Source organism: Ixodes scapularis, unplaced genomic scaffold (genome assembly GCF_016920785.2).
Source record: "Ixodes scapularis isolate PalLabHiFi unplaced genomic scaffold, ASM1692078v2 PGA_scaffold3__209_contigs__length_174095766, whole genome shotgun sequence".
Classification (NCBI taxonomy): Eukaryota; Metazoa; Arthropoda; class Arachnida; order Ixodida; family Ixodidae; genus Ixodes; species Ixodes scapularis.
The window spans coordinates 150,365,155-150,653,512 of NW_024609868.1; the positions used below are offsets into that span (position 1 = coordinate 150,365,155).

The window sequence follows — 288,358 nt, forward strand, 5'->3', positions numbered from 1 at the left end:
TCTTTCATACTGTTTATGATAGTGTATATTTTTTATTAGTGGCATTAGTTACATACCGTTTTAGAACAGACGGGTGTAAATAAATCTTCCATGGTTCTAATTACTGATGTTTATTCTTTTTTCAGATGCCTTGGGGTACTACGTCAGCCGCCACCGGAACCCCGACACTCCAGAAGATGTATAGAATCTCGCCAACCGCCTGGGACACATGAATAATATCATGCCAATTTTTTTTTGCATTGTACGAATGTTTTAGAGCGCAGCTCTTAGGGGCCCGTTCCCGGATTGAGCGGCGTCGGCGTAACCAAGGTCACCCCAAGGTCACGTGACCCTCCCCCCCCGAAGTCACGTGACCGCCCCCAGGTTCACGTGACCTCCCCGATGACGTCATCGTCACTGATGACGTCACCGGCATCCGCATCGTCATCATCACTGATGACGTCACCGACATCCGCATCGTCATCGTCACGTGACCCCCCAAGGTCACTTCACCCCCCCCCCCCCAAGTACCCTTCCCTCCTCCTCCTCAAGAGCTGCGCTCTAATTCGATGTTACAGGGAGTTGTAAACGGCTTTCGCTTTTTATGTTTATTTTTGCGGCCTGCAGTGTGTATTTTTTGTGGAACTAAATTGAATTTTATTAATTTTCGACGTGTGTTGTCAATAAAACCAGTTAAACTGGTTTAGCTGCATGGTGAATTTCTATTGTCTAGCCAAGCTTGGCTGACCACCCAGCCACTAACCTGGCCCATGCTGTATATACAATAAGGAGCCAAGCTTGGGGTACCCCTGAGCTTCCCGCCTGGCCCAGGCCATAATTCCAGTGGTCAGCCAGTCCATGGCTACACAGGGAACTACCGGTGGCCGCCAGACTGGCATAATAGGATAGGGCTGCCTAGCGCCATGGTGCAAAACAATCTAGGCCCACTGAAACTTCCCCGGCTACCCAGTGTGGCTCAAGCTTGAGCCGGTCGTAATGTGCTGCTTGGGGTGACGGCCACCAGGAGCCGCGCGAGGTGCAGGCGGGGGAGACTGAGGTTGTCGAAGGTACTGTTGTATCTCTTGTGGTCGCTCACCATACCGTAAGCCTGGGTCGTTCGGGTGGAAGCCGCGCAGCCCGATTTTCCGGTAGGGGCAACGGCGGTAGATGTGGTCGGCTTCACCGCAGTGGTAGCAAAGCGGGCGTCGATCGGTCGTTCGCCACACGTCAGTGTTCCTGGGCGCCGGTTGTTCTCGCCGGACGTACTGAGGTCGATCTCCGAGACGACGAGGGTAAGGCTGTGCTGGTGCGTCCCGTCGTTGTAGCGTAGGAGGTTGACGGGCAGCAGGTGGCGGTTGTCGGGCCATGGCGGCGTAGCTCACCGTCGGTTGCTCCGGTGGTGCCAGGTCGACGGAAGACTCCAGCTGGAAGGCTCGCTGCACCTCCTCTCGCACTACTCCGGTCATGGAGAGTGAGGCAGGGCAATCGGCACAGGACAGCACCTTCCTGATCTCCTCCCGAACGACGTCGCTGATGATCTGAGGAAGATCTGGGCTGTTGCAGCTGAGAGGCGAGAGGGCAACGACTCCGGGGTGTCGCTGGTAGTGAGAAGCTCGCGCTTGGAGGGCGCCCTCGATGTTGGTTGCCTCCGTGATGAAGGCTTCGGCGGTAGTCGGAGGGTTGCAGACGAGGCCTCCGAAGATGTCATTCTTAACACCTCGCATCAGGATCCACAGCTTCTTTTCGTCGGTGGCTCGAGGGTCGGCGCGAGCGACCAGGTGCAGGACATCCTCGACGAAACTGGTGATTGTCTTGTTTGCGCCTTGGGTCCTCATTCAAAGAAGGTCCTCGGCCCCCTCCCGTCGATATTGGTTGGAGAACATTCCTCTCAGAGTATCCTTGCAGGCGGTCCATGAGGTCAACGAAGTCTTGCGATTCTCGAACCAGTGCCTGGCCGTTCCTTCGAGCGCGAAGTAAAGACTCTGAAGGCGGCGTCCGTCCATCCGTTGTGCTGGGCAACTCGCTCGTACTGTTGTAGCCAGTCCTCGGCGTCTTCACAGGGCTCACCATGGAAAGGCGCGGGCGTACGGCCGTACGGGCAGCGACGGGTAGAACGGCGACAGCTGGAGTGATCATTGTCGACATCTTCTTCCTCCGGTCCTCGGGCAGGAGACCCGATTCGGGGGACTGACCTCTGGTACGATAGCTTCGTCGGGCTTCGGCATCTCCGGCGAAGGGTAGCCTTCCTGGGCTGAGCACGTCGCTTGGCCGGGATGTCTTCGGAGGGGTACGCTCAACGGGCGTAAAACTGAATACCCCGCACTTCCATCAAAAATGTCACGAATTGCAAGTGATGAGGCGACGAAAAGTGAAGTAAACTACACTTTTAATGGGGCGAACTTTTGCCCAAAAATAAAAAAAAGAAAACAAAAGATAACAATAGAGTGTCGCAGGCGTCGATAGCGGCGTAACAGCAGGATCGAGCGCTTGGGCAAGACAGACTGCGGATCGCCACGTGAAGCCCCTTATGTACACGCGCTGACTTCTGGAACAATCGACCTAGAAGGATCGGCGACTAGAACATTCGTACCTCGAACAAGCAAAAGAGTTCTCGAATGTACCAAAACACTAATTTGCAAGAATAAATAAAAGACGCGTCGCTCCCAGGTATCGAACCCTGGCTCTTCGCTGGGGAGCAAGCACGATAACCGTTAGGGCACTGCCGCGCTGTATACTTGGCCGGTTGCGGGCGCGACAATATGACATCGAGTGAGTACCACCTACAGCTGACTTGTGTCGCACCGCGCGCCCACGCGCTTTATGGCTCAAGCAGCCGCTTCCTGCCGAAAGGCCGCCGTTCGCACGTCAACGTGTCCAGAGACAAATGTGTGTATGGGCCTACACAATGAGCGCGACGCGAGCGGGTGGCGACGTCAAGGAGGACGGGTCTGTCGCCTTGCGGCATTTCTCACCGGGCTTCGGCGTGATCGCAGTTTGGGGCGGTTCGGGGATCCACAGAAAATGACATCATGGGCAGGCCTTGTCTTCTAGCTGATTACGGTGAAAGGCGGGGCTCCTACGTATTCCCAGTGATCCATTTTTTATTTGATCTTACAATGTTTATATTTATTAAGCCGAAAGTCTTCTGTGTCCATTACGAGAAAAGGCGACGTCAACGTTGTGCCCGAAAGATGGCCATAAAAATACGTCATCAAGCACGCGCCGCTCAAGATCAAAGCAGACGCGCTTCAGAAAAAAACCACAAAGAAAAGCACAGCAACGCAGATGCTACGTCACGGAAGCCATAAAGCCGGCGGGGGCGGCGCGCATGCGCAGTGGGGGAGCGTGATGTCACCGCCGGAGCGCCGTGCTCCAAAGGAAGACGCGACCAGACTTGTACACGTTACTGCAAAATCGTAAGAAATTACATTTATACATATACAAGAATAAGTTGTAATTAATTACAAGTACCCCCTATAAAAGTAAGTGACCGTTGCACCAAAAAGTAATCCGTTACTTTCGTGGCGTTACTTCCAACAGTATTGTCCTTAAGGAAGAAACAAAGAAAAATAGCGTTATCCATGTTATTATTGTTGCCACCTCTTTCATTTATTCACCTCTAGTATTTTGACGAACAGCTAGCTCTCGAGAACCTCGTCAGACATTTTGCGTCATTTCTTACTGAAGATTTCGACTGCTTCGCTGAATACCCTTTGAACTGAGGAACTGGATGGGAGTTCGCCTGCCGATTATTAGAAGGTCAGAGCCACAGTACAGTGGCGAAACTATCGACATCGTGGAGCATGCAGGTCATTCCATAAGACAGCGAACGTCAGCGCGGTCAGCACTAGGAGCAGACAAACCAATCAAACAGCGTTGAAAGTGCAACATCACTGCGCTCATCACCTTTTTCTGTGAACGTGTTTCTGCCTTCTAGTCCAACCCAACATAAACTGTGCGGTGATGTTGCTGTTTAAGTCCGCCATTATACAGAGATTCGACAGCTGCCTACGGGGAGGGCAGTCTTTAGAAAGAGGTCCATTGTGCCTCGCGAATGCTTCATGCTGTGCATTTGAGCTTCTTCAGCGAAGCAATAGAAGTACTATTTACCTCGAACGAAGAGCAAAGCTTCGTCGTTGCAGCCGTAGCCTGATATTCGAGTGTTTTAGTAGATCACTCCGATACCTGTGATATTCCAAATAATGATATGATCCATGCGCAAAGGCGGCGGCAGAGTATCGGGTATCGTTATCGGAGTCATCGAAATCATCTTCTAAAATTCTCGATTGGCGAAACCGCGAAGCTGTAGAAATCGTCATACAACTAGCCGAAACTGTAATAAGAGTTTATTTATGTACATATTACTTTACCGGCAAATATCGCCAGACATTAGAGAGTTTTAGTAGATCGTTCCCATGACTCCGATAACGATACCCGATACCCCTCCACCGCCTCCCTTGCACATGCATAGTATCGTCATCGGGGCTATCGGAGGTATCGGAACGATCTACTAAAACTCTCTAATAGAAAAAAATCGTTGGTAGCAGTAAGGGGATAATTACGTATTAAAATAAGGTTTGGTTCAGTATTTCTCTTCCCTTAGATTTTAACAGGTCGAGCCTCGGTTGAGACGTTGGTGAATAAGAAATCGTTTTCAGTATATAATAAAAAAGGACACTCGTAACAACAATTAATTAGAACATGGGTTAAAACAAGGAAATCTAAACGCACGTTTGCCGTGCGTACTTTACTTGAGGCCGCTCAAAAACGCACAGAGTATGGACCGATTGCAGTTTACTCCGGTGTTTTCCAGATAGACGTCCGCTGATGCCACGGGCAGCGAAGGGCAGGTTCCGGTGACAAGTGTTCCTATGACGAAAGGACCTCGTACGGGAGGGCCGGTGTGACCAGCCTTCCTGTGACGAGTTTTCCGGTGATGAGTGGGCCGGCTCCTTTTATCTTTGAACCCTGTAACCCCGACTCAAAACGAACGAAACGACTTGGTTATAATGCAAAGGTGCAAACGAGGTGGACAAGAATGACGAAAATAATCCCTGGAGAAGAGGAACACGGTGGACAAAGGACAAGCACAAATCTCGAAACACAACTATAGTCAGTGACAGATCAAGACCGAAGTAGAAGCCCCTCCTACCCCTTTTCACTTTAGCAGAGCGAAGGCCGAAGAGAACGTGACCTCCTCTCCAGAGATCGCTGTCTTAAAGTGGAAAGAGCTTCTACTTCGTTCTTTACCTGTCATCGACGATAGACGACTGGTGCGTGTTCGAAAAAAAAAAAATCCGCCTGGCCCGGCTATCGATACCCGAGTCAGACGGATATTTTCGGTCACGCACCAGGCGCCTAGCTGTGTTTGGAGATTTGCGTTTGTCTTTTGTCCCTCTTGTTCCCCTTCGCAAGGGGTTATTTTTCTCAAAACGACTTTTCCCTCCGCAAACTTGTAGACAATTCAAGGACGGCACTTTTCAAAGCCTAAAAGACCTCTGAAGTTTCTGGTCAAAACCAAACGAAGGCTCATTAACAGCGTTTCCGTGACTTAGTATTGTGAATGATTATTTTATCAAACGTTTGTTGTCATCAGGATTGCCAGGTAGTTTCTAACTAAAACCGCCAAAAGCCAAATGGTGTAGCCCAAAAGCAGCCAAATGCAAGAAATTTATGTAGCCCAAAAGTAGCCATATTCTGCAGAGCCCAAAAAATCGTGCGCTAGGATGTGCGAGCTCATATCGAAGGAACTGATTCTGCGTATCTAGGGTTTAAGAGCAGCTTGCAAGATCTACGACATCTTGAAATGTATTGAACGTTTCATTTCCCACACAATGTCCACAACCGTTTTTCCAGTCACGTAGTTATGAAGCACTCCCTCGTGCCCGGTTTACTCGCCTCATACATGATTTCCGTGTTAAAACGGGCAAAAACTTCTTTAGTAGAGTTGATTTCCTTACAGAAATCTTTCTTCCCAAAGGAAGCAAACTTTACATAGAGGACGTTTTGAAGAATTGGCAGGGACATGTTCTTCCATAGGCCTGACTTTGTGAGGGACACGTGACTGAATGATCTCTCCACGGCGGCATTCGAAATGGGCAGTGTTGGGAGCGCAAAGGCAAGCTCGGATAACAACAAAGACAGGCTGCTCCTGCGCATTAATCTTGGCCTTGTTCGGAATATTCATCGTCCCAAATGTGTTGTCTTTGGTTATGGCTCATTGTGCTTTAAGAAACTTCTATGTTTCGTGGAAAAGCCTCCTTTGTTATATCCGGTACAGCACGCGTTATCGGGCGACATCAAATTTTGCAGGATGTCTTGAGTTGCCTTTAGTATAATTCTTCATTGGATGAGGTGCCTCCTGTAGGAGGATGGTGGGAAACTCGAGGAAATAAGAGACGCCAGCAGGAAGCAGAAAGAACTTGGGAGCATAAAATAAGCCCCGATTAATACAAAAGCGATGTCTTCGGAGCTGAATCTAGGTCATGGTAGCTCACTTGAGCTAATAAGTTTTGGCATCACGCCCACGAATCTTACCCAGAAAATCCCCGAAAACGGGAATCCAGAAAGAGTGGACTGTGGCTTTGTGTCCATGCTGAAGTGTCTTTTGTACATCTACTCTAAACCAAGCAAAAAAAAAAAGTGCCGACTTATGATTTGAAATAGCCCAGAATTAGCCACATAGCCAACCGCCACATTTCGACGCCAAATGCATGACAAAGTAGCCCAATCTGGATATTAATAGCTGGTCATCTTTTTCTCTTTCTTTGGGCGGTTTCTTAGGCTTTAAAAAGTGTTGCCTTTGAATAAGTGTCTAAGTTTTCTGGGAGAAAAGTCGTTTTTTTTTTTCGTTTTGGGTCGGGGTGACAGGGTTCACAGATAAGAGAGGAGGAAGATGTCCCGGCAGGCCGTCATTGTGTGCTAACTCTTTGGAATGTATAATTGCGGATAGAGATGTTCTTGCGATTTCCTCCTCCCCCTTTTGGTTCCTTGTATTTTTTTTTCTATTTTACCAGGTTCAGGAAGATAAAATTTCAGTTGCGTTTGAGACATTTGAGTGAGTGTCTACCTGCAGTCTCGTTTTTTTTTTTTTCAAAAATATGTTTTGGTTTGAATGAAATCTGATGTGCATGATGTCCCCAACCAATTTACAGGATTTGTTTTACCGCAAACACAAACTACGCATCGCGGAATGATCATTACCAGCCTAAATATAGCTCTAGCGGTTCGAACCATAAGTGAAAGTTGCAGCACGAACTGTTTTTTTAGTGAAAAGCTATAGGGGATTTTGTTTTTCAAATTTTCAATGGGAAAATGACGGAAGTTAGAGCTTTCGCATACATAAAGTTCTATGGCGTCAGCTGCCAAAAACCGGCGAAAAATGCCCATTTTCCATTAAAATCTTCGGAAAATAACGTAACCCTTGACTAAGACTACGGATAATGCTGAGACTTTGGCATCTGGTTTGAACCGCTAGAGCTAACTTTGGGCAAAAAATTGGTATTCCGCGATGCACGCCGTGTCTTTACAGAGAAGAAAATTTTGAATTTTTTTTTGGAACGGGTTGTACATGAATAGCGAACAAGAAGAAAAGGTGCACGAAATTTTAGAAATGACATCAAGTGTACAAAGTGGCACTTATAAAGAAAGAATGAGGTCTACACTGTTCACCAATGTTACGCGGAACTCCCATGACTGTGTAATCTCATGGGAGCACTATCCTGACGGCAGCCGCGCCGAATGACTCCTCCGTGTTGGCGCTCAGTGCAATATATCCCGAACAGGTGATGACGCACTCCCAGGAGCAAAGAGCCTTACTGAGCAGGAGCAACAAAGTAATTTTTGTCGTTCGGCATATCTACTCCTATGCACCGTTTGAATGCTTATAAAATCGCAGCCCGCCGTGGGTATACTCACGAGCTGTGAAAATGGCACCGACCAGAGCCCCTTTTCAAGAATGGTCTAGAGACCATTCCAGTATTCGCGTTCCGGGCGCTACTTTATTTGTTTCTACTGTAGGCTCTGGCTAGGTGCCTTGTGCATGCAAATTCAGTAGCACTCTTCAGCAGAATAGCAGGCTGCTCACGTGCGTGCATAGCCAAAACCGCCTATATACCTTCTCGACGCGGGCGCCGCCATCTTGAATCCCGGAACTTCCGGTATGCAGGGAAAAATCGTTGCGCTGTCGCCACACCACTGGGAAAAGCTCACGTTTCAATCGCGACTGTCTACCATTCTTGTTTTGCCTTTTTTATATACTTCATAATACGCCGCTTTTGTACATACCGCACGTACCGGACTTGTTAGCTACGTGACTGGGGACGACAGGAGATGAAAAAGGTCTTACTTCATTTCAGCTTGAAGGGACACTGACAACCCTCAGACTGTATATTCTTAGTTTCTTTGCCAGGCGATCTGTTGTGGTGTCAGAAGACTGCTTAATGGGATACTGAACCAAGGAATTTAGTGTCTATAATAGGTGGCGCACGTTCTTTCCACGAGCCAGCAGCCGCCGGTGTGCACGAGCACACGCAACAAAAATGACGTCAAAGACCTCCATTCGTGGTTAAGATGACAGTGAAATGTATGGGCTTCGGGCCAAAGGAGAATAAAGACAAGTCTTTCATCTACAGAGTGGTGTCTGGAGTAAAAGGTAAGCGATTAATTGGACTAACAAGCACGTACCTTTCAGTTGTAGAGATGAAAAGCCTGCCTCTATTCTCCGTTTGGCCCGAAGCCCATGCATTTCACTGCCCTCTTAAGCGCGAATGGAGGTCTTTGACATCATTTTCGTTGCGTGTGCTCGCGCACACCGGTGGCTGCTGGCTCGTGGAAAGAACGTGCGCCACTTATTATGGGCACTAAATTCTTTGGTTCAGTATCCCTTTAATCAATATTTTGCTACAGAGTCACGTATATTTTGTAATAATAATAAAAAAACGCAACTGCTCGATACCGAAATTGAAAGTGGACTGGGTAGGAAGAAAAAATATGAAGGAGGAAAAAGGTACCGGAAGTCACGTGACTGTGCAACGTTTTTCCCTATGAACCTACTTGCCATTTTTTGAAGCCGCAAAAAATAGGTATCATTTCCCGTCTATTTTTAGAATTAAGTGTGCGCCTTCGATGACCCACAACTTTATTTACCTTTGGTGGCTGTGTCTAAATTCCGCAGGAAACGGCACGTGACAACGAAAAAGAGAGTGAGCGCGACTCAAAGCGGCCTCTTCTCGATCGGCGGATTTCGGACGGAAAGAAAACGAATTTCGAGCCGCAAATTGCATTGTGGGTAGTTGGGCTGTAATGTACAAATAAAAACCTTGGCGAGCAGAAATACACCATTAGTGTGCCATGAAGTCCAGACTCAGAGCCGATGCTACGACGTAATGGAACATATCATACAGTGTCCAAAGCGCGAGTCACCTTGACTTTCATGTTTATGATTGGTTCAGCGATGATTAAACACGTACAGTCGGCCGCAAAATTTTGCGGGACATGGGAGCGCCAGCCAAACTGCATTGCCGCGCCGTCTCGTGGCCTGCTGCCTGGTGTCAAGACCAGCGCATTGCGCATGCGCGGCCTTTCATACTAGGAGGATTGTCCTGTTCACTGGCTTCCCTCCGACGCGCTCCCGATTACTGCGACCGGCGCAAGATGCCGCTTCGCAACCACTGTGCAGCGAGTCTGCTTCAGCCGGCGCGACGGGCAGCCAAGCTCGCTTGAACCCTCTTCGCGTCGCGGTGCACTTTCTAAGGGCCCTAAACTCGTCAAACACAAAGTATGAGCCGAACGTTCGCGGAGCGAGCCCATTGGACGTCGGCGCAAAAAGCGCGAAGTCATCGTTGTGATGAGCCCATCGGTGCGCTCCGTCAACTTCGGCCCAACTTTGTGCATGACGAGTTCAGAAGCCCAGATAACATTTCGCTGGAATCTCGGCTACGGGTTGAGCAGCCAATAATCTTTATTTTGTTCTCATTCATGATCTTGCGGGTCGTGCCCTGAAATTGGCAATGACGCACTTTCTTCAGTGTTTGACAGTGATCGTGATTGTTTTTCTCTCTTTTTTTTTCGTAAACCTGGGTGGTTTTATTGGATACTCTTTCTTTTTTTTTTTCTTGTAAACCCGGGCCGTGTTATTGGATACCAACATGCAATAAAGCGTATATAAACCAACTCGATTTCCTTATGCTCTCAGTTCTGAGAAAATGCCGCCCAGAGTTCCAATCAAGGAAAGGAGGTTGATTGCAAGACTTTTCACGGAAGGAGTTTCACAGCGGGAGATCTGTCGCCGTACGGGACGGTCGAAAACAGCGGTAACTAGAATTATTAAAGCTTTTCGCCATGATGAGGGAAGACTCTCTGACGCAAAGCATTCTGGCCGCCGAAGATGCACAGAGCAAGAAGACGACATGTTAATTGTAGCTGCAGCGGTAGCCGACCTTTTCCTAAACGCGCGAGAAATTCGTGAAGAGCTGGGTCTTGATATTTCGTGCGACACGATACGTCGACGACTCAAGGAAGCAGGGTTGAAGAGCCGTGTTGCGGCACAAAAACCGCATGTCACCGAGAGACAGCGTCAGCAAAGACTGGACTTCGCACGGGAATTCCAGCAGTCGACCGTGGACGATTGGTCCCCAGTGATCTTCACGGATGAGTTCACGCTTTGTACCAGGTGGGACCAAAAGCGGCGTGTTTGGCGGCCGTGGAATTGCAGGTATGGCTGGCTAGCAACCTCTTTAACCTACAGAAATTCGAAGAAAATCAGATGTTATAAAATAATGATGCTAAAAACAGCAGCCGAAAGACGTTTGTGGCAAGTCACTCAACTACTTTATCTCAGTTACCGGAATTATCACTTCTATCATCGTCGCTGCCTTTGATATTATTCCTCTATTGTTTATGCCAGCAGCTTCAATATTAAAAATAAGTGATTTCATCACGTTTTAAAACCCAAACGCGCACGTTATGTTAGCTGTTCCACAACTGTAAGTTGTCTTGATTTTCTTTCTTCCCTCCTCCTCCCCATTTTTTATTGGTTGATGGCGAACGGAAAAAAAATTAAATCTTGCTCACGGCACATCATAAAACAAATGCGCACTTCAGAAACACAATGAAGTGTTCACAAGGACCCTTGAAACTCAAGCGGACATGCTGTACCGCACCATTCGCGTATGCCACGCATGAATAGAAGCCGATTGGAAGACAGAAATCTTGCGAAACTTGTGTAGATTTGCGGAATGCTCGTGGAATGCCAAACCAACTAGGATTTGTAAACAAGCCGTAGTGCCCCAGGTGCCTCGGTGGCTTGGCTTCGTCGGAAAAACGGAGGGAACGTCCCTAATACCAGTTAATAACCGATAAATATGTTTGGCATTTCTAATCTAAATAGAGGTATCAAACAACGATCGTGTAGAGTGCACATTTTTACGCCACTTTTTTTACCCTCTGCATAGATACCTGCCAAGCTACGTTCAAACTGTGCTTTTAAGTGGCCGGTGCGCGGTCGCCGTCTGGGGTGTCATCACCAAGGATGGCCGCGGTCCCCTCGTACGAATCGAAGGGCGGTTCAACGCATCGTCGTACTGCAACATCATCGACGAGGAATTAATTCCGTATGCCCTCGACGGGCCTTTTCCGGACGGTGCCTACCTGCTGCAGCACGACCGCAGCCCCGAGCATACTGCACGAAGGGTGGACGCGCTCCTCGAAGATCGCGGCGTGTGCCAGCTTTCATGGCCGCCCAACGGGGCAGACATGAACCCAGTCTTGTACACGTTACTAAAAAAAAGTAATCGATTACAATTACTATTACTCTTGGCTAAAAGTATTCGATTAGATTACTTGATTACTCGACGGCAAAAGTAATTGGACATTACTTAAAGAAGTAATCGTTACTTTTCCGATTACTTTATTATGTGAAGACACATTTTTAGGGCTCATAACAATGAACTACTTCCAACCTATATTTCACATTTGCACAAGTATTGAAGAAGAAAAACTGGCTCCCTCTTCGTGGTGGTTGCACCTTCACAATGCGGACACAAGCATAGAATTCGTTTGAAGACGTTTAATGATTTGGGCGTTCGCCAGTGTGTGTGTGTGAGGGGGGGGGGGGGGGGGAGCGGAAGGGGTTCTAGATCTTGTTAAGCTTGAGCAAGGGTTGTCGCTCAAAGTTTGCGTCGCTCATTTTATTATTCACATGTGGATGAGCTCGCATGTTATACAAAAGAGCAGCAGCTCCAGGATTTGAAACGGATCATGTGTAGTATCCATTAGCGGAAGAGATCGCCCCGACCAGAGCCTTTTACACTAAGGCTCTGGCCCCGATCACTTCTCAACTCGAAACATTGCCTGTCACAAAGACCACGTAGGGGAAGTGGGGAAATATTTCAACTGCCTTTGTTATATTTTGCATCCGCTTTAGGCGTCCTTCGGTTCTGGTTCTCCTATGGGCTGCGAGTAGGTACCGAAAGCAGGATTTTTTTATTTTTTTTATTTCTGTGTGTGTGTGCGTGAGGGGGCTAGTTTGAACGAAGGACTCACAAAGCTACATTCTGCTTCCTCAAACTTCGCCCTGAATGGCCTTTGTCACGCACTGTGGCTTTCCTGGGGCTTCCCACTCCCAGTCCCAGCTCGAAAAAAAAAAAAACGGACATTTCACAGAAACTGTACATAGAAAAATATTGACTTCGTTTCCTACAGCTCCGCAAGAACCTTTCTTCTGTCCGTTCAAAAAAAAAAGCAAATTTTATTTTTGTCATTTCATAAGAAAAAGGCGTGTGCCGGAGGGGGGGGGGGGGTGTCGCGTGGACAAATTGTAATGGTTACAAGTAATTTTATTACTTCAAAAAGTAATCAGATTACTCTTCTGATTACTGTCTCATAAAAGTAATAAACTGATTACAAAATTACTCCAAAAAGTAATCGATTACAAGTAATTTGATTACTTGTAATGCGTACGGTACAAGTCTGCATGAACCCCATCGAAAACGTGTGGGGCCTCATGAAAACACGCCTCGCATCACAGAATCTGGGCAGCGCCACGGCCGACGCGCTTTGGAGCGCAATAAGTCAAGAATGGGAACCGCTGCGTGAACACACTGAGATCGTGACTTCGCTCTACGATTCAATGCCACGACGTCTAGAGGAGGTGATTTCCGTGGACGGTAATTTCACTGGCCGTTAGCCGTGCTCTGCAGTCAGGGCGATATGTCTGGGCGACTCATTTCACCTTTTTTATTTCATGCAAGTAAATGATTTCCAATTTATTTTCATTTGCTGATTTCGCGTTTTGCGTAACTCCCTTCACTACCTTCTTAGCACAAACCTCGGTACTACACAATTTTCCAAAAGCCGACAGAAAATTCTGCTTCTATACTCCCTTTCACCTTCAGTCTAAGCGCAGTGGACGCTGTGAGTAATCCGAGCCAATCCAGGTCGCTCCGCCAAATTAGAAGATCACGTGCTACTCTCGTGGCGCTGTATTGGCTCATAGCTTCCGGAACGGTAGAGGGGAACGGAGGCTTTCTCCTTTTTCATCTACCGTTCCGTGCGTTTTCTCCTCCCCATCCTTCTTTTCCGTCGCCCTTTGCACTTAGCCTGTCATTGACGGGACGCCTCGCTTTACTTTTGGTGCGCGGAACACTCATTTTCAATTTCAGGGCACGACCTGCAAGGTCATGAATAAGACCAGAATAAAGATCATTCGCTGCTCAACCCGTAGCAGAGATTCCAGTGAAATGTTATCTGCAGAGTGTACTGTGCCGCGAAGACGGTTCAAGCGAGCCCAGCTGCCCGTCGCGCCGGCTGAATGCAGACTCGCTGCATAGCGGTTGCGAAGCGGCACCTTGCGCCGGTCGCAGTTATCGGGAGCGCGTCGGACGGAAGCCAGGGAATTAACAGGACAAGCCTCCTAGTATGAAAGACCGCGCATGCGCAATGCGCGGGTCTTGACACCAGGCAGCGGGCCACGAGACGGCGCGGCAATGCAGTTTGGCTGGCGCTCCCATGTCCCGCAAAATTTTGCGGCCGACTGTACCTGAGGGACACGAAGGATATTGCGACGTTGTCTGATTGGACCCATCAGCTCGCAGCGTAGGCTGTGTCTGGACTCGAGGTGAAACGAAGCGTACCATGGTCCGTGAGGGGCGTCATCGAGCACTATGGGACGTCACCACACTCGATTGACGCCAAATGAGCACTTTGGCCTGATTCCGGCACCGTGCCTTTTTTGGCGCACTGACTGAACGCGAGTCCCAATCGAACGCTGACGTGGCACTCGGGTCCAACCTTGTGTCTACGCTCTATTTCTCGTGTGATTACGTCAAAACTTTACGTATATTTATTTTAGGTGGTGACGTCATAGCCCAGCATCTCGGATAAGCAGATCGTGTATCAGAAAAGCCGGCATCGGTTGCCGTTGCAACGGGAATGTCCTGAATAGTCGATGGGTCGACGTCACAACCACATGACCTCGCGCGGGGATTTCAAACAGCCCAGAACGTTCACGTGAAGCGTGACGTCAGGGATGGAATGAAAGTGATTAAAACGTGACATGGGGGGGGGGGGGGGGTGATGTACATGAAAGGTCTCTGCATCCATCACATTATTTCGCTTTATGAGGGTAATTCCCCAAGGAAACAATTGAAGAGTGACAGGTGGGATTCGAGCCTACGACCCTAAAGTTGCGAACCAGGCACGCTACCGACTAGACCACGCAAGGCACGTTTGCATGACTTGGGCGCGAGCGGGTGTTTATATGTTTCGGTATCGAGTCCTACCCTTAAAGGCGAAGCTTAAGCGTCCTCCAAGTTTGTCCGTCCGCACTAGGCGCTAAAAGGCTGTACCGCCGCCCCTTCCGACGAAGTTATATAGGTACTGCTAGCATCGTTAGTGATTGGATGCACAACCAGTCAGTGCACACCAAAAAAAAAAAAAAGATGGTCTCAAAGGACTAACTGCAGCATTTGTTGATCTGCACTCCCATTTGCTTCCCGAAGATACCATCTGGTTCGAGCTAAGTAGCATGCGCAAATGCTGAGAACTTACTGCACTTGACCTTTCCGCGGTGCCGCGGCTCTCCAGAGCGAAATAAAGATATTAATATTATTATCATTGACCGGCACTAACCGAGAGGCATGATCAAGCGAATGCAGCCATTAGTTTTCCTAAGCAAGGTACAGCTGTATGTTTTAATACCCGAAACGCGCGGACAAGATGGCGCAGTCTGCTCCGTTGGCGACGGTCAGCGTTAGCGACTGACTTACCATTTCCGGAACGCAGGGGGAAGTATCTACAGGCAAACGTGGCATTAAGTATTGTAGCAGGAACAGGCTTAAGGGCTGGAGCTTGTAGAGGCAACCTAGGCAGCGACCAGCCGAGTTTGAGCTACATCATAGAACTGTTTATTTTCGAAGCAGAAGAAGCGAAGCAAGAAAACAAGGAGAGAGCAGAGCCCGCGCTCTTGGCGCGTGCCGTTCGGCAGCGTCGCGGTTGTTCGGCGTATCCGGCTAGCGTAGATGGGACAGCAGAAATGCTTGAAGAAAGCGAAATCGAAACTGAGATTTACATAAAAAGCTGACTTTATAGACGCTTTGCAGCAGCTGTGCATGGGCGCCGCCATAACTGACCTTCAGTTTTTGATCCCCCTTATTACGTTTACTTCACTTCATTATTACCATAGCAGGCCAGGTTATTGACATCTTAGATTTTATTCTGTCTTGGTCCCCAGCATTGGCGTTTGTGGAGGCTCGTCCACACCAATTTCAGTGGCTCGGTATCTCGGTAAAACAAGAGAAGGTCAGCAATGGCGCCTGTATTCTGGCGCGTGTGTAAAGTGTCTATAACTATCGCAGCCTTTGTTCCAACAGGTCGTAAAATCCAGCGCTTCCGCGAGCGCGGTGATCGTTGATGCACTAGCCATGAGGCTTTTGTCCGCCGTCGTGTTGTCCTGCCCCTTCGCATTTGCGTTGATATTTTCTTTTTGTTTTAGGGGCGAAGCTCCTTAGGGTCTAGCTAGAGCCACTCTATATGGCAGCGTAGCTGCCAGAGTAGCGACACGACGCAAAATTATCTAGATGCACGACGTCACAAGCGCTGATAGTGATCTCCATTTTGGGCCTGGGAGGTTGCCATGGTAACCGTGCTTCTAGCGACGCCGGGCGGCAACCTTTGTAGTCTAGTTGATATATCCATTCGTTCATTGAAAAGTGGTATAAGAGGCTTGGCATCGCGGTACGGCAAGAACCTCTAGAGGAACGGTGCCTGTTTTTCTCTAAAAAGTGAGACGATTTGCAGCCCGGGGTCTGTCGGGCGACGAGAGCTGCTATGGTATCGTACGTGCACGGACAAGGCGAGTGGTTTTCGGCGCCGCCGGGATGGTGGCCGCTTCGTGGGACGAACGTACCGTCCGAGTACTTTCGGACTTCGCTCCGATGGAATAAAATCCGATTACGCCGGCCACGACAGGACTATTGGCTCGGGACATGACTGCTGCTCGACTGCCCCATAGTGAGCGAGTATATGTTTAGCATCATACTTCTTCAAGACCTGATCATCCCATGAAGATGAGATTTTCTCACCGACTGGTGAGGCGCGACGTCGACGGGGTTCAACCAAGATGGACTGCATGGTGGTCTCCAGGGAATCGTTGACGCCATCAAAAGAGACGGACGCCGGATATGAGGTGTTCTTGCCGACAGGCCATATGGTTGTTCGGATGTTTACCGGCATCCAAAACGTCATTAATTTTATCTGGTGTAGCACACATATCCGTGTTAAAGGGGCCACGAAATTATTTATAGACTTCTTCTTGCTTACCTGCAATCCTCAACTCAAAAGAGAACTGTGAAATCATGCAGTCGTAACATGCTAGGGCACCGGTGCGATGACCCCAAGCTTTAACCGTGCTTTCTAAGCACACCGTAGAACTTGGCATTCGCAAGTGATGATAAGTTTTGTCAGGACACTCATTGGCCAGGAAAGCGAATTCAAATATTTATGGACGAATTGATTGCTGACGAGCGCATACATCCGAGCGACGCAGTTTTCGTGTCCAATGCGTGAGTAGGGGTCGTGACGTCATTTTGGCCTTTGTAGGCATTGTAAAGAGGATATTTGGAACCAAGCACACTGACATTAAGGAGCACAAAACGGGCCCAGCTACAGAAAATAAATATTACACTCGTAAGAAATAAATACGTCTGTAACTTATTAATTGCAAAGACGAACACACCTCTGAGCATCTAAGTTTAATAGTATGTGTTGATGCATTGTTATATATCAGGACATTTCATATACGTCACTTAAGAAAACGCCAGTTTTTCACTTGAAAAACAAACCAAAAAACACTACGATCAAATGCAAGCTTTTGCAACGAAAGCAAGTCATATCAAAATCTTCAGAACTGCCAATTCGTAAAATTGGCGATTAGTAAAAAAGGTTAAAGGTCGCAGGAGCTTCCTCGTTAAAAAATGCTGTGATTATTCGGTGACCCAGGGCTGAAACAATTTCCCCTAGGCCCTACACGCACAGTATACCTTTCGTTATGATTCTCAGAAATTCAGACTCTCAAAGGAAGCTAGAAAAATGCGAAAATTGTATCCTAAAAGCTATACGGAGCGCAAGTCCGTCTGCTTCTTTTTGCAGACGTTGTGGTGGCGCCAGAACGCCGAGATCTGAGTGGCTCCGACTGAAGGATACTAAGCGGACCTAAAAGCAAGCTGCCTTGAGGCTTACCCACTATTCTTTATTCAAAACCAATCAGAGCTCGGCATTCTGACGTCAACACAACCCCTACTAAAAGAAGCAGACGAACTTGCGCTGCGCATATCGTAAAATCGTTGATTAGTATGCTTGGGAGTTGTGTGAATATTTATACAGCGTGTAGTTGGTCAGCCATTTCAAAGTTGCGACGAGTCACTCGCGTAGATAAGCAATTTAGCTAATGCAACACAGCCGCTAGCCTGGGGTCTATAGGTCTTGAACGTGCACCACGCAGTAGTGATACACAACCGCAGGCCGGTACGATGCTCATCCAGGTCGAAACGGGCAGGGGTGGGGATTGAACCCAGGTTCCCTGATTGATTAGTACAAAACGTAAACATCGCAGGAGCGTCTTCGCTAAAAGTTTGTGGTCATGCGGTTACCTCGGGCAAAAACAAATTCCCCAAGGCCCAACGTGCGACGCATCGATTTCGCATCGATTCTCAGACACTCCAACGTTCAAATAAAGCTAAGGGAATGCGAAAATTCCATGCTAAATGTCTTATCGATCCTCAAGCACATCCGGAAACCCGAGCAACGCTAAGGCGATATTACTGATGTTGTCGCACAGGTGCTAATATACAGAGCGATCTTCCACAGAAAGGGTATAAAGTATCATCCTTTACCATCTTCACGTTATACCTACATCAGAAATCACGAAGAAGCCCTAAATCGTCGGCAAGCTGCGGCACATCACGACTCCGCGCACCGAACAAACTCGCATCCACCAGCTCTGGGTGCTGCCATCTCACCGATGACATCACGGCTCTTGCGAGGTCACGTGACGAGTCGTCACTCGGTTGCTACGGAAACCGAGCCAGCTCAGCTCGTTGCTATGGTACCGCGTGTGACCAATCGCGGTGAGAGGCGGCACAGGGAAAAGCGTGGCGCTACTCTGGCAGCTACGCTGCCATATTAAGTGGCTCTATAGGTCTAGCCTTGTCCGTCCGGCGTCCGTGCTCACATCGATCTTGCTGGTGCTCGTGCTCGTGATCGTGCTCGTGAGCTCACGTGGTCACGTGCTCGTGTACGGCAGAAAGAAAAATGATGAAAAAAAAATGTTTTGCGCAGTCGACAGGATTCGAACCTGTGCGGGGAGACCCCAATGGATTTCTAGTCTATCGCCTTAACCACTGGGCCACGACTGCGGGACGAGTAGGGGTTTCTGAGATGTGGTAGTAACTCAAGGGCTGGGGATGTCATGGATGAAACGTTGCATTTAGCCGCTCAACGTCTATACAGGAGAGGGCGCTGCGGTCAAATGCGTATATAATCGCGTTAAACTTTGCATGCGTTGGCTCAACGTTTATAGACGAGAAGGCCCTGCGGTCAAATGCTCAAATGCGTATATAACCACGTTCCATACCACGCATTGTCTTTCTGGCATGGATGAAAACAAAACGAAAGGCTCGGCATGCTGCGACTCAGCGTCTACGCAGACAAGCACCACCAGAGCTTCGCCCAAATCAACATCATTCACCACATGGAGATGCGGTCTTTTTTTTTTCGACTGGAATCGAAATAGCCACGTAGCTCGTGCTAAAAACGTTTCGAAATACAAGAAAGCTTCATTCGGTTCATCTTCTTTTGTATTCTTTAAAACGTATGTTTATCTTTCGCAAGTGACGATGCGATTGTCACGGAGACGCGCAAGCGCAAAGTAGGGTAGTCAATCCGGGGAAGCAAGTACACGGCTGCTGGGGACCTATGGGGATGCTGTTTTATAGACTGTCACATATAATTACTGTGTGTGCCGTTACTTCCTTGTAAGAGATACATTCCTTGAAATGTTGAGACACAATATTAAGGAAAAGTATTTTTAGACAGCTGCACCATACTTGCAACATCGTTCAAAGACGAGGTGGTCACCGACAAAACGACGTCTTTAAACAAGCAGTGTAATACCCTAGTTACACGGGCGCTTTCAACTGCCATTGAGTCAACTGCCGTTGACTCAATCGCGATCGGCCGGAGTTACCCGGCGGCGCCAACTGTCATCGAGCCGCTAATGACAGTTGAGTTCAACTGAGCTGCCCTACCTCAGTTCAACTGAACGGACTTCCCCAACTGAGGTAAAATGGCGCCTGTCCGCGGGACCGCTGCCGCCGAACATCGTTTCCGAGGCACTTACTGTTTCGGAATGCAGGGGGAGGCATCTAAAAAGAATCGTAGCAGCAAAATATCCGGGAAGGAATAGATTTAGGCGTCCGAGCTGCCGCTAAAACGATCCCGGCCAGCCGGCAAGCCACCAAACGAGCGAAGATGGCGGCGGGGCCAGCTGTGTGAATGGACAGACAGTAATGGGTGCACCCATCGTAGCGGGTTGTAGCTAGCTCCACCCAGCCTAAAATATGAGCAACTTAGCCTTGCATTTGCTTTGGTACTGATGTAAACGCCGCTAAAAAGCAACAAGGTATTGAACATGATGTACGATATACTTATAGTAAATAAAATATGTTTCTCCGAGTAGATTGCTTTAACAATTAGACTGATCACGAGGCACAATTACTAGTTTCGTTTTAGCTTCAACTTGGTTTTAGAGAGCCGTGTAGCACCATCTTAGTTCAGTTCAATTCAATCACAGTTGGGGCCAATAGCTGTGATTGAACTCAATGGCAGTTGAGAGCGCACGTGTAACTAGGGTATAAAATGTGCATGGTAGCCTTTGGGGGCGGCGATTGGACTGGCGTGTCGGCGCGTGTGTGTCATCTGTGTTATAATTCCTTGTGTATGCCAAATGTATAATAATGCCTGTGCATAGTGACATAAGCGCTGTTCAAATGTGAATGTTATATTCTCGAAAAACAATCTATCCCAGGGAAAATAATTGTTTTGCCAATTTTGAATTTGACGTTGACTATCGCCACCTGGGTCTGTAAAGGCGCAATTTAGTAATCAATAAGGCAAGGGCACACATTTAGTAATAGTGACCTAAATGCAAGGGTTCAAAGATTCGTGGGGGGGTTCAACTTAAAAGGACTGACGGTCGGGCGCAAATGTAGCACCCTCCCCACAGTTGCCCCCTCCCCGGACTAATGGTGGTGGCAGCGTATTTGGATGGTGGAGGGACTAAACACCGCTCCTCTTTTTCTTATGGCGGACTTCACTGGTCGTTCTTGGAGTGGGCCGCGTTCAGTAGACCAGAACCGAGATGAAGCAAGCGATCCGAACAGAGCCGTTCCCCCTCCGGATCCCCCCAGGTAACTTGACCACTCCCCTGGTATCGGCGAATGCCTTCCCGTCATTCACATTTCCGGGAATCCCTTTCCCGCGGTGCCGTATCTCGACTTCGTCAGCGGCCATTATGAATTCTTCCGAGGCGAGAATCCCGGCAAGAAAGGAAGTCACGAGTGTGCACCGAGGGCTGGCCAGACTGGCTTCCTGTTGATGTTCTTATAGTCCAGCTAACTTTGTTTGGAGAATGGCGCTATACTTTTGTGAATAAATCGATATATATTCGGGACCCTCGCATCCGCCCCATTCGGAAAGGTTGCCGTGGCAGGCGGGCACGTGATGTCGCCGGTCCACCGCGCGGCGTCGCCTTGCACGCACTCACAGACTTGACAGTCTTGGCGTCACGAGCTTCAGCTTCCTCGTTCACCTTCCGCGTTTCGAGCATGCGGTCCGTGACGATTATGTCTACGGCATCGCTCGGTCCGTCCAAATCTTCGACACTGATCGCAGCAGCGATGAGAGTGATTGCTATCAAGAGATGTTGAATGCTGTTCATTTTGACTGCGACCCGCTGGCGACCAGCTCCAGCGACGGCGAGTCACGGACGAACTCGCCGTGGTCGCCGCCGTCCGGGACAATCTTTAAGGCGCATGCAGGGTAGAAGGTCAAGAGCAGGGGGACAAGAGCGAGAATAGCGTCAGGGTTGCCGAGCTGCGTGAGCGGTTTTCATCGTACCGCGGCGAGGCGAGCTTGCGCAATCATGAGGCGCCTAGAATCAGAGAGCTCATTCTTGGCGCCGAGGTGTGACTAAATTGGGCAGTGTTGCCTCATCGTCACATGAAAAAATTATAAAAATTTGTACATTGAACCTTTCAGTTACTAGAGCACTAAATATCGCGAAACTTGTCGTCTATACTTTGTAAGCTATGGGCATTCCATTTCAAGAATAATCTATCCTTTCAAATTTCGTGTCCTACAACCATTAAAAGGGCGTCACGACGACGGATGACGCGAACCTGGCGAGGTTCGCCTTCGACGAGATCAACATTTTTGAAACCCGTTCAACACGAAGTTCAACATACTTTGAATGAAAAAATCCATGGCTGCTATGCGCATGAGCGGAAGTGGAGAAAGGGCTGGAGCGACCTGAATAAAGGGAGTACCAAAACAACTAAATCCTTAAAATAATGTTTGCGTTTATGTTGTCTTTCCATTGGTAATTATTTCCTTAACTTTTAATCTAGCCTCTTTATCATTATTTTTGGCAATTATAATGTTTTGTAGAAATCTGGTAATACTGTTTAGAATTCCAACTTCGAATGGTCCCGAAAGTTGAAGGTTCGGCGAACTTTAGTACCTAGATGTACGACGCCGAAAATTCGGTTATACTGAAGTTGACAAGGTCTTTAGCGTCACGTGTTAAAATCAAAGCAGTTTCTTTTTTAGTGGTGTTTATATCTTTGTGTAAACTTGTACGCGCAAACAAAATGGACCAACACGAAGGAGTTGACAAGGACTAGCGCAACGGTGTATGCGCTTGCTCTTATCTAATCTTTCGTACTCGTCCTCCATGCTTGCTGCGCATACACGGTTTCACAGTATTACGAATCAAGTAGCCCAATAACACGTCTTGCTGACTATACTTCGTTTCAGATTAAGTCCAGATGCAGCCGGCGCTACTAGGTAATGGGACGAATCAAGCAGCCTCAAAAGCGCAAGTAACTACACCTTTTGTGTTTATGATTGGCTCAGCGATAACAAAACAAGTACAGAAACATAACAAACACCACAATGGTGCCCTCTTGACGCTGTCTTGTTGCTCCCATTAGCTCGTAGAGTCGGCTGCACCCGGACTCTTGTTGAAACTCACTTTACCATTCCCTATTGGAAAGACCAGTTTGAAAATCTAACTGGTCAGACTGGTATTTGGACTGGTCAAACTGGTATTTCGACTGGTCAGACTGGTCTAACAGGGGTGCTATGTTGCGCTTTTTGCACTCCCAGGAAACTTGGAAGAAGGAAGTGACGTCAACGACTAGAGCAAACGCACGCAGATTGGATGTTGACAGAAGAAAACGAAATCAACACCCAATCTGCGTTTGCTTTGTCGTTGACGTCACTTCCTTCTCCCTAGTCTCCTGGGAGTCCAAAAAGAGCAAAATAGCACCCCAGGATGTGAAGACTCTGGTTAGGAGCTGCACACACACCGTCGTCGGGGCCCGACGTTGAGGAGAGACAGTACCCAGCACAAGTTCCGGCACCATATAACTTTATCTAAACTCGGCTTGAGTTGGCGACACAAACAACTGCTACGACTTTCTCCTTCCGAAGGCTTGAGATGGCTAACCGCCCTTTTTCGCTGTCCCTCTTCTTTCTCTTTTCTTCCCCTGGCCGCGAGGCGAGGATTCTTCGTAATCTAGCGCGAACGCCACGATGGGACACACACACACACACACACGTGCCCGCACGCACAGCACCGAATGAGACGGTAATACACTCCGTCACACTCGCCCACACAAAAAAGGAATTTTCTCTTACACAAAATTCACCTGACAAAACTTAAAGGGATGTTCATGCTCAGGTTCATAAAGACACTTAGTTTTCGGACAGTATTGAACTCACTATGGGATACCCATCGAAACACTGGGTAATGTGCACAGAATACACCATCACGGGGTCGCTAAGAACAGTGAACAGAATGGGACAACACATTGAACCCAGAACAATAAGGAGCACACGAAGAAAGTTCCCGCAGATTACAAACCACCCGGTGGGCGCCGCAGGTTTCTCGTACGTGTGTCCATCAAGGTCGATCAACTGGTCCGTATTTTCCCAAAGCATAGCGGTGTTCCCCCGCCGGTTGGCTCGCTCCAGGAGTAGCAGCAGCCGAGTTGTGAGACAACTCCTCCAAGAGTGCCAGCACGATGAAATCGTTTGATCTCTCCTCGTCAGAATCCACTCTGTTCTCATCCGCTGGACACGGGCCGGGGGGCTTTGGAACGGCGGGCATGGCAGTAGGAGTTCCAACATCATTCGGCATGCCCAGCCCCCGAAGAAGCCCAATGTCACCCCGGTCACCGCCTCCGGCACCATATCGCTTAAGACGATTAGCATGAACTATTTTTTGCTCCCCTCTTCGAGTGTCTTTTACTGGAAAGGGGACCTCCGACTTTTTCTACGACCCGAAGCGGACCGCGCCATTTAGGCTGCAAATTTCTGGCGAGCCTTCGGACGCCGGCCAACTCGTTCATACGCACGACGTCACCCACGGCGAAGCTCGAAGTCACGGCGTCCCTGTCAAATAGGTGTTTCCTTGTTTCGGCAGAGTCAGCCAGCATCAGGTGTGCAGACTCGTGGGCGGATGAGAGTCGCTGAAGCAGTTAATCTCTGTAGTTATTTAGAGTGCCGTAACTTCCGGTCGGCGACTGGTAAAGGGCTGATGACATCTCGGGATGGCGGCCATAAAGAAGGAAAAAGGGGCTCTGTTTAATACTCTCGTGGGTTGCCGAGTTGTACGCGAAGGTGATGTAAGGCACCCATACGTCCCAATCCCGTTGGTCACGGGCCACATAGAGACCCAGCATCCCACTGATAGTCTGATTCAGGCGCTCCACCGCTCCATTACACTGGGGGTGATAAGGCGTTGTAAGAATCTTCTGGATTCCCAGGAGATTACGTACCTGTCGCAGGAGCTTTGACGTGAAGTTTGTACCACGATCTGTTAAAAGTTGCTGAGGCGTCCCGTGGCGCATTACAACGCGCTCGACGAAGAGGCGGGCCACGGTCTCCGCCCGCTGGTCGGGCATGGGAATAACCTCGGCGTACCGGGTGAGGTGTTCAACAAAAACGAGCAGATAGCGATTTCCCTGGGTTGATAGGAGCATGGGTCCCATGATGTCCATCGCCGTCCGTTGGAAGGGCTTTGAAATTTTTTCGAATATTTGTAGAGGCGGATGCTTGCGGCCATTAGGAGTTTTCCGCAAAGAGCAGGAGCCGCAGCGATCGCAATGAACTTTGACGTCCTGCTTCATGTGCGGCCAGTAGTAGTCGCGAGAGAGCCTCTCCGTCGTCTTCCGTGTCCCCAGATGCCCGGCGTAAGGAGCGTCGTGCGTTGTCCTTAGCAGCTCATCGCGAAGTGAAACCGGATCGACGACGTGGCCGCGGGATGTCTCCGGTGTCGTCCGCATGTCTACCTCTCGTCGGCAAAGTAGACCTTCGTTGTCTAAATAGTACTCGCTGTGCCGACCCGGAGCGTTCTCACATTGTTTAATCAAGCACCCCAGCTCATCGTCGTGCCTCAGTTCTTGTCGAAAACGCTTTAGGTCCAGCATTGGTCTGAAGTCCGCCACGCCGCGAACGACCGCAGGCATGTGAAAAACTTTGCGGAAAACGCCAGGCCCATGACGCAGCTCACCTCGCCAAAGGTAGACTTTGTGTGGGACGAGGAAGCACAGGCGGTTTTTGAGCTAATGAAGGATGCTCTGACCAGTGCCCCCCTTTTGAGATTCCCGAACTTCTAAAAGGATTTCATCGTTATAACTGACGCATCCGGTCAAGGCTTGGGCGCAGTGCTGGCCCAGGTTTTTGATGGACATGAGCATTCGATAGCATTTGCGAGCCGCCAACTGAACGAAGCTGAGGAGCGCTATGGTGCCACTGAACAAGAGTGTCTGGGCGTAGTGTGGGCTGTGCGCCACTTTTGATGCTATCCATTCGGACGGCATTTTCGAGTTATTACGGACTGCAACGCCCTCAAATGGCTGATGTCCGTCCGTGAGTCAAACTCGCGCCTTGCGAGGTGGAACTTGCTGCTTCAAAAACATAGCTTCGAAATCGTGCATCGTGCGGGCACGTGTGTGTGTGTGTGTTTCCCACCGTGACGTTCGCGCCAGATTACAAAGAATCCTTGCCTCGCGGCAGGGGGAAGAAAAGAGGACAAAGAAAAGGGACAGCAAAAAAGGGTGGTTAGCCATCGCAAGCCTTCGGACGGAGAAAGTCGTAGCAGTTGTCTGCGTCGCGAACTCAAGCCGAGTTTATTTAAAGTTATATGTGCCGGAACTAGTGCTGGGTACTCTCTCTCCTCAACGTCGGCTTTAAACGCCGACGTTAAGGAGAGTCGAGGATTACACAACTGTAATCCTCGACAAATCAATGTCGAGGATTACGAAGAATCTTTGCCTCGCGGCCAGGGGAAGAAAAAATGACAAAAAGAGGGACAGCGAAAAAGGGTGGTTAGCCATCGCAAGCCTTCGGACGGAGAAAGTCGTAGCAGTTGTCTGTGTCGCGAACTCGAGCCGAGTTTACATAAAGTTATATGTGCCGGAACTAGTGCTGGGTACTGTCTCTCCTCAACGTCGGGCCCCGACGACGGTGTGTGTGCAGCTCCTAACCGGAGTCTTCACAATTGGTGGCAGCGGTGGGATACACACAGACACACGTGCCCGCGCGCACAGCACCGAATGAGTCGGTAACACACTCCGTCACAAGGAAATCAAACTGGGGCAACTGGTTGTCAGACTGGCCTAACTCGTAACCATGTTGATCTAACTGGTCACCACATGCCTCTAACTGGTGCGGGCTTCTACCTCCGATTCCCTCACACCCTGTTCCCGGATGAATATGACAAAGCAGTACTTAATTGCCCTAGAGAAACCGAAATACCATACTCTGCGCAGTCCGTTTTTAATTCTGAAACGTAATGGTGGAGGTGATATGAACGCACAAATTAAAACACTTCATATACCTTAAAGAAAAAAAAAAAGAAAAACAATTTTTTTACCCTTTTGCAAACTTCAAAAACATGGAAGATGTAAATTCAACGTTAAGAGCGTAAGCACTTTTTCATAAGCCGGTGTAGTTTTAAAGTCTTTCTAGAGCGCAGTAAAAGTAAATCTTTATTAAAACAAAACACAACTTGCGTTAGAATACGTGTAAACTAAAGGATACGTTTTCTGTTTTTTTTTTTTTTTAACAACAAGGCTCAGGTTCCCATCGAAGGCTTGACGACCACTTGCGGTACGTTTTCTTCTTGAAAGTACTATTCCACCAATTCTACAATATGCTATGGACAGTTTATGCAGTCGCGAATACTTTTGAGTGAAAACCACTCAGCTCACAGACACTCGCAATTGTGTTGGGGCATTTTCTAGAACCGCTCAAGTATTGAAGCAAAATATTAAACCAGAACGAAAGAATGTGTTAGAAATTGGGCGAGTCTGTTATATCTATCTCGCGCAAACTTCGTGACGTCTTTTTTTAAATTATTATTTCCGTTTGCGGAGGTACTTCATACCTCTTTAATGCTTATACATAAATATGTTCCGCCCAACCCCGTTTTTTTTTATGTGTCGGATTCAGAAATTCCTTCTTCACTTCAGGTAATCTGGCTATAGTGGGTGACAGGTCAAGAACGAAGTGGAAGCTCTACCCGCCCCTTTCCACTTCAGCGGAGCAAACGGTGGGGAGGAGGTCGTCTCCTCTCCAGCGTTCTCTCTACATAAGTAAAAAGAGGGGGGAGGAGCTTTCACTTCGTTTTTGACCTGTCACCGACTGTACACAACAGCGCGGTACAAGATTTTATTTTGCACGGCCTTGACTGTTAAGTCGCATATTAAACGGAACAACGGATGGGTATGATATTTTTGGGGACGTCGTTTATCACACATTAGGTATTGTATGCATCTTCCCGCCATTGCGTCTTTTTCCATAGAGAAACGCACAGCCAATTACTAAACGGTCCCAGATATGGATAAGGAGAGATGGCGGTAGTTTGGTCACAACAGCACATCTCCGTTGGTGGCCTTTCCATGCGCCACTGTAAATTTCCGGTTGAGGTAATGGCTGCCGTCTTGGAGTTTGTCCGGACCTCGAGCGAGGCCCGGGTAGAAGTTGTCGGTGCCCCTGCGTGTGCCCCAGCGGCTGGCTGGGGTGATGCTCAGTGACGGCCTCGTCTCCAGCCAGGAGGACGCGCAACTGCCCCTCAGAAACATCCGGAAGTAGTGCCGGAACCTGGGCCGTGGCGATCATACCGGTGTTAGTAGACTGCACTTTGAGAATATGAAGCATCACACGTTCAATCCCGCGAATATTGAAACGTGCGTTACTTTTCGAGCTTGCTGTTAACGATATGTTTGCATATTCAAATTATACGCTTAGAATTTCGCTTTCATCATCAACGAGAGATGGTTTCGTAGGAAGAACCTATAACTTGGATTGGGTGCACAGACACACCTTTTGCTGGATTTATCTGATGAAATACTTTCGTCATTCTTGAATGTTGCTATTCTAGACTTGTTGGGGCACCAGATGATGCGCTCGTAGGTTAGAGGTGTGCAAATGACGAGACCAGAACATGTATATTTGTTCTTATACCGCACTACATAGGTTATTTCTTTTTTATTCTTACACATTTGTTTAAAAAAAAAAACGTGAAAGCTACACTAATGCGGTTTGTGCAGGTGGGTTATACGGCAAGGCGGACATTATGTGGGTGGCTAATCTTTGCGATAAGTCGGCTAACTAATTAAAATTCGTTAATTAACTTTTTAATTACTGAAAATGAACACATGGTTTCAATTAGAAACTTGTAGAGCATCATAGAAAACCACTAAATCAACGATGTTTGGAAGGATATAACGCCGGGGAAGCATTTTACGGCGTTCTGTAAAAGCGTTTTATTTGGACGCGTTACTAAATTTCGGTTTCTTATCGGAGCGCATCTTTGCTCCCGCAGACCTGCTCCCCCATGTGAGACGCGCAACACACGTGCGCCGTACTTCCCTCCTTTCTACGAGGGTGGCGAGGGGGTGGCTTCGCGCCGCGACCACCGGGGACAGGACCGCGGGCGCAAAGATGGGCTCCGATAAGAAACCGAAATCTAGAAACGCGTCCAAATGAAGCGTTTTTAGAGAACGTCGTAAGGTGGTGCCCGGCGTTATATCCTTCTAAAAATAGTTGATTTAGTGATTTTCGATGATGCTCAGCAAGTTTCTGTTTGGGACTATATGTCTATTTTCACTAATTAAGAAGTTAATTAACGAATTTCATTTAATTAGCCGACTTATCACAAAGGTTAGCCACCCACATAATGTCCGCCTGGCCGTACAACCCACCTGCACAAACCGCTTTAGTGTAGTTTTCACGATTGTTTTAGACAATCTAATTTACTGAATGGCAAAAAAGAACATAAAAGGTAATCTGTGTTTAAGCTAGCTCCGCGCCAGCTGTGAGCGTAACTTTCACGAAAACACAAGGGCTGGGTTTCACGAGAACCCTGCGGTGTCTGTAATTTTGTCAGCGGCGGGGAGAGCGGGATATAGGTGACGTGTGCTGACGTTAGCGCTTCGGACCAATGCCAGCGTCCCAGGCGTCACTTTCTCCCTCTCCTTCTCCCTCTCTGTCTCCGACGCTGGCGAACGAAAGAGATCGCCGGGCTTTCGTTAAAACGAGCGTTTTAATGCTAACGCATTAATAAATCTCAAATGCGCATAGAGGAATTACGTGTAACCTGAGGGGAGGTAAATAAGAAAATATAAGTGAGTAACTTCCCTCGTCGTTTCCCATAATAAGACAAGGTGCTCCTACCGCTTCCCTTTCCCCTTCGAACAAAACAATCGTGGCTACGTTATGTAGATAATGCTTTTCATATCTTTAGCGTAAATGCCTTGCCACTACCCAAGAAAAAGAAAGATTAAGAAATTGGGTCGTCGATTAATGGGATTCATCCCATGAAATTCAATGGACGCGTGGCCTCAGTTTACTTCCGTCGTTACTCTTGGTGTCTTCGCTGGAGCAGCAACGGAGCAGAGCCGTGTATTGGGAGAGTTTGGCCATTCATTGGTTTTAAGAGGCGAGTATCTCGTGGCCAATCACAGGCCTCGAAACAGACCCCTAGCGGTGGCCGTGAGCTCTAAAAATGCGACTTGACTAATTTAAGCCGTTTTAGCTCCGCGAGAGTAAAAAGGTGAAAACTTGGCGCATGTGAGGTTTTCGTCCCGTCCATATTCAACGGTAGAATAAACGAACGTGCGCTTCAAACCAGAGCAAACTGCGTGGTTGCGGTCGTTGCTGCTGATTTGCTAAGGACGCCATTGTCACCGAGAAGCCGAGATTGAACGCTTCTATTTCATACTTTAAATTTAACCCCCAATATTGTGACTTCGCCGTCTGCTCATTGGTTGAAGCTGTGTCGCACTTTTAGTTTACGCTTTAACCGCGCGGGAAATATTCGGCTCTGGAGGTGGCCTTTGCTCCGCCCACTGGCCAAACTCTCCCAATCTGCTGCTTTGCAACTGAGTTGGGGAGTTAATCACGCTACTTGGCGAAAAAGCCGGCGACAAAGTCGGCGGCTCTGATTGGCCGGCACCAAGGTTAACTGCGGCGTTGGACAATCACGGCCTCCAGATTTCTTGCCGACGTTTTCGCCTAGTGACCAGATTGGGGCCCCTGGGCCACATTCCAAAGCGGCGCGGCGCCTTCTCTCCTCTGCCTCCGCGGCAGCTTTTCCCTGCTATTGGTCCGAAGCGCTGACGTCTCCAGGCGTCACCCTCTCCCCCTCTCTCCGCCGCCTTACGCCGACACAATACCTCCTCACCACCCTACTCTCCTCGCGACGACAGGCATGTCTCTGACACACTGACTGACACCGGCGGGTTTTCGTCAAAACGAGCGTTCTAATGCTCACGCATTAAACAATTCAGTCTTTAATAGCATAAACACGCTGCGGATGGTCGACGCCTTACGCCATTGAGGTGTGTCGTGTTCATATACTTCAAGTTTGAGTGTGCGAAGTGTTTATCATCCATCATGATTACCTGATTTACGAATCGGTATGTATTCAGATAAAGCGCCAGTAGCCGAACGTCGAATTACCTCTCTTTATCGTGAGCACCATCGGTTTTTGTAAATATACTGAAAACATTAGATGAATAATGATGATGCAAGAACGAAAACAACAGAGGGCGCCAAACTGCAATTTATTTTTGTTGCGGGACGCCGCACAAAAAATACGGTGGCCTGGCAACGTGTGATCGATTCAAAAGACAATAAGCGCCCATTAAAACAAGAGACGCATATAGTTTGCAAGTGGATTTCCCCTAGAGTACACCTGGGAGCAGATTATTGTATTATATGGCAAGAGTATTGTTTTATTAAAAACTCGATTCTTGCGAGTGGACTCGTATGCCACACGTGATTTTTCAGAACTGATAGAATTTAAAGAAACATTAAAGTTCTATTCAGCTTGCACAATTTAAATAAATATAGACCTACATGCGTGCTGTGTTATGATATAGACGCGTTAGTTTTCTTTTTTTTTAATAGAGCAATAGTTTCCATCTTTTTTTCAGCAATAATTAGCACCTTTCTTTTACGCGACATGAAAAAAACTAAGGTAAAATTTGTTTCAAATTATATGCAGAAACCTTCCCTGAGATATTGACAAACCTCAGCGGCAACCATAATGTAAAGTAATACGTCTTACCTCCTGTTCATGAGATAATAGACGATTGGGTTGTACATGGCATGCGACATGGCGAGCCAGTACATGGCCAGGTAGACATGCTGGATGGAATCCACGTAGGCCACGTTCGGGTGGTGGAAGACGTACAGGAAGTACAGATGGTACGGCAACCAGGACACCGTAAACAGAGTCACAACGGTGGACAGCATCTTGACAACCTGAAGCAAGAAAAGACACGCCGGAGACCGGCAGGTAACCTTGTGCGCCCTATCGTCGTCGAGCCGTGGGACAGTACCGGAGCACGACCCGTTTATGTATATGGGGTACGTTTTGAACATTCTTGTTTCAAAAGGAGGGACAACTTCTGAAGTATCCTTCCCACAGTTTATGACATGAGCATCTGTATCCTTACTGGGGAACATCTGGTCTGCGCTAACGTGAAGCTCAGACTTCGCTCATGGCAAGCCGTGGCTCCTAGGCTGCAGATGCCAAGAAGACTTCGAAGCTACACACACCAAATATAGTCGACTGGGTTCATGCAGGCTGAAATTAATATTGTTTAACTGCAGTTTCGTGCATCCTAAAAACTTCAAATTATATTTAATTTCTGTAAATTATACTCTACATTAAGTATTCCTTGTCAAAAGCTTCTACTCGAGTAAGCACTAGGTTGAAAACCAGTTTTTTGAGCACTCATCGGCAAAATATTGTTCGTACAAGATAATAAAACAGAACATTGACCGTAAGACGTACACTACAAGTAAACGTTCGAGATTAACCATCTTGTGAGTTTGTTCTTCTTCTTTTTTGACGGATTCAATACGTTCCTTTAGTTTGTGAATTCCCAGAACAACCGATGTTTGTCACAGGCCGACCGATGTATGTGTGTGTTTGCGCCTCGTGTGTCGCCACCTAAATAGTATTTTTTATCATGCACCGCGAAGCTCGAAAATGGTTATATTGGAAGGTTAAATGAACTGTGGGACATGGCCTTTCTGCTTTCACTCAGAGACCGGTGCCAGTTTATTGTGAGCCTAAGTACTGTATATTACTTAGTTTTGTGAACCTCTGGATTTTAAAAATATCACAAAATACTGATCTCGCCAATACACAGCCTCACGGTGGCAAACAGATTTAGCATGTAACTTCCAATTGGAAAATTTCGAGGCAGTGAAATATTCCCTTAAAAAACAACTTGTAATACTCATGAAATGTTCAACCCGCGAAGATACATTCGTTTACAGTGTTTGCACTTTCTTCCCTTCATTCCTTGCACGCTTCAGCTCAGCATCGTTGCCCGAGTTGGAAAAGAATTTGCCGTTTTTTTAACGTTTTTGTTCACTGCAAGGGTTTTCAGATCGTTGTTCAAAGGCCTCCACACTGGCTGGTATGGCTACACTTACTATGAATATAGCGAGGAATAATTGGTCATAAAATAAATCTGACAGAGTGACGACGGCGTTTGCCGCCTCCTCTCTCATGAATCAGCTCGGTACATCTATTCTTGTAAAAGAAATGCCACCCTTGCTTCATTTTAGTTTACTTTATTACGGAGCCGTCATGTAGAATACGCAACAAACTGCCAGATATAGCAAAGAAAGAAAAACAAAAAAACGACTAGCCCTTTCAATCAACTTTATGACATAATCTATAGGTAAACACGAAAAAAATCATTTGTAATATACATGTAGGTAGTTCTTGTAGTGTCCTCTTCTGGACACTCATGTTGTGTGTGTGTGCGTGTGTGTGTGTGCGTGCGTGCGTGCGTGCGCGTGTGTGCGTGCGTGTGCGTGCGTGCGTGCGCGCGTGCGTGCGTGCGTGCGTGCGCACGCGCGTGTGTGTGTGTGTGTGCGTACGTGAGTGCGTGTGTGCGTGCGTGTGCGTGCGTGCGAGTGCGTGTGTGTGCGCGCGTGCGTGCGTGCGTGTGCTTGCGTGTATGCGCGTGCGTGCGTGCGTGTGCTTGTGTGTATGCGCGTGCGTGCGTGTGCGTGTGTGTATGCGCGTGCGTGCGTGCGTGTGCGTGTGTGTGTGCGCGTGCGTGCGTGTGTGTGTGTGTGTGTGCGTGTGCGTGTGCGTGTGCGTGTGCGTGTGTGCGTGTGTATGTGAACTCTTTGAAACCTGGAAAAGTGGCATATGTCCACTCGAATTGTTAATGTCAACGTGGATAAGTCTCGCGTAGGCTGGGGAAACCCGAAAGAATAAAAAGGAAGAGGCGAAGAAGCTAGGAATTGTGTTACCCTATTTCCCGCCTAATAAAGTGCAATTAATCACTGATATATGATGTCATGATCGTAAAGAAAATATGCGGCTCGCATCGACAAATAAAAAAAATTAGTGTTACGTCTTTAAAGATTACGCTAAAGTCCCAATACCATCAAAGTTAAAAAAAGAATATTGAAAAAGCAATTTTTGAAAAAGTCCGAAGCGTCCAGGAGTTCCATATTTAAGCTTTCGCTATTTTTGCGGGCGATATTTGTTTGTAAGTTAATTTTGTGGAGCAGTGAAGTCTTCTTTTTATGCCCCCCCCCCTCTCCCCCAAAGCGTCGACAACAAGTGTGGTGTCCGTTATAACGAGACAAAAATGCATGCACTTATCGAGGTCGTCCCGAAACTGTCGTCTCTATTGTGGGGCATGTATACGAACGGGGTCCGTCTTAACGAGACGTGACCGTATCAGCCTATTCTGTCTCTTGAAAGCTGCTATTCCCTTTGTTCCGGCAATGATGATTTGTTTGGGAACTGGTGCGTGTGGAGGCAGCCTAGAAAGCGACCAGCCAAGTCGGAGTCACATTACAAAACTGTTTTAATTCTCGAGCAGAAAGAGAGAGAGAGAAAAGAGAAGAAACGAAACGAACAAACCAACAGACAGACAGAGCGCGCGCAGCACAGCGCGCGCTCTTGGCGCGTGCCGTTCGGCAGCGGTGCAGGTGTAAGGGGGCCGCTGCCACAGATGCCAGCAAAGAAGGAACAAACAAAAGAGGGAAGAATTTAGATCGTACAACTAAACATAACATTTTCCCCTCCCTTCTTTTTTTTTTTTTTTAAGAGTGTAGGAACAAGACGATGACAAAAACATGCACGCATTTACAACAGCAAAAATCAAGAGCATGATAAGCACAGTTTAAATGAAGCACACAAATAGTTCACTCTACGTCGAAAACACAAAAGGAAATAGTTCACTCATTTCATCGAGTACCAAGGTCTCCATACCGCACTGGTGGTCGACGGTTCCGCCCCGAGCGCCTTAGAAGCACCTGCCTAGGACACTGAGCAGTTGAAGTTCCCATTCCTGGAGGCGTGTCCGGGGCAGGTCTGCACTCAGGCGTCCGCGATCGAGGCAGCTGCTGCATGGCCGAACTTGACTCTTGAGGCTGCCAAGTATGATGCCTATGGTACGCGTCACCTGGAGTAGCAGTGTGGCTCGCGGGCTGGCCACCTTGAACGGCAGCCGGTGTCCCCTGCTGATCACTTCCTAGGCTGGGATCGGAAGCAGCTGCGAGTTTAGAGGCATTCCACACTCTACCATCTCCCAGCCGGAATGTCCACCGACCGACCCGCTTCATGATGCGTAGTGGCGGCCCGAAGGCCGACTTCCCCTTGGCTACCTTTCCTGGTTTCTTCACTCTAACCCAGTCGCCTACCCTGAATCTGGGGCTCTTCGCCGCTCGACGCCGGTCGGTGTACTCCTTCGTGTACTGCTGCCTCTGCTGCACTCGATGTCGCAGCCGTTGCAGCTCCTCGATGGGATTTTGCAAGAACTGCGCCGACGACAGTCCGAGGATGTTAAGGCGGGTGCGAGGCTTCCGTCCATGCAGCAGGAGAGCAGGAGAAAGTCCAGTCGTGGCATGGGGCGTGCAGCGATATATCATCAGGTAGTCTACAAGGGATGACCGGATGCTGCTCCGCTCAAGGTTGGCGCACTGGAGAAAACCCTTTAGGGTACGGTTGAAACGTTCAACCTGCCCGTTGGACTGGGGGTAGTAGACAGAAACCAGCTGGTGCTTTATACCTCGCGCTTTAAGGAACGTCTCAAATTCGCCTGAAACGAACTGTGGCCCATTGTCGCTCACAACGCTGTCAGGGTACCCCTCTCTGGCAAAGATGGCGCGCAGAAAGTCCGTGATCCTCCCCGTGGTGACGTTTGGGCAGAACTGTACCTCGGGCCACTTGGAAAAGTAGTCCACCAGCGTGATGGCGTAGCGACACGCAGGCTCCGCTCGCTCAAAAGGGCCCACGACATCGATGCCCACCTTTGACCAAGGTCGCTCTGGCAAGGGCACTGGCTGGAGAGGGGTCGGTGACGTCTTGGCACTCTTGTCTGAGGTGTTACAGATTTTGCAGGCGCAGACTGCACTACGCACTTCTGCGTTCATGCGGGGCCACCAATAGAGCTCACGAAGGCGTGCTTGCGTCTTGACAATGCCGTTGTGGCCCTCGTGTGCTCTGGCGACAAGAGCGCATCGCATAGTCGTGGGGATGACGAATTGCTCTCCGCGCAGCAGGAGACCGTCGTTGACGGAGAGCGCATCCTTCAGGTCGTAGAAGATGGCCGCATCAGCGGAGAGAGAGCTCACTGGAGGCCACTTAGAGGTCACATATCCCATGACAGTGGTGAGCAGAGCGTCATTCGCTGTCTCCTCTTGCAGCTGTTGTTTCCTGATGCACTCTTCGTCTAAAGCGACAAAGGAGATTATCTCGTCGTCGAACTCCATCCCCTCTTCTTCCTGTGACATCGGCAAGCGGGACAGGGCATCTGCTACCTGGTTTTCGGCACCTCGCTGGAACTCCACCGTGAAGTTGTACTTCAGTAGGCGATGTGACCAACGGGTGATCCGTAGCGGGCGACGTCCTGCTCCTCCGGTGGACAGCAAAGACACGAGTGCTTGATGGTCTGTGCGAAGGGTAAAGTGGCGGCCCCATAAGTATATGTGCCATTTTTCGCACGCCCACAAACACGCAAGCGCTTCTTTTTCCCCGACCGAGTATCGCCGCTCTGTCGAAGTGAGCGTCCTTGAGGCGAATGCGACAGGGAAGACGCCGTCACCATGACGCTGCTGCAGCACAGCCCCAATGCCGTATGCCGACGCGTCTGTGGCCACGATGGTCGGCAACGTGGGGTCGAACATTCTTAGTGTCCTGGCAGATGACAGCAGCCTCTTGACTTGGTTGAAGCTTCTGTCCGCCTCGTTGTCCCAGACGAACGGAGTGTCTTTTCGCAGGAACCTTCGAAGAGGTTCGACCTCAGACGCTAACCGAGGCACGAAGCGAGAGTAATACTCCACCATCCCCAGAAACGAACGGAGTTGGGTGATGTCCGTGGGGATAGGGGCAGCGTTGAGTGCATCCACCTTCGTTTGTAGCGGAGCAATCCCTTGAGCGCTGACTTTATGACCCAAAAACGAAAATTCTGGCACATCGAATAGGCACTTGTTGTTGAGTTTCAGTCCAGCATCCGAGATACGCCGCAGCACCTCACGCAGACGGTGTGTGTGCTCCTCCTTGGTCCTGCCAAAAACAACAATAGTCGTCAAGGTAGACCAACACACCTTCGCAGTCGTGAAGCATTTCCGACATCATCTGCTGGAAAGCTGCTGGCGCCGATGCCAGTCCGAAACATACTCTCTTGAACCGGAAGAGACCTTCGTGTGTAATAAATGCGGTTAGGTCCCGGCTATCTTTATGTAGCGGCACATGGTGGTAAGCAGCCGCTAAGTCAAGCTTGGAAAAATGTTTGGCACCATGTAAAGCATGCAGAAGTTCTTCTATGTGCGGAAGAGGAAAGCTATCAATAACGACAGCTTTGTTGGCTTCCCGCAGGTCCACGCACATTCGAATTGAGCCGTCTTTCTTCTGCACCACCACAATTGGTGATACCCATTCAGAGGAATTAATCCGCTCGATGACCCCAGCCGCTTCCAAGCGTCTGATTTCTTCTGATACTGACTGACGCGCTGCTAGAGGAATACGTCTCATTCGATGACGGACGGGAATGACAGAAGGTCGAATGTTTACCTTGTGGACAACGTCCTTGACACGGCCAAGACCCGGACTGAAGAGGTGCTCGAAGTTGCTCATGGAAGGCGGCAGGTTTGGCTTTGCTGGTTCAGGCACCACTGAAGCAGCAGCCTGTGGTGGGGACGATGTTGAGGCCAGCTGATTTTGCACCCTTGCCGACCACTCATTTCTCAATGCACTTGACGCTTCGTCCTGTGGGGCCGGTGTCAACCTCTCGTCCTTCTCTCTCGGCGGGTCGCCAGAACCCTCTGTATCAGTATAGAAGCACGACCGAGTGGCGCCACTTATCTGGATGTCGAGGGCTACAACAGCGTCCATGCCGAGTAAAGAGGTACCACGGTCAGCAATGTAAAAAAGTACTGTTGCCGCACGCTCCCTGAACATTACCGGTGCCTCGAATGCTCCCAGAATGGTGATGGGCTGCTGAGAAAAGTTCAGGAGCTTCACAGGTGGTGGTACAACTGTCGCCTTGCTCGCGAAATACCGGACGAACATGGCACTATCCACGATAGAGACGGCTGACCCCGTGTCAAGAAGAAACTGCAGCGTCGAGTCAAATACCTGGATGTTTAAGTACAGCTTGCTTTGAGAAGGTCCGGAAATGTGGGACACCTCCCACTGCTCGTCGTCGTCATCGTAGTAGTCGTCGACGATCTGCTCAACTTGATCACGCGGGCGGCGCAGCAGGGATCGGCGAACACTTCTACAAGCGCGTGAAAAATGTCCCCGACGACCGCAGTTGTCGCAGTGCTGACCTCTCGCTGGGCAGACGTCATAGCCCCTGCAGTGTGCCTGACCGTAACCGCAGTTGGGACATGTTCTTCCGTAGCCGTAGTTCCGCCTTGGAGATGGTTGCCGCCGCGGTGATTCGAAACGCACCGAACGCCGAAACGCCGATCGTGCAGGGCTCTGTTGACGACTGCCACGGTCGAAACCACCATAGCCGCTACGGCCGCAGGTTACGCAGCTCTGCTGGCTAGGCGAGCGCGAAGCGCGTGCGTTCACTGACCGGGCTGAAGCAGCTGAAGAACGCCCCGTCGGAGATCGCACAGGTGACTCACGGCGCGAGCGCCACGGCTCGTGCAAAGATGACATCATCGGCTGAGGTTGACTCGTTGCGCGCCCTGTGACGCGGCAGGTCACGTGCTCCTCCGACGCCGTCGACGGCGCAGCTGGCGCAGTTGCCGAAGCCCATTCTCGAACTTCCCGGCGTGAGCGTTCCAAATTAAGGACAGTCTGTAAGGCCACGCTGAACGGCAGCGCGGCGTCAAGTACCAGGCGTTCTTGAATCTCTGCGGAAGCAGCACCCACCATGAACTGTCGGCGGATGACAGCCTCGGTGTCGGCACCGAAGTTCGCCGGCACGGCCAATGCTCGGAGTGCTGAGAGAAAGTCGCGCAGAGATTCTCCTTCTTGCGGTTTTCTCATGTGAAACCGGAGTTGTTACAGGGTCTCGTTGACCGGCTGCGAAACTTCAGCCTCGAGGACCGTGAGGGTCTCTCTATACACGTCGCGAGACGCTTGCCGGGCTTGCTGACCGTCTCCCGCCGGTGACGTTGCTGGCGCCGGTCCAACGGGAGCTGGTAGAGAGTCATAGATGCGCTGGCCTTCGACCCCCAGGCAGTTGAGCAGCTTTGCTTGGCGTCGCTCGGCGGAATATTCCTGAGCGCCAGTAGCCAATATGTATCGCTCGAACATTCGTAGCCACGATTTCCACGGTATCGGTGGCGTACCGGCCTTGTCCAGGAAGTTTGGTGGTGGCCGGTCACAGTCAGCCGTGCTTGCGGCTAAGATGTCGGCTTAGGAATCGAGGAGGACGTTCGAAATGGAACGCACGGCCATTGACAACCAGCAACCGAGGTTCTCTGGTGAGCCCGGAATTCGTCGGAAGCAGGAGTCGTCGCGACGCCAGGCACCCCCGCCGATGTGAGCTTATGCCGAACGACGCACGTTTCCTCTGGGAGTGAGAGTGCCCAGGTTCAGCACCCTCGTCGCCAAAACTGTGGAGGCAGCCTAGAAAGCGACCAGCCAAGTCGGAGTCACATTGCAAAACTGTTTTAATTCTCGAGCAGAAAGAGAGAGAGAGAAAAGAGAAGAAACGAAACGAACAAACCAACAGACAGACAGCGCGCGCAGCACAGCGCGCGCTCTTGGCGCGTGCCGTTCGGCAGCGGTGCAGGTGTAAGGGGGCCGCTGCCACAGATGCCAGCAAAGAAGGAACAAACAAAAGAGGGAAGAATTTAGATCGTACAACTAAACATAACAGTGCGTGCGTTCGATGCGGAGGATCGAGTTCGCCCGGGGAAGCAAGATCGGCGTCTGACTGACCTTCCGCTTGCTTTGCAGCGCCTTGTGCTGGTGTTGGGTGAACTCGCCGATGAAGCGGCTTCCCCACAGGACCATGCTCATGCGCGTGTACGTGGCGATCATGGTGGTCACCGGCACCACGTATGTGAGCACCAGGAACACCACGTTGTACCTGCAGGAAAGCGTTCAATCCCCTTCGTTTCAATTCCAAACACCACGTTGGTTGTTTGCAACCAAAAAGTGATTGTGTGCGACAGAAATGCAGAGCCTGACAAGGCTCGAGCAATGCCCAGGTGAGAAACGCCGAAGTTCGCACAAGCTTGGAAATTTTAGGGGCCTAAGTTGGGCCTAATACGGTCTTGCTACAGGGCTTCAGTTAGTGTTAGAGTATTTTCTGGGTCGTTTTTATTGCTTTTCTCTGGCTCGCCACGAAATTGCCAAAGTGCCTCACTCGAGTCAACAACGCCACGTATGAACCGAAGAACCAGCAGTAAAGCCTAACACTCACACTTGTTTGGCGGTTAAGTCAGAATTTTTATTTTCCAAAACAAGAAATAACTTTTGGAGGGTCCAAACCAAAATCACAAAAAAGACAAGACAAAGAAGCCTGACGAGGTGCCAAGGGCCTTACGACAGTCGAACTGTCAGTAGTTAATCGTAACACTGGCATTTGTTTGGAGATTTAGGTGGAAAGAACCAGATAGCAGTGAAACTACCAGCAGTGGATCCTAACTTTTGCACTTGCTTGGTGAGTAGAGGGCCAAGATACCCAGACTCTGGCCAAAGATGGTTAAGTAAGGCTGTACCTTGTCTTCTGGCTTTAACAGCGAAGCTGTTTATGGCTAGGGTTCCGTGGAGTTTTCGTGTGCGTGACCAAAAACTCTGCGCTCGCACCGCCGCACGCGCCGCACGCGCGCGCCTTCCCCGTATAAAAGATCCGAAGTAAATAACCGAAATAAAGCGTTCACGAACACGCGTGCATGGTGCCATTGTTTTAGGCTTTTCCTTTAGAACAGTTACTGCTGCAGACGCCCGCAGGTGGGGCGTCTGGAACATTATTCCCTGCATTCTACTTGATGCTTGGGCAATTTAGCAATACGCCTCGCAAGTGGGCTCATTTTCGTGTTCTGCGCATGAGAAAGGAAGTAGCGGTGACGTCAGAACGCCGAGCCCTGATTGGCTGATCGCGACCCCCTATTTCAGCGTCGTCTGCTCCTTTGCAACGTCGTCTGCTCGCAACGTCGTCTGCTCGCAATGTCGTCTGCGTCTCTCTTACCTTTCCTGCGACTTTCGGAGGTGCAGGTCTTTACGAGCGAGCTCGACTTCGCCTTTCAGAGAGGGCAGACGAAATAACAACTAGCAGACGGGCATCAAAGAGAGAAGCCAAAGGGCTCACTGGCGAGGTGTCCCGAGGCGCCGAGGTTTGTTATCTGAGAACCGAGAGGGAGCGTGTTAGTGTCCGCAAGTTCCCTCCCAGATACTTTTTCCCTCCTTTCGTGTGCGGCGAGACCCCTCATTCTTTAACGGCGTCGGCGGGTTGGCGCAGTTATTAGGGAGTTTTCGTAGATCGTTTTCGCCGTTCCGCAACGGCTCTCCGCAACCCGCTACGTTACCCGGAACTGTACAGTCAAGGCCATCGGCGCGCAGGCGCAGTAGCAGTTTCTTCGTAGCGGAGGGTTTAGCGGAGGAGGAAACGCGGTCTACGAAAACTCCCTAATGTCGTCTGCTTTACGTCTGCTAGTCAAAGCGATGGTTGCTTTACCTTTCCCGCGTCTGTCGGAGATTCACCGCTTTTTCACCGGCGAAAGTCACCGTTTCCTCGGGAAACAAGGAGATAACAAGAGGAAGAAATTGACCTCTTAATCTAAAATTGAGGTAAGCGATCAAAGTATAATACGGGAAGGGTTCACAAGGGTCGCGCGGGCATATTCCATTCAGCACCCCAGCCGATCGTGGGCAGACGGTCGCCGAGTCGCGGAGTGCCTGCTAGGCCTAACTGCCGTGCTCGCTTGGTCGCGTTCGGTGGAATCGTGGCCGTTGGAGCTTTTCCCGGGTGTTTGTGGATTTAGCGTTCTTGTTCGTCGTGGTCTGTTTCAAGTACCTTTTATTTTTTTCTTGCTGCTTGAAGTCGGGACGCGTGAGAAGCGCACGTTGAAAAATAAACGTCCGTGGGTCGTCGCGACCGCGACGCTGTCGGCCATGCTGATTTGATCGTAAGAAGTGCGTAAGACAGCTTCGGAGCTGTCGTAGGATTTCGTCGTAATCTGCGCAAAACTTACGAAGATTTCGTTTCGTGAATACGAATTTGTTCTTAAGTTTTGTCTTACGCACATTTTTGGCGTAAGATCGTTTCGTGAACCTGGCCTCTGCACTTCCGAAAGTCGCAGGAAAGGTAAGACAGACGCAGACGACGTTGCAAAGGAGCAGACGACGCTCAGATAGGGGGTCGCAATCAGCCAAACAGGGCTCGGCGTTCTGACGTCATCGCTACCCCCTGCGCAAAAAGCAAACGAACTTGCCCTCCGCATAGGTTTATTCTGTAGATTAGTTATCAACCGGCACCATGTTTGAGATCAGTAGATTCTCAGGTAGATAATTCTACCTAAGATTTGCCGCTGCGTGATCCGTGTCGGACTCGCACCGACCTCTGTTTGTCGTTGTTCCAAGCACTTGCGTTCCTAGTTTCCTTTCCTCACGCTCTTGGGGTGGCGGTCCCGTCGCGCGCGTCCACTTTCCTTCGGCTATGGTGCCTGGAACGCGTCTCCGACTGGTGTGTTTACCGCGGCCAAAAAAAGTGGTCCCTCGAGTTCCGCCCGATGACGTCATAGAAGTGTCATGCAGGCCGTGTTCCAAAACTTACTCGATCTTACTCCAGGGTAAAGGTTTTGTACCTTGGCGTTCCAAAACCTACCCGCGCCCAGCGTTTTTCAATATGTGATGTCACGTGACACAACCCGCCGGAGTAACTGGGATCCATTTAGGTCAGATTTGGAACACAGCCGCAGTCACCGGTCGCGATCCTGGCGCCGCTCCAACAGCTGTGCTGTAGGTGGCAGACGCCTGTTCTGCTGTAGGTCGCTCTCCACGGTGACAGTCCACGGAAGCTACAGCAGCTGGAAGTTGGGACGCCTGGGACGCCGTTACCACAGCGACACTCGCGTTCGCTCGTGCTTTTCGCCAGCATTTCTACGGCCAACCGCTAGGATCGCGAAAGGCTACAGCAGGACGCTCCGGCTTCTGTGACGTCATTTGTTGCCACTTCGGGACCACTTTTGATGTGTGGGCACCATACTTCGATTCAGGCACCATACTTCGGCTCCTCGGGGCGGTTCTGTGTCGCATGCTAAACAGCTTCTCTGGTCATCCACCTTCACAAAGTGGAATGGCTCATGATTTTTTAGTGTCCTGAATCCCCAGATGATAATCAAACCTTGGCCCGAAAATTGCGCTATCTGGTGGTCATGAAATATAGGTGGATCGATGCATTTACCCGTTTGCCTTCGAGCCTACTTGGACGTCAACGGCGGGACGTAGCTCGGAGTCCCCTGTCTTGCGATCATTAGAACAATAGAAATGATTCCCGTTCTGAGCAATCACGGTAACAATAAATTCCCTGATTAGTGATGAAACAGCCCGCTAAACGATCAGAAACGCCATCTAAAAAGTTCGATTCGTATCAACTTCCGCACAATATGGGTAGAGCAGTTCAAATGAGTCCAACAAAGAACCAGTCGAAAGCAAAAAATAAAAAAAAATGACCTCGACGGGCTTTTTGCTCTCGTACATGCAAATCGTCCTTGTCTGATTCACCTACAGAATGTCGTTCTCGAATAAGAGGTTTTAATACGTGAGAAGGCCCTGATGATTTTCAAGCTCTAATGTAGGCTGCAATCTAAAAAGTACTCGAAGTAAAGTACAAAGTAAATGAGAGGTTCAGTCTCCTGCAACATCAAAGACCCACTGGGAGCATGTACCCGAAACGGCGGCAGGTGGGGGTGCTGCGCGCGCTTCAGGCGATTTCATTTTGTTTCGAGTGGAGGACACTCACTCGGGGCTCAACCGGGCCTGAACACACCTAAAGGCTGAACTCCATGGAGCGAATTATGCGACGAATAACTGACGAACGCCGCCCGACGGCACGCTCGATTTGCGCGCGACATAGCAGCCACTGTGCTGATGCCACGCGCAGAGCAAAAGCCGCCGGGCAAAATTCGTCGATTTTTCGCTGCATATTCGTCCCATGGAGTTCAGCCTTAACAGTTTTCGTCTTCGGTTTAGCGGAAAAGCACGCTTCATCGGCGTCATGCCCAGCGATATGGTCACCAAGGGTCGAAGCAAGCTTGTCATCACTCGTTGTTTTCAGTTGTTTCTGGCGTAAAATATCAGACAGCACTGCAAACTAAGCATATATTAAAGTTATACCATAGTCATATACGTAAAATATAAAATTTGTTGAAGAATGCATTCGCTGGTATACTCTGTCTCCTCCTACGATGGACTAAAGGCCACAGCCACGGGCCGCCAGGTCCAATCCCGTTTCACGCTATACTATGACACGCTTAACATTGATTAGGGGTGGACGAATGACGCTCCGAATCCAAAAGCGCCGCATCATTTCTATAACTTCGACGCTGCATATAGCCTTTATGTTGTGGCTTTCCTGGCGATGTAAAATTTTTTAGTCACTCAGTACTCTTCGATTCGAACAACTGTCCACCCGTCCCCTGATCAGTGGTCCGAGACGCGACATCTGATACGTGCATCGAAGCGAAACACCACGCAATTTCTAAGGGGATCGTGATTGGACCTGGCGGTCCGTGGCATTTGCCTTTAGTCCATCGTATGGTGAGACGAAGTATAGAGGGATGGCTTTGATCTCGCGCGTCAACAGAGTGAGAATATTCGCATTGGCTCAAGCCGGTTTCTCTCGGACAGCAACTGCTGCGGTAGTATGACACAGCCGTGGCATGACGCTGACGAACTGCTCTCCGCCGTGAAACCGAAACTGATAAGCGAGTGTTGCGCTTTAGCAGAGCCCCAAGTGAGTTCTCGCTGGGGGGAGAATGCCGTCGGCCGGAGCGCACGCAGCGCCCTCGCCAGACACCGTTTCGTCCGCGCGCTCCCAGTGGGTTTTTCATATTGTAGGAGATTGTACTTCAAGTAAAGTTGTAAGTACATCGAGCGCTGTGTAATGAAGTGAGGTGTCATAAATGCAATGCACTTTCAAGCTACAATTTATAAGCTCTTTCACACAACCTTCATTTCCCATATAAAGCGTTTTTTTTATTTTTTAACTGGTAAGAATTGGTCCAGTTATCGTCAAAATGGTGTTGAAAATTGGATTGAGCCTAGTGACCAGATAGTACTTGATTTACTTTCAACAACAAACCATAATACAATAAACATATCAAGCACTTAGTTGTTAACAAATCAATTTCTTGCAATCTTAACAAGATCAAATTTAGGGAATGTGCTTTGAAATCGGGAGTTGTACTTTTGTCGGAAAATACCAAAAAACGTCTACATACTCAGACTATGTACTCCAAGCAAAGTACAAGTCGCATAATCCTACATGATGTAGTACTTCAAGTACGATGTTATTAAAGTACTGCACAGCAATGGCTGCAATAAGTACATACCTTCACATGTATTCTGGAGAGATGCGAACCAGCGCTCAGTTTTTAGTACAACACTCAGAGCTTAAAAACAATGTAACATAACCAAATTAAGGGTACATATTTCCCCTACGACTCATTCCCCAGCGTCTTCATAGGGTGGAGCGGTGAAATTATAGACTAGGCAGGGCATCCGAGATGTTCCGATCTTAAGACACAAATATGTTTTTCAGCTGTCGGTAATAACGCAGCGTTTTTTTCACGTTTTATTGCGGTTAGTCGTTTGCTTTTTTTACAACTCGATTGCGTGTGTTGTACCATGCTGGTGCGACACTGACGAATTCGGCTCACAGATTATATTTGAGCCAGCCGCCTCTCCTTCACTAGCAATAAATCTGACGACGAATATTTAGGTTCTCATTCGTGTTCACTGGCCCGTTAGTTCGGTGACGGAGTTCGCTAAACGTTTTTGTCCAGATTCCAGAACACGGCATGCGCAAGAACCATTGCCACCTCAGGTTCACGACTGTAATGATTAAAAGGCACTGAGTAGTCGCACGCCTAGATTATGGGCGCTTCGTTCTGCCATTTTCTTGTGGATGTCGCCATTTTAGTGCTTGGTGCAGGGCGGACGACGTCGGCGATCGTTACAAATCAGAAATGCGACTTTTTTAGATTAAGAAACGTTCTTAAGGGTGCTGAGGCTATATCGTTTTCCTTTTTCGAACAATTTTATGATCCCTTCAGGCAGGAAAATTATTTCCTGGGATTTTATACAAAGCTTCGGAAAGCTGGCAAGTATGATTATGATGCTAAGCTCCGAAATGGCTGGAGTGGCGTTACTCTGACATCCCCAGAAATGTGTGCCATTGTATGCTTCCGCCACCTCTTGAGGGGTAACGGCAGCGCTCCCATAGAAGATCATGTCTTTCATATACAAATATGGCCACAACGCCCAAACGTTGCGCTTTGAACAATTCGCCATGCAACTACTCTCATATACCGACTTCCTTGTGCCGAAATTTCAAGATGATGACGAATAAACTGCAGATTCCTGAGTCGAATAAGTTTTCTGATGTATTGCCTCTACGAATAGTATCAAAGTTAATCAAAGTCTACAGTTTATGTTTGTGTAGAAACAAATTGTTAAGATTGTTTAAGTTTCCTAGGATCCCTTTGCAATATTACGGAAATTTTTTTTAGCGCCTGATACGTGTATTACGTCTGTTAAAAATATGTTGCGGAGACAGATCACACAAACAAGAAAAAATAAAAATACAACATTTGCCATTCGACTACAGTGAACCAAGAAATCGATTATGTCCTTGTGCATTTAGTTTTTTTTTTTTTCTCAAAATTATTTTCTTGGGTTTCTGAGACCACCTTGCCCAGTAAGGCGGATTCATTCTCGTCTAGACGCTTATGATAATCTCCTGTATTTTCCAGCTAGAAAAGAAACGCAACTGTGCGCATTACGATAATATAAAATTATAAAAAAGTTGTCAAAATATTTTCACTCATTATTATGTCAATATAACAGTGCCTTTTTTATAGTCAGGAATGGAAGCGCTCCGCTCAATAAAAGATTTATGAGAGGATTATTGTTCTTGTGAGCTTAACATTGCGATGTCAAAGTATATACCTATGCATGTACAAAGTATTTATATTAAATTAATTATCCTAATAACCTCGAACACAAGCAGCAAAAAAAAATCGGAAAAAGAGTGTTTTGAAATATCCGACTTGATATTGTCCCGAATGAAGGTGACGAGAGGATGAACAAAGAACTGAAAATAAAGGTTTAATCGGCGAACTTGTGCCAAACAAAATAAAGAACAGGCGTCGAGGCAGCATAACAGCTGGCGGCGCTACAGCAAGCGAGAGCGAGACTGACTCGACAAGATCTCGCGCGGCTCCTTATCTAGTTTGCATCCGCATCTCGAAAATTCAGCTGAGAATGTTCAAGCATCGAGCGATCGGGATGAAAATTAACAGGCACTTCCGAGAACAAGAAAGTAGGGCGAAATGATAAAAGTTACACCCAGAGTAAAAAAATTCACAGGGTCTCTTATGTTATCCCTAAGACGACTTGAAGGCGAAACTCCAAACGCCAATGCCTCAAAAAAACAAACAAAAAAACACATGGTTTACTCGCTGATTCATCCTTCTTAATGTGCTAAATCATCCTTCTTAATATGCTGAGTCATCGCTCTCAATGTCCTTAGTCATCCTTCTCAATCAGCTGAATCGTCATTTTAATTTGCTTAGTGATCCACTCAGTGGTCACGTAAACGTTTTGGTACCTCTTGTGTCGCCGACGTGTTTTCGCTCAAGGATTGAAGGTAGACTGAACGATAAGACATATAAGGCTTTTGCCGTAATAAACGCAAATCTTCTAGAATACTGTGACCGGACGCTGCATGCTCGGCCCTCCGCGCGGCTATATCACATTCTTCAGAAAGGGCTGGACACCAAAGTTTTGCAAAAGAAGAGGCTTGTATTTGGCGACCTTAAATTTTGTATTTCGTCACCAGTTAAAAATCCGGCCGATCTTAAAAAGTTTCCTGGAGAGGCGCGGGTGCCCAAATTCCAAAAGCTGAACGAATGCGTATGGACATCCGAACCATCCTTAGTTTAGAACTGGTCTTCCTAAAAGGAATTCATTTCGAAGTACTTTCCATAGTACCGGACGGCCTGGAGGTCTCTAAACTTCATATTGCCGCGCGCGCAGCTGGCCAAGTAGGCAGCGCGCGCGTGGCCTAACGGTTATCGTACCTGGCTCCCACGCGAAAAGCTAGGGTTCGATTCCTGGGAGCGGCGCATCTTTTTGTTTATTCCTGCAGACTAGAATTCTGGTAAATTCGAGAATCATGTTGGGCGTGTTCGAGGTCGGAATGTTCTACCCGTCGAACATTCTACTCCGATTATTCCAGAAGCTCACGCATGTACATAAGGGGCTCCGCGTGGCGAGCGGAGTCAGTTTCGCCCCAGCGTTCGACTCTGCTGCTTCGCCGACTTCGACGCCCGCGAAGCTCTGTTATTACCTTTTGTACCCCTTTTAATTTTGGCACAAGTTCGCTACATTAAACGTTTATTTCTGCCTGTTTAGTGATTGTTTTTTGGTCACCACCCGTGACATTTTGGTGGAGGTGCGGGGTATCGCATGCCCGTGCAGCGTTCCCCTCCCAGGGCCCGCAGTGCAAGTCCGATTCCCGGCTCGGTGAGAAGACCACTCACCGCGGAACCTGAAACTCGGACCAGCAGCCGCACTAAGGGAGGGGATCCCGAGTACGGTTTGCTGCTAGAAAAGCCCAAGCCGAAGAAGACGACGATGGCAAACCAGTCTCAGACCCCGGCCGCTCCTGCCGTCATCTACCTGCCCGTAACACTCCGGACTCCGATGCCCTTCCACGGTGAGCCTTATGAAGACATCGAGGACTGGCTACAGCAGTACGAGCGAGTGGCCCAGCACAACCGATGGACGGACGAACAGCGCCTGCAGAGTCTGTACTTCGCGCTGGAAGGGACGGCCAGGCACTGGTTCGAGAATCGCGAGACTTCCTTGATCTCGTGGACCACCTGCAAGGATACGCTTAGGCAGACATTCACCAACCAGTATCGACGGGAGAGGGCCGAGGACCTTCTACGAATGAGAACCCAGGGCGCAAGCGAGACGATCACCAGCTTTGTCGATGTTCTGCGCCTGGTCGCTCGCGCCGACCCTCAAGCCACCGAAGAAGAGGAGCTTCAGATCCTGATGCAAGGCGTAAAGGATGACATTTTCGGTGGCCTTGTCCACAACCCCCCAGCCACCGTCGAAGATTTCGTCAAGGAAGCCACAAAAATCGAACGGGCCCTTCAAGCACGGGCCTCCCATTACCAGCGACTTCCCGGCGTCGCTGCCTTCTCGACTTCAAGCTGCACCGGCCCGGACCTTCGCGACATTATCCGGGACGTCGTGCGGGAGGAAATCAGGAAGCTCCTTCCTGCTGCCGCAAGCCCGGATTCACCCTCAATCGCCGAGATTGTCCGGGAAGAAGTTCAGCAGGCGCTGCAGCCACAAGTTCTTGTCAACGCCGCTCCCGAGCAACGGACGCTGAGCTACGCCGCAGCTAACCGACGACCACCGCCTCCTGCTCACCCGTACACCGCGCCACTCCGATGTGAGCCTCCAGCGCCGCAGTTTCCCCGACGCCAGGACGATCGGGCGCACGCCCACCCAGAACAAGCAGCGCCACGAAAGACCGACGTGTGGAGGACAGCGGATCGACGACCCCTCTGCTATCACTGCGGTGAAGCCGACCACATTTATCGTCGATGCCCCTACCGACGACTCGGGCTGCGAGGGTTCCACCCGAACGACCCACGCCCCCGTAATGGTGAACGCCCTACGGAGATCGACGAGTACCTGCGACGACCTCAGTCGCCCGAGCCTGCGTCCCGCCGAGAGTTCCGGTCGCCTTCGCCCCGACGTCCAGCTTCTCCCATGCACCGACCCCGACGTGAAAGCCTGTCGCCCCTCGCTCCACGCCGGGGAAGCTAGGCGCGGCAACCCCTGGAGGTGGAGTTGCCGAAGACGACCGACGTAAAGAGCCTCCAAGAACGACGGAACGCTCCCACTCTCCCGACGCTACGCATCACAACGACGCTCCTGCATCGGTGTCCAACAACCTAAACGTTGTTATCGACGGCCTCGACGCATCGGCACTCGTGGACACCGGAGCAGACTACTCAGTTTTGAGTGGGAGGCTCTCCCGCAGCCTTCGAAAAGTCACGACGCCGTGGGATGGACCCCAAATACGAACCGCCGGTGGGCACCTCATCACACCAGTCGGGCGATGCACTGCTCGCGTCGAGATCCACGGTGAGACGTGCCCTGTGAAGTTCGTCGTTCTGCAAGACTGTTCGAGGGACGTTATCCTCGGAATGGACTTTCTCTGCGAGTATGGCGCCGTCATCGACCTCGGAGCAAACCGGTTGACTCTTCGAAAACCTGCTCCATTACAGGAGGACCCCAAAGCGACGTCATCCGCGGTACGAGTCCTCGCAAACCACGTGAACCTACCGCCACGGTCAAGTGTTTTCGTACCCGTCGGGGTCGATGAGACTTTCTGCGGCGACGTTTTGCTCGAAGGAAGCCTCCAGTTGCTTCTAGGAAGAGGGATTGGCATCGCAAGAGGCGTCGCAGAGCTCCAAGACGGACACACTGTCGCACTCGTAACGACCTTCCGACAGGAGGCCCAGCACCTTACGAAAGGCACCGCCGTGGGTCACGCCGAGGAACTCCCGGACCCAGCCGCAATCGCAGGAATATCAGGAGACCTTTCTTCGTGGCCACCCAAAAGAACGCCGCCTTCGCAGTTTGACATCAACCCAACCCTGCCTATCCCACAACGGCGACAACTCAGTGACCTTCTCGCCGAGTTCAATGAGTGCTTCTCCACGTCGTCAAAGGTGCGCCAAACGACCGTTGCGAAACACCGAATTGTCACTGAAGACAACGCGCTTCCTGTCTATCGGTCGCCGTACCGTGTCTCTGTGAAAGAGAGAGAAGTCATCCAGAAGCAGGTCCAAGAAATGCTCGATGACGACATTGTCCAGCCCTCAAGCAGTCCGTGGGCTTCACCGGTAGTCCTGGTGAAAAAGAAAGACGGGACTCTTCGGTTCTGCGTGGACTATCGCCGACCAAACGCCGTAACGAAAAAGGACGTCTACCCGCTGCCTTGCATCGACGACACTCTGGACCGGCTGCGCCATGCCCGATTCTTTTCGTCGATGGACCTGAGGAGTGGGTACTGGCAGATCGAGGTCAACGAACGGAATCTTGAGAAGACTGCCTTCGTCACGCCTGATGGACTGTACGAATTTAAAGTGATGCCGTTCGGACTGTGCACAGCACCGGCGACGTTCCAGCGCGTAATGGACACCGTTCTTTCCGGCTTGAAATGGCAAAGCTGCCTCGTCTATCTCGACGACGTTGTGGTATTCGAAAGCGACTTCGACGAGCACCTGAGACGTTTGCGAGCCGTGCTACAGGCTATCCGTAGTGCTGAACTGACACTAAAGCCGTCAAAATGTCGGTTCGCTTACGGCGAGCTCAAATTCCTGGGCCATGTCGTGAGTGCTCAGGGTGTAAGCCCTTATCCTACCAAGATATCTGCTGTTGCCGAATTTCCGAAGCCATCAGACAAGAAAGCCGTAAGAAGATTTCTTGGACTGTGCGCTTACACTCTTAAAAAAAAGCTAGTAGTATTTACTAGGTAAGAGCTAGTAACCGCTTGTCACATGTTACTAGGTACCTAGTAACCTTATGTAGTAACGGTCAAGCTAGTAACGGTTACTAGGTCAAGAAGCTAGTAACTGTTACTAGCCTCAAAGTAGAATCCATGTATTTTACTACTTCTAGCTAGTAACTAGCGCTACCTCGCGACGGAAGACAGGAAACGCAACTAGTCACGTGAGTTCCGGCGGAAAGAAAAAGGTGTGGGGTTATGCCACTTACCACCAGGTGGCAGGCGCAACAAAAATTGAAACTGGAAATGAGTAATCCAGGTGGCGCTAGTCACCGTCCAATTGAAGGTACACAAAAAAGGAAGCCGATTATTCACAGTTTATTTCAAATCTTCCACATTTGCAAGCAGATACACATAAACATGCACAATCGACACAATGCATTCCACACAAACACACCTAATTAAGCACTCTAATCGCCAACTTACGCGCGGGGGCAGTGGGGATCGAACCCAGGAGGTTCCCAGCGCAGGCTTACGAGCGAAGACGCGTTAGCCCACTTCCTCCCCGCCAAATTCGTTGACTGCCCTTAAGTATTTTATACTGACCATTTGAGTGCGCAAACTTGCCGTCGTGTATCAGCACGTCAGTTCTCCGCCGTCGCTAGGTCAGTTGCGCGATGAGGCAAACCGCATGAAAGCGACGGGAACAAGCGGCCAAGGAGATGAGCGACGTTTCCTAGAAATTAAAAAAACCGAGTGCCACGACGGGTGGCCGTGAGAAATCGCCGTCGCACGTCGCTTTCTCCGTCGCTAGCTCGTCGCTCGCTAAATCGATTACATGCGGTTCAGCCTTTAAAACGAATGCTTTCGCCGTCGGCGAAAGTGCTTTCTTGCCGTCTCCCGCGGCGAACGAAGGCTCTAATTGACGGGGAGTACGACGGCGGCTGCACTCCTTTCGCGTGCTGCGCTACAAAAATGCATGCAAAATTAATACCGCGTGCAGCTAGCATCTTAATTTTTGTAGTACACTGATAAATGCTCACGTTTTTGGGGAAGATTTAAGCAAATTCAGAAAGACTCGTAGAATGCCAAACCAGTTTTTTTTCATTAGTCCCAAAGCTACATACACTATTTACGACGCACATCAACGGTTGTAACCGTGCACTGTCACGACCGAAGACAGCTCAATCAGGATCATTCAACCACCGAGCACACACAAACCGTGAAGAAGTTCTCAGTGTCAAGTAGGAGGAGGCAGAGAAAAGCTTCTTGGACGACGAAACCCATTCCAGTGACAGCGGCACCGGCTCGTTAGAACTATCCTCGGAGCAGTCCAGGTCCACGCATACACTCGCCCCGTCGAACGTACGAACGTTAACTATGCACTCCAACACGGGAACACGAGAACTACACACGACACAAGGCCAAAAACGGCAGGTTCACATCGGAGAAATTAGCGTCTTGCGAACTCCCACTCAGGGGGGGGAAGGAGGGAAAGGGAACGCGGCGCAAAGCGGAGGCTGCCATATTAAAACCGCTTACGTTGCCAGCATAGGTTTTGCAGCGGAGAAGTTGCTGCCATATACGGCGGACTCAGTTTTACTTTCTTTTTTGTTTTGGAACGAGAATACATTGTTGTGTTACATAAGTCCTCCTGCATACAGACAACGAAGTTGAATTATATTTGTCTTGTTTACTTGGTTTGAAACCCTAGAAACGGGTTTTTGACGACTTATTGCTTGCATCATTTTGGAGTACGCGAGGCAGTTATCTCGCTGTTCTGGTTTCGGTTACGAAAGCAAGGAAAACACTCGTAGGTCCCGCCCTCAATACACGTTGGACACCTTCCACACTTTGACACCGGATAACTGTATGAACAAGGTTGTACATTTACTTCAGAGGTAACTTTCGCCGCTTCCTTACCGTCGAGCAGCCGGATCAGCTGGCGGCAAGCCTCGGATGAAAGGCTTGAGCATCAACAGCCTAGAGCCACTACAACAGCCCAAGTGCACTCAGTGCCGATGCGGGCGACGGGGGCTTCTGTCAACCCAGCGGCGGACCCAAGAGGGGGGCGACGGAAACGCCCCCCCCCCCCCCCTCCTGCCCCCTTCTTGGAGGGCGATTCGACATGGGTGGATCCCCCGAGATAACACCAACTACCGGCCTGCCAGGTGGTAGGAAGCTCGGTACTCAAGGACGAGGGTTCGAAATAGGGTAGGCCGCACCCCAGCAGGCACACTTGTACTCTGAACTTGGAGAACCACTCCGTCGCTTCAACCGAGACTGAAGTCCGCGGCGGCGGTTTCAAAGCACGGCTTAGAACCAAAAGTCGGCGCAGCGGCGCACATCTAGGGGCCGTCGGTGCACTGTAGTTCTGCGGCGGTTAAAACAAAAGGCGCAACCCGAGTCCTGTCTATCTTGCTTTAGATTTTCCCTCCCCCCCCCCCCCTCCCCCCAAAGAAAAAAAAACAAACAAAGTTCTGGCTCCGCCTTTGGGTCAACCGGTAGCCCAGCACAATCCGTGAACGTTCCAGCTCTTCGCCATGACACGGTGTTGCCGAAAGCAGGGTAAAATACATCCACACGGACCACCGAATCAAATGCACTGTTATCAAATGCACTGTTATCGTAAATATTGGCTTGTGATTGCGCCTTTGTAGATAATCTTATTCGTTTTGCTGGAGACGCAACCGACGGGTGTAACAAAATCGTTTGTGTATTCCGCATACCTCGCAAAAGCACTTACCCAGTCACCTTGCGAAAAGCGCGAAACACGGAGTCCGCACCGCTCCGACTTAGCAGTCTTTTACCTGCTTTAGAGCAGTTTGTACCTGCTAATAGGCATGTCTACTGAAACTGCAACTTGAAACTAGAGGCAATGCCAGAGAGATAAGAGACAAAGTTGGGAAAGCATGCTCGCTCTCTCGAATTTCTGAACTCTCAAGTGATTGTACCATAATAAATTCCCCAACACCTCTTTCCAAAATAAAGAAAAAACGCTATGTTCACTACGTAAAAAATGGTCTCAGTTCATGCATCCGCAGGCAGGTAGGAAACGTTGCCCTAATTTATTCACACCACATGACGAGCGCAACAAACTCACACGAGATTTACAAGAAAATATCGGTGGTGACTTAAGTTTCCCTGAAATTCTGTATGACCGGTCGTTTGCAGGACCGAATCATCTACTCGGGCGTTGTGCGTCGCTGTGCAAACGCCAACAACAGGAAGCATAAAGACGGCAGGTCTAGGACAACAGTCCAAAGTAAATTGTTCAATCAAAGGACGTAATTTTGTTGAAAACGCCCGCAGCTTTTTGCTCACGGTATGCGTCGAGAATCTTCCACATTTTGAAACGGAACGAAGGGAACATTTACTTTTAAAAGCGCTCGCTGCGTCCTCCCGGACCAGCTGGACCGGATCAGCTGACGACGACGGGACTGAAACCGCTGAATTTCAACCCCACAATAACCAATTTACGCTTCATGTTAGTATGGGCTTCTACCTCCAAGCACCGCACCACACACCACAAACGTTTCAACTCTTTGCCGCATCGCCGTGTTGCACCAAACCTATCTCTATGCACCAAACAGAACGAGATCGCCGAAGTCAACGGAGCGCTGTCGTGAACCTTGGCTTGTGGTTGCGCACTCGTGGACCCTGTGACTCCCTTCGCTTTCAAAGCACACACGACGATTACGAATGATACTTTCCGTCTTCCGGGACCATCAAGGGGCACTTCTCCGGTCACATCTTCGCTACATGTGCTCGAAAACCGCGTCAAACGTAGTCAAACCAAAGCTGCCGGAGCAATAACGGCGCCATGTTGAACGTGCGTTGTTGCTAGATTTTCTCCGACCAAACAAAAACAACGAAAGCAAACCGGCTCTAGCTTCCAGCGTACATCGGCGTTGCGCCGTGGCCAGATTTTCTCCGTCAGCTCTAACTTAAAGATGACCTACAGATGCAGCAACACTGGTATCAAGTTTTAACATGGCGGCCCCCACGGAGCGCCGTAAATTCTGAGGAGGGTGCATTGGAAGCGGCGGCACCTTCCCCCCCCCCCCCCCCCCTGCTCCGACTGGCCCCGACTTGCTTGTCGTACAATGTTGCCAAGCGTCGCTTGTGAAAGAAAAACATTACTTTTAAAACAATACAAAAATATTTAAAAAATATTTAAAAAAACGGAATGAACTTTTTTTTTTGTTTTGGGAAACGTTTTTAGTATTTGCTACGTGGCTATTTTCATCCCACTTAAAACCAAAATGAAAATATAAAAGCTCACAAACGAATGCAAACGAGAAGGAAAGTAAGAAAGCCGCATGGCCATTCCATCAACAATGGCTGCTGCGCTCGCTGCAGCGCTGGCTTCCACGTCGTGCTGGTACGGAGGCTGCGATCGTTACAAAGTCAGCTCCAACCCTTAAACATGCCCCCTCATACAATACTTGACGCTACGATTGCGTGTAGATACCTCCCCCTGCGATCCGAAACAGCAAGTACGTCGCTAACGCTGGCAATCGGGTATGAGGCAAGCGCCGCCATCTTCTCCGCGCCTTTGCGGTAGTAAATAGCTAGTAAAAAGGTAGTAACGGCCAGAAAAAGCTAGCAACGGCTGCATTTGCTAAATTTTTATTACCTATCGCGCGTTTGATGTAGTAAATAGTTAGTGAAATGTAGTAACGGCCAGAAAGGGGTAGTAACTGCTGCAGTTACTAGCTTTTTACTAGCTTTTTTCTAAGAGTGTACTACAGACGTTTCGTTCGCGATTTTGCCAAGATTTCTGCACCGCTCACGCATCTGACCAAGGACGACGTGAACTTCCATTGGGGAGAGGAACAAGAACAAGCGTTCAACGAACTGAAGGAAAAACTCCAGTCGCCCCCTATCCTCGGACACTTCGATCCATCAGCGGAAACGGAAGTTCACACGGACGCCAGCAACGCCGGACTCGGCACGGTACTCGTCCAAAGACAAGACGGAGCAGAGAGGGTGATCGCCTACGCAAGCCGGGCACTGTCCAAGGCAGAGAAAAATTACTCGACGACCGACAAGGAATGTCTCGCAGTCATCTGGGTGTTGACCAAGTTCCGCCCGTACCTGTACGGGATCCCGTTTCGCGTTGTCACAGGCCACCACGCTCTCTGTTGGCTCGCCAACCTCAAGGACCCGTCAGGACGCCTCGCTCGCTGGAGTCTGCGACTGCAAGAATTCGACGTGACCATTGTGCACAAGTCTGGCCGCAAGCATAACGACGCCGACTGTTTGTCTAGGGCCCCAGTCGAATCTCCTCCCGAAAGCACTGACGACGACGACGACGCCCTTTTTCTCGGCGCAGTGACAGATGTCGACATGGGAGCACTTCAACGAGACGACCCGGAACTTCGCGCCGTGATCGAACACCTCGAAGGCCAGGGAAGTTCAGTACCGCGATTCTTGACCCGAGACTTGTCAAGCTTCGTTCTGCGGCGAGGCGTGCTCTTCAAGGAGAACTTCGGAACAAGCAAAAAAGTCACAATGTTTATTTGCTTTAACAAATACTGAAACTAAACCAGGAAAGCAGATGAGCACATAGGAGCTTCCATTTTAGGGTTCACCACCTTTCGGGTATGCCAAAGTTCTTGCTATCACCAGTAGCATGCGCATGGTAGACAACAGCCGTAGCAGACAACACACGTAGCAGACAACACACGTAGCAGGCGAGGCGCGTAGCAGACGACAGGCGTAGCAGACGACACACGTAGCAGACGACAGGCGTAGCGGACGATACACGTAGCAGACGACGCGCGTAGCAGACGACAGACGAGGGCTCAGATGACGTGATGCGCGCGACGAGAATATAATCTCGCCGCACGCGCGATGCGCATGCGCAGCAGTTGCGCGCCGTCCGGTAGAGCGCTCTGATAGTGCCCGCTGCCACGCGCTCCGGCGTTCCCGCTAACTGTGATCAAGATATAGTACATAAGGGGCTCCCCGTGGCGTCAGTTTCGCCCCAGCGTTCGACTCTGCTGCTCCGCCGACTTCGACGCCCGCGACGCTCTGATATTATCTTTTGTACCCCTTTTATTTTTGGCACAAGTTCGCCACATTAAACGTTTATTTCTTCCTGTTTAGTGATTGTTTTTTGGTCACCACCCGTGACAATATTTGTATTTAGCTGGGAACAAGGATGTCCTCAAAAAGCTCCCTAATGATGTGCATGTGCCGGTTTTCTTAAAAAAAGGATTCGTTTTTCAGTATTAAACATAGTACTAGCATGGGCTCGAGGGCTCTACACTTTATATTCCGCATTTACCTGGGAAGTGGATTGTCCTCAAGATGTTTCCTGGCGAGGCGCTCGTGCCCAAATTTCAAAAGATGAACGAATGCCTAAAATCAGCCGAACCATCCCTACTTTGAGACTGGTTTTCTCAAAAAGAATTTATTTTCGACTGCTTGCCATAGTACCAGGATAGGATTGAAGGTCTTAAAATTTATATCCTGCTTTTAGCTCGGAACTGGGTTGTCCTCAAAGAGTTCCCTGGCGACACGTGGATACCCGAATTTCAAAAGATGAACGACTGCGTAATAGCTGTTGAACCATCCCCACCTTGAGACCGGTTTTCTCGAAAAGAATTCTTTTCCGAATACTTGCCATAGTATCAGAATAGGCTCGAGGGCACTACAGGTTATATTCTGCATTTAGCTGGGAACTGAGTTGTCTTCAAAAAGTTCTCCAACCAGGCGCGCGTGTCAAACGCAAAAAAAAAAAAAAAAAAATAACGAATGCGAAAAACATTTTTCATTATCCCTAATTTGACACAGATTTTCTATAAAAAATATCATTTTTGACTATTTGACATAGTACCAAGATGTTCTCGAGGGCTCTACATTTCATGTTCCGCCTAGAGCTAAGAAGTAAAATAGTTAGTGAAAATACAAAAGGGCGTGTCAGGAGCAATGAGCAAAAGTGTTAAAGAACATTGAGAAACTGACTAGCACTTTCCTGATCGTTACAAACAGCTCGGATTTCCTTAGAAAGCCTGAACTTAAAAAAAAAAAAATCAACCCACACTAAAAGTGGACATACTACAAGAAGAAAAAAGTTATTTACAGCGTAGATACTCATTGCCTATTCAATTGCAGAAATATGTAAAAAAAAAAAAAATGAACTCCCCCCCCCCCCCCCCCCCAGTACGAGTGATCTACAATAAAATTCACAGAAACAGCCAACATCCAGAAAACGCGATGGGAATACTGTATGTTATACAATGCAAGGCGAGGTAAACTAATATACATAATACAAATTGAGTGCGGCCTGCGCCGCACAAACTTTTTTTTTTCTGTCTTTTTTCAGGGTTGTAAAAAGTTCCGTAATTGTTTAAAGGATGTGTTATGTACATCTAGCTCATTACCTGACAGATGATCTAACAATTTTGGCAAGGTGTGCCTCAATTTTTGCTCTCCATATGTAGTTCTGTTAGTGGTCACCTGCCAGCATTCCCGCCTCCGTGTTTTGCACCCTGGGGATGTTTTTCGTTAAGTGTGATAATTCAGGAATTGTTTCAATGCGATTACACGTTTGATTTTTGTACTTACAGATGAGCCTATAGGTATACATATTCTGAACCGTCAGTGCCTCTAAACTTCTAAACAATTCTTCGGTATGCGAGTCGTAAGGGGCGGTGTGGATTATACGCATCATTCGTGTCCGAAGTATTTGAGCGGTACAAGGGAAAAAAGACGTTCCCAATGACAGAATCCCACTGCCCAGCTAGCACAACATATGGCGTGCCGCATGGCTGCGCGCCACGCGGATACCGATGTTCCCCCCGTTCATAATTATTTTCTTGGGCCCAAGTGCCATCTGGAGGATCCAATGGGGGCCAGCAACCTACACCTGAGGTGTTGTCTACCCTCAAATACGTTTTGAGGTGTTGTCTATCCTCAAATACTTGTAGCATGTTCAACATTAGCCAAGATGGCTGGTGTCTTTTAGTGTTTCATCGCGATTCTGTGTCACTGCCTTGTGACATCGTCCAAATAAAAAAAACATAAAAAAGCCGCGTGCGTGGCGGAGTTGGCAACGTATACGGCTGTCCCGCAGAGGAATGGGGTTTGAAGTTCGCTCTTCCCGGATCCTAATTTTATGATTTATGCGCTCTTCTAAGAAATAAATTGACTGAGGTGATAAGCTGGGCGAGTTGGTACAAGTTTTACATGATTAAAAAATAGCGCTTGTCTGTCTGCTGTGTTCGATTCCTGTCCATGTCCTCGTCTTTTTGTGCACTATTTTTTTAATCATATTCTAAGAGATCCTTGCCCATTCACGGCTGTCATCGACTGTTTTTGTTCAGAACATTTCCGAACGTGCCACGTGTATGAAAGTATCGTCAGTTACTTTCCGTTGCGGACGGAAGATCCGTGGCACCTTTCTCTTTATGTTTGTAGGAGGAAGTTCCCCTCAAAAGGTTATGTTTTGTTCTAAATTCTCCTGGTCTTTTATTGGCGACAACATTGCACCAAGCGGAAATTGGATATTGTCACCAATGAAAAATGGTGAGACGGCGAGTAACTAAAGAAAATAAACGTTTAACGGGGCCAACCTGTGCCGAAAACAAATTAAAGAAGGCTATATCGTCGCAGGCGTCAATGTCGGCGAAACAGCAGGATCGAGCGCTGGGGCAAGGCTGACTCCGGCTCGCCATGCGGAGTCCCTTATGTACCCGAGTGGGTTTCTGGAATATTTGGAGTAGAAGGTTTGGCGACTAGAACATTCGGACCTCGAACAAGCAAGATGGTTTTCGAGTTCACCAGAACATTAAACTGGGAGAATAAATAAAGGATGCGTAACTCCCCGGAACCGAATCCTGAGCCTCCGCACGAAATTCAGGCGCGGTCACCATTCGGCCACGCACGCGCTCGCTCGCCAATGCGCATGGAAATATAAATCATCGCGTAAAGATTATGTGCCTGTAATACATAAGCTCACAATGCATACTTAGATACGTCTTGTACAGAATCAACGACTAATAATAGCGTATGTTTTATACTTATACTCCCTGACAGCAGAGTTATATTCGAGCGCACCTAAGTATATCGTACTCCAAGTAAACTTTAAGAGCTATAGAAATGCGTGCGATGGTTTCTACGAAAATTTTTAGAAGCTCCGATGTTCTTCCTTCGATCGCGGTATCGCGGTGAAATGTTAAGGGAGAACGATAAAGTTATCAGTAAGTTGTAACCGCAAGGCGCTCATTATCTAATTTTTTTTTCTATCTTTGAAGTTACTGTTTTTTTTGTTTTTTTCTGCTTGTTTTGTTTTTACTTGGCCCACAATCCGCTTTGACGGGAATTTTCACATGTCATAAAAGTTAAATGTGAATGCGCCACGTGGGGGCCAGAGAAGGGAACTAGAAGCGCCTATCACAAATTTATGCCTTGAGTGTACAATATGTAGTGACTGTAAAATTAACGAGTCGGGTGCGAGTTGAGGAGAACGGTTCACAATATTGCTGTTTTTTACCTATTATCGCCGCGCTAAAGACATCACCTCGTGATGTATTAAGAACATCGGGATTCGCGTTCAGACTGCATTCAGCAAAACAGAGGAGGACGTGTTATTGGATCTTCAGAAGTCACGTGAGTATATTTATTTATTATAAGTATACTGAAGAGTGGTTCACCGGGAGTTACGCGAAACACTGGCTGAAATCGTCGCGTGAAACCTCGCACAGAAATAAGACTGATACCTTGTGTGTAATGGGGCTTCCAAAAGCATGGCATGCTTTTTAATGGTACCCAGTTGTCCCAAAACGTCCATGCATTACCCCACTAGGTTTAGCGGAGAAATTGTCGTCACTTGACGTCGTGGTGTTACGTGTCACCACAACTTGACACCACGACGTTACGTCACGTGACCGCGTAAAGTCCCGTCAGGTAACACGACGTCAATTAGAATCAGGGAAATCTATCCGAAAATCAACCTCGAAATCTAGCAAGTTATTTCCCCCAAAAATATTTTACTAATTATTGCTTGTAATTAATTTTGACTGACAAACAAAATGTGAAAATCAGCTTATTGTTTCGATTCAAACTTGCTGTGCATCATCAAGCATCATTAAATCTCTTAATCTTATAAGAACTTACAGAGCGTACGTTGGTTATCTGGCTCCCGGAAATGGTTTCGGCGTCGACAGGTCGGTGGGGTTTTTGAGTTTCTCGCAATTCGCATTTCTGCTCCGCCAGCCTTGCGCCTGTAACGGGTTTTGCGCCGCATCACGCTTTCAACGCGCTCAAAGTGTCTCTCTGAAATTGACAAGGCAGCACAGTTTTATACCACGGTGAAGCGCGTTAGTAGTCCTCGTGATTGTCATCCAGAAGATATTTAAGATTAAAATAATATTTCAGAAAAATTTACTTTTGTAAAAGTTATATTTGGGTTTGTTTGTTTTTTGTTTTCTTTTTTTGTGGGCGCTTTACCGTTTAATTCAATTTTAGGCGGCGCATTCCGCCATTTATGACATACCAAGGAATAGTTAAAATAACGTTCAGTTTAGACACTTTTTGAGTAATATGCCTGATGAGCAACGCAACCGAGAGTCAAATGTGTAATCAACTAAATGGTAGCAATTGATGGGGTTGAAAATTTTAATCGACGTACAGCTCTAGCTACTATAAACGCGACCACACCGACGTTGAAAACCCTCAGTCCGTACAAGAGGTTTGCCAGGGATGACCAAACGAGCTGCAAGGTTATATTTCTTTGGTGCCACCTGCCGCTTTTCAAAGGACCTTAGTTCTTGACTAACGCCACCGAGGACACCCTTTTTTCCTGCCTACGACCCCTCCCCCCCTCCCCCCCCCCCCCCTACCCAGCCCCGTTTCCCTAGAATGTGAAAACAAAAGGCAAGAGAAGGCCCTGGCAGGCAAAGCATGGGCAAAAGCATGATACCTCCGGTACATTTGAACAAGTCAAGCGGCGTCGTGGAGTCCAACATCTTTAAAACCAACTGGCGGGTGGGTGCAGTAGCGTGGAACTTTCGGCGGCACCTTGTGCTTGGAGCCATAACTTAATAAATGGCGAAGGCTGCAACCTGGGTTTTATTCAAGCGCGCTTTGCTTATGGTGGTGACATGGTTTCATATTGGTCGGGAAGCTTCTTTTACTTTTAGGTCTTGGAGACCTTGAAAGATCGTCTGCCGGCGCGTGTTCGTGGCATTTATTGTGCTACGGCGGCGTTTTGTAAGCGGCCATCTTGTATTTTCCCCGTGAAAACGCGCCGTCCTAATCTGGTACCACAAAAAAATGAAATCACCTTGAAAAATAAAGATATTGAGTCACCATGCTGCAGTTCCCGTGAGCTAATAAGAGCTTCTGAACGAGCCCATGACAGCACTCTACGGTAATTTCATTCTTACGTTGATGCATTGTCTCGTGCCTCACTTTGACGTTCTTAGTGGCTCAGCACGGTCATGAAAAATCTCCTGTCTTTTGTAAAATTGTGCTGAAACAGAACTCAGGGAGGTTCAAGTGAGCCTGGAGGCTGAGTACACCGCAGCAAACTTTACTGTTCGCGTTAAACTTACGTTGAAGTTGCAGGCGTCGTAACACTGAGAGACGCGAACATCAAATTCGACAGGGGGGTGTCACTGGCAAACAGGTGAAAGTCTGCCTTCCCTGGGTTTTGAGCGTGCGGCCTGCGCAGAAAGGCGTGCTGCGCACACACGTTCCCCGTCGCCGTTTTTCGCTCACGAACATCACGGCGGTCAAGGTCTCTCGCCTTGCGGACTGAGGACAAAAGGTGCGAGTTGCGTGAACACCAACACGAAAACCGCTGTCCAAACAACGGGGTCTGCAAGAATATGCACCTTGCCCGTCACACGCACCCAACCGATGGTTCCGCCCAGTGCCTATAGTTCCGCCACTCTCTTGAAAAGGGAGAAACTCGGCAAGGTGCGACGACAGAAGCGAGTTTGCAAAGGCACGCAGAGGTACGCGTGTCCAGTTCGATCAACGGTACTTCGTTTATCTGCCGTAGTCTTAGTACTTCAAAACCATCATGGTGGCCTTGGTCAGCTGCGTTGGGTTTCAGACCGTTGGAACGATCGTGATGACGTGTTTGGCGTTACTTGTGGCTTCGTCGAAGGACGCGGTGGATGACAAAACTGGCGAGTATTTAATCGTTTTATTTTTATAATTTATTTTAAGAAGATTGAAAGGCTTAAAATGTCTGGAAGGATATCAGAACAAAGAGCACCATACAATAACCGTCATCAAAATCTAATAACAACTATTTGGACTGGATAGATGGATGGATAGATGACTGAACACGTGTAACCCCTTCGATATTTGCGGCAACTTGCGCCATCTTTGTTTGAGTAACCTGGCATCTTACAGTGTAACGAAAATCTGCAGACGCCAGACAGGATCCTTGCAAATCATTTTGGAGGGAAGAACGCGCTCTGAGAGGCGTTTTAAAGCAAGAAGTGTGCGCGAGCTTGCGCTTGGAGCGATAGCTCCAAGCGCCCGTTTTACGTTTTCTAGGCCATCGGTTACAATTGTAATGATTCAATGTATTAAACGTGCCTATACTCCACAATGTCAAAGCCAAGGAGACGCCCCTTAACCTTGCCTCTGATCCTTGGTCAGACAAGAGTCAAGTAGTTACCCCTTAGTGGATTTCGAGAGGACTACATTCAACGGGCCGCCAGGACCCAAATTTTATTGCGAGCAACTTGACTGCTATTCGCTTTATGGTCGGAAAACTTACTTCGGCGTAAGCGTACAAAGTTTGCCGCAGTTATGGCGCGATTGGATGTTTACGCAGCGCCTTCACCAGTGCGGTAAGCTTGTCTCGAGAAGAAAGAAAAGGAGCTTAGAGCAAAAAATGAGACAATGCAAATAAACAAAAAAGCGCAAAACAAAATTACGCAGCAATATGTTTGATTCGCGTTAAATAGCGCGGCACCTGGGAGAAAAAAGCGTTTTATTCCTTTATATCCAATGTATGGCAATCACGTTTTTAAAGTGGAAATATCTAACCGGTCAGAATAGCTTCAATCTAAAACTTACCGCCGCGGTTTTCACCTACAAGGACTGCTAATGACGAGGGTTGTATGCTTAGGGCACTCCTTCGCTTCGTCGTAAGTCGGGTCGCAGTTGATGCCACGTTCTCGTGGGACCAAAGAAACAGTATCAAAAACGCAAAAACAAGGTATTCGTTATGTTCCTGTACCTATATAATGTCTGAATCACTCATGTATATGGAAGGCCGAGTGACTCTCGCTTCTGACGTTGTTTGAATATTGTCGAGACTGGGTACAACGAAGTCGGTTATAACGAAATAGCGGCTACAGTGAAGCGATCACGATTTCTCCTTCTCTTTTGCACTTCGTTATGACCGAAGTCAGTTATAACGAAATAGCAGATATAGCGAAGTGATTTCAGCTTCCCGTTGACTTCGTTATAACCGGTCGCGACGGTCGCTACATTTAGCTCATAGCGTCGGCTGCATTTGATCTTAGGTTGAGACGAAGCGTACCTTTTAATAAAGAGGCAATGCCCCCTGAAATCGCTGAATAGCGCGAACATGTCTTCTTTTGAACAGCTGAGGAGTGTGCTTCGAAAGCGGGACAAGGTAGCACGCTTTCCGAACAGGAAAAAGCCAAGGTGAGGACTTGCGGCGATGCATTATGATGTGTCAATGTGTTGAGTTCACACTACGTCTGCTGACTTCAGTTGTCATTGTTTTTTTTTTGCTTTTTTCTTTCTTCGGACTGCTTCTCATTTGCTGTATTCTGTTTCACCTCACGACCGACCGCAGCGGATGCTAGGAGCCATCGCAGCCCATTAAAGGCCGTGTGAGTGGCACGTGCCCTCGGATAACAAGCGCAGTGACGGGTGGAGAGCGTATCACGTGCTACGTTCGCACAGCTGGGTTGGTTGAGACGGCAGGTAGAGTTTGCCGCGGTCGGGCGTAAGGTGGTATGGATTATAACATAGTTACAGTTGGGCGCTCAAGTATAAGGACAGAGAAGAGCAACAAGTAGAGGACAAACAAGCGCACTACGTGTTCCTTTTCTTTGTCCCTGTCCTTCTGTGCTCTACTGTAACTGTGTTCAATCTATGCCAACTCGCCCAGTTATCTTCCCCGCAGGGGGCACCTGTGAAAGCAGGTGTTTGGAGAGTGGCGTCTCCACGGACCCCGAGCCATGCGGGTTCGCCCGCCCACGTCTGACTGTGCGTGGCTTTCCCGTGTCTGGGGAAAAGGGCATCCTGGTGGTTGAGCTGAGCCCGGGGCAGGGTTGGACCCTTCGGGGCCCCCCGGGCGAGGCAATACACCACTTCGGCCCCCGCTTCTCATAGACGGGAGTCCTGGTAAGGCCCGGCCAGGATGATTCAGTCTAGTCGCCTTTTCTTCTACTATCCCCTCCGATCTTTCGCTTTTACCTTTCCTGTTTCTTTCACTTCCTTCTCATTTCTTTTGCTCCTTTTTCACCCCTCTTTGGCGGCAAGGGCTAACCTTGGGTGGCAATAGACCTCTGTCTTGACCCACACTTGGGTATAGTTTCCCGGCAGCACTGTTAGCGTAACGTCTCCAGCCAAGCCCTTCTTGTTATGGTGCGTTACCTAACCCCTTGTTGGGCTCGGTGGTGGGTGGTGCACCGCGGATTCCGAACACTCTTTGCCCCTTTATGGCGCCCCACCCCTCCAAACCCCGTTCAGGGCACGCCCTTAAAAGGCGCTGCCCCGAACAAAAAACCATCGACAAAGAATATGAAGCAGAACCGTTCAATAAGTTTTTCATCGTTCATTCGCTGGATGAACAAAGACCTGTTTCCAAGCTGTCACCTTTTATTGTAGCAAAGGTGCTAGAAAACCTTGTAGGGTTTTCCTACAAGGCTAAAAAACAGCACACTGGAGACCTTCTCGTGGAAGTGAATACAAAAAAACAAAGTGACGCACTTCTTAAACTGACTACCATCGTTGACGTGAAGGTGTCGGTGAGTCCTCATCGCACACTAAATACTGTCCGTGGAGTCCTCTCTGAGGACGACTTCTTGCACACAAGTGAGGAAGAACTCCTCGAGGGACTCCAGGGTGCCGGTGTCGTCGCCGTGAAACGCATTATGTTTAGGAAAGATGGCGAACAAATTCCTTCGAGACATGTTATCCTGACGTTTGAAAGACATACCCTCCCCGAGACAGTCAAGGCAGGATACTTGAACTGCCGCATTCGCCCGTACGTCCCCAACCCCCAGCGGTGCTTCCGTTGCCAGCGTTTTGGTCATGGAACACGCAGCTGTCGAGGGAAGGAGACGTGTGCGAAGTGCGGTAGTCAAGGTCACGTTTCCGATACTTGCGAGGCGGCTGCGGCCCTCTGCGCTAACTGCGGTGGACCACATCCTGCTTATTATCGTGCATGTCCCTCTTGGAAGCTAGAAAAGGAAATTCTTACCATCAAAGTTAAAGAAAACATATCATACCCAGAAGCCAAGAAGCGGTTGTCCTTTTTGTCAAAGGGGAGTTTTGCCGAGGTGGTGCGCAGGGGCCCTGCACCACGCTCGGAGTCAAGGGCCACCCAGGTCTCTCCCGAGATCTTGGCGGCCGACTGCAGGGCCCCAGCTCCCCGACAGGAGCAGCGGCTGCTTCCTCCAGCCCCTGGTGGTAGCAAGCGTGCTGCTCCTCCTTCCAGGGACAGGCCGGCAGCAGCCGCGCCTGCCCCCTCTCCTAGGTCGCCCCCTGGGGAGACGGAGCGAGTTTCTCGCTCTTGCTCGCTAGAGAGGGCCCCCCTACCGAAGGAGCAGCATGGTGCCCATGCAGCTCCTGTGAAAGGAGGGGACCAGACGAGCTCAGACGACCCGTCGCCCAGTTCGTCTGCAACCCCCCCAGCCGGTCGTGGTCGGGGTTTGCCCCCCCGCACACCTGGCCGGACAAGTGCTGTTCTAAAAACAACGGACACCTCTCAGGAGGTGGAGATGTCAACAGATGCTGACAATCTGTCCACTCCTGGGTCCGACCAGGACAATATGGAGTGGGAAACGCCCTCCAGTAAACATAAAAAGAATAAGAAGCCTGTTGTCCCACCCAAATGATGATCCCAATGTCTTCCACCTAGTTTATGTTGACTTTACGGTCTTAATTATTTTACTAAGTTTATTTTTAACTTTTATATTTACATACCTTTTATAGATGACTAAGTTACATTTTATGCAATGGAACTGTCGCGGTATTTTAAGAAATATTGATGATGTCAACTATTTTATGGATCAGCTTCGACCCATCGCTCTCGCCTTGCAAGAAACCCATCTTAACACAAATTCTTTTAATATTTTAAGACGTCATCAGGTTTTTAGAAAAGATCGCCCCTCTTCCACCCCTTCTGGTGGTGTTGCAGTGGTCGTACAGAGGGGAGTTGCTTGTTCTCAAGTCCCCCTCTGCACGCCCCTGGAAGCTGTTGCAGTACGTCTCCTTCTAGACCGCCTTGTAACAATTGTTTCCTTATACTTGCCACCTAATGCTCCTTTAAACCTTCAAGAGCTTCAGGGACTTATAGGACAGCTCCCACAACCGTTTTTAATTTTGGGGGATTTTAACGCTCATCATCCTATGTGGGGTAGTACCCGTCAAGACTCCCGTGGTGGTGTGATTGAACGTCTTTTATTGTCTTCGGGGTTATGCCTTCTTAATGGGAGAGAGCCAACGTTTTTTAGTGCGGCACACAACTCATTTACATCCATCGATCTTTCTATTGCTTCACCTTCATTGCTTCCTTGCTTTTCCTGGAAGGTTCTTCATAACCCTTTTGGAAGTGATCACTATCCAGTTGTTTTAGAGAGTACCGTTCCATTGCCTAATCTTTTAAAGAGGGTCCCTAGGTGGAAATTAGACAAGGCAGACTGGGCGCTTTTTAATCTTCACTCCACTTTAGATCCTTCGCTTCTTTCGTCTATGTCCCCTGAGAACGCTACACTTTATGTTACTGAGCAGATACTAAAGGCTGCTCAGCAGTCCATTCCACAAACATCTGGTAATATACCCAAGAAATGTAAACCTTGGTGGAATAAGGAGTGTGCAACAACCCGGGCGGACCAAAATAGGGCATGGGGCCGATTTCGTAGATACCCCACTCCAAGCAACCTTGTTGAATTCAAGCGACGAAAAGCCAAGGCTCGTTGGACTAGGAAGCAGGCAAAGCGGAAGTCATGGATGAAGTATCTCTCTTCTTTAACCAGCTTTGTCCCAGCTAAAGAGGCCTGGGACCGATACCGGAAAGTAAATGGGGATTACAGGTGCTTTGCCATTCCAACATTTAATGCTCCTTCTTCATCACTAAAAGATATTGGTAACATACTCGGGGAACATTTTTATAATTCGTCTAGTTCGGCCAACTACAGTGTTACCTTCAGACAGTTAAAAGCTCGTGCAGAACGACAAAAGCTTCTCATATCAGGAGAAAATTCAGCATCCTATAACCAACCATTTACGAGATGCGAGCTTGAGATGGCTCTTAATGTGACAAAGCTCTCGGCCCCTGGTCCTGATGGAATTCATTATGAAATGCTGCACCGCCTTTCTCCGGAGTCCCTTGAATATCTTCTCCTGTTTTTTAATCTTTTGTGGGAAAAGGCATGTTTCCCTCAGGCTTGGAAACATGCACACATCATCCCCCTCCTAAAGCCTAACAAAGACCCCTCACAACCATCAAGCTACCGCCCAATTACACTGACAAGCTGCCTTGGGAAAACATATGAAAGGCTTATAAACAGGCGACTGGTCTACATGTTAGAAAGCCAGAGGGTCTTTGATAAAAATCAATGTGGATTCCGCCAAGGTCGATCTACCCTTGACCACTTAGTTCGCCTAGAAACTGTGATACGTGAAGCATTTGTAAACAGGCAGCACTGTGTTGCAGTTTTTTTCGACTTAGAAAGGGCATATGACACAGCATGGAGGTATGGGATTCTCCGAAACCTGTATGCCTGTAATATTCGTGGCCGTATGCTGCGAAGCATAAAGGAATATCTGACAGACAGGACTTTCCAAGTTCGTCTCGGCTCAGCCCTATCTGATTCCTTTGTTCAAGAAAATGGAGTCCCCCAAGGGGGTGTTTTAAGTGTGACTTTGTTTTTGCTAACAATGAATTCACTCGCACAACTGCTGCCACCCTCTATATCATATTCTCTTTATGCTGATGATATACAGATTTCATCATCGTCTTGTAACCTTTCTAGTTGTGAGCGCCAGTTGCAGTTAGCCATAAACAAACTGTCCAAGTGGGCCGACGAAAATGGGTTGAAGTTCTCTGCTTCAAAAACAGTCTGTGTCCCTTTTTCTCTGCGACGCGGGCTGTCTTTGGATCCATCCCTGGAATTGAATGGAACTCCTATACCTGTTAAGAAGGAGCACAAATTTCTTGGTGTAATATTTGATAGAAAGCTTAATTTTATTTCCCACCTTAAAGCGCTCAAGCAAAAATGCCTTCAGTCAACAAACCTTCTGAAAGTTTTATCTCACAAGTCTTGGGGGTCTGATAGAAAATGTATCCTACAGCTATACAATGCCCTTGTACGATCCCGTCTTGACTATGGTGCAGTAGTGTATGGATCGGCTCGGCCCTCTGCCCTTAAGATGTTGGACTCGGTTCATCATCTTGGCTTGCGACTGGCAACAGGAGCTTTCCGGACATCCCCCGTCCTTAGTTTGTATGCAGAATCCAATGAGCTGTCCCTGAACAAACGACGTACATATCTTAGTCTAACATATGCTTACAAGATTCTGGCCGATCCTCAGCATCCGACTTACTCTTCCCTCACAAGGTCAAGGTTCTATCGCCTTTTTGAAAATAAATCAAGCATTGTAAGACCGTTGAGCTTCCGCATTGAACATCTTCGCTCCTCGCTGCATCTTTCTCTGGACCAGGTCAGCCTTGTTCGGAAAGTGAACGGTATTCCACCTTGGAAAACACAGCGAGTTGAATCCGACTGGTCTCTCGCAAAGTTCAACAAGCATGGCATTTCCCATGCTGTAATTAAGCAAGAGTTTGGAGAACTGCAAAATAAGTATGATGGTTATCTTCATGTTTATACAGATGGTGCCAAGACTTCATCTTTCGTCGGTTGCGCCGTATACTCTGAAAGCTTCTCCAAGGTTCAACGACTTGATTGTATCGCCAGCATTTTTACTGCGGAGCTCTATGCGGTATCAATGGCGATTGAATATATTATCAATAGTAAAATACTGAGGGCAGTCCTGTTTGTTGACTCTCAAAGTGTGATTCTTGCAGTTTGCTCTCTTAAAGATACTAAAAATATGCTTGTACAACAAATTCGATATAAACTTAACTCTGCTTTGCATGGGGGTCAAAATATAAAATTTTGTTGGGTGCCCAGTCATACTGGCATTGATGGCAATGAAGAAGCCGACAAACTTGCAGGGTCTGCCGGGAACCTTCCACAATCGCTCTCCTGTCTACCCTATCAAGATATTAAACCCTTGGTGAAGTCCTCAATTCTTCATTCTTGGCAATTGGAATGGGACATGGAGTGCGATAACAAGCTTCATGTTACCAAACCTACATTGGGAGTCTGGGAAAGTTCTTCATGCAAGAGCCGACTTCATGAAACGTTGTTGTGCCGCCTGAGAATTGGACACTCATTTATAACTCATAGGTATCTGCTTTCGGGAGAAGATCCACCTGTGTGTGATCAGTGTGGTGACAGGCTCACTGTTTTGCATATCTTGTGGCAGTGTCCCGGCCTTCAGTCCAAGCGCCACATTCATTTCCCTGAATTTTTCCAATATCATATCCCATTTCATCCGGCTCTCCTTGTGGGAGAGAATCCTCTAGTCTCTTTTGAACGGGTAATGGAATTTCTTAGCAGTATTGGCCTTTTACACCGACTCTAGCCTTTTGGTCAATCTTTTGTAAAACTTCTCCTTTAATACAATGGTCTTTACAATTAGTTTGGCGCAGATGGCCTCGTAGCTTTTGCGCCATTAACCCCCAAAATCTCTCTCTCGCCCAGTTATCTACATGGCTGCGGATTACAACATGTGCGCTAGCACGTACTCTGGTTTGACTGAAATGCTGCCGTATATAATTTTGTTACTCTACTGACGCATAACAATCCTAGGAAGAGATTACTTTTAGAATCGTGAGCCAACCAAACGCAAGAAGTAGGGAAAAACCGACAGCCGTCCAATATTTCCGACAGCTCCTGGAAGCATCATTTGCAATAAAACACCCGATATCTCTATTTCAAAATGACGCCGGCTCAATATAGAATCGTGCTTTTGGAGGACAAAACAGGCCTTCATAAACTCCCGATTACTTTCTATTTCTATAATCTGACGCGAACACAGCGAATGAAGTAGAAACAAATTATCCACTAGATTACACAGTGGAGGCTATGTGCGTGAGAATATACATTTTTTCAGTAGGCTTCCGCGGAAAGTCAAGCTTCCATACAGAATAAGCGCCGTCCAGGAGTATGGCCTGACGTGAGATAGGCTTCGCGGCATTCAGGTCGAAGTAAAATTGTTTGTACCAGTAGAAATCAAGCGGAGCGTTGATTTTTCTTTTTCCACAACGTGCGTGTTTGTCGAGGCAGCTCGAGCGCATATCTGTAGATGCAGATTCGCTTATCTGCGTACACATGCTAAAAAACACACTGCACTTTTTTTTTTATGTTCGCATTTGTGTAACCCCGGCTACAAACTGTTGTTTGTGTTGTACAGTAAACTGTATAGGCAGACTTATATTCGTACGTGTTGTGTTCCTGTGTTTTTCTGTGTGTATTACTATTGCATTTATTATGTGTGTTATTCCTCCTTGTTTGGCGCGTGTGGGGCCCGCAGTATTTGTGAATTAAAAACAAATATCATTGTTTCTTGTCAGATTACTATCTGAGAATGGCGATTGGTATTTTTTACCGTGCTTCAACAATCTCCCGGTGTCAGTGGAGAGATAAGCAAACACCTTTCTTCCCTCCGAGTTTACGTGACGTTTTTTTTAACAAAATACACCTCACTAATTGAATTGAATCTGTTTATTGAAAAAAACCTGAAAAGAAACTAATTAATGGGTTTCCTGTTCAAAACACGTGCTTAAAGTATCCGTAGATTGTGAGCTTGAATTTTGCTGGAAAATAATCTAGTCATGCGATGCGTCAACCTTAGCCGTTAAAATTTAAAGGAGGTAGTATTACACGTAGTTCACACACACTCCATTTTTAAGCTATATGTATACCTGGTATTTGGTTCTGAACCAGGTGCTAAAAATCATGGGGGAAATCCACGAAGCGGTAAGTCTGCAAGCTGTTTCTTCTGAAAGGTTCATTATATTTAACAGTAGATTTCAGTGGGAACTCCTGCTGTCTTATGTGTCATCGTGGTTGACAAAGTGACGGGATGTGAACCGCCGCTGACTCGTTGGTGACAACCTGTGTCGCCTCCGAGTGATTCAGGCCCTTATATTTGTTGAGGCTATTTCATTTGCTGCTCCTTTGCGGATCACTCCAAGAAACTAATCTAGCGTTGTTATTAAGTGTACTAATTTTCAAGATGTGGTGTCGAACAGCTCTCGATTTAATATCACACTTTGATTAATTAGGAACTATCGAGTGCAAGAGTTCAACATATATTATGCTTCCTGGTTTTCTTTATTACATTGTGTTGTATAACAGGCAATGAAAGATGAGGGTGAACCTTCCGAAGAAAAGATCAAAGCCAATTTGATGGAGTTGGAAAAGAAAGTGGTGAGTAATGAGAACAGGCCATATCACTTATATGCGAATAAAGAGCGCACGAAAAGCAGACACACGGCTGCCGTCTCACCATGAGGAATTTGATTGACTGTCGCGGTGATTATTTGCAATATACGTTTCGATTGTTTTAAACGCAGCAACACTGTTACTTGAAAGTAAGTTAAAATAAACAAAATCTAGACCAGCACGAATACAAATTACCTTGAGGTGAATATTAGCGCATTTTTATACGATAAATTCGAACTTGGAAGACGTTATTCCTCCGAAAATGTCTAAACAAACAAAAGAAGCTGAACACGAAAGCCACCCGCTAGACATGACGTCAACTTCAGAGTGGTCGGCTCTTCATAGTGGGCTCCGCCTGTGGGCCCAGGCCAAGTAGCAAGAAGAAATTTACTCCTGGGTACGTCTCTGGAACATACCGCACGCATGCCTGACACAAGTCAAGGTTTACAAGGACTGAACATCCTACGGCGTTGCTCTTGCTTTTCAGAACGAATGTCCCGAAATCAAAAACAAGGAGGAGGCCCACAAGTTCACCCTCGACTTTGGCGTGAGTAAACGAGCGCACAGTCTAAAAAGCTCCGGCGAATATACAGCCCCCGGTGCATAAAGAACAGCAATCATCGTCCTCCCCTAAATAAGTTTAGCAGTCATAAAGGCGCGCGGTACACCGCCCTAATACAGCTATTGCATCTGACGTCCTCACACCGTCCCGGTATTGAGACTTCTGTTCTCGCTGAGAAAAAAAAAAATTCGATGGTAAGGCCCGTTCACACTCTTGCAACCTAGTACGACCGAGGGAGACGGGAGCTGTTGACACCTCTTAAAATTTCTTTGGACGAGAGAACACACTGGCACTCTGGCGCCATCTATGCGGTGACCCTGGAACTTCATTTCCCTAGAGCGAAGGTTTTGCGGAATTTCTGAGGTGAAATGTGCGTAATATCTATACGAAAGGCTCGTTTATGATGTTGACAAAATATTTTCGAGCCAAGAAAGAAAGGATAATGCGCGAGAGAAACAGAAAACATGCCGGACCGCCAAGTTTACACTGCTACCCAATGGATAGCGCCAGTGTGTTCTCTCGTTGTAAGAAGTAATAAGAGGTTCCAAGGCACCAGGTTCTAACGGGCCGCCACTGTGTGAACGGGCCTTTCGGTTACCAGAATGACCACTCATCTGACATCACTAAAACCTTTCTGTAAACATGCAGTATCGATGTCAACACGGCATCCTGCTTTTTGCCAGTAGGACTGCGTCGCTATTTAATAGAGACGCGCGTTTCCGGTCTCGCTTCTCATCGAATAAAAAAATCGAAGGAGCACCAATGTTCGCCAGACGGAGTGCATCACGGAGTGTTCAGTCAGGAACCTCTAAGATTGCAGATAGAGAGAAATCTCAATGATATATCATGGTGGGATCGACGTGGTCTTCAATTTTAGGGAGGGCGCTGAGTGCAGACTTCACTAAGATTCACATCGAATACGAACCTTCGGTCGCTACTTTACTTATCTTACCAAAAAGAATGGTGATTAGTCATATAAACCAATGGTAACGCATTTCCTATAACAAAAAAACAAACAAAAAAAACGCTGTTTATTTTTTTTATGTTTATGAAACTGCAGAGCTAATGAGTTCGGATCTGGATCACGCTTGTTGTTCGAATTGATTAAACAAAATTTATTCATTAATGTTTCGCGTTTATTACGTTTCAGTATGCACTCAGGGACTTCTGAACATATTGTATACCCCAGATAAAGCCCATGCCTTCACTTTCCTCGAAAGCATGTAGGTAGACTACCACTGGAACAACGAAAGAAGTCTGGCGAATCCCGGCGCTCAGCTTATTGTTTTAGTTGCCGACAGCTTAAGAAATGACGGGCAAGGATTATTCTGTTCACGAGGCGATTTACAGCGCACGTCTTTAATTTGGTCAGTGTTGCCCGACGTCGCTGGACTCCGGGTTTTCTCGTCAGTAGTCTGTGGCAGCTTGCGTAGGAGCTATTCCGGACACTCCTAGCGGTTAGATTGCAGCAGTTGTGTGTTTTCTGGCGAACATACTTTATCGAGGACTTTGAACAGGCAGTATGCTATCTTTGGGGAAAATATAAAAGAATTGTAAGCTATTTCTGGTGAGTCCGCACGCTTTAGAACGAATGTAACTGGAATTTTCGTTTGATTTTACGCAGGCTTTTTGAACCACCATACACTACGACGCGTTAATCGACAAATGGCTTAACTTTACAAAACATTTTACAACAATAGGCAGTCGATATGCATGGGCATTTACCCCTCACAACATAAATTTCAAGGAGTTTCTGGATTCGAACAGCACATTGTGCCTACGACGCGGTGTCGCGTACTACGAACCAGGTTTATTTGGGAAAACTCTCAAATCACACAACATATCTAATCCCAAGTGTTGGTTACAGCATATTACTACGAACGGACGGAATGCGGACCTGTTCTTGTCATTTTGACAAAGCTTTGGTCATTCTTTGCTTTGGTGCACAGCACCAAAGCAAAGGAATGGACGCTTCTGTTCCATGGTCCTCCCCAACCAACACCACTTTCCCAACTTCATGAGCTATTTTTGGAAAAAACCAAAAATACTCTCAGGGAACTGTCTCAGAGGACATAATCTATTAAAAACGTCGAACGGCCTGCGTTACGGACCGCTCGACGTTCTTCTCTGCGCGGGCGTTTGACGTTTTTCTGTGTTTTCATCTCCCGCGAAGGCCGATCAGAAATTCTTGCATAGGAGACATTCATGTTACGAGCCTGGGTTTTTACGAGGGAAGAAAACACAAAAATGGCAAGCAGTTTTAATATGAAAATTAAAAAAGAACTTTAGAAGAAAAGTCAGCAAACCCGAAATGCAAAACTTAGGTGGAAGGCCGCCCTAACCAACTTTTCACAGCCCAGAAGTGTGGGGGGAAGGGGAGCAGAAACTTCTCGCTAATAGGAGGTGCCAAAGTCACGTAATGGATCTTTTGCAGAGATATCAGTTCGAGAGTAAATGGATTTCGTACAATCTCTCTCTTTGTTCCTTCTGGCTGAGCAGATAGGCAAGATGGTTTCATTTTAAGCTATCGGCTTCGGGGCCGAAGAAAACCCACAGTGAAAACAAAAGCGAAGTTTGGCGGAGCCGTATCTGGGTCACAGCGGTTTAATGGACAAACAGAATGTAACTGACGTTTTCGGTGTCGAAAAAGTAAAAAAAAAAAAAAGCATTGCGCGCGCATTTTTCTTTTTTTTCTTTTTAGCCACTTATTTTTGAGCTTAGTCGCGTGTCCAGGTGGCAGCACATATTCGGCAAAAGGTGGATTATTAGCAAAACGGCAGCGGCCAGAGAGATATTTTTGGAAAGGTCTTTAGACCCGATAAGTGCAAAGCCCGCAGAGACAATGAACGATGAAAACATGATCCTTGTCATATCCTTGCCATTACGTTTTGACCCTATATTTTGCGTCTACTGTCAGGGGCACCATAATAGACGTAGAGCGCGGCCCATTGTCCTAACGCTTCTTCCTTGGTGTTTGTTTCTTTGGCGCCCCTCTTTGCTAACGTATCAAGCTCCTTGGCTGATGTAATATCATAATCAAGCCTCGTCACGCCCTCCGCTTTTTACAGCAGTACTGAGTCGAAACTTGAGACATGTGCAAAAACGTAATAATTATGTTGAACAGGATAAATAATACATGTAAAGGTCAAGCAGACGCTTGTATATTGAACGGATGGTTATATATTTTGTCACGAATGACCCTTTTTAGCCAGTGTTTTACAACTGGCCATCGAGAAACGCGATGCTTCTCGGGATATCCGCCGTGCCCATGCCATTATCGATCCTGGAAGGGCCAAGAATGCCGTAGTCATGCGATTTGCCGCCTGAACCCGTAAACACTTTACGATCACGCCTAGTCGAAGCACGCAATATGCAAACGACCGCAACACAGCCCATAATATCGTTTCCATTGTCCTGGCGCTCAAAGTTAATTTGACTCTCGGTGACGAAGTCGACGAGATTGGCGACCACTGCAATTGAACAGCGTCGCGCGCTTGTTGTTGGCGCTTGCCTATCGTCGGCGATTTCGCCGACTTTATCGCAGAGTGCCTAAGCTAAAGCTCCCCAATCACGTCCCACCACCACCACCTCGTTCGCGGAATGCTCGCGTTGCAAGCTACCTACGGCTGTGACACATATTCCCGGGAACCTGCCGCAGTTAACATCTACACTTCGTGTCAGCTTAAAGACCGACGACCAGTTCGCGCTTTCCCATTTTCCTTCGCTTCCTCGACTCCCCCTTCTACTCTCTCCACGGTCGCCTGTTCCCTCCTACCCCATGGTGAGGAGGATCTTCTACCTTGCAGAATCTCGAGTCTGGCCGTTGAGCTTTCAGTCCACACACTAAACATTTTCACGCCCTTATTGGTGTAAATGGCATGGGTCACAACTCACCCCCTTATTGGTGTACTAAAACGCCCTAGAAAAATGGTGTTATTTCTCACACCCTCAAAAACCGGTGTAATCCCTTACACCCTACACAGAAAGGAGTGATTCTGCTCTACACCTATTTATTAGGGTGTGATGGCAGCAGTACACCCTACCAAAAACGTGTACTGCAGCTAGAAGAGCATGGTGGGTAAATCCCGAGACTAGTGACAAAAAAATTGGAAAACACAATACTGCCTCAAAATGTCTTGAGACGTGTTGTGTTGTCCCGATTTTTTGTCCTAGTCTTGGGTTTTTTTCACCATGATCCTTCACCAGCTCGCCTGCGCAGTAACTCTCACTTCATTCAGCTACAAAAAGTTATACTAAATGTGTAACACAGCACTTCATCAAAAAGTATTTACGGAGAAATGATTGCTAACAAATTAAAACATGTAGAACACTTTATTTTTTGAATCCAGAAAAAAAACGTGCATGGACCTCATCTTCTTCTTTCGCGAATTCGCGAGAAACCCATGTCAAACCTCAAATGCTGGCATTTGTGACCTAGTGTTAAGCTTTTGTGACAAAGCTACAAAATTCTTAGAGGCTTAAAATAAATGGACTCAAACTTTAAATACGGCTTTCCTTCGCCTAAACCTACTTTAAAGCTTTCTAGCTCTGCTGACGTAGGCAAAACTCGACAGGCTGGCAGAGACGGAACGACCGGGAGTTGATTGAGGCGTAAGCAGCAGTTCATGCTTGTAAACAGTAAAATGGTCTATTGAGACGGAAGCAGGACTACTACGAGAAGCATGCTTGCAGAGTACTTACAAATAAAACACCGATCTCATGTAATCCGTGATAGTTGCATAATCCGGTTCGGGCACCACAGAAAAATTCGCAAACACAACGTCCAGGATGAAGGCGGTTGCTCACATTCAACGGAACTCTCGCCGTCGCCGATGAGCAGCTCTCTGTCGTGATAGATGCACAATCCGACTAGGGCAGCACAAAACTACGCAAACACAATGTCGAGGATGAAGGCGGTCGATCACAATCAGCGGAAGTCTCACGAGCGCCGACGAGCAGTTAGTTCTTTGTCGAAACGCGTCCAACAAACGCAGCACAATAATTCTATGGACTCCGACGAAATTCACAAATATTACCAAAAAATTAGTATGAACGTATTCCGGCCGTTCAAGACGAAAAACCACGGCTGCGACTGCAACGCACGAAAAACAGAAGAACACTGACGCCTGACGGAAGCTTTTTAGAAACCGGACCTACGTGGCCCCTACACTCACCGTAATTTGGAATACGGCAAAGACTTCGGCCCCAGTGAGCCCATCAGCGCGTCGGAGCGAGTCACGTGACATATTATAGTCCAAGCGTCCCTGTCCCACGGAGAACGGTCACGTGTTACACACCACCCCTCTGATTTGCTAGAAGCGGCCTTCGCACTCGCTCACAGCCACGCGAAGACACAAAAGAGGTGTGGAGGCTTATCAGAAGACGAGGTCAAAGAGGGGTGGACAAAGCAGCTAATCTCCCTCTGCGGCTTTGTATAAGCCACCTGGGCTGCCCAAGGAGGGTCGCAAAATGGGACACGTCAGGACTTGCTTCACGCAGTGGCGTGCGTGCTCTGATGCCGACCGCGAAATCACGAAATAAATAACACAAAACAAATTCGAACGCATGAAACAAGAGATGCAATTTCACCCGTACGAAAAAAGAAAAAAAAAAGGAAAAAAAAAAGCGTCGGGAGGCTAGATATTTTGGTGTCAACTAAGGATCGCGTACTATAGCCGGGGTGTCATAAATTCGGCACTTTCGATTGTCTTGCGGAATTGTTTCGTTAGAACTACACACAAAAATAAAATCTCAGTGAAGGTGCTATAAGTAGTGCGAGGGCCAGTCAGGTGAGTTTGTAATACACGAAATGAGGGCGCCACGGCCCATAGTTTGTTCAGTGGTTCAGCGCAGGAGGTCTTTCTCTGGTTAAAAGTAAGCAGATTCCGTTTTGCTTCATTTTGTTTTTCTTTTCTTTTTTAACGTCGGATTTTAGGCGGTTAAAAAATAGACATACCTCGCCGGCATAGGCCATTCATGCGGGGATCTTGACGCTCAACCAAAAACGGCATCGCCTACGGTATGTCAGGATGGCGTCGCCGCGACCCATCCTTTTTTTTTCACAGATATTGGCTGGACCAAAATGGTAACGGCGCAATTTTTCATATTTGATCCTATATCGGCGCAATGCTGTGTGCTGTTTGGGTTGTATATTGACACGTCTTCGTTCATCTTTTGCGAGTGGAGATGTTTTGTTTTTAAGTCGAAGTTGAACTGATGAAACTGACGCACACGCGACACGTAATTTTCGGCTCCTCTCGGACGAAGAGTTCGATCGGAGTTGCAAAAACTATACTCCATCACTTCCTAACCATACGCGACTTCGTGTAGCGATTAATTATACTGGATGTTTATACCGCCGTACATCAGCAACAGTTTCAGCAAAGCAATAAGCATTAACGGATATGAAATCATGGGTGTATTAGACTGGCATCACCATAACGCCCCTTTCACACCGTGTTAATACAGGGCGTATAATTCGCCCATACACCCTTTTTACACGATTTCAGACGCCATCGCAATAAGCGAGGTCGTAAAAAGGGTGTGGAAGGGATGAAAAACATCAGCACACCCTTTTTACACCCACCGATATTCAAATATCGTGTAAATGAAGTGTAAGAAGGGTGTTTTTCCTAACTTACACCCTTTTTACACGATTATGGGTGTTATAATGTTTAGTGTGCAGACGCAGCCGACGCAGCGAGCTGATCAGATCAATCAGACAGCGACAAAAAAAAAAAAACAACATTATGGTGTTTGTGATGTTTTTATACGTATTCTATTGTCGCCCAACCAATCATAAACAGAAAAGACCTAGTGACTTGCGCTCTTGACGCTGCTTGATTTTGCATCATTACAGCGTAGCGTCGGCTGCCTCTAGACTTAAAGCGAAGTATGGCGAAGTCTGGACTAGTATGAACCATGGCGCGGTGGGGGGAAAACACCGCGAGGGCCTCGTATCTAAGCGTTGTTTCACTAGGATATTTCCATCGTTTGCAGTGATTGACTTACTATGTGCTTTTTAGGAAACTAAGCACACATACCATATTCTTTGGAGTATGGTATGTGTGCGCAGTCTGCAGGGGTAAATTTTCAATGAAAAGGTGTTTTTCTTAGAAAGTCCGCACCTAGTCGTCAAAGGAAGTCACTGAGAAAAACTGTAGCTGATGCATCGTTTTATATTAGATGGTTTACACCTGTTACATAATCGCTATTAGGTGTTTACATAACACGCCTCTAAGGCTTGTTGAAAATTTAAAAAAAAACTCGCCGGTTGTTTGACAAATGGCACTACATTCAAAGCTTTTCTTGCTCGCTAATGCAGAGCGTGAAACAGCTCGTTATCTCGACGAATGCTCTGGGTGACAACCTCATGAATAACGAGCAATTGTGAAAAGAAAAAAAAAATACTCGCACAGTCCGCATTTGAAGATAGCGCGCACAGTGTAGAATATAAGCTTTTAAACATATATAGTCCGCTACCTATACTGCGTGAAATACGATACTTGTATTAGAGTATACGTCACCAGTGTCGCTTCGATATCATGCTGGCTTCAATCAAGTACCTTACAATTTGTTTTCTATGTTTTTTTTAGATCTGTATTATGGCGAAAATTATGGATGCACACCGTGAGTACATTTTTTCCAAGGACTCATATGAGTTTCACTTTCGGCAATACAATTTATAATCCCTCTAAAAAGTTTAAAACTTTTGGAGAAAAAACATGGGAACATGAGACGATTCCAGTCACTGAGATCTTAAGCGAAGCGGATAATGGAGACTCCTTGGGGTCTTGTGATCCTGCTTCCGCTAATGACATTGTGGCATTCGCCAACAGGAACCACTCAGAACAAATCGTGAAACAAGGAGCGCGGGCATGGTAAACCACGCTCCACGTTACTTAACATGTCGGTGACTACAGTGACTATTTATCACCTTACAAAGAGATGTGTAATATTTAGAAAACAAAATCGATAGCAACGCACCTGCCATGTTGGCCTTAAAGCGCCGGTACGCTATCATAAATCCGCGTGTGCAGAGTGCAGCGGGAGCCCGGGGGCACTAGGAACACTCGACTGTGAAACCCTAATCTCTTAATTGGGCTTCGAAGTTTGTAACGAGTGGAAGAAAAACGTTCGGCACTTCGCTCTGAGAAAGGTCAATGAGTTCGCTTTCTGAAAGACATAGAGACAGCCAATGGCGGCGCACAACAGAAGGGTTCTAGCGATTTATAAATATTGTAGTACGATGAGATCTAAAAACCAATGAACAACTGAAACGTTATGCTTACTGTCCCTGCGCACAACGCACTACTTTTGTATATTTGTGCTCTCGAGCCTTACCATTAGCTGGGATACTTCTACCGTTTACCGTGATTTGTTGTCCCATGTACCACAGGAAATTGAAATGACAGAACATTTTTCTGAATGGGCGTCGGTCCGCAGTGAGAAGAAATAGTTAATCTCGGATCGAACCGGTTCGTGCTCGAATCATATGAAAGAACTAAAAGTGAAAGAGACGTTCTTTTTTTTTTTCATCTCGTAATAAAACCAAAACTGAGCGAAGCTGAAAATTGTGATATATTGTGTCCAACATAAAACAACTCGTCTCTCTCGGGCTGTGCACTTGAAAGAAGAAAAACAAAATAATTACAGTTTTCCGGCTGACTTAAAGTCCGTTCACAATCTTGCGACCGAGTAAGACCGAGAAAGACCAGACCGGTTTTTAAGCCTCTTGCGATGTCTTAGAACCAGCTCCCCAGCAGCGCATCTGGTCCTAAAACGTCGCAGAGGCTTAAAAACCGGTCCGGTCTCTCTCGGTCTTACTGGGTCGCATATGTGTGAACGGCGCTTTAAGGGTTCGGCATGCAATGAAGAGTTTCCGGGGGAAGGCAACATCGTTGAGGCAGTAGATACGTTTTAGTGCGTAGAAAGCGCAAGAAAAGGATACAATTGTCCAAAGGGGTGCACGCTTCCAAGCGTGATGCTTTCATATTTGCAAACTGAATTGCCCGGCATCTTGTCAAGATCCGACGTCAAACGCCGAGGATATATGCTGAAAATGTTCACTTGGGTACGCGCTAACGCGTCATTTTAGGCCAGATTCGATCGCAATATGAAGGTGAGGTGCGAATAGATTAAAGTGTAAAATTTCGATTTTTTTTTCTGCATCATGACTCGCCTGCAACAGAGCCGAGTGTAAACAATGTTAGTGAGGAAAACAAGCGTTGGGTTCGCTCAGTCTATCGATAAAAAGGTATGGACTGAAAAGGCTTGTCCTAAAACTTTTGTGGCATTTTTTAAAATAGCATCTCTTTTAGCTCAGTTTTGCCGTCATCATATATATATATATATATATATATATATATATATGTACAAACGTATTTCGTAAGCAAGATTTCACGATATATACATCGTGGAAGTGCCAATTTATGATTTTATGTACTGTAATTAATCCCTAAGCTCAAGAGCAGAACTATTATATTTCAAATACTGTGACACAAAGTTGGGCCACTCGCGTGCATTTTAGGCAACCTACCAGACTGATAAACGTTCGATTCAGGTAAAATATATGCCACTCAGGTAAACACGTATAACCTGAGTCGTATAAACACGACGTTTTGTATCTTAATCTAGCTTTTCTTTTACTGTTTCGTCGAAATAAAATACCGCGATTTCTTATTTTGGAACCGGAATTTAAAAGCTGATTGCACGAGTGATAAAAAAAGCTATATTGTTACTCCTTTCACAATTAAAATAGTGCCTATTGCCAAAGCGACGCGGAAAATGTAATTTTAATTTAGCGGTTCAAACCGGTTCGAACAGTTGTTTTTGCTCCCCGTCACTGAACCGGAACAGAACCGAAAGCCGTGAACCCCAAGCCGAACCGATAAAAATTTCGGTTCAACATTCTGGAGGAAGAGGATGACCGGTCCAGCTCATTTATCTCATGCGTCGTCCTTTTGTTTACCTGCGCACAAACTGTGGTAAATCGGGAACCTAAAAAAAAAAAGCATGCGCCAGCATTTCGTCTGCATCGGTAGGCAAAACCTACAGCTTTCTTTAATTTAGAGAAAGTTGCGTATTTGAAAAAGCAAGCACTTCATTTGGTTGTTACGTGATGTCGTGAAGTGAGGTTGTCCAGTCGAAATCGAAACTTAGGGGCCAACCAGTACACAAGATGCTTCACGTGGAATCTGGCCGCTAGGGTCGCTTCGATTGTGGAAGAAGGCCACTCTTATCCTGAGTCCTCGGTCGGAGAGTTTTAATGGCACAAATACGGCCATCCCTTTTTCCCCTGAGATCATATCTACACTAGTGTAAGTTGCATAAATTCCACCTGATAAGTTGAACTAAGTAAGGCAAAAAAAAAATGATGAATTATTCGAGGTCATGGCATTGTAGTTAACAAATTCAGACTTCCTGAAAGCGAACCCTCTAAAAACTAAAGAGCGTCTAATATGCCGGGAAGCACTGGTGAGACTCCATCACCGTAATATTTTGAAGGAACTTGTCAAATGACGAGGCTGAAGGTATGTATATTCTTTAAAAGAAATAGCAGTCTGCGCTGCTGCACCTTGTAAGCACCCCATGAACTTTTATTTAAGTAACCTCTAAAGTTCCCGATGAGGCATTACCTTTTACGTAATTACGTGATGTTCACTGCCACCAGTGCAAGCTGTCTTCTTTATTTTTTGGGGGGTCACAGATTATCGGTCCTGTCATTCTCTGAGCTCTGTGCAAAGGTTGCTACGATTGGTTCTTTCAAGTGCTTGCGAAAAGACAGACGCTCAAACTTCCCTTAGAGAAGAGTGTCGTCAAGGCTTACCAAGATAAAGTGCGGCAGTTAAATTTCAGTTCCTGGTGGCACCGACAATGTTGGTTCTGAGCTCCAGAGGTGAACGCCGAACGATTCGCGTGGTTTTCATTTTTCAGTGAAGGATTGCCCCGAGGCGGTCGAAGCTAACAACGGGAAGCTCACCGGCGAAGAGTTGGTAAAGGTAAACAAAAAAATATGAGCCTAGTGACATTTTAGATTTTTATTTCTGCTTAAACGTTGGGAATGTATTTACTCTGCGGGCACCGTGAATTTATCTTGATGTACACAGCTTTTAAAATTTGAGTTCGAAAGTAAAAATAAAAGTAATAACAGTACACAACTCTCAGAAATACCTGATTATATACTAACAACAATGCAAAGCTCGGGGAACGCTTATATTTTTAGGTCCCCTGATTACTTCAATAATTGTGTATGATTTTGGCATAGACCTACAGTCACAGAAAGAAAAATTGTGTTTACCGCAAAAGTTCAAAAGTAACAAAAAAAATCAATAAAGGTTATTTTGACTGCAAAGTGGAGCCGTATACAACTGCAAAGTGAAGCAATGCGGGAAAATCTCGATTCTGGCTACTTACGTGTAATTGTATCATTGTCCTTGTTCATTTAACGAGTGTATACTAAAGTATCTTGGTATCCCACTCACCGAGGAGCTGATGAATGTTTCCAGATGAATCATTTTAATTTTTAGGTTTCAACTATATTTTTGTCCCACTTTTTTTTTCTTTTTCACGCACAGATGAGTAATACACTTGTTTCACGAATGATTCAAACGCCCTTTTGAAGATATTTTCAAGAATAGTCAAATCAGCTCATGATCTCGACTCTGCGAGCGCCCTTCTGCGTTTGGTAGTATGTCGATACGTTAGCGGAGTTCGTTTGAAGACCTATAAATTAATGGATCGTGAAACATATATTTGATAATATTCTTCCTTCCTTAGAAAGTAAAAGGCCCTCATAACGAAGTTATTTATGCCGGGTGTTTTAATCAAAAACTGGTCAAAAGTCTCCCAAAAAAACTGTGTTACAAAAAAAAAAAAAAAATAATCCGGTTGGTACTTAGTTACATTTGAGGGTCCGATTTAGTGAGCTAAAGAGCATTTATTTAGAATTATGATGAGTTTAATTCAATTAGCTAAATTAACAGTTTCGTAAGTAGGAATAATTAAATTGCTCAAATTAAAACTAGGTCAGCGTCAAAAAAACACGAATATATCACTTGTTTTTTTAGAGCTCGCGGATAGCGTGGTGGTACGCGCAATTTATTCTTGTGCTCTGGCCCAAGGCTGACGAACAAAACTAGATATTAAAAAACAAAAAAAAAAAGAACCACGCCTGGGCGTTTTGTGTTGACTACAGTTGTGGGAAGCAAAAAAAAAAAAAAAAGCCGCGCTCAAATTTTTATAAAAGATGACAGAATAATATGATTTTCAACGGTGCCGATCAAGTTTTTATCTGTAATATCTATGCTTAGTTTCACTAATTAGAACGTTAAGTATGCAATAAGTAGATATTGTATTTGCGTATTGCGTTTTTAGATTATAAACATGTATTATCAAAAATAATCCAAAACCCCTTATACTAAACTCTTTTAACTCAATAATTAGACCTCTCGAGAGGGACCAATAAGGTGTCTATATTATGAAAATTCGCGTTTTTACCACAAAAGTTCTACCTATGTTTGGTAAAACGCCAAGTGAATGGGAGAACTAGCGCGAGCCGAAGAATACCTAGTTACTGGTCAGCACAGAAAGTTGTTTCGCGAACTCTGTAAAACCAAACAGAATGATGGCCTTTAAAATGCCCGTCAAATAGAGGCATAAAACAATAAGATGAGGTTCTACGTGGTTACATATGAGATAAAATCATTGCCGCGGAACAGCAGCTAAGCCGTAACATTTTCTGATTGTGTTTATTTGTCTTTCCCCAATTACAGTACGGATTGATGCGCCTGATGGCAAACAAGAACGTGAGTCAATACACTAGATTATGTTAGTAACTCCGAAAATCGACTATTCTGTCCTTTCTCGTTAAAAAACAAACAAACAAAAGCGTTCAACAGAGCTCAATGACATTTTCAAGAAGTGTTCATAGCGAATGAATCTAACAAGGCTTTCGATTTCAAGTCTTCTCCTAGAAACTAAAGTAGAAGCCTGGCACTCTAAATTTGATACCAACGTGTGACGCAAGGTCACGGTGTGTTTACAGTATTTCGTGTTCTTGGGATGTCCTCTTTTATAACGTTCATTCATCTACTTTTCTGCACGGCACCTAAAGATCCAGAAAAGGGCGCTCTGGAAATCATAAGGGCAAAAAAAAAAAAAACGTTTAGAACAGAATCGGTGTCGCGTGGCATGAAGTCTGCAATGTGACAGTGAGTATGCAGTTTCGCTCACATACACACGCTCTACTAAGTTTGCACTGCACGACACAATATAAAAAAAAAAAAAAAAACAGCGCCGCTTTTTAGCACTAGCTTTTAGAGCCTAAACTTGATCACGCGCTGAGGCACACCCCTCCTCGGTAGTGTTTTGAGGGCCGCATTTATTCCTTACATCCTGTCTTGTACCTAAAGTAAAATATTTTAGAGCGCAGCTCTTAGGCGCCCGTTTCCGGCTTGAGCGGCGTCGCCGTCGCCGTCGGCGTAACCGCGCGGTGCATTATAAGTAAATTTCCCCGCTAAATTTATCGGAAAAAATTCCCCGCTAATTTTAGCGGGAAAACTGTCCGCCAAATTTAGCGGAAAATTTTCCCCTAAATGGAAGGCGAGCAGGAGAGGAGGAGGGGCATAGCTTCCTATCCGTACCTTCTCCTCCTCCTCCTCAAGAGCTGCGCTCTTATTCGGCATTACAGAAGATTTTAAACGTCTTACATGTTTTTTTTATATGAATCTACAGGGCGTCACAAAAAAAAAAAAATTGCAGTGTTTTTTCCCCGCAAAAATAAACTAGGCATCGCCGAACGCTCATTCTCCTCCGAAAAGTAGCGCTAGAGGTCACAACCAGATGCCGAAGTTTCAGCCCGATCCGATAACTTAATCAAAAGATATAAATGATTTTTTGAAAATTTCAATGGGAAAATGGAGCCCATTTTTGCCCGTTCTCGGTTTCTGGTGCCATAGAGCTTCATGTATTCGAAAACTCCGTCGGTCACCATTTTCCCATTGAAATTTTCAAAAAATCACTTAGAACTTTCGATTAAGTTATCGGATCGGGCTGAAACTTTGGCATCTGGTTGTGACCTCTAGCGCTACCTTAGGGGCGGAGAATGAGCGTTCGGCGATGACTAGTTTATTTTTGCGGGGAAAAAGACACTGTAAATATTCTTTTCTGACACCCTGTATTCGTGAAGTTTTCCCCGTATGTCATGGTTGGCGGTTTGCCGAGCGCTCCGCGATAATACAGACAAATGAAGAACTTTTATCGAGCAACCAAGAGCTGAGATCTCCACTTCTGCAACGGCACAACAAAAGCAACGTGTGTAAGATTCGGCATGTTTAGTGTACTTGTGCAAAAACAAAATAAAGAACTATTCAAAGGGCAGAAATGCACTAAAAGCTTTGAGGGGTCGAAAGGTATTTGTGGATGACATCCTTCCTGAACTGCTGATCGATGTATCCTTCTATGACGAGCTTACACAGCTGGGAACATCAAAAACGACGAGGCTGGACCATACGATATAGTACTTGCGGGACGTTCCCTAAGAGAGGAAACTGAATAAAAACGGCCCGGCTGCTGCAATAACAAAATGTAAAAAGTGCAAAAAAAAAAAAGATAGTTCTGGCACAGGTTTGACAAATGCACAATTGCGAACTTTTAGTTTTTGAGAAGGGTGGCTCTATCTCGCAAAGGAAAATTTACTCTAAAATATTACGTGCATGTGTTTTCCCGCAAGGCATTTGAGAGAGCCAATGGCTGAGGCTAAACATGTACAAGGTCCTCTCCCCCCCCCCCTTTCCCTTGCCGACAGGAACAGTGTTTATTTAACCGGAAAAATAAAATATGCATTGCCAAACTCTCATTCTGCACCCAAAATGCAGCACTAGAGGTCCGAACTAGATACCAAGGGGTCAGCACGAACCGGTATCACACTCAAAAGTTATTGGTGATTTCCTGAAAATTAAGAATGGAAAAATAGTGCCTATTTTTGCCCGCTTTCGGTTTCTTGGGCCATAGAGCTCTCCATATATTCGAGAGCTCCGTCCTCGTCCGCCTTTTTCCCGTCGAATATTTTTAGGAAATCAATTACAACTTTCGAATAAGATAACTGTTAGTGCTGAGACTTTGGCATTAGGTTCGAACTTCTAGCACTAAATTTTGATGGCCTAATTCCCCTATGTGACTGGCTGCGGAGCAGGAGGCTCGACGCTCGCCTCGCCCCACGTTTATTGAGCTGTCGGTGACACAAGCGTCTGCACGCCGCCGACCGAATGTAGAAGCCGAAACCTGGGTATTTGAGCTCTCGCCTAACACAAAATACACTTCGTCCGCTTTTTCTTGCCTTCTCCTTTGAATGACTGCTGGCTGAAATTGTTACAATGTCGGTACTTTTTTTCTCTGTCGAGGTCACTGAGGAAGAGCAAGGAAAGAAAATTGTAAGTTAGCATCGGCTTTTTTATCCTTTTTCTTTACAACGCTCTGGCGCAACACTGAACTTCGAACCCGTCTTAATTGATTATTACTAATTAAAAAAAATAATTAAAAATGTGTGTTTGGGTAAGACACGTATGTCAACAAATAATCTGTCCCCGAGAAGTAAGGTAGGAATATAATATGGAACGTCGCAAGACACCAATTCGAGTTTTACGATTTGCGCCTATTTGGTGCCTCTATTTCGGGACAACGTAGCGAAAGTGAAGGGAGCACTTCGGAAGGTCTCCTCGCTTGAAATGTGTCTCACGCCGTACATGTTACGCTAACATTTGTCTTCTCTAGGATTTTGTTTTGTGTGTGTGAGACTTACTTGTGCCATCAAGGCGCAAACAAAAATATATTTTGGGGAAGTTATGCGTTCCTAGGCCTAGTTCCAAAACACAATCTTATTTCTAATTGACGAGCCAAAATAGAAGCATCTGTCGAAATCGCAACTAAAAAAAAATTTGTCTCGCGACGTAAATATTGCCGTAACCATTTTTCTTTCTTTCTTTAAGAAAACTTTGATTTGTGACACACTCGTCCTATCCAGGTGCTTAACAATAACAAAAGAAGAAATCGGGCTAAACCATGTTTTTGTGCAACTAAGGGATCAGCTGGCGTGGAGACTTAATAGAAAGAGCCGCGGCCCGTCATGTGTCAATTTTCCGCTAAACATAGCAGGTAAACTTAATTTCTGTGTAAGTCATATGCCATCAATCTATGTCACGTTTGTCTGGCCGTTAATTTAGCGGGGAAACTAAATTGTTGTTGAGGTCATGTCACATCAGTACATGTGACGTTATTTTTTCCGCTAATTTTAGCGGGGAAAATATATTGGTCTGTATAGTAACGTGACGCCCATTTTCCCGCGTAATCTACTGGGGAAACTGAATTTGTGTATAGTTAACGCGACATCAAGTGACTTAATTTTCCCCGCTAGATTTAACTATGAAAATAAACTATCAGAAACTTACCTCGGAGTGGCCTCAAGATCTTAAGAAAGCTAATGCCTTTAATATTGCGATAGATCAGTGTTTATTTAGTAGACTGAAGCTGTACGCAAGAATTGTTGTGGGTCCGAGTGTCTTTGCACAGATTTTGTATCACGAAGAGTGCCCATAACGCTACCGCGTGTATGCAGCTACGAGTACCATTGGGCACCTGTAGAACGACCGAATACCATTCGCATTTCTGCACACTGAGACTGGCTCCACTACTACACCCCTACTCGTTTCTATGTAGTTGAGTTTCGTACTGGCATGCAAGCGTGTATCACTACTTCGTGAGGCACCTTAAAAGCTAGCAGCGGTATTGCACTGCCTACATTTCTCATCTACAGCGGAGACAACAAACGCACACTGGGGCTGACCGACTTCTTGCCGTCTAAACCAACACACAACATAAATACATTTACTGTCGCACTCATAGCAGAGTTCTGCGCAGCACAAGGTTGCCGTGGCGTGAAACCAACAGGCCAGCACAATGCGCGTCTTCTCCATCTAGTATATCTACAAAATCAAGGCCACTCAATATCTTCTGTGTGCGAAATCAATTCATATTTAATGAGCTGAAATTAAAAAAAAAAAAAAAAAAAAAAACTTCAAATATTTGTATGGCTACGGTGTGGTTATGGTGTGGCCACGCGCGAGGTCAAAACATTTCGGCAAAGTGACAATGTTCTCGTGCTGCTTTCCGTATTTTTGTCATTACACCGCGTACCTCTATTTAATGTGATTTATGAAAACAGAAGAGCGTCGATTTTACTACCCGAAAGGTATTGTCTAGATTGTTTCCGATTTCTAACGCTTTATTAGATTCGAATTAAACCGCATGCATGCGCTATAGAGGTCATCTATCCAATTGGTGACCGTGAGGTTGGGGGAAGAAGCCTGGAAATTTATCCCAAGGCTTTAGATGTTTTGTTTTCGTATCGTTATTTATCTCAATATTGTGTTGCTCACTTTATAACTTCGGATATCGTTCTAAACGAGAACAAGACGTTTTGAGTTATAGTGATTCTCAGGGGAAACAAAAATTCTGTGTTGTCTGTTTTTACGAAAAAATGCCTATTACCCTCCAATATTTTTTTATAAAGTTCTTTTTTACATAAAACCAACGTTTTACACGACAAGCTTCAGAAACCTCAAATAAAAAAAATATCCCAATAACTGTTTTTTTAATTCGCGGGAACCGCAGCGACGGCTTATTACCTTACACAAAGCATAAATGTTGTTGACTTAGGAACGCCTCTTGCTGAATGACATTCCCAAGTGCTCGATTATAACTTCGAAGTAAACACCATACGTAGCTGAGAGAACGAGGACGCATGGGCCACATCGTGGCACATCCTCGCGTTTTGGTCGCGAGAAAGAAGTCGATTTACAAATACCATTCCAGCTTAGAACCTGTCACGTGAAATACCCTTCAACACCGATTCGTGATTGTTCTTGTTTACCGCATGCACTCCCGGGCTTTCGTATATGATATCGATTCATCTAAACTGGCCTTCTGTGTTCATTCGCGCGGTAATGATGCTCTCAAAACATTGAGGACTGAGCTCGCTGAGCACAAGAGGTATGGTATAAAGTCCTCGAGAGGGAAAGAACTGCAGGGAGGTCCTTCATTTGTTCCGTCTCGAGCGCAAGCTTCCTACCAGTGATTCCTATATCGAAGGTAGGAACATAGCCTCCCGGAACGGGAGGCTATGTTCCTACTGTCGATAAAGGTTCGGCGTGTGGTGAGCCCCGAGCGTGCAAGCGCGGTCGACGTATGGCGGAAGGCAATTAGCGCCTGCTGGAGGCCGGGCGTCTGACAGAGAGGTCTTACCGTTTTCGTTGGTTCTGATCCTTTCAGTTAATAATAAAAAGGCATTCGACGTAACTGCTTTAAAGACGTGCAACTAGTCCAACTGCAGTGTTGGTTGTTAGTGGTACTGAGCGTCATGGCTTCTTATGGCTCCAGTCTTGGTCTGGAGAGCACCATTTTTTTAGATTTCTGAATATATAACACAAGAGACTGCTACTGATTGAGTGACAAAAATAGACCATACTCGCAAATAGTCTAGTTATAGATCAAAGTGGAGTAAAGGAAGTGGTTTTAATAGTTTTATATATATCTATATTTCCAGGAGACCTGCGCGACATACCTCTTGGTCGATTGTAGAGTCATATTTGTTTGTATTCAATCAAGCAAGATTTTTATAAGCGATTTTCATAATTGAATATAACTTTCATAATATAGGCCCAAGATACAACCGCCAATTTTAAATAAAACACATAAAACACGGAACCCTGACAGGTACACAGGATGGAGGGTTTACACAAAAGTAACCGAAATTATATTGTAGGGTGAAGCTCCTTTTATTACAAGGTCCCCCGTTAAGTGCGTTTTCGATGGCTTAATATGTAACTGTGCAGTGCTCGGCGTTCCAGTGCGACGCTGCGTTCGGCTTCAGTAGATAGTTTTTGGAGACTTTCAAAGCTTTTTGCCTATTTAGGGATGGCTGAGTTAACGAGCAACGTGCGGCAGTGAAACTTTTTTGCGCAGAAATTGAGGCACATCGTTGCCTTTCATGTTCTATGTGTTCTTTCAAAACGACATTCAGCTATGAATTACATCAAAGCAAAACGCTTCGTTGCCATCACATCGTCGTGCGTGTGTCATGCACGGCACATTGTAGTGCCACAGCGCTTTAAGCGCGTTCTGCAGCAAAGCACTGCCGATCAAGCTGGACAAAACAGTGGAAAGGAAAGCGCGCCACGTACACGGGAGGGGAGTAGTGAAGGACAAAGGCGTGAGGGAAGTTACGTCACGGAGCGGAAGCCAATGCGCGCGCGGATGCTGGGGCGAATCTGAACCTGCAGGTGTGCGGGGCGCGTATGCCTTGGTTTGTGCCACGAAATAGAGTGTGAAGCATGTACTATCGCTGGTCCAAGGAGGGGGCAGAAAAAAAAATTAAATGAAGATCCTTTGGCGGATCCTTAGGAATGGGTCAGCATGACCCTTGAGAAACGCCACACACGTCCCGCTTTGGGAAACGCTAACACTGACCCCGTAACAAAGTCAAAAAGAGGCAGCAAATTATAGAGGACGCGAAAAAAAAGTCAGCAGAGAAACCCGAAACAGAAAAGCGGAGGGGTCAACCCTAGCGTTTCCCAAAGGGGAACATGTGTGGCGTTTCCCAATGGTCATGCTAACGCATTTCTGTTGCAATCTCTATTGCATACGTCTTAGAAAAGAAAATTCTGGTTGGCCAGAAAAAAAATCAACGCTGCAAAGTGCATACCCACGAATGCAGGAGCAGTGCGAAATATTGATTTGTGGTGGTTTACGAACGGAATGCACGAGGGACTAGCTTTCGTATGTTCCCAAAACGGAATAGTCGAACTTAGCTGCAAAGATGGTTGCGCGTACGTGTTTGACAAATATATAGGTACGACGCACTACTGAAAGTGTCAAAAGGAAATGAATGCAACGCCAGACTGATTACCGACCATTTCCGAAATGATATTCGCAAACTTGTTTCCGAAACAACGCCCCATCGAATTCACGCCCCGAATGTCTGCAGGGTCACGGTACTCCGTGCACGAGAAGAGATAAATGCTCTTGCGGTATGCTCAGACGTGGGTCCCATGAAGATGGTACAGCAAGTCACGTGTAGTGTAGCGGCGTCTTCGAGGGAGCACCTACCAAGCAAAGAAGTGATGTGCCAGCGAGTGAGACGGAAGAAAAAAATCAAAGACCTTTACAATTCTCTGTAACACCAAATTAGAACGCAGCTCTTGAGCAGGAGGAGCGGTGGGTACGGAAGTGAGGTTATGGCTCTTTTACTTCCCCGCTAAATTTAGCGGGGAACTTTTTCCGCTAAAGTTGGCGGGAAAATTTTAGCCTCGTGACGTCACGAGGGTAAATTTAGCAGAAATATCTTTCCGCCAAATTTAATGGAAACATTTCTCCACTAGATTCAGCGGGAATATTGTCAATGTTAGATGCGTGGGACGCCAAATGACGTCCCACATGTCGTCATACGTCACGTGTTTCCTATAATGACGTCACACGTCGCGTCGCATGTGTCGTCACAAGGGTGACCGTCATGAGCGTAACCCTAGTGACCCTCATGAGGGTAACCCTCGTGACCCACGTAAGGGTAACCGCTCGTGACCCTCGTGAGGGTAACCTTCGAGACCTTCGTGAGAGTAACCCTCGCAACCCTCACGAGCGTACCTCTGGTGACATCAGACGTGACGTCACGTCTGACGTCAATGTGGGAAACGTTCCACAATGCAGCGCGCGGCTATGCCGACGGCGACGGCGTCGCCGCTGAAGCCGGAAACGGGCGGCTGAGAGCTGCGATCTAAAAAAGCAGACAGCTCACGCGAGCCTTCTACTATACAAGGTCAACGTCAAAAGCGAGTTCAGGGCTACCCTACGTCGTCGTATTGGCCATATCGAGGGAAGTAACTCAACCGTGAGCATCCGAAGCCCGCCGATCTTTCCGCTATGACTATGGAATGTTATAAAGCTCGCAGAGAACGGGTATCGACGAGGCAATTAGTTCCGTTGAGGCATGGCACTGCAGATCCGAGTCGTTGCTATCCGGGCAACATATAAGTGTATTACGGCTGAGCGCAAGGACGAAAAAAAGAGCAAGCGGTGGTCGAAGACTATGTCGAGGCTGCAATAAGGGGTCAACCTCGACGTTCACAACGCAAGTGGAGAAGGATACGCGAAGTGCGCTTGACCGGCGCTCTGTTCAGCTCGCACATGGTCGATGTTATAGGCTTTCTGCGATAAATTGTGCACAATCTATCATTTTGAACAGCAATAACAATACATGTATGTTCCATCTGACGAAATAAAAAGACGAGTTTCTTCTAGTTGCTCAAGTGAACCCGGGGGGGTTGGTATCAAACGTAATTTTTCTCATTTTCAGTATTTGGATTTCATAGGGTTCGGGAAATTGAAATTTTGGTTGTTTGATCTATCGGCATTTTGATTCCTCGTCGTTCTTTTTCTGGTTTTTTTTTTTTTTGTGTTTAAATTTTCGGCGTTTCGATAACTCTGAATTTTATTTTTCGGCCTTTCAATGCCCCCGATACAAAGGGCTGACAATAAATCGGTTCTAAGTAAAAAAACAAGTTTAAAAAAAATGCCTTTCAAGTAAAACAAATTTACTGACAAGCAGCTCTTTACCAGGCGTATTTCAACCAACCGAATTGAAAAGACTATAGAAAGAATTCGTCAAGCCATCTTCGATAAATGCCGTTGGACCATTGATGAACTCCTGGAGTTTCCTGCAGTGGCGTAGGGTTTCTTTCAACAAAGTCTCGAATGATATGCACATGAAACCAATCCCAGCAACAATAATGCATCGTTTGTTCACACCTGAATGAGAAGGCAAGGGTTTGGCTGCGTGTCTTTGCTTCGAAGGAGTAGTTAGAAAATGACCGTGATATTTTTCTTCCAAGTCCTAACCGGAGATTAGTTTCGGCGCTACGGCTAGAGCCCTCAAAGGAAACAGTAATTCAGACAATGAAAAACTGCGTCTTCCCCATGACCCAAGCAAGCACGGCAAGTGAAGTGCCACGTGGAAACGATTATCATCGGTTTCTTTAACGTGAGAGGGATTCTGCACCTGGAATTTCTAACTTCGAGTCAAATGGTTAATCAAGGCTTTTATCTGGAAGTTTCCGGAAGCTGGCGTCTTAATTTGTAAAACAAAGGTCTATCGAGTTAGGGCAAACAAGACTGGTTCATTCACCACGACAACGCGCCTACCCACGGCGCGCTGAGTGTTCAGCAGCTTTCTAACGAAAACTGCATAAACCCAATACCCCTTCTGTTCACCCCACCTCGTGCGGTGTGACTTTTTGCACCTTCGATGCAAAATGTTACTAAAACAAAACAAAACAAAAAAAAAAAAAAAAACGTGCCAACGTTAAAACAGTAAAAAAAAAGAAAAAAGGCAGGAGCATTGAAAGGCATAAAATTGACGGGTTTAAAGAATGCTTTGAACATTAGAACAAACTTTTCGACAAGCGTATTGGATCGCGCGGAGGGTACTTTGAAGGGAATTCAAAATTTGATCTGTAATAAAATCTCACGATTTTGTAAAAATAAATTTTTGTATCTTTTATGTCCTTGGTAGGCAAACACAAATGGCGCATTACGAAGAAATTTGAAGTTTCTATCGATCGCCTGTAGAAATATGTGATTAATTGATTAATTGAATAATTTTGTATTATAAGGCATCATACCTATTGACAAAAATTATTTTTTACAGATTCAAGAATTGGGTGAAGAAAAGGCCAAGGTACTTATCCAAGTGAGGGAAGCCGTGAAGGTAAATACTTATCCGTTCCTTTCGGCTTCGCAGAGATAATATTGTGAATTTTGATTCTGGGCTGCATAACTGTATATCTCCGAAGTCTCACAATTGCACACCTTCCCTCGTTCAAGTTCACAACGATCGAGTACGAACATGGGGAGCTGGCAGACAAGCGCCCCCGCCTTTGGTCCTCTTCAAAAGCTACCCACACTAGAGCTCCTGAACGCGGAAAAATGAGGCAAACCTCCTCTCCGCTGGAAGGTTCCTCGTCCTTAGAGACACCCTTCTTGCAATCTCTCTCCCCCCCCCCCCCCCCCCCCCGGCAGACTGTGCTATTTTGAGCGTGGTCGTGAAACCCCCGCTAAATAACAAGGCCATTGTGCTGAAATATTAACGTCTTGTAAAGAGGCCAACGGTGGGCACGGACTGAACTCGAGCAATGCCTTTGATGGAGACTCGTCTCCAGTCCGCGACCACGCGAGTTTCAGTCTACAGGTTTTGCAGCGCGCGTCTCTTTTCCCATCCGGAGCGCGCTTAATTATGGCGTCGTCTGCCGGGAGCGGAAATGACAACATTTGAGGGCGAGGGTCGTGGCAAATAGTAGCGAGTTTTAGTAGACCGTGTTTCCCGCTCCGCTAAGCCCTTCCGCTACCGGGAACTCTACAGCCAAGGCCATCGGCGCGCAGGCGCAGTGGCGGTTTCTTCGTAGCGGAGGGCTAGCGGAGGGGGAAACACGGTCCACTAAAACTCCCTAGTAAAACTGAGGGCAGTGGTCCGTGTTACTTTCTTTGTACACCAACGCAATGTTTGCAAACAAGCCAGCGCTCGCCAACACCATGTGTGGGCATTGCGCGTGCGCAGAAACCAGATCCGGGAGAATGCGATCGTCGGCGCATGCGCAGTGACGACGGCAGCGCCGCCGCCATGGCATGACGTCTGATAGTCGAGTTGGTGTATCAAGGGGCTTTTGCTGGCACATGCTGTTGCTTTAATATATTCGTTTTTTCGCATTTTAATCGTTAATATTAAGGCATGCAATGTTTTTTTTTTCATCGAAGCTCCTACTGCACAGGGATTTGTGCGTCATTCATGTGTCCATCCGTGCGCCTGCACGTTTGCGTGCTAAATTTAGCAGCCAATTGACGTCACGTGGGGTTATGTGACGGAGGTCACTTGACGCAGGTGTTTTTGCAAACTATAGTGGGGAAATTACTTGCTTTTCTTTATTACTTTTTTTCGCGGTTCACCGCGTAATGGCAGAGAAAATACGTGATGTCTGACAAAGAATATACCCCTAAAGTTCAGCAGGTCAAGATAACTACATACTAACTATTACACAAAACATTACATGACTATTCTACAAAACGAACCAAAGCACGAAAAGAAAGTAATCAGCAAGCTTTTTCCCTCCGAAATTACAGTTTGTCGTCGTCTAAGCAAATTTAAAAAATGGCTTCATAAATGCTGCATGCACTTTAAGATAGTGGAAACCAAGATCGCCGGTAATACTTCATTTTTTTTCTGCTTCTCACTGTCGGATGTAGTAGGAAATCGAAGGTATTAGTTATAGTATTGCAATTATCATTACTGTTATTAATATAGTACTAAATATGACCAGAAGGTCGCAGAATGTCGAGTATATTTATGTTTAATTTTGGCGTGCAATATAACTGCAATATATATATATATATACATATCAACAATTTTAATTATATTCGGGTTATTGTGCCATCAAATCGCGTGACCGCAGTAGCAGCCACTTTATAGAATTCAATAGGTTTCACAAAGTGACAAAGACGATGAACGCAACACTCACTTAATCAAAATGGCGTTGCAACCACGTGAGGTCAGGTTCGTAAATTGAAGGGAATTTCAGAAATTGTTTGCTCTTTTCAGAAATGCATAATGGAGAAGAAAGCAGCAAGCAAGAAGGCAAAGTGACAATGACCAATCCGACGAACAAGACGTTTTCCCTTTTCGATCATTAAACTCAAAACTTAACCGCGGCACGTCTCAGATCACTGATAATGGCAGCTGGTTCGGCACAGTTGAACAAACGGAATCAGATTTTGTTTTAATGTTCGGAAAAGAATCCCGTCCTAATTAAGCCTCCGACTTGCTAGCGACGTATCGTTCAGCAAATCAGGTTAGCTTATCATATCAAAGTTCAGCCACCAAAATGAGGCTTCCAAGAGGCGGGCCGTGCCATATGGTGCGACCTGCTCTTATATGTCAGTGTTTGCTCTTTTATATGTTTAGATATAAGGCCATACTTACAACTATTTATATGGCGATATATGGTCGTACTGGAGCTCTTGCGCATGGCCTTATGCATTCATGTCTCGTTAATACGTGTCCTGTTAATATGAATACCTCGCCGCATAGACACCTTTCTCAGAGACAAACAAGGCAATTACGTGCATTTTTGTCTCGTTATCACAGACAACTCACAGTATGGATGGTTTCTCGGTGCAACAGAGGTTTTCCCATTAATACCATTGTTTGGAATGTATCAAGGTCATAATTGTATATCACATTTCTGTACCCGAAGTCATTTCACCACCTTCCGCTATAGTAGCACATTGTGCTCACGTTAGAGGACAACATTCAAATACAACGAAAAGCACGAGAAAGATACCTAAAGACTCGTTCATACTTGCTGATCCGAGGATGGAATCCCCTTCGGAATTCGACGCCGAGAGGTGAAATCCGCTTGCCGCCGGAGGAATATCGTACCACGAGGGTAATCGGTCCGAGACCAATTATTTCCGCGCGGAAAACATTTTCACGCCGGCGAAGCGAATCAGAACGCACGAATAAAATTACGTTTGTGACGTCACATCGTGGCCGAGTCGCCCGAGTTGCCGAAGTTGCCGCCAGAGTTCCTTGAGTTCCCACATTGTGCAAATGGCGCCGTCTCGATGTTCTCGCTGTGTCGGCAGATATACTCATCGAAGCTAGAATATTATAGAACTCCTTTTATCAAAAGGCATCTGAACAACGAAGAAAGTGCCCACAAAGAAGAAAGTGCCCACACCCATTTTTGACAAATTCCGTGGGATGGCGCTTTTTGTCATGAGCTTAAGGCACCATCAGTATTCGCGTACACCCTTTTTTTAAGGTCGCGATCAGGGTTGTAAAGTACCTAGGTACAAGTAACTGTAAATCAGTATCTAGGTACTTTTGTTGTACCTGAGGTACAAACCTAAGTACTTTCATTTCTCAGTATCTGTATCTGTATCTTAGGTACATTTTCCAGTAACTTGTAACTAAGTGAAGTTACTTTTTACAGGTACTTTTGTATTCACTTCATCAAAATCGTAGAAAATACAATATAACATATAACTGAAAATAAATTATAATTACAGTCGTAAAGCAATATAACATCACGTAGTGTTTCTACGCAATAAATCGAACTCAAATTTTGCTCTTTACAAAACTGAAAATGTTTGTGAAGAAAAAAAAACAAAAAAACTGGGAGGACGATTAAACTTTGCCTTAAAGAGTTGAACGCGATAGGGTTATCGGACCCCGTTCGCATGGCCTTCTCAATCGCTTCTCATGCTCTTGAGTCACACAACGACCTAGTCCTTATGATACAACACTCCCGGCGCGATCGAGGAGCTTTTGCCAGTGCTTTGATGCCATTTTACCCCGCAAGGTTTATTTATGTGTTGCTCAGCACGCGCTAACAACACTCAATGCGATAATGCCTTTACCCTGATACAGACAGTCATCGAGGCATTTTAATGACGGCAGGATCGCAGTGCCATTCCCAAGCCCTCCGTTGCCTAGTCGGTAGCTTGTCTGGCTCGCAACCGAAGGGTCGTGGGTGCGATTCTGCGTAAATTATTCTAATTTTTCTTTAAGGCAAATGAATTAGTTTATCAAGGGGATCATTTGAAACATGCCGCGACCATTAATTCGTATGTCTTTAACCACCTTCATTCCACACGTGACGTCACGTTTCACATGAGCGTTGTGGGTTGTTTGAAATTCCCGCGCGACGTCATGTGGCTGTGACGTCACGACCCTATCGACCATTCAGGAATTTCCCGTCACGCCACCGACATCCAACGGATTTTCTGGGACACGAGCTCCTAAACGCGCTCGCCGTTAAAATATTTTCTTCCTTCCTAAAAACATTGACACCAATAAAGCACGTTTATCAAACTTGTTTTTGTGTACATCCCAATATACAAAGGATTTACTTCCAATAATAATGTGACAAATTTGACAAAAATACTTGACGTGAAAATAAAAAGTACCTTTGAAGTAGCTGTACCTGTACCTAGGTACATTTTTGAGCGAGTAGCTAGATACGCACTATAGGTACATTTTCGTATGAGTAACTGTAACTGTATCTTAGGTACATTTTTGAAGTAACTTTTACAACCCTGGTCCTTATGTAGGCTGGGATCTTGGAATGCTAGGAATGCTTGCGACCAGAGTGACATAATGGTGCTTTGGGGCGGGTCCTTCTGACGCACGGAGCATGACACGTCGAGAAACAATGCCAGTCGGGTGGATCCGCCAGAATTGCTAAGGTGAACCCGGTGATAGTGCGAAACCGAGAAGGGCCTGAAAAAGTGAGATCTGTACGAGAGGAAGCATTTCATACGTAAGCATCCGAGCTGCTTTAGGGTTCCCGTGCCCACTGAGGAAGGAGTGGCTTGCGGCGTCCTTATGTAGGCTGGGATCTTGGAATGCTAGGAATGCTTGCGACCAGAGTGACGTCAGGGTGCTTGGGGGCGGGTCCTCCTGACGCACGGAGGATGACACGTCGACAAACAATGCCAGTCGGGTGGATCCGCCAGAATTGCAAAGGTGAACCCGGTGATAGTGCGAAACCGAGAAGGGCCTGAAAAAGTGAGATCTGTACGAGAGGAAGCATTTCATACGTAAGCATCCGAGCTGCTTTAGGGTTCCCGTGCCCACTGAGGAAGGAGTGGCTTGCGGCGTCCTTATGTAGGCTGGGATCTTGGAATGCTAGGAATGCTTGCGACCAGAGTGACGTCAGGGTGCTTGGGGGCGGGTCCTCCTGACGCACGGAGGATGACACGTCGACAAACAATGCCAGTCGGGTGGATCCGCCAGAATTGCAAAGGTGAACCCGGTGATAGTGCGAAACCGAGAAGGGCCTGAAAAAGTGAGATCTGTACGAGAGGAAGCATTTCATACGTAAGCGTCCGTGCTTCTTTAGGGTTCCCGTGCCCACTGAGGAAGGAGTGGCTTGCGGCGTCCTTATGTAGGCTGGGATCTTGGAATGCTAGGAATGCTTGCGACCAGAGTGACGTCAGGGTGCTTGGGGGCGGGTCCTCCTGACGCACGGAGGATGACACGTCGACAAACAATGCCAGTCGGGTGGATCCGCCAGAATTGCAAAGGTGAACCCGGTGATAGTGCGAAACCGAGAAGGGCCTGAAAAAGTGAGATCTGTACGAGAGGAAGCATTTCATACGTAAGCGTCCGTGCTGCTTTAGGGTCCCCGTGCCCACTGAGGAAGGAGTGGCTTGCGGCGTCCTTATGTAGGCTGGGATCTTGGAATGCTGGGAATGCTTGCGACCAGAGTGACGTCAGGGTGCTTGGGGGCAGGTCCTCCTGACGCACGGACGATGACACGTCGAGAAACAATGCTAGTCGGGTGGATCCGCCAGAATTGCAAAGGTGAACCCGGTGATAGTGCGAAACCGAGAAGAGCCTGAAAAAGTGAGATCTGTACGAGAGGAAGCATTTCATACGTAAGCGTCCGTGCTGCTTTAGGGTTCCCGTGCCCACTGAGGAAGGAGTGGCTTGCGGCGTCCTTATGTAGGCAGGGATCTTGGAATGCTGGGAATGCTTGCGACCAGAGTGACGTCAGGGTGCTTGGGGGTGGGTCCTCCTGACGCACGGAGGATGACACGTCGAGAAACAATGCCAGTCGGGTGGATCCGCTAGAATTGCAAAGGTGAACCAGGTGATAGTGCGAAACCGAGAAGGGCCTGAAAAAGTGAGATCTGTACGAGAGGAAGCATTCCATGCGTAAGCGTCCGTGCTGCTTTAGGGTTCCCGCGCTCACTGAGGAACGAGTGGCTTGCGGCGTCCTTATGTAGGCTGGGATCTTGGAATGCTAGGAATGCTTGCGACCAGAGTGACGTCAGGGTGCTTGGGGGCGGGTCCTCCTGACGCACGGAGGATGACACGTCGAGAAACAATGCCAGTCGGGTGGATCCGCCCGAATTGCAAAGGTGAACCCGGTGATAGTGCGAAACCGAGAAGGGCCTGAAAAAGTGAGATCTGCACGAGAGGAAGCATTTCATACGTAAGCGTCCGTGCTGCTTTAGGGTTCCCGTGCCCACTGAGGAAGGAGTGGCTTGCGGCGTCCTTATGTAGGCTGGGATCTTGGAATGCTGGGAATGCTTGCGACCAGAGTGACGTCAGGGTGCTTGGGGGCGGGTCCTCCTGACGCACGGAGGATGACACGTCGAGAAACAATGCCAGTCGGGTGGATCCGCCAGAATTGCAAAGGTGAACCCGGTGATAGTGCGAAACCGAGAAGGGCCTGAAAAAGTGAGATCTGTACGAGAGGAAGCATTTCATACGTAAGCGTCCGTGCTGCTTTAGGGTTCCCGTGCCCACTGAGGAAGGAGTGGCTTGCGGCGTCCTTATGTAGGCTGGGATCTTGGAATGCTAGGAATGCTTGCGACAAGAGTGACGTCAGGGTGCTTGGGGGCGGGTACTCCTGACGCACGGAGGATGACACGTCGAGAAACAATGCCAGTCGGGTGGATCCGCCAGAATTGCAAAGGTGAACCCGGTGATAGTGCGAAACCGAGAAGGGCCTGAAAAAGTGAGATCTGTAGGAGAGGAAGCATTTCATACGTAAGCGTCCGTGCTGCTGTAGGGTTCCCGTGCCCACTGAGGAAGGAGTGGCTTGCGGCGTCCTTATGTAGGCTGGGATCTTGGAATGCTGGGAATGCTTGCGACCAGATTGGCGTCAGGGTGCTTGGGGGCGCGTCCTCCTGACGCACGGAGGATGGGAATGCTTGCGACCAGAGTGACGTCAGGGTGCTTGGGGGCGCGTCCTCCTGACGCACGGAGGATGACACGTCGAGAAACAATGCTAGTCGGGTGGATCCGCCAGAATTGCAAAGGTGAACCCGGTGATAGTGCGAAACCGAGAAGGGCTTGAAAAAGTGAGATCTGTACGAGAGGAAGCATTTCATACGTAAGCGTCCGTGCTGCTTTAGGGTTCCCGTGCCCACTGAGAAAGGAGTGGCTTGCGGCGTCCTTATGTAGGCTGGGATCGTGGAATGCTGGGAATGCTTGCGACCAGAGTGACGTCAGGGTGCTTGGGGGCGGGTCCTCCTGACGCACGGAGGATGACACGTCGAGAAACAATGCCAGTCGGGTGGATCCGCCAGAATTGCAAAGGTGAACCCGGTGATAGTGCGAAACCGAGAAAGGCCTGAAAAAGTGAGATCTGTACGAGAGGAAGGATTTCATACGTAAGCGTCCGTGCTGCTTTAGGGTTCCCGTGCCCACTGAGGAAGGAGTGGCTTGCGGCGTCCTTATGTAGGCTGGGATCTTGGAATGCTAGGAATGCTTGCGACCAGAGTGACGTCATGGTGCTTGGGGTGGGTCCTCCTGACTCACGAAGGATGACACGTCGAGAAACAATGCCAGTCGGTTGGATCCGCCAGAATTGCTAAGGTGGACCCGGTGACAGAGCGAAACCGAGAAGGGCCTGAAAAAAGTGAGATCTGTACGAGAGGAAGCATTTCATACGTAAGCGTCCGTGCTGCTTTAGGGTTCCCGTGCCCACTGAGGAAGGAGTGGCTTGCGGCGTCCTTATGTAGGCTGGGATCTTGGAATGCTAGGAATGCTTGCGACCAGAGTGACGTCATGGTGCTTGAGGGCGGGTCCTCCTGACGCACGGAGGATGGCACGTCGAGAAACAATGCCAGTCGGGTGGATCCGCCAGAATTGCTAAGGTGGACCCGGTGATAAAGCGAAACCGAGAAGGGCCTGAAGAAGTGAGATCTGTACGAGAGGAAGCATTTCATACGTAAGCGTCCGTGCTGCTTTAGGGTTCCCGTGCCCACTGAGGAAGGAGTGGCTGGGGGCGTCCTTATGTAGGCTGGGATCTTGGAATGCTAGGAATGCTTGCGACCAGAGTGACGTCATGGTGCTTGGGGGCGGGTCCTCCTGACGCACGGAGGATGACACGTCAAGAAACGATGCCAGTCGGATGCATCCGCCAGAATTGCCGACACCAAGGATGGCTTGAGTTGGACCGGGTGATAGTGCGAAACCGAGAAGGGCCTGAAGAAGTGAGATCTGTACGAGAGGAAGCATTTCATACGTAAGCCTCCGTGCTGCTTTAGGGTTCCCGTGCCCACTGAGGAAGGAGTGGCTTGCGGCGTCCTTATGTAGGCTGGGATCTTGGAATGCTACGAATGCTTGCGACCAGAGTGACGTCAGGGTGCTTGGGGGCGGGTCCTCCTGACGCACGGAGGATGACACGTCGAGAAACAATGCCAGTCGGGTGGATCCGCCAGAATTGCAAAGGTGAACCCGGTGATAGTGCGAAACCGAGAAGGGCCTGAAAAAGTGAGATCTGTACGAGAGGAAGCATTTCATACGTAAGCGTCCGTGCTGCTTTAGGGTCCCCGTGCCCACTGAGGAAGGAGTGGCTTGCGGCGTCCTTATGTAGGCTGGGATCTTGGAATGCTGGGAATGCTTGCGACCAGAGTGACGTCAGGGTGCTTGGGGGCAGGTCCTCCTGACGCACGGACGATGACACGTCGAGAAACAATGCTAGTCGGGTGGATCCGCCAGAATTGCAAAGGTGAACCCGGTGATAGTGCGAAACCGAGAAGGGCCTGAAAAAGTGAGATCTGTACGAGAGGAAGCATTTCATACGTAAGCGTCCGTGCTGCTTTAGGGTTCCCGTGCCCACTGAGGAAGGAGTGGCTTGCGGCGTCCTTATGTAGGCAGGGATCTTGGAATGCTGGGAATGCTTGCGACCAGAGTGACGTCAGGGTGCTTGGGGGTGGGTCCTCCTGACGCACGGAGGATGACACGTCGAGAAACAATGCCAGTCGGGTGGATCCGCCAGAATTGCAAAGTTGAACCCGGTGATAGTGCGAAACCGAGAAGGGCCTGAAAAAGTGAGATCTGTAGGAGAGGAAGCATTTCATACGTAAGCGTCCGTGCTGCTGTAGGGTTCCCGTGCCCACTGAGGAAGGAGTGGCTTGCGGCGTCCTTATGTAGGCTGGGATCTTGGAATGCTAGGAATGCTTGCGACCAGAGTGACGTCAGGGTGCTTGGGGGCGGGTCCTCCTGACGCACGGAGGATGACACGTCGAGACACAATGCCAGTCGGGTGGATCCGCCAGAATTGCAAAGGTGAACCAGGTGATAGTGCGAAACCGAGAAGGGCCTGAAAAAAGTGAGATCTGTACGAGAGGAAGCATTTCATACGTAAGCGTCCGTGCTGCTTTAGGGTTCCCGTGCCCACTGAGGAAGGAGTGGCTGGGGGCGTCCTTATGTAGGCTGGGATCTTGGAATGCTAGGAATGCTTGCGACCAGAGTGACGTCATGGTGCTTGGGGGCGGGTCCTCCTGACGCACGGAGGATGACACGTCAAGAAACGATGCCAGTCGGATGCATCCGCCAGAATTGCCGACACCAAGGATGGCTTGAGTTGGACCGGGTGATAGTGCGAAACCGAGAAGGGCCTGAAGAAGTGAGATCTGTACGAGAGGAAGCATTTCATACGTAAGCCTCCGTGCTGCTTTAGGGTTCCCGTGCCCACTGAGGAAGGAGTGGCTTGCGGCGTCCTTATGTAGGCTGGGATCTTGGAATGCTACGAATGCTTGCGACCAGAGTGACGTCAGGGTGCTTGGGGGCGGGTCCTCCTGACGCACGGAGGATGACACGTCGAGAAACAATGCCAGTCGGGTGGATCCGCCAGAATTGCAAAGGTGAACCCGGTGATAGTGCGAAACCGAGAAGGGCCTGAAAAAGTGAGATCTGTACGAGAGGAAGCATTTCATACGTAAGCGTCCGTGCTGCTTTAGGGTCCCCGTGCCCACTGAGGAAGGAGTGGCTTGCGGCGTCCTTATGTAGGCTGGGATCTTGGAATGCTGGGAATGCTTGCGACCAGAGTGACGTCAGTGTGCTTGGGGGCAGGTCCTCCTGACGCACGGACGATGACACGTCGAGAAACAATGCTAGTCGGGTGGATCCGCCAGAATTGCAAAGGTGAACCCGGTGATAGTGCGAAACCGAGAAGGGCCTGAAAAAGTGAGATCTGTACGAGAGGAAGCATTTCATACGTAAGCGTCCGTGCTGCTTTAGGGTTCCCGTGCCCACTGAGGAAGGAGTGGCTTGCGGCGTCCTTATGTAGGCAGGGATCTTGGAATGCTGGGAATGCTTGCGACCAGAGTGACGTCAGGGTGCTTGGGGGTGGGTCCTCCTGACGCACGGAGGATGACACGTCGAGAAACAATGCCAGTCGGGTGGATCCAACAGAATTGCAAAGGTGAACCCGGTGATAGTGCGAAACCGAGAAGGGCCTGAAAAAGTGAGATCTGTACGAGAGGAAGCATTTCATACGTAAGCGTCCGTGCTTCTTTAGGGTTCCCGTGCCCACTGAGGAAGGAGTGGCTTGCGGCGTCCTTATGTAGGCTGGGATCTTGGAATGCTAGGAATGCTTGCGACCAGAGTGACGTCAGGGTGCTTGGGGGCGGGTCCTCCTGACGCACGGAGGATGACACGTCGAGACACAATGCCAGTCGGGTGGATCCGCCAGAATTGCAAAGGTGAACCAGGTGATAGTGCGAAACCGAGAAGGGCCTGAAAAAGTGAGATCTGTACGAGAGGAAGCATTCCATGCGTAAGCGTCCGTGCTGCTTTAGGGTTCCCGCGCTCACTGAGGAAGGAGTGGCTTGCGGCGTCCTTATGTAGGCTGGGATCTTGGAATGCTAGGAATGCTTGCGACCAGAGTGACGTCAGGGTGCTTGGGGGCGGGTCCTCCTGACGCACGGAGGATGACACGTCGAGAAACAATGCCAGTCGGGTGGATCCGCCCGAATTGCAAAGGTGAACCCGGTGATAGTGCGAAACCGAGAAGGGCCTGAAAAAGTGAGATCTGTACGAGAGGAAGCATTTCATACGTAAGCGTCCGTGCTGCTTTAGGGTTCCCGTGCCCACTGAGGAAGGAGTGGCTTGCGGCGTCCTTATGTAGGCTGGGATCTTGGAATGCTAGGAATGCTTGCGACAAGAGTGACGTCAGGGTGCTTGGGGGCGGGTACTCCTGACGCACGGAGGATGACACGTCGAGAAACAATGCCAGTCGGGTGGATCCGCCAGAATTGCAAAGTTGAACCCGGTGATAGTGCGAAACCGAGAAGGGCCTGAAAAAGTGAGATCTGTAGGAGAGGAAGCATTTCATACGTAAGCGTCCGTGCTGCTGTAGGGTTCCCGTGCCCACTGAGGAAGGAGTGGCTTGCGGCGTCCTTATGTAGGCTGGGATCTTGGAATGCTGGGAATGCTTGCGACCAGAGTGACGTCAGGGTGCTTGGGGGCGCGTCCTCCTGACGCACGGAGGATGGGAATGCTTGCGACCAGAGTGACGTCAGGGTGCTTGGGGGCGGGTCCTCCTGACGCACGGAGGATGACACGTCGAGAAACAATGCCAGTCGGGTGGATCCGCCAGAATTGCAAAGGTGAACCCGGTGATAGTGCGAAACCAAGAAGGGCCTGAAAAAGTGAGATCTGTACGAGAGGAAGCATTTCATACGTAAGCGTCCGTGCTGCTTTAGGGTTCCCGTGCCCACTGAGGAAGGAGTGGCTTGCGGCGTCCTTATGTAGGCTGGGATCTTGGAATGCTAGGAATGCTTGCGACAAGAGTGACGTCAGGGTGCTTGGGGGCGGGTACTCCTGACGCACGGAGGATGACACGTCGAGAAACAATGCCAGTCGGGTGGATCCGCCAGGATTGCAAAGTTGAACCCGGTGATAGTGCGAAACCGAGAAGGGCCTGAAAAAGTGAGATCTGTAGGAGAGGAAGCATTTCATACGTAAGCGTCCGTGCTGCCGTAGGGTTCCCGTGCCCACTGAGGAAGGAGTGGCTTGCGGCGTCCTTATGTAGGCTGGGATCTTGGAATGCTGGGAATGCTTGCGACCAGAGTGACGTCAGGGTGCTTGGGGGCGCGTCCTCCTGACGCACGGAGGATGACACGTCGAGAAACAATGCTAGTCGGGTGGATCCGCCAGAATTGCAAAGGTGAACCCGGTGATAGTGCGAAACCGAGAAGGGCTTGAAAAAGTGAGATCTGTACGAGAGGAAGCATTTCATACGTAAGCGTCCGTGCTGCTTTAGGGTTCCCGTGCCCACTGAGAAAGGAGTGGCTTGCGGCGTCCTTATGTAGGCTGGGATCTTGGAATGCTGGGAATGCTTGCGACCAGAGTGACGTCAGGGTGCTTGGGGGCGGGTCCTCCTGACGCACGGAGGATGACACGTCGAGAAACAATGCCAGTCGGGTGGATCCGCCAGAATTGCAAAGGTGAACCCGGTGATAGTGCGAAACCGAGAAAGGCCTGAAAAAGTGAGATCTGTACGAGAGGAAGGATTTCATACGTAAGCGTCCGTGCTGCTTTAGGGTTCCCGTGCCCACTGAGGAAGGAGTGGCTTGCGGCGTCCTTATGTAGACTGGGACTTGGAATGCTAGGAATGCTTGCGACCAGAGTGACGTCATGGTGCTTGGGGTGGGTCCTCCTGACTCACGAAGGATGACACGTCGAGAAACAATGCCAGTCGGTTGGATCCGCCAGAATTGCTAAGGTGGACCCGGTGACAGAGCGAAACCGAGAAGGGCCTGAAAAAAGTGAGATCTGTACGAGAGGAAGCATTTCATACGTAAGCGTCCGTGCTGCTTTAGGGTTCCCGTGCCCACTGAGGAAGGAGTGGCTTGCGGCGTCCTTATGTAGGCTGGGATCTTGGAATGCTAGGAATGCTTGCGACCAGAGTGACGTCATGGTGCTTGAGGGCGGGTCCTCCTGACGCACGGAGGATGACACGTCAAGAAACGATGCCAGTCGGATGCATCCGCCAGAATTGCCGACACCAAGGATGGCTTGAGTTGGACCGGGTGATAGTGCGAAACCGAGAAGGGCCTGAAGAAGTGAGATCTGTACGAGAGGAAGCATTTCATACGTAAGCCTCCGTGCTGCTTTAGGGTTCCCGTGCCCACTGAGGAAGGAGTGGCTTGCGGCGTCCTTATGTAGGCTGGGATCTTGGAATGCTGGGAATGCTTGCGACCAGAGTGACGTCAGGGTGCTTGAGGGCGGGTCCTCCTGACGCACGGAGGATGACACGTCGAGAAACAATGCCAGTCGGTTGGATCCGCCAGAATTGCTAAGGTGGACCCGGTGACAGAGCGAAACCGAGAAGGGCCTGAAAAAAGTGAGATCTGTACGAGAGGAAGGATTTCATACGTAAGCGTCCGTGCTGCTTTAGGGTTCCCGTGCCCACTGAGGAAGGAGTGGCTTGCGGCGTCCTTATGTAGGCTGGGATCTTGGAATGCTAGGAATGCTTGCGACCAGAGTGACGTCATGGTGCTTGAGGGCGGGTCCTCCTGACGCACGGAGGATGACACGTCGAGAAACAATGCCAGTCGGTTGGATCCGCCAGAATTGCTAAGGTGGACCCGGTGACAGAGCGAAACCGAGAAGGGCCTGAAAAAAGTGAGATCTGTACGAGAGGAAGCATTTCATACGTAAGCGTCCGTGCTGCTTTAGGGTTCCCGTGCCCACTGAGGAAGGAGTGGCTTGCGGCGTCCTTATGTAGGCTGGGATCTTGGAATGCTAGGAATGCTTGCGACCAGAGTGACGTCATGGTGCTTGAGGGCGGGTCCTCCTGACGCACGGAGGATGACACGTCAAGAAACGATGCCAGTCGGATGCATCCGCCAGAATTGCCGACACCAAGGATGGCTTGAGTTGGACCGGGTGATAGTGCGAAACCGAGAAGGGCCTGAAGAAGTGAGATCTGTACGAGAGGAAGCATTTCATACGTAAGCCTCCGTGCTGCTTTAGGGTTCCCGTGCCCACTGAGAAAGGAGTGGCTTGCGGCGTCCTTATGTAGGCTGGGATCTTGGAATGCTGGGAATGCTTGCGACCAGAGTGACGTCAGGGTGCTTGGGGGCGGGTCCTCCTGACGCACGGAGGATGACACGTCGAGAAACAATGCCAGTCGGGTGGATCCGCCAGAATTGCAAAGGTGAACCCGGTGATAGTGCGAAACCGAGAAAGGCCTGAAAAAGTGAGATCTGTACGAGAGGAAGGATTTCATACGTAAGCGTCCGTGCTGCTTTAGGGTTCCCGTGCCCACTGAGGAAGGAGTGGCTTGCGGCGTCCTTATGTAGACTGGGACTTGGAATGCTAGGAATGCTTGCGACCAGAGTGACGTCATGGTGCTTGGGGTGGGTCCTCCTGACTCACGAAGGATGACACGTCGAGAAACAATGCCAGTCGGTTGGATCCGCCAGAATTGCTAAGGTGGACCCGGTGACAGAGCGAAACCGAGAAGGGCCTGAAAAAAGTGAGATCTGTACGAGAGGAAGCATTTCATACGTAAGCGTCCGTGCTGCTTTAGGGTTCCCGTGCCCACTGAGGAAGGAGTGGCTTGCGGCGTCCTTATGTAGGCTGGGATCTTGGAATGCTAGGAATGCTTGCGACCAGAGTGACGTCATGGTGCTTGAGGGCGGGTCCTCCTGACGCACGGAGGATGACACGTCAAGAAACGATGCCAGTCGGATGCATCCGCCAGAATTGCCGACACCAAGGATGGCTTGAGTTGGACCGGGTGATAGTGCGAAACCGAGAAGGGCCTGAAGAAGTGAGATCTGTACGAGAGGAAGCATTTCATACGTAAGCCTCCGTGCTGCTTTAGGGTTCCCGTGCCCACTGAGGAAGGAGTGGCTTGCGGCGTCCTTATGTAGGCTGGGATCTTGGAATGCTACGAATGCTTGCGACCAGAGTGACGTCAGGGTGCTTGGGGGCGGGTCCTCCTGACGCACGGAGGATGACACGTCGAGAAACAATGCCAGTCGGGTGGATCCGCCAGAATTGCAAAGGTGAACCCGGTGATAGTGCGAAACCGAGAAGGGCCTGAAAAAGTGAGATCTGTACGAGAGGAAGCATTTCATACGTAAGCGTCCGTGCTGCTTTAGGGTTCCCGTGCCCACTGAGGAAGGAGTGGCTTGCGGCGTCCTTATGTAGGCTGGGATCTTGGAATGCTGGGAATGCTTGCGGGGGGCGGGTCCTCCTGACGCACGGAGGATGACACGTCGAGAAACAATGCCAGTCGGGTGGATCCGCCAGAATTGCTAAGGTGCACCCGGTGATAGTGCGAAACCGAGAAGGGCCTGAAAAAGTGAGATCTGTACGAGAGGAAGCATTTCATACGTAAGCGCCCGTGCTGCTTTAGGGTTCCCGTGCCCACTGAGGAAGGAGTGGCTTGCGGCGTCCTTATCAGGGTTGTAAAGTACCTAGGTACAAGTAACTGTAAATCAGTATCTAGGTACTTTTGTTGTACCTGAGGTACAAACCTAAGTACTTTCATTTCTCAGTATCTGTATCTGTATCTTAGGTACATTTTCCAGTAACTTGTAACTAAGTGAAGTTACTTTTTACAGGTACTTTTGTATTCACTTCATCAAAATCGTAGAAAATACAATATAACATATAACTGAAAATAAATTATAATTACAGTCGTAAAGCAATATAACATCACGTAGTGTTCCCACGCAATAAATCGAACTCAAATTTTGCTCTTTACAAAACTGAAAATGTTTGTGAAGAAAAAAAAAACAAAAAAACTGGGAGGACGATTAAACTTTGCCTTAAAGAGTTGAACGCGATAGGGTTATCGGACCCCGTTCGCATGGCCTTCTCAATCGCTTCTCATGCTCTTGAGTCACACAACGACCTAGTCCTTATGATACAACACTCCCGGCGCGATCGAGGAGCTTTTGCCAGTGCTTTGATGCCATTTTACCCCGCAAGGTTTATTTATGTGTTGCTCAGCACGCGCTAACAACACTCAATGCGATAATGCCTTTACCCTGATACAGACAGTCATCGAGGCATTTTAATGACGGCAGGATCGCAGTGCCATTCCCAAGCCCTCCGTTGCCTAGTCGGTAGCTTGTCTGGCTCGCAACCGAAGGGTCGTGGGTGCGATTCTGCGTAAATTATTCTAATTTTTCTTTAAGGCAAATGAATTAGTTTATCAAGGGGATCATTTGAAACATGCCGCGACCATTAATTCGTATGTCTTTAACCACCTTCATTCCACGCGTGACGTCACGTTTCACATGAGCGTTGTGGGTTGTTTGAAATTCCCGCGCGAAGTCATGTGGCTGTGACGTCACGACCCTATCGACCATTCAGGAATTTCCCGTCACGCCACCGACATCCAACGGATTTTCTGGGACACGAGCTCCTAAACGCGCTCGCCGTTAAAATATTTTCTTCCTTCCTAAAAACATTGACACCAATAAAGCACGTTTATCAAACTTGTTTTTGTGTACATCCCAATATACAAAGGATTTACTTCCAATAATAATGTGACAAATTTGACAAAAATACTTGACGTGAAAATAAAAAGTACCTTTGAAGTAACTGTACCTGTACCTAGGTACATTTTTGAGCGAGTAGCTAGACACGCACTATAGGTACATTTTCGTATGAGTAACTGTAACTGTATCTTAGGTACATTTTTGAAGTAACTTTTACAATCCTGGTCGCGATGCATGCGAGCGCGCCCAAACGCTTGTACACTAATACTCATTATATGTCTCTAAGGAAAAGTAGACAATACCTTAGCTTTTCTTGTGTATACAAAATTAAATCAGACACTGCACATCTCGCCATTACCTTTGTATTGACCTCTTGGTCCTTACAACTTTTTGGAAACAAACCAAGCAATGCGCGGCCTTTCGGCTTTAGGCTTCAAGTATTTCTAACTCCTGCAGCTCGCAGTCTCTGAGAATAACATAATTATTAGGGTGGAGAGCATTCCTCCCTGGAATGCAGTGTAATTTTCACGTCACTTGCATATTTTAAAAAGATATCAATCGAACCTATCGTGATTCTGAAGGTGTTTTCAGCATTACTGGGGAAGTATGAAGATTGCCTACAATATTATAGCGATGGTGCCAAAACCTCTTCCAACGTAGGTTCTGCAGTTTCTTCAATACATTACAAGGAAGCGAAACGTAATGACAGCATCACCAGTATTTTTACTGCTGAGCTTTAGGGTTTAATGATGGCCTTGAATATATCTAAGATGATCATGTGATCAAGGCTATTTCGCTTGTTGACTTCCAGAGTGCCCTCACCTCGGTTTGTTCTCTTACTGATTCAAAGAACCGGCTTACGAAATAAATGCTCTTGTAGATGCACCGTGTTCTCCTATTTGTACTCGATATCAAGCTGTGCTGGGTAACAAGCCATGCATGTATCGTCGGCAATGAAGAGGCAAAAAAGTTAGCCCCCTCTATCAACAATAACCTGGAAACATCTCTTGGATTATAACACGAAGATTTTAAGCCAGTTCAAAATAGCAGGTTCTAATGCTTGGCAATAAGAATGGAATAGGGAAACTGACAATAGACTACGGTCTATCAAGCCTCATTTGGGCGTGTTGGAGACTTCCAATCACGAGGACTGTTCCCATTAAATTTCAATATCTCGATTGAGCATTCGCCAGTCGCCCTTAACAAATATATATTGGCTTAGTGATGAAGATACTCAACAGTATAATTATTGCAGCAAAGTGATGACTGTGATGCACATTTTTGTGGCACTGCAGGCACGCACCTAGATAAAAAAGACGAGCATATTTTCAAGATCTTTTCAGACATCATCTCCCGTTTCATCCTTCCGTCCTCCTTTTTGGTAGACCTCTAGTTTCTTCTCGGCATGTTTTAGAATTTCTTAAGGTAAATGGTTATGCAGGGTGGCTTTATTATGAAGTACATACTTTTTCTAAAAAAGAGCCGTGAAAGCTGCACGAATACAGTATGTGCAAGTGCGTTATACTGCCTTGCGGAAATTACGTTCAAAATAAGTGCATCAAAAAGATGACATTAACGAAAATTCCCTAATGACTTTTCAAATTTTACGTTTTAGGGCAGATATTTATACTGAATAAATTGAGGCAATCGATTGCAAAGGCCAGGCCAGTTTTCGAAAATCCTCGATCGAGCTCGTAGGTGGAGTTTTTCATTGCAAAAATTTGTTCTGGGAATTTGTTGATACCACAACCAAATGCGCGATGCCCACCGGAAGGACAGCCCTTATTTGACGTCAGAGGGTCAAGTTTTATTGACGAAATTTGCGTCGCTATTTTTCGTCAGAGCGTGCCAGAGCTGATAGAAGTCGGTGTTCCCTGGCTAGCGAACGGAAGGCTGGTTCACACTGTCGCAACCGACTACGACCAAGTCAAACAAAATCCCGTTTTTAAGCCTCTTGCGGTGGCTTACGGCCGTGCATCGCAGCAGCAATGGTGGTCGTAAGCGGCTTAAAAACCCGTTTTGTTGGAGTCGGTCGTGGTTGGTCACTATAATGTAAACACGGCTTGAAAGGATAAGCCACCTTATCTGCCTCGAGAAGTCGCCTTGCTTTGCTGCGCGGTAGAACTCCTGCGTTACCCAGAGGGTGTTGCGAGAAAGGATGTGCTAGGAGTTGTTTTGAGTTTTACCGTAGACTTTTTACAATGTACACTAGAGGTTCAACTGACGCTAGTGCGCTTCGGCAAGTTGAAGCAGGCAGCAACCAGCCGGAAATTGACTTCCGGTAATGCATTTCTATGAAAAAAGTCAGTGTGTTTTCTCCCTGCACTTGATAATAGGAGCAAATATCATGAATAATTCGTACGTACGAAGTAGAGTGGAACATTTCTCAGTCACGCGGATGAAATAATTATTCAGTTACAGCGGTTTTATTTTGAATTCGTGGCATGAACACCGGTGGTAAAACCGCTTCGTACATCTATTTATGCGCATTGTCGGACACTGTTAGTGCAAACACGGCGCCGGCGCGTTTAGCATGGGGAATATACCTGCCAAACGAACAAAGGACATGTGGAAAACCAAGAGAGACGCCAAAAACTACGCAGTAACACTGAATCAGTAACTCGTCGTGCATGAAGACGATAAAGATAAACAAAATAAACAAGTGCTGCTTTATTCTTTCGCCTCATGAATGTGTGTGAAGATGCTTGTTTCGCGTTCAAAACATCACCCGTACGCTCTAAATTTTTGAAAATAGGGAGAAGCCAGAGACCTGCAGGTACCCGATAAAAGCTGCTCGACATATGAAATAATAAAAATACATATTTCCTAGTCCACATACTTTATTCTTTACGTTTCGAATGTAATTTTAACCGCTCGTAATAATGCACGACCGAGTCATTTTCATATAGTGGCCGGGCGGGCATATTAGCAATACTGTGTAGTCAACCGTACCGAGACGCGTTCTTTGCTGATACACTTGTTATTTACATATTTTACAGATAGATATTTGCAAACGGGCCAGTTCGAGATAATGTCTGAGTTATGATAAGAGAGCCTGCGTTGCAGCTATACTCCGTTTCACCTTATGATGTACCGCAGGAAAGGCTACCAGCGCGAGCTCCTTGCTCTGGGGCATATCTCGACGACACAAGCTCTCGTGCGTTAAGAGCAGCTCCCAGAGCTATGAGCTCGTGCTTCTTGCCTTCTCTGCGGTACAACATAAGGTGAAACGAAGTATGCGGAGGGCAAGTTCGTCTGCTTCTTGCGCAGGGGGTAGCGGTGACGTCAGAACGCAGAGCCCTGATTGGCTGATCGCGACTCCCTATCTGAGCGTCGTCTGCTCCTTTGCAACGTCGTCTGCTCGCAACGTCGTCTGCGTCTGGCTCACCTTTCCTGCGACTTTCGGAAGTGCAGAGGCCAGATTGACGGAACGATCTTACGCCAAAAATGTGCGTAAGACAAAACTTAAGAACAATTTCGTATTCACGAAACGAAATTTTCTTAAGTTTTGCGCAGGTTACGATGAAATCCTACGACAGCTCCGAAGCTGTCTTACGTACTTCTTACGATCAAATCAGCATGGCCGACAGCGTCGCGGTCGCGACGACCCACGGATGTTTATTTTTCTACGTGCGCTTCTCACGCGTCCCGACTTCAAGCAGCAAGAAACAATTAAGGAGTCCTTGAAACATACCACGACGAACAAGAACGATGGATCCACAAACACCCGGGAAAAGCTCCAACGGCCACGATTCCACCGAACGCGACCAAGCGAGCACGGCAGTTAGGCCTAGCAGGCACTCCGCGACTCGACGACCGTCTGCCCACGACCGGCTGGCGTGCTGAATGGAATATGCCCGCGCGACCCTTGTGAATTCTTCCCGTATTATACTTTGACCGCTGACCTCAATTTTAGATTAAGAGGTCAATTTCTTCCTCTTGTTATCTCCTTGTTTCCCGAGGCAACGGTGACTCTCGCCGATGAAAAAGCGGTGAATCTCCGACAGACGCAGGAAAGGTAAAGCAGCCATCGCTTTGACTAGCAGACGTAAAACAGACGACGTTAACTGCGCCAACCCGCCGACGCCGTTAAAGATTGAGGGGTCTCGCCGCACACGAAAGGAAGGAAAATGTATTTGGGAGGGAACTTGCGGACACTAGACAGACGCAGACGACGTTGCGAGCAGACGACGTTGCAAAGGAGCAGACGACGCTCAGATAGGGGGTCGCGATCAGCCAATCAGGGCTCGGCGTTCTGACGTCACCGCTACTTCCTTTCTCATGCGCAGAAGACGAAAATGAGCCCACTTGCGAGGCGTATAGGCGTATTTTATCGGAGCTTGTGTCGCGTGTCCACCACTCGTGTCGCGAGGATCCTGCCTCGTTCGCTGTGCGTGCGTTGGTGCATGTTGCTCTAACGCGTAGATGGTGTCGCCCGCTTTTTCACTACAACTGTAGAAGCGCCGCCGGAATGCTGGCGAACCTTGAACACACTCTACATTCAACTTGATTATTAGTTTACTTAGAATCGTCACTCGTTTATACATACTTGCCGTGAAGCAGAGGTGTGGGCCTGAAATACAGCGAAGTTGAACATCACTCAGTGGTAGGAAAATGCCGTAACTAAAGCATTTAAGGTATTACAATGTTATTAATGGTATATTTGATTCGGTACGACCTAAACAAGAAAAAGGTTGAGAGCCCTTCCACCTCGTGAAAATGGCAGTCCAGCAAAGCTGGCGCTCTAGCAGAGCCAATCAGATTTTATTACAGCGCGGCTACGCCAATCACGGCGCAGGCTCTAGTGCGCCGCAAAGGTGGCCTCCGAAGAGCGCGCAGCATTGCGCAATGTTAGAGGGGAGAGAGACGCCGAGCGTGGCGAGGAGTATACTCGGCTCGGGAAAGAGGCGGTGGTCGTGGGGTGGAGTATAAAGTGGGGCATACATCGCTGCGTTTGAAAATTGTTGGTCTACGCTCGGTTTGCCGCCAGAAACGATCGGCCAGAACCTAACTATAGACAGCTTCGCTGTAAAAGTTATCTATGCTATTTTCCGTCGAAGAGACGACATGCACGCGCGACTTCCCATAGGAATGCACAGGAGCACCGCAAAATTAGATGGTTGTTGTCTGCTTCAATTTACCTCCCGGAAGTTGCATAGACACTAGCTCCAGTTGCACCTCTAGGGTACAATATTATACCTCTATGGGTTGCACAACTTGAGCGTCTTAAACTGTCACACTGTAGGAGTGTGCCTGCTCTGGTACGGACCGCGATCACGAGCGAAATACAAACAAACAACAAGAATTCGAACGCAGTCGAAGCACAGGTCAAAGCTAAGCCGCTAAGAGTGTGAGCCAAGATATGCCGTCTCACGCTTTGCAAAGGAAATAGAAAAAAGAAGCGAAAGCATCGAGAGGACCCTATTCTGCAGTCTTTACGCAGAGGTTAGGGAGGCGTAGCCCGCCGGTGGTAACATTAATCGGACACTTTTGATTGTATTATGGCGTTGAATCTAGCCGATTTCGAAGTCTAAAGGATTTTTTCCGTTATTCATCACAGCACAGAACAAAATAAAAAAGAAGAGTTCAGCAAAGGTGATATAAGCAGTGAAAATAAAGGCACCAGAGTTTGGTCAAAGTTTCAGCGAAGAAGTATATCTCAGAAAAGCCTGTCACTCATTGCTGCGAGGCACTCATATCGCGCAGCAAGCAAAGCAACTTGTCGCGTCATTGAGGTAACATATTACTTTAGTTCGCCACTCACGCACACCGACGGCAATCAGCTCCGGCGCGCTATGATGCCTTATAGTGGCACAAATTTCGTAATTAACACGTGCTTTTCCCGCTTTAAACGAGGGTCGTCCATCCGGCGTGCATCGCGGTTTTGGTTTAATCATCAACATATTTCGAGAAAATAATTTTACAATGAATAACTCCAACTGCGTGATTGGTCCATGATATTTTATATCTGGGCTTACCTTTTTATATTGATTGCCTCCATTTCTTTAATATAAACATATGCCCTAAAACGTCTAATTAAAATAAATTGGTAATTTTTTTAATCAATCATCTTTTAATTGCGTTCTTTCTTGAACATGATTTCTGCCTGGCCGTATAACTTACTTGCACAGAACGCATTTGTGTTGCTATTACGACTTTTATTAGAAAAATCCGTATTCGATACAAAACACCCTGTATATGAAGAAGCGCAAGCTGCAGTAGCACTTAAGATGCACATTGAGTCAAGTCACGGGCTAACTAAAAATACACGTTCCGGCAACCGGACTTCGGAGAACGGATTTCCTAAATGAAGCACTACTCCTCTTATGCAGCTGAAAGTAACTAGGGCTCTTTTTTGCCGGGCCGTGTACTCTCCTCCCCGCCCCTCCAGTCCTTCTTAATGGGTTGTTTTCTTGCGAGAACGGCCGACACACACCGCTTGTTAGCGTGAAGGACTGTGACATCTCCCTTGATCCAAACTATGGCTCTCACCTAATCGTGCTACTTGCTGCCCGACACAAATGCGGAGGAAAAGGACGCCACAACCGTGACACCTTGTTAGGACCGAGTGGTACGTTCGGCTCCATTCCACAGAACCTAGAGTGTTTGGTTGTCACGCCTCTGCTCGAAAGGCTGACAACGTCATCTTTGCTGTCAGCGAATGGCTTGAGCCAGGATGCTGGGTGGCTTTTTGGCGACCAAAAGAAGCAGTGCAATATCAGACACTGCAGACGTCTGAACAAGGGGGGCAATCATACAAAAACAGGCTACAAAACCCAAGTCCTATCTTGAACACCCGATCCGTCCCCATCATGAGACGGCATACCCCGAATGAACATTAAGCCCAATCCCGACAACACGAAATCCCAGAAAGATAAATATTGAAGAAACCAAGTGAGACAGCGAATACTTAGGGAGCAGGAACCCCAAACCCACTACAACACAGATGCCGGTTATTATTCTCCAGACAAGACAACCTGACCGGAGACAGAGGGCGCTGACACACTCACGCGTTTGACTTCTCATCCGTTTGTCCTGGAGAAGGGAAAAGAATAGAGGGCTTTGAGGGAGTAGATTGTCCCGCTTTTCTTAACCTGCAACAGGGTAGAGTCGAATACACAGGGCTGCCATATTATAGTCATCGATTGCAGCGACTAGACGGCGGCTTTCATATGAAGCTGGAACGTTTTCCTACTCTAGCAACATTACGCATTTGCCAATAGTATGTTGTTTATAACAAAAAAGAACACGTTCGCTTGATCGTGAAAAGAATGTTATACTGTGTATTGTATACTAGGGTGGCTTAACCGGATTCGAAGCTGGGAAACGAGCTGCAAAAATCAGCGTCAGCACATAAAAAGTTTAAACTTCCTCTGAATGTCCAGTGAACGGGTCAGTGTAACCGTGTAAAGTTTCAAGGCGTACTTTTTTGTAGAAAATAAAACCAACAGACTTTCCAAAACTATGTAGAGCGTGTTCGCACACATGCATTAAGTTATCGCTATTTACTTGTGGCGCTATCTCCCGTAGACGTAGCGAGCAGACAACAGTGTGCGTGTATATTCACTGCTCCGATCGGGAGATGGCGCCACAAGCGTCGCTACCTCGATCATGTAAAAACGCGCGCGACATTGACTTCGGAAAGTTTGTCGCTTTCATTTTCTACAGTTGAAGAAATACGTCACGAGATTTCGCACGTGTAAATCTAACCTTCTCAGTGCACATTCGGTGAAATCTGAAGCTTCCTATGCACAAGCGACGATTCGTTTCGGTTCGTTTTATAGCGTCGGATTCGCTTGAACCGCCCAATTCTACTTTACACAACGCTGCCGACAAATTGACCATTATGTTTCTCCAGCTGCCCGTCATCACAACAAAGTTCATTCAATTCGATCAACATTCATCTGGGGGGTATATTGAGTAGTATCCCTATTACGTCCTTTTGGCATTAGGTAAAATGAAGGCTGGTACACCCCAGAGGTACATTTCAACGGTTTGGCCGCATATTGATAATCTGTAACCACCATCTCCTAAAGGTGGGCAATCGCACTCATTCGTGCCAGAGGCGCTCCGCTGTTAATAAAAGGGAGGGACCAAAGTACAAGCGGTGGTTGTTTGGTTAGCACCGCGTGACGTCAAAACTCATTAAATGGTCATATGTGAAGGAACGAGTGGATTGTTTTATTCTCAGAAGCAAGCAGCAACAAGGAAAATCCAGACGGGGCAACAAAAGGAACATGAAGCCGTTTAAACGACCTCGGTACCTGTAGGATGTGAAAAGTTTGATAACTCAATTCACTGCCCAGTCACACCTATAAATGCTGAATAAAAGCGTTGAAACGATGTAACAAAGGTTCAAATTTGAATCTATGTGCATTCTACTCGATTATTAACGTTACAGTGTTTTGTTTTTCAGGCACATTCCTCATGATGCCAAAGGGATAAAGATTATCTCTATGCCTTGTTCCACCTAATAGTGTTCCTGTGAATTTTTTTCTATCTTATCTCCTGAGTAGCGTCTTTTTTTTAAATTTTGGTAGTTTAAAGAAACATTACAGCACGGTCACCCGATACCGTATTAGGATTTCACCTCATAGTAAATTCTGTTCGGTGTTTCAAATACGTTTTTCAGTTTCAGAAGAAACCAGTCACTGGAATAATGTCTAGGGGTAGGGATTCTCGAATACCTCGACGAAAATAATACTAGACCGGATTACAACTCCTCTTAGCATCACAGGAAATAGTATGCCTCGTTTCCACTCGCGATGGACCACCTAGGATGCCATGAGTCATCAAAGCAAATCAAAGATACTTCTTCCAAAAATCCAAGCGCCCCATCGCAGCGAAATGCCACGCTGTTAACCCTGCGAACTAGTAGGCCACTTAGTTTCGGTTTAGATTGAGCTACTTCAGTTCATGCTATGACTACATGACCAAATTCGCAGCTTGTGTTCTCGATTATCCTACTTACCACAAATGTACAACACTCTCAGTCTTGAGCGATATAGAAGGACTAATGGTGTTCTTGGTTTTCGACATGCCGGATGTTGCGTTTGCGTATGCAAACGTAGAAAAACGTGGCTTCTTCACCTTCCCTCACGTTTGTATCTTCGAGCTTAATTTCAATATTAGTGTCTAGTACTGGTGAACCACAAATAAACTTTGATTACTTTGGTCACGTTCGGATATTCTACAGTCAAGTGCCCGACTGTTGCTTCATTAAAAAAAAAAAATGAAAACATTTAAAACTCTCTGTAACGCCGAATGAGAGCGCAGCTCTTGAGGAGTAAGGGAGGAGGGTACGGAGGGGACGGTATTCCCCTCCGTACCCTCCTCATAAGTACCCTCCTCACGGTAATCCCCTCCTCCTCATAAGTACTCTCCCCTCGTCCCTCCTCCTCTTCTCCTCCCTTGCTCCTCGCCCCTTCCCCTCTTCTCCTCCTCCTTCCTCTTCCTCCTCCTCTTGAATCCTCCTCCCCCGACACGACAAATCTGAAGATTAAAATTTATGAAATCTTCGAGTTTGAAAGGAAAATTTTGAAGCCTTTAGAAGATGTAACCCGTAATGTAACAACGTTGCCTGTTAATCGGAATAAGTAACTATGTACATTATCCGTTACCGTTTTGAAAATGTAACGAGAACGTTTCTACGTCTCAGAAAAAAAGCAACGCGTTACATCCAACGCCGTTCCTTGTAACGCATTACCGTCAAGACTGGTTATAAGATGGCTCGAAGCGTTGGCTATGCTTTATCATAAGGTGAAACAGTGTATGAACTTTTTCAATCACATACCGCCGTTTGCATTTTCTTCTATTTTCTGATAAACAGACCATGTTTGTGAGCCTATCTAACGAAGGGGAAGACATAAGGACAGAACACAATAAGACCGCTCGCTAACCGCCTCGGGACAATAAACGAACGAATATACAGAGTAAGGATCTTTTTGGTTGGCCTGTCACGGCTGCACCGTACAAACCAGAAGCCGAATGCGTGTTCGAAATGTCAGCGACGTAGCAAGTTTTAATCCCTCCCAAAGTTATTTCTGGGGCTTAGTTCGTCCGAAAAATAATGCCCCGAGGATGACAACCGCGTCTCTACCATTCCTTCATAGCGCCTTTTTTTTCAACAAAGCACGTTTTTTTTAAAGGATTCGGTATAAAAAAAGAAAAAAAATGCGTAATAGCTTGTTTAGCCCTGAAACTACGTTCGGTAGGGTGCACAAATTGTTTCAGGGCTAAACAAGCTCAAACACAAATTCCTTTTTTTTTCATATATACTGAAGCACAAAAAAAAAGGCTATGTTGGTTTAATATTTTTCTAAGGATCTTACATTTTTAAATACACTATCTAAATTTTAATTTCTCGGTTTTAATCTGGTTGCATAAAGAATAGGCGCCCGACCTCATTTTAGTCTATCTGGCGGTGGTCAATTTTATTTAACGCACTCGTCGTGGACGATACCGGGCGGGAGATATCATCCTCCTAGACGGCTTTAAAACATAAACTAGCCGGAGAAGTGGCCTGGGGACATCGCTCCACTTTCCGCTCACGTCGCACTGGTCACGCCTCCTGCAGCGCGTTCACGTGTCTTGCAAAGCAGGCGCAGCTCTGAGCGATCGACGTCACAAACACAGTTCGCTGGCTGCGTTTTATGTTTGGAAACGTTTTGGAGATGTCGCATCGAAATTCCTACTGAGTCGTGATCACATGTTGCTGCAACTATGGTTATCATCACAGCCGCTCATTGTGCCTCGGAAACTAGAATAAACCTGTCTAATAGCTCCCAGCACACATAATCACCTTTCTTCACTAATTCAGCTTGCACTTTATCTAAATATTTATTCACTGTTTATTTATTGAATTAGCTTAAAGGGACCTTCAAGAAGGACATTACATGAGGGGTCTAGGGGGAAGGGAACCAACATTTCGTGGGGAAAAACTAACAGTAAAAAAAGAACAGTGAAGTTTGCAGGGCAAAAGCATAATCAGTAAATGCACAACCAAAAGAATCGAAGAACACATAAAATCAATAATAATTTAATCACACGGAATTACCACCATCCTAAACAAAAAACGATCAAACACAAATCATATAATCCCTAAATATATGGGGAAATAACAACCCCAAAACGTTCGGGGTTAGTTTCGGTGACAATAGAAATAGGAAAGTTATTCCACCAGACAAGAGATTGGGGGAATAAGGCCCATAGAAATGACGAGGTTCGGTGGGTGTAGCGATCAAATTTGTATAAGTAATTCAGACGATACCAAAAGGAGAATGGCTGTAGGAGACCATGGCGAAGAGAAGTGTACAAAATACTGTGAAGGAGACATAAGCAAGAAACTTTGCTCCTTAGGTTTGGAAGGTCCACTCTTTGCTTTAATACGGAGGGCAAGTTCGTCTGCTTCTTGCGCAGGGGGTAGCGGTGACGTCAGAACGCCGAGCCCTGATTGGCTGATCGCGACGCCCTATCTGAGCGTCGTCTGCTGCTTTGCAACGTCGTCTGCGTCTGTCTTACCTTTCCTGCGACTTTCGGAAGCGCAGAGGCCAGATTCACGAAACGACCTTACGCCAAAATTGTGCGTAAGACAAAACTTAAGAACAAATTCGTATTCACGAAACGAAATTTTTGTAAGCTTTGCGCAGGTTACGACGAAATCCTACGGCACCTCCGAAGCTGTCTTACGCACTTCTTACAATCAAATCAGCATGGCCGACAGCGTCGCGGTCGCGATGACCCACGGACGTTTATTTTTCTACCTGCGCTTCTGACGCGTCCCGACTTCAAGCAGCAAGAAAAAATTAAGAAGCACTTGAAACAGACCACGACGAACAAGAACGCTGGATCCACAAACACCCAGGAAAAGCTCCAACGGCCTCGATTCCACCGAACGCGACCAAACGAGCTGGGCAGTTAGGCCTAGCAGGCGCTCCGCGACTCGGCGACCGTCTGCCCAGGACCGGCTGGCGTGCTGAATAGAATATGCCCGCACGACCCTTGTGAACCCTTCCCGTATTATACTTTGATCGCTGACCTCAATTTTAGATTAAGAGGTCAATTTCTTCCTCTTGTTATCTCCTTGCTTCCCGAGGCAACGGTGACTCTCGCCGGTGAAAAAGCGGAGAATCTCCGACAGACGCAGAAAAGGTAATGAAGCAATCGCTTTGACTAGCAGACGTAAAGCAGACGACGTTAACTGCGCCAACCCGCCGACGCCGTTAAAGAGTGAGGGGTCTCGCCGCACATGAATGGAGGGAAAAAGTATTTGGGAGGGAACTTGCGGACACTAACACGCTCACTCTCGGTTCTAAGCAAACAAACCTCGGCGCCCCGGGACACCTCGCCAGTGAGTCCTTTGACTTCCCTCCTTGATGCGCGTCTGCTAGTTTTAGACAAAAACAACGTACCGCTCGAGTTATTTCGTCTGCCCTCTCTTAAAGGCGAAGTCGAGTTCGCTCCGAAAGTCGCAGGAAAGGTAAGACAGGCGCAGACGACGTTGCGAGCAGACGACGTTGCAAAGGAGCAGACGATGCTGAGATAGGGGGACGCGATCAGCCAATCAGGGCTCGGCGTTCTGACGTGGCCGCTACTTCCTTTATCATGCGCAGAAGACGAAAATGAGCCCACTTGCGAGGCGTATAAGCTTATGCTTGAATAGCGCGAATACTAAAAAAAAAAAAATAATCGAACGCGTGACTCGGTTTTGAAAAGCTTCTATTTGGGTAATGACGTATGCAAGATCAGGTTTCCATATGCTTGATGCGCATTCGAGTTTAGGCCGAAATAATGAGACAGGCCGTATTTCTATGTTCAAATGAAGCAACACGAGTATTATGTTCTAAGTAACCCAAAAAGCGATTGCAGAGTCACAAAATTGAATAAATATGGTCATTCCATGGCAGATGTAAATTGGCATAAAGATCAAAATATTTATAGGACGAAACAAGTTCAATGCAATTAGAGTCAATAGAGTAGGAATGTACAAAAAAGAGATCTTGTTTGCTGAACAAAATATGTTTGCACCTAGATGAGTTTAGTTTCCAGAGCCAAGATATGCTCCACACAAATATTTTAGTAAGGTCCTCTCGTAAAATGATGTAATAGGATGTGCTTGAAATTTGTCGATATAAAACTCAATCATCTGCAAAACTACTAATGAGGGATGAAACACAGAATGGCAGATCGTTAATATACAACTAAAAGAGCAGAGGGCCAAGAGATGTGCCCTGCGGAACACCTGAGGAAAGAGGAATACTTTTTTAATAATGAGACTTTGGGACTGTGTATTGAGTTCTGCCGGAAAGCCAATCTTTGATCCAAAGAGCAACGCTGTTATCCAAGTTTAAATTAATTAGTTTGTGCGGTAGTCGCTGATGTGGAGCTTGATTCAATGCTTTTGAATCTTCGAAAAACGCAGCGTGGACCTGAGAACCAGAGTCGATGGAAATGTGAACGTCGTGCGCGAAACCTGCGATTAGAGTTTAAGATGAATACCCCTTGCGAAATCAATGTTTGTGACTGAAAATTAAACTGTTTTCCTCTAAAAACCAGATGACATTTGAATGCATGTTATGTTCAAGCATTCTGGAAGCAATAGATGTAAAGGATTATTGATCGATATTTTAAAGGAGAGTTTCGATCACCTGATTCAGAAAAGGGGGCAATTTTGCCGACCAGGAATGAATGAGTGAGCAGTGATTGTGAAAAACAGTTGACAAAACTACACTGGAAATAAGCTCGGCATTTAGAAGTACCTCATATTAATTTCCTCATTGCCACCTGAAGAAGGGAGTTTGAAATGTTTTATTAGTTTTAACAGTCTAGACGAGTTTATCACAATATTCTACATTTGATGGTGCTCGTAAGACAAAAATGACAAAAAAAGAATCGTTATCTCGTGTGAAAAAAAGTGCTCCGAAAGTCAAATTGAATCAAGTATCACTTTTGAAATCAGACAGTAGAGTTCCTGATGCATCAGTTATATTGAGATGATATGATGATTTAGGATTCAATATAGACCAAAACTTTTTAGTATTTGTGCGCAGAATATTAGGAGGGGCAGTGTAGCAGTAGGAGTACCTAGTTACGTCAATTTAGCGTTTGTATTCAGATTCACAGGTATAGTATACCTGCATATATAAGAAGCCGCCACGGTTTTATGCGCGTCTAAAAAGTGGCGTTATCTTATTTCGAAGGCGTTTCAGGCCAACGGTGTACCAATAAAAGAAGACGAAAAAACAAAACAAAACATTAAGAAATATTAGACGGTTGAAGTCGAAGCAAGAATCGATAAAACTTTTAACATTCAGCAGAGTTACAAGGATGATTCTGCGTCCATTTAATAGACGAGTAATTGAAAATACATTGGATAATAAAAGAGCAACCAGGAGACTGAAAAGACAGGGTACAAGGTGAATTGTGAAATGCAGAAACGAAACCCTCTTTGAAGTCAGGCGGTTTGTAAACTACTCCGAAAACTACATTGGTAAAGACGTTTCTTAGACAGTCACACGCTTTCAAAACCAGTTTCCAATAATATACACGTAGAGATTTTTTTTCTAACAGAAAACACGCTCCCGCCCCCTCCCTACGTTGATGTTTATTGTGACGAAATATATTAAAATAAGACATGCGCTCAAAAAAATAACCGAGTCAATCACTTTGTCATTTAACCACGTTTCAGCGAGAGCAACAACGTCAGCCAAGGCAGAATCTATCCAATAGAGATATCGTCGCGTTTTTACAGTACGCTTTAAATATTGGTGTACAATAAATTTAAGGATTTTCATTTGGTTATGGCACGAAGGAGAAGTGGGTGCTTGAGGTTTAACATTATGCGAAGTAACGCACGCTGAGTTTGTAGGCAAAGATTTGGCGTTGGTGAAAGATGAAAAAGGTCATGCTTTAGAATTACTGGTGGTAACTAAAGTCCCTTGATACTTCTTTTACAAGTAACAACAACCAATACAAATGAAAAAGCACACTCCGTTAGAACAAAATGGCGTCATTCAGTTGTGACCTCTGCTTTGTGCCGCCACTTGCTTCCTAAAAGCAGCACCGTCACGAAGTCAGCACTTCAAAGAATGTCGCTACTTGTAGGAAGCTCTTATCTACGGACTTTAGTGGTAACCAGTGGGACGAAGATTCAACATCAGAGTCTCAAACATACACTACTTCATTCAAAAAAGTTTAACAAAACGTAAGCGTACTGTCGCCAGCCGTCAACACAGTTTTATAAAATTGGAGCAGATATCAACGTGTGTTCCTCCACCACCTCCGAAAAATCATTGTTTACGCTAAACTCAGTGCCCTCTATTCGTAACCGCTCGAAATAACATTTTCAATTTTTTTTTATCTAAATTTTTTTTATTAATTGGCCTCTTATTATCATTTTAAAGAGGGCCAACTTGATGTGCCCTTAAAATGCCATTTATTTTTGTACCCATTTTATGTTTCCAAAATGTCGTTATCAACTTGTCGGAATTAGCACATGTTTCTGGTTCACCAGTCTCTTTGATTCCGAAAAAAAATAAGGTAGTTTCTACGCGACCTTTTTTCTAAATTGTCAACTTTAGCTTGAAAATGATACACGGAAACCTGACGATGCGCCTCTTTCATTGTATGTGCACACTTTGAATTTGTAGGGGCGTCATTACTTTCAAAAGATGAAACTCTCTTTCCTAGTGATTTAATCGCCACATCACTGTTTTTTTCTGGTTTACCTCAACGTTTTTATTACTGCTCATCATCGTTTCTTGGCCAACGTTAAACTTTTGAACAACCATAAGAACTTTACGTAAGCTGTTTCTCCATCGCTTTTGAGATAGGAAAGAGGTTATATTCAATATCACCTGCCAACGGTAGTGCACAACACCGCCACAGTATCCCCCTCCCCCCCCCCCCCCAAAAAACAAACAAAAAAAAACTGCTTTTTGCCGAGCTTAACGTGCAAGTTTGAAGTTATTAGGCACTTGGTTGGGTCTAATGATTTCTCTTTGTTTCTCGCAACGAATGAAGTACTTACGTGATTTAGTAGGGTCCTTTAATATTCCAGGAAAGAGACGGCTCCCTTTAGGTTGCTAAGTTTACCGAGCTTTGTGTTAGAAAAAGGCTTCCTTCAGTGAAACACTCCTTAGATTTAGGCAACGCGCAAGACGGGTCGAATCGTCATTTACTTAATTGTCCCGTGTTCTTAGTACATTGAGGCGTGATGCGTTACATAGATGTAAGCTATGCTATGGTGGTGCATCTGTAAAGGGCCACCGACAAACGCAATTTGATGTTTATTAATTTTTTCAAACGCTCCAAAAACGCATGCCATAACCACAAAACAATTCCAGTGAGCAAAAGTGCCCATCAACCAACCACGCTCCTCCTCGTCCGTATTTTTTTATGACGTTGTTGACGCTTTTCTTTTTAATTTAGAAATGTCGTAAGTTCCATGTCTTTTACAATTGTTAATGACATTCCTGAAATATGCTCTTTTTTTACGATAATTCCGAACACACTTCATCGCTTACTTCAATGTATAAAAACTACACCGGAAACCTCGGTGGCAAAACATCAGCCGTCTATTTTTTTTTTTTTTTCTATTTCTTCTTGCATTTAATATGGTGGCGCCCGGTGGCTCTGCTGGGGCTTAGAGAGTGATGTGGACGACCACAACAACTCGGGCGAGTTGTTGTGGTCGTCCACATCACACTCTAAGCCCCAGGTGTTTTTTTTTGTTTTTTTTCGGTGTCGGATAATTTTTTGGACTTTTAAAAAGCAATTGACAACGTGTAAAACTCAAGCGACCCTTGGGTCCAACCTGGAAAAAAAAAAAACTGCAAACAAAGAACTTAGATTTTGTTCCTCCATTCTAGCACGGCCAACCGCAGACCCCGCTGACCTGTACCTCGCAGCTCTCCGCGGGGTACCTCACCATATCCGTCGTGGATACCTTTCGCGTGTGTATCTGATTCAGTCAGAGTATACGTTTTCGTCTCGTTGCTATTTCAGCCGAGAGACTTTCAAGGCGAAAGACAACCACGTCAAAACAACGAAGCCAGGCTCACCGTCATTTGGCGTGAGTGCGTGCATGAGCGCGTGTGTGTGTATGTGTGTGTGTTATTTATCTATCTATAAAGGGCTGGACAAAGGTATTGGGTGAATGTTACCCACTTTAAACGAGCATATTGACACTAGTGGCAACAAAGTACACTCGCCTGCAACGCCAGTGGCCAAGAGGCTACAGTAGGGACTTTCCGTAGACCGCGTTTCCTTCTCCTCTAAGCCATCTGCAATGAAGAAGTTACTTCCGCGCCTGTGCGCCGATGGCCTTAACTGTAGAGTTCCTGGTATCGCAGCGGGTTGCGGAGGGCGCTGCGGGACGGCTAAAACGATCTAAGAAAACTTCCTATTGTCGCTGCGTAATTTCAAGGATAATAGCGGACGTTTACTTTTTAGTCTCTCTTTCGCAAAACATGGTATCAAAGTGGTGGGTATCGCATTGTTGGTGTTGTCAACAATGCGATTCCAAGAATTCCGGCATCAAGGTTTGCAATTATCGTGGGGTCGACATTTAAATACGACTCATACAGTAGACACGAGTACTGCGTGATCATGTGATTTCTGCTCGCCATAATCAATGCCTCGACATGCCTTCGCGTAGTGGATCGTGCCCATCGCTGCCGATGATGGGAATCATCAAATCTTTACAATGTGTAAAACTCAGCGTCAGCCCTGCGCTTTGTCAACCCCAGCACGTGACTATGATAAAAATTGGCAGCATATAATTGGCTCCAGATCACGTGGCCGCTCCCTCTGCCTGCGAGTTGAGGGGAGGAACACTGGTCGTTTTTCCCGATTTTTCTCTGCGACTGCTATTGCATTCAGAATTTTAAAAAAAATTGAAAGACGTTTACAATTCCCTGCAATGCCGAATTACAGCGCAGCTCTTGGGGAGGAGGAGGGGAGGGTACGGATAGGAGGGTACCCTCTTCTCCTCCTCCGTACCCTTGCCTCCTCCCTTCCTCCTTCTTCCCCCTCTCCCCTCCTGGTCCTCCCACCTCCTCCTCTCTTTCTACCACTCCGCTCCTCCTCCCCCTCTCTACCTCCGCTTCCCTCCCTCCTTCCTCGTGACGTCACGTGCGAGGTAATTCTGGGAAACATCCCATAATGCAACGCGCGGTTACGCCGAATGGCGACGGCGACGTTGAACAAGCCGGAAACGTTCGCCTAAAAGCTGCGCTCTAAAAAGAAAACTAATGCGTGTTTTATATGTTTCATATGTTACGAATAGGAAGGGTAACGCTAAGCATTATTTACTAAAAGTACAAAAATTTTAGCTTCGCCATTTTAATTTTTCTAGGCTTCCTTTTCCTTCCATTTTTGAGGTACATTTTGTTCTGTTCTTTAACAGCTCGCCGTCTGGTAAAGCCACAAAAACAAAACTATGCTTACTGAATCGCGTGTACGCGTGAATCAATACACAAAGGTACCGCGAGGTACGCCGCGGTTGGACTCGACGTATTACTTTGATTCCAATAAGGCCTAATGAGGAGCCTACCTAGGATTTCCGCGCGACATTCGCTGCATTTTTGACATGACAATAAAGTGACCCTAATAGGCGTGACATTCTCGCATTTCCATGTAATTGTCCCGTGTTCTTAGTACATTGAGGCGTGATGCGTTACATATATGTAAGCTAGGCTATGGTGGTGCATCTGTAAAGGGCCACCGACAAATGCCTCAACGAGCCTCAACAAGGGCCTATGCCGAGGAGAAGGACACAGTTGCCACTTAGGCATTTCAACACCGCACCTAGCCGTGACATCAAGAGCCCCGCACATTATTAGTATTTAAAGACGTTTGTCCCGCTGATAATGCCATGTGAATAAAACAAGTAACCGCCAAAATCAAAGCACACGCTAAAAAAGATAGTAAGGGCCGTAAATCTTTAAATTTTGAGTCGCACCGGAGGCCAGAAGAGTCCAGTGTCGCTTTAGCACTCAGATAAAGGTGTGGAAGATTGTGTATATTTGCGGTGGATGGATCGGTGGTAACGTTTTGATTGGCACGCCACTCCTCTTTTTGGCGCGATTGAGTCTCGGGTTAGGTTTCTCGTCGCTGTTTCTAAATCAACAACAAAAAAAAAGTTTTCTTTTTTTTTTCGCTATTCACATTTTGGTTTGATGTCGGCCGCTTAGTGGGTTCTTTGCTAGCGTTTACATCAGAGGATACTCGAGGTGTTTTGCGCGGTCATCGGCGCCATTAAGCTACACATTTTTCCGCTCATTTAATCCAAACGACGATCAATTTAATCCAAGTAACCGCAAATATAATTCAAGCGCTATCTAATTGAATCCCAGCGATACCCAATTTAATCCCGGGTTCGGTCAATTTAATCCATAATATACACATATATTTGTCTTCAGATGGATAACTCAGTCGAATGATTTGAAGCATTATTGACAAATACGACAACATAAAAGTTCAGTTAAGATTTGGATTAGTTCTTTGATTGCTCCGTGTTAATATTCACCCAACTGAATTTAAATTAACTAAATTGACTTAGCGAGTACTTATTATCTTTCCCTGACATATTAGTCACACAACTTAGTTTATATCTGCAATATTGACATCTTGATTACTTTGGGTATAGACGCTTTCCGCGCGCGCCAGATTCAGCCGCCATGGCCGACCTTCTTTGGTCTTACCGAGATTCCGAGCCACCGAAGCGGGCTTTGACGAGCCTCAACAAGGGCCTATGCCGAGGAGAAGGACACAGTTGCACTTAAAATGGCAATAATCTGTCGTGCTGTCGCAATGATGAAGTGGAGCGAACGCAATGAGAGGGAACAAAAACTGAAGGTCGGTTATGTCAGCGCCCATGCAAGCTGCCTGAAAGCGTCTATATAGTGGCTCATTTGACATTATATTGGTTTAATTGACATATTCCTCACTATTTTTATTACTCTGAGTTTTATACAACGAAATAATTTCTTATCAGCTCAGTTATCATTAGTAACACTATTTTGATTACTTAGACTTACTACAAACCGAATGGAGTTTGATTCAGCCTTATTGGAATTATGATTACTCATGTGATTACTTGGACCAAATAATGCACTATTTTATTATAAGCTCTCGACGCATTATGATTGCTCTTGATTACTTCAAGTTACTTCTCGGCAAATTGACTTTCATTTTGTCTAAATGATATTGATGAATTGATTACTCCGAGCTAATATTCAACCAACTGACCTTTATGAGCTTAATTAGCATGTTGAATATACCTGAGACTGGGGTAGAAAAACATAAAAGTCGAAGAAACAGAACGGGACAGGACGACGTCTCAAACTCAGCTACCAGGTTTATTCAGTCCTCCTCCTTATATAGTCCACAAACAGCCCACCACCAACACAAAGGGACAACTCTAACCAGTTCAACCGCCAAACCCTCCAGACAGTCACTACCAACACAAAGGGACAACCTCTAAACAGTCCAAACGCCAAACCCTGTAATTCCAAACTAGCGCTATGGACAGCCTTCATGCCGATTCACAAAGATAATTCAGCAATCTCCCCCAAAATATAACAAAAGGACCATTACCTGTTCCAAAGTAACAAGGATCCACAAACACATAAAAAAAAAAACTTTTTTTTTTTTTTTACCTAAATTGTTTTCTTTTCCTTTTCGACGAAAGGATGACACGCACTTAACGTAAAACGGTGCAAAGTTGAACAGTACAGCTTTCCCTCTGTCCTCCCCCAAAAAAAAAGAAAAAAGAAAAAAAAAATATATATATACATATATATATACATAAATATAACTATATTTTTAAAAAACTTTTGGAATTTTTACCGAACTGTAGCGACGCCTGGCTTATGCAGTTACCTAAAGACTTTATTCGCACCGTCTCCCTTACTATCCTTTTTGTATCATTCCTTTCCTTGTGAATGATTTCTGTCTCCGACCAAATAGCACTGCAGTTGTTACATTCGTTGACATGTTTTGCGATTTCTGAGTTCGGTGCATTGTTCTTCACGTTTCTTTTGTGTTCACTTAATCTGTCGTTGATGCATCGTGATGTTTGTCCTACATACTTAAACCCGCATTCCAGTGGTATCTCATACACCACACCATTCTCGCAATCTACCGATTTTTCTCGATGGTTCTTTCTGCAATTGTTCGCACCTGTCTGAAATGGCGTCAATCTACAAAGTTTAAAATCTGAGCTGAAGACCGTGTCTACTCCAAACTTTTTCGCACAAGCCTTCAAGTTGTGCGAAATTTCATGAAAATAGGGGATCACGGCGAATCCAGTCCTTTTACCCTGTTCCTTTTCTCTCCTTCCTTTAATAACTATTTCTAACTGCCGTTTGATAAAACTGTCTTTATACCCTACATTGATCAACCTTTTGCATTGTCTTTTAACCGAATCTGTGATGAAATGAACACACGATCTGTCCAGCGCATTTCTGACCAACGACTTTACAACCCCAGCTTTTACGGTCTTGGAATGACAGCTAATCCTTGGCAACACCGGTTTAGAACTTTCTTTTCAGTATTCCCAACATACCCCTTGATTTACATGTATACGTAAGTCCAGGAACTCTAGGACCCCTCTTTCTGGTTTTTCCGTAGTAAACTTCAATTCCGGAGCCGCTGACCTTATCTCGCGTTCCAGACTGCCCGTTAGATCATTTGTTACCGTGCAAATTATGATGTCGTCTACATATCTTCTTACTAACGCCATACCAGGGGACTTCTCCTTTAGTCTGTTATGCACTACTCGATCCAAGGAGTTTAAGTACACTTCCGCCAAAATCGGTGCGACCGACGAACCTATACAAACCCCGTCTTTTTGAACATACTTCCTTCCTTCGTACTCGATTACCGTCGACTTCAGGTAAACCTCAAGGATCGTTAGGAAACTCTCTACGGATATACCTGAACCTGCTTGGAACTTTACGAGATTCAACTCCAATGCCTCTCTCACTCTCTGCATCAACCGAGTCTTTTCTAGCGAGTAATAAAGGTCCTTAATATCCATGGACACAACAGAACATTGCTGTCCATGAAATTTTTCCAACATGTCAATCAGTTCATTTGAATTTTTTAGAGACAAAGCATTATCTAGGCATGCATACATCAACCCTCGCTGGAGAAACTTTGAAACTACTTTCTGCCAGGTTCCGTTCTCGTTGATGACCGCACGAAGAGGCATTTCAGGCTTATGGTCCTTGAGAAAGAACTTGATACTTAATGTCGATTTTGTAGCACTCGTGATACTTTTTGCTACATTCTTAAAGTCGTCTTCATTCATGATTGCACAAATGTTCCCTCTCAACTTTCCTACATTGCCCGCCCACTCAGAAAACAAAGAATCCATTGCAACTTCTGTTTTTTTCTTGAATACTGCCATTGGCAAGACGGCAAACTTTCCAGACTTATCCGTTTCCAATAGTTTTAGGGACTTCGTTTCTAACTCCTTCTTAACCGCGTTAACTTCTCTGAAATTTCTTTTGTCCTTCGGGTACGCCTCTCCCATGACTTTCTCCATCCTACTAATAGCGTGATCTATAAAAGCGACCTTTTCTTCCGGGACGACCTTTCTGGCCACAGTGTGAATGGTAGACAACACGTCAAGTCTCGAGGGTTTTACATCTAAACAACACTTCGGTCCCTTAGCTAACACTTCCTCCGTCTCGCGTGTTAACGCTTCCCCACATGGATTGATAGGAGACTGTCGAGACTTAGGCCATGCATCAATCCCAAACCACGTTTTTTGCGGCGTAATGTAAGTAATCAGAATAGCATCATGATACTATTCTGATTACTTACATTTACCATGCTCAAACTTCATATCAGCCTAACTGACATATTGCCGTCTATCTTGATTGCTTCGAGGTATTATACCACCAAGTTTTCTATTTTGGGATCAATTCACATTGAAGCGCGTTCGATGTTGAGGACGGAAGAGATGGTGCTACCGACTCCGAGCTTAGGTGAAAACGTTCTCGCTATATCACTCGGAATGTCCCTCGGTATTGTGGACGTAAGGGTTTCCTGTGATCCTGCCGGATAGAAAAGTGTGTAGCAGTGTTTAAGTCATATGTAACGTAGGGTGACTTTAATGGACCGGTCTGAGTTGGAATTGGCCGGTTCAATGAAGTCACCGTACGTCACAGAGGAATACCATTGAGCTCTGTAAAGGGAGATGCCAATCAGTCACCATCACGCCCGCGACGCCATTTTGTAGGTGCGTTTGATATTTCTATCTGGAGGTAGGAAAGAAGTGACATTTTTACCACTGCTCGGAGTCGGTCGCAACATTCGTTCCTACCTCGCGACACAAATAGCGAACTCACCTACAACGTTATTATTACTATTTTGACTTACTTTGAGCTACTCTTCACCTAATCGAGTTTAATTCGGCCTAACTGACATTTTTGTGACTATCTTGATTACTTCGAGTTAGTTTACAACCAGTTGATTTGTTATGAGCTCAATTCTCATGAGAATAACTCTCGCTTACTTTTAATTACTTTTGACAGAATGGACTTTTTGTCGGCATTAATTTTCATTGTAATAACTGTTGTGATTACTTTGAGCTTATCAACAACCAAATAATTTATTATGAGCATAATTCACATTATGATTATCCTTTTGATTATTTCGAGTTACTATTGACTCAATGAACATTAATTCGGCCTGTTTGACATTTTGGTGACTAGTAATTCGAGCATTATACCACCAATTGATCTATTGTGAGCTTAATTCTTGTTAATATTACTCCTTTTATTACTCCGATTTATGTTTGATACAATGGACTTTAATTTGGCCTATCGGCATTGCGATTAATCTTGACTACTTTGAGCTTATATTCAACAAATTATCCAATACCCTATTGAAAAATTTTGCATAAATTCGTACTGGAAGTCTTGCAGGAAGAAATTTCCTGTATACATTTTGTGGAAACGCAAACAGGAAGGCATATCCCATATACATTTTTGAGGGAAGTAATACAGGAAAGCATTTCCTGTAAATGATTATACGGGACATCTTACACGAAGGAACATCCTGTTTGCTTTCTACGCATGAAATCTCACAAGGAAGTATTTCCTATACACTTCCATATAGGAATCCAAATTAGGCAGCTAATACATTAAGGCTTCCTATGGGAAGTCAAATATGTAATGACAGGGAGTTCCTTCAGAGTCATGCGAGGCAACATCCTGGTCCCTACAAACCCGCTCTAGCATATTTTCCCTTCAATGCTAGTTAAGGTCCGTTCACACAATACCAACCGAGTAGGACCGACAGAGACAACACCGGTTTTGAAACCTCTTGCGACGGCTTAGGTCCCTCTCTGCAGAGGCGCATCCATTCCTACGCCGTCGCAAGAAGCTCAAAAACCGGCCTTGATTCTGCCGGTCGTATTCGGTTGGAAGTGTGTGAACGGGCCTTGATGCTCCAATTAACTTGGTTTTGAGTGGGCATCCGGCACTACAGAAACCCAAAGTATAGTACGGGTTATTAACCCTGTGGCGTAGTCAATTAAGTAAAAAAAAAGCGCAGTCAATAAAGTTAAAAAAACAAAAAGCTGTGGCGTAGCTTAATGGTGAGGCCTCCACTTTCCGCGTTCAAGTTAGATTCCCACTGGCGGCGGACGATCTCTTTCGAGGATTTGCCAACATCGACACCGGACACCCTACATCGTCAACTACAACGTCAAAACCGTGGCCTACTACAAAATCAACAAGGGACGTCATTTTCGCCCGTGGGAAAAGCCCATAACATCTATCGCTGTCAAACATGTTTACTGTTTTCAGACAGAATGTGCAGTGTCGTAAGCAGTAGAGTCGTTAAAATAAAAAAGCTACGCTTTCAGAGTACCGAAACTCCCAAACTACGCGTCTGAAGCGCGTCAGGCGCCGCCATCTTGGGTCCACGCGCAGATGGAAGAGTGACTCTAGCCGAGCCAAGCCGAGCTGTAGCCGTCGCCTGCGCTAGCTGACGCAGCTGCAGCTGTGGCAGCGAATCAAGGTTGTATTGTTCGTATCTCGACGTAACACGAAAAATGCGTGTGTTAAGCGACGGACCTCAGCGTGCGCGCGCAGTAAACCGTAAACAGCAGCACGCAAAAGACCGCTGGACCCAAGATGGTGGCGTTGAGAAAACGCGATGATGATGATAGCGACTCACGTGACTGTCGCTGTTCAATGGTGCCGCAGCGAACCAGAATATTGTTGGATGGAACGACTGTATTATCGGCAAAATGCCAAAGAAAAGGAATGTGGTACTCTGAAAGCGTAGCTTATTTAGTGACTCTAGTAGGCAAGGAGCATATCAATTACAGGTCGGGATATCTATACAGCATCCTATCCGCAGGTATTGGCCCTGTATACCAATGCAGGATCCTGTATGTGGGTATGGGTTCCATATGCCTATAGAAGATATTGTATCGAATAACACCATATTACATTTATACAGGATCACTAGAAGGAACACATATAATTTTTACTAGCGTATGAGCTCAATTAAGATTTTGAAGACTGTTTTGATTATACGGGTTACTACTGACCCACTTAAATTTATTCCGAATTAACATTTTGGTGAATTGACTTCTCCTAGTTAAAATACCACCAATTAATCTTTGTGACCACGATTCCCATTTTTATTACTCTTAATTACTTCAAGTTACTTTTGATCCAATGCACTTTATTTCGGCCTAATTAGCATTGAGATAATTTCTGAGTATTTTGAGCTAATATACTACCAATTGAATGATAAGCGTACCGTAATATTCCGAGAGATGCGCCACCACCCAAAGATAACCCACCACTATGTTTGGCTTAGTTGGCTATTTTCTTTTAAGCAACGAAAGATAGCCGCACTCCTAGTAATCGTAGTGTTCGGATCAATTATGACCTTGTCGTTAATGTGACATGTTATCTCAGGCGGAATATGAGCGAACATTGCTGAGTGAAGAGTACGGTTATCTTGTGCCCCATGCCGCGATAACAAGTTTGGCAGAAACACATGCTCTAAATATAACGTGTTTTCTTTTTTTTTCTTTTCTTGGTTACACTTGAAACTTAGTCATTTCGTATTTTCCACCCATTTGCAATTGTTTTTGGGTTAGCTATCTCTCGAAAGAGCACGTGATTGACAATATAACTTTTTATTATTTGAGTTAATATTGACACATTATAACTTTAATTGGGCCTAGTTGACATTATGGTAACTTTATGATTTTGCCTTGGTATACCATATTTTATGAGCGTATTACGCATGGTTATTATTTTTAATATTTTGAATTACATTTTACACAATAAAATTTAGATCCGCTAATGGACATTGTTATATTTATTTTGAGGAAATTGAGCTAATATTCCACATTGTGATTTATTATGACCAACGGGTTAAGAGAAACTCAAATAAACACGAATAATCATATTGCAAATTAATTGATTTAATAAGTTAATTCTTAAGTATTAGCTCAAAATCATCAAGAATCTTCAAAATGGCAATTAGGCCAAACAAAAGTTCATTGGTTCAAGTGTAACTAAAAGTAGTCAAAACAGTAATAATAATGTGATTTTGAACTATTGATTTGATGGGAAGCTGAATTATATGCATAAGACATTTTTTTTGGTGAAGCAAAGAATAATATAATTATAAATAAATGCAATTCGTTAACGTGATGTGCACACCGATTAATTACTCTAGCAGCCCCGATAATTCCACCAAGACATTAACGTTTCGTACTTCATGTCAATACAACGGTAAAAACTTCCGGGACGAACGTTTGGATCTGATGTAGAAATTAAAAATGAATAAAACTTGAATTACTTCATACTTCAACGCGTACAATAAACTCTGCCTTTTAGCGCTCAGTTATACTCCTCTCGTAAGCGTGGTGTTCGTCCTATTTTGTTTTCATTGCTTGTATATGCGATTTCACATATAGTATCCTGCGATCTACTCCAATCGCCAATTATAGTATAGAAGCACGCAATTAAAAGAAACTGTTATGCAGTTTTGCTTCAAAAGTTCAAAGTGCGCGGGTGTAATGCGCTTAAAAAATACTTGGTAAATTGTGCCTTTGCAGTTGTCATTTTGAGTTCGATTTTACCGACTAGGCTTCATTCAGCGAATCGAAAATCAAGAGCCGCCTATGTACTTGAAAAAAAAATAAAATAAACGCAACGATTAATTTTTGTTTCTCAAAATAAGGCCGATTTCAAAGCATTCAGTCGACTACTATAGCCATTACAAACGGTACTGTCTGTCAAGTCGATTCAAGCGTGACTGCGTCAGCCACATGTAACGCTTAACAGGTGTCACAGATGTCACGCCAATTAAGGCATGACCTTTGTAACGCCAATACTGGTGTGAAATGTCAGGTCTTCGATAGGCATAAAAAATTAGGCTCTTTTTCACTCCAATGTAGCCGTTAACCAAACTAAGGGTGTAGGGGTCCGTGTGCTCGCTGCGGGCTGTCGTACGATGGAGGAAGCAGAAATTCAGACATTTTTCGACGGCTGTATCACAGAATGGATCCCTAGGAGTGTTCTGTTTCTGCACCTTGCGCTTTGTCGAGCGATCAAGCAGTTTGGCTTACCACTCGCCTCGCCCACCAACGTCTGCAACACGTCACTGCAATTTTTACCATTCAAAGTTTAAATGCTGTCGATCAATCAATTAAAAAAAGAAAACGCCCGAGTCTTACTAAATAGAACACTGTAAAAAAATCGAACTGAAAATCATGCGTCGTCAGCAGGCGGAGAAAAAAAAGTAGGGCTTTAGACCAGTGCTGGAACTTAAATTCAGAACCGAGCTTGCTTAGTGAGTAATATTTCCCCTATAATTTCATCTACCGAAATCTAGATGGTGGGACCAGTTGTGATATAGCACAGAAGATACCTTAGACTCAGCCAGAACGATTCACTTTCGCTTGTCGGACTTACGCTGAAATTCCGAATTTCCACACACTTGCGGGAATCTCAGAATTCAATTTTGGTCTTACCCTGTATTGGTGTTATTTTTAAGACCGGAGGCTTCACGGCCACCTTGCATCGAGTGCAGCCTGGGTTACGTAAGAGCTATTAGAAAAACTAAAACCAAGGCTCTTGCGATCACTTCGATGAGGCTTAAAGTCTGGTGCAGCCGAAAAAAACAATAAAAAAATTCAACAGCTTTACTAAAGCCGAGAAAGCAATAGGAAGAAAAGCTGAACGGGGATCCTTCACTGTCAAGGCGGGTTTTGAACCGTATGGTCGAAATGCTGGGGTTGGATTGTGTATCTGGCTTCATGAGAAAAGCCGAGTGAAGGATTTGAAATAGAGATACTTTTAGCCGTAAATTGAGGACCAAGTCGTCGGTTGAGCAAGTGTTCGTTACTCGAGACAGACTAAAACGCAATCTTGGCTTCGGGAAGCAGCCGTTTCTTTGGAACGAGCTTAGGAATTGTATTTCTGTTTTATTTTGTTTCTTAAGGCCGTACTTTATAAACTGCAGGGCGTTGATCAATCTTTCAATCAATGTTGCACGAAATATCTGTGTTCGAGAAGGTTCACTCCTACCCACACTTATTCCCGATTCTACTTCAGAGTATTGTGCCCAGAAAACTATAAGAGGTAGGGCAGTTAAACGTAGAAATAGTGTACAGAGTTTCTCATGGCGTGAGCGGTGCTATTCATTTCTCTCCTGCTGATTAATAGGGCTAATGGAAGAATATATTGAATATTGGTGAGTTTGATACTTTCTCTTAATGTTCCAAGAAAAAAATAATCGGCCACCGGATAACTAGAAATGCATGCTGTCCCATCAAAATACTGGGTGCTAGAGGAAATGAAATTTCTGCTTTAGGTCCTCGTTTCTAAATCAATGTTGACGTTCCGCCCATTAAAAATCACGGCGAAAGAGCTGAAGCAGACACTAATCTCGTCACACAGCCATCTCCTTCCGCACAATTACGCTTTTAACATTACGTTGTATCCTTCAATCCTTCCCTCCAGACACGGGAGAAGGCATCAGGATCACAATTTAGTTTGCAAAGTATCTAGGCCATAAGAAGTGCTGTTTGGGCTGGTAGCAGAACCTAACTGACGGGAGTACCACTTGGCGAGTCGGAGCAAAAGTCATCTTTTTGAAAACAAGCGGTGGAAAAGCTCGGCGCACTGATCCCTCGCAGTCACCCGCCGTGTTGCCAGATTCGTCCTCCTCCGCACCCTACGGAAAATCTGTTTGCACTGGGGCTGTAAGATATGTAGACCGCGGTGACCAAAAGTTGAAATCTGGCAGTGTTTCCGCGCGTCTTCTCTCTGCCTCAAAACATTGACTTTGCGAGGTAACCAATGAAATAGTGCTCCTCGCGCCGCCCAGTTGGGAGGGAGAGTATTTCGGGGTGTCCAGGAAAACCTGCGATTTCTTACTATTCCTGAGTAAAAGTGATTAGAGTGAGCTTTACCCTAGATATATATTGCGGCTATACAGTCAACCGCTTTTGGTTGTTTCAGTTCAAGTATAAATCCGTCACTGAAAAATAAGAACGTCAGGAAGGCTGCAACGGAAGCTTCTTACTTAACTGCGAAATGCACTCTTCGTACATGGCACACGCGAAGAGTGCGCTGCCCACTCTCAAAGTGTATAATACGACACATATGTGTCGTATTCTACACCTTGAGACCTTCAATACCGTCAATAGTGGATAATCGCTGTAGGGTGGAAGCATTCCCTACCGAAAAATCCGGTATAACTTTTCGCTATCCGGATTATGGAACCGGAAATCCATCTGGGTTCTATCCGGACTCTATCTGGAATTTAGGTTTTTGGAAATTATTCCTTTGTCTGCAATCTGGATTTCGGGTTTCCAGAAACAAATTTCCGGTTCCATAATCCGGATAGGGAAAAGTTATACCGGATTTTTTGGTAGGGTTGCTTCCACCCTACAGAGATTATCCACTATTGACGATGTTCATCACGTGTTTTCGAACCTATATTCACGGCCTCGTCATCTGGTCGTCAGACATTGTGAAAATATGAATTGCTCAAGACGGCTGGAGAACAAACCTTCCACCACAGTTTTGTCCTAGCCCCTAGGTGCCGTCGGGTTCACTGGAGTTGCCAAAATGTAGCGCTTCTGAGATCTGCCTAGTGGCGTAGCCTTGCCCACTGAAGAGACACACCCTCTGTCCCCCTTTTCTGTAATCTAATAAAACTTCAAATTAGATCTGCAGATGCCTTTCGCCTAAACACCCGCACTTGTAGACTTGAGCCTCTCCTAACACGTACACTACGACACCAAGAAACCTGCTTGATGCGCGCTACAAATATATGGAGATGCTACCATCTGAGCTATTGTCATACATTCCCTATGACCGATGAAACTAAGGCACTTTGAGGCAAGTCTGTAAACATCTACATTGTTAAAGTGTGTGAATGAGTGTTGTTGTCGTGCCTATTCCAAGTCATCCCTTCATCTTCAGTTGCGAACCTTCGTCATCATAATTTACTAATTTGTCTACACTCAGCACATCCTCACCCTACCATCACGCGGCGTCTTGAGTTTCCTTGGCATGAGTCTCTGGCAATTTATGTGGCTTCGCGGTTCCCCTCGGTGAAATAAATATACAAATGTCCAAATGTCTTGCCCCAAGGGAGGTGAGGCTGTGTAAGGCGCAGATTAAAGCAGTTTGCTATGTCCACCGCGTTCTCCTTGGTCCCCTTAAAAAAAAAAATTCTCGATTCTTCGTTTCATAGTTTTATTTCGATTAAACAAACTTTATAAATAATACATTTGCCATGTTTTTTTGTGCGAGGCCATGAGCAGCTTTCAACAGAGGAATTTGATTCAAGTGTGCAATATTTGTTAAATGCCACGCTTTCCTCTCCAGATCTCGTCAGCGGATTGACTTTGGGAAGACGATAGGAATCTGGAAATGACATGATTTGTGTGGAATGCTCACAAACATCTTCGGATTTATAAATGCATACCTTTTCATGGAAGCGCCAACACATATACGCCTATCTCGCTTAAACACCGCGAGAGATATCTCTCAGTTTCAGCGCTTTTGTACAATTCTCCTTGCTGCTGTTGAGGGACCAAACTGGAATCAATTAATCTGTATCTGTGCAACACACTTACTACAAGCACCAAAATTACAGAACATCACGCACACAGAAAACATTGTTACAAGCCGCCATGCCTCCCACACTGTTAGCAAAGATAACACGCCCAGACCTGTAAACCGTCGTCCCAAAGCGGACACGTCGAAACGTGTTCGTTTCACACGGAGCCATCTGTGTTTTTCGTCTACACATGAGGTGCTGTGCAAACTTAACACGCTACACCGTGTTTGCCTTCCGAGAAGCACGGTTCAACGTGTTCTTTATGAAACATGGCGGCAAGCAGCCGAGAACAGGCGAGAGAGGAGCCCAGCGAGCCGCGCCTTTCAGCCGAACTGAAAGCACACACGACGCGTTCGTTTTCGTTCGATGTCTTTTATGCACAGTAAACAGTCTCCAAGCGGCGGACGTACACTCTAAAAACTATCACGCTGAACCTCACGCTAACCGCGAGTTTCAAGCGTGGAACCGCCATCGATACCACGGGAATGACGTTTTAAGCACCACGTGATCGAGAATAAGCGTTTGTTTTCTGTGTCCAAGCGTTAGAGCAGTCCGAGGAATCCCGCTCGGCCTTTTGTTTCGGACGTGATCAACAGCGTTAGCGTGACGGCCGCAAAACCCACGCTTAGATTTTCGGAAAAACGCGTGCGTCTCCATTCATCGTCACGCTAATATATATCCGAATGGATTGACCCTCCCGAAGAAGCACTTGCGCGTGCTTTTTTTGTTGATTTTTAGTTGACGTGAGCTTCTCATTTCTGGAAGCACAGAGAGCGCATGCGTCCTCTTTTTTGGCGGGAAAAGCGAGAAAGCCGTTGTGCTGTTTCCGTTGAGGGCTGTCTCTCTCAGTCAGTTCCCGACACGCTTTGTTTGTGGCTGGGGCTGGACCAGCTTGACTGACGTGAGTTCGGGCACAGTGTGCCATGTTTACCGCACTTGACGTGCGTGGAGTGCAGCGGGGTCGCTGCAAACACAGCGAGTGCGAGTGCCCCGAATTCCTGCGGGAGACGGATCTGAATGGCCAGCCAAGGAAAGGGCTTCCCATTTTGCTGGTGCCTTTACTGCGGCCGTTCGCCAGCTATTTAAGGAAGACTGCAATATTTGGGTAAGAACCCTGTTTTCGTTTGTCCCCCATTACTCTCTTGATCCGCTGTTTTTTTTTTTTTTCTTGTTTTGATGCGAAAGCGCAAGTATCAAGTAGCACAATCTTTACCATATCGCTTTTGTCGAAGCGATGTGTTCTTCAGCATAACTGTCACATCTAGGAAACAACTTTTGCTGCTTGTGATTGAGCGCGGAATTCAGACAAATGTTGTTTATTCGGAAAGGTAAAGCGGTGAACTGTGGATGCTGGGGTGTAGTTGAAGTAGTCAGGTGAGTTTGTTCTCGGCTGTAGACACTGCAGTACATAGGTGAGCTTGTTATTCCAAGTGTTGCATTGCTGTCGCAAAAACTTCGAAAGCATATTTTGCCTGAAGTCCCGCCTCTGCGTCGTCCCGTGTTAAAAGTTTACGGTTTGGAATCGACGAACACCCAAAATATGGGTGAAGGAGAGAATGGGTACGTGACAATGAGGCAAGGGAAAAAGGGTGGCAACAGGAAAGAAGGGAAAGGGTACACAAGGTTGCATTGTAGGAGGCAAAGGGTCGCAGCGGTGAAGGAGACGCAAAGAATCACATTAGCATCAGAGGCGGCCGCGTGAATCTTTGCATGTTCCGGTGCTTGCAGGCATGTTTCATTTTGGTTTTGATCGGCCTCAACCCAATCGATTCTTTGAGATAAAGCTGTGCAGAAATATCGAGTTAGCTTGAGCGGCGTCGCCGTCGGCGTAACTGTAACGCGTCGGCTTAACGCTTTTTCGTGACGCTCGCAAAAAAAAACACACTGATTTCAGCGGCGAGTAGAGCACTTTCGCAATAAAGTAAATACTTCAAGCACGCCCAAAGCGCACTTTATGTTACACAGTTTCACGAACTAAGAACAGCCTGTTATGAGCGCTTCAGTTAGTGCAACGTGGACAATGTTAAAGTTCAAATGTTTATACTCATGTTTGTAATACTAAGTTTATTTAGGCCATAATATCTTAATCTTATTGTTAGCAGGTTGCACCGACGGATATTCTTGGACCCTGCATTGTGTGGGGCGAAACGAGATGGCTAATCTGCGGCAACGAACCACGAAACGAAATCGACCTGCAACCAGACACGTCTCTCGAGAAAGCGCTGGTGCTATGCCTCTGTGTTTAGTATACTTAAATAATGTAACATACCCAGCAGCATTTGGGCAGCTGCTTGGTTTTGTACAGAGTGTAGTGAAACCAGCGAGCAGTTCTGAGGTAGCGTGGGCCCAAAAAGGGTTGCGTGATCTTTTCTCAAAATTGCACTTTCTCGCACAAGGTTTTTTTTTTTTTTTTTCATATTTGTTTTTGAGGAATGGTTGGGGGGAAGTTATGTACATCAAAATATAATAGCTCTAGTCAACTGAACGAAAGTGCCCTTAATAATGAAAAATCTAAGATATCTAGAAAAAAATGGCAATGCCACGTGGTCGAATGCGCCAAACCTAAATCTAGTCATTAAATAATCGCCAATTAAATCTTTGTTAGCAAGTGTTGACTTTCCTAACGAAGTTAACACTTTCCTCATTTGAACTCATTTGATATTTATGCCCGTTTGACCTTTGTTAGCAAAGTGTTGACGTTGTTTAAACTGGTTGTGTTTCGTTACGAACCAATCTTAGAAGGAAAGACTTCCTTCATATTTTGTGGTTAATTTCTTTTAGAAAATCACAGACTTGCCACCAAGCACAATTTTTCTAATATACCAATTATTGTAGAAAATGAACCGTAAAGAAGTATGACACGACACAATTATCACCGCGTAGCTGCAGACCATATGGTAACGAATTGTATATTGATATAGTTACTAACGTTTACTGAAAAAATATATCCTGATTCAAACCCGATAAAAAGTCAAAATATTGACATTCGTTCATAATTGGTTCATGATACTCATAGCAGTTGCAGTTCTTAGCAGTTGGTGGGCTTTATACTTTTTAACGGCTTATTTGTACAAACAAAAATAGATTTTCTAATAAAGAGTTTATCGCCGAAGCTGAAATTTGTTTGCCTCTTTCTATTTAGTTCCCTTTGGACTGTTCCTTCTTGTAACTGGAGCCTAACGAGATCTCTCTCTGTCTCTTTGGGTTTTTAGACGTCAAAGATAAGTTTCCTAAAATCTTTATACAAGTTGCACAGCTGTGAACAGCTTGCTACTACCTAGCGCAATGTACCAGGCGTAACATGATTCAAAACTGCCATTCGTATATGTGCGTAATTATACATAAAAGCAGCACGTCGATCTTTCTTGCACTACTCAATTCGCCTAAAGGAGTACTTAGAGAGATTTAGTAGATCATTTTTGAGCCCCTATGCCGATATCCGATAACAATATGGTGCATGGGGGCCCGTGTGTTTATACGCTTACTACGGCGCGCGTTTTCTCCACTCTTAAATAATGACGCCTTCTAGGCGCGTGGAATGTGCGTCGTGGTTGAAACCTCTGGCCATTGACATTGGGCTTTCTCGCATTTAGTATATCGTCCCAATAATTTTAGTTATTGGGACGGTACACTAAATGCGGGAAAGCCCAATGCCCACGGCCAGAGGTCTCCACCGCGACGCGCATTTCACACACGCCTAGGAGGCGACATTATCTAAGCGTGGGGAAAACGCACGCCGTAATAAGCGTGTAAGCACAAGGGCCCCCTCACACCTGCCAAGCGTTAGACCATAGCACAGTTCACGCTTAGGAAGCGTGAAGTCGAAGCGTTGAAAAACAGCACGCTTAAAGCAAGCGTGTAAAAAATCGCTTTGCGTCACGCCTGCAAGCGTTAAACCTATGCGCAGTTCACGCTTAGAGAGCGTGAACTCTAAGCGTTGAAAACACCACGCTTAGAACAAGCGTGCAAAAAATCACTTTGCGTCACGCCTGCAAGCGTTAAACCTGTGCGCAGTTCACGCTTAGGGAGCGTGAACTCTAAGCGTTGAAAAACACCACGCTTAGAACAAGCGTGCAAAAAATCGCTTTGCGTCACGCTTGCTCTGCGTGACCATTTTTAGAGTGTAGCTACGTACAAAGGTACGTACGTGCGTCGTCGGCGGTCGCCGGTCGGTGGCGTCGGCAGCTACGACAAAACCGCTAGACAAAAACAAAATACAACGAATATCGGACTTACATGGATAAATAGCTCAAGCAAACTACTTGGAATCGGGCGGTAACTTCCGCCACCTAGTGAGATTTCTAGCAACCAATGAAAAAAAAGCAGGAGTCTGTTAATACGGTGGGAACTATCACGAGTAAACTGCAACTCTGCATACATCACAGACAACACGAGCACCACGTAGGACACAGCAGCGATACATACACAAACACAACACCGACACTGCGCCCGACACTTCCTACTTACAACGGACTCTCCCCGCGGCGTATATAAGCTTGACATGTGCGGGTGAGGTCTTTGGTCGCTGACCGTTACACATTTATAGAAGACACAAAACACGGCACATTGGACAGCCGTATGTAAGAACTGTTTGCATTTAAAAAGTATGGAGGCAAAATCTGTAAAATTAGTTCGTTGTGAAAAACAACGATGTACTAACAATAAATCTTAAACCGGCCATGAAAAAGTTCAAATTTTTGTTATTTTCATGCTCGACCAGTGTTATGAGCAGTCCGCGTTGAATCAGATAGAAAAACAAATGATTCGGATTTTATCAGTACGTATTCAATAGTCAATGGAAATTATACTTGCGCAAGGCATTTTTTATATATAATATTGTGAAAGACATCCGCCCAACACTTCACTTCCGCTAGTTGTAGTACGCGTACGGGAGCAGACGCCTTCACTTTTGGGGCGCTTTGATGCAGATTGTTGTCGTATGTCGTGTTGGTGTCGAGTGGAGCGGTGAGGCTTGGGAGTTTGTGACCGGTGTTATTCGTGATCACTAATGTGGCGCTGATGCATTTTTTTTTTAATATTTCTTTATAGCGAAATTGAAAATTCACGGGCCCGTGGCACTGCATTATGCTGAATGGCGAGCTCCTTCTCTGTTGACGCCGTTTTTCTGGTAGCACTCGTGGATACCGCAAGCGTTTAAACAGTGTGCACCGTTTCGCCTACATCCGCGGTGACGTACTCGACCTGTTGAATCTTATTGCTTCCGTCATTTTGGAGTACGCAAGGCAATTATCTCGCTGCTCTGGTTTCGGTTATAAAAGCAATGCAAAACGCTCGTAGTTCCCGCCCTTAGTACACGTTGGACATCTTCCACACTTTGACACTGGATAACTGGATGAACGAGGATTTACATTTACTTCAGAGGTCACTCTCGCCGCTTCCTCACCGTCGAGCAGCAGGATCAGCTGGCGACAAGCCGCGCATGAAAGGCTTGAGCATCAACAACCCAAGTGCACTCGGTGCCGGTGCGGGCGATGCGGGTTTCTGTCAACCGGTAGCCCAGCACAGACCGTGACCGTTCTAGCTCTTTGTCATGACACGGTGTTGCAGAAAGCAGGGTATATTACCACTCACTACACGGACCACCGAAGCGAACGCACTGTTATCGTAAATCTTGGCTTGTGATTGCGCCTAAATGGGTAGATAATCTTATTCGTTTTTCTGGAGACTCAAACGACGGGCATAACAAAATCGTTTGCATATTCCGCATACCTCGCAAAAGCTTCAGTCACCTTGCCAGAAGCGCAAAACACGGTGTCCGCACCGTCCTGACTTCCCAGCCTTTCACCTGCTTTAGAGCAGTTTGTACCTGTTAGTAGGTATGTCTACAGAAACTGCAACTTGAAACTTGGGGCAGTGCCAGAGGGAAAAGAGACAAATTCGGGCCTCTTCCCAAAGTAAAGAAAAAGCACTATGTTCACTACGTAAAAAATTGGTCTCAGTTCATGCATCTGTGGGCAGGTAGAAAATATTGCCCTAATTTATTCACACCACATGATGAGCGCAACAAACTCACTCGAGTCACAAGAGATTTACAGGAAAACATTGGTGGTGACTTAAAGGGCCCATGAAACGATTTTTCGGTTGGGATAAATCATTTTAGATTGGGATTTTACTAATAGCACATCGTTCAGTGGGCCAAAAGAAAATAGGTAGAAAGTCAAAAGCCTGACTTTCTGTGCGAAAATTTGAAAACGCAGCGGACTATTTCGCACCGCCTCCCCTTCGTAACCTCTCTGCCTTTTCACTGTGATGCAACCGCGGTCCCAAAAGCGCGTCATCGGGTACAAACTGACGTCACACGCAACCGGACCTCATTTAGTCCCTTCACCCCTAACCTGACATTGTGGTGGAAGCTACGCGCTTGCCGGAAGAATCAGCCGCCTCCGTTTCATCACCTGACCTCATTCTCTGCAGCCACATTTGCCACACTCACGTGGCAAAAGTGTGGCTAGCCCAAGGAGCACGTAGCTTCCACCGCACTGTCAGCTTAGGGGTGAACGGGGTAGGGAAAGAAACTTTTGTCTGAATTTTGAGCGACGGGCTAATCTTCTAGGGGGAGAATGAATGTGTCCGGATTACACAAACCAGGTTCCGAGCGAGAGGGGCCTCCCTTCTTTTCGTCTTCTTGAACTGTTTGGTGGAATGCGCGATTTATGAGTTGAGGAGGAAAGCGAAACAGGAAAAAGTTGGAAAAGCGTTTCATGACCCCTTTAAGTTTCCCTGAAACTGTATAACCGGTTGCTTGCGGGACCGAATCATCTACTCGAGCGGTGTGCGTCGCTGTGCGAACACGTCGCTGTGCAAATGCAGTCCAACGACAGGAAGCATAAAAAAGGCAGATTTAGGACAACTATCCGAAGTCTCTTGTTCAATTAAAACGACGTAATTTTGTTGAAAACGCCCGCAGCATTTTACTCACGGTATGCGTCGGGAATCTTCCACATTTTGAAACGGAATGAAGGAAGATTTACTTTTAAAAACGCTCGCTGCGTCTTCCCGGACCAGCTGGACCGGATCAGCTGACGACGACGGGGCTGAACCCGTCAAACGGAGCCCCACAAAAACCAATATGAGCTCCGTGTTAGTGCGGGTTTCTACCTCCAAGCACCGCACCACACACCACGAACGTTTCGGCTCTTTCTCGCATTGCCGTGTTGCCCGAACAGAACGAGATCGCCGAAGTCAACGCAGCGCTGTCGTGAACCTTGGCTTGTAATTGCGTACTCGTGTACCCTGTGACTCTTTTCGCTTTCAAAGCACACACGACGAACGGTACTTTCCGTCTTCCGGGAACATCACAGGAGCACTTCTCCGGTCACGTCTTCACTATGTGCTCGCAAACGGCGAAGCTCTGAGTCTATGCAAAGCTTCTCGCGTCCCGTCAAACCAAAACAATAGCGGCGCCATGCGTAGTTCCCAGATTTCTCCGGTCAAACAAAAAGAACGAAAGCCAACCGGTGCAACCGGCTCTTGCTTCCACCGTACATCGGCGTTGCGCTTGCGCCGTGGCCAGATCGCTTGCAGTTGAAGGTTGAAGCAAAAACGAAACCAACTGCAATGTCACGTGTTCACATCGAAGACACGCTTTTTATATCCATTTTAACTGTTTGGAACGAATAATTAGACCCATGACTTTATTTGTGCTGTGTAAGAAAGTATTATCAAGACCCCTAAACTAAATGCAAACATGGGCGACGTGAGGGAAGCCGTATTGCCATCGACCAGAAAATGGCGGCGAGCACGGTAAGCGCGGGTTTCGCCAACGTCCCGCGACATGGCGTAATTGCTTTTCGTGCATATCTGTCTCCGAGACATGTTTCTTTCCGCGGCATTTGTCTCGACGGTCCTTTCTAAGTATGCCCCCAAGCATTCCGGTGCATCGATAGCCCGCAATGCCGCGGTCGTCGCCGGGGGAGATGCGTGTTATCGAGGTCGGCTACATGGTTATGCGTGTATTACCGAACCAAAACACGTTTTTTACAGCCTCGCATGATTTCTGAACGTATTATCCGTTACTCATCGTGTAAATTTATGGTAATTTGTGTAAATAGCGTGTTTTTCACCCCAAATATTCACCAAATACACGGGACTTGCTAACAGTGCATACACAGGCATAGGGGAGTCAAAGAAAGAATAAAAACACTTAAGGACAAGGACAGACAGCACAGTTATTTCAACTAGCAACACACATTTACTGGTGTCTCCTTCAATAGTGCTATCTTCTTCCTAACGTTTGAGACTAAAGAGGAAGATGCGGAATTAATATTAATATTAATTAACAGGCATAGGATGCTGAACCCTAAGTCTTGTAACGTTACTAAATACAAATATTCGATTACAATTACAATTACACTTGCTTCAAAACGTTTTAAATTAGATTACTTGATTACTCGAAAGGAAAAGAATTTTGTCATTACTTGTAACTACAACCGGTACTTTTCCATTACTTGAGACTTTCAAAACAGCAGATATTTCTGCCGGTTTCAAAACGAGCCTTTGTACTGCCCATTACTGAATTATAATCATTGGATTACAAATTTACCTTCTTCTCACTCCATCGCTTTTAGTAAAGCATTCTCTATTAGGGGCTTGGTTTGAGGAATCTATGTCAGAAAACTTTTGAAAACTAAAAATGCCATTAGGTAGGGGAGGTTGAAAAATTCTTTGTACGAACTTGGAAGTGTGTGTGTGTGTGGGAGGGGGGGGGGGGGGTGGAATGAGCTACAATAGTAAGAAAACGACAGTGGCTAGGTGAAGAAAACAGGACCTATATCTTCGTTGGTTGGAGGAAAGTTCACACTTGCTCGTGTCACGCCCGTGCCACTTCAAAAAACCCGCTCGAAACTTGAATTTGATAAACGGTGAATTTTCGTGGAATGCCTACCGCTTATCTTATATGTGACAAAAATATCACTTTTTTTTTGTGTCCCATCTTAGCTTTGACATTATCAATTTATGTTTATTTCAAAAACGCGAGGAAAGGGGCGGGGGGTGGTAGTGTAGAGGTACTTTGAGGCGGATATAAGCTTTTTTTCAAGAGAGAAGGAGGTAACTGTTTGAACGACAAATAAAGACGCAAATGCTACATTCACAATCAAGCTTTGTACTGGAAGCCTTTTGTAGAGCACTCGGACCTCACAATCCCAGCTTCAAACCCCAGTTTGAAGCCCAACAAATCACTGTATAGCTTGAACGGACAAAGATGCTGACATTCTTTCGTACAGCGCGGAAACAAATTTATTCCGAAAGGTGATCGCTTACCAGTACTTTGATTAGTTATATTGAGTACCGTACAAATGTGGGCCTGTAACAGGTTACTATACGCCCCGGATTGACGAGTCAAGTAATGGCGCCACTAGGGAACAAGAAGACGAGCGTATTCTATATATCCATACTTGCAACGTATATATCCCTGTCCCTGTGGAACCACGATTTCTAAAGTTTGAACCGCTGGCGACTTCTGCGTTGTGATATTATGATTTGCATTTCTTCGGTGCGTTTAATATAAAATTCTAACAGTGACACACTGTAAAACATTTTGACCATATTTATGTGTCATCCGTTTCGTTGTGCAAGTGCTCTACACCTAATAAAGAATGTTTATGACATTATCTTAGGTTTTGTGATTGCAATCTCTCCTTGGGTGTGTGGTATCGCATTTGTTTGTGCTTCAACTACAACCCCTACATGGAAACATTTCACGTACGTTGCTCACGAGTCATCCTAACTGATGGCCTCCATGATTCCGCATCAAACAATATATGGCAGACAGCATCATTTGCGTAATATGCCGTGCCTTGTAAAAAGTTTTTAACCCAGTGCACCATCCAGGATGTTGCTCGTTATAGCCTCTATAGAGTTTCAAACATTTTACGTCAAAAGGCGCAATTTTTTATTTCAATATTATTATATGTTTTGTTTGAGAAACCTAGCGGTTGACAGAACTAAAACACATTCGATTAACAGTTCAACTAAGCGCCTTGTCTATAGAAAACTCCGACGTCCAGAGACGCGACCTTGACTAGTGTTACCAGATCAAAGTCAGTTGACAAGGTTCCTAGAACGGCAGGCGCCTTTCCTTGACCCGTGCGCTCGGTGGAGCTTGCTAAACTACCAGCCCGCCCTATGGGCAGACGAGGGGAAAACGGTGGGACGTTCGATCCACGCTACCTGCGGTGGAGGGTAATTCTGTTGTTTTTACGGCAAACATACAGTTACCCCAAAAGTTTGCGGAAAAAAAATGTACGCATCTCCACGTGGTGAATGATGTTGACAGGGACGAACCTGTGGTGGTGCTGATGATACTGATTTTATTGTTCATGAGTAGTGCTGATGGTGCCGATTTTTTTTTTTTATTGCTCATAGGTAGTGCTGGGTTCCGGGTTGCGTTTCGACTTCATTATTACTGCTTTATGGTCGGTGAAATGCACAGCCAGTGGTTGTTCTAGCGGATCAGCTTGGATCCGCTAGAAGCCGTGGGAACGCATCTCCACCGCTTAAGTCAAAACCGTAGCATGTCAGAAAGAGAATGCGTGGTATGGATCGTGGTTATATACGCAGTTGAGCTTTTGACCGCAGCGCCCTCTCGTCTATAATCGTTGAGCCAATGCATGCAAAGTTTAGCGCGATTATATACGCATTCGACCGCAGCGCCCTCTCCTGTATAGACGTTGAGCGGCCACATGTAACGTTGGAGTGTAGCGTAGTGGTTAAGTAAGCAAACGGTACTAAGTTCAAACCCCCGTAAAGGCGTACGTTTTTTTTCTTTTTTTTTTTTTTTTTTAAGTGGGCCGATCCCGGAGGCAGTGCGATCGATGTGAGCACGGACGCCGGAGAAGGCTAGACCCTAAAGGCCAGTTCAGGCACTTGCGTTTGAGTGCGTTTGACTGCGTTGCGTCGAGAACCGAGATCGAGTCACCGGCACATCTGTGCTTCGTATGAAGCGTGGAATCCAATACAAGAAATCATCTTGGCACGCGATATAAGCAGCAGGGATATCCTGATTTCTCGCAGCCGCAACGCAGTCAAACGCAGTCAAACGCAACTGTCTGAACCAGGCTTTCGAAGCTTCGCCCCTAAAAAAGTGTCGCTCGAAAAAGGTCCTCCATTGCACGTGGACGCGTTGATTCTGGTGGCGCTAGGAACGCTACCCGTCCAACTTCTCATGATAACATTCACGGCTACAAGCAACGCCAACCATTGTTGTGGGAACGCGCAAGACACGTGCCACGAGCGGCCATTGGGCGCGTTCAGTAGCGGCCCCGGAGTCAAGGAGTCAGTGACTCCTTCCACTGGACGGCCAAAAGACTCTTCCGCTGCACGTAACTCCGGGGCTTCGGAGTCAATTAAGCTCCAAAGGACCGAGTCCAGAGACGGTACACGCAGAGTCAAAGGAGCTAAAAATCACGTCATTTCCTGACTGGTGACGATTTCCGAAGCTAAAATAAAAAAAAAAAAAAAAAAAATGGCGGGATAAGCTGCGTCGGTTCCGACGCGGGTGTGCGGTTTGCTCGCTTTTGTTAAAGGAGCGATACAACGATGTTTGTATTTTGAGCAAATACCGCTTAAAACGAATCCCTGACGTTAATGACCTGTGAAATACCCGTTCGTTTTTCACCGCACGCAATCGAAGTCGCAGAAAAAAATTAAGAGAAACGAGCAGAGTTCACCCCCTCAACTAGCAACCAGAACAAGCGGCCACGTGATCTGGAGCCGATTATATGCCGCCAATGTTGATCATAGCCACGCGCTGGTGTTGGCAAAGCACAGGACACGCGCTGAGTTCCAGACATTGTTGTGGCTCGGCTATTGTCGTGGTTGCAGAGATTGGACACAGGACACTACCCGAATGCTTCTCGAGCTGTCGATTATCACGAGCCCAAATCGAGTGTCCACGCCATGCTCGGGTCCAATCTGTGAGCCGCATTCAAATATCGTCACTGAACGGTACTGCTACCGTCGAGCTACGTCATCAGGTTTTGCGAAGGAGAGATTGAATGAAAACACACGGTTTTGTCCTCAAAATTACAGCGCAACAAAGGAGTTTCTTGGTCAGTGGCGTTGCGTGCGAGTATCCTTGAGTTCCACTAGCGCCAGTAAGCTCGTGTAAAGTGAAAAACATTCCAATTGAATAACGTTGCACCGGAACTCTAATGAAAAGTGCTCAAGGTAAGGCGAATAACGCGTTCAAATTTCTTCTTCAGGTAAGGCTCTTTCGGAAAATGCATTGGACCGTATTTTGTTGGGCTTGAATATGCTAATGAACATCGTAAACGTTTATTTGACGCCGTGTCTTGATCGCCGTTGCACGGAAACTCGGTGAATATCGACGATAGTCGTGTCCACGCTGAACAGAGCAAGGCAGGTTATGAACGCGACTTATGGTGAATTCCGCTGCAGATCTCGAGCGCTCCAAAAGCGCTCCATTTGGAGCGCGCATATTCCGCTCGCAGATCTGGCTCGAGCTGGTTATCTTCCGCTCGTAGATCTCTGGCAGCGCCCGCTCCACGGAGCGCCCCAAACTCCGCCGAACTTGCTCTGCGGGGTTTCACAGATCTCTCCGGAAGTTGACAGAGCGGCCCACGTGATTTCCGTCTAAATCGGCGGTGCGCATGCGCGGCGAGGTTGGAGAGATCGGCGGGCCGGTCGGGTCGTGGAGTCGGATCTGTTCGGGTGCGTCGGTTGTTTACTCTGGATTGTGACGGCTCCAATGCTTCTTCGCGTAGATCAGGGATGAAAAGCCGGGAATGTGGAGCGTGGCAAATCGTAAGCGCTGACTCTGTGATCGCGAGAGGAAGAACGAGAAAAGGAACGACAGAAAAGCCGGAGGCAGACGCAAGGTTAGGCCTATTCATTCTGCACACACACAGCGAAAAAGTACACCCCTGGACGTGTAAACCGTTGTCCCAGGGCGGACTCCCCAAATGGTGTTCGTTTTACACGCGAGGCTCGGTGTATTTCGTTTGCACCCGAGGTCTCGTGTAAAATGAACATCTTTGAACGTGTACTTCGTTCTGCGATCACACGTCTAGGGGTGTTTTTTTACAATGGCGGCCGTTTGACGCAAGACGGGTTCTACGAGCGAGGCCCAGCGCTTTACACGGCTTTTCGCCGCAGCGAAAGCGTAGTTTGCACGTGTTCGTTCGTAATCGTCCATACGTGCTGAACTACCGCAAGCATTCACCCCAAGCGCCGACGCCGTATCCATTACGGCGATTACGCGACAGTGGGAGCGACCATCGACTGCATCCAGCAGCGTGCTTCCCCATCGAGCAGGTCTCGTTCGCGTGGCGGTTCAGCCGATCGCCGAGGCCTCAAGCCGGTTGCATTGTCACCGACGCCGGGTAATTTCCACAGCAGTTATCTTTTCGCGACCACAGACATGAACTTTATTGAAAAAGCCCGTTTGCCGCGAGCGACGACGAATAGCTCCGACACCGACCCTACCCGACCGGCGTTGCCGACGTCCCGCTCACCTCTTTACCGCGAGCAAAGTTGTACGCGACGTTTCGACGTATCCACTCATATCTCGTGTGTACGCAAATTTTGCGGCTTTCCGGGTACAAATCTGCTACCGAAACGGCCAGCGTACGAAGACGAACTAAAGCCGGCGCTATGCGCCATTTAAACACGCGGTTACTTTTCTACTAGACTGTAGCTATCTGGTGTGGTTCCTTACACATAAATGGACAACGTACAAACAAAGCTAAAATAAAATTAGGCGGCTGCTTGCGCCACCTAGTGAGTATGCGGAAAACTACAAAAATGAAGGACATTTCGGCATTTGTGGAAGTCACACGCTCGAACACTGACGGCAGCATACAAACACACACATCACAGCACAGCACATACCACAAGATCAACATACAAGCATCTACATACACAAACAACGAACAGAGGCACTAACAACCCGACACTCCTACTCAATTGTAATAGAAACCCGCTCGGTATATATAGCAGACTTTTTGTTTCAGACGAAGGTCCGGTGACACCCCCCGTATTTTATATGAACGTAACGATATTACACAATTATTACTTATATAGTACGGCGACATAAATATAATTTGGGAAGGTACACATTTCTCTTAGTCTAGATTATAGCTAAAAGACACCCTATATTTAAAAAAAAAATGTTTCGAGCTAGCCAAAATGTAGCAAAATCTGGTTTCGTTTTCGGAAGTTCGAGCGCTCAAGGCTGGAATGCGCTAGCGAAGTGTGTGCTTGCTTCTGTCAAACTATAATCCATTGTATGACGCTCTCAAAGCTGCTGGCTGCAGCCCCCGTCTTGGTTTAGGGTTTGATTTACACGCGCTCCCGGGGAAATGAAATTATGCGCGCTCGAGTCGATATTATTGACAGCGTAAAGTATAAACCGAATGTAAACGATTTTGCGAGCGACGAGAACAGCGACGGCGACCCGCTTCGCTGAGGCTCGGTCACTCGCGCGACGACGCAAGCCGCATGAAAGCGGAACGATGTTTTCTAGAAATCCAAAAACCGAGTGACGCGACGAGCGATAGTAAGAAATCTTCGTATTACGTCGCTGACTCGTCGCTGTCGCCGTCGCTCGCTAAATCGCTTTATGCAGTTCAGCCTTTATACTCACGCTAGTGCCGACCTGCATTACCCGCTGAGCCCAAGCAAGCGATAAGGATATTCAAATATGTCACAACAGTGGCGTGCATGCATTCGCTAAGAAAACATATATCTCAAATTCCTGCAGTTTGACGTCGGGATCCGTTACTTGTTCTGCTGTCACCTTGGCGAAACAGTCACTAAAGAGAAACTAGTCAGTTTGTTTTATCAGAAATTATAAAAACCTTATCTAGCCACTGTTATGCACAAAAGCACTCTGGAATTTCATATAAATAGTTTAGAATACACAATCGGTAACTTAATTTTCCAAGCATAATAATAAAAAAAAATCTTAGAAAACAATGTATTTTTAAGGTGTTTCAAATAAAAAAAAACTGAAAAAGGAGCCTTATTTCAGCTGCACTATCACGTAAATACTTTGGGAAAAAAATATCTATTGAGAAGTAGGTTTTGCAATCTCTAATTTGCTTCTTTCAACTTTCCAGTTACTTTATGCGTACTTGCAGATTGTATTTTGACAAATCTAGACCAAATTGTATAAAAAGTAACAGTCTATATAAAATTTTTAGCTTAATTAAATTCACATTTGTTTGATAATGTTCAATCTTAAATATGAGTTTTAAATTTCACATCTATTATTACAAATGATTGAATTACATGCTGCTTGATGCATGCTGTGCCGCCCCCCCCCCCCCCTTTAAATATATATATCCTGTATATTTGCTGGTTAGTTGTTGTAAACCTCTTAATGTCGTGTTATTTGTTTGTTGTTGTAGGTGTGTGAATGCATATGTTGTACCCCACTCCTACTTGGGCCTTCAATGGCCAGTAGTATCCTCTAAATAAAATTAAAAAAAACAAGTGAGCAGTAAAAATCTGGAAGACAAAAGTAAACTAAGAGCCGTGCAAAAAGGCATTCAGTATATGAAACAGATACAGATATGGGCCTCTGGCGGTTCATCGGTTCAGCCTCCACACCGCCTAAAGACGGCAGTGTTGCAATATTACGAACCAGCGCACAGGTAGACAGTTACCAAAAATCCAAACACAAAAAACTCACATCAGCGCTGTGCGAGTGTATATTTTTGTGTATTTGAATTTTGAGTAACTGGTCTACCTGTGCGCTGGTTCGTAATTATGCCGTACCAACTCGCCCAATCTGCCGTATTAATAGTGTTGCAAAATACTTAGATCAACTATAATGCTAATGACTGCAGTGTATAAAAGCAAGCTACTCCTCGGAACGAGCTTGACGGTACAAGAATAAAGAGAATGTTTTCACAGTTACACTCAGAGTCTGTTGCACCGTCTCTTCCGTCCTCAAGATCGAAAGTGCTACAGACTGGTGACCTGGACATGATGATTGACTCCGAGCACCTGCTATCCAGGGGAATGTTCTTCGTGGCCAAGGGCACGGCAATGGCTCTGCCTTTTCGGACGAAAATGCAGTAGGCACATATTCAGCTTTCTCAGCCTCCACATCTGCAGCGCCTCCACAACCACCTCTGCTCTGTCGCATCTAGCACCGGCATCTCCCAGCAATGGGCTGCGACCACCTTGCTTGCCCCACCGGCTTGGCAAGTGAATATTCATCGACATCTTCACACTGTTCACAAAGCATGTTGCTAGCCGACGAGGGTCTCCTCATCATTGCCATGTCAGGCATTCGCTCTCAGTTCGGTTCCTCATCTTAGGGGATGTTGCATCGGCCCCGCAGTCAGCCGGCATCCCCCTTTCAGTCCGAGGCTGTACACTCCAAACTGATCGAGCCGGACTGAAAGCACGACAGGGTCGATTTCCCCCGTCTGCTGCCTCATTTCCTGACCTCGGCGTCAACTACCATGCACAGCTTCCAAACGCTCTCTTTCCTGCTCTCTAGTATGTCATACTGCTTGCGGTACATGTCAACAGCAACGACACCTCTCTGGAGCCGCAATCACTTCAACAAAATCGTGCCATTCCTCACAGTGCAGAGCTGAGGGCGATAGCTCTGCGGCAGTCTATCGGTTCAGCCTTGGCATCGCCAAAGATGACAGTGCTACTCATGCTCGTCACCACGAGCTCAACGACATGAGAATAAACAGAATGTTTTTATTGCTCGGAGTCGGTCGCAGCATCTTTTCCGTCCACAACATTGTATACTCTATAGGTAGTAAGCAAGAGACACACTTCAGATGAGAAGAACAAATGCTCAGATCACACATGCCGCGGGTGTCCAAAATTATCCATCATGTTGAATATTGTTTTGGTTTTTTTAATTCTAACAGAAGACAAACATGATTATCGCGCAATCAAAATGAATACTTACAAAACACCTAAGTCGCAGTGTAAGTGCTCATCGCTGAGCTGCGGCTGTGGCATATATGTATTTATTTAAAAGTGCACCGATGATAAAACCTTCAGGTTTGGCAACAATACCGAGATTACAACGGTTGTTGTCCATTATAAAATACAAAAGAAATAAAAAATACCGGAAACAATGCAAGGTACAAATCTGCACAACAGGCTTCCGAATTCAACTACTTCGTCGTACTGGAGTTTGTTACAGTAACAACAGCTTTGGATGGGCTGTGAGGACAGCATTCACACTGAACTGGGTGCCTTGGTGACTATCACCAGTGTTGAGGAGATACCACTCCAGAGTTGGAACGATTCCGCACTTCCACAACCCTGGAATCGAATACAAATAAAATGGTGGCAGCACTGGAATGGAATGGGAATGAAATTAGTAGTTACATTTTGCCCAGAATAGAGTAGGAATGGAATAGGCTTTGTTCTAATGCGAGCTGCTTAGATGCCGTCAAAGGGGCTTTCGAAACGGCATTATTGCACTTAGGTAACTGACGGTTTGGTTATCTGACTGCTTATGTTCCTTCGAGGATGAAAGTGGCAACCCCAGTGAAGCAACCCAAACTGTAGAGTTGTAGGCTGACAAGGGCAATTTACTCGATCTTAATCCAGGGTAAGGGTTTTGTACCTCAGCGTTCCAAAAACTACCCGTGCCCAGCACTTTTCAATTTGTGTTGTCACGTGACACGACCCACCGGAGTAACTCGGATCTATTTGGGTAAGATTTGGAACACAGCCAAAGTGTCGTTCCTGGTGCTGCGAGATGCAACCACAAGGCTGTTGGGACCATGTGTGATTACAGCACCAGTTGCAGGCCACCAGGCAGGGACAATGTCACACCGCCCGCACTTCGTTAATACACGTGACTCCTCACTTATTATGTATCTCGTAAAAGTGGAGGACATATACGGTTCTTTTGTGGAAAAGATGGGCGGCTTAGTTTTCCTCTCTGTTACGAGGCTTTTACACCTGGTGGTGCGATCAATATCTGCAGTGCCCCCATACCAATTGCCACTAGTGCTATGTGCGACCAAAGCAACTTAGTAAAATCAATGATTGCGGGTAGGGTTTTCAATTTTGCAGTTGTCTACGCATTTCACAACGCCAGCTTTACGCCGACATTCTTTTCCGGTAACTTAGTACTAGCTGTCAAGTGCCATTTTCACAATTGGGAGGGATTGAGAGGAATGGAATGCAGCAGTTCAGCCATTCCAGGAGTGGGAATGGGCCCAGTTTTTCCTTTCCAGGAGTTCAAAGGAATGGAATTAGTATTAGAAAATTCCAATTCTCTGCAATGGAGTTGGGTGGAATGGGGAATCTTTTGTTTGTTTGCACGCCTAGAATGTTTGAGATGACTCGAGAATCTTGTTTGTTCGAGCTCGGAACCTTCTAGACACCTACGGGCTTACAAAAAGAGCTTCGCATGGCTGCTCGAGTCAGTCGTCCTTTTGTCGCTGTCAAAGTATGTGCGGTCTTTGTTACTTTATGTTTCTCGGCACAAGTTCGCTGCATTTAACATTGATCTGAAGTTTTATTAATCAAGTTTGTTTTTGTTCATGACATATTGGTGGATGTGCAGGGTAACGCAGTCTATGCCCATAAAGCGTACCATCTGTGAACACGATAACTCTGAAGACGACGATCGTGAAGGCGACGTCCTTGAAATCATCCGAGGACGACTCCAACTCTGACACCAACGACGACCTCAACTATGGCCTCGGAAGCGACCCGGACAATGAACTTGACAAAGCCCCTGGCTACCACACTTAGACGAAAACATCATGACGACTTCTACGCTGATGATGAAGCGGACGACAACTCCAAAGACCAAACCCGGCTACAATGTCAACAACCAACCTGACAACGGCCTCGATGACAAACAGTCTTCAACCGTGGTGACGAGACTGATGACGACACTGATGATGACCCAGGCGAAGACTCAAACAATTTCATAAAAGACGATCCCGACTACGGCTTTGACAGTTATCCAAGGACAATCCAGACGATGACTTTAAAGGGCAACTCCGGCCAAAACTCGAAATTAAAGAAATTACTGGTATCGCTGTAGTGACACAAAATACGACCCCAGCCAAAATATTACGTCCGTGGGATGCCGCATTCTCAACTAATGCCGATAATAAAAATGTGACCCGCCACGAGCCGCTGCACCTTAGCGGTCGGCTAGCGGGTTGCCGATCACTAAAGCAACATTGGGCCGTGACGTCAGTATCGTTCTTTTTTTCTTCCAAGCGTTACGCGGAGTGCGCTTCTTTGAGCCGCTACCACCGCTACTTGGACTTGTGATTGTCATGTTTAGCCATTGCTTTTATCTGTAGCCCGTGTAGCTTCAGTATAGCCTTTTGTTTATTTGCTTGTGAGGACTGGTTTTAGCGAGCAACTCGTAGCGCCGAAGACTGCCCAGCTGTTCCTCGAAGGATGCCGAGTAGAACTTGTAGTGCTGTGGGCTGCTCAAACAACCCGCTGCACAACCCGGAGGTGCTTTTTCACAAGTTTCCAACGTACCAGAAATTGAAGAAGGTGTGGGTAAACGCTGTTCGACGAGTGGACTTTGGCTTTTACGCGCAAAGGAAAAAAGAATGCAAAAACAGACATGTACAGCCCTAACGCAGCAGCCCGTGCCGGAAAGCCTCAAAGCTTCGTGTCTGTTACTGACCCGCAGCGCGAAAGCGAGAGGGCCCCCAGTACTGTACTTCACTGGCAGCGCGTCGTAGAGCAACGCCGCTCCATCCACGGAGCCCCGATGACAATTTAGGCCTAGCGACAGAGTACGGAAGACTGCACACACGGCGACAGCCGCTGAGTACGGTACTGAACGAGTTCACTCGTTTTCCAGTCGCTACCTTTTGGGTATACTAGCGACAAGTACGGCATGGCACACGCACGGCGGCAGCGGCCGCCGAGTACGGCACTGTACGAGTTTACGGGTTTTCCAGTCACTAGCTTTTGGGTATACGCACTAACTCTTCCTACATGTGCTGGATATCTACCACATATACAGAATTAAAATAAAATCAGCTTACCTCCTACCTTTAGACGGCTAGCGCAACAGAAGTAGCTGCTGATCAACCTGCGTACTCGTTGAACGAGAACGATCCTGACGTCACGTTCACATAGCGGCTGATTTCTAGTGCTGCCAGGGCCTCGAGCGGCTAGTTTCGGTTTTGTTGGCGGTGCCCCAAACAAAACTTTGAGGCGTCCATATCTTTAAAACTACGCACAATAACGAGGAAAAAATTACACCTTGCAATTCAGGGACGCTTACTGCACTAAAAACAGTCATAATCCCAAAATTGAAAGTATGGTCCGGAGTTGCCCTTTAACGACAACCACGACTACAAACTTGACGGCGACCTTGATGATGAACCCGATGACAATACCTACGGCAAGTGTGGTATCTGTCACGAAGACGAACAGGACGACGACGCCTGGTATGTCACTCAACGAACGGAGGAAGTTTGCCAGCTTGGTCGCATTTTGATGCAAGCCACAACTTCCCGACGATGACTGCTACAATCTTTGTCACCACGACGCCCAGTTTCAGCCTGGCTACCCACTGTGAATCTAAACACCAATTCATCGTCGCAGCAAGGATCTGTTAAAGTGGTGCTTCGACCTCAAGGTTATTCGCTACATGAGACCCAAGTTGTAAGTCGTTGGCCAATGGCACATCAACATTGTCACGCTGCCCTCTGCGACCCGTAGGCGATTCACGTCTTCCGACTCAACTGAACTAGGTATGCTCGGTAGGACTGTGAAAATCTGCTATTTACGAGACTCTGTATTTTGACCTAGTCTTGTTTAAGCTGTTAATTGAATTTTGTGTTGCATAAAGACGATGAGTCTTTCACAAGAGGGGAGTAATGCCACGTGCAAATAGCCGAGTCAGCAGCGTGATCGACTCACATGCCGCTGACCCCGCCAGCGCACGTCCTTCTTTCTTTTGTTTGCGTGACTGGAATGACGAGACGACTCTAAATTTTTTTTGTTCGAGCTCAGAAACTTCTAGATACCCACGCGCTTACAAAAGTACCTTCGCTTGGCTGCTTGAGGCAGTTGTCCTTTCGACACCATCAAAAGTCTTTGTTAATTTATGTTTCTCAGCACAAGTTCGGCGCATTACACACTGATTTTAAGTTTAATAAAGAAGTATGTTTTTATTCGTGACAATATTTAGATGAATTTTGATAATTCAATCTTCTGATATTTCAAACTAAAGTGTGTGGCTTCCAGCTCCCGTTTGCTCAAGCGCTAACCGCGGCTAAAGTTAACCGCAGTACCTAGGAGAGGGATTTTGAAATCACGTGACTGGCTCGGCAGGAATGCAGGGAAACATGGCGGTGCCCCGGTGAGTGAGTGCCGCTCGCTTTGAAACTAATATGTCGTTGTAGCTGCAATATTGGGCGCGTTAGTCAGCAATGAATGGTGCCAGAGGCTTTCGCTTTGCCTTACCGCATTTAAATCGCAAAGCATGAGCATATGACCTCGCCGCATTTTTTAGATAGTCTTTCGATTCTGGCCATTCCTAAGCCTAAATGAACGCGATAAATGTTAGCATGGCAATGTCTTTGGAAAGTGGATTGCCTTGACTCAATCGGCCGGGTATTAATAGCACACAAAAGCAGACAGCGTCCCAATAGACCATATTAGACCTTTCTCTAAATTTCCCAAGCATCGAGGTGCATGCTACAAGTGTAGTTACACGCGTTGCACGTGCTGGCGTCTGAAGTAGTAACCGCCACGCTTCCCCGCATCCCTACCGAGCCAGTCACGTGATTTGAAAATCCCTCTCCTAGGTACTGCGGCTAACTTCAGCCGCGGTTAGCGCTTCGAGCAAACGGGCCCTGGAGTTTGAAATAATGAGAGTCGACTGTAAAACACCATTTTTGCTACCCCAAGTAGCAATTTATTTTAGTGTAATTTCTGGAATCTTTTATTCAGACCGAACACTTCTTTTTCAATAAGCTTGTCGGCATAAAATTTAGACTATTTTTTATAGCCTAAACGTAGCAAGCGTTCACAACAAATACAACCTAGTGCATCAGATACACAGAAAAGACAATATTAGCAAATGCTACTTTTATTGAACAGATCTGGAGTTTCTGTTGGATACATACAGCGCTGTGAAGAAGTACACCATTCTTATATGAAAATAAGCTTCCCACCAGTGAAATTTCTCAAGTTGGACAGCCTTGTTGTAAGTCAGGCACGTTAAAGAGAACCCTGCCCAAGTTTTACTAGACACTCTTACAAAGTTGTTTCATCCGTACAATAGCGACTTCAAGGTATATGTGTAGAAACTTCCCAAAGTGCAAACATTATGTGAAGAAACTGCATTTCAAAGTTGACGTCCTCGCAACCCCCCCTATCGGTAGCTGCTCTACCGGCAACAATGAAAAGAACTATAGAAAGACCGCTGAGGCCACATAACGTAAGACATGGTGTCCAAGATTCGCTATGGACAGCATTGTTGGTAGTTGGACTTGTTTGTGCTCACTCTTTTACCCAGTCTGTCGATTGACAGCTATTTAGAGTGCATGATAAGAACTATTTGTGCTGTAGACATAAAAACATGTACATGTTGCCCCCCCCCCCTTTGAATCTGGCAGGCGAGACCACTCGAAAATGTTTGAGAGTAGCTGTGTAGAACTGACATGTTCTAACATTCTGATGACACAATTATTCATATTAAAAGGTATGCTTAACCGAAATTCGAAGCTTGCAAAACAACACTGGGGCGGTATGCGGGACGCTGCAAAACCCCCAAAACATCACACATAGAGCATTATTTCTAACGGATGGCCGTATTTTTGGAAACATGTGGGATTCAACAAGGCCGACGAGGCATGTGATGTCGCGATTCTCATTCCCTCTCCTCTAGGCTTTATCCCCTTAAGCAGGTGAACCGAAGCGGGAATGAGAGAAGCGAGGCCGCTTCCCCTCATTCTAAAGTGTACCAGGAGAAGTATGATGTCACATTTCTTGTTTGATTGTGCCCTTTCCTTTCCAAGAATACGGCCATCCGTTTGAGATATTAATGTATGAGTGATGTTTCGGAGTTTGTAGAGCTCCCATTCAAAGCTTCCGCGGCCTTATTTTATGAAATCCAAATTTTGGTCCAGCATCCTTTTAAACAAGCTTTTTCAAATATTAGCATAATGAACATACAATTGGACAACTTGCTAACTCACAACAGCATCCTCCCGATGATGCCGTACAAAGGTTCTGTCACACGCACCAACCGAGGGGATTGCTGCAAGTCCATCCACCCTCAACTTTTAGTCACCTCTGAGAGTGAAGAACTGCTGTATGAGGCCCGTCCAGCCACTGCGCACACAAAGAGAAACACGGGAAATAACACTCAGTGACGAGCAAAGTCTCTGGGCGGAAAGCCCTCCATGACAAATGAGCACTGTTGGGTTACGGCAACGGCGTAATACACAGGTTCTGCTTCTTGGATGCCTTCACCGCTGCGGTGGGTGGTCGTAGCTAGTCGTAGCAGATAGTGTCACGTTTGTTGCTCGTACCAAAACACCAAAGCCGTGTAGTATTCTTGTTGCCGAAGTTCATAAGCCTACGTTCCCGGTCTACACACACTACACAAAGCCAGCCACGAGCAAAGCTAGCTAACCCCGTTTCTGCTTCGGCGACAAGCCGCCAGGGCGGTGACACCGCCGCTGAAACTTCTGCCTCGGCTCTTCAAACCAGGGCCCCTCAGTGCACAAGCATGACACTTGCCAGGCTGCTCTGCCTGTACCAAGTGACACGCGCCCGCATGTTCCCTCTCATAATTCTTCTGACTGCACGTGCCCCGTATTGTACACGGCCATACTGTGCACATGGCGAAAGTTCCCTTTTGAAAGTGCTCCACGGTCGGCTTACAATGCTGCGAACACATAGCACATGACCACTATAGGTGACGACACTTGGGACACTTGCCATCCGTCGTTGTGACGCAAAGTCGCTTTCTCAGTCGTCCTCACAAGGGGCAAGGAAAGGCAGGCACTGCATAAAAAATCAATACATATTATAACACAGGCTGTGGCAAACTGGTTTCAAAGATGATACAGTCATGTCTTCTTAATATGGACACCGCCGTACTATAAAAAGATTTTTTTTCTATAATGAAAGGTGTTTATATGAGAAAATTAAATTTAAAACAAAAATTGGATAACAAGCATAACCAAACAAACAGTTTATTCAGCTAAAAGATAATGAGATGTGAGTTTGCTCTATCGCTTTAGAGCCGTTTAACATGTAGCACTACTGTCGTTTACAAGAACAGATACCCAGGCTGTAAAGTGATGATCGGCTGAATAGCAAAAGATGTTGCACTGTATGCACAAGCCGGATGTAATTGACACTTAGCTGCCGGCAGTTCGGATCCTATAATCTTATGATCGCAGACGGGAATTACATCTGGTGCCTACGGCTGGAATAATGTCTCGCTTCGTAATAGAAAAAGCACAAAAAAAAACACAGGATGGAGAAACCGGGTGTCACAAATTCAGGCTTCTTTTCAATTTTTTAAATACTTTTATGATCTTTTTTTTGGACCACTTTAAGTGTTGGTACGGTCAAAAAGGGGGAGTGTGGTGCCACTTTTAATCTCAGTTCGTCCCGTCGTAGTTCCTTTCTAAGTCCCCAACGAATTTGCTCGTTTGCGGAATGGGTTTTTGTTAACGGGCGACGTAGATCATCCCAGGTCACAGTTTGTGGCTTTGACCTCGCGGACGGAGGGGTGCGTATGCTGGCTCGCGTATGGTGCCGATTTGACATGCAGGGGCGCCGCCGGGATACAAAGATGTTTACGCTGGCTAGCACGCTTTCTGAAGGCGGCGGCTTTGCTCAGTCTGCCGCCTGTCGTGTTCTATGTATCGGCGATAATTGATGTTTTTGGACTCGTACGGGGGAATGGATGGGCACATATGTTTGGTTGTCTGAAAAATGTAATAGGTTTTGCCATTTGGGTCGTTGCTGTGTAGCTTTGTTTTTCTTGAAAGTTGACTGACCCGAAAGGCGGGGAAACGGGAGGTTGGTCGGTAGACGAGCCTATAAAAGGGGGTTCGGGAACAAAGAAGGTAGTCCAACCCCAGAGCTGGCCGGGTCGCTACTCAACGTGGTTACTCCCTGCAGATGAGTCCTGGAACGTGTAATTTTTGGCTTCTGCCCTGCCTGTCGGACAAGTGTTTGAGTTTGTTGTGCTGAAGCGTGTGTGGCTGTGTGGTGCGCGGTGTCGACCTCATCAAGCCTCTAATTGGACTGCTGGACTTCGAGACGCCGTTCTTCGGCCGACAACTCCAGACTACGGACTGCTCTGGACTCGGCACCTACCGGAAAGCTAAGCCTGGTTTTCTAGGACTTGTCTACTGCATTCTCTGGCTCTGAAGTACGAATTGTTGAATGTTGGGAAGATTTTTACACAGTGCTACTCTCTGTCGCGACTGTTTTGGGGAATTATCCCATGTGTGTAGCGGTAACGTTCGAGCTCCATCTCGGTTTGCTCTCGTTGTTAGTGTCGGGTTTTCGTCACTGTTTTGTTGGCTTATTCCGGTTTTATGAGCGTCGAGTCTTTTTAGTATTAGTTTCTGGCTCGCAGGGCTCCATGGCTTTGAGCTGGAGTGTGGTTTGTGTTGAGTGCTCTATTGCCGTGTACAGCTTAGTTTTTCACTTTATTAAATCTAATCTTTTGTTTGCTTATCCTCCCTGTGTCATCATCTTTCTCTACTGATTATACACCAGGCGTGGACCCAGCGCTAGTCAATGGTCGAACTTAGCTCTCTTGTTCTTTTCCCGTAATTTCTCGTTTATTCTCAGAGTGGATCATTGAATTATTTTTATTAATCTGAACCCCACTCCGTGACACCGAAACAGATAGGAAAGCACCACAACGTATTAAACTCGTCGAACATTAAATGTTCTTGAATTCTTGTTCTCACCCATGCTTGCTACGTGATGAAGCCCAAAGGTTAGTTCAATGCCAATCAATATTAAATGTCTTTAGATGGGCACCTGCTGCCCGATCATGGCCTTTATTGCAAAGCACTGTTCACACATTTGTGAGTCCTGCAGTGCCTTGTGGAATGGTGGGCGATACTTGCCGTTCCGCAAGGCACTGCAAGACAGATCAGGCTCAACTTTTGAATGTCGACGTGCTTACGGAATGCTGCAGCAAACCAATCATTCGCCGAGGGAAAAAGAAAGGAAGCTGCATGCCTCCGTGTGCTCATTGCCAGTGTTTTCTGCTCTGCTATGTACCCTGCTTGTGTGCTGTGATTTGCAAGCCAGCGCGGGATATATTTCCTTGATTTGTTTGTCTGTTCAGCTGTGCGAGGTTGTGATTGAAACAACCAAGAAGTATAGACCGCCATTCTTTTCATCAAGCTAAGGCTTCGCTCATCCGAACCGGGGACGATGACTGCTGTTGTTTACACGATTTTCGACAGCTATGTGGAGTGGCTTTGTGTTTAAAATTGCAATCCTAAGTGCAAAAAGAAGTTACCGCAGACTATATTGTTAAAGGTTGATTTCAACTGGCAGGCTCTGGCTACAACCACCTTAATATTCATTCAACATTGTTTGCATTTCTACTTACCCCTGATCGCTTCATTTGCCAAACACGTTAGTGGCCGGTCACCTTACCAATGAAACTAATGTGCTGGTGTCTCCGGCGAAGAATTCCCTCAGGGCTACATGCAATGCACAACCCAGTTTGTAGCCCGTTGTGACTGAAAGCTTTCACACTGGGGAAACGTTGTTGTCACAAACGCAGTCAAAGAATGCGATAGGATTGAGGGAACAGGGGGATTGTCCAAGTTGACTGACTGCATGAGCATATGTTTCTATCGCCACCGTGTTTCCTCCACGCAGGCGACAGAGAAAACGATATAGAGACTCCTCGCGCTTGCCAATGCCAAGTTTCTCTAAAACGTCGAAATACGAGACACCCAGCAGCGAAGTGTCGATATTGCCGGAGAGAGCGGCGGGACAACGATCAGCGCAGGATCGCGGCTTCGCCACTCTTATGCGACGGTGTCTTCGGTCTCCGCTCTCTGCAGCTTCCACCGGGACGCTAGCCGTGCCTAATTGTGCTAGCTTTGAGCACCACAGTTCATAGGGTTCACAGCGCCCGAGCGAAAGCTCGCGCAAAAGAACCGGCGAGCAGTCGAGTCGTTTCCAATCGACGGGGTGGCTAAACGCCGGTTGTGTGAATCGGGCTTAACGCCTGAGCCGGCTTGCTCAAAGCAAATCTAACGTTCTTGAATGTCATGTAATAAAAATCTGAGACGTGCTACATTCTATACAAACTTGATAAAAAAAAATCAAACACTCACCTTCGGCTGCTACGTCCGCCGTACCGCTTCAAGGCAGAAGCAACATGGCGCTCGACGTTTTGGGGTGTTGGCATGGGTGTTGGGCTGGGGTGTTTTCAGTGTTGCTTACACGCCTAGTCGTGTAAACCGAGACCGAAACACCAATTTTTACTACCTCAAGTAATTTTTTGACGATTTATCACTAGCAGAGCGTGTAAAAATATGCTAACGAGTGAAAATGGGGTGTAAACAGGCGAAATATTACATTTTCGCTAACAGTGCAGCCAGTGATTGTTTACCTTTTTGCACTGCATTCCGTCGGCGTTTTCCCGTGAAATAAAGCAAGAAATGGCTAGGCAACGACCGCGCAAGTGATGGTTTGTTACCTCTGTGTTTATTAAAGTCGTATTACAAATCTGAACTCCACCGCTGGCAATCGCTGTCCGTGCCCCTTCGCTTCGAGGCGGCCGAAAGGTATGTGGCAGTGCCGAACGCGGACGTCTTCATTATTTGTGACATGGGCGCCGTGGTACGTATAATTTCGCCCGGTCTGTGTCGCGTGTTACTTCTGCAGCTAAGCAGTGACAGTCGTCACTGGTCGTCGGAAAGATTAGCCGGCTGAGGCGTTGGTGGGCTTGTCAAGTTCGAGCAGCGGCCATTTTGTACGGCAGAGGGAGAAGGGGTGGGAAGGGGTGTGGGGGAGGTTGCTCCAAAAATGCAAGTTTATCTTCCCCTCGTCGATTCGGAGCGGGTCCCACGGAGCGGAATTTTGCATCCCTCGCGGATTTTGGAAAGCGCTCCAGATCTACGAGTGGAATTCACCATTAGGTAGCCGGCTGGACACTCACGCAGAGCATGATCCCGATTGATGTTTTGTATGCATAGCTAAATCAGGGTGCACGTTGGCTGACGCTCGCTTCGGCCGACAAAACCTTGATCGCCAAGCGCGGCCAAACTTCCCGTGTGTATACGAATACATTTTATAAGAAGTTCGTTACGAATGGCAGAACAAACTTATGGCCGTATAAAAGTATCGCAACGGGCGGCGTAGATTCGCCGAGCTCTATACTTTGCGTGTGCTGACGACATTTTGTCGGTTTTTATAACGGTAGCTGCCTTTGCACCGCCAAGCGAAGGGCTCGATCGCGTTGCATCGCTTCGAACAGCAGCGCTGAAGTGTACAGTCACTCGCTTTTTATTTAACGACCTTGCCAAGAGTTCTTCAATGCCGGCGTCAAATAAATGCGATCGTGCTCGCCATCGTCAGGGGAGGAAACGGAACTGGCGTAGAAGCCGTTCAGTAGGCGCTCCGAGGACTCCGACTCAAGTCACTCCGTTCGGAGTTGAGAGAGCCGCTACTGAACGCGCCCATTGACAAGCGGGTGCTCCGCCGCTATTTGCTTCCAAGGGCTGCTCATGCATAGCCTCCTCTATACTCACAAAACCTGGCAGTTCGATGACGGAGCCATGGTATGTAGCCATAGAGTGCCCGGTCGCAGATTTAGAGCGCGGGGATCTCGTAGCAGAGAGCATTTCTCGGGGAAGCTGGTATTCAGCGCACAGCTTTTGCAGCGGCGAGGACCCGAAACATGATTTTCAAACCCGACGAGAAAAGAAACGATAACGCGAGGAACGCGAGGGCGCGAGCGGACATTGCATCGCTCGGGAGAAGTGTGTTTCGGCGTCTCGCCGCAGCGCGGCGCCCGTTACATGACTGTCCTCTTATCCGCTGTCTGCCGCTCTACCTTTCCCCTTTCGGCGGTCGCGTCTCGTGGCGATCTGCCAGGCTTTGTGAGTATAGAGAAGGCTATGGATCATGACAAAGGCCTCGTGCACTGGTGCATTTCACGTTACTTGCAAGACAAACGCATGCACATCTAGGGGCTTTATACCCGCCCGTACTTGCTCGCGTGCAGACCACAGAGAAGGACTATGTTCGAACGCCGCTGTTCCGTGGAGCTTGTCAACTGTTACATCTAAGAATGTTGCCCATGACGGCTGCCGCTGCAGCTCGCTCTCTATTACATTTGTTAAAAAGCTGCAAATCTACATATTTGTCATTATAGGATAATGCGATGTGTAGAGACTACAAATTCGTTAGAGATAAATAAGCGATTGTAACTTCTTTAGGGATTTCAGTTGAGCTGGTTTCATGTAACGTCATTGCCACCAAGACATTCCCACGAACAAGAGCGTTCACTTTACTGCCACATGATTGGTGTGCGTGCAGACTTCTGGCGTTACGCTACAATAGTTACTTGCGACATTTTTCTCAAGTTTGATTAAAATTCCCAATTTTCATCTAGAGCCAAATCTTATATGACTTTGGCTTTGCCATGCGTGTCGAGCTATTAATAGTGAAGGTGACATATACGTTGTTATTTTTTCTATCTGTCTATTTATAAAATATAAAGTGCCAGCGACATGGTTCCCATGTTGCAAGTGTTTGGTGAATTTGACTTTCTAATTTTTTTTGCATACGTTCAGCATCATCCTGTATACTGCGAAAGTAAAATGCGCATTATCGTATAGAAGTAAATTCTATCATTATATAGCTATCGCAATACATCGACATTAATTTTCCTCTTTTTGTTTTACTCCACCTTTTTGGAAAATTTATTTTTTCCCCGAACATCTTTTTTACCTTGTACGATCTGTCCTTCAAGAAGAGCAAGCATCGCTATGGACCATCTGTGTCTTACGCTGGTCATCTTAAAACGTCTCGAGACTTTTATGTGCTAAGCTTATTTTAAACAGAGGATGCAGCGATTATTCCATATATTTTTTTTTCTTACCAAATAAGTTGACATGCGTATGCGTTATTTGTTACCACATCGTTTATGTGAATGCCGGATATGGCGTGAAAACGTTGAACGTAGAAGTTTTGAATGTAAGCGCTTTTGCAAGAAAGTCTCGCAGGATCATAGACCAAATGACGAGAGCTTCGTATTGTTGGCATGTATCACTTAGATAAGTGTTCGATGTTGGAAAGTTTAAAGAATGTAACCAGGAGAGTCTGATCTCTTTTCAATCACAGAGGAAAAAAAATCAAATATGGTACAAAAAAAAGTAGCTCAAGTGAGTGTCTTATTCGAAAAAATATTCGTGCTCAAGAAAATGCTGAAGAGGGCGCTCCCATTGGAAACTTAGCCAGCTTCTGAATAAGCGCCGCTGTCGAAAAGAGAGATCTATATCAAACGGAGTGTTTCTCGGAAGCGGATCTAACCTACAAAGCAAAACCTTTTTTCGGAGGAAGTGGAGATTACCTCAGAAACCAGGTCAGCCTCAGAAGCAATTTGCAAACACAGAGCCATATCCTCTACACAATATCGATATGATGATCATTTCCCAGACGACACAAAGTTCTGAACAAATCCCCACAACATCCCAACCTTCCATTCGTGAGATCAAACTTCTGAGGACATACCTCGAACTATGATCTCCAGAACCACCTGCAAAAAAAAAAAAAAAAAAAAAAAAAAAATTTGGAAAGGACTTATATAATATTATGTTTCTCCGGAGTTATGAGTACCTTCCTGGTACAAAGCCCACCAGAGATTTTTCGTCCCGGAATCCGCCAATGGAATACGAAACTGTAACAACAAATCAATTACAACCAACAAAGTAGATAGCAATACAGGACTATAAGAAACTATGGGAAAATATCACTAGTTGCTAAAATTACAGAATTTAACTTTTAAAAGGTTTGCTCAAAAAAAATTTTTTTTTTTTTTGTATTGATTATGAAGCTTGCGGGTGCGCTGCTTTCAGGCCTCGCATCAGAGCAGATGCGTCGTTGGTTCAAGCTGCAAGTACGGCCAGTGTTCACAAGTCTCGCAATGACATTCAGAGTTGAGAACAATGTTCCTTGTTATTTTAATAACACTAGTAAATCGCATGATTTTCCTTCTAGTTTCCATTGTAATCAGTAATGTATTTCTTAATTGCCTCCAATTGGTCTCGAAGTGGCGGTCAACTTGAACGCGGCAGCTTGCGTTCCTACTTTTGGTGGGATAAAAAAAAATGGTATGAACGAAGCGGTAGTCTTTGACTACCGAGTGTAACGCCTCATTGTGTCTCTTCTATTTAGGGGTTGAGCGATGTGGGTAGTACTATTCGGTATTTGGGTAGACATGCCGAAGCATGTCTACCAAATACCGGTAGACATGTATACGCGGTCCGCGTATATTTTCTAATTTTCGAAAACATAATTTTTGCACCTCGAGAGTGATTTACATCTGAGATCGCTATAGGCGATCCTTTACTGAAGGTAGCGCGTAGATTTGTTCTTGATTACAGTGCAAAAGCTTGCCGTCTAGTTCAGAACCGGAAATGTGTACGATTCTTTTTTTTGCACGCTGGCACATTTACATTTCAGCTCACGCGGGTAAGAGCAAATAGAAAAAGAAAATGCGCGCCAGACCTCCAACTTTTTTCTTTCCTTCTCTATATTTTTCAAATTTGAAATGGAAGTTCATTTTATAAACAATAGCGACTCCAAGACATGGTTGGAGTCGTCTTCAGTAAGCCTTAAAGAAAGGTTTGCTTAGGCGCACCTCATTGACCATGTTTGACTCTCCGTGTCGTAATTGTTAACTCCCTCTTTTTTTTTCTTTTTTTTTTGCTGTCACTTCATTACTTTTTTATAATTTCGGCAACTCCACACGCCATAACTCAACAGAGAATGGTCCTGGTGAAAGTGACCGCTTTTATCTCTCCTACTCTTACTAACATGCACGCATCGGTAATTTATTGTAGTGCCGCTACAAAGTCCCGATTACAATCAATAAAGTAATTAAGAAAATAAAGAAGCAAGGCAGCGTTATGGGGTGCACAATGAGCAGGTCATAAATGAGAGGGCTTCTAGTTATATTTTCCGTAATATATACTTTCAAAACAAATTTCAGATTTCCAAAGCAGTCGACTGATGACAACCGGTTTGTCGGGTAGTTTCTACATAAAATTGTTACCAAATTACTACTCATTTTAATATATCTTGCTATGATGGTAATTATTTTTTTAGGTATAAAACTACGACAAGCGTGAAAAACATGCAGAGACGGCATTTTGTAGGGGTAAGCATAAGGGTTAACACATGTCCATGTGTTAACCCTTATAAACAATCACCACGAATCCTCGAAAATTTAATTTAACACGTGTTAATTAGTTTTTGTGTGCACTGTAAACCCAGGCTCTCTTTAAACAATACAAAGAAGAATTGAAGAAGATCCGTAATAATAAAAATCAATTTGCGTCATTTTCAAAGAACTGTACACGCCTAGTGTGTAAAAAAAAGCAGTTTTTTTTTTGTAGCATACACTGGTTAGAAGTATTCTGAACCCGCAGTGGAAACTTTAAACGGCAACGTGCAAAGTTTTTTTTATTATTATTGTTTTGGTGGTAAATATTTCTTTTCACACTGGGTTCAAAGTCTGGAGTCTCTCGTAAAGTGTAGTGAAAAACCTATGTGGAAACAATAGTACGGCCTCCCACGCCGGTTGAAATTGCATTCTATATCCTAGGGATTTAAAGTGATCGAACCTTCTGAGTTCGCTGACACCGAGATTTGTTTTAAAAGGTCGTTGAGCAGTAAATGCAAAGAGAAGATTTAAGACTTCAAAGAAAACCACTGGCGTTTTTTTGTAAAGAAGCATATATGGGCCGTTTATTTTCTACGAAAGCTCTGATTTTTGCTATGTATGCTTTGTGCGCATACCATTATATATATATATATATATAAAGTGTGTCGATTGCAAGCGAATATATAACTACCGAGAGATGCATTCAGGGTGTCTTCGTATTGGTTTTCTCAGAATGTTCCAAAAAAGATAACTTTATTTCGTGTTCCTTTATTCCCGAGGCTAAGTTGTAGGCATTGAGGCCACTGCCTAAAAGGAATAAAAAAAGGTGTTAAATAATTAGCAAATTAAGTAAACACAATTCTCGTTTTTCTAATTTTATTTTGGGGCATAATGTATTTGCAGAATATAGTCTGGCCGTTAATTGAAATTTTGAGGAAAACAATCTTACTGGGAGCTTCGGGGCGAGAAATGTCCCCATTGTACACGCCTTCAGACTCAAAGAAAGTCACCAAAGAGCTCCCTTGACGTCGACCATTCCGCCCTACGCGGCTCCACAATTGACGTGTCCGCGCGGTAAGTGACATTAGTCGGACGTAAACGCAGAGGGGAGGGATCCATGGCACGGGAGCTTTTTGCCAGCTTAGCTTTGATTAGAAGCCGATGGGATGACATTTCCCGCTCCATTCTGCCCAGAAATTATTAGTCAAAAGTTCACGTTATGCATACCACAGTTAGGTCTATCGTCACTTCTCCAACTATAGTGTTATCCCCCCCCCCCCCCCCCCGGAATAAACAAAGTTTTAAAAGTAAATAAAATGTTTAGTTAATTAGCTAGTTATCCAACCTAGTTTGCCAATTGTTTCGTTTTACGTTCTTTGGCGAAGGGCACACATAGACAACCTTTCGTGCCGGAGTCAGGCTAAAGACTGACGTCTCGTTTATTAAATATAAAACGAAATAAAAGAAAGGCACCTCTGGTACGGGGCGCTCAGGTTACGCGCGAAGCGGACGAACGGATGTTTATATCTCGGGCTGCGCGCGAACGGTGGTTCTCGGTCGCTTTGGACTTTGGTTGGAGCTCGCTAGCGTCGGCGCGTCGACGGCTCCATAACATCCCTCTTTCTAAGGGAGCTTCCAAAAAGTGCCGAAACGGTCTGGCTCTTTTACACATCGGCCGTGCCGAGAATGTTTGTGGGAGGTGTCGGAACACGTTTCCTCGGGCCTCGTGGTTGTTTCGGGGAACTCTTCGATGCATTGTTTATCTTGTTGATCGGGGAAAGGAATTAAATGCGTGCGATTTCTTCGGATCTCTTGACCCTCGGACGTTATTCACTAAGATCGTGGTGTATGGGCCTTGTTCTGAACAACTCCGTTCGCTTTAGTTAAATGACCCAAACTCGCTGTCCACAGCCGAGTGGATCTAGTTGACGCACTCCGTGTCGCCGGTCGAAGTATTGCTTTTGTCGGTTCCTGCTTCCTGCTCATAGCGACCCAGTTCTTTTTGGTCGGGTAGCTTTGGTTCCAGGAGCTGAGTGGCGATCGGCACGGTTGTACGCATCCTTCTCCCCATGAGAAGTTCTGTCGGACTGTATCCGTTGGGCAGAGGCGTTGAACGGTAGATCACGAGTGTCTCGTACGGATCTTCCGTTTCGCTGAGTGATCTCTTTATGATCTTCACCGCAGCCTCCGCCATCTCATTGCTCTGCGCGTAGCGAGGGCTCGATGTGATGTGCTTAAATCCATAGGTCTGTGAGAACTTTGTAAATGCTGAACCTGTGGTTCCCGCAAACTGAGGACCATTATCAGACATCACTACTTCTGGGATGCCATGCCTCGCAAATATCGATTTGCAGTGCATTATTACGCACGCTGCTGTGAGGCTTTCCAGTCGGGCGATTTCGGCGTAGCGAGAGTAGTAGTCGACGACGACCAGCCACCATTTTCCGTGGATGAAGAAAAGGTCCATCGACACTCCCTCCCACGGTCGACTAGGAAACACTGACGGGATGAGGGGGAGCTTTCGGTTCTGGCCAGTTTTAATGCACTTTTCGAAGTTCTTGACCAGGCGCTTGATATGATTGTTTATCTTCGGCCAACACACCGATATATTTGCCCGTGCATTGCATTTTCCTATGCCCATCTGTCCTTCATGAAGTTGTTGCAGGATATGTGGACGGCAGGATTCTAGTACCATTATTCTAGAACCATTCATGAGAATGCTGTTTTGCACGGCAATGTGATGTGTTCCGAGATCTCGACGATTTGGCCAACCTTTGTGGCTGTAGCTGGCGAGTCTTTGGCAAACATGGTCTTTGTTCTGTTCTGCACTCGTTTTGTGTAGCTGGTAGGGACGTCTCTATCTGTCGAATGAAGCAATCGATTTCTTCTTGCATCTCTGTGAACGTAAAACAAAACAAAAGAAAGGCGCCTCTGGTGCGGGGCGCTCAGGTTACGCGCGAAGCGGACGAACCAATGTTTATATCTCGGGCTGCGCGCGAACGGCGGTTCTCGGTCGCTTTGGACTTTGGTTGGAGCTCGCTAGCGTCGGCGCGTCGGCGACTCCATAACACCAATACTCAGTGGCCCTCATTGCTTCCAACTGAAACCAAGTGGTAAGAAAACCTAATGAGGCCAAAGTAGATAAACAGCCTTTATATTTGAGATATCTTCACAGCTGAACTTCCGACCATTCATTTTAGATAGCGTATGTTCGGATTATTTTATCTGCATAATTTACAAACATTCCTACGTATTCGATGTAATGCGTGCATTTTCAATCTATGAAAAGTGCCTATAATGAAACGGGTCATATAGGAGCTACAGACCAAAGTTATTTGCAAACTCCTATACGCCCCTTTAAATATTTGCCCGATGGTAATGAGCAGTAGCTTCTGCAAGATTCCTTTTTTAATTAGAGGATGAACGTTTCCAGGCGTTAAAGAGAAAATATGTTATGGCACAAAGTAAAGGCACGCAGTTTACGGAACAAATTTTGACTCTGACAAAGTATGTGAGCATTTTATGAGAAGGAGTCTCATATATTAATTTGTTCCTAATTAGCTGTTACATCGTTTGGCTTTACTGGGCGCTGTCGCAGTATGTATTTCGTTTCGGGAACGTTATCTTTTTTCAAAGGCCCAGTATACTTTGTTTCACGATAACTTGGCGAACTTTAGAGGCGGCAGACACCGCGACCCCATAAGATAGTCCTACCGAGGCACGTGACACCACGTGACGGGAGCGCGTCTGTCACTACGCCAAGGAACCGGGTGTTGTCTGCTGGCCAAGAGTCGTCTGCTCCGAAACCAACCAACTTTGGATGAAAGTCCACTGCCGCAACATTACCGTCCGCTGGAGTAGCGAGCTCTTCGGGAACAGTTCGTGAGACGACCATGCACTCAATTTATCCGCTAATATCTGACGGGTGTTAAAGCCGGAGCGATATTATGAGCAGAAGCGGTCGATTACGCGGCTGCGATCGCCAAATGGCCACGGCCTACCACGGCGCTACAAGGGGAAAAAATCGGAAGCGGATACAGATATGGCGTCACTTTTTTTTGTTTAAATACAATTGAAACTCATTATTTCAAAAATATTTATTCCTCATTTTTTTATATTTATCATGGAAGTAAATGCAAGGTGCAAGCGAGCTGGACAAGAATGACGAAAATAATCCCTGAAGAAGGGGAACAAGAGAGACAAGGACAAACACAACTAGGTGACTGGTGCGCGACCGAAAATATCAGCCTGGTCCGGGTATCGAACCCGGGATGAGTACATTTCCAGTGGTGCGCTTTACCAGCTTAGGTAACCAAGGGTAAAGGCCCGTTCACACTCTTGCGACCGAGTACGACTGAGAGCGAATTCTTAGGACCGGATGCGAGGCAGCGGAGCTGGTCCTAAGAGATCGCAAGAGGCTTAAAAACCGGTCTGGTCTCTCTCGGTCGTACTCGGTTGCAAGAGTGTGAACGGGCTTATAGACGTCAGTTGAGCCTTAGTTAGCTCAGTTGGTAGAGCGCTCCACTGGAAATGGAGAGGTCCCGGGTCCGATACCCGGACCAGGCGGATTTTTTCGGTCGTGCACCAGTCAGCTGTGTTTAGAGATTTGTGTTTTCCTTTGTCCCTCTTGCTCTCTTTTTCCAGGGATTATTCTCGTTATGTTTTATATGTTCTCCATGGAGATGGAACCTGAAACTAAATCCTGTAGCGGACGGCGCTGTTTCTGTGGCGGTGACGAGGCCTCCGTGGCCAGTAACATGGAGTGTCATCGCGTGAATTGCTCCGACGCTTTTTATCAGGTCGCGGGGTCTGGAGCCTTCACAGTTCACCAAATTATCGTGAAACGGTGTAGTGTCTGTTCATTGAATCAAGCAAAGTTCGTTGCCTCAGGCCATATACCTATGGGTGCCTTTCTTCACAGATGGTCTAGCCACTGACCTTCGCGCGACGTTTGGACACTTATTTGTAGCTGGACGTTCGAGACGATTTGCAACGCGGCTTTGGTTAGATGTACAGACTTTAAACTCTTCAGGTTGTAAAACGTTTGAGCGTTTCACGCGAGAAAGGCTGCCGCTCGCATAACTACGTACCGAGAAAGAGAGGACGTCGGGTCGCTCGGAAGAACCCCAGGACAATAAGGGAACTTGATTCTCCCATCGTGCAATGAACCTTTCTCAAGAAGGGTTCTGCGCATGCCTGCGCTCTCCTTAGCCAGCGGCAAACGTTCAAATTGTGAACGGTGGACGCAGCGGCAGTGAGGGGAGTTTCTACGAGAGCGGAGCACTATCTCCCTGGCCTCCTCCGCGTGTATTGCCTTGTCTTTTTGTTGTTGGTTTGTTTTATGAATGCGACGTCATTAAATGCAGTGCAGGCTTCTCAAAACAAGACACTCGTCTGACTATAGTCGCTGAGAGCGTAAGACACGGTGAGCGTGACCCGTACTGTGCATTATATTATAGCTGCGCAGCCAATCCGATTGCCGCGTTAGCCGATAACATTTCCGAAGAGCCAATCACGGCGCAAGGTTTTTAATGCGAAAGCATGAACTGTGCCATGGAGCGAGCTGACGTCATCAGTGTCAAGCTTGAAAACAGCACCAAGTATCCGTAATTTCGCCTTCGGTTCCATTGGCTGGCGCGCTTCGACGAAGCTCACATTGGCCGTTGCGCTCGCTAGTGTCCACGACCGCTCACCCCATGGCGCTTAATGCCCCTGAATAAAAAAGGTAGCGACATTTTCTTCCTCTTCCTCTGACGCGCACAACTTTTATCTTTATGGTTTGCTTTCTTACACCCGTGTGTCAACTGTAGCGCCGCCTGGAATGGCCAAAGATAGCAGACGGCCTTCCTGTTCTTTAGTCAGAGCGCAGTCAAAGGCCTGAAAGACACGCAAATACATACACACAGGCTAAAAGCGCACTGTCACGGTCTACCAGCCTTAAGGATGTGCTCGAAGAAAGAAGATGAAAGCCGTGACGTAGTACAGTCGGCGTTATTTCATTGGTGACATGAGCTCATTCCATGCACTACACTCCGACAGCATAGGCATTCATTCTCCCTCCTCTGACGCGCACACCTCTTATCTTTATGTTTTGCTTTTTTTACACCTGCGCGTCGACTGTAGCGCCGCCTGGATCGGACCAAGATAGCAGGCGACATTCTTCAAAGGATGTCGCGTAGACAAAGCAGAAAGAGGCTGAAAATTGGGGAGAAATGCTTTCGAATTAAAAATTAGGACAAGACGAGAATGGACTGCCGACTCTTAGTTTGGGCTTGTCTCCACGGAGCTAATCGATGCCACGAGCGGCCCGATGAAAAAGGTAGCGTCGTATTCATCCAACTCCGAGTTCAAACAATTTCCTAAATATAGTTGTGCGCCGGCCGCTTGGTGTCATATTTATATTTGAAATTCCTATTGGTACGGACACAAGAAGGCATCGCGGCGAACTGTAGCGCTAATGCTGCGCGAAACCTTTATGTCCGACATCAATTCTGAACGCATCTTCAATTAGTTGCTCATGTTATGCGTCGCAGGCGTTAGGGGTAAGAGCTCGCGGCAATTTAAATGATGATCACAATATGATCTTGTCGTGGCAGTACTAACGCATCGAAAAATAAAACTGTTTACGCTAGAACAATCGATTGCTCGCTCCAACTTGAGCCTGCCATCCTCCCCACAGATTTAGCCGAAGAAGATCTCTTATGAGTAGGGTTTCAATTATTTAATCAAGGCTATTATACTATCGGTGTTCGCGAATGATTGATTGTCTATGCAGACTAAGTTCGCACCATAACTTCTCAGCAGGGCAGACCACCACTGTGGGGTGGCACATGCTGCTAAAAAAAAAAGTCAAAACGCAGAAGAGCTGGTGAACAATCATAATTAAGAATTTAGAAATTGAGACAAGGAAATAACAGGGTCCTGCACGCCACCGCCTCAAATTTGAGAGGGTGGTGTGCATGTCCCTCTTGTTTCCTTGTCTCGAGGTTTTAACTCTAAATTTTGACAGCTGCTAATGTGTCCCTTCTTTATGCCGAACGCATTCTGTCCACAGTACTGGATATTAATGAGTGGCTATGCCACATTAAAGTTTCTAACTAAAAGACTATTCTTGCGCCTTAATTCAGGGCATGAAGAACAAACAAAAAAAGACAGTATGTGTTCCCAAAATAAAAAAAATAAGTAACGAAAGAAGCAGTGTGCTGAGTCAATTGCCCCAATAATGACAACGTGCCGGCCCATACATTGTAATCATTAGAGAAAATATTTGGTTGAAATGTTCTGCTCATTGTAAATATTTCGTCCACGAATTTTAGATGCACAGCAAGACATGGGAAGAAATTCGGGGATATCGAAGAGATCCAGTAAAAACCGAGAGAGCTCTTATCATCTCACCCAAAGAGCACATCAAATGGGTCTTCAAAGGCATAAAAATGGATGGAGCCTCTGTATAATATGTCGAAAGTATTACATCAGAGGGGTCTGAAGTATGAAGGATCCTCACAACTCAGTACGGTACGACCTGCTTCGAATCATTCGAACTAACTTTACGCGTTGCCGCCCTCACTCGCTCGAGCTCTTGGCCGGAACCTCGTCTTTTTTTCATCTTGAAGACCCTTCAGTATCCGGCACCGGAAGCGCGAATTCACTCCTGAGAAGATCAAAGACGCTACGCGGAACCGCATTTGAAAGGAGAAGGTGAGCTGACCCGAAACGGCGCCGTTAAAGGGGTACTTATGCAATTTTTTTAGCTACCCCAACTAGCGATATTTTCGGAATCCCTGGCCTGCGCCCTTTTCGGTATGTTTATTTAGTATAGCAAAATTCAGAATAGTTATCGATGATCCCTTCTGTTGCTTGTTGTGAGTTTCGTCTTGTTTCAACGTGGCTGAAGACGTCTGGTCAACATGATTGCACCCTACATAACCGGCCCGTTTCCCCTCAGCTTCAATATGCACCAACAGAAACCGGAATAAATGAGAACGCTGACGCCTGTTTTTTCTTGTAAGGTCGGCTGTGAGTTTGTAATTTGAATATGAAAGAAGATTGCTGTCGAAGGGAGGTGTCATGTTGGTTAAGGTCTCCGCGCTTAAAATGCCGTTGGTGTTTGTTTTTCTTCTGCAGTGTCGAGTAGGAATGCCCAAAGTAATGAAGGCAAATCCTAATATATAGGGTGCTTGAAGTCAAAAGGCTGTATCTAAGGGGGATTATAAAATTCGACGCCTGCACAAAGCAGTCTAAACTTTTCGTCAAAGGTGTATTTCACAGGTCCGTTTTCTCTCGTAAAATTACAAAACGTAGCTCCCTTTCTCTAAGAAATAGGGTCAAAAACTTGCTAGGTCAACGGCGGGCGGAAGGCAGACGACTGAGTCGAGCGGCGGGACCAGTTTGGCGCACGTATTGATAGATGGCGTCGGGAGCAGCGTCGGAAGGTGTAGCCGACGACGAACGAAAGCAGACGACAAGCAGACGAAATCCGTCGGCAGCAAGAACGCCGCTGCTATGCAACCGCTTTTCTTTTTTAACTTCATGCTTTGTTTTTATTGTCCCCATTCGTTTTTAAGGAAAGGTACTCTACAAAAATGTTATCTTCATTTTACTAAATCGCAGTCGTCGCGAGCAGTCTCGATTAGAGTTGTTGTATAGGCTCGATGCAGGAGCCAGAGTTGCGCGTTCATCACCGTATAGAGCCGGATTTCCTGCACTGCATTCGGAGTCTGCTCCCTTCTTGACTGAATTCGGCGAACAGAGGCGCCGCGCATTCGAGGCGTGCGGAGCGCTCGAAACCAGGGGAAGATACGCCGCGGCGCGTGCAATGTTTACTTTCCTTCACGGCATTTGAGTCTCCTCCTCACGTGATCGGATCTCTGTAATTTATGCCTCGTGTTTTGGCGTTAAGGTCTTCGCGCGGACGGAAATTTACACCGACGCGTTATGAATTACTTGCATGATCGATGTTGAAGAAACTGCTACCTAAATACCGAATGACTAAACCCCGTAGATTCTGAACGTAGCCATTGCCGACGGGAGATATTCAGCCTAGACGTAATTATCATGACTACTGCCTTTAATAAGCTATACAAAACGTGCGAAATATAGTTTTGAACAGTACATATGAACACGAGAGTTATAATTTTTTTAGAGCGCAGCTCTTAGGGGCCCGTTCCCGGCTTGAGCGGCGTCGCCGTCGCCGTCGCCGTCGCCGTCGCCGTCGCCGTCGGCGTCGCCGTCGGCGTAACCAAGGTCATCCCAAGGTCACGTGACCCCCAAGGTCACGTGACCCCTCCAGGTCACGTGGCCCCTCCCAAGGTCATCTCAAGGTCACGTGACCCCACGTGACTCCCAAGGTCACGTGACCCCTCGAGGTCACGTGACCCCTCCCAAGGTCATCTCAAGGTCACGTGACCCCAAGACCCCACGTGACCCTTTGAAGGTCACGTGACCCCTCTGAGGTCACGTGACCCCCGAGGTCACGTGGTCTCCTCCCCAAGGTCACGTGACCCCCAAGGTCACGTGACCACTCCCAAGGTCATCTCAAGGTCACGTGACCCCAAGGTGACCCCCACGTGACCCCCAGGTCACGTGACCCCTCTGAGGTCACGTGACCCCCCTCCCCGAAGTCACGTGACACCCCCCCCCCCCCCGAGGTCACGTGACCGCCCCCCCGGAGCATATTAAAGAATGAGGGGAGGAGGAGGGGTCTACCCTCCCCTCAGTAAAAAGTTAAAAAAAGTTAAGTTTTAAGTTTAAAAAAAGTTAAGTTTGAACTTTTTTTAAAAAGTTAATTTTTTAAAAAGGAATTCGATGCAATGTTTTTACTGAGACATGGTTAACCTGGAGCTCGGTGGAAGAAATACATTTAGGTGGTGGCTCTGGCCGCTCTTCCCGCGGGGAGCGAGCGACCAGATCGTGTTCCGAACTAGCCTCGAACAAGGAGTATACTCTGTTTCATCTTATGATGTACCGCAGGAAAGGCTACAAGCGCGAGCTCCTTGCTCTGGGGCACATCCCGGCGGCACAAGCTTTCGTGACTTAAGAGCAGCTGCCAACGCTATGAGCTCGCGCTTCTAGCCTTCGCTGCGGTACAACATAGGGTGAAACGAAGTGTCTTTTGTTCCGTGCCGCCGCGGAGGGCGCTGAGGTGTGAGCACCGTGGGTATGAGGTCTCTCCTCGGCGGCCACGGAGTCGGGGGCGTAGCTTGCTCGCCTTTTTCGCGGTGTGGTAGTGGTGTGCGGTCAGTGGCTGACCTCATGTTTTGCTTTGGTGCTGTGTCAATCACCGGTGCCACCATCGTGCACGAAGATGAGCATTAACCCGAAGAAGAAGTTATGCTATAAGGATGGGAAAGACGTGCTTCGTTCCCAACTGCAGTTCGGGGTACGGGAACTGCGCAGAGCGAGTGTCCTTGTTTAAAGCTCCATCGAATGACGCTCGTCTGGAGTAGTGGCGTCGTGCAATCCCGAGGGCCGATCGCAAGTTACTACCTAGTCTCCTCATCTCGTTGACTAAGTGAAAGCCGAGCTTGACGGTCTAATTTCTGTCGAAGACTGGGAATGCGAAGATGTCTGGACAGAAAAGGCTCATGAAACCAAGGCTGTGGACTGCATGCTATATTATGTAACTGTGTTATTGAGCGTGAAAAAAAAAAAAAAACCTACACGCTGCCCTGCATGCCGATCCGCTTTCAGCATCGACAAGAACACTTCTACTGAAGCAGCACTGACAAACGTGAAGAACAGAGGAGGCCTTACACACCCCAAAAAGAACCTTTTCCAGCTACTGAAGAAAGTGGAACAGTTCTTCATGCAAAATAAAAGCCACAAGACTCTCTATTGGGACACAATCGACAGTGTTCTTGACGGATGCACAATAACGTTTCCATGCGCTGAACACAAAGAAGAAACAATCGCCCCGTTGCTTCACTACTACTTCAGCATGCGAATGCGACAACACTGTAAGCATATTACGATGAGTAGGAACAAATAAGTTTAAGATATAAAGAAATCAGCAAAGCAGCACTCGTCTTAGTTTAAGGGCATGGTCGAGGAACACAGGATGTAGGAGATGGCGTTATATGGCAGTATGCAGTAAATTCAGCTTTTATGTACATTTTACAGCTAAAATGTTTGCAAGGTATTTTTTTACCTGTAAGACGGGGTGACATATTATGCAAGTACAGATGAAAAGTGATTTATTTTTTATAACCGCTACTATTGTTTGACTTTCAGTCACTGTGTCATCATGTCAGCCATTATGTCATTATACTGTGTCATCGTTTCAGTCACTATGTCATCATAAATAGGAATTTTTTCTGCTCATAAGGTTTGCGTCTTCCACAGTACAAGTTTACATTGTATGTATAAACCATTTGTAATGCTAAAACCTTTATGCGCATTTAAAGAATTATTTAGGCCCCACTATGTAACATTATTAGAATTTGTTTTTTTCAATACGGCAGGAGCAGGATGGAAAAAATCACCCGACCTCATATAAAGCCACGCAATGTGTGTAAACAATTTACGGAACTGTTATCAAACATGCGAGCACGACCCAGGTGTTTACTCTAAATTACTCTAAATTATTGAAGGCCCAGTAGATTATGCCGGGAAGTTTTATATTTATACGAGTATTTTTGTCACGTTAAGTCATCATCGGAATGTTCTCGTTTAAAACACAGCAACCGCACGGGGGGATAGTCAGTGAGTGCCAATGCGCCAACATAAATCCATAATTTCACCACACAGCACACAGGGACCGAGTAAAGAATGCATAATTTCCTTCACAAGCCCTATAAACAAGCCTTCACGAGCCCCTCTATAGGGGGGCGCCATCCATCCCCGTGCGAGTGAAGCGCGCTCGGTGCGCCGAACAGAATGTGGTCGCCGCGCGAGACAGAGAGTCATCACCTAAGTGTGTTTCTTTCACCGTGACCTGGAGTGACATACCACTGGAGTTTCAAAATTAGAAATGCGAGGGCCTGATCTCGCAGTGTCTATCAATGATAATCTATGGTACCAAAGTTTCTATGAATTAACTAAAAATTATGAAGCTAATCCCTACCGAAAAATTCGGTATAACTTTTCACTATCCGGATTATGGAACCGGAAATTGGTTTCTGGAAACCCGAAATCCAGATTGCAGACAAAGGAATAATCTCTGAAAAACAAAATTCCATGTAGAATCCGGATAGCGAAAAGTTATACCGGATTTTTCGGTAGGGAATGAAAGCTTTGTTATCAAAATATCGAACACTGTTTTTGTTGCTTTATATGGACCGCCCTCAGGCAATGCTGCTTAAATTATAAAAGTGCTTGATCATGTATTATGTTTTCTTGGATCAACATTGGGGTCTTTTATAACTCTTCGAGGCATAAATACAAAAACAATTTCGGATAATCGACAAACAAAAGAATTCATAGACCTGATTAATGGGTACGCCTGTTATAATGTAATATCCGCCAACCAGAGTGACCTTGAACACTGCGAAATCTCTCGACACTTGTGTCAGGGGCTTAAATCAAAAATTTAAGGCCACAGTCCCACTAAATGTGGCAGTTTAGGTACTTTTTGGCAGGTCATTACTCATCTCCTTTTAAATACGGTTTTGTGGGATTGATGTCATTCAAAAGGCAATGCAATCCTCTTTCATTTGATATTATGTGTGTGTTGGGTTTTGCTGCTCATGCACATTTGTAGCGCTGCGAATATGATGGCGCGGACCCTCACTTGCTCCGCTAGTTCATGTTTTATGAACGATCCATTAAAGATAACACGGTTCCAATACAGCAGTTTTGTTAAGATGATGTCGGAGCAGAATGTAACGATACACTTTTTTGGTATTTGCACTACATTGTTTTTTTTATCCCTCGAAATATTACCCTAAAATTGACATTTTTCAGCACAAATATGTTTTTAATGACACGCGCTAGGGCAATGAAATTAGCTACAGATGTAGTGCTTATAATTGGTAATATGCAGAAAAAAATTTAATGTTGTGTAATATTTTTTTTCGTTTACATATTTTATACCAAACGTAGCACTTTTTTGTGCTTCGAGTCATGGTACTTCAAATGCCGCTGAGGAAATAATTAAACTATGATAAAATCTTTTATAACATTTAGAGCTACAATGGTTTTCCAAGAGGTGGACGTTGGCTTTTTTTCATTTTCAAAGTTATAACGCTCCAGGAGTGTTTCAAACATACCTGTTTTGACGCATACCTTTTTTGGACATCAAACAGATTTATAGGCATCTAATAATATTTATTGTTTGGAAGAGATATAGATTGCGATGTATTAAATTTTCACAATGATCTTGCTTTGGTTTCTTAATAGGTGTAGAGCTTAGCTAATTTTTTTTGAAACAATTAAAAACTGTTTGGGTGTTTTGTTGCGCTACCTGGCGGATAGCAGACAAACTGCTGATTTCGAATGTTCAAAATATTTCCGAGGGCGGCGTTGGCGTCTGTATCATCACCAATCTCCGTGTCTTTTTACCCTCACATTCAAAAATATATTGGAAGATTTACTATCGATAACTGAATGATGTAATACTGGGTCAGGCTAATAAATCCAAGACAAATAATTACAAAAGCGTAGCGTGATATAATGTGTTCATTATTCGATATGATTGAAATCAATAAACAATGAAGACGAAGAGGAAAAGAATACACCCGAATTCACTTTATGCCTAGAGTCACTAAATGAGCTTTAAAGTATCGGCACTTCGTTCCCCAAAATAGTTTTTGGCGCCGCCATTTTGGGTCTTGCTCAGAGCAAACGCAACTGCCGATCATCATGATCCAAACGTACGACTTCCTCAGCATTAGATGCGGTGCTAAGAAGCTGATGCAATATTGCAATGCTCTGTCGCGGGTTGTTTAAACATTTGTGAGGGACGGAAAAGTGTTTCCTGTAATTTTAGATAAAGCTTCATATAACTGGCAACCATGATTTTAAGCCACAATATGGCCAAGTGTCGTTACTGTGAACCGTAGCTAATTTACTGGCACAAGCGGGAACAATGAAGAAGAGGTAGGTGTCAAAAGGTAGTGGCTTGTGGAATCCACGGGGCTGACGTCATGGCCCCTCCAAGTATTACAAGCCTCTTGCACAAGAGCATGAATATTGTCATTAAATAAGCTACGCTTCAGAGTAGCGACACTTGGCCATATTGTGGCTTAAAATCATGGTTGCCAGTTATTTGAAGCTTTATCTGAAATCACAAGAAATGCTTTTCCGTCCTCCACTTTAAACAGCTTGCGACAAAGCAAAGCAACATTACATGAGCTTCCTAACACCGAATCTAAGGCTGAGGGTGTCGCACTTTTGAATCATGACGATCGCCAGTTTCGCCTGCTCTGCACAAGCACCAAAATGGCGGCGTTCACAACACTGTCGTGGAAGAGAGTGCCGATACTCTAAGCGCAGCTCTATTATTGGCTCTAGTTCCCGCGAAACTCCTTTTCTCTGACTGAAACTGAAAGTAAATATGAATAATACAACATTATTATAGCTTATTTAGTTATAACCAAATACACATAATGAGAGGAGGAAGCGGGCGGGTAGGAGAAACGCGGGTTTTATGTGCGACCGTTCTAACCGTCTCAAAAGAGAGAACGCACGAGCTTGCGCTGGTTTAAAAAAAAAAGGCATCCAAAGAAAAGAGGCGGCAAGCTGTGTTCTTTGTTATTATGCGTCTAATCGCAAATTGTTGTGTGTATGTTTATACAGCCGGAAGTTATTCTGCCTTAGTGGGCGTCTGGTGTCTCAGCTGTAGATGAGCAATTTAGCCACTGCGGTACAACCGCAAACCTGTGGTCTTTAACGTGCACCACGCAGTAGTGATACACGACCGCACGCCGGTATACGATGCTCTTCCAGATCGAAACGGGCAGTTGCGGGGTGCGTTCTTCGAGCTGGTGTGCGCTAGACCATGCACTCGGCCACCGACCCCCCCCCCCCCCCCTCCCCCCTTTGTGCGTCTAATTTATATACAGGTATAAGTATTTAAAGATTGACGATGGACGTCGATCGTCTCGAGGTAATGTTACGTATTAACATTATATAAATAATAAACTTGTTGAAGGACTGAACGACTCAATTTTTCAATTCTTGGATTGTAATATGGCGGTAGCCTACTGTACTTACTGTTGATGAAGAGCAATATGAGGTGATGAGGTAGTGATTAAATGATGAGGCTCTATAAGGACGACGACATTAGTGGGTGTCGAACCACAACGTACAGTGCCAGACTTGTTTCAAGTATCGTGTACCAAAGACTTTCTTCACCCGCAACAGTATATGGTAGAATCAATGAGGAGGCTGCTTTAAAACTGTACGTGGAACAGGAAAACTGCACTGTGCAGAAGTGCGGCTTATTCGTTAATATGAGGGACGGATTTCTAGCAGCATTCCCTGATTGACTACTTGGAACAAATGGCCTCGTTGACGTAAAGTGTCCCCGTTCCAAAAGATTCTTGCAGCATACTTAAACCGCAAAGAAGTATGAGGCGAAAAATAAGAAAAAGGAGCCTGGTGTGAAAGGTCCGAATCACCACCATAGCTTCTACTACCAAATATAAGGGCAGTTACACAATACACAAAGAGAGTTTTGTGATTTAGTTATATTTACACTTAAGGGCATTGATATCCAACGTATTCAGAGATATGAAACCTCCTGGTCAACCAACATAGAGCCTTTTCTACTCAAGTTTTACATGGAAGGCCCGACTTCCGCTGAAGTTCCTCACGTAGACGAGTTGTCCGACCGAATAAACTGCCAATACTCCCGATCTGGGAATCTCTCGATCTTTGTTCGTAGGCCATAGTATCATGAGATCGAGGGGTGTGGCTCTTCGTCCGCCGAATATTGCTTCGGCGGGTTTTTTTCCGTGTAAGATGAGACCGTCGCGTGCTACCGGAACAAGAACCTGGCGATTCTTCACTGAACTGCTTCTTGCGTAAGCTTCAAAAGGGCTTTTTTTCGTTTCGCACACCATCTGTTCTGCTTGCCCGTTAGTTTCAGGATGGTATGGTGCACTAATGTGATTCCTGATGCCGGTTTTTTTTTCTTCAAAAACTTGTTTATTTTATTTGAAGCAAGATTTGGCGCGTTATCAGAGAAAAGTATTTTCGGTAGGGCAAAAGTAGGTAAAAGCGACCGTAGAACGTCAAAGACGTGTTTGGACGTCGTGGCAGGCATCGTGTAAACTTCCAGCCACTTAGAGTACGCATCGCCCATGACTCCGCAGATGAGGATACGTTTCGCCACCCACCGACTGAATAGCGGATCGTTTTCTGTTACTGTTCATGATGGCGTTGGACTCAAGGAAGACTTCGAGTGTTTCCACAAAGTTAGCCCAGTAGGACTTTTGTCGAAAGCTGTAAGTGTTCGAAACGTCGACAACGTCGGTAGCCACGTGTTGTGCTTGACACTGGACACTTACCATTCGCTGAGAAGAAACTTGCTTGTTCGTCTGCCATGAGTTGTCCGATATGAGGTAATCACCGCAACACCATCTCTCGACAAAACTGGTCTTCATTGTCCGCATGTCCATAGTTAGCAATCACGTCAACTTATAAATTCCCGAACGCTCATAACTTGCCGTCGCTAAACGCCGTTCATTCCTAGCATCTTCATTGCAAATAAACGTCTTCCTATTTCTTCTGATAGTTTTCATCATATTCCTCCTAAGCTGTACTTACAATATTATGTGTGCCGGTACTTCCAAAAATATTGCAACGGCGTTTGTTTTCTGGGACCTATAATGTAACAGCCTTTACAAAATTTTCCGGACCCTGTGAAACATAATATTTCGTGACCTTTTTTTAGTCGTCATTAAAATGGTGAGGTAAGTACCGTAAATCGCGAAGCAGTTTACTTGACGTCCGCTTCCACTGGTGTCCTGGAAGATTGAGTCTACTGAGCGTGGATTCTTGCAGAGGAAATTTTCATTGATAAAATATTGACACGTCATTCAACATATGATTCCTTCTTGATAAGATTTATTGTGAAAGCCCGTTACAACCGCCGAAGCGCATCTCCCTATATCAGAGAACAATTATTACCCAGCCTGACATTAGAGAGTTTCAGTAAATCGTTCCCATGACTCCGTTAACGATACCCGATACTCCGCCACCGCCTCCCTTGCGCATGCATAGTATCGTTATCGGGGCTATCGGGGGTATCGGAACGATCTACTAAAACTCTCTAATCTCGCATACATCCGTTTGCTGGGCCACGCTACTTGCGCTAGCTGATCACAGCTGGCAGCGGCGCGAGCAAGGCCACGAGGGGAACGTGATGGTGCTCGAGCCATCCCACTGTGAACCAATAGAGAGTTTTAGTAGATCGTTCCCATGACTCCGATAACGATACCCGATACTCCGCCACCGCCTCCCTTGCGCATGCATAGTATCGTTACCAGAGCTATCGGGGGTATCGGAACGATCTACTAAAACTCTCTAGTGTTTCGGCCACCCCATGGGTCTCCATCTATTGGTTGAACTAACGCCTTGTTCAAGATGGCTGTCGTGGGACCGCAGCCTTAAAGCTGGCATTAGAATGGAAGAGATTAGCGATCACATCCCCATTTTTTGGTTGGGGCGCAATTATTCTATGGTACGTAAAATTAACACAGAACCATTTTGGCATCCCACATTAAATCAAGAAACATTAAGACATTCAGGCTACCTTATAAAACAAATAAACTGGGATGACGTATACAGAAAAATAGTACTAGTGTTGCTTTTAAATAATTGATAATGAAATTTAAAAACTGCCCTGATAAAGCATTTTCCCTAAGAGAAACCAAAATAAGAAAAAAAAACTGCGTGACTGGTGATATACCAAAAATAAGTAGAGATAAAGATAATACGTTTCATGCATTTTTTCGGTATCGTGATCCTAAAATGCTTGTGAGTTTAAAATGACAAGAAATAAAGTGAACTCGGACGTAAAAGAAGGCCTTAAGAATATAAAATAAGTGTGAGATTCAGAATGACCAAAGGAATATGTGGGACGTGGTAAACTAAAGGACTAAGAAGAAGCAAGTTACCAGCGACGTGTAACATATCCTAGTAAATAATCAATAATATTCTGGCAAGAAGAAACTTGCCGACAAAATAAATCAACACTTTGTGAGTATTGTCACATATTATGACGAATGACAGGCAATGAAGCAACAAATGAACATATACTAAACGTTCAATTTGGCGAACTTGTGCCGAAATCAAAAATGCAAAGAGGTAGCGTCGCAGGCGTCAAAAGTTAGTGGAGTAGCACGATCGAGAACGGAGCAAGACTGACTTGTACGGCGTGGAGCAGCTTTTTTTAGTCCTTCCCTTGGAGCCTAGAATAGTCTGCCTCGAGTCTTCTTGAACTACACATTCTGAACATGAGTAGGCTTGACGGTCCTCAAACCCTCTCGGTTCTATTTTAGTTCCCCAAAGAAAGATAAAACGACACGCAGTGCCGGGAATTGAACCCGAGCCACGTGCGGGTGACTAGAACGCGCTGCCTACTAAGCAACGTAAGCACGCGACATTGGAAAACACGTCAGAACGTACGAGTACACAGCGACAACTAATCCTTCAGAGTCTATGATGCTTGTTTTGACGACACCAAGTCAAGTTAATCAAGTAACTGGAAACATAAAAAAAACAATGTTTCTGCTGGTGACGACAAAATAAAGCTCAATTAAAAATGTAGCGGCTCTCCAAAGTCCAATTCTATCTTATATTATAAATACAATGCTTGAAACAGGTCACTTTCCTGACGAGATGAAAATGGCAAAACTTATTCCTGTTTACAAGGGAGAGGGAGAAACCAAAATCCACAACTACTGACCACTTTCTATTCTTTCCTTCTCGGATATTTATAAACGCATGATCAACGACAGGTTAACCAGTTTTTTCCTGAAACAAATATAATGACTAACAAGTGATAAGGATTTCAGCAGGATAAGTCCACGGAGGAAGTACTTTTAGGTATTAAAAACCAAATCGCAGAAAACGTTTAAAATAAATTCTTCATGAACTGCATGCTTCTATTTTAAAAAGCGTCCTACACTGTTCCATATATTTTACTATAAAAAAAAAAAGAAGAGAAGAATGCTTAGAAATTGCTGCAAATGCCTGTGTGCTTAAGCTATCAAATTGGTTACGAATAAAATTTACTGAAACTAACTAAATGTAAAACTAAGCATATAATTTTATGTTAATCAGTGACCGAAGCAATAGCCGTGTCAACATCCAATTTCAAGAGACTATTCTCGACCAAGTGTCCAAACAAAAGTTTCTAGGCGTCTGGCTTAGTGAAGAACTGTCATGATCTACGCAAGTCAATAAACTAAAATTAGAGGTTTCTTGAATTACTAGTGCATTACATAAAATACTAAACTTCATACCCATTTAACTAAAAATGGCGTTATATTATGCTGTTCTATTCAAAGATCAAGTATCGATTGCTATCGTGGGATACTACAATTCCTAGAGTAGGGTAAGAAACTAATTATCATTAAAAACATTAATCGTATTTGCGAAATTATATAGGCGATATAGAAATTTAGGCACCGCACCACTACTCATTAAATATATTACGTTAAAGTCGAACCGAATTTATCACTTTAAATTATTTCAATGGATACTTCGAAAGAAGCTTCACTTGATACCCGCACGATTTTCTACCTGATACGCATTACGAGACCAGAAAAGCAGAATTACTCACATCCGAACTAATTACGGCAAGCAAACAATAAATCATCGGATTAATAAATGATCAAATTGCCCAGGTATAGACATCGATTGCAGTGCCCCGTTTCCTAGGCTAAAACAAGACGGCAGTCAATCTCCAGTATTCAGTATTATCGAATGATCGTTTTCTCAAGATCTGAGATCGAGCCTGGTTGCTTATCTTCAAGATAAGTAACCAGGCTCGGTCTAAAATCGACCGCAAAAATCGACGCCTGCACGTAGTAGTCTAAACCTTTTGTCGAAGTTGTATCTGACAGGTCGATTTTTTCTTATAAAATTACAAAGCTTAGCTCTTTTCCTGAAAAAATAGGGCCAAGAAACTTGCCAGGGTCTACGGCGGGCGGCGACGCAGACAACAAAGTCGAGTAGTGGGGTGTGTTTGGCGTTCGTATTGATAGATGTCGTCGGAAGCAGCGTCCGAAGGTGTAGCCGACCAGCGAAGGAAAGCAGAAGACACGCAGACGAAATCCGTTGGCAGCAAACGCGCCATTGTTATGCAGACGCGTTTTCTTTTTGTTTAAGTTTCGCTTTTATTTTCTGCATTCATTTTTTATTCAAAGGTACATTCCAAAAAGATTTTTTTCATTTTATTAAACTACGGAAATCGCGAGCCGTCGCGATAAGAAGGTAGCGCCATCTTTCAATACGAACGCCATACACATCCCGTTACTCGACTTGGTTGTCTGCGTCGACGCCCGCTGTAGACCGTCGCAAGTTTCTTGTACCTCTTTTTTCCAAAAAGTGAGCTACCCTTTGCAATTTTACAAGAAAACACCGACCTGTGAAATACACCTTTGACGAAAAGTTTAGATTGCTGCGTGCAGGCGTCGATTCTTACGGTGCGTTTTAGATGAAACCTGGTGACTTACGTCACCCTATACTTTTCTTCTTTATTGTTATATAATCTGCGTAGCGTTGATTTCGGTATCATATTATGTACGAACTGATGTATATTTTTGCGTTCTCTTTGTGTATCTGCAGTGTCTCCACATGGTGTTTAAAATTTGGCTGTTTATATACGTATATACGTTTTGATGAATATGGCGTTAAAATGACACTTCCATGTATTTGAGGGCGTGTGCATTCTGAATCATTGTTGCTGCTGCTACGTGACGACACAAGTGTTATTTGTTTTGCTTTCTTATTTCAATATTGTGTACGTACTTTTAAGACGTTGAACTGAGTTCGGGTGGCAGAGGCGATGTCAGGCACCACGCCTTTTTTCTGCCCCCTGAGCGGATAACATCCAAAAACAATACACAACTCGAAGGCGCATTCAATGCACAATACTTTACAGAGTTCAAGTTCGTCCGCTACTTGCGCACCTTGCGCTTTAGTTTTCCCCCGGTCTCAACCAATGCGAAGAGTAAATGACGTAAAAGCACCGGGACCTCTGTGCTTCATTTTAAGCGAGACTACCAGTTCAAGGAGAAAGCATGACACGCGACATTCGAGACACGAATGTTTCAGTGACCTATACGTTACGTAACTTAACGTAAGAAAATGGGGCAGTGTGAATGAGCCTTAAGTCGTCTGCTTCTTGCCCAGGAGCAACGTCATCAGAACAGATCAGTTACGGAGCTGGTCACAGACGCCTGCTGGGACGATCGGTACCCACCTCACTCACCACGACTTGCCTCCCGTCGCTCGACGCGCCGGACGGCTGCTATGGTAACTGCAGTGTGTTCTATGGAATACATACATTTTGAAACACAGCGTCTAGATGGCGTTCAAGATCTGCTCTATAGAACATAAAGTTACAAAACGAAAATCTGGATGGCGCTTGAAACGACGGGAGGCAGACTGTAGTCCGCAGGAGTTCCTCGACTGAGGTAATCTGGTAACGCTGCGCATGAGTTGCAGTGACGTCAGAACGACGCCAAGATCTGATTGGCTTTGATTGAAAGGACAGTGGGTAGACATCAATGATAGATGCCTTAAAGTCTACCCTCTAGTTGTATGTTTTTTTTTGTTTTTTTTTTTCATCTTCCATAAAAGTTCGGCGTTCTGACATCTTCGAAACCCCTGTGCAAGAAGCAGACACACTTGCGCTCCGACACATGTAGCTCTCAAGATTCGAGCAGCGCCCTGGTGAAAATATTGAACATTCTTACACGGCGTTTCGGGTGTGAACCATTCAGGCATTCTGCGTTGTTTACGAACGCTATGAAAGAAATCAACGAGAAGAAAAAAGCTGAAAGATGTACATTCTTTCCTCTTGATATAACGCTGAAGCCGCGCATTGCAAGTTTCTATTGTTTTGATTTTGTTTCGTTTCAAACACTGACAGTCGCTCGTATACGACTGTGACTTATGCGTGGTCGGATTTTGCAGCGCCGTATTTATGGTCGCGTTGTGCCAAAGCTACAGCGCCGGTTTCCGCCAGCGTTTCAAGGTCGCGTTTCGCGGACGTGCTCGAATCCCCCTGGCCGAGAGAGACGGGCCTATGACGGCCCGTGCCTGCATGCCTCGTCGTCGGGCGTTCTTTAAGCATTCTCTATGTTGCCTATGCGCCAAGAAACTGAGGGCGAGCAGGAGACGGCAACGCGCCAAGACGTCAGAATGCCGAGCTCTGGTTGGAATAATTAGTGGGTAGACCCAAAGCTAGCTGTCTTTGTCTCCGCTGCACTCGTCGAACGCGTTTGAATGCGAGAGCCAAACGCCGGACGCCAGCGTTCCACGTTCTAACGCTTTTGACGACTGCAGTTGAGACAACGGCTGTCTTTGTTTCCACTGCACTCGTCGAACGCCTTCAGATGCGAAAGATAAGGAGATGGCGACGACGACGACGATGCCAGGAAGCTATACCGGGTGACCGGGGCGCTACGTTCTAGCCCTGGACGTCAATGCATCGGGGGTGGCAGCAGTCTACTTTGACTGGGCCACCGCCTGGAGCCGCTGCCTTCAACGAAGCGAGCGAGCGCACCATCAATCTCCAGGGCTTTAGCAACCAGAAGGTCCACTGAACTGCCTACCGAAGGTCACCTTGGCTCGCTTGCCTACTGGCCTGTACCGCCGCTGAACCTCCAAGACTCGTGCGGCGGATCAGAAAAGCACGTCGTCCTCAACACCATCAAACTGCCAAGGCTTTCCCAGCCGCACGGTGAAGCCTCCGGACATCACCGTTCGCCCAGGCACTTTGGCGTTCGCCCAGGCAAACCCCAAAGCAACACTGCTTGCGATGTTGAGAAGGCCGCGTCGGCCTCCCCCCCTTGTATATATCATCTCATAATCATCATCACTAGACGTGGCACCGCGGGCCTCCATGGTACGGGCTGTCGCCTTTCCGCGGTGCCACGGCTCTCCTGAGCAAATAAAGATTACGATTACGATTACGATAAACACAGGATGTCTGCGTTCCGCGTTCTATAGAGTTCCGCCAGTACTGTGGAGACAAAAGCAGCCAGCTTTAGGTCCACCCACTAATATTTCCATACCGGAGCTCGGCGTTCTGAAGTCCCCCCGGGCTCTCCTCTTCTCTCCCTCGGATTCTAACCGTATTGATTTTTCTGTCCCGTCCGTCCTTACGTGTTGATCCGCCCAAAACGTGCTCTGAAATACTTGCTCGCAAGATACCGTACGCTGCAGATCGCGGGCCCTCCACAAGCGTGCACCACCGTGCCTCAAAATAACCGCACGCGCTCGAACTAGGGTCCGCTCAAATAATAATTGTTTTCTTGCCTATTGGTTCTTTTCTTTTTTGCTCGACGGTTACGTTGGTGGAAATGTCATCACCTTAAGGCCAATGTTTGACGGCCAGTTGCGTGTTATCTTCAACTTTTCGTACGTTTAGCGCGGTCCCTTCTTAAGAAACAAATCAAGCAGTCATGTGTTAATCGGCATTTCGTTCACAGCGAGAGGTGCGACACATCCTAAACGCGACTTTAATACAGAAAATTACAAAATAGGTAATTCGAAGGTCTGCTCTTTAAATACATAGGCACTAATATTATGGGAAGCATCGATTATTCCAAAACACGTTTGTTTTTCCGGGAGACATTGAGTTCAGAGAGTTGCATGTTCAGCTATACCGGAAACTCGTAGATATTCGCGGCCTCCCTCGAACATCGTCTCGCGCCCTCTACCTTGTGCACTGTCACCGTACGGCAGAGGATCGAAGACTTACACGTGGTCCGCGTAAGACACGTGGGGCTGTCCGTCAGGCCAGACGAGCATGCAGACGGTGCGCACGCTCCCGTCTGCGTACCGGTACGACCGGGTGCTGGAGTACAGCAGGGTCGGCAAGGACAGCAGCAGGGAACTGGCCCAGATGATCGAGATGGTGGCCACTGTCTGCCAACGGGTCAGCCGGCCGCAGAGAGGGTGCACGATGGCGAAGTACCTGCAAGCAACATCATTCGGCTACTTAAAAGAAGAAAAAGAAGATATTTTTATAAAAAAAAAATACAATGAACCGCCTGAAAAAAAATTAAAAAAAACCTCTAAGAATAAAAATATTTTTTTAAACCATAGTAAAACCGAGCAAGCGGTGGGTGGAACGAGATCTTGAAGTTTGCAATGCCTTTCAACGAAAACCACGACCTCGTTTGTCCGTCAGGGTATCTTCCCGTTAAATTTAGCGAGGGATAGACCCTTTCCGGGATTCAGTCTGGCCACTTTGGTCACTATCATCATCCGAAAAATGGCATATGTGCTATACTAAGGCGGTCTTCTGTATACTGATGAAGGAAGAAGTAGGAAGATGGTCCCAGGTGGATGATTCGAGTCCTATACATTCTAGACGTTAGCGCGACGTGAATCAGCAATTGGATGCGAAAGCTGCGTAAGCGTTCATTTCTAATTCGGGCCCAGTAAATATGTTAGCAGCGCACACTCGGTTTCGAAGCCCCTTGGTGTATAGAACATTATCGAGGCGTCTATGTGTGTTAGTGCTTCGTTCTGACTGGCTGAATTTTATTCGTCATCGACACTGAAAGGGATTCTCGTTTACCATTGACTCCCGAAAGTAACGGTGCCCATAAAATACTGCAGAACACACGTTCATGTCCGCAATTAGTACTGTAAACGTTAAACTGCCATTTAAGTCACCAGATGGCACTGTGACATTATGACCTGACGTCATAATGTTATGTGACGGAATATGACGTCACGTCACAAGGCCACGTAGCATGACGTCATGATATCAAGTCGTGTTTTCACGTGAGACCGTTATGTGATGTAACCTATACTCGGCGACAACTTTTCTTGGCAATGCAGTGGAGGTTGCAGACACGTGATCCCTGTCCCATTTTGAGCACTGGTTGCGCGGGTTCTCGTCAACTTCCACTGCATTGCCAAGAAAATTTGTCGCCGAGTATAGCTTGCACGCGAAAATTTTTTCACTGAGTATAGTGAAAAATTAATACGCAACAAATTCCCCACTTTTCGCAACCAAATTTTGATGGATGTCTTCCAAACCAATTTAAACATTCGCTACTTTAATGCCGTATCTCATGCACATATTTTGATTTAAAAATAGAGGACTCAGGAAATTTTGTCTGTTAAAGCATGTGATGTTTTTTTTCATGAATTCTAGTTTCTGTGTTTGTAACGTTTGTCACAGGAGGGCGATGGGGAAGAAGAAAGGATTGATAGCATGAGCGCGAGGACACTGTCGAGTGTGTTTCGTTAATTACCTGACCGAGGAACATGAATTTCGCAAAAACTATAACTGGCCTTGTATCACAAACGAGCGAACAACATATACCACTCGCAAAAATCAGAAAGCACAATATTAATCACATTTATTTTACTAAAATCCACTACTTTTACACCAATAGCATGTCTTTTTAACCCCCGCTTATTTTATTTGAAAGGGTCGGCAAAAATATTTTTTAATGTTACCGAGAAGTGAAGTTTTATTGGCAAATTTTGCGGGACAACAATGTAGCGTAAGGTGGGTCCCGAAGTTAAGCTCCATCTTAAAATAAGAAACATATGCAGCATTGTTTGGCAATTTTTTTATGCTCAATAACTTTCAGACGTCTTCACGTATCCTTAGGTTTTATTCCCTTCAATATTAAGCCATTTTGAACATCGTGGCGCATGTGTTTCGTCGAACTCATGGTGAAAGTTTATCGTCTGAGTCGTGAACCTGCATCTTTGGCATCCATCGTAAAAGCAGTTGGTGTTACTGCAGTAGTTTATAATTGATTTGCTTAGTTGTTGATTAAAACAATCTGGGACACACGTTGGGAGACCATAAGGTTGCAAAGGCTTTTACAGAAGTTATCATTCCCTTCATACATCAAATCGCCCGTGGCCAAAGCGGTCCACCACTCCGTATTACGTTATAAACGCTCTGTCGCCCATCAGTAAATGTTCTAGCCAGATTCTGCACCATTTCGTTTCAGATTGAGTTTAGTCAATAAAAACTTTTGAAACGTTTGCCGAATGACTTTAATGGTCTGCGTGGTTTTACATTTAAATATTGTCACGAATGACAAGTGACGAGGCAACGAAAACTGAAGTAAGCTAAACGTTTAATGAGGCAAACTTGTGCCCTAAACAAAAAGGAAACAGAAAATAACAAAAGAGCGTCGCGGGCGTTGAAGTCGGCGTAACTGCGGAATCAAACGCTGGGGCGAGACTGACTCAACAAGGTCGCGGGCGGCCTCTCATCTAGTGTGCGTCACTATCTGGAAGACTCGGCGGAGAAGGCTCCAGCCTCGCGCGCTGGGGGCGAGAATGAACACACACTTTCTGGAACAAAAAAAGCAGGAATAAATGATAGATGTCCGGAGCAAAAATAAACGTGAACCTTTGAGAAGTCCGTAACCGAGCGTTGCTTTTTCGGCCCTGCGCGCGGCAATATCACATACCAGTGTACGAAGTGGGCAGGCCTTGTATCGACCTAAACAAGATTAGTGCACAACACAACCCGTGAAAATAATAACAGCCACAAAAATGCTGTGGGGGCATTTTTTGTGGCTAATGAACGACGAGTTCAAATTAGTACCACTCTTTTTCTCCCCGCACCACAATCGTGTTCTCATGTGGTCGTTTTTTTCTTCTTTTTTGCATATAAAGATTGCGGTTGTTTGGAGTCCTTTAATATATTTAGTAGACAAATTATTATAATAAATCTTTCAGCTTTTCCACTCTAATGAGAAGGAAAACCAGCGGAGCTGTACAATGGAAAGTAATGGCCGGCCGCAAGTCGGCAAGCCAAAGTGGAAAGGTTGCAGCCATCTATGAGCGACGGCTGCAACCATATACGTGGCTTCCCGCCGTCGCTCATCGGTGGCTGTAGGTGTCCAGAGCTCGGTGTCTTTATTTATTTGCGGTGGACACGACCCTGGAGAAACTGCCCTTTAACATCACCGCTGTAAAGTACGGGGGCGGTCTCCAGAACCCACTTATTCCACGCGCCTCGAGAAATTGGAATTTCAAACTCACATACTTGAAATTGGCAACGCTAACGTCGTTTCGCTAAATGTTTCACGTCTATATTCTAAAGATAAACTCGGAGATAATAAAATCATAAAAAGGCTGGAGGTACACCTCAGCACTTCTTCCGGTCCCTTCTGTCGTCTGCCTCGTACTCGCATCGACGGTCGAGCCCGAGCGCTGACCTTGGGCGTGAAGCCGCTGTCTCGCGGACACGCAGCGCCATTGGGTGGTGGTCGCTGAAAATGACGCGCGGCGGCCAATGGGAGCCTCGCCGACGCGTGACAGGCGATGGCATCAAAGCCGAAATCCATCAGCCTTAGTCCGCTCCTTTGGGATCAGGGAAACAAGGTGCCGTTGTCTAGTCTTTACGCGTGCTTTCATAGCTGGGAGCTGGCATCATTTGGAGAAAGGCATCATTTAATGACGTCGGCTCGCTCCATGGCACCCAGTTAATGCTTTCGCATTAAAACAAAGCAACAGTGGTGACCTTTTGTTTCATATATCCTAAACCGATTTGTTTGTCGTCTGCCCACTGATTGGCGAGCTCGCTCCCAGGCTGCGTGCTAATCGCAAAGCACTAAGAACACCATATATATAGTAGAGGCTGGCAATGGGCGGCATAATCGCGCATCGCTTATATTCCGCTCGCGCGAAATATAAGCGATGGTGCAGCTCTGTTTAGCCTTTAGAAACGAACGAACTTCTTTTTAACAAAAAAAAAATGAAAGCCGTTTTCAATTCCCTGTAACGCCGGTTAGAGCGCAGCTCTTGAGGAGGAGGATGGAAGCGTACTGAGGGATAGGCAGTCTTGGGTAGTTACGCGTTTCTAGTGACGCGTTACTGTAATTTAGTTACTTTTTTGGTAACTTGTAACTGTAACGAGTTACTTTTTGAAAATGTAACTTGTAACTGTAGTTATATTACTTTTTCTGAGGTAACAATGAAAGTAACGACGTTACTTTTGTCGTTGCTTTCCAGTTTTTTATGAATAATATATCACTGAACGAGTACAATTTAGCCATCCTTTGCGCTTTCCAAATCGTCTGTTCCGACATTTCGAGTGTCAAGTTATTTTTTACACAAACTTGTGAATACGTTCTTCCTCGCCAGTCGCGACCCGAATATAGCCACGTCTAGATTTGGTGAAAACAAAATGTAGTTATCTTTAGCACGCGCTTGTACTTTGTGACTGAACACTTACATCGTGGTATCTTGAAGAACAATCTCTTTTGCGGTTTTTCTTTTTTCTGCGCAAACGCTTTTTAATCGGGTGAATCAAACAGGAATCTCCAATACACGCGGAGGGCACTGCGAATGTTTCGTATTTTGATTAGCGCCACCACTCCGCACTGCGTATGTTTCGCATTTTGATTTGCGCCACTACTCCGGTGTAGTGTCAACAGTGGAGGCAAACTTTACTGCTGTTTGCGCGGGATTTGTTTCTGGCTTGCCGGGTACGAACTGAAATATGTCCAGGGACTCTATGAACCCAGCGCAACTGTCAACGAGCAAGCGATGTGCTAGTGCTACCAAGGATATGAATGTTGATAAGAACAAAGAACTGCCATGGCCGGCGTACAGAGACCCTTTTGCTGTGGTGGAGGGGGTTACTAACAATTTGACCGCAGAAAACGGCACTCTTTTGCCTCAACGCCTACCCTGCAATCAGAAACCTGTTCCGGCGAAACAACACAGCAATTCCATCCAGCGCGTTAGACGAGCGCCTGTTCAGCAAGGGCAGGGACGTGTTCGTTATCAAACAAGGGAAGCTTTCAGAAATTTCGAGAAGCAACTGCTGCTGAGTTACAATAGGAAGTAAAAAGCACACTTTTTAATTTTATGCGAATAAACTTGGTGAAAAGCGTTTTCTAGTTTTTCCTAATTTTTTTGTGTAAAAGTAACTGAAAAGTAACGTCGTTACTCTTTAAAAGTAACTGTAACTGTAACGAGTTACTTTTTTGTTGCGGTAACTGTAACGGTAACTTCGCTACTTTTTTCTGAAAGTAACTGTAACTATAACGAATCACTTTTTAAAAGTAACTTACCCAAGACTGGGGATAGGTGACTCCTTGAGGTCACGTAACCTCAGGGGGGGGGGGGGGGGGGAGAGGGGGGGTGACGTAAGGGGGGTCACGTGACCTCAGGTGGAGGGGGGTTACATGACCTCAGGGGGTCACGTGACCTCGGAGGGAGGGGGGTCACGTGACCTCGCGGTTACGCCTACGCCGACGGCGACGCCGACACCGCTCAAGCCAGAAACGGGCCCCTTAGAGCTGCGCTTTAAAAAGATAACCTAAAGCAAGAGAACGTTTATTTAATTTGTAGGCTATTATACTTCGTTTAATATTAAAGGCTGACGTACACTTCGCGCTTTCCACTTTTGCACCTATCCTCCTTTCCCATATCCTCTCCACCTTTTTACCTTGCCCCAACTTGGCTCCTGTCGCAGCTCAGGAGATGGGAGCACTGAGGGGATTTTCTTCCCTGCAGAACACCGAGGTTGTACGTTGGCTTTTAAGTTCAGACGCGGTGGCCGCTATACGAGCTGATGGGATCAATCAGACAGCATCAAAAGCGCACCATCGTGGTATTCGTCATGGATCTGAACGTGTTCCATCAACGCTGAGCCCATCATTAACAAAGAAAGACCTAGGGATTTGTTCGTCGGTCCCTGCTTTATTGGTTCTATTACCTCGTAGCGTCGGCTGCGTCTGGACTTAAGCTGAACTGAAGTATACAGGTTCCCGCATCCCGGCCGAGCGCGTGCGATGCGGGAACAAATACGACTTAATTGACCTATACTTGCTACTAATGGAGCAAAAATGGAACTATTTAGTCAGTTCTCTCCCGAACCAATTTTCCATAGTATTTGCAGTAGATTTTAGATATTAACAGGGAAGAATTATATTAAAATAAAGCGGCCCCAAAATTAATAATTGTATAACTGGCTGTGGTTGGAAGTGAATATGTATTTTCTTTATCTTTATATACCGCCGATGAGCATTACGACTCTTTTAATAGTTTCACTGTATTCATTAATAACTGCATGGTTTAAAAATATTTTTCGTGTTGCTGAGTATTCTAAGGTGCGAGAGGCTTCACCAAGCTGCAGAGTTGCTTTTGTTTCCCAGGCTCTAACTGGGAGCAAGTCGAACAAAAGTTTCCCAGTCCGGATAACCGCACAAACGTACGTAATTTAACGGCCACCTTGAAAATAGTAAAAACCAAAGCATACAACCTTTCGAAAAAATTGCTTGACTACTTACTTGTTAGCATATTCCTAAAATGTTCAACGATACTAAAATAAACAGTACACATCTTAATGTTGTTGTCAGAGATATTGAAGTGACGTAATGTGTTCAATATCGCAGGGACGTGAGAAATGAGATACCTGCTGTTAATAGGTATCTGTACGCGTCAGTATAAAATTAGATGCTTTAATACTTTATTAATGATATCGTTATTATATCAGAACGATGCGTGCTAAACAGGTTTTGTATATCTTGTTAATTTACCATAACTCGCTGGGTCACACCATTACCAAGGAGAGCATGTACTGCGTGACTATGAATAATAATGTCCCAATTTCGTTGTCGTAAATTAGAAACCAACACACTCAACCATCCATTTTATACAGGGCGTTTGCTTTTAACTTGAACGCATTAAAAAAAGGAGGGCGAGAGATGAGACGACTGTCATCTTCACCGTGTGTTCGCAGGGCACGGCGGACAGTAGATGAGGGAATGATCGTCACGCTAAGTTGACTAATTAACTAAAATGTGTTAATTAACTTTTTATTTTTTGTTTCGATTTAGAGGTCATGTGTGAATTGCAGTGTGGACGACAATTACTATTGCAGGACCAAGCAATTAAAATTGTTTGATAGAAGTAACTTTTTTATATAAATTCATGAATGTTCCAGTTATTTGGCCATGTTTACAAAATGCTCCCCAAACAGCGCCACAAGCTCTGCCCGTCATGACGCTTATATGGGTAAGGTAGTCTTTTAAGTCGCGTCGTCGCGTGGTTCTTCGACGCATCTACCCAGGAAACGCTGCCAAGGTGGTAACGACATGTTTGAAACAACAGCGTCACTCTTTCAATCGTCATTGTGGGCGGCGCTTTCGACGCTCCTTTTAAGCGCAATTTCGAAGTCATCAAACAACGAGAAAATTGATCGATTAATAACTACAAAACCATTACTTATTCACGGATTCTTTAAATTTGTCTCGCCTCAGTCAGTAGCATTACCCCTAGAACCAGTAATTAAAAATTAAATTATGAGATTTTAGTAAGCTAGCCATCTTACCGTAACGATCCTCCCCGCATATATTTTCCACCGAGCCTGACACAATCATAGTGAAGACAAAACACGTCTACCTTTCACCTATTTAAAATATTACACGAGTACAGTTAAAACTGGTTACGCGTTGGAAGACCAAAGTCCGCGGAGAGAAATGTTTTAATGAAATGTTTCCATACGTTTTAAACTTTAGGATGACGTATTGGACGACGTCGAGGACGACGTCCTTGATATCGACGCCAAGTACGGCCTCTAGGACGACCTATAGGACGACGTCAAAGACAGCATCTAGGACGACATGTAAGACGACCTCTAGCACGACCTTAAGGACGACGTCTTGGACGACGTAGAGAGCAACGCCTAGAGGAAGACGTAAAGGATGCCCTCTAGAACGACCTTAAGGACGACGTCAAGGGTGACGTCGAGACTGATTATTTAAAAAAAAAAAAACACGTAAAGCGAGACCGACGGGGCGGAAGAAAGGAGACAAACAATCGCTGAAGTTAAAACTCCAGTTTTAGTCGTCAAGGCGCAGCCTATATACAGGACCCAACAAAGGAAGCACGCACAGCCAATAGATCCGTTCGATTCGCCTGAGCTGGCTGAGCTAGTTGGGCAGTGCAAGAACTGGCGCATTCGATTCAACCGGAAATCGCACGAGCGCTGCACTGGCGCGTTCGATTCATCCTAGTTCTGAACGAGTTCAGTCCCAGTTACGCAAATGCTTGCACCGGCTCCGAAGTCAGTTCAGCGTTCGTGCAGTAGCAGACGACGAAAGCAGACGACAAAAGCAGACGACTCTTCTCTTTCTTGGTCGCTGTGCTCGCTTCTTTAAAGCAAGCTTGTTATACATAATAACGTTGGAACTGAAGTCTTTCCACTCATGGATGAAAATTGTGTACCCGTAGTAGACGGAAGTGGGATGGTGTACTTAATCGGGGTAGGGATTAGCTCGAATATGATATGTTATACATCGGAAGAAGGCTGCGTGGGCTTGCTTAGGCAGCCTCGCTTACGTTTGGTGAATGACTTGCTTAAGCCAATCATTACCTCGTAAATATACATCGATGTTTACAATGTTCGTATTCTATTCTTTAAGACGGGGAACGAGTTACGCTTGTATTTGCCTCCGAGCCGGACGCAGACCCAGCTGTCCTGCAGCCTGCGTGTCCGTCCACGGCGGACATCGACGGGCAGCTGTGGAGTGCCGTGAAAACGAAGTTCTTAATCGGCTCTTTTAGAGAACTAAAGGAGCGTCTCAGAACAAAGGGGGATTTCAGGTATGCCTTCGTCGGAATAGTTTACATTACATGCTAATATGAAGTAAACAAATTACGTTTAGGACCAAACGAGTCCTGTGGCAGCAGCTGGCCGACACCGTGGTCGGAGAATTCGGCGGCATTATCACAGCTGACCAGGCCAAGAACAAGTGGAAGTCTTTAGAAAAAGCCTACAAGAACGCCAAATAATAAAAAAAAGTCAGGCTACTCTGCTGCATTTCGAGTAGGAGAAGTACGTACGTTCACTAATTCTTTATATTGGTCATCACTTCTAAACGTGCTGTTTCTTCGGTTGGATTGTGTAATCATCGTCTTTGGCGACTTGGCCAGGAGGGGCGGGTGTAGTTCAGGTGATGGAAGGAGTCTCTATCTGCATTACAGAGGTGGTGGACAACGCAGGCGCCCATAACGACAAGGCAGCGCTGTCTGATGCTGGCGCTGTCGACCAAGTACATTCTCTGGAATCGCTGCTTGAGCAGCCCAAAAGTGTTTTCGATTGTCACTCTCTGTTGACCGTGCTTGATCTTATACGTAGTCTTCCAGCTTGACAGGGGCGCTTTTCAAGACCCGAAGGGGGTCATGACGTATGGCAGTAGGGGATAAGCCGAATCCCCCAGCAAGTACCCACCCGCACACTTGGCTTCCGCGTCCTGGGAGGCAGGGCTCTCCTTCAGAATGCGGGCGTCGTGCGCTGAACCGGGGAACGCAATCTAGACGTCAATGAATCGATCTTAATTATCGCAGATTCCTTGCAGGACACTGGAACGAAACTTGCTCCGATTGTAGTAGGAGTGCTGAGACTCCGTTGGTCGCAGGATTTCTACACGACGTCCATCAATCGCCCCGATCGTTTTGTGGGGCCCTTTCCCTTTAGTCTTCCTCAGGAAGCCGGCTTGGCTCCTCTGACGTTCTTCCTGGTCAGGCCAGGTGATTATTTGCGTGCTGATGTGGTTCAGAAAGTTCAGCACTCATTTAATGCGGAGGTGAACGGACGACTCCTTTATGTCAAAGCGGTCCTACCTGGGTACATCAGACTAACCACAAATCCATTCCAAGTATTCTGTATTGTAACGCGGCATTTTATATACGCAAAGCAAAGGCTTTTGCTTAAAAAAAACAAAAAAACTCTTCGACTTAAAAAGACACACCCCGTATAACATGCAATATTTTATTCTGTACCGATTCAAGTTTTCTCTTCGCCGAGTGCATGAGTGGGTTGACGTCTGCTACAGCACCTTCCGAGATGAAGAAATCAAGGATTTACACGCAGCCGGTTTAATTGCGCTTGTCTTGTGTATGAGATTTGAGTTTTAGAATCAAGGTCTCCAAAGATTTAAGCAACATTCCGTCGATATGAACGCTTTTAAAGCTGGAAACCCTTAAGATTATTTTCTTCCTCGGGTTGGTCTCACTACATGAGGTCGAAATGCCCCATGATATCACAGACTCGCCCAACGCAAAAGTCATGTGACGTGACGACTTGGTTTCACATGACGTCATGGTGTAACATGACGTCGCAGTGTTACGTGACGACATGTCGCCATGTGACAGTATCTCGATCGTGATGCAATAATGTTAAATGGACAAAAAAGTGGTTTCTTACATCGTCTGTTAATGGTCCTAACTCATTCAACGGGCTCTCAGCATTTTAAATAACCCATGGTTATATGTGACAACACGCCCGATCTTTCCATGCTAAACCATCAAAAATCGTGATGAGCTCCTTTTTCGGCGATTAGGCGCAGAAACAAGAAGGCGCCATCAAACGCGCGACAGCCGATCGCGAGCGATCGCTTCCCAGGAGGAAAGTTGTGCAAATGAATGGCGGATTGATTTTCGAAGGTATGTGATTCGCGCGCCGGAAGAGATCACTCGTAATGAACTGTCGCACGTGCGTTGGCACCATCTGGTTGGCACCGTCCGTTGGCACCGTCTTAGCCGAATTGCGAAAAAACGGGCATGTCACGATCTTCGATTTTTTTTATAGAGAGATCGAACGCAAATCAACTGGCATTCGTTATGTACCCTTAGATTTTATAGATTAAGTTATATTCATAAATGGACAACCCCAGACACTACCATACTGCCCCCTTTAAGTGACACAACAGTTTCGCGTGACGTGTCCTCGAAATTTCGCGCTTGGAAAATATCTCCACAAAACTAAAGTGATATTCATTGAAAGTTCTATTAAATGATGTTGCAGCCTCTTTTTATTCGACGGAATGTCTTAGCCAGGTCATTTCTTATACGATCAGAAATTAATTATGAAATTGGCGAAGTAAAATATATTTTGCCTGATGTCGAGGGCTTAGGAAAGAAACTGGTGACCTCAATCATATTTCGGGCCCCCTGACTCGAGCTTTACACTTGCGTCTTTAAGTTCTTTAAAATGAGAAGCATACCAGAGAAATACAACGAATATGTTACGTATTCGTTTGCGTATTCTAAAGAGTATTCATATTTCGGGCCCCCCTTCGTACTTGTGCCGTTGCTTTTTAATATATATATTAAGGACATCGTTAACATTGAGCAGCAAGTGAAGTTTATCATTTACGCGGATGACACCAGCCTCTTTTTTTCAGGTAAGAATTATAATGAAATTTCGCACGTAGCTAATGACACCCTAAAAGCTCTAGACACATGCGCTAAATCAAATAATCTCATAATTAATAAGAAGAAAACTAAGGCGACCTTATTTTGCCCCGAGAACCTTGAACTTACGAGTGACATTTTTCTAGACTCTTCGCCTATCGAAGTAGTAAGCACGTTTAAGACTTTGGGGGTATTTTTCTCTAGGCACATGTCTTGGACTGAACACGTTGACTATATTATTTCTAAGCTCTCTCGTATCACTGGTATGCTGCTTAGACATCGTAATGATCTTCCAAAAGGAGTTAAGTTGCTTTTGTATAACTCAATGTTTTTATCTCATCTGAATTACTGCCATTTAGTTTGGGGGACGACAACAAAAATCAATCTTGAGAAACTATTTCTATTGCAAAAAAGGGTTTTACGAATTGTGTGTAACGTGCCTTATGATTCTCACACTGACCAACCTTTTAGGGAGCTGCGTGTAGTGAAGATATTTGATCACTATGCTTTCAGACTTAGCATAAAGTATAAACAGGAATGTCGCGAGTTAAACAGTTTTTTATTGTCATTATCAACACTTCGAAAAAAAAGCTGCAACATATTTCACCCGTCACTCGGATGTTTGGGCAGTAGAAACATCACGAACAGATTATGACCTCCAAATGATTCAAATAACCTTGCCAACATTACTGAACACTCTTATGGGCTTTAATTTTCATGTCGAATCTTCCAATATGTGTGCGCTTAAGGATAATTTTCTTTCAAATTAAACAATCCTTACTGCTGTTGATCAGCTAGCGGATTATTGGTTTGGTTTTTGTTTTGTTATTTTTTGTTGTTGTCAAGTATTTTGTATTATATAAATTATTGTGTATAACTTCCCCAGTGCTGTGTACCTGTGGGGGGCTGAGGACCAGTCAAGCTGCTTGCACAACTTTTTTCCTCAGCTCCCACAATACTTGTATGGTAAATAAAGTCATTACTATATCCCAAACTTTTGTCCGTCTGTCTGCTCGTCCATTCGGGTATTTTTCGCTAAATTCAGCGAGGAAATCGACGTCGTGTGGTCTCCCCTTCCGTGGCCCATGATCCAAGTGGGAAAGCTGATATCAAGTGACCTAAATGTAAATTCAGTTTCTTGGCTAAATTTAGCACAACGAATTCAGGTATTGTGACGAAAACACCAATTCTATTTACTCGCCAGATTCAGCGGGGCAGCTGACGTCATGACTTGACATCACGTTACTTCTGCCCCAATCCAGCTTCCACGTTAAAGTTAAGGGGGAATTGACGTCACGTGATCAAAACACCACTTCAGTCTGTCCGCTCTATACACCAGGGAAAATCGATGTCACGTGACCTATAGAACAATTCTCTATCTCATAATCCATAGTTTCACTCCGTGCAGTATCCTTGCTAAATTTAGCGGGGAGATAAGTGACACATAATTCCTCTCACCCCATGTCTCTCCTCCCTTCCCACTCCCATTTCCTCCGTTCCTTCCTTCTCTAGGGTAATTTCTCTCTCTGCCTTCTTTCCCCTACTCCCTCTAGCTCCAATTCCCTATCTCTCTTCCCTCCCCGTCCCCCCAACCTTTCTTCCTTTCCTTTCCTACTTTCTGGTCATGTGACACACCAGTTCAGCTCCCGACTAGATCTAAAGGCGAGATTTATGTCAGGAAGCAAACCAATTTCCTTTTTCTCCCTCCACTAATCCGTCCGCTCTCACTCCTACAGCGCCAACTTCCCCACCCCATCCCCTCCCTTTCCGTCTGTCCCCTTTCGTCTTTCTCTTCACTGCTTCTTCCTTACTCCTCTGCCCCTCTCCCCATACCAGGCCCCATACTCCTACAGTGCCTTGCTCCCCCTTCCTCCCAAATTCAGATTATCCGCAATTCGTAAAAGTATCGATTTCTTACTCCCAGAAAGACAGTTTAATGACTTCTACACTATAAAGAAGTTCGCTCCTAAATGCTGCATTTTATGCATTATAAATCTTTCCAAATAAAAGTCTGCCAATTCGTTTGTGTCATTCCAGCACTCAGCCTACTGACGCGCTCCACATCTACGAAAATTTGACAAAAATATTGGTAGACTATTGAATATCTGGGTAACATTCCAATTAACTAGATTCATAGCCTCCAGTCTAAATTTTGTCAGCGCTCCGAACATTTGCAATTTTTGCTCAGTTTTCCTCTTCCAGCACTTTAGTAAAACTTTGGACATTACAAAAAAAATCAACGTCAAATGAAAATGCAGTTTAAATTAAATGAATAAACAATGAAGGTTATATCCTTTCTTTGACTCAACAACTAATCAATCGATCTAGCAACTTCACGAAACTCTTTTGTTTCACAAACCTGTTGAAAGGGAAGGACACTCGGATATAAAGATGACGTAACCCTGATGCAAGCGGCCTTTATTTAAACTGTAAGAAATTCAATTTAATGAAGCGACCAGTGTCAACCGCAATCACGAAGGCGCCAGTGCAGAACGCAGTGACAATACTTTCTTTTTACTGCGAGGCTGAGTAGAACCCTTTGTTCCAAATTCTAGCATATTAAAACTATACTTAAATCACTTCAATAATTGGTTTAAAGATGAAAACTACAACACATACTTTACGCAAGAGGCCATGAAAGATTTTTAATTAGGGAGATTTGACGAGGTTTCACTAGACTAAGTTTACGTGCCAAATGTGTTTATTACTTTGAATGAGTGAGCCTATTACACTACCATCACTGTAGTTCAACACGCATAACTCAAACGTAACATTCGCACAAAATTTAGGATGGGTTACAAGCACCTAGGACCAAGAATCTAAATTTGATACACCATAAGAATTGAAACTGCATTTTCGATATCTAATTCCAAGTCACTTCTTGTAAGTGTTTCCCATATGTTTTGTCTATAAAATGTGCTCTGCAATATTATTTTGTGCCTCTTAGGTAAAAAAAAATAAGAATCAATGGCTGAGCGTCAAAAGTACAACCCAGAGACGGAAAGAAACGGCAGCAGAACTGCAAACGCTCAGTTATCATGAGCTTGTAGAATTTTAACATCGAGACTGGAAATATGTCAAGAATATTGCTATTCACAAAATTAAACCTAAAATACTTAAGTTATGGTGAGCGCGTTGGTAACGATTAAAACGTCAGAAAGAATAAGCAAAGGGACGGTTAAGACGAGAGATCGTTCGACTCGCAAGACCAGTTTTTAATGAGAGACAGTGGTGAATAGCGGGAGCCCGCCAAGAGACGGGGAAATGGGGGGAGAAAGGGGGGGGGGGGTGGAGGGGGTGAGTATCAACCGGTCCAGCTGAAAGTTAACAAAGTATAAAAAAACTCAGAGAGGGCAAAGTAGAGAGACCTCAAACCTGCGCGAGTACATGACGTCGACGTTGTGCCATCGGGCGGGGGCCTTCAGAAGCTGTGAGGTGTTATGATGATAGGGCGTGACCGCGAACCTTTTTGGCCGGGGCGGCTTGGCGCAGTCTCTTGAGAACTGGGACATTAGTGATTTTAGTGTGGCGCAACTGGGATCGCGTGGCTAGCCTGTATTTTAAAGCAGGATGAGCTGAAAAGTTAAGCTGGAGTGACACTGGTGGGAGCATGATTGCGTGCAAGAGGAAACGAGGATCTTTACAGCCCCGGACTTTAGAGGTTTTGAATAATGGCTGGCGCAAGGCAGCACAGGCTCGAGAAACTCGCAGGGACTCGTTTTCACTAGAGAGGTCCCCAGCACTGAGGGTCTACAGCTCCTTGACCTGCGACTGACCCCCACCCCCACTGGAGTCTGCTAGACCTTCCGGCGACGAGCCCAGAAGCCTGCGCTGCCTTTCACCGACCATCATTAAAGCACTGTAAAATCCGGTATTGTAAACAGCCTTCTTCGCTTTTGCACGAAATTATGCTCCAGCCAGTCTCACCCCAGCTCAACTTCTCAGCTCATGCGACTGCAAAAAGGAGGCTACCCAAGTGGCCTCGGATGCGCTACTCTAAAATCACTAATGCCCCGGCCGTCGAGCTACGGCACAAAGCCGCCCCTGCCGAAGAGGTTTCGCGGTCAAGTCCTACATCATAACACATCCAACCGCCGAAAGGTCTACACCCGACGGCACGACGTCGACGTCGTGTTCTCGTGCAGGTTCCGATTGGGTGCCATGTGCCGCCGGATAAACGACCTCCGACCCCGAGGAAACAGTGTTGAAAAAAAAAAAAGTTGGAAGACACCTAAGCACTTCTTATGAGCTGTGAATGCGAAAGCATGAATGTCCAATGGAACGCCGCAGAATGATCCGCCGAGTTTTTTTGGGGGAGTAATATTTGGGGTTGTGGCAGAAGCACCGGTGACAATATGGATGCTAGAGGCGGCGCCATGTTCGTCGGCGGCGAGACGAGCAGAAGCACCGCCGACCATGCGGATGATGGAGGCGCCGGCATGTTGGTCGGCGGCAAGAAGAGCAGAAGCCTCCGAGCACACGTCAACGTGTCCGTTTTAACCGGCGCGGGCCCATAGTGGCATGGGGTTACGGCGGGCACGCAGCATCATCTAGCCGCGGTCGTTAAAACTGACGCGCGCAGCGGCCAATGGGAGCCTCGTCTCCGCGCGCCAGCCATTGGGACCTTTGAGATCAGGGAAATTAGGTGACGTTTTCGCGCCTCAAACTGATGACGTCAGTCCGCTCCATGAAGCAGTTAATGCTTTCGCATTAAAAAAAAAGTGTTGTTAATCGCGCGACCGAGCGCGTATATTCCGTTCCACTAAATTGCGCTGCGAAGCACATTGGGCAGACCGGCCGTTGCCTGAATGACAGGTTGCACGAGCACAAGAGGGAATGCGACGAGATTGAGCCAGACTCGCAGCACCCTATAGCGATTCATGGTAGTGTGTGCCCATCTTGCTAACCCCAGTTCCCCTCGGCCCGGGTTCTGGGATCCAGCGGTGATCGCTACGAGCGAGAGATAATTGCGGCTTTCGCGATCTGACACCCTCAGCCTATTATATCTGCTCCCTCGCTTTCCCGCTCAGAGAGAGACGTCGAGTATCTACGACTGCAGTCGATTGCTTGACAACCCGCGCGGCTCTAACCATCTAACCACGCGGGCATGAACTCCGCACCAAATTTCCTTCTAACCTTCCGCACTCCTCCGTTTGACGCCTTTCTCCTTTGCCCTTTGTACGCCCTTCCGTTTTTGTTGATTTTCGGGTGGACTGGCTGAAATTCATCCCATCTCCCACCTCCTTCCTCTCTCTCCCATTTCCCCGTCTCCCTTCGGGCTCCCGCGGTATTAGCCCCTGCCTCTCATTAAATACGTGTGTTGTGAGTGGAAAGACGTCTCGTCTTGTCCGTCCCTTTGTTTTTTTTTTCTTCCTGATGTTCTAAAAGACTTGTTTTCAACTATAGGCCCAACTTGTTACTTTGTTGGGGCTCCAGAATTGCAGAAAAGATGCCTTTTAAATATATTCATAAGTTTTCTGAGCAAATATATTATTATGTTCACTGAATCAGATGGAATTGACTGTCTGTAGCAACACATCTTCTTCAAACAACTAAGGTAATCAAAATATATTTTATTTCGACGCTACAAAATGACGTCACACTTTCGTCTACTGAGGAAATCACTCACAGTGATTATTTCAGTAAATTTGAGAGGGAAGCAATAAAAAGATATAGCAAGCATAAACAAATATAAGCAGTCAAATTGCGTAATAGTTTCAAAACTACTGGTAGGCCAGTTTTTCTTTAGTGCGCGTTGGAGCACGTCCCAAAAGGGAATGGGGTCCCAACCACCAAGGAATAAGTGTTCCACAGTCTCCGGTGTATTGCAGAGACAACGATCTTCACCCCACGGGACAAACATGCCTTTTCCGGCCAACCAAGGTTTAACAGGCAAGGTGTCGGTATGTAGATTTAAAAACAAGGTCTTTATCGACCCACGTACTTCCATTCTTTTTACACGATACAGAACATCGCGATCCCTGCTATCACGGTACGCTGAGCGGTACGATGGGAATCAAAATAAGCAGTTCACAAGATCCCGTGAAAGCCGATTTTGCGTCACTGAACTCGAGTACTCCATTGAAGAACGAACACAAAGAAGTCGGAATTCACAAGCCGCCTCTTAGAGAAACCCACTGACATTGCCTCAATAGCCATCACAAGTAGAAACGATGAACTGTGGTAGTTTGCTAAATAATCGTTCTTGGATAACACTGCACAGTAAAGGGTCAGTCTGATCCCGCAAAAAGATGAATTGTGAGACCAGCTGCCGTACCAACAAATGACACAAGCTCAGGCCACCTGATCTTACACGACGAAAAAGATTATCACGGCTAGTTCGTTCCCAGGTTGAATTCCATACATACGTTGAAAAGACTTGGTGCATACGCTTCAGGTGGACACGAGAACAGTGTAACACTTGTAACAGATACGAGATCTTTGCCACAAAGAATAGATAACATATCGTGGCTCGTGCAATAGTTGAAAAATCACGACCCCCCAATTTGTTACCTGGACTCTCATTTTTTCTGTTTCAGCGCTTCAAAGTCCATTGTTTTTACGATAAGTTTTCAAAGGAATTCCCAACTACACTTGGCCACGTACGCGCTCGCTCGGCGACACGCGTGGCAATATTTTATATTCGCCGCAAGGTTCGATCGCTGCGGCTTATGTTTTACATTTCATTGCAGCACACCGAATGTTACAGACGAGATGCCAAAGTTATAGAAGACGTCAATTCAACGATTGCGCAATGAAATTAACTGCTCGTGCTCTTTACCCTTGACTTGTTTCGTGCCATTAGTGTGGATGCATTATCTCCACCCGCAATGTGGACAAGGGGAAATCACCTCGTGCCTCATAGAAAACCATAAATAAACAAGAGCACGCATCCGCTAAATTCAGCCTGGGTGTCGAGGCAAACAGCCACCGCAGCAAAGCAGCATTGAAATGGGCGGCCGAAGCGAAGGGCGGCGGAGCACCCGCTCATAGCCCGTGGATTTAACCTTCTCAGAACAATGCTTGAGAGAATCGTGAATACACTTCCGAAAATCCCTGCACGCAGCGCAGGGCGAATAAGATTTTGGGACCTGATTGGCCAGGAACCTTAGTGTATGGATTTGCTTTTGTTTGACTCGCTAGCAAAGTAATTCATCTCAGCACTACATGAACGAAGTCGTCGCCTGCTTACATTCCACACATTCATCTCCGCGAGAGACCCCGTTGAAACACGGACCTACCTTTCTGGTGGCCATGGTTACCACTCTGAAGGGTAGTATCATCCTCCCGGCTCAAGGATCATGTAAGGAGCCTATGACCACAACTAATGAAATGAGCTTATGTTTAAATAAGCATGTGTTATCGTAGTCCTGTATTTACCTGCGCACAAACTCTGACAAGTCGGGAGCCCCCAAAAAGCGTGCTCCAGAATTTGATCATGTATTGGTTGGCAACAACAACAGCATTATAGATATATGGAATGCTACATATTTTAAGGTTCATACACTGTATTTGATCGTGACGGAGTGCCGTGGAGTGAGATTCGCAAATATGAACTAAAACCGCGACGAAGGGATTCTGAAGATGCTTTGCGCGGCACTACGTCGTTAGGATCGCTTCGATTTTGCAAGCTCTATATTATCGAGGGGCTTTATATCCGCCCGCACTGGCTTCCGTGCAGCCAACAGAGAAGAAACGCTTTTTAATGTCGCTCTCCCTTAGAGCTTGCCAACTGATAGATCCAAGAACGTTGCATAAGGCGATAACGAGCACCAAAACAATCCTTGAAAGTGAACTAACCGAACGTAACACAACGATCAAGCTCATACTTCGTGTACTGCGCTGTCAAAGCTGTTGGCACGAGCATGGGGCTTGTTCTCAATGATCATTTGCACGCTTTCTCGCGCAAACGAAACCAGATACAAAACCACGCGCTTGCGCCAGTAGCTTTGACAGCGTTGTATAGACGCTTTACACACGCGTCAGACAGCGGCGGCCATGGCCGACCTTCTCTTGTCTTACCGAGATACGGAGCCACTGAAACGGGCGTCGACAAACCTCTACAGAGGCCACTGCTGGGGAGACCTCCATAAAATCTAAAATTGAAATGAGCTGTCCTGCAATAGTAATGACCAAGTGAAAAAAACAACAAAAAAAAAAAACAACGGAATAAGGGGGAACAAAAACTGAAGGTCGGTTATGGCGGTGCCCATGTACAGCTTTTGAAAAGCGTCTATACGAAGTATCAAGGAGTATAGATACGCTCAAACAAGGAAAATATGCGTATTACGTGACACTGACATCATAACAGAAAGTTACCCAGCTCCGCAAAATTCCAGCACAGTGTATAAGTGGCTGCCTGAAACCACGTGATGAGCTCACGCTGAGCCTCAGTCAAAAAACACAAGCGAAGGAAAACCTCCCCCAGGCAAGAAAAACGCATGGAAGTGGTCCGGAGTACGGCAGGTGCCGTCACTTCAGAAATTAAAAAAATCACGCCATCTGCATTGTCCTGTTCGGACCGCCCTGGTGTCATAGGGAGCTGGCAGGCGTGTTGCCAGACTCCGGCGTAATCCGCTTTATAGCCGTTGGGGGCTGTCAATCGTGTTATGACGATTCGGGGTAATCTGCGCTCAGTCGTGATTCGCGGGGGGGGGGGGGGGGGGGCGCTGCCAGTCCTGTTGCGATGCTCCGGCGTCGCCCGCGTTTTGTGGTGTCGCGATTGCTAGTCGTGGTGGGATGTTGCCGCATCGTCGGCCTCGAAAATGCCAACTCCTTTTGTGACTGCGAGATGGATGGGGTACTTATGTTCGGGGGTCTCGTCGCCATCGTAAAGGGCTCCATTATTTCTCGCCCGACGCTCTTTCGGTGGTCCCCGGGGTAGTTGTCGCGGCGAAATTAGGAATGCGGCCAGTGCATTTTTTCTCGTGCATCACAATCGAATGATGGGAATCCGAAGCAGCGGTTTTGCGTCTATATGGTGCTCTCTGTGCCGATCGTTAAGGCGCCGGCCTGTTTGCCCGATAAAATTAACCCCGCAGGACAAGGGGGATCGCGTACACTTTCTCTGTTTTGCAAACGGCGAACTTACTTGCATGCTTTTTGATGCAGCTTAACGTGGCGGGTCCCTCTTCTTTCACAGTCTTGCACATGTCGCCGAGCATAGATTTGCATGTGAAAGCCGCTTTTGTATCGAACTTAGAGGCGAGTGCGTTTATGAGATGGAATGTCGTATGAATGTATGGAAAGCAAGCTGGTTTTTTTTGTGGCAGGTGATATCTTGGCTGCGGATTGGAGCCGGGGTTTTGTGGAGAATTTTTTTGAGGTGGCCAGATTCAGACCTTTAAGCAGGGTATTGAACCGAACCCGAACCGTGAACCGAAAACCGGAAAAAACCGTTATTTTCGCTGGGACCGGAGTTGAACCGGAACGAAATACCTTTTTTCGCTCGGTATCGGAACCGATATGTTTTTCATGCGGTTTTCGGTTGAAACGCGAAGTCAGGTCACGTGAAAAGTTCGTGGAAAAGAACACAGTCAACTGGAAAAAAAAATTATATAAAAAAAAGAAAGACCTATTTTTGCGCGAACCTGAGAAAGCCGTGCGCTTGTTAAGATACAACGTGTCCAATTTGTTGTGTCCCTAATCAGAAAGCTAGGGTTGAAGAAACCTGCGTTTGATTGTCCAACGCGGTGGATGTCCACGCTGCATTTGCTCACTAGGCTGCTTGAACTAAGAGGCTTCATTGGAGGGTTGCTCTCAAAAGAAGAAAGCTCCAGGTCCACTGAAGACGTATGGGCGGAAGTCGAAATGCTCGCAGTATCGCTTCACCCGGCAGAAGTAGCGACGAAGACATTGCAGAAGGTACAGCTCACTGTGGCAGATTTCTACGGAGTAGGGCTGAGATATTCCAAGGACAATGACAAGATATCGTCGCCGTTGGCAAAGCCCTTGGTCCATTCAATGAAAAATAGAGCCACCTTCTTGACACGGATGTCTTCTGTGCAGCAGTGTACATGGATCCCCTTCTAACGCCTTCTTCTCATCCCTTAGCAAAAGTACCGGGCCGAGTTGCATCCGAGAAATACTCGGAGGCGGATCACAGCTCTGAAATGCGAGCAAGATTCTACCCTGTCTTCTGAAACTGCGGCGTCTCCAGAAGATCCGGAAGACGCCCTGGAACCGCTCCTCAAGGAAAGAGAGGTTGAGGCTGGCGTGCACGTTCGAGGTACCACTAGCCAACTTGATATAGCATGCCTCCTGAAAATGCTAGATAAGGAGCTGCGGCTTTCAAGGGTACGGTAACGTGTTACAGTTTTGGGAGGAGGGATGGGAACGCCATCCGGAAACTCTGCGCATTGGCGTAAGTAGCCATGGGAGTGCTTGCAACCAAGGTGAGCGTGGAGCGAGCCTTTTCTGCACTGAAGTTCATTTTATCGTATCAGAGGTGCCTGCCGTCTTTCCCCGGATATGCTTGACGACGTCCTGCTTCTTTGGTCAGCTGCCTGACATCGAACTGCGCTTTCACCCATGTCCCGAGGTGCCCCAGCACTAGCTCGTTCGTTCCAGAGAGTGATGTGGCCTTTACTTTTTATATGTAACACTTCCATAAAATATGCATAGTTTCTCTTTTGCTGTCATAAATTGCTTTTGATCTTGTAGCATATGAGTACGAACCAGTTCGAACCTGTTTTAACCTTTATGTTTTCACTCCGCAGTTGAACCGGAGCTGAACCGTTTTCTCTGAACCGGAACGAAAACCGGACCGAAAAACATTTCGGTTCGACACACTGCCTTTAAGGTAGCCTGCCCTCTGAATCCGCGCACACTATTGGTTTATGCTAGACTCCCGTTGGTAAGCGCAATATTTGCGGTACGATGAGGACAGCAGGCACCTGAGGATAGGAAGGGCACGGTGGGGATCATGCAACCCGGCTAACATGTCATGCATGGCGCACGGTACAGATCCTGCTCGGCATCCTCACTGCTTCATCAGCGTCCTTGGCATCATATTCTGCAAAAGTGGCCGACACTGACAACCACGTGGCACCCTACCACTATGACTTGGCATCTTGAAATCGGAACATCAGCCAGCAACGCGGCACAATGACGTAAATCACCGGAGCTATAAAAGCGACTCTTCTTCCCAGCCTCAGAGGGTACGGTGGTGATCATCAAAGCAACACGGCTAACATGTCACGGCTTACTGTACAGGTTAGTTACGGCCACTGCTGGCGATCATTTCGTTCTAGTGCGTATTGTATTATTTTAACACCGTGCCTCATAAAGTGGTCTGAAATGTTGAATGACTTCTTGAAGGTTTTATGCTTGTTACTTGCGAGTGACGTGGTATCCAACCCGGGTCCCGAAGTTGATGCTCCAATTCATATTAGACCAGTAAAACAATAAGACAAATACAAGCAGCGGGACACACGTATGAGTGAAATTAGCAACATATTGTCGAAATTGAATAAGGTTCTGAAATTAACCAAGGAAAATGATACAGAGTGAAGCGTGCTGAGCTTCAACTAATTTATTTACACTATTTACATTAGGCTAAATCTGAGACGTGACGAGCCGATCTTGCGGGTGCCGTTGTTCCTCGATGTCTGTCCTGTCTCGAGCGCCGAGAGAGGCCGTGATCGCGCGGGCACTTCTTTCACTTCTTTCGCGCTTCGCTGGGAGCCGCTACATGGTTCCCCCCCTGGCGAGGTTGTGTGTAATACGAGCGATGTGTGCGATGTGCTTGGGAACGAAGTTGCATCAATTTCTTGTAGCTCATTGTTTGCGAGATGTGCAGGCTTAATGCGGTCAATTGAAATTACTTCTGCTCGGCCGTTGACTGAAAGCGTGAATGTTTTGTCAGTTCGTTGCAGCACTGCATAGGGTCCGTCATAGGGACACTGTAATGGACGTCGCACCGTGTCGTTTCGCACGAACACGTGACTGCAGTGGTGAAGGTCGGGACTTATGAAGACCTTGCGTGACTGAGTCCTGGTTTAGATTGGTTGGATGTTTTGGAGAACCGAGCTAAATCGGCTGGCGTAGTTCTCGCAGTCTGTGTCACTGCTCTTTTCAGTTGTTTGAAAAAATTCACCGGGTAGTCGGAGGGTAGTGCCGTAGATCATTTCGACGGAGGTGCACTTAAGTTCGTCTCGCACGGCAGTGCGGATGCCCAGCAGCACCATTGGTAGGACTTCGGTCCATGGGTTTATTGACGTGTGCGCTCTGAGTGCCGCTTTCATCTGTCGGTGAAACCTTTCCACGAGCCCGTTGGAGGAGGGATGGTATGCTGTTGTTCGGATGTGGTGTGCACCGAGAAGAGTTGACAGTTTATGAAGGAGAAGACTTTCGAACTGTCTGCCTCTATCGGTTGTTATTGTCGCCGGCACACCAAAACGGCTGATCCACATAATAATAAATGTGTAGGCGACAATCTCTGCGGTCATGTCTTTCATAGGCATTGCCTCTGGCCAGCGAGTGAATCTGTCCACGCACGTCAGCAGGTAACGATAGTCGTGAGACGGAGGCAGCGGTCCCATGATATCTAGGTGTACGTTGTTGAATCGGGCACCGGGAAGTTGAAATGTGCCTACGGGTGTCACTGTGTGGCGATGGAGTTTGGCTTGCTGGCACTGTTGGCATGCCCGTGCGAAGTTTCTAAAGTCTGACTTCATCCTTGGCCAAACGAATCGAGCTGAGATGAGGCTTTGTGACGCCCGTATCCCTGGGTGGGAGAGTGAGTGAAGGGTGTCAAAGACGACTCGTCGAAACGGTGTCGGCACGTAAGGTGGAGGATGGCCAGTAGAAGTGTCGCAGAGAAGTGTTTTGTTGCATTCAGGAATTGCAATGTCTTCGAGGACCAGCGCTGTTGACGAAGAGCGAAGGTGCTGAAGTTCTTCATCGAGCTGTTGCGCGGCGGCCAATTCCTGGAAATTGATAGCTGTCTGTTCCGTTGTAAAGGTGTTGACACCGATCCGGGATAGCGCGTCGGCGACGGTGTTTTCTTTGCCGTTGATGAAACGGATGTCGCTAGTGTATTCCGAGATGTAAGCCATCTGTCGGACTTCCCTTGCTGTGTAAGAGGAGCTGTTTGATGTTAGGGCATATGTTAGGGGTTTGTGATCTGTCAGGATAACAAATTGACGTCCTTCCAGAAAATGGCGGAAGTGTTTAACGCCCAGGTAGATTGCTAGAAGTTCACGCCCGAATGTACTGTACCGGGTTTCGGTGGGTGTCATTTGCTTTGAGAAAAAGGAGAGTGGTTGCCACCCGGAGTCGGTAAACTGTTGGAGTACGGCACCAACTGCTCCATCGGAGGCGTCGGTCACAAGGGAGAGTGGTGCGTTAGGTTTCTGATGGGCCAATGTTGTGACTTCGGCAAGTTGTTTCTTGATTGTCTCGAAGGCGTTGAGTGCAGGTTCGTTCCACTCGAGTGGGATGGATTGCTTGGGATCTCCAGTGAAAAAACGGTTGAGTGGCTGGAGAGTTCTAGAGCAGGTTGGAAGGAATCGTTGATAAAAGTTTATGAGCCCTAAAAACTGACGTAGTTTCTTTGTTGTTTGTGGTTGGGGAAACTGTTGAATAATATTCACCTTGTCCAGCAGGGGACGGATGCCGTGCTTGTCCACATGATGCCCCAAGAAATCCAATTCGGCGACGCCAAAGTTGCATTTGGCCGCATTGAGGACGACACCGTAGTTGTGGAGGCGAGAGAAGAGCTGTCGGAGGTGGTCCTCATGTTCTTCGCGTGTTTTGCTGAAGACGAGGACGTCATCGATGTAGGCGAAACAGAAGTTTAATCCACGGAGGACTTGATCCATGAACCGTTGGAAGGTTTGTGCTGCATTCCTGAGACCAAATGGCATCCGTATGTACTCAAACATGCCAAATGGTGTTGTGATTGCAGTTTTGTGGATGTCAGATGGTTCGACCGGTATTTGATGATATGCCTTTACAAGATCTATTTTTGTGAAGATTGTCGATCCCTGTAGTGCCCCAGCAAAATCTTGGATGTGGAAAATTGGGTACCGATCCGGCACCGTGATTTTGTTGAGAGCTCTATAATCCCCGCATGGTCGCCAGTCACCAGATATTTTTGGTGCCATGTGCAGGGCGCTAGACCACACGCTGGACGATGGACGAATGAATCCGAGTTCCAGCATGTGTTCGAATTCATTTTTAGCGATTTTTAGCCTGTCCGGGGCGAGGCGGCGTGGCTTGGCGAAGACTGGAGAGCTTTTGGTGTCGATGCAATGTGTGATGTTGTGTTTGACTGGTGCCTCGGTGTTGCATGGCTGCGTTAGCGCTGGGAATTCCTTTAAAAGGTTTTCCCATGGAGCAGCCATTTTGAGGGGTTGTACAGTAGAATTTAAAGATAGTGCCTTTGATAGTACGCCTCGGATACTGAGGTGTGTTGTAGAGTCAAGGAGTAGACGGCGCTTGACATCCACGATGAGGGCAAAATTTCGGAGGAAGTCTGCCCCAATGATTGCGAAACGCCCGTCTGCCACCAGAAATATCCAGCGGAACACGCGCCGGAGTCCCAAATCGAGGGTTAGGGATCTCTGTCCATACGTTTTTAGCGCCGGTCCATTTACCGCCTGGAGTGGTTGGGTTTGTTGTCGGTGCCGACGATCCTCCAGCGTAGGAGGAATGATACTGATTTCAGCGCCGGTGTCCACCAGGTATTGGATATTTGTCTGGCGATCAGTCTCGTGGAACAAACGGCTGATTGTGCTTCCCGCTGCACTGGCCGTCTTCAGTGAGTGGGCGAGGTGTTTTCCGGAAATGCGCATGGTGGGGTGCATTTTCGGGCGCCGCCTCCAAATAATCGGTGGTACCAGCACCACCTGTTGGTATCATCGCGGTTTCCGCTGGACCGACGTCCTCGAGATGTGTGTGGAGAGGATGGTCGTGAAGGACGGGCACGTAGGTCTCGCAAAAAAACAAAAAAAACCCAAGAAATTAAAAAAAAGCATTTTGTTTTTTGCACAGCTTAGTTTGGTTACGGGGTCGGGCGCGGCGCGCAAAGAGATAAGTTACTTTGATTTTTCAGGATAAAAGGCCCGTTCACTATGCGAGTAAATACGGACGCAAAAATTTTACTTCGCGTAATGAACGCCCCCCCCCCCCCCCCAACTTTGCATCGATTTTTCGGGAAAAAAAGTGCGTTCATTCTGCGAGTAAATACGGTATTATTATTGTTATTATCAAAAGTTAAACCTATAAAAGCAATTGCTAATGTAATTAGTCTTCCTCTCTTTGCAATCTTTGATAAAATATTGGGCACTGGGGTATTTCCTCCGAGATTAAAGATCGCCCGAGTATCAATTATACAGAAAGGTGGTCCAATTAGTACTTTAAATAACTACAAACCCAGATCCCTATTACCAGTGTTCTCAAAAGTAATATGGACGATAGTAATTCCAGACTGTTCTATCATTTGAGCAAACATAATAGTCTCGTAAAACAGCCCTATGGTTTTCAGAAAGGGAAATCTTCTGAAAAAGCTTTACTGAATATTAAGAATAAAAGTTTAACGCATTTTGAAGCCAAGCTTTATTCTTTAGGGGTATTATTAGGTTTCAGAAAGGCCTTTGATTCGATCAAGCCTAAAGGAATTTTCAAAACGCATTATAATTATGGGATAAGAGGTCTTGCCCTAAAACTCAATAAAAGTTATTTCTCAGAATATGTCCAATACATTACTCTTGGTTGCGAAAATCGGAAGCCGGTTATATACATTATCGGGTTGGTTCCCCAAGGATCAATCCTTGGACCACTACTTTTTCTGATGTACATTAACGTTATTGGTCACACACCATATACATCTGATATTTTGGTCTATGCAGATGACACAAATGTATTTGTTTTCGGGTGCGAATATATATTAGCTTGAAACATTAGCGAACAACTGTATGATAAAGTCAAGTACGTGGTTAGCATGCAATGAATTGGAAATAAACGTTGAAAAAACGAAATATATGGTATTTAGATAAAAAATAAACATATTAATCGAAAAGTAAACATTCGATTTAGAAAGACTGAAATTGCTTACGTAAAGACAGACAGGTTTCTAGGAGTATTTAAAAAAATTAAATTGGTCTTACCATATTGATCGTATTCGACCCGACATTTCACGGGGGATAGGAATCAAAAGTGCGTTAAAATATATTCTTCCGGTTGGTTAAAACACCACCTCTACTATACTATTGTTCATTCTCGTTTAAGCTATTGTAGTTTAGTATAGGGTACATGTTCAAAAACCTGTGTATCTCAGTTGCTTCTCTTGCAGAAAAAAAAGGGCGGTCAATTGCCAATGTATCATATCGGCAACACTCCCACCCATATTTCACCAAATACTTTTTTCTTACAGAAGAACAATCACTCACCGAGAGGTTGGCAGTTTAGATGTTCTGCAAAATTGAACTGCACCCTGAATTTGTGCAACAAGATTACATCAATAGGACATTCACAAACACCTTCCGTCATACTCGCTACCTGCAGTCAAGAATACGCGCCAAATATGGTAGACAAGAAGTACTTAATCAGATCGCACAATGATTAAATATCAATCTTTAAACACTGTCCTTGATTAATAGCTCTAATACAGTACACACATTTAAAACCACAATAAAATGTTTCCTTCTAGGTCCAACATAATCTATGTTGGTGTTTTGGTGTGTTTCTGTTTTACCAGTTCACATTTTGTATAGGTCACTGTATCTTTGAGTAATGGTGTAATTTTGTTTTTGTCTGAACATTTTGTTGTTGGACTATACTTGCTGCTGGACTCTAGTCGCCTTTTACTTTATCCTCCGTGACGTTTTTCTGAATGAAGTATATTCTATTCAAGTTCAAATGCAATTTACTCCTTCATATACAGTGTACAGAAGAGACCGACAACCCCAAAGGAGGTGGTGTCGCCTAAATAATTAAAAACCGTATTCTCTGTAATATGCTCTATCAAATAGAGGACCATGAAAGCATTTGTTGCAAGATCAATGTGTAGAGAGATACTATGCTGGTTAAATGGGTATGTGGTGGCGAAGCAAGGAAAGGAACCGAACACGACGAAGCTCGGGCCAAAACTATTTTTATATCACCGTCACGCGCTTGTCGCCTTTTAGCCCCGCGCACCTGCATCCGATGTACATCTTTTTCTTTAATACTCTGTCACCACAGGTATATCGGCCACCAAAAGTCCAACCAAAATATTTTAAAAGAAATTATTTAAATTCATAAGCGTTCATAGCAATAAAAACCTATTAATTGCCGGTGATTTCAACGCTCCAGAAACTGACTGGGCAAATCATAGCAGCGGTTGTGTAAACTTGCTAAGCTCAGAAATTTTGCTAGACCTGGTGTTCGCATTCAACCTCACCCAGATAATAGATAAAACAACAATAATTACCAGCTGAATAGCACCATTGTGGCCATAGTTTTTGTTAGCACTGACATTTTTGTTTCAAACGTTTCCGTCATAGATTAAGTTTATTTCTTGTTCTCTTTGTAAACAAACGTCTTGCCAGAGATCTTGGTACTCGTACATCAAGAATTACAGTCAGTCAGACGGCATTTCTATTCTGGATTATGTTGATACAGCTCATGAATCATTCAACGTTCATGGTGTCAATTTAGTCTAGAATGAATTCGAATGCCATTTTCAACAATGCATGCAGATTTTTTTCCCGGGAAAATAAAAACGAATCGGTTCCAACAACCCGTGAATGATACGAGAGTTAATACATTTCAAACGGAAAATCTAACGCCAAAGAAAGTGGCAGCTACATAAGGTAAATATATATTTTGGGGCTTCGCGATTTGTTAAAACACAAACTGGCAGAGGCCAGGTGCAATTATTTTTTTTTTTTCAAACACTTTTGAAATATTTATGAAAGATTTCGCCCAGTAATTTTGGCAGTATCTCTCTCAGAATAAAAAGGGTATAAAGTAGACTGTTAACAATGGTTCCGTCGTCATCAACAATAAAGAAGTGGTTGATTTATTAAGCCAGTATTTTCAGAGCATTTGTTTTTTCATATGTAAGCGAAACCGGTCCCTCTGTATTTGACGATGAATGACAGGATGAGTTGGAATTTGTATCTACAAATCAGGGGTCGTTTGCTATGTTACTTAATATTAGCGCTAAAAGGTCGTGTGGTCCGGACGGTATTTCCAACCATTTTCTAACGAGTCATGCCCAAGTACTGCCAAAGTTCGTAACAATTATCTTCAATTCGCCATTTTCAAGTAACATTCTATCCCATGACTAGCGCTCGGCACGTCTGGTTCCATTTATAAGAAGGGCAATTCGTAATTACTCTGTAAATATAGACCAGTATGTTTAACTTGCTTATCGTGTAAACTTATGGAACACGTGATTACAATCTACCTAACCAAGTACCTCTCTGAGCACAATCTACTTCCGAACGCGCAGCAAGGGGGTAGGCGGGGATTTTCCGCATTTCAACTAACGGTACACGACCTGGCCAAGGATCTAGACAAATTTGGCCAAATCGATCATATATTCATGAACTGCTGCAAAGCGTTCAATAAAAAAGCACATGACAAACTTCTTTTTGAGAAAGAATAAATTAGACTTCTAGATTCAATGTCTAAATTAGACTTTGAATTAAGATCGACTTGGAAAACCGCAGGAAATATCTTGACGAGAGCAAAAGTTAATCCCGTTTCTGAGAAATTAAATCCGGAGTTTCACGAGGATCTACGATTGCCACTAGTCTTCAATATTTACATAAATGATCCCATTGGATAGGTAGGTCCCAACGTTTTCATGCGATAGTTTGCGGATGATGGCGTTATATATATATTTTTTTTTTTCAGGTTTTATGTATCGATGATCAGGCAAATCTAAACCTCGGGCTACATCAAGTAGCCGAGTCGTGTAATCAGTGGGACATGGTAATAAATTATGACAAAATTGCTTATATAAGAATAACAAACAAAAAATCATCTTCCTTTTACATAAACCATAGGAAGTACTTGAATTACCGAAGTCTCGGAACTGAAGTACCTAGGGCTAACACTAAGGGGTAATAGAAGTGATTCAAATATATATATATATATATATATATATATATATATATATATATATATATATATATATATATATAGAGAGAGAGAGAGAGAGAGAGAGAACGAAGCGCAGGATGACGAAAAGTATATACGGAAGAAAACGCACCTGAGACGGTTGTTGGAGCTACGGAGATAAACAGCTCTCAGACTTGTTTAATACTCATTTCCTAACATCAGGAGCATGCTCGTCTTCCCCAACCAATGCAGCTAATGTCATTTCATATATACGAAATAACGTAACTAGCTCAATTTTCTTTTCTCCTACGGACGAGGAAGAAATAAGTACCCTGATTGCTTGCCTTAAAAACAGTACAGCCCCAAATGAAGACGGTCTCAAAGCTGAACCAATTAAATTCATTTCCAGTCTAATATTAACTCCGCTAACACACATATGCAACACGTCACTGTTGACTGGTCGCTTTCCAGACAGAATGAAAGTAGCACGCGTTTGCGTTGTACATAAGGGTGGTGTACGGAATGACCTCAATAATTACAGGCCGATTTCTGTACTTCCTATTTTTTCGAAAATTTTAGAACAAATAATTAATAATCGCCTGACTAGGTTTTTCACAAAACATAATATAATCTCCCAGCAGCAGTTTGGGTTTCAAAAAAATAAATCGACGAAAATGGCACTTGTAAATATTAAAGATAAAATTATTACAAACATTCAAAATAAACAGTTTACCATCGGAATATTTCTTGACTTCCAAAAAGCCTTTGATTCAATCAAACATCAAATACTACTAACAAAGCTAAACATGTATGGTGTAAGGGGCATAGCGAACAAACTAATTAATAGTTACTTAAGTTCTCGATTACAATTCACCACTTATAACGGCGTCAAATCAGACATCCATCAAATAGCATATGGCGTCCCGCAAGGATCAATTTTAGGACCATTACTATTTCTTATTTACATCAATGATATCGTTAATATTTCGCATCGCTCAGAAATGGTATTATTCGCAGACGACTCGAATGTATTTTTTTTCCGATAGTAACCTCCAGTATCTTGAAAGCACAGCTAATGATTGGTTAAAGGATTTATCACTGTGGCTAGTTGCAAACCAGCTTGAATTAAATATTTTAAAAACTAAATATATTGTGTTTAGGGCAAGAAATAAGATGCTTAACTACGACTTAGATATAAAATTTAACTCCTACAAATTGGAGAAGGTTGAGTCATTAAAGTTCCTGGGTGTATGGTTTCATGAACACTTGTACTGGACAACTCGTGTGCCCAAGTTGTCTATAACACTCTCCAGATCAATTGCCACAATATACAAATTAAGATATTTATTACCAACATGGCTTAAGTGCCAATTATACTATGCACTTGTTCACTCTCATTTACATTACTGCTCATTGGTTTGGGGTACGACTACTAAAAATAACCTTGAAAAACTACTAGTGCTCCAGAAAAAAGCAATCCGTTCTATCGAGTGTTTAAGTTGTAACGATCACACATCTGCTTATTTTAAAAAGCAACGCTTGCTTACTATACAACAGTTAATAATGTTCAACCTTACAAAAGCCATCTTTCATTATCTCAAAACTGACACGGAGTCGTTTCACACCCAATTTCCCTTAAGAGAAACTAACTACAACTTAAGATGTGTGGATTATGCTAGAGGTCAAACACGTACGAGCTATGGTGAACAAACATTAACACAGCAAATTCCGCAACTTCTAAACATGCATCCTCAAATTCTGGAAACAGTTGAAGCAGTAAATTCAATATATACGTTCAAAAAAAGATAAAGGATTATATTTTGAAGCTTGAATAATATATTGGATACAAATGTGTAAACAACCTTGTTCGTTTTTTTTTTTGTTTTTTTTTTATTGTTTTTATCTGTGTTGCCGCTCTGAAACCTGTATGGGGCTCGGGACCTTGGTCAGGTGCTATTAAGCACCTTTTGTCCCTGCCACCCCACTTCAAAATGGCTAATAAATGTAATGAAAATGCAATGAGTTTTTAAAACATATTATTGGTAAAGTTGGTCGACGTTTCGGCCTGAGCCAGACCTTTTTCGAGAGTCTCGAAAAAGGTCTGGCTCAGGCCGAAACGTCGACTAACTTTACCAACAATATGTTTTAAAAACTCCAACAACCGTCTCAGGTGCGTTTTCTTCCGTATATATATATATAAATATATATATATATATATATATATATATATATATATATATATATATATATATATATATATATATATATATATATATATATATATATATATATATATATATATACATATATATGTATATATATATATATATATAAATATATATATATAAATATATATGTCCTATGTTTAACAGCCAGTAAAAGAGTAGGGCTTAAATCGGGGAAGGCTCAGCCATGCTTCTAGTGATTTCAAACTTTATGCCTATCAAACTCTTGTACTCTCTGCACTCTAATACGCTTCCTCAAGAAGGAACGGACATAAAAAAGTGACCACACAAAACAAAAAAAAAAAAAAGGAAAATGAAATAGTTATCATTTACATTTATTCATAGATGGTGCCACTGAAAAGACTCCGTGCCAGATATGCTGAACCTTTCGGTCCTTCAGCCGCTGAAAGTGCGCAGAAAGGCGATCCGGCTCAAGTTTTCTTTTTAATTTTTTTATTCGCTTTATTTTCATCAACTAGCTTTAATGCCAACTGCTATCCGCCCCCAAACGCGCCATTCACGCTCACCACAATCTGGCGTCCCTCTTTTTGCGAGCACGAGTACATATAAGTATTGTTTTTTTCCTCCATACGATTAATGATTTGAATGGTTTACTACCCACTGCATTTCAAGCTGATAATGTTTTTCCGAAGTGAAGTTCAAGTTTATGAAAATATGTTAAATCAATTTACGGGAGTATTTGCGTTAATTTATTGCATGTACCCTTTAAGTGAGATACTTATCTGGACTGCCTTTATATATGTCTATATGTGTGTGTGTGTTTGGGGTGTTTTTGTACATAGTATTCCAAAGCCTGCCGATAAATCATTGTTTTTACTCACATACCAAGTGCACTACATAACTATTTCGTGTTGCTTGTGCCGTTTCCTTATTTTCTTTCAGGTATGTGTGTACATATGTATAAAAAGTGTTTTTTTTTTCTTTACCGATGTTAAAAAAATTACTTGATGCATTGTATTTTTAAAGCCTGTTTATGTGCCTCTCCTGCTTGCACCCATTCGAGGTCTGCAGCAATGTTAAATTTAAAAAAAACGCGTTTTACATTTTTTTAGTATGAACTTAAGAATGAAGGCACCTGGTTTGTTTTTCGCTGTTAGAACGACCAGCACACTACTTTTTTCAGAAGATTGAAGGTGAAATTCCAGGAACTGCATTTCACTTTTCGTGGGGCCTTCCCTCTGGAAATTCCGATTCCCAGGCGAAGTCGTGAATGCTTCGGTGACAGCTGCCGGAGTTGTGTCGTTATTAAGAATGATTAGGTGGTCCTTCACATACCTGAACACATCGCAATTCAGAGATTTCATTCTCAGATGTCGTTGGATGCATCGGTCTTCCATCGAGACAATTCTAGTCACAGTTTGCAATTCACCTGTGGCAAATAATTGATTTATACTAGGGATGCCCAATTTATCGATTAACCTACCGATTAATCAACTAATGCTTTAATCACCATTAAAACTTTAAACCTGTTAATCGATCGGGTTCGGCGAAGCAAAATAACGTAAAAAGAGACGCTTTCCTCACGCAGACGTGGACGACTACATCTGTAGGAAGGGAAAGCTTTACGTAACATTTTAGAATAAGGTAAACTGTAGGGGCGATATTTGTAACCCCAGACAAAGTGCCGAAGGTTACGCGTGTCGCGGCCACTTCAACGCTGTTGGAGTGTCCGTTTAGCACGGCAGGCGCTATTGTGAACAGTCAAAGGAGATCGCACTCGCCGGAAAATATCAACGAAACTCTTTGCCGCATGCAACTGAAGTAATAATCTGTGAGTGTCAGTGCATTGGAACTGATGCAAACTACACATCGGTATTTATTTATAATCCAAGTTGTATACTGCGCCGTTTACGACGTTTTAAATATTATGTATAAAAATAAACAAGACCGAAATATCGATTGGTTAATCAATGAACGAGTGGCGAATAATCAGGTTAAAGCTTGAAATCGACGCCAAGTACTACTTTAAAGGGATACTGAACCGAAATTTCGAACTCACAAAACAAGGCTGGACAGATAGGCGGGACGATGCAAAACCCAAGAACATCACTCATACAGCGATATCTCAATCGGATCGCCATATTTTTAGAAAAGAAGCGCCCGACTGAACGCGGCCGACGAGGTCGACAAGGCAAGGCACGTCACGATTCTTATTCCCTCTCCTCCTCACTACGTCCCGTGTCGAGCTGGTGAACCGAAGCGAGGAGGAGAGAAGCGAGGCCGCTCCCCCTCATTCTCAAATTCTGCCGGAGGACAGTGATGTCAGAGGCCTCGTTTGATCGCGCCCTTCTTTTCGAAAAGTGCGGCCATCCGTTTGAGATATCGATGTACGAGCAATGTTTCGGAGTACGTAGAGTCCCGTTCAACGCTTCTAGAGCCTTATTTTGCGAAATTCAAATTTCGGTTCAGTATCCCTTTAAACACTTGTCTCCCTTCGAGTAACTTTGAATTCACTTAGAAAATACTTAAAAAAGCACAAACACGTTTATGAAAAAAAAAAAAACGCGCAAAATAAAACAAAGTAGCGTCGGCAGGTTGAAATCCAAAAAAAAAGAGGAAGTCCTTTAAAAAATCCGAACTGCAGGCCGTTTTTTAAGCACATTTGTAAGCGTTTTATTTTTTCTTGTGCTCTTGAATGACCTTTCGCGTGTTACACTTCTCTTCTTCCAGCTAAACTTTCCGTTCCTTTTGTTCATGCTCCGTCTACCCACTTGGCCAAACCCTTTACGGGGATTGGACGACTTAATAGTCTGTCAAAAGAGCTTCTGGTCTCGTGTCTTAAAGACAGACGGTGTTATTTTTCTTTTGTATCGAGCTGTTTGCTTCGTACTTTCGTGTTGGACAATTCTGCTTGACTCCGTAAATGTCACTTAACATTATAGCTGTTGTGACCTTAAGGTGTCGACGAAAGGCGACTCGTGAAAACAATTCATTTACCATAAATGCCGGCTGCGCTTTCACCAGCAGAATAAAACAACGTGTTTGTCCTTCGAAAGTTCGAGCAAAGTTGGCATGCTGTCCAGTCGTGTGCTTTTCTGAACGGCACAACCCAACAAACTTAAAACAAATTTGTTGAAAAAAAAAAAAGAACTAGTCTAGAATTCTTCGCCTTTAGATCTAAACAGATGACTGGGCCTTGCTGAGATAACAAAAAGCTTTACTTCGGTACCGCGATGGAAATACTAAAGGACTATGTCGGGTTCGTGGCGAAAAAATAAGATACACGCGCAATGTCTTGACACATCGCGCTCCGCCGGCCAACAATTGGCACCGCAGACCTTCATTTGCGTTGTCTACTCGTCGTTCTGCGTCACACCCAGTGTTGCGGAGTTGCCACTTCGAAGTTCGAATAATTCAGGAATGATTCCGAACTTTCGCTACCCCACAATGGAATGGAATTGGACTGGCGGCAGCGCTAGGGGAAATGAAATGGGAATGGAATTATATGCCTTTTGCCCGGAATGAAATGGGAATGGAATGGGCTCGGTTCTTATGAAAGCTGTGTTGATATTGATTTAGGGCCAACGGGCTGATGGAGGAATTCGCCATCGCATAGAACGTTTCTACAGTATCATTGCACTGGAGGTGACTGACGGCTTGATTTTATCACTGGCTAATGTTCCTTTGAGGATAGAAATGGCGCGCCCCCCGTGAAGCAACCAAAACTGAATAGTTGTAGACGAACAACATGTCGTTCCTGGCGCAGCGAGACGCAACATACCGGCTGAACCGGGCCCGAACTAAAAACGGGAGCAAAATTGTTATTTTTACCTGAACCCCCAATTGAAAATTCCATCAAAATACGTAATTTGGGACACTGACTGCCAGTCAGCAGCCTTGGTGGAACGTGATGGACCATCAGGCGTCATCTGATGGTCCATCAGATGACGTCTGACTGCCACTGCCAAGGGAATCTCACCAACAAGGGCAGCATTTATATAAGAGTAAAGCTATACGCACTCATAAATATTGTCAAATGCCTCGATAAAACAAAATGTTCGAGAAAAAAAAAAGTAAAACAAAAACAAGTCCACCGCGGATCGAACCCGCGACCACTTGCGTACAAATCGGAGAGCTTAACCCCTATGCTATGCCATCGTTTTGGAAACTCAAATTACCATTCTTTTTATAGATCTTTTCACCCTCCTCCGTATGGGCGCTGCCATCTTGGAATCACGTGATGCGGCCGCCATTAGGTTGCTTCAACTTGTTGCTCCGCTCTCCCGTCCGCGCCTTGGCGGATGCGTTGAATTCGTGTTTTTCGTCGCGTTTCACCGCGTCTCTTGCCTTACTCCGTAAAGTGTCATCCGATTCCCATACTGACCATGCAATTGCATTGCATCATTATGCGCGAAACTTCTGTAGTTAATTTTGTAACACGTTTTGAATATTTTTTTACTTTCGGCGTGCGGGATACGTGTGAAAAGGCTTTATAAAAACAGGAATCAGCGTTAGCACTTGCGCACATTGAATACATATGACTTGAAGAGAGCCTCGAGGGTTCAAATACCAAAAACTTATGAGAACTGAGGTGTGGCTACTAATAAGGGCGGAACATTTGCAATAGGGAGCCCAATGTTATTATATATATGAGTGCGCATCGGTGTAAAGGAAACAAACAAAAACACTCAGCGTAATTAGCCACGTGTTTTTCCTGAAAGCGTGGTCTTTTGTAGTTACATCAGATCGAAAACAATTTCTTTTGATTATACTAGGCAACTTGTGGACAAGACGCAGGAGCAAACGTTTAGTTTGAATTAATTCTTTTTTATGCTAGAAATAATGCTACCTTAACACTAGGAAACTTGTTTGTTCATAACATCACACCTATATCTGGTTTATGTTCTTAATCGCGTGTGTGATATAAGCATTCGCTTTATCGGTGTATTTATGAATTCCACGGAAATTGTATATCGTGCTTGGTCCCATGTCCATAGTCTTTCAGTTGCTTAAGTTATTCTTTATTATAACCATGCAGTTTCAATTAATTTATTTCAACACTAATATTTAGACTCCCTGCGTAAGAAGCTGTCACAGATAGTTTGATAGTGCCTATGATTCACAAAATGTGACGCCGAAAAAAATCCTTCTGCATGAAAGTCACCCGAGTGCAGCCGGTTGTCGACGACGAATAGGGAGTTACTTTCAGCAGCTGGTGACGTCATAAAGTGCAAAGCGCGTCGTTTCAAATCAGTGAACAGCTTTCTACACAGGTCCATTGGGGAGCGCCTGACGTTCAACTTCAGCCAAACATATCGGAGATCATTTCTTTTGCGCTCCTCGATTTCATTCGGCAAATTTTACGGAAGATGAATATCATACTTTATTTGAAGTTTGGCATTCACTTATCTCACCATTCTTATACATTGAGAACGTCGTAAGCAAATGCCCATATAAAAAAAAGTTTATTTCATAAGGTCAATTTTTTGAAATGCTGTTAATGAGTACTTTAGTTAAAGAAATTTTCTAGTCAGCCTAGGCTGGTCTATCAAAATATTTCTCGAGCGCTTAATTTCTTTAAATAAAACAGGCGGAGACAATATCACTTTTTTTTTATTATCTACGTGATTATATGAAACTTTTCTAGTCATTATATAAGACGTTTCCGGTCTCGAAGTTAGAAAAGGTTGGTGTACGGAAACCAAACATCGAACAGTAAACTTGTCAGTTCATCTGTTCTTGGTGATTCAGCAGATAGTTAATCATGTTGTCGACCTGCTTTTTCACTAAGCACTTATGCAATATAGTCTGTTGCAATATGAGATGATCAGTTCAATATCTCACTTGAGCGCGAGCTATCTACCTTCCGTACCGCTCGGTGCACGCACAGCCAAAGCACGGCGGCAGACAACGCGCGCGCGCTGCAGGCGGAGCTTTTCCTGTTTTATTTTTTTTTCTTCTGGAAATTAGTGTCCGCGGGTACGGCCGTAGACAATGGTACTCCTCCCTGTGCATTAACGCAGTTATTTCACCGCTGAACCTGGCCGAAATAAACGATGGACGGATCCAGACGCATATAGTAGTTCATAAAACAGATCGCAATTTAGGCTCGAAACCACTTCGTGGTTTGCCAAGTGGCTCAATACTATTGTTTCATTCGCTGTGTGCTACAAGAAAAAAACCTTATATCGCACAATTAATCGGAAATGGCATGAAACAGCATCATAATCGCGTGCACGTTGAAACCGAAACCGACCAAATTGAAGCAACCTAATGGCGGCGAGTGCGCCAGCGCCCTTTACCCGCCGGTCAGGCAACAACTGAAATGAAAAGGTCTATAAGTAAAACAAAATGTTCGAAAAAAAAAAAGAAAAAAAAAAAAGCAGAACCACCGCGGATCGAGCCCGCGACCACTTGCGTACAAATCGGACACCGTAACCCCTATGCTACGCCATCGTTTTGGAAACTCGATTCGACCATTCTTTTTATACGAGATGCTTCGGCTGCAAATGCAGTTAAGCCTTCAGCATGTTATGCAAAGCACTCGTACATCACTCGCCGTACTTCAGTTCTACTCACCTGCCATGTAGAGTACTTTCGCGTCGTAGAACGATCCTTTTGTTCGCGCGTCTCCGGCCCAGTAGACCTGGTACACCTTGTCGTCTTCAACTACACCGCTAAAGTCCCTTACATCGTCGGAACTCACAACAGGCTGGGTCTTGTCGAGTAGAAATTCTACTAAAACATAAGACATTGAGAGCCCGGGCAGGATCGACAGGTTGGTGCAAGCGGGCAAACAAACCGAGTCGAGAGCGATCGTTCATGAAAGCTCGGCGAAGCCTCTATGGGCGAAGCGAAGTCAGCGAAGTGGAGTGTTCGGCTATCGGCGGGCTTGTGATCAAGGTTGTCGGTCTGCTGCGTGTCATATCTCTAACATCAGCGGTTTTATGGGCTCACGTCCCGTAATCGCTTTCTCGTGCATAGATTATTTTTCGTATTCATAGATTTGACGAAATAGTGGTATCCGAACGAACCTTACGTTCTTTGACCGTACGTCTGTCTGCACGCCAAAGCTTTTTGATGTACAGTCAGAGCCAATCAATGTACAATCAGAATCGCCACCAAGACATCTTGATGGCATTTCGCGGCGGCCGACTGCCACCAGGAAACCACCAGAAAGCCGACAAGCGGAGTCTGACTGGAGTTTGACTGTCGGTCAGAGTAACTTGTTGGCCAATCAGACATGCTTGACGTACAGTCAGGCGCAGTCAGCGGTCCACTAGAAAACATTGACTGCCAAACAGGGTTACATTGATGGATTTTTCCTTCGGGAAATGAATATTCGCGACGGTGACGTCAGCGGCTCAGTTTTTACTAAACAAAGGGCAGCGACGACATGGAGACAGCTCTATTATAATAAAACCAAATAAGTATTTTGCACGTCTATGTGCAGCCCTAATTGGCGTGGCCGAGTCGGCGTGGAGGCGTGCACTTCAATAATTCGTTTCAAGTTGCGATGGACGGCAAGTTACCGCTACGAGTCACTGGAATCAATTTACAGCTCGGAGGGTCCCCGCGTCTTCTGCAGTCACCGCGTCGTTCCTCGCGGAACGACGCGGACACTGCAAACACACACACACACACACACACACACACACACACACACACACACACACGTACAAGCACACGCACACGCGCAAACGCACACAGACACACGCGCACACACGCAGCACGCACGCACACACGCACCTGCGCGCACACACACACACACACACCTCGCAAGGTGAAACTCCGATGGCTAAATATCTATTCTTTGTGTGTGTGTGTGTGTGTGTGTGTGCGTGTGTGTCCGTTCTTTTATTTTCTAGCTGCTAAACAATATTTCACAAAGTAGTAGAACGTGAAGGTAAACATCAACACAAAAACAAAACGTTGACGGCCGTCGGCGCGTTTGTTTTGCGGTGGCCAAATCTGGAAACGCCAAGAGGCGAAAGCCTTGACGAGCGGGACACTACGGCGCCGGTTGCCGGGACGCCAGTCGCCCAGAGCCCTGGACACGGCTTGAATAACATTTTTTTTTGTGTGTGTGTGTGAGTTTTCTAGAAACAGCAAGTCGCCCGCAGATATGGGAAGTAATTCGTTACAAGTAACGAATTACTTGTAATCCGTTACTTTTTCAAGTAATTTTGTAAGTGGCGCGTTGCTTTTTTTCGGAAGTAATTTGTGATGTAATTTCGTTACAAAATAATGCTCACGAATTGCTTTAATTGCTGGTTACTTTTTAGAAAACATTAGCATAATACAGTAACTGGAGCAATGCGAGCAGAATATTCAGTAGCGTAAAGAGAGCAAGTTCAACAAGATAGAAAACAGCAGGAAGGGGAGAATAGCCCAATCAAAAACATGACTTTTTGTATAACCGTTCACTAGAACAACTACAAAAACGGGCAAGGCATGTACAAATATACGAAAGACAAAGATCAAATAAGCCATCGCCGAGTAGGCTCTCTGTCCCCTTCCATCGTGTTTTTCTTCTTTTGCCGGGCAGGATAAAGCTCTTCGTGTTTATTTGTTTTTGTATTTTTCACCGTTTCATCGTTTCCGACTTCTTCGACGTCTTCCGCCACCTGCACAGACTTCAAACGTGGGTCCGTACCCCCTCGATTCGTGGGTTCACAAATCGCGTAACAGACGACATAGCCTTGCGCGAGGGGGTCTAATTCTCTTTGTCTTTGATGTGCGACACTGTATTCTAGCTCGCTCTTGAGGCACGGCTGAGAAGCGCCCGGCGCGAGGCTAAGAGCATCTTCTTGGAGGTTACGGACGATACTTCTTTTGGTTTACCTTACTGCGCATGGTGATCGAGTCCACTCCTCACTTTACAGTCGACTGTCAACATAAAGTTGGAGGGGGGAGGGGTGGCCGTCTAAGTAGTGCTGTGCTGAAAGAGAGAGAACGTGCAAAAGTGAGGTTATCCTCTATTGTTTTCTGAGACCGATGGCCACCGCTTCTCTCGTTATCTATGGCCTCCCCTGGCCTTCACGAATATTGGTATAGTATTGAGAACCGATGAACGATCGATGACCCGTAACCGCCACTTTTCTCTGACTGGCCGAGTTTTCGGTCATTGAGTGTCAGTCGTCTCCATGGCCATATTTTAATGAGGCGTTCAAAATTCAGGGCATTAAGGAGAACGGAAGCACTAGAGTTTAAAAATATACGAAAGAGTCACTAGAGTCACTAGTGTTTCAATGCATACTTTGGTTGCCAAAACAAAAAACAAAACAAAAAAGAAAAACACACATTGTCATCAGCATGAACCACATACTCTAATCTACGGAAACACATCAAGATAAGTTAGGACACCTGTATTCTGCATTGGCTATACATTGTAACGTTAGAACCAAGTTTTTCTTTTCTTATGACCCAGGCGAATATTTTTAACTGGGACCAGTCGGCACCTCAACTGGTTTCAACTGGGACTAACTGGTACGAACTGGAAATCAGCTGGGACCAACAGGGACCAGCTGAGGGGTCAATTGGTTTGAACCATTCCCAATTGGGAGTCAACTGGTATGACCCCCAGTTGGGAATGGAGTAAACTGGGGAGAAGTTCAGAAAGTAACTGGTTGGAGCGATTCCGAGTCGAACTTCAAGTGGTTTTCCCCTTCCCAATTCACATGGGGTGGCACTTTTGAGAAGTTGAGGGTGCATTTATATTTGCTAATTAAGAAAACAAAAAAATACATTTATAGATTAATACATATCTGGAAATTTTTAATACTAGGTACAATTAGGTATTTATAAAATATTAATAAAACTTTACATATTTTTATTGCAATAACTAATAAGTGGCAGAATATGTGTTAACCTAAATGAACATTTATGTACATATATAAAAATGTATTAAAAAGGAATTTAAAAACTTACAATATTTTTTAAAATAAACTTATATTTCGGGCAATCAGAGCTAGCTGGCCGCCGTGGCCCGCGGGTGTGGATTAGTGTTACGAGCTGTCGACAGATGGCGCTGCATATGCAACGCAGGCTGGACGGACGCGGTAGAGAAGACCGCCATCGCCCAAGTTCGCGTACTGATAGACGTGTCGTTATGAAAATGTCAAAACGATATCTGCGCTTCTTTGGACCCAACTGTAAACACGCTATGGTGGCAGCGGTGAACTTCGAGGATAGAAAGATACAGTTCAGCGATCGGACGGCACCCAGGAAAACCCAGACGGAAGAGAAAACCGTTGCGGAGAGCACAATGGCGAAAATGGCAGCAAATCTACCTCGAAAATGTTCGACTGTTGCGAAACTAGCAGTGGAAAATGTTGGATTGCAAGGTGGGAGCGCTACCGCATCGTATCAGCATCAGGACTTCACCTGCGCAACGCGGAAACACGGATGAGCACCCTCCTTCACGCGATGGGGAGAGAAACTGAGGACGTCTTCACTGATGCTGACAGGCGCCAGCGGCCGATCTTCCTTTATCTCGCATGAATACTACCTTTGAAAGGGCGATTCAATCGTCGCAAGCAAGTGGCTAAGCCCGGAAGCGTATACTTCGCCGAACCTCTTATTTATTTGTATTCTCCAAGTGTTTGACAATAAAGACTTGTCAACCTTCCATTCTGTGCCGTGCTTCTCTGTCGCTGGAGTTAGTACCAGCGGTAACTGGGACCGATTCCAGCTGGGGCCAACTCCAACAAGGACCGATTGCAACTGGGACCCATTTAAACTGGGACCCGCTTCAACTGGGACCAGTTGCAAACGGGACCAAGTTCCATAAACCAGTTGCAGTTGGGACCAGTTAGAAAATTCCGCCTTGACGCGAAACACCCGAGTCAGAAGGGAGCTTTCGCAGGTCGTTTCAGTAGCTCCGAATCTCCTAGCGGAGTTAGACGCTGCTATTGAGTATGCGCACCGCTAGTTTTGTCTGCACAATTCGAGGGATTATTTCCGGAGGCAGTAAGCTAGCGGGATGGCGGGTGTGGCTGCAGCTTTTGCTGCCTTGTCAGCTTAAAGGGGCCCTGCAATCATATTGCAGCCTCTACCCTCTTTTTTTTTCGGTTTCCACGTCTCGTGGAGTTCGGGCAACCCAGCGGGCACGGAGAGAGTAACTAAATATCAGTGCGTCATATTTTTACCGGAGGAGGCGGAAACCTCCTCTACCTGCGAGGGCGACCCGCGGTGCCGAAAGCGCTCGATATGTGACGTCTTTGGTCCCGGCCTTAATACTGCTGAGAGCCGCTAAAATTTTTTTTTTATCGAAATACAAAATATAAGTGTCGCGAGCCGTTTCAATTATTTATGAAAGTACTTTCTGTTCAGTATTTTAGATCAGAAAAGAACCAAATGCAGTTTATAAAGTACGGAAACAAGAAATGACCCGTCGACATACCCGCCACCAAGCGACGGAAAAAACGGCGCATACTAGAAAGGGGTAGTGGGGTAAGGCACCGACGGCCGGCGAGCGTTCAAAGGTCCCGGATGTGCGCGGCGGCGCTGCGGTCGTATACCGACTCGAGGATTCGACCGGTTCCGAGCGTTGCGAAGGCCTTCGGCGCGGCTTTGGCTGGCGATTTGGCCGTTTGGCGGTATGGCAGCGCGAAGTGGCTCCCCTTCAGAACGACTAGGGAGTTTTAGTAGACCGTATTTCCCCCTCCGCTAAGCCTCCGCTAAGAAGAAACCGCCACTGCGCCTGCCTGCCGATGGCCTTGGCTGTAGGGTTCCGGGTAGCGGAGGGGCTGAGCGGAGGGGGAGACACGGTCTACTACAACTCGCTAATCTTTACCCCGTGTTCGCGGTCATTTGTGGCCAATGAAGTGTTATGCCGAATTCGTCTTCAATCGCGCAGCAAGTGCGATGGGAGCCGCCCTGGCCGCCGGCTTCATACAGCCTATCCAACACATGCTTTAGTGGCGCCCTCTCGAGCCGTCGACACGTAGTTCGGCAGCCGTGAGCGCTCGCTGAGCTCACTAGCCCTCCTCTAGATCAGGGCCACTCAATTCAAGACCTACGACATCATGGTTATTTCTTGCTTATTTTGGTAATTTTGGTAAGTGGGTTATTTCTTGCTTATTTTGGTAATTGCAGTTTGCCTATAACTTTTAAAATTAACCGAAATTCGAGAAGAAAAGTTTTATTAAGCTACTACGTTCAGTGTTCTTAGGTTCGGGGCAAATTAAAAACCAGTCAAAATGTTTTTGCGGGGCCCCCTCAAAGGTGAGCGGAGTGCACCTACACTCTTTCTCTTAAATACAATATTTTATTTTTACAAGGACTGCATAATACAGGCATATGAAAAATAAAAAGTAGTGTTGCAGAACATTTTTGATTAACATCAAAATTGTTTGTATTGTTTTCTGGATAAGTGTACGGAAAAAGCAACGAGAAAATAATTCGTAACGTAACGTGTAAAGTAATCTGTTACTTTCAGCGAAACTAATTTGTAATGGTAGTCCATTACATTTTAGGCTCGGTAATTTATAATTGTAATTCATTACATTTTTCAAGTAACGAGCACAAGTCTGGTCGCTTGTTGTCTTTTTTAAGTCTTTTCTGTTTTAATTGTCTTTCGAAAGGTCTTCGTTGTTTTTCTTCTCTTCAACTTGGTCGATCGAGTAAGTCGTTTGGGCATGTGGTGTGGGTAGTTTCCCGTTTCCATCTGAATGAGCATCGTACCGTCGTGCAGTCGTGTATCAGTACTGCGTGGTGCCCGCTAAAGACCCAAGGCGAGCAGTCATACTGCACTGGCTAATTTTCTCATCTACAGTGGGTAACAATGTCGCCATACTCTGGCAGACTAAACTCCTGCTGTCTAAACAACTAAACGACTCATTCGTTTTTGTGGGTAGTTTGCAAGCAGATGTTTGCTACCGTCACTGTGTCACTGTGCGTGCTGCCTGATTTACTTCAGATGTGAGTATTGTACTTTGGTCGTGTCCAAGCGCTTGCATAACCATTTTTCATTTTTATAGCACGGTGTTTGCGTTGAGAATTGAAGATCAAAAAACGAAATTAAGCATATATTTGATTAATGTCTGTGTTTCACAGCGCGGCTTCTGATGACCTAATTTTTTTAAATAGAGATGACGTGTGTTGAACACGCATTTTCCTGTTAACAACTGGTCTGTAGCTGTAGACTTTATATTCCTTTTAAACCGGTTTGAACTGGTTCGCGCTTGGTGGCACGGTAACCGAGTTGTTATTTCAAAAGCATCCCTAAACCAGATCCGAACCGGCACAAATTGCAAAGCTACTGAACCTGAACCCGAACCGAACCGCAATTACAACCGGCTCGACTATGTGTTGCTAACAAGCCGATCTTCTAGTTTGCGCTGAATATAAATGAAGAATTGGAGTGAATATGTTAAGAGATCGTAAGAATCGCACAGCAAATGTAAAAGTTTTCGTTTAAAGGCAGGTCCCATAGTATGGTGCTACAGTCCCTTCTGCTGGCTTCGTATATTAATTCCACTTTGTCAGCGGTTTTCTGTTCTTGCCGCAACGCAAGGAGATTTGGGGCAGGTATACGCGGCGTCGCATCTAACAGCGCACTAGCGGTGCAGCTGCGCAAGGGTTCGAAGCAGAGAGCAAGATAGCTTGTTGCGCCACGAACGAACTAGGCAGTGTTAAGGTCTTATCAAACAAACAACATGCTAATTATATATCTGCGGAGGGTATACGGTGCGTTTGCGAAGAGTATGGGTGGTTTTAATTAGTGGCGTCTGTTGCGACTGCAAGCCTTTTACGCTTGATCGCGTGATCGATGTCTGAAGTGACACCACACTCTAAGAAAGAAAGGGTATATCCTTACACCCGTTGTCACATAGAATACAGCACGAAATTTCACTTCGACGACCAGTGCACTGTAGTTGAGCCGACGGTACCAGCTTTCATGAGCGGCTTGATAGGCTAGTTGTGCAGCTTCTTAAAATAGTTAATGTACGTTTGACCGACTGCAAAGAATGTAATCGGGGTTTTCTTGGCCCGACTGCGAGACCTGAATGTTTTTTTTGTGTGTGTGTGTGTGTTTTCTTGTATTTTTTATACGCACTTTAGTTGTTTAATATGTTATATCGCACGTCTCTGCGTTTCAAAAGGACAGCAGCTTTACGATGCTTTTTTCCCAGTAACACAATGTAGCTGTCAATGGCCATTTCTTCGCGTTCATGAATGAGAGAAAGGGAAATGGGGGAGTTCGGTCATTCCAGGAGGGGAAATGGGCCCAGTGTCTACACTCCGGGGAGTTGAAAATAATTGAATTGTAGAAAACTCTAATTCGCCGGAATGGAATTGGAATGGAATGGGGGTGCCCATTCCGCAACAGTGCTTGCAACTGCTCACTTGAAACAAAATAGCCAATACAAATGCACATATAAACATAAAAAAGGTGCTGTGTGGATCTGGCTGACATGATCGCAGTTGAGCCCGTCCTCTACTTCAATGGGGCGCCGCTTGCTTTCGCCGATGCGGTCGAAGGTTGTCGCAAGAGACAGGGTAACTGAACAGTGAAGCGCGTGTTTTGTTAATTAAAAAGGGGAAACAAATATAGACGTTTACAGTTCTCTGTAACGCTGAATTGGAGCGCAGCTCTTGAGGAGGAGGGGAGGGTATGATCCTCCTTCCCCGCCCGTCCTCCTCTCCTGCCATCCTTCTATTTAGTGAAAAGTGTTCGCTAAATTTCCGACTAAATTTAGCGAACATTTTCCCGCTAAATTTAGCGGGGAAATTTCTCTCCGAATTTAGCTGGGAAATTTTACCGCTAAATTGACGTGAGACGTCACATGTTACACGTGACTAGACGTCTGACGTCATTTTGGGAAGCGTCTCGCGAAATTCAGTGGTAAATTTTCCCGCCAAATTTAATGAAGAAATTTTACCCTCTTGACACGTGTGAAGAAATTTTACCCGTGTGACGTCACACGTGACGTCACACGTGACGTCACGTGTGACGTCATTATGGCAAACGACCCATAATGCAACGCGCTGTTACGCCGGCGGCGACGCCGACGCCGTTTAACCCGGAAACGGGAGCCTAAAGGCTGCGCTCTAAAAAAACAGGGACGCCGTGCCCGCCACGAAAGATGCTGCACGCGCGGCCGACACGACGCGAAGGGTCCTGTACATCCGCGCGTGGACGCACATGTGCTTGTTTTTCCTTCCAAGAGAACTTCAGTGACATTGAATGTAAGAGGCAACTGGATTACTTACATCTAGACGCATTTAGGAGAAAATAATAGTGTTACATACCCTTTACGGGCCTTGAGTCGCGTCGTCTTCCATGTCAGCGACTGCACTAATCATTGAGTTGGGAGTGTTTGTTTTCCACACAGCGTTACCTCCAGAGGTGGTCACTAGAGAGCGCCACTCCTCAGTCCCCTCTCCAAGAGGTAGCCGAGTAAGCTCGCGCGCACCAGCTCGGAGCATGTGGAGCGAAACCTCGCGCTGCCAAACCCAGGGATCCTCGGCTCAATCCTCACCCCTTCTCGTTTCGATCTGTGTGAGCATCGTACCGGCTTGCGGTCATTTATCACTACTGGGTGATTCACGTTAAGGACCCCAGGCTAGTGGTTATACTGCACTAGCTAAACTTCTCAACTACATCTGAGAGAGAAGTCGCCCGTTGAGGCAGACTAACCAGCCAGTATAGACACGCGCAAAATAAGATTATTAACGTTACTGAATTACTTGTGTTATTAGTGCTCCATGACTTGTGTATGTTTATTGGATGTCTCCGCATTTGCAGAAGGCAAGTGCTTATTTTCATTTATGTATTGTTACAAACCTAAAATGAATGCACGAAATTTATTGTTTTTTTTCGTGAAAATCTGGCATATTTTATATAAAAAGAGTATAGAAACGTTGTTAGAATTTGTATTTGTTTATATGTAATTTCGTATACAATTTCTATACAGTCTCTATTCAACGAGTTTTACGGAAAGTCCATGAACAGCAACCAAAACGCTATAGACACTAAAGGGAGTAGTGGACACATTTCCTATAGATTACCTACAGTCTCTATATACTATTTACTATAAAGATCCTGAAGAAAATGAATGAACATTCCTGCAAGAGTGCAGAGGGTGGCCCGCAAGTCAATATCATCACTTGGACGGCATATGCCACGACTAAAAAATCCCCCGTCCCCCGCTCCCTGAAAAAAAAAGGCGCGAGGCGTTGTGTATGAGATACACTACGAGGATTTTCCAGTCACGTACGTGCATCGGCGAAACAAAGAACTTTCGGGAAAGGATTCACCGCGATGGAAATAGCGATCAACGCTCGCAATTTTGATCATGGGTGCGGCGGAGTCATTGAACACTGCGAAGTAAAGGACCGGCTGATTGCATTGACTTCAAGAAAATCCGCACCCTCACCGTTGAAACTAACCCCAGACAAAATCTTTTTTTGGAACCATGGCACGTTCGAACACCGCCAGAAAACACATATAGGTCCCTGGGCTCTGTTACATCCGCCTCCGTCAATGGGCGTCGGGATATCACCAAAAGATTGAGAAATGCTTAGCCATGCAAGCTTCCAGGCAAACACGAAAAAAACCCAAAAAAACACGAAGATGCTATTCCTCAATGGCCATCGCCGCACACACCACTGAAGTGCTTACCGAGTGGGTTTTTAATTAAATAGTTAGACGTCCTCCCCCCTCCCCCTTCTGTTTTTATTATTATTTTATTATGTATGCCCCGACAGACATTCTCCGAAACTTCGTCTGGCTCCTTCGATCGGTGTTATTATGTGAGTTTAAGAATTCTGCGACACGTTAGTGGCAGCTTTCTTGCGAACGATGATGAAAGGAGCGAAGACACTCCCAGCGGGTAGCACGAAGCCTCTGCATTCGAGACACTAGCCCAATGCGACTCACACATATGGTACATGGACTATTTAGGCGCTGGTTTCGGACTGGAGTCCTGTCAATCAAATGCTGCACACTTAGCTTGAAAGCTGTTTTATATAATTATCTTATATATCGCTTTACACAGATAATCGCTTCATAGAGACCGGTCGTCTTTTTGGGACACTCGACGTGATTTCCCGCTAACTTGAGCAGGAAATTTGATGTGACGTGCCGTGACCTTGTGCGACGTCTGGTCCCGCCACCTGATGTTACATTTCGTCAGGTAATGTTACACCATAGCGTTTTGTAACGCATTCTGACGCCACGATGTCAAGTAGTGGAATCGTGGGATTTCATGACCTCAAAAAGCGTCAGGTCACGTACCTTTAATTTACCCGCTGAATACAGCTGGGAATTTAATAAAGACCGTGTTCGTCACTTCCCTGAAAAGGCTGCTCATTAAATTAAGAAAATATATTGGTTGCGGGTTAATAAAGCCTTCCATATGTAATACACAATAAGACATTTCCTTCCTTAGGTAGAAAGAAAGTTTCAGATTTTAACTCCCATGAAAACAGCCTGCCAGCACCCATATTTCGACCAAGTACATCCCTCTTCAACTGAAAACCGGCAGCCGTTTCATTGCACATTGTTCATTATACAAGGGCCTAAAAAGAACGTGGAAAAAGGTGATACGGTGTGCCGCATACCCTTTTTAAAGGGTGTTTACCGCACTGACATTCGCTTCAGCCGAAGTTGTTTTAGCGACGACCTCGAATAATGATGGCTTGTATCAGTGCGTTTTAATTGAAGAAACATACCTTCAATTTAGATATATACTATTCTTGAGACGGATTATTGATGAGGACAAAACGACACACGTGTAACTTTCGAAATTGAAGTGCTGGTCACATGCGAATGACTATCCTTAATATGTCGATTATATATTGTGGTGGAGCAATCACCGTGCCCATGATTCCCATACGTAATCTAGTGTATCTGGAGTTGCTGTTTCTGTTAATGTGAGAAATGCATGCAGTGACTGGTGTTTCCGAACTCGGTGCTCGGAACAAATATCCCTTGGATGCTGAAGATCGGCAGCATCCCATTTTTCAGGTGTTCATCACGATTAAAGCATGTTGATGTAACACCCTTGGAGTGTTAGCTCTGGTACCAGCTGATTTATATCCTTAAAGACGTCAATGTTTTTAGTTGGTAGTACTTTGGAGGTAAACGTCGCTGGTAATGTTTCTCGCTTAGCATGAGAACGCGGGAAAACATTCTTACACAAAAAGAGAAAGAGAAGAAAAAAAAAAAGAAACAGAAGACACTTAGCCGAGAGGCTGAGGGAGAGAAGGAGATCAGAGCGTGCGGGGGACGTAAGGACGCCGGCGTCTGTTTGGAATGCTTAGTGGGTACGCCTAAATCATGTCCACTGCACTTGTCGAAAGCTTTAGAACGGCGGATGCCGGCGTCCGGCGGTTGGCTTTTGCATTCGAACGTGTCCCGCGAATGTAGGGGAGACAAAGGCAACTAGCTTTAGGTCTACCCACTAATTATTCGAATCCCCGCGGCCTCTCATCTCCTTCTCTCAGTTTCTCAGCGCACTTTCTTTGGAAGAGGAGGGTCGTCTGAACAGAGACCTTTAAAGGAGCTTTGCAACAATGTCAGCGTTGTGCTTGAATAATTGTGGGAATTGGTGTCACGACCATTGTGAAGTAAAGAACAAAAACCGCTTTAACCTAAGTGTCCTAGTTGTTTTTCTTTTTTTTAATTGACACGATTAAGGTTTCTGGCACCTCTGAACTCCTTTTCGATCTTCCCAGTCACGTGCGTTGTGAGGAGAAGGGGGCGCGCGGGGTTCCGGTGAAGCTCTCTCTCTCTCTAGTGCCATCAGTGAGCACCGAGAACTGGCCCGCTCGCGACCACGTGACCACCTGCCTGCGCCATCCGGCTCGGCCGTCTGGCTTTGGCGGCTCGTCGTGGTAGCATGTAAAGCGGACGGTTTTGTTGATATCGGATAGATGGCGCCACTGAAATCTCGTTTAATAAAGATCTTGTCAATTAAGCCAGGTTTTTGACGCATTTATATTTATGTTGTTACGACAAGATTTATAGAAAAATTACCTTTTATAAGTCACGTCGAACGGTTCTCATGGCCGCCACTCACGGCTGCAGATCGGGAAGTATTATATATTTTTCCTCGCGATTACGCTGCGGAACTGCAACATTTCGAAGGAATGAGATTTGTTTTGTTTTTTGTGACAAGATACAAAATGTCAAAAGCACAATATAAAATGCTTTCAACGTCAAAATCGTGTACATCTCATTGAAAAAAGAAAGAAACTAAAATAAAAGGGCATAAGTGGGATAAATCTTCTTTGATTCAGGACATATTTTGTGCAATATTTACTTTGTTAGGTGCAGGTTAGGCAGAGGTCATATTAATTATTTTTTTCTACTTCAAATATTGCCAACCCTTGCGGTTTGGAGGATTGCAGCATTGTATACAGTAATACATAAAACAAAATACAGGCAACACAAGAAAGTATAGATAGAACAATCATTCTCACAGGTGCAACTACTCGCCAGCAAACCAGTTCATCAACCTCTCTTCAAATTCTTCAACAGAAGAGACGTCAGAAAAAACACTAGGAGGGTAATCTGCTCCATTCTTCAATTGGTTTTACAAGTAACGGATATTTAAAAATATCAATATTGGGCATAAAAGGGTCAACTGACAATTCGTTGTTTAGTCGTCGAGACCATCTTCCAGATCTGATATAATTTTGCGTGTCATTATGGGGATACTTAAAATACAGCAAATATAAAAACCTCAGCCGCGCAATTCTTCGTCTTGGCTCTAAAAAGGATAATCGCGCTTCCCTCAACAATGCCGGAACAGACTCGGGCCTATCGTATTTAGGAAAAATGAACCTTGTTGCTAGCCTTTGAATGCGCTTCACTTTATTTATTTGAGTTTGTGCGTGGGGGTCCCATATTATCGATGCATATTCCAATGTTGGGCGCGCTAGAGTTATATAAACGTTGGTCCGGATATCGGAATTCGTCCCTCTTGAAGATCGCCTCATAAAACAAAGTTTTCTATATGCATAATTATATACACTTTCAAAGTGCGTATTCCAGCTGAGGTCACCCGAGATAGTAATATCAAGATGCTTAATAGTGTTTTGAACGTTGCAAGACTACACCATCTAGTTCTTAGGGAAACAGCAACGGAGACTTCTTTTTGGTTATGTTTAAGACAGTAGTTTTATCGAAATTATTTCGCATATCCCATTTTTCACACCAGTGGAACATAGTTGTCAAGAAGTCACTTAATAATTTTTGATCATCTAAAGTTATTACGGAGATGTAAACCAAACAGTCATCAGCAAACAAACACACTTCCGCAGTCGGGTGGAAATCTAGAGCGATATCGTTAAAATACACTAAAAACAAAACTGGCCCCAAAACAGATCCCTGGGGTACGCCAGACGTGACCGCGAAAACGGATGAGGAATGACCGTCAATTTCAACGCACTGTGTCCAATCAGATAAGTATGATTTTATCCAAGGAACCAAGTTCTTATCAGCACCAAGAAGCGACACCTTTTCAAGTAAATTTGTATGCGAGACTCTGTTAATTGCTTTAGATAAGTCGATAGATGCAACATCTACTTGGCCACGAACATTTAGCACATTTGCGAACTGAGGAGTTGATTTAAATAACTGAGTAATATTCGATAGCTTCCTGCGAAAAAACGTGTTGTTTATCATAAAGGTGTTGCTGTCTTTTAGAAAATCAACGAGATGTCTAGAAATGACCTGTTCGAGCATTTTGCATGTTGTTGATGTCAACAATATTGGCCTGTAGTTTTTCACTTCAAGATGGTTGCCCGACTTGTGAATGGGTACAACTTTGGCAAGTAACCATGCAATCATTTGGTAAGCGACATTTATATAGCGACTCTTGAAAGATTGCGGTCAAAAACGCGAAGCCGGTTCGCAGTAACGCCTCGGAAATTCATTTACGATTATATCTGGTCTCGGTGATTTTTTTTATGTCAATATTTAGTAGTAAGACCCTCACTTCGTAAAAAATTAATTTGAATAGTCTGTGTTTGGAGGCTGGGTTCGTTGTCAGTTAGATTATTTACAGATGTACCCACTGAAAAAAACCGAGTGAACGTAGTTGTTGAATTCATTTGCTACGGTAAGCGGATTATCGCATACAGCACCGTCCACATAAACTTATTTTATAACTTTCTGCTTAGGAAACAGATGTTGCCAGAACTTATGTGGTGACGTTTTTAAAATTGTGTTAATCGCATTTGCAAAGAAGTTAGTTTTGGAATTTTAGAGTTTCTTTTTCACATCACGGCTTAAAGAACTAATTGCTCATAAGTTCCGGTGCTTACACAATCTCCAACGTTTTAATCTGCGCTTTATGTGGATGAAATCACGTGTGACCCAAAGGTTTGTCCTATTAATCTTATTTTTTTATTATCCGAAGAACATACGCTGTTAGACGGTAGATTACTGCTTCCTTAAAGTAATTCCAGAGGCTTTCAACGTTAGCGTTCCGGCGAAAAGAGTAGAGAGGGTATTCGAAATAATCAAAAACAGTTGTGTCATCAGTTTTTTTTTTTTTTTTTCGAAGCTGTAAACCAGTGCCGTATTTTGTTTTTCAGTTTTTGAGGGGCGCTATTATGTGTTACCGTCGCACGCACCACCTTATGATCTGAAATCCTGTGTACAAAAGACACCTCGTACTCACGAATGCGCGTCGAAAGAAAGCAGATATTTAAAATGGAATTTTGTGGCCCAAACGTTGTTGTGGGTTCCCGGACTATTTGATCGAGGCCGTGTTTTAACAATACTTCAAACAAGTAATTACCTTGCTTCCTACCTTACTCTTCGACAATGTTTTCGTTCCAATTAATGTGAGAGAAATCAAAATCTCTGACAACTAATTTAGTGCGTTCATTAGCTTGCTGTCAAATAATTATAAATTTTTTAATAAAACTGATGCCTGAGGATGGCGGTCTATATACTCCGCCGACCAGAACGTTCCAATGTTTTATGAATATTCTGCACCATACACTCTCATGCTGTGGGATACGTGTTACAGCCTGATACCTCAAGGACCGCTTTATAAGCAAAGCGACCCCTCCCCCCCCCCCCCCCCCCAACTCTCGTGTCCCTGTCGCGCCGCAACAAATCGTAACCGGGAGGGAACACTTGGATATCCCACACTTCTTGACGCAAGCATGTTTTCAATATCACGACAAGATGCGGGTCGTGATCGAGTAGAACAGCTTCCAGTCGGTCAGACTTGCGCATTTTGCGCATTTAGCTTCAATATTATCAATCTAGGAATCTCCTGATGTCAGTCTTGTTATGATTCAGGCGTGGAAATGCCATGTGGATGTGTATTAAGCTTTACCCTTTGTTCTTTTTCTGAATTCTAAGTGTACGCCACGTCATTAACGCAAAGTCTGTCATGAACAAGTTTAACCTTTGCTTCTCTCCGTTTTTCGTCGCGTGCTGACTCCCGCAGTTTCTTCCTCGTCTACAACGTGTCTTTTGATAAGTCATCAGAGATTTACTCTGCAGTTCCCTTTAGTTTGTTACAGTTTTTAAACACCGAGACCTTTTCATTATGGTGGAATACGCTTAGGACCACCGGTCTATTTTTGCCTTGGGTGATCCGCCCTATTCTTTGAATTCTTTCGACTGATGTTAATGACAAACCCAGTTGCTTGTTAAAGATGTCACCAAGCACCTTTTGCTACAGACTCCTTGTTTCTCCAAGTTCCTCGTGAATGACGAAAACTATAAGTTTGTTGCGGTGGGATCTATCCTCGAATCCAACAAGCCTTCCGTGTTGGTGTTCTATAGTGTTCTTCAACAACCGTACTTCGCTTTCCAATTCACGAATTTTGTTTCCATTATCGGTAACTGCACTTAGAACCCCGCTCAGCCTATCTTCAGTGCTTTTGAGAGTCTTATTTATTATTTCGTTATTTCTTTGTTTGCGTGGGTTCGTCCAAGCATGGACGTGACCCAATCCCCCTCACCCAGCCTGCAAGCTTCGAAAGGGGTGCCCCCCCCCCCCCCCCCCCCTGTTTACGCCAATGCTTTTCGGTAATAAAACCACGCTTGCAATGACGACGGTTGCAAACTTCACAGAGCAACAGAGCAGCGGGGCCACTTTTACGTGAACCAACGTATTTACTTGGTATTACCACGCGTAAAGAATGAAAAATCAAGCCACACCAAGCAGCATAGTAGACGTGGGACGCTACGATTAGGCCATTCCCTTCGTGAAGAGAAGCATCTTCACAGCGCTTCCGAAGCGCGTACTTGTGACAGTTGTTTGCTGCTAACTACATTGGTTGATAATATATTTCTATAAACACCTCGGTGAACGCGAAGCAACTCGCGCTTATAAAATCAAGCGAGCACAGCGAGCTTCGCGGTGGGAGAATCTCTGGCCGCAAACGCCGGCAGCCATGTTTGCTGTCGTTTGAAGCCAAAGCGGAATATGCGTTTTAAATCAATAATGACTATATTTATATAGATTGTTTCTCAAAGAAAAAAAAAACTGTCAAATAGCATACTACCGCGGCACGAAGAAAAAATTTTACAACGGTATTCTACACGTCAAAGTAGAATATCCGTCCAATGTGAGCCAAGATGGAGAACGTAGTTAACTACGTTCCGGGACGGCCGCCCAGGGCGGGCTACGTCCTCCTATATTGTGCCTAAAACCAGAAATATAGCGCAAGTACTTTTTTTATTCTAAGGAAATCTATTTGTTTGATATAAAGCCCTTTAAAACAAGTTATTTTATGTCGGTCTCCCTTAAACAGGACAGTAAAGTGTAGCAATCGAATAAAACACTAAAATGCGTTAGTAAAAAGAACATTTTTTTCCCGGACGGTATCGCTTAGGCTGGAAACGCATAGTAATGATCCTAAAAAAATATCACAAGTGGTTGTGTCGAAGCTTCTTCAGATAAAATATGGATAGACAGAAGAATAAACCCGGAAGTAATTATTGCCCCTAGGTAGCAGGATTATTTAAAAAAGTAAGGCCTTCCAGAAAGCTGATTTATATAAGAGAAATTAAAGCAATGATTCCTTGTGCAGTCCTTATATCGCGAAGTGCATTCAGATTTATTCATGCATAGCAGCAAATGCGAAAAACAATTTGCTCTCTGCATGCGTCTGGACAAAGAATGCAGTGAGGGTGCATCATTTTATTGTGAGAAACTATCCGAAAAGAATTGGACATTTGTTTTGTGCAGAACGTCGAACGGTGTATTTGCTCCGAGAATTATGGTATAAAACCGACGGTAAAAACGAATTATGCATCAAGTTTCGTGCATTTCGAGCGTTAAAATGATGCACCCTTATTACATTCAAACATATTGGAAAAGAAAGATCTGTGAGCTCGCTTTCCTGCCGAATACGAACACTTCGGAAACTGTGTATTGCGTAGAACCATGAGTTTTTCGATCGTCTCTTTAGGTGGCGTATAATGCGATACATGGTTGTTAAAAAATCTCCCCGACAGCAAATTTTATGCGCAACAATAAAATAACCAAAACGATATATTTCGACAATGTATACACCGAAAGTGTTGCCGCGTCTGGAAGTTCAATCGATATTTTCTCCCACTCGAGTTTACACACCACCCCAAAGGTACCGGCTTGTATTTCAGTGCGATACAGGTAGGCTTATACAGCCGCCTTTCCGTTTACTAAATTCGATTATGTTCGATACGCGAACCATGGTACCGGCGTAAGAAGTGTTCTTTTGAATAAGATCACGAGATCTAGATGCACTTTCAAAAAGCGGTATTTAACTACGTTTGCTCAATTTAGACATGCAAGAGGATAAAGAACGGTGAATTAACAGTTTTAATATTTATATAGGGTGTTTGAAATGCCGAGCATGGATCCAAAATTGGCCGTAAAAATCGGCACCTACACGTAGCAGTGTGAACGTTTCTTCAAAGGTGTATATCATAACTGGAATTTACCTTGTAAAATTTAAAAAAAAAACAAAAAAAAACGTGCACTTTTTTTATAAAAAAATAAAACCTTTTCGAGGGTCAACGACAGGCGATGACGCAAATGACTAGACGAGTGGCGGGACGCGTCAGTTGGCTCGCTAGGGCGCCAGCTGACGTGGACATGCCTCACATGGGCTCCCGCTTACAAAGACCACAATCACTGGCTCAAATCGCCATCTAATGACAAACCTGGTATCGTTCAACGCAATTCGTATACAGGAACAAAGCACACCTTCATCAAGTGTGTGAGTGAATTTCCTCCGAAAATATCACCCCTCGAAATCCTGGGGTGACGAATGCGACGCTAGCCTAAGCGGGAGAACGGACATGTGTCCCATAGTTTTGTGGTTGACAGATTCGCGATGGCTTTGCCACTCGCCGCCTGCCGGCTCATGAACCAAGCATGGAAGCGACCCTGGAGCAAATTGAAGTTGCGAACAGCATTCTCCGAATAGAAACGTCGAATTTTTCGCCCACCAATGTGCGAAGAAATAAAATAAATAGCTGCAGCACGGTCGCACAATGCGGGTGGAATGGTGCCGTCACGAACCTGAGGACGGAGGTGTGAAGTGGGTAATACTCATAGCCATCGTTGTAGAGGTCGTGGATGCCACTGACGGCCGGCACTGGTGCTCGGTGATCCGTCAAGTAAGCGGGTAAACGCAGTGAAAGTTTTTAAAACCATCTAGCATCATGCTTAGCAACTGGATACTGACAAAGGGCGATTTCGCATAACGCGAGTAATGTTTGAAAACAAGTCATTCATGCAGACGACACAGGAGACTCATTTCGTCGCGTCGCCCCCTGGCCTCGCCTTCCCTGGGAATTACGCCGGAGCATCAAAACAGGACTGGCACCCCCTTTACGACTAAGCGTGGATTACGCCGGAGCATTGCAAGTGGACTGGCAGCCCCCCTACGACTATACTTTATATGACCTTATGATGTACCGCAGGAAAGGTTACAAGCGCGGTCTTCTTGCTCTAAAGGGCACATCTCGGAAGCCCAAGCTCCCGGGGATTCAGAGCAGCTGCCAACGCAATGAGCTTGCTCTTCTAGCCTTGGCTGCGGTACTGCATCAGGAGAAACGGAGTATAAGCGCGGATTATGCCGGAGCACCGCAACACGATTAAAAGGGTAAGGGCCTGTTCGCACACGCAGCGGAGCGCTACAAGCATAGCGCTTCAACAAAGCTAACTAACCCACCAGAACAGACCACGAACACGAGACTTGTTGCCAAACTTCTGAGTGCTGTCAATGCTCGGTGCGAAATCAGATCGAATAGTACTTATTTGAGGCGATTGTCGAAAGTCCTGAAAACCTGCACGAGCCTACCCTAATGATTCGCCCCGGTAGTGAGACCTGCAGCTGTTATATTTTCAGTATTATTTAACTGAACTTAAGTTCTGGTGCAATGTTGGATCAAATTTCTCAGATTTTGGTCAAAATAAGCACTTCGGCGCAGTTTGGCGCAAATGGCGCAGCAATCACATCACTGGGTGATAAGAGGGAGGCGGTTGATTGGTGCGGCAGGGGGAACATAGTATAGATGGTGCACACTTTTGAAAATGGTCGGTTCAAATGTAGCTGACAAGCTGTTGGTGGCTGCAATGCAAGTAGCAGAAGCGCATACTGCTATGTTCACTCGTCTCCTATCAATTTTATATATTGTTCTTGGCATGGGAAACACTGGATCCCACCGCTGCCGGCATGTCGTGGTCGAGACAGGTTAACAACGACAACTGATTTATGGTATACAATACGTGATCTTGTTGGCTACCGGGCTGGCGGCATCGATTACATAATGGACCTTGTCTGCCAACCCTCTTTCGCGTATTTTTGCTGGTGCTTGCCACATAAGGTCCTCTGCTCGGCGGTGGGCTCCGGTGTTGCCCAGAGCGGTTTTAAATCACTATAAAAAACAGGGTGACAAACCTGTGACAATGTAGCACACAGAGATGTTTTAGGCTGGCTTGACACAAAAAATCTTTTTCAACATTTTGACATCGCAGGGCAAACGCAATTCTGGAAGTTTCACGATCTAAACAACAAGCACATCCCCCAAAGGATTGAGGATCCATTCCACCGCCTCGCCATAATCTGACGAGCAGCTGAAATCTCGTTACATCTTGAAGTCGCAATAGCTGCAATTCCGGTCTCTTGAGTTCACGAGCAGCAACCGCTGAAATGGCAGCATGCTATTTTTGGTATGATCACCATCAACAATTTGTTCATGCTGTATAGACCCAAACTTTTGGAGTGATAACATGCAACTATGCCTATGTCTTTTGCTGATGCACCTGGAACCATAACTTACAAAACCAGATAGACAAACCATTCAAATGTTTTTGTCAATTAACCTTCTGACCCTTCAGTGATAATGAAATTGAACTGCAAGCATATACAGATTCATTAAAACAAATATGATTAATATCTAGAATGAATTGCTATATTTTATTGTAAATGTCCCATTCCTGCAAGCAGATCCAGCGTAGTCATTTAAATGTGACAGAGGCATCTTGGGACATTTGGGATGCGAGTCACCTCACCACGGCCATTGCAGGCCTGGCTGCAAGCATGCCAGTTGACAGTGTCACCAAATACTTTACCAGGAAAAATACATTTGTCTTCATTCATTTACGCCAGCGCACACACAGTGCCAGATGTTGCTCTCCTAGCGGTGTAGACACCACGCATCTGAGAGATTGCATGAGGATCACAACGTCTACGCTGCAAAACAGTCATGCCGCACCAAGGGAGAGGGCTGCCGTGGGCACACCGAGATGCCGGGTGTGAGGCAGCTGTCTCGACTTGTGCTCCAGGTGTCCGCAACCACAGGTGGCAACAGTCATCTATTGGTGTCATCATTTGTCCCAATAGACAGATCTTACTAAGCGTTCCATGCATGCGTGATGCCGCCATAATTTTAGTTCACAGGAGGCAGGAGGCACTGCACGAGACGGCTCGTGTCGTCTCGTCACGCGCAAAGTTCTAGCGATGTTCTCCCACATGCAGAAACACTTAAGTTGCTTTGATGCATTATGACAGCGGTGGATTAACCAAACTGGCTGGTGAGATTGGTCTATTCAAAAGGAAAAACCCTTAGGCTGCTGCACATCCAGTCATTCCAACCATGCAAAGCCTGTTCGTGCCAAGGCCATTTGATTTTCATGGGGTGAAATATTTTCATAGTAAAGTATTTGGTGTCATCATGTCACACCCTGGTGGTTTTCAACACCCAAACGCTATATAATTCCTCTTCACTTACAAAAAATTATGTTACATCAGAAAGGTGAGAGGTTGAAAGCAGGGATGGAGACGAACGTCAGAAGGAAGGAGAGGTGAAGCAAAGCGACTGACCGAATCGTCCTGGGCAAGCCAGCGCAGGACACCTGTTTGCGTGCAGCTCGGGCTGGGGTCTAGCCCGGGCTTGGCTCAACTGCCAAGACCCCAGTTTCATCAAACACGGGGACACCTAGCACAGCCAGGCATGCAGGGGGTCTGAACACACGCTGGGCTAGGGGCTCATGGTAATTGGCACCCACAAGCACACAAGTCTCCTGTGACAACACAACACTGTAAAAAGGCACTCAGTACATGAAGTAGATACTGATCAAGCCAAGCGAGATGTACACTTCAACTGAAAAAAATGAAGGCTTAGCTCAGACATACGATGTATGCCCAAGTTTGGTTGTCTGTCACAACCAATGTATTTTACATGCTCCAAGTGAACTAATAGCTATCATAGATAGACTCAAAGCTACAAAGCAAAATATGCCCAAAATGCTGAAAGCTGAGCTAAAGATGCACAGCTTTTTAACGGAAATACTAAATAATGCTTTTTGTTTCACTTGTTTTTCTTATTAAGTGACACCTCTCTTTCAGCTACAAATGGAATGTCCTCATGTGAAACCTATAGCTTCATGCTAAACCTGGGTCATCCCTCCTCTGTAGAGTGCTGGCTTGCTCAAAAGAAAATCAAAAGGCCTTATCTCGGTCTCAAAAAAAAAGAATTGTCAAGCCTAGTGCAGCCTTAGCAGAGCTTTTTCTTGAGGCTTCTTTAGATAGACCATCTGAGTTACTTTCGAACAAACCAGCCAATAAATAGATTATGGAAAACATAATCAAGATTAGACATTCCACTGAAACGAGTAGCCAAGTGAAATCATCAATTAGCTGAATGCTCAGGCGGTCGTAACCTGTCAACTCGGTAGCCTTCAATAAAAACTCTTTTCATTGCGTCAGTTAACAAAGTAGATGTGAAACACGTCCACGACAAAGACAGACATCGTATGATAGTTTCCAGATCAATCATAGCTGGCGTCCTATGACACTGTGACATGGCACGTCCCGACGTCGCGTTTTGGGGAGCTGGCCGACGCAAGCAGAAATTGCAACCGCATATTTTGGTCATTCCACTGCAGTGTCACCTGTATGCAGTTTGAATGTTTTCGTGTTCTGCGAAGTTACTGCAAGCACCATGAGTGACAAGGAAGGTGTTGTGATATCACCATCTCAACTACAAACAAACAGAGCATTGCAACAACGACAATGATGACCAGAAGCGGTGCTAAATCGCTGAAAGGTAGTGCATGCTTTGGTTTTGCTGCATAATTGGTTTTGCTTTAAAGTTCAGAAGGTGAAGAGGAATTGTAACGGCCAGGGTCCTCTGGGCTAACAGCGGCTACGAAGTCACGTAAGCACTGTGGAAGGTGTTAGCCGCGCCGGTGCTCACGTTTCGTAATTACGCACTGTGCCTGTTGTCAGGCGCCCGTCACTATATTGTCACGAATGACAATTGATGAGGTGATACTAACTGAAGAAACAAAACGTTTAATGGGGCGAACTTGTGCCCAAAAAATAAAAAAGGGAACAGAAGAAAGCAGAGCGTCACTGGCGTTGAAGTAGGCGTGACACCAGATTCGAACACTGGGGCGAAACTGACCCCGGCTTGCCACGCGGAGCCGCTTTTGTACACGCGTGGGTTTCTGGAGCATTCGGCGTAGAAGGTTCGGCGCGTAGAACATTCTAACCTCGAATCAGCCCAGGCGGTTCTCGAATATACGAGAACATCACATTACAGTGTCAACAAAATGCGTAGCCACGGCAAGGAAACGAAACCTGGCTTTCTGCGTGGAAGCCAAGTGCGATACCCGTTAGGCCACGGGCGCGCTGCCCATTTGGTCAGCTGCGCTCGCGGCAATATACCTCGAGCAGTGAGAGAAAGATGTGTGTAGGTCGACAGTGAGAGCCAAACAAGCCGCACCAAAACAGGACCTAGAAGGTTACAAGGGCTCATCCAGCTTTGACACCGGAGAGGCCTGAGCCAAGTTGGGCTTTGAGTAGAGCCTCAGCAGAATGTACGAGGGAGGACCAGACAGGTCTTCCTTAATGTACGTCACAAAAAGGTGCCTATACCGCAGACTGTTAAGTATACAGGAGGTAGAATTTGGGACGCAGTCTTTCCTCGAAATAAGCTTCAGTCACTTTCCATGACCCCGGGTGCTGCTTGGGGTGTCGTGAAATGACAGCCCCGGCAAGTTCTTGCCCACAGGTACCACGAAAAATGCCAAAAACAGCACCAAGCATACAAGAACACACGAGAGAGGCTTATTTTCATTCACATTTTCTGCTTTGTATAGGAAACCGACGCACCCTTGTGGTGATAGCTGGCAACTGGCAACTGAGAAGGCAATATCAGTATACAGAAGGCTATGCTGCATGACATCCATGCATCATGACTGACCTGCCCATCTAGGCAGGTCAGTCATGAAGAACTTGGCACACACTATCTTCTGGTACCCGGTGTTAACAAAGATATTTAAGACCATGTAAAAAGGTACAAGACATGTGCCCAGTCCTGTTAAATGCCCCTGGTGCAGGTTCGGGTCAGCTGATTGGAGACCAAGCAATGCTGAACATGGCTTATGTTGCCACGCGCGCAGGTGGCCAAGCAGGCAGCACGCGCGTGGCCTAACGGTTATCGTGCCTGCCTCCAACGCGAAAAGCCAGGGATCGATTCGTGGGGCCGCCGCATCCTTTGTTATTCCTGCAATTTAGTTTTCTGGTAGACTCGAGAATCCTGTTGGGCGTGTTCGAGGTCTGAATGTTCTACGCGTCGAACATTCTACGCCCATTATTCCAGAAGCTCACGCATGTACTGTGCATAAGGGGCTCCGCGTGGCGAACAGGACTCAGTTTCGCCCATAGCGTTCGATTCTGCTGCCACGCCGACTTCGACGCCCGCGACGCTCCGCTTTATTCTGTTCCCTTTTTATTTTTGGGCACAAGTTCGCCCCATTAAACGTTTAGTTTCTCTAGTTATTATTGCCTCATCACTTGTCACTCGTGACAATAGAGAGTTTTAGTAATACGTATAGGGGCAAACGCAAGCCCCCTACGTTAGCGTTAACGTTGCGTCGACGGAACGTTACGGAGCGCGTCGAATACGCACTTTTAGTACAGCGGAAGAAGAACGCATACGTAAAGACTTGTAGCGCCATCTAGATGTGCTCCTGTAAACTGCTTCAAACAATCCAAGGCGGGTATTCGGTCAAGCCAATCCAAAGCCCCGATTCTCCTCGCTTTGTTACGGAAGTGCGTGTTTCCGTGTGCCTGTTGTGTACGTGTTTTGTCTTTTTTTTTTTTTTTTTGTATTGACCGCACGGTAAACACCTTTTTGGGTTCGACGGCGTGGCCAACGTTCTTGGTTATCGACACCCATCTTTGTGGGTGCTCGAAAGGGTTCGTCGCGTTGACTTCTTTGAGGAGGTTGATGTCATCTTCAATGGTAAAGCGAACCCGTACAATGCGCGTAGGACTTCCGCTGGTTTGCCTCACCGCCGCCATTTTTCAAACTGGGCTAGTCTGGCGCTTTCCCGTGCGCGACGAGAGCAACGAGATGGCACGCAGGGGACCGCTACGTACGTTCGCAAAAATCGATAGCGAGCGTACGTACGCAAGGCTCGCCGCAGTACGTACGTATGGCGCATGCGCAGTGTGAACGACGAAACGTTAACGCTAACGTATGGGGTCTGCGTTTGCTCCTATACGTATTACTAAAACTCTCTAATATTGTTGTGTTGCGTAAAATACTGATATAGGTCCATTCGGTCACAAAGCGGATAAAAGCATCGGCCAGGACCACAGTGGAAGCCCAGTGCGACATCTTTGGTCGATTTAGATCGGCAAAAACACTTGTGTTTGACAACGGACCCAAATTAATGGTACTGTTTTCAAACAGTTTTTAGATGGGTCATGTACGGTGCGCCCCAAACTTAACGCCGCCACGAGAGGACCCGGTTTCATCACTTTTTGAGCTATTCCTGAACCTAGCGCTCAAACTATTTGGTGAAGATTTGCGTCCACGAAGAAAACCCAACCAGGGGAACGTATTCCAGTAGCTGCTGCGACCGATTTATCTTTGGGTAGCATGCAATAGATCAATATTTGCGCAACCGAGTGGCGGCGTTAAGATTGAAGGGCATCGTACATCACCCCACCACCACTTTGTACCACCCGCAGTTCAACGGGTTATCCAAGCATGCGATAGGTGGAGACAAGGGGCATTCATGAGGTTCAACCTCACAGTCTTGGAACCAGGCTTGCAAGTACTTCCCCACTGTTGTTGAAGTTCCGCTGCTGTAGAACCTCAGCAAAAGATAGAAAGTACTCTTCTTAACTGTCATTTCGCTACCGGATCAGATCCCGGATTGATTTTTGTCTATGTCAATTTGGACTTGTCCCTGCACATGGGAGGCAACCATCCTTTTGGTGTGGGAGAGACTGTATGGGCACGCAGTTTAGGCTTAGAATGAATTCCTGAAATTGTCTGCTCACTTGATGGTATACGAATGACAACAGTAGGCGCTTCAAGAGGACAGCACCAACAGCAGGCGGATCAGCTCTGAACACAGCTTCCCCACAAGTGCGCCGGCCTGCCTGGTGTAATTTTTTGACGGAGAGGCAACAATATTGAAGGTTCGGTGGTTCAATGATGAACATAGCAGGAGACTATCAAAAAGGGCTGGTAGAGCTATCAGGTGACGGGGTACCCTGATGGGAGACTAGTAGTGGCCGGGGCTCACAGTCAGCGCGAACCCTGCCGGCGACAAAGTAGAGGTGATTGACGTTTAGGTTTAGGTTTAATTAATTATGGAGGAGAACATCAGAACTGAAGAATAAAAATGGCAAAAGAGGCGCAAGCTCGGGCTCAAGCTTGCACTCATAATAGTACAAATAGTGTCTGTGACGACGTAACAAAGTAGCAAAAGCTAATTATCAGATTCTCATTTCCTTATTTTTTTTTCAAACAAAACCCCAAGAAAGACGTTAAGGGATACAAAATCAAAACATGAAATATCCCCGGAACACTTCAAAATGAGCGAAATATGATCCATGATATGCATAAATGATAATCACACGCGTGTATTTTCAGCAGATGGCTATATATTTTGTTCCAACCGACAGATTCGGCCGAGCGCTTCAAAATCAGTCATCGAGTTGGCACGACGCATCTCGGGATATTTGCCCGTGACGTCACGCTCGCAACGTCACGGGCCCATACGAAGCCAAGGGCCTCGTATGGGCCTGTGACAATCGACAATCGTAATTACGATTGTCGTCACTAAGTGGCGCCTGCTTCATCGTCAGCGCGTTACAATACTGCTAAGTGGGAATGTCCAAGGTACGGTGTACTAGACCTGAGAGATGCGCCAAGTGCCGCTCTCTCCCGCACGCCTCCATCGGACACGCCACATCGTGGCGTAGCTCCTGATGGGCCCGTGACGTGAGCATTTCAACAAAGCTCAGACCTCAACTATCAGGTGGTATCATGAAATTGTATTATTTGTTTTAACATTGCTTTTCTTGCATTTACAGACGAAACACTGCTGTTTGTGAGCTGCTGTTATGAGGCAGACCATGTCTACACAAAGAAATACTCGCTAAAATTTCGCTTCCGTACCCCATTCAAGCAGAACGAAAAGCTACAGCTCGTCCATTCTTAATATTTTTTTAACATTCATAATAGTACAAATAGTGTCTGTGACGACGTAACAAAGTAGCAAAAGCTAATTATCAGATTCTCATTTCCTTATTTTTTTTTCAAACAAAACCCCAAGAAAGACGTTAAGGGATACAAAATCAAAACATGAAATATCCCCGGAACACTTCAAAATGAGCGAAATATGATCCATGATATGCATAAATGATAATCACACGCGTGTATTTTCAGCAGATGGCTATATATTTTGTTCCAACCGACAGATTCGGCCGAGCGCTTCAAAATCAGTCATCGAGTTGGCACGACGCATCTCGGGATATTTGCCCGTGACGTCACGCTCGCAACGTCACGGGCCCATACGAAGCCAAGGGCCTCGTATGGGCCTGTGACAATCGACAATCGTAATTACGATTGTCGTCACTAAGTGGCGCCTGCTTCATCGTCAGCGCGTTACAATACTGCTAAGTGGGAATGTCCAAGGTACGGTGTACTAGACCTGAGAGATGCGCCAAGTGCCGCTCTCTCCCGCACGCCTCCATCGGACACGCCACATCGTGGCGTAGCTCCTGATGGGCCCGTGACGTGAGCATTTCGACAAAGCTCAGACCTCGACTATCAGGTGGTATCATGAAATTGTATTATTTGTTTTAACATTGCTTTTCTTGCATTTACAGACGAAACACTGCTGTTTGTGAGCTGCTGTTATGAGGCAGACCATGTCTACACAAAGAAATACTCGCTAAAATTTCGCTTCCGTACCCCATTCAAGCAGAACGAAAAGCTACAGCTCGTCCATTCTTAATATTTTTTTAACATTAGCTATAGGGCGACTACAAAATAAAAATACCCAGAACACGACACTTATCTTCCAATACAGACAAGTAGTCAATGAGAAATGATATCGAAATAACTTTATATCCGTGGAAAGTTAGTCATTATTGAGATAGCTGCAGTCAGAGGAAAATGTCATAACGGCTGCTGTGGAGGTCACAGGTATTTATGATAAAAGCGGTTTTTTTTAAAGAAAAACCGAAAGAGGAACAATTAATTTCACAGCACTGCGATTCACCGAAAGCACCCTTCTTGAATGGAGGAGATGCCAGCTCCTCCGCGTACGGGCAGCCGTCGATGAAGTTTCATGGCGCGTGCTGGTGCACGCTAATTCTTAGGCAGAGGGTTTCGAGCGAGGAGGTAAATGAAGACAGAGGTCATCTTGTTAACACCAACTTCTTGGGAGGCCGGAGCTAGGTGGCCATCTTGCGCGCTGACTATATTCCGCTCATCCCTAAGCTGAGACTGCGGTGAAAGCTACGTCCTCAATGGACCAGTCATACACCCCTCTTTCGCCACGTGATCACGCTCCCGCTCATCACCACACACCAAGGACTGGGTCAGGCGATGAAAGGGAGGCGGCTGATCGGTTCGGCGGGCACGCAGTTTCCACTGCAGTCTCAACTCGGAGCCGTGTATGAAGAGAGTTTGGTCAATGGGAGGCGTGGGCAGAGCCAGGGAGTGCACCAGAAGCAAAAAGTGGGCTTTACATTCTCTCTTGGCCAACCAGAAGCCTAAAAGAATCCCTAGTGGTACTAGTGAGAAACTGTTTTAATCATAGGCATGTGTTCGTATATGGTTTTAATAAGTGCATAAGTGTGAAGTGTAGTGACCCTTCATGCTTGAGAATAGGGTCCACGTGATGTTTAGATCATGATCATGCAGAAAGATGTAAGAAACAAATGTGCCGCTCAACTCTGTTTTGCGCAGAAAGAGTCTGACCGCTCGGGCGGTAGATTCCGGCCCTCGGCGCTTGGCGTACGGATTATTTCGATCATTCCGCTAGTCGCACTCTTCCACCATAATTTTGGATGACCGTGATTGAAACATCACGTGCACCATATTTTCAGTCACCAAGAGTTACTCCGATGCACTTATTAAGTTTGTTTCTCGCAACAACCGCCAGGTTAGTATTTCCGGCTTCTGATCGGCCACATTCCAATTTGTGAAGATGCCCTGGAACACGCCCAGCCCGCTTTTGGCCATTGGCGCCTCCTCATTTTTCTCCTATACATCGCTACGAATGGCCAAACTTTCTACATATATGGCTCTGTCTCAGGTAAGGGGTGAACGGAGTATAGGGTATCATCTCTCATCTCAATGCAATGAAATTTCGTAAAGTCTAAAACCGGGTACAGCAGAGCGACTGGCCAAGGGGAAAAGATCAGAAGGTTTGAAAGGCCACGTCTTGCAGGGCAGACTGGTAAGCTGAAACATCACGAGCGTTGGAACAATGTGAAGAACATCAGGGACTTATATACTGTCCTGAAAGAACTGAAAAAACACAAGTGTTGGAACACTGCAAAGAACCTCAGAAGCTTATATACTGCCCTGAAAAAACTGAACGGGCACGAACGCAAGAACGTTGTGAAAAACCGCCAGGGGCTCATTTTCTGCCCAGAAAAAGAATTAAACAGACGAAAATTCGGCATGGGGCGATAGGCTCGGGCGACGCACCAAAATATAGCGGTAGCTGAAGCGCCGAAATATAGTAGTAGCTCACGCACCAAAATGTAGTGATCATCTGGTGGAGAGGCGACGATGGTGGTGGTTCGACGATCCGGCTGCTACTTGGCAGCAGGAGACATCCAGGAAGGACCTGTAGAGCGGCAGCGCTATGGGATGCCCTGACGGGGGACGAGGCAGAGGTGATTGACTTTTAGGCTTAGGTTTAATAATTATAGAGCAGAAGATGAAAACTGAAGAACGCAAGCCGGGAAAGAGGCGCAAGTTCGGGCTCGCGCTGGCGCTTGTAAACGCACAATTAGCGCCCGTGACGACGCAACAATCTAGTAAAAGCCAATTACTACGCTGCCACTGAATTTCAACCTGCTACTGAATTGGAAAGTTCGCGCACTACGTATGTACAGCCAGGAGATCACAACCACGACGGGTGTAGCTCAGAAATTCAACCAGTCCGATATTGATGAAAATAGTATGGGCGGCACAGTCACATACCTATGAGCATGTTTACCCTGCCGATCCTCGGCCTCAGCGTTCAATGGTTCAACAGGATAAGATGATATACAACTCCATTTTTTTTTATATTCTTTGCAATAAAATACGGCAACGAAATATGATCACCTCATTTCGGCAAACACCCACGTCGTTGGTTGTTGTTATGATGCCAACATCTAGTACACCATACCACGGTCCATAGCTGCCAAGACAAGTGTTGCTGCCCGCACTGACAAAATGTTTATTCCACCAATTTACGCGAATTGCACAACGGATGTCCTCTTGGCGGATCTTAAAGGATCACGAAAGCTAAGGAAGAATATAATTTATAGTGTTTCCTGTTACCTAAGTTACTAATATCATTTACGACTGGCTGCAGTTGAATATCGCATTGGAAAGTGACCACCCCCGTCGTCACCTGCAGAAAAGTGGTCATTCCACAGCGGTTTGGGGTCGTCACTTTGCCCAAATGCTAGTAACTCGCCTTTTGGGGTAACCAAAGCCTCCAAAGCGCCATTTGACTACCCAGGGTAGTTATTTTTTTTTAGTGTAGAGTGTCATGCACTCACTTCGTTCAAAAATATAACTGAACGCTTAAGTGGAACATGACATGACGTCACGCGTTGAATAAAAGTGATTATAACATGACATGTAAAGCGAAATAAAGGTCAGCGTCTGTCTAAAATTATTTTACTTTATAAAGTAATAGAGTAATGTTACTTTATAAAGTAATAGCAGCACCAGAATCGACGAGGGCTGTTGTAGTAACATTGTCGACTGTAATAAAAAATTGATTATGGGGCGTCAGTGAACGTTGTCAAGACGATTTGCAAACACTGATGCTAAAGCACCTTATTCGCAACAGCTCCGCTCTAACGGATGAGGAGTACCATTGGTTATAAACTACCATTCGAACATATCAAGCATAAATTGTATACTGAAGAGGAATTTAAATCTCATGCACGCCGACGACTGACTTAAAGAGATATTTCCCTAATCCCCCTTTTACACTTTCCGCAGGCATCGAAGCCTGGGGAGAATGCTTTGTCCAACTTATACAAAAAATCCCGATTCATCTGGTGGCTGCCGTCCTTGTCGGAATACCCCATGCCAGCTCTGCCCGTTCATTTCGGAAACTGATCGTATTTCGAGCTGCGCAAGAGCTTTCTTCATTAATATTATACAACATATTTACTGCAAAACTCCTGACGTGATATATATTATTAACTGCACGCTCGGCAATATGCAACATGTGGGGGAAACTAAAAATTTCATGAAGGAGCGAGTTTATGGCCACAAGTCTGACATACCAAATAAGGAAAATACACCAGTTGCTTAACACTTCGACTCTGACGTATACCATGAGATCAATGTGCATCTAAAAATTGCCATCGTGGAAAGTAATTTTAAAAATGATACAACACGTCAAAATAAAGAGTCACACTACATTTCGAAATTTAGTTCGTTGGCTCCACTTGGCATGAACAACGCAAAGGGAAACCTTCATAGGTTGTAGTCTTCTTGTTGATTCAGGCAAACCCCGATTCCGTCGCGTAAGGCCGCAAAAAGAAAGTGGAAAAGGGGGGAGAGGACAGGATAAAAAAAAATAAAAAAAAAATATTTTTTACATGATTTTAATTTAACTTTTTTTTTAACGGGCCGAACTTACTCGAACTTAACGCTTCCTCCAGGGCGCGATCGGTGTCTCCACGCCGCTGGCGTGTCCAGTTACGTTGAGAAGTGTTTTCTGGCTTCCTGCCTCTGTCTCCTCGCCGGTGCTCGGTGCTCGCTCATCCCTTCACTAATGTCTATGTGTTTTTTGTTTTTTTTTCTAGCGACCCGCGTAGTTCGGATTATACACTTGTTTTTTTGTTGTGTCTTTTTTTAAAGCGGGCGTGGGGATAAGGGCGAATTGCCGCCTTTTACCATATGTGTCGGCGTTCCCTAAACACTGCGAACACAATTTTATAATTTTTTTTAGCATGTATATGTATTGTTGCAAACGTGACCCGCTGTGTGTGGGCATGTTTTTGGTGTCGACGTGTGTCTTCTTACTTGCTGTCCCTATCTCTCTCTCTCTTTCGATCTCTGAAACATCGTGCAACTTGTATTATCTCTTAACTTGAAAAAGAGCAGGCCCTGTTCGAAACGTCGAATAAAGCCTCTGCTGCTGCTCACATTTTTTTCTACGCCTGAAGCTGCTTGCTTAATTTTCCGATTGACGGGGGACATGGCCGGGTACATGGGGCAGCGGGAGGCACAGGACAATGACTGGCGGCGACGTGAAGATGGCGACGGGCTATATCGAGGAGGAGTTGTGAACTGTCCGCCATATTGACGATTGGGGCCGGTAGGTGCGAAGTACTGGTGAACGAACGAGGACCGATAACTGTTCGATGTGAACGTACTACGTGGGCGGTTGTTCCCCTGGTTGCGGCAGTAGCGTGCAATGTGTCAAAAGCCGTTGCATTGAAAACATATAGGTCGGTTGTCAGGGATCCTCCATGCTGCGGGGTAACGACGGTTTTATGAAAAAGAGTTGGGGGGAGGGGACTCAGGGGAGTCATATTGCAGCCGTGTGGAAGGACGCCGACGTCCAGGGGGGTCTGTTGGAACATGAAACCGGTTGATTGCTTGTCTTATGATTGCTTGGACCGCTGAAACCGGGAGGACGGTTTCTTGATGTTAAGTAGGTCCGGTGAAAGTGTTAGCAAGGAACATGGCTTCAAGTTCTCGGATTAGCTTTGCTGTGTGGTCAGCTTGAAGGCTGGTGTCTTCACTTGTGGATGTTGGTGTTGAGTTGAGGAGGCGATCAAAATTGACTGTGATTCGTCGTTCTTTCGCTTTTTCAAAGCGTTGGCACTCTTTGACAGCTTCCTTCATTGTTGTGCAGTCTGAAGACGAGTAGCTAAAGCGCGTCGTCTGCTATACCTTTGAGGCGGTGGGGGAGATTTTCCGAGTCGGGCATGTTGGGTTCCCTTTTCTGGCAAAGGGACGTGATGTCTTATAGTAGATCATGTACGATTCCGTGGGTTACTTCACAAGTAAAGCCAGCTTGCGCTTAGCGTACAGCTTGCGACCAGTTGGGTTACCAAAGAGATACTGGAGTTTCTCCCTGCACATGTCCATGATGTCATTGTTTCCTCATGTGTAAGGAACCATTTGCGGGAAGTGTATTTGAGATAAAACATAACGTTGGCAAGCATAATTGTTGGATCCCACCTATTATGTTGACTGATTCGCTCGTAGAGGAGAAGCCATCCTTTAACATCCTGTTTACCTTATCGAGTGAAGTTTCCTGGGTCACTATCTTTGGAAAGGACAAAGGGAGGGCTTGAGCGGTTTGACCAGTGTTCATAAATGTGGTGCCACAAAACATCTAAGGTTGTTGGGGCGGGTCTTGTGGGGGACCACCGTCCGCAATCGAAAAGGTATTAGTAGAGGCGTCCAGTGGTCGGGGAGGTGCTAGATCGGGCGGCTGACTCTCTGTAGATGTGGCGTCTGTGGAGATCTCGGCTTCCAAGAAAAAAAGCTGGGGGCTCTGGAGGTCCAGCGTGGACAGCGGAGAGGTAAGGGATGGTGTCCACCACCACCAAGATGTTACAGCTATAATGAAAATGATTTACTACACTGTGAAGTAAATACAAAATACAGATATGGTGGTTACTCCTTCAGAGCGTATTTTTATATTCTCTAGCCGTCCTGGTCGTTTAGGTGCCCCTTCTTCTTTGTAACAATATTATATTAACCCTATTTTTTAACAATAAACATCAAGTAGAAAAAGCGAAAGGAAGAACGTAAAAACCGAATGGCAAATTTATTGAACCATTTATTTGTACCAAATAAGGAGAGGCCACAAGAAGTTGTTATGTACCCAAGATTTTTAATCAATTCCCTGAAGAGTTACTCATGATCAAATCTCCTAATATAAAACAAATATCAAAAACGTTGATACTAGAACAGAATAATAAAAATACCCCTAGAAATTTTGTTCGCTTCGATAAGTTGAATTGTGGTTAACGACGTGACGCAATTAATGAGTGCCAAAATCTAACGTATCTTATGCAGCAATGCTGCTCAATGAATTAGGGAAATAGACTGTAACTGTACTTTTCTATAGCTAGACACTCCATTTATTTTGCGATGACGCGCTTTAGGGAAGTTGCGTAATTCTCTTCTAAACAAATGCATAGGATACTGTCGCGTCGCACGCAGAAGCCACTGCTCGCTAATGTGGGATTTACATTTCAATTAAATTTTAATTAAAGATTGTATTGTATTGTATCCGACAGCGAGGAACGTCGGTGGAGGGCGTATTTAAACGACGTTCACAGGCTGTCGCTTTGAAGTTGCACACCGCGCCGAACATAGTATTCACGTATGTTTGGAACCTATGTTAGGATATTTAAACAATTTTTTCTTACTTCATATGTTCTAATCTTTGCCTTCTTGCGGTGTCGTGCCTTTTTAATGTTTATGTTGGCAAAATCTAGTGTAGTGTTAAATGTAGAAGTTCGAACCTCATTTCGCGTATTATGTTTTCACGCGCGCTTTTCCTCTTGTCGTGGGACGGTGAACAGAACCCTGGCCCGAATGGGCATTTTGAATCGCGAACTATGACCGCATCTTGCTAATGCTCCCCAGTGCTTGAGAGAGTAATGCAAATTGAGAAGGTGCAATTGCAATTGTGACATCACTTTAAGTCATGCAGCAGTGGCAGAAGACTGTTTAATCTGAAATGACGGGACTAGAAGTTAGGATAACGTGCTTTGAACAAAGTATAGTCCGCCGTTTGTGGACTACGTCATTAGTATGCTTCACAATATCCGTGCACTAAAACAGCTGCAGATGATGCTTAAAACAGATTTCGTAGAAATAACTTTCTTTTCTTCACCTTACCAGATAACCAATCTGAAACCTGGGATCAGTCAGAGGACGCCTTGGTGTTTGTGTGTTCTAAAACTATGGGCATCGCAATTGAGAAACCTAACATTGAAAGAGTTCACAAAATCAATCGCTTTTTAACCAAAAAAGAACAAAAAAACAACATATTTGTAACATTTTATTCCTTTAAAAACAGGAAACTGTTCTCGCATTTTAGCATAAGCGAAAGGAGCTATTCGATACTTGTACCTGTTCGATACGTGTATCCGTTCCATGCGGCACCCCCTTGAAAAGGCAACCCGAGTGCAGAGGCAAATGTTTCGTTAGTCAAAATGAGAATCGTTTAAAATGGGTCGGCCAAGCACACTCGAATAACGAGCCTGTGACGCATGCTTCGACAGACAAATTTATTGCAGTTGCTCGCTTAGGAGAATGCACTGCACGGGTTCCTCCTTTTGAATTTGAGAATGTTGCGTAACCAAAAATGAACGGAAAGTTTAAAAGAATAAGCCAAATTTTTATACGGGCTCTACATTCCACAAATTTAATTCTAGGAATCAGTTGGCCACGGAGAGGACTACTGTTATTTTGGTTAGGATTGTGGAGGTCGAAATGTCATAGAGGTAGCCGGTCCGGGGAGGGAGGTGACAGCGGTACTGCCATCCCGCCAAATATCACGTTAACCGCTTCAACGGGTTCACTGACACGCACTTTTCGCAACTCTTAAAAGTACGCACCTCTACACAAACAAGCTGAGGGACACCCGAGGTGTTTATTGATCTGATAACATGCAATAGATGAAACACTATATTCCGTTTCATCTTACGAAATGCCGCATCGGACGATGCAGACTCTCGGAGCCAATCCAAAGTGATGCGAATTTTACGTATGACACTTCGGAAGGGAACAGAGACGCTTAGTTGCGTGCAGTGATGGAACGGACGCGTTGCAAGTAACGGCGTTACTGGAAACGCGTTATTTTTTTTACTAACGTACTGGTTAGAATTCCAAATGACTAACGAGTAAACTGATGTCGTTATTATTTTACGGTATCTCCCATCGAATTACGCTACCCGTTACTATTTACTTTGGATTAAGAATTGCCGCATGATTGTTTGAAAACAAATTAATTTTTACTGTGTACACTACTGTCGCCGTCGTCACGGCGTCCCAACTCCTCCTGCCGAAGCTTCCGAGGACTGCCACACTGGAGAGCGAGCTGCAGCAGAACAGGCCTGTGTAACACCCACCACCTCTACTGTGGATCAGCCAGGATCGCGGCCGGCGACAGCAGGACAGTTGTATGACGTCATCGGGAAGAAATCGAGGGGCCACCTTTTGGACGCGGTAAACACACCGCTACGAGATCCGTCCCGGGCACCATAAATGGTGGTGCTGCCTACCAGCTGCCAAGGCGAAACGGCACGCCCCCTATAGGGAGTATCCGCGGGCGGACATAGTTGTGTGCGCGGCTGCTAAGCAAGCGCACGCCAAAAACAACCTTCAGGAGATTCTTTTTTTTTTTTTCTGCAACGTGTTTCTTAGATTATTACGATTACCGGTCTTAGAAGCCTATTAAGGTGAGCTCGTTCAGAGCATGCGCTGTTAAGGCGCACCCAAGTTTGGCGTCAATTGAATATCCCCTATGTGTGTCGCCCGCTCTCAATATATGAAAGGCAGACTGAGCCCACGCTGAATAAACGTTAATATTGAAGTTTCGTTTTTTGTTTGTCAGTGCTGTATGACAGCGAATTCAAGGTATTTACCATGCCTCACGCTGTAAGGATCACACAACAACATGCTTGTACACCCGTCCATATAAAAGTTGGCGGGTGTAGGATCTGAACGGAAAACTCCTTGATAGCGAGGCGCGAGCAAGCCCTCGCTATGTCCAGAAACAAAAAAATATATATACAAAAGGTCTTTCCAGCACAAGGAGGGCCGATGCACCGCGATTCTTAAATTGTAGCGACGGCATCATGATGTATGCGCATACGAGAAAACGTTTTTTTTTTTTTTTTGTCCACACCAGTTATTACTTTTTTCTTAAAAAGCAAACAGCAACATTTTCCTGCCTTTTTTTTTTCTTGTCGCAGCAAATAAATTTTGCATAATCAAATCAAGATTTCCTCTTTTTTTTACTTTAACAACACGCAGCGAGGCGACACATCTAACAAGTTTCGTCTCCAGTTTCCAATTTGCGCGATGGGCTAGAAATCAAACCGAATGTCAATACGGTGTTTGCAGACTGTTCGTAAGGGTGGTGTCCTGCGCCGCTACGCGATCGATAGAATGTTTTCGAGCCTGGCTTTTCATGGTATTCCATACACTGTCGTTGAGGGGCTGAGTTAGGAGATACAGCGAGGACATTGGAACGCCTGCTGATTTCAACCGTGTCCTTTTCAAATTCGCCTCTCCGCTACTCGCGCATTATTCTTGGGCCTCACGAGCCGAGCCGGCTCACGTGTTCATGCACCGTGGTCCGTTTTCATTTCATTTCATTTATTGACTTCCCTTAAGACCCACGAGTGTTCAAAGAAAAGAAGAGACTTATCACAGATGGAGAGGAACTGCTACATTATCGGCGAATTTCTGGGGGTCAATTATTGGGACAATGGCTTTGGGCAGTTTGTTCCACTCATTATTATTAAGCTGAAAAAGCGAGAACTTGTAAAGATTAGTTCTGGGAATGTCAAGGTGCAGTTTTATGGAGTTGCTAATTCGGCGAGAAATCAAAGAGGCAGGTTTACAGTAGATCGGTTTACGAGACGAAGAGTGATAGAACAGACTTTGAAGGAATTTCAGCCTGCTTATTGTTCTGCAGTCTGTTAAAAGGGGAAGCTAAAGGACGGATTTCAAAGACGTCACACTTACTGAGCAGTTCCAATTTCGCAAAAATGAGACGAGTTGCCCTATTTTGAATATACTCCAATTTCTTTTTCTAAGAATGCTTAGGAAGGGTTCCAAATGGCTGAAGCATATTCCAAAAGGGGTCGTATCAAGGCGGTATAGGCTGATAGATTAGTTTTTATTAGGTGCGAGGGAACGTCGGAGAAAACCGAGTTTTCTTGCTGTGATGTGATTAACATGATATTTCATGAAAGGCTACTGCTAAGAAAAGCCCCGAGGTATTTATAGTGCATCACTTGCTCTATGTTGTTGCTGTAATGAGTGTAATTATATGTAGTCGGAACACGTTTAGTAGTAAAAGCCATGGAGTTATCGTTCAACGTTAATCTCCATCTGCCATTTTTGGCACCAAGATGCGATCTGGATTAGGCCATATTGCAAAGTGCTACAATGTTTTACTAGAGTACACAAAACAATCATCGGCAAGCAATCTTATAGTCGCACTAATGCAGAGAAACAAATGTTATCATAAATCAGAAACAACAACGGCCCCAGCATGGTTTCCCGCGGTACACCGGATCTTACTTGCATGGTTGAAGAAGAATCGTCGTTAAGAAGAACATATGCTGTTCTAGATGTTAGAATTGATTCGACCTATATTGTCTCTCTCAACATGACAGGAGTAAAGTTTTTGAATGAATCGACATTGGGGAACTTTATTGAAGGCTTTAGAAAAATCTATGAAAATGGAATGAATATCTGTCCTGACATGCAAACATTGACGAATGTCAGTAGTTAATTAAAAAAATGAAAGACGTTAACAACTCCCTGTAATGGCGAATTAGAGCGCAGCTTTTGAGGAGGAGGAGGGGAGGGTACGGAGAGGAGGGTATGTCCCTTTTTCCAACTCCATACCCACTCCTGCACCCTCCTCCTTTCCCCCTCCCCTTCCTTCCTCTCCTCCCTCCTCCTCTTCTTTTCCTCCTCCCCTCCTCCCAGTCCCCTCGTCTTCCCCTCCCTCCTTTCCCCTCGTGCCGTCACTCGTGAAGGCCTCGTGAAGGTCGTGACCTTCACGTGTGAAGGTCGTGGCCTTCGTCGTGATCTTCACGAGTGACCTTCGTGACGTCACGCGTGACGTCACGTGTGATGTTATCATGGGACGTTTCCCATAATGCCACGCACTGGACCTTCATGACCCTCGTGACGTCACACGTGACGTCACGTTTGACGTCATTATGAGAACGTCCCATGATGCAACGCGCGGGTTACGAGTGAGACCCGCGCGTTGCATTAAGGCCTGGCCACACTAGAGTAACTGCGCCGCCGGGCGGCACCGCCGTCCGCCAACGCGAGGAGTCCACATTGACCTCCGTTTTGCGGGCGTCACGTGACAGCACTGGATCCCGCGATCACGCCTCCCGCCAGATTTCTCGCTCTTTCGTCGTCTGCTCATCGTTAGATTCTTCCGTTCCGCACTCGCTGCTTACATGGTAGGAGTCCATGATGATCTGGTGATCAACGTGAATGTGATTATCCTAGCCTGCTCGTTGATCTTGCGACGTCGCCGCGCTCTGAAGGGGAGGAGGCGCAGGTTTTGGGTCCGGCTGAGTTGGTTCTACCGAAACACCAAAGGACAGGTCAGTGCTTTGCTGCCGCGGCGGCGCGCCAGAGATGAAGGCTACTTTCGAAAGTGTGACCAAGTCAACACGACACCCGTCACAACACAGACCGCATGCAACAAGTGCCACGGAGAAACTCACTTGTAATTCCGAATTCCTTTCCTATAATTTCCTAGCTGTTGTTCTTAGCGTCCTTATCTAGGTAGGCTGGCTTTGTCTTGTCATATAAAAAGGGAAACAGTCGCCCAGTTTCAAGGAACCGCTCCGTTGGGGAAGGCGTCGGGGGGAAATAGGGAGAGCAGACGACACGAAATACGTCCTTCGGAACGTGAAAGACGCGCGGATGACCGGCTTGAGCATTGCCATGGCATCGCGACGTCACTATCTACGCCACCATCATCTGTTTGTTTTTGAATGCCGGCTGGTAAAAATTCGAATTTATACAATACATAAGCAACTTTATGAGATAAAACGGGCAAAAGTAAAGGGAATCCTTCGCCTGCGAAACCCTTACAGAAAACATGTTTCATATTTTTACATGTTTCTAATCCGGTTAGACCATTCCCGTTGGGATCAACAAACGTGGAAGGCAAGCTGTCCTGGGGAAGTCGAATTCCTAACCAGAACATTTGAGGTTCTGGTATGAGTTGATTTTGGAGATCGAAATCGAAATACTTATATTTGGAGGATTTTACCTGCTACTTATATTGTGAGGCACATTCGTGATATCTGATTCAAGCAACTGAAAACCCTGTCGACTTTGCGAATCTGAAAAGGCGTTTCTTTTTTTCTTAGAAGCTTTATGTGCTTAGCAGAAAACCAGGACTGCAGGAAGCTAGACGCAACGCATATCCTGGGCACCCAAAGTGGTTTAATGACTAAATAAAAGCCTCCTTAACAAGTCTCCTGTTCTCTTTGACAGTTCTACTTTGAAACTCTCGAAGAAAGGTAGTGGCAAACGTAGACATATATTGGTGAATAGGTTATATGTTTGCTCGTGAGTAACTAAAAAATGAAAGACGTTTACAACTCCCTGTAATGCCGAATCAGAGCGCAGCTCTTAAGGAGTAGGGGAGGAGGGTACGGAGGGGACGGAATGCCCCTCCTCCTCATCCGTACCCTCTCCTCCTCCCTCCTCATGTACTCCTGCCGTGCTTTTCGCCTCCCCCCCCCTTCTTCCTCCTCCTCCTCCTCCCTCTTTCTCCTACTCCACCTCCCCCTTCTCCCTCCCGCGCGGTGCATTATAGGACGTTTCACATCATGCACCGCGTAATTATCCCAACGGCGATGGCGACGGGTCACGCCGATGCGTTACGCCTACGCGTTACGGTTACGGCGACGCCGACGCGTCACGTCGATGCGTTGCGCCGACGCGTTACGAATACGGCGACGCCGACGCGTCACGACGATGTGTTACGCCGACGCGTTACGTTTACGACTTCGCCGACGCGTCATGCCGATGTGTTACGCCGAGGCTTCACGGTTACGCTCATGCGTTACTCCGACGCGTTACGTTTTCAGCGACGCCCTGCGGCGCAGCGATACGAGGTGCTTGCTCATGCGCTCTCTGCATGCTTTTCAACGGGTGAAACGCGAACAAAAAGAGTCCGAAATAAGGACTTCACGCAGAAGGCTGGTTGTCTCCAGCGCCTCATAATGCTGACGAGCCTTACACGAAAAGAATACGCAGAAAGAATAAAACACATGAAGGACAAACACAGACACACACGCAGTACACGCGCTCTGCTACGTGTACTTACACGAAAAGCGTGTTGGCTTTTTTTAACCATCTCTCGCCCTGTTTATTTTTAGAGCGCAGCTCTTAGGGGCCCGTTTTCAGCCTGAGCGGCGTCGGCGTCGGCGTCGCCGTCGGCGTCGGCGGAACCGGGGGGGGGGGGTCACGTGACCCCCCCCCCCCCCGAGGTCACGTGACCCCCTCCCCCGAGATCACGCGACCCCCCAAGGTCACGTGGCTACCCGCAGGTGACGTGACCCCCCTCAGTACCCTTCCCTACTGCTCCTCAAGAGCTGCGCTCCAATTCGGCGTTGCAGGGATGTGTAAACGGCTTTAATTTTTTATCTGTAATATGGGTTTAAAGTATCACCCCCCCCCCCCCCTCCTCTCCTCCACGCAAAGTCATGACACTCGGAAGGCGCCAACTCAGCAAATGGGACCGAGCCGGCGCCGAGCGTCCTTCCACGCAGTGACCGGGCACGAGATCCACGAGGTCCTGTCGAACGCAGACGGAGCACTCGCGCCTATTAGCCCCGAGAAGTTTGCGTGGCGCCCCCTCACGGCGAACCGAAGTGACGTCACGGCAAGGACAGAATTTTTGCCTGACTCGCTCCGCTCGCCCTGTGGAGGCTGTGACGACCTTAGCTTTTGGCGCACTCGTTTCTATTCAATATTTTTTTGTGCGTGTTTTTCGTAGGAAGTGTAAATTTTAATATGTGGCTTCATTGAGGTATGGCTTGCAGCTGCTGGAGAAACTTCAACCAACATTTCAGGCATGGTTGACAGGGCAGGCAGCGCATGAATCGCCGCTGGGATATGAAAATGAAAAGAGATGGCTACAATTGCAGGAGCATCAAAATAGATGTACATTCCACATATTCAATGCTAGTGATGATCTGAATGAATTAAGAGGTTATATACTATTTTTTGCGTCTGTTTTTAAACAAAAACGCCGAAGCAGAAAAGCTATACGCTGCTCGCGCAACATGTTAAATATAATCTGGACCATGGATAGAGAATCACAAGTGAGACAGCTCAAGTACAGGGATAAAGTAAAGAAAGAAGGAACTCAGGCATATACCAGCTATTTGTTTATATATTTTTAGATTTCTCACATTTGGACATCGCTGGATTAGGGTAGTACTTCAATAGACTCCGCTGGTGGTGTCTGGAGACTTGTTTATAATATCACTCAAGTAGTGTACAACAAGCGTATGTGAAGGTGTCTAGCCCGTTATTAGTTGCTCAGGCTCTAAAATTTCAATTTTAGCTATATGAAATTGTCCTGAAGCTAAAATACCAGAAGCTTTTCTCACGCAGACTGTCGCCCTTCACAGGTTCCACATTTTCTGCTATTAGTGCAGCATCTGCCACTGGACTGCCGTTCAAATGCTCGCTGCTTCTCCTGTTTTCCTCTGTTGCATGTCAGAGTAAGTAACCTGTAGGAAGTTTGGAGGCTGAGGAAGCTTTTGGGGACCCGCCGCAGTGTCTAGCTCTTTTAATTGGAGATGACAATTCATACTGAAAAGTGCATTTTCCGAATACACAAGGCCGGAATAAAGGAAGAAGGTTAGAGAAAAGTATAGACATTCCAAAGTACGGTACATATTTCAGGCAGTTCAATACATCTCATACGGGCAACGGGGGGCAATTCGTCCGTTTTTCCTGCAACCTTACAAACTATTTTCTAGTAATTGTGGGAGTTCTAAAAAATAAAATATGCCTGCATACGTGTACGAACTATATCATTAATTCACGAAGAAGCAAAATTGACGTAAAAGAACCCTGTTCACCGAGCACTTCAAAGCCCTTAAGACCGATGGCCTTTAGAACATTTGCGAACCAGGGCACGCAGAGTGGCATGCGCAGAGTCGGGGTCCCGAGCTAATGGACCTTTTGTAGAAACATCGGTTCGAGAGTAAGTGGTTCCAGTACCCTCTCTCTTTTCCTTCTGGCCGAGCAGAGAGTAAAGATGGTTTCTTTGTGCCGACTTCGGGGCGGAAGATAACGCAGGATGGGGACAAAGGCGAGTTTGGGGGAGCCGTATCTAGGTCACAGCGCCTCAATGGGTGAACGGGATGTAGCTAACGTTTTGGGTGTGGAACGGGTGGGACAGGCCTTGCGCGCGTGTTGTTTTCTCGCCACTTAGCCTCGAACCCAGTCGCATGTCTAGGTGGCAGCACATATTCGCCAAGAGGTCCAACGACCGCCCAAAGGCCTTTGATATGAATGCCATTTGAAATGCCTGCAAAGCGGGATGTAATATTCTCCCAAATCATGAACATGGAAGCAACAGAATTCCAGCGTCTGATACTGTGAAACCCTTGATGTTCACGAACCTTTAATTTTCGCGAATTGAAAAATTCGCGAAATTTAAGGGCACGCGAAAATTTTGGTTTTTAAGAGTTTCAATGCAGGCGTCTGGAATTCGCGAAATTTAATGGTCGCGATTATGTCCCCCGTGACCGATTCTCAAAAAATAGGGACCGAAAAAATAAAGGGTTTTACAGTATACGCTTACACCACCGCTCCACCGACCCCTCGCACGATTGTCTTGTGCCGTGTGGACCGACAAGGAGGTTCATCGGCGTCGCCGATAGCTTTCGGGATTTTTGACCCAAATATAAAGGTAAGAGTGACAAGCACGTTTATAGAAGGTACGGAAGCACGTCGGTATCGGCCTAACCTAGCGTCTTGTACACCGGGTAGACAAGGTCCCGCTCCTCGAAGTGCTTGCGACACACAGCGACCAAACCAGAAAACCGTTGCAGGGAAGCGAGCCGGATGCGAGATCGCTAATAGCCTCGTCCCACTAGAGCGACAAACACCGATTTTGGTCCGACGACACCACAAAGTTCCGTGTCGCCGGTGCTGTCCCACTACAACGACCAACGCCCGCGACAATCGCCGACACGCGCCGACAAACGATCGACGACGGACGAGTTCTTGTCTGTCGTTGGACTTGAAACGCAGCAAGCAGTCCCACTGAGGAACATCTCTCGGAGACAAACGTATCCTCCTCGCCCGGTTGTGCCTTCTGTTGCCTCCCTTCCCACCCTTCTACCCTTCCTCCCGTTCCTCCCGTAGCTCGCTTCGCCGCTCGACCTTCAGAGAAGCCCTTGGCGGCCACTCCTCGTTCCCGCAGTTCCGGTCCCTCGATTGCTCGTAGTGGTCGCGGGCGCGGCTTGCTTGCTTGCGCCGGGCGGTCGGGTTGCGAAAGGGAATTTGTTGTGGTTGGTTTTGCTCGCGAAAACTTGGTGCGTGAGGTGGTGCTTCAAGACGCCGAGGTCTACGGCCCTGCATCAGGATGGATACACTCATGTTCGAGGACTAACCAAAGTAAGACCTCTCAACACGAAGTAGGACACCACGTTCCGCGGCAAGCCATTCCGGCAGACGAGAGACTTGTCATTACGTTCTGTGATAATCGGGATGCCTTATTGTCCTCCAAAAAAACGCCTGCCCTTGGTAATTCGGATACGAGGTTATAAGCATCCTCGAAATCGGCGTCAAGTTCCGGGGCGCTCACCTAGAATTCCTCGAACGACTCAAAAAAGGAACGATTCGGGTATTCTAGCTCGGAAAAAGCTTGGTGTCGATTGTCACGACTGTTTGCGGAAGGTCGCCAACGGCAAATGAAGACAAGTGAATGCTTTAATCAAGAAATAAAGTAATCGTCTCCTCTTACACCGTGTTTGTCGTCGCGTTTTATGCCCAAAGAGAAAAACACGAAAATTGCGTCGGCAGACTCAGTTTGTCTGTGTATTTCGAAGTGTTTTGTTGACAACTCCAGTCCCACTAGGAAACAAGCTTCCTTGTCCCTGTGTTCTGCGTCGTGTCCGCCAAGTAGGACGGCGGACTTCGACAAACAGGCTGTCTGTCGGTGTCGTCGGTCGCTCTTTGTCGTGTGTCGCTGTCGTTTGTCGCTGTTTGTCGCTCTAGTGGGACGCGGCTATAAGCGTAGTCCTTCCCCTGAAGTCACGGTGCACCTCGCCCAAGCAGGGTGCGACCGCAGCGACGCTTGTGTTCGCTTTCGGGGCTAATAGACGCTTTCAGCGAGTCAGTTACTCGAGCTGCCACCAGTTGGGGCGGCCTTCGCGCGCTTTCCGGGTCGCCATAGCCGACCTTCAGTTTCTCGCCGTTGCTCCGCGTTGTGTGGTGCACAGGCCACTACAAGAGCTTCGTTTTCGTCTTATTTTACGTTGCGCGTTGAAATCTTGGATTTTCTTTAGGTCTTTTCGATATTTAGGACTTTCATTTAATCATTTGATACTTATATATTGACATAGCTCTTGCATTTTCTTATTTATGGAATGGAATCGGACAGCGAATGGGTCGACGATACAAGATTATGAGGCTTCAATGACCATGTAAGTTCGTCCCATAATTCCAATTCTTACGTTTTTGTCGCCAATGAAAGGCAGTCAACTTGCGACATATGTAAATTGCGACTGACGCAGTAAGGCTATCACAGTCGTGCTTCTCGCTGCATGAGCGCGCTCGTTTCCGTAAAGCCGACCCGCCATGTAAGCGATTTAGCGTGCGACGAGACGAGCGACGGAGATTTCTCACTGTCGCCCGTCGCATCGCTCGGTTTTGGAATTTCTAGAAAACGTCGCTCACCGTCTTGGTCGCTTGATCCGTCGCTTCCATGCGGTTTGCCTCGTCGCGCGACTGACTGTGCGACAGCGAAGCGGGTCATCGTCGCTTATCTGGTCGCTCGCCAAATAGCTCACATGCGGTTTATACTCAATTAATTTCCATGCACACACCATTGAACCATTGCCGCCTCGATATTAGGTATAAACCGCATGCAAGCGATTTGGCGAGCAACGAGACAAGCGACGGTGACCCGCTTCGCTGTCGCTCGGGCAGTCGGGCGACGAGGCAAACCGCACGGAAGTGACGGGAGCAAGCGACCAAGACGGGGAGCGACGTTTTCTAGAAACACAAAAAACCGAGCGATGCAACAGGCGACAGTGAGAAATCTTCGTCGCTGACTCTCGTCGTTGAAGCCGTCGCTCGTCTCGTCGCACGCTAAATCGCTTACATGCGGGTCGGCTTTACGGAAGCGAGCGCGCACATGCAGCGAGAAGCACGACTAGAGAGTCTTACTGCGTCAGTTGAAATTTTGTCGCAATGGACTTTATTGGCCCTTTATTACCGAGAAAAACGTTAGAATGGGATGAACTTACATGGTCTCTGAAGCCATAATCTTGTATCGTCGATCCATTCGCTGTCCGATTCCATTTCATATATAAGAAAATACAAGAGCTATGCTAAAATATAGATATCAAATGATTAAATGAAAGCCCGAAATATAAAAAAAAAACCTAAAGAAAACACACGATTTCAACGCGGAACGTAAAAGAACGCGAAAACAAAGCTCCGGTAGTGGCCGGTGCAGCACACAACGCGGAGGAACGGCGAGAAACTGAAGGGCGGCTATGGCGGCAGGGTCACGTGACGTCAAGATGGCGGCGCCCATGAAGTGTTGCCTGAAAAGGTCTATAGTTTGTACTTGCACTGGATCTCGGTGTGACAACGTCGAAATGCTAGTGCGCAGCTTCGAATATTTTGGGAAATGTTCTCGCGGCTCGTCCAATTCAACCATCACTATGTACCGTTAATACAAACTGCGCCTACACTAAACCCATCGTAACCCTAAGAACACAAGAAACACTTATTGGAGAACAACGGATATACCCGTGCTATCGACTCCAACGGAAGAGAGCCGACTAGAAGCGCTAAAACCGCTCAAGCTAAGAAAAGAAGTCAAGCCAGCTGCAGTCGCACCCTCCTTACGACATCGATTTACAGCCACAGGAGGACACCTCGTGGACGTGGCAGAGCAGGCAAGGGTTAACCAACTGCTGAAGCTCAATTCTCTGGAAGAGATCCTTCTTCTTGGCACCATCCATAAGAGCATATATACCAAATTACACACTGATCAAAGAAGTGCCTAAATGTTACTCAAAGCCAGAGTTGACTGACTTTTTCAACCCTATTTCTGTGGCGATAGACTTCAACATAAAAGTGGTCGTAAGCGTTTCTCTTAGATGGGATAATATTGCTAACGTTTAATGTGGATCCAAATTGTGGATCACTTGGGCATCCCAAACCTGGCCGTGTTTTGCTGTTCCACGTTGATCACCCACATGACAGCCATTTCAGTAGGCGCCGCCCGAACACCCTTCGTCTGTGAAACTTGTGGATACCCACACAACGGTAAACCAGAGGAAGCCTTTCGACCAGAAGATCAAGTCGTGATCAAGTTTCGCACTAACATACACCCTGAAACGGCCAACCTTGACTTTCTCCGACATTGAATCGGCAGGCTACGTCGAAGCACTTCAAGGTCTTTCAATTGCCAAGATTTAGACCTTTCGGCAAAATACTGCAGAGGCACCACGACCTGCAAAAGATGTGATGGAACTCGTGCCACTAAAGACTGATATTTAGAATTGCCCTTTAAGTGCGCAAACTGCGGCGGAGACCATCCAGATGATTAGGTCAATTCCAAAACACGACTTCATGCTCTGGCCAAGAAACCATACCTTTATCACGGGCCCCAATTATTTTTTTTAATAGTGCTGACTGCACAGAGGGAGGACGGCACCTGACGTGCCGTCCTCCAACGCCATAAACCAAGATGCAAGAACAACCGCTGAAATGAACCCAAGGAATAAGGCTCCAAAATACAATGCCAAAAAGAAGAAACAAACTCTGCTAAAACAAACAATGAAACAAAAAATGAGTTCTTTCGAGAAAGGCAATAAAGCGCCAGTATACACAGCTCAAAAGGACAATCGCCAACACTATCGTAGTATAAAATTTTGACGCCACAGGAAGGCGATCATGCAGCCACACCGTGACTAGAAAAGGGCCTCATAAAAAAACAATGACGATCGGAGACTTAGGAAGTATACTACTTTCTATGCTAGCCAACTTCATTGCCAACTTACCACTTGGTAAGTTCAAGACCATACTACAAAAACTCAGGTTCTTCTAA

General features: G+C 46.1%; 2 protein-coding genes and 1 non-coding gene across 3 annotated transcripts; 1 reads left to right on the forward strand and 2 right to left on the reverse strand.

Annotated features, from left to right (window-relative positions):
- Nucleotides 1–31,392: 31,392 nt before the first annotated feature.
- Nucleotides 31,393–229,491, reverse strand: LOC121048185 (tachykinin-like peptides receptor 86C). The gene is made up of 3 exons (XM_042292922.1): nt 229,475–229,491; nt 39,719–39,869; nt 31,393–31,593 (listed from the first exon to the last, which is right to left on the reverse strand). Exons 1-3 carry the CDS (start codon nt 229,489–229,491, stop codon nt 31,393–31,395), a joined length of 369 nt encoding a protein of 122 aa, XP_042148856.1.
- On the forward strand, nt 181,229–181,302 carry Trnas-gga. The gene has a single exon. It is a non-coding gene; the product is annotated as a tRNA-Ser (tRNA).
- A 23,321-nt stretch (nt 229,492–252,812) lies between the features above and the next one.
- Nucleotides 252,813–253,325, reverse strand: LOC115316644 (the record flags this gene model as incomplete). The annotated part of the gene is made up of 1 exon (XM_040219515.2): nt 252,813–253,325. A coding segment is annotated over one exon (513 nt), but the record flags the coding sequence as incomplete, so codon positions are not given.
- Between the last annotated feature and the right edge of the window lie 35,033 nt (nt 253,326–288,358).

Excerpts from the sequence above, each read along its gene's own strand:
- LOC121048185 (XM_042292922.1), bottom strand. Across the intron at positions 31,594-39,718 it reads CGCTGCAAAGCAAGCGGAAG|GTTGTCAAGATGCTGTCCAC; the intron begins GTCAGTCAGACG and ends TTCTTGCTTCAG.